The sequence below is a fragment of the Ovis aries genome, chromosome 15 (genome assembly GCF_016772045.2).
Source record: "Ovis aries strain OAR_USU_Benz2616 breed Rambouillet chromosome 15, ARS-UI_Ramb_v3.0, whole genome shotgun sequence".
NCBI lineage: Eukaryota > Metazoa > Chordata > Mammalia > Artiodactyla > Bovidae > Ovis > Ovis aries.
This window is the reverse complement of record NC_056068.1, coordinates 54,917,737-55,161,529: the sequence shown is the minus strand read 5'-3', so window position 1 is coordinate 55,161,529 and position 243,793 is coordinate 54,917,737. Positions and strand designations below refer to the sequence as shown.

Here is a 243,793-nt window from a genome sequence, read left to right as displayed (position 1 = left end):
TGTTTAGTTTCCATTTTCCTAAGGCACAACCAAAGTTCTTTTAGATTTATACTCTGGTAAGTGTTTTTCTTGCTGGAGGATCATAAAAGCAGGTGGAAGTAACAGCCAATTGGCATGGTAAAGTAAGGAAAACAGGACTTGGACTAAAACTAAGGTCAGCAGGTGAAAAAAAACAACAAAATTTGTATTGGTTTTAAATTAGTACCAAAGTTTCCTACTGAACAACAGAAAAACAACAGAAGTGTCTTACACCTTTGCATAAGAAAAAAATGACTTTCCTTTGGAAGCTGTAGCTCAGAATTTAATCTGGGGTAATGATAACATGTAATAAAAACAATATGGATTTTACAATAATGTATAAGCACAGAAAAGTTGTAAAAATGCTAATGTACAGAGCTACAAATATGGTGATATATGAGCAAAGGGGTCAAATCAAGTTTTCACTCTAGGTAGGTGTTGTGTTTATGACAAGTGACTCAATTTGTTATACATTCAACTCCAATAGAATTAGCTGCCTTACAATGAGATTTCACTGCCGTATCATAGCATTTTAATTTTTGGTAGTTCTGTTACAAGTTCAAGTAAGTTAGAGCTGTTTTCAATCCTTATGTCTATTTCCTTCTAAAAACATGAAGGAGCAGGTATTCTAATAAGCTTTATGTAAATAGAATCCTGATCATTTTAGCTCTAGTTAACTCCATGCATTTCCCTGGGCATAACTACTGACTCTCTGAAAACTGGAAAATATTGCATAATTTTAAAGTCAGAGTACAACAACATTTACTGGTAACCTCAAATAAGTTATTCTAGGAGGATGAAATGTGAGTAGGTGAGTCCACCAATCATGTTTGCCTAGCCATAAAAACAGTCACAACTTAAAGATCTGCAAAGATCAAAGGAAACAGGGCAACAACCTTTAACTGGCTGGAGGTGGGACATTCTACAGGTGTCCTGGCAGCCTTCATAAAGGGTAGAAGGTGACTGACTCACCCACTCCACTGGGCTGTGACCACACAGAGCCACTCCAGTGCCCACCATAAGTCTGGAATGTGACAAGTATAGAACCCAGAGGCAGGTCTGAGCTTGCTTACAACACTCTGACCATCACAGAGGCATATAATGACAAAAATATAAATCAAGGCTGATGCAGCTAAGTGCTGCCTCATAGCAGGCCAACTGGGTATGGGGTTTTGCTAGTCCTTAGCTGACTGTTTTCATTATTCAATCAAATATTAAGAAAAGTTCATATGCTAAGCCTTGGCAAAAAAAAGTTAACTTCCTATGATCAGCATAAACTGTTAACCTGTTAAGAGAAGCCCAATACTTCTAGCATTCGGGTATATACATACACATCATGTCTGTTTCTTTTTAAACATCTTAGAGTGAGGGTGAGGAGAAGGAAGACAAATGAGATAAAGACACAAGCTAAACATCCAACAAGTCCCATTCCTCATTCTCTGTGTGGCTGGCAGCATGTCACAAAGTCACTCCTTCGCTGTGATGGTCATAATACATCTGAACATGTAGATCTTTATTTCCTTGTTTGTTTGGCTAGGCCTAGGGTACGTGCTATTTTATTTTCTTGGTGTAACAATTCATCACTGCTTCCTGAGAGGCTCAAACAGGATCACTGGCCAGATTCCGAAGAGAAACTGTTTGGAAACAAGTTAGGACAAAATGAAAGAAGATAAAATTGTTCCATGCTATCCCTGAAAAAGAAGTCATAGGCTATGCCTACAGTGGTTTGTTAGTGGTTGCCCTGGTATTAATAACCAGAGCACAGCATATTCTTTCCAGGTCTGTACCATATCTCAGAAACAATTTTTATTTATTTAAATATATTAAGCATCTATTTTTTCAAGCATGGAGCTGGGCATTTAAATTCTCTCAGATGCTTAAACAGCTCTTCAACTTAGCTATTAACAGCTCCATTTTATTGCTGAAGACACTAAGGCTTGAAGAAAGGAGACTTGCCTAGGGTCATAAAGCAGTAAGTCAAAGACAGAAGATTCAAGAGCATCTGGTTCCAAAGCCTGTACTCTTTCCATCCCATCCCCTTCTTCTACCTCCATCCCATTCTCCCATTACCTCCTCCTCCAACACACACATACACACAACTCCCTAGGAAGGAGACTTACCTTCACCTTTGGCCTGTATCTCAAATAAAGTGTTCTTGTATATAAACTGAAAGAAAAGGGGAGAGGGAAGAGCTTTTCAGACAATTTTTTTTCTTTTAAATTACAGTTGACTTACAGTGTTGTATTAACTTCAGGTGCACAGCAAAGGGATTATTTATATATATATATATAATATATATATGTGTATATAAATATATACACGTACACATATATATGTATTCTTTTTCAGATTATTTTCCATTAAAGGTTATTACAAGATATTGAATATAGTTCCCTGTGCTATATGGTAGATCCTTGCTGTTTATTTTATATATAGTAGTGTGTATCTGTTAACCCCAAAGCTCTAATTTATCCCTCCTTCCCCACCCCCTTTTCCCTTTGGCAACCATAAATTTGCTTTCTATGTCTGTGAGTCTATGCCTGTTTTGTAAATAAGTTCAGATAAATTTTTAATTCATGTAAACTGGCTTATTGACATATTCAACCACACTGCCTCTGTATATACAAAGAAAAAGTAGCATTGATAAATGAACTTTAGTAACCATTTTTGAGAATCTACTCTGTGCAGAATACTTGGCAAAGTACTAAGAAAGATGGAGAAATGAACAACTCTTGCACTGGACACTCAGGATATTTGTAGTAGGGGGCATTCCACTCATGCTTGATTTTATTCATGTCATGATTGCCAGTTTCATCCCTGAAGTTATTTGGTAGTAAGAATTAAGACAGAGTATTCCTAGAACATTTTAGAAATGGTTATATCAACTCTATAAGGATTATAATACAGGTGTGAAATAACCAGAAAGGTATCACTTCTTCAGAGAATTCTTTAAAATGAATCGCCTCTAAAGATAAGATTTTAATATCAGTCCATACAGCAAAAAGTTAAATTTATTCCTGAAAAATTTATTAAACTATGTATAACTTACAACATACAGTTTATGTACACTATTTAATTGTATTTGAATAGTAATATACAGCATGAGTACATATGTAAAACATAATTTTGTAGTATGAAAAATGTCCTACTTTAAATAAGAGAATGAAAAAGAGCTTGGTAACTTTGTGTGGCTATACCATCCTACTGTACCTCAAACTGGAATTGTGAAGAGAGGCATCATATATTAAAACTACTGCACTATCTTAGAATATAACCTTTGTTGTTATTCAGTCAATAAGTTGTGTCCAACTCTCTGCAGCCCCTTGACTGCTGCACACCAGGCTTCCTTGTCCTTCACTCTCTCCCTAAGTTTGCTCAAACTCATGTCCATTGAGTCAGTGATGCAATCCAACCATCTCGTCCTCTGTTGCCCGCTTCTCTTGCGCTCAGTCTTTCCCAGCATCAGAGTCTTTTCCAAAGAGTAGGCTCTTTGCATGAGGTGGGCAAAGTGTTGGAGCTTCAGCTTCAGTCCTTCTGAAGAATATTCAGGGTTGATTTCCTTTAGAATCGACTGGTTTGATCTCCTTGCTGTCCAAGATTATAATAAAATAAACTTACTCTGACGGTTTTTCAGATGTTAATCTCTAAAATGAAGCTACCATATTCTCTCTCCTCTTTAGTGAAGAGTCCTGGACTGGGGCAGAGAAGCCCTGGATTCCAATCCATGCTGTTCCCTCTTCTACTCTCAACTATTTATTAAGTACCTACAACATGTGGGCAAGCACTGGACCCAGAGTTTTATACACACTTCATTCTTAAATTACCCTACTAGATAGGTATTATTCTTGTTTTGCATATGAGAAAGTCTCAAAAAATTTCAAATATTTCATTCAAGGTGGTATAGCTATTATTATTATTATTTTTTTTTGGTATAGCTATTAAATGCTAGAAGCAAGATTTGAAGTCAGGTGCCATCTAATGATTATCCAGTATGTTGTCCTGTAACTGGCCAGTGATCAAGTCACTTCTCTCTGGGCCCCAGTTTTGTTCACCATCAAATGAGGAAGTTATATTAGGTTATTTCTAAGGTCTTGATTGGTAGATGGCTGTAAATTTGTGTGAGTAATGTCTGATGGCTACTTCTGTGAAACATTCCTCTCCCCTAATTTGCTATTTTTTTTTCCTCTGCTCAGTTTCAGAGCAACTTACTTTTTAGTCTTTTGTGGGTGGAGTATAGAGTGAGCTTCTGATTCACCCAACTTGATGCAGAAAAGTCTTCCATAGACTCCCTTCTTTGGGCCGGCTCCTTTTCTTTGGTTGGCTCTAGGTCTTGACTTCTGTCTCCTTTGTTCCACGAGGCCACAGAATCAGAGCTTAGAATTGATGGACTGACAAAAATTCTTCCAGCCCAAAGCAGCTGTGGTGCTCATTTTTAGGTACCTGTTTTCTTTTAGACTATAATATTTATTTTAATATTGTCAACATTTGATGCTTTAAATATTTTATCCGACATTCTTCGTTGTTTTAGCAGGAAATCTGTCTGAATATCCTAGGCTGGCATCATTGCAAATTAAAGTCCTGGTCAATTTAAACATTTCAACAATCTATGGAATAAAAGAGTATTCTCCTTATCTTAACAGATCAGGAAATGGAGACTTAGTGCTAAGTAAATAACTTGGCACAAGATTGTTACCCAGTTATGAAGTAAAGGAGTAAAGATCCGAACTCAGATATGTTTTACTCTACTGTGTTACTCTTTGTTTCAAACATCTGTACAGGACCTAAGTTTTAGAGTACATCATGTTACTAAATTCTCAAATTGTCCCTCTGAAATAACAGTATTCACATGTTCCCTTCAATGAGGGACTTACAGAATCAAAATTTCCATATAATTAAAACTTATAACATTGAAGTTTCTTTTATTTCAGTTATTTAGGGTGAAATATATCTAAAATATATTCTATTCTTCCCTGTCTCCTTAAAAAAAAAGGAAAGCATTTTAGCATTACTAGAAAACAATAAAATTAACTCAAAATCTTGCCACCAAATCTCATCAAAATGCTTCAATTTTTGTGTATTTACTTTAAACTGTGTCACCATTCAAATAAATTTTTACACTGGTTTAATAATTTTATATATATGACTTTGATTCACTTAAAAATAAAAATGTCTATGTTGCCATAAAATTTTCATATTTATAATTTTAAATGGCTGAATAAAGGATACTATGGTTTATGATTTTTTCCCTAACTACTGGATATTTTCTTTTTATTAATATAAATTTATTTATTTTAATTGGAGGCTAATTACTTTACAATATTGTATTGGTTTTGCCATACATCAACATGAATCTGCCACGGGTGTACACATGTTCCCCATCCTGAACCCCCCTCTCACCTCCCTCCCTATACCATCCCTCTGGGTTATCCCAGTGCACCAGCCCCAAGCATGCTGTATCATGCATTGAACCTGGACTGGCGATTCATTTCATATATGATATTATACATGTTTCAATGCCACTCTCCCAAATAATCCCACCCTCTCCCTCTCCCACAGAGTCCAAAAGACCTTTCTATATATCTGTGTCTCTTTTGCTGTCTCGCATACAGGGTTATCGTTACCATCTTTCTAAATTCCATGTATATGCGTTAGTATACTGTATTTGTGTTTTTCTTTCTGGCTTACTTCACTCTGTATAATAGGCTCCAGTTTCATCCACCTCATTAGAGCTGATTCAAATGTATTCTTTTTAATGGCTGAGTAATACTCCATTGTATATATGTACCACAGCTTTCTTATCCGTTCATCTGCTGATGGACATCTAGGGATTATTGTTTTTCTTTTGCTAAATTAAATAACAGTGATAAAACTTTCTGTGTCTACACACATTTTCATTTTTCAAGGTTTTTTTCTTTAGGATAAATTGTGAGAAAGCTAATAATTGTGATAAAAATATAAACATTTCAGTTTCATCAACATATGTAGCATCAAATTTCTTTCCAAATGGATTGTACCAATTTACACTGACAAATAATGTATGATAATACCATTTTCACTATAACTAAAGAATAAAGAAGAGAGTTTACAAACACTACTGTAGCTCACTTAAGGTTTATATAAACTATGCCACTGTTTTATTTCTAAATTATTTTTTGAAAGGCTAATACAAGCATTTGGTTAAAAATTCAAACAGTATGAAAAGGTATACAGGAAAAAGAAGGTCTGTCTCCTATTCCTGACCCTCAGCTCAGAGCTAACTGCTGTTATTTAACAGCTTATGTGTAACCTTACAAAGAGTTTTCAAATGTCTCAGCATATATGTGTACTCAGCCTCCTCTTCACAAAAATAGGCCTGGCCTTCCTCTCTCTCTCTTTTTTTAAATTTAATATCAGTTTGAAACTTACAGAAAGGTTGCAAGATTAAGAATTTTTATATCCCCTTATTCCAGATCCCCAATTGTTACCATTGAACCACATCTGTTTCATATTTATACCCATACACAAAAACACATAATGTACGTGTATGTGTATGTCTATTTATCTGTTTCCTACAGGGTCATTAAATGACAGGATGGCCATCATCCCTAAATACTTCATTGTGTATCACCACAAAACAAGAACACTCTCCTAAATTATTATAATATAACTGTTCCAACCAGAAAATTAGTATTAATAAAGTACTCCATCCAAGTCAAAACAATTCAAATTTTGCTGAATGTCCGAACAGTTTCTCTTCTCCATCCTGGTTCAGGGTCTTACCCAGAAACATGCACTGCATTTAGTTTCCAGGTCATGTCTTAACCATCATTTCCTAACTCAATAATTCTTCAGCTCTCTGCCTCCCATAACTTGATGGTCTTACAAGACTTTCACTCTGTGGAAATACCTTCAACATGATTTCATCAGTGTTTTCACAGCCAGACACAGGCCTTGCAACTCTGGCAGGAATACCACAGAAAGGATGCTGAACTCATTCCAGTGCACTGTATCAGGAGTCACAGTATAGTGACCAGCCCCATCATGGGCAATGCCAACCTTAGATGCAGGAAACTTGGTTGCTACTAGTTTTCCTTACTGTAAATTCACCATTTTCCCCTCTGTATTAGTGTTTTAGTAGGGGAGACTCAAGGGAGTATTTCATAATACTCAAGAGAGTGTTCAGTAATTCTGAATTATGTCAATCTGTGTTCCTCATCAAACTTCTACCTATCAGCCAGAGATCAATTGTTAACTAATATCTATCATATACCCAATAGATAGTTCTCAAATGGTAATTATTTGTTTCTACTCTTCCTTCTGCATTTATCAGTCGGCATTCTTTTGTAAGGAAGAGCTTTCTCTTCTCATTTATTTATATTAGTATGCAGTCACAGATTCTTATTTTATTCAATAGATTGCAATTGGAATACACCTAATGTGTCCTATATCTGAGTGTATGTACATATGTAAGTGTGTGTGTGTGTGTGTGTGTGTGTGTGTGTGTGTGTGTGTGTGTGTGACACATTCTGGAGTGTGTTTTTAGGGATTTTGGCAGCATCACTGTACAGCTTGTGGGACCTTAGTTCTCCAACGAGGGACTGAACCTGGGACACAGCAATGAAGGTGCAGAGTCCTAACAAGTGAACCATCAGGGAATGCCCAATACCAAACCTTTTAATTCCAATCTAACCCCCTCAGAGTTCCTTCTATCTTTCCCTCTTTTCATATTTTTAAATCCCTTGTACTACAGCAGAGTAATCAGGCTCTTGTTAACCTCTCAATATATTTACTTATTGTTTAATCAGTTAATTTATTTGTCCAATGTAACCTATTTCCCAACTCCAGCTACCTCCTCCATCCATCCCTTCCTCTCACCATCCTGTTTCCAGTCCCACACAGAAGCCCCATCCTCATCACCTTGATTTTCTTAGAGTAATTCAGCAAGCTACTACCACTGACCCCTTTTCGTCACTCCCTATTCCTTGGACATTGAATGCTGGTACCTCTGCACAGCACTTCTTCCCCCTCACTGCCTTATTTCCTTGAAAGGTTTCCACACCAGGAAGACAGAAGGAGAAAGTGCAAAAAAAAAAAAAAAAAAGATAGAAAGGAAAATGTAGAAAAGGGGAGGCGGGAGTGGGAAACCCTCAGTTCAGTTCAGTCGCTCAGTCATGTCCAACTCTTTGCGACACCATGAATTGCAGCACGCCAGGCCTCCCTGTCCATCACCAACTCCCAGAGTTCACTCAAACTCACGTTCATCGAGTCGGTGATGCCATCCAGCCATCTCATCCTCTGTCATCCCCTTTTCCTCCTGCCCCCAATCCCTCCAGCATCAGAGTCTTTTCCAATGAGTCAACTCTTCGCATGAGGTGGCCAACGTACTGGAGTTTCAGCTTTAGCATCATTCCTTCCAAAGAACACCCAGGGCTGATCTCCTTTAGAATGGACTGGTTGGACTCCTTGCAGTCCAAGGGACTCTTAAGAGTCTTCTCCAACACCACAGTTCAAAAGCATCCCTAGTCTTTCAAAATAGGATATATTGAGTATAAGTTCATCCCTTTGAGTACTTACTAGAAAAATTCATTGGTATATTATATTACACTGCAGTAATGTACTTGGGATTTCTTGGGGAGTGTTATAGAACCAAGTTTTTAATTCTTGGGTCTGTTCTAGTTACTTTTGGTTCTCCTTTTCTATCATTTGTCAGTTTTCCCGAACATTTCCTGCCATAACCCTTCTTCTTAAATAGATATTTCTAATATGATATGGGCTAAGAATCCAAACAATTAATTCAGTAAGAGTAGCAAACTAGAATAAGTATACATACAGCCAGAGTTTTTAAAGCTCTTCCATATTTAATAACCTTGAGCTCTTCAAGGTATGAATTCACTGATTCTTATTTAGCTGCCCAGAAGTTCTTTTTATGTAATTCTCAAGTAGTTAAATTTTAGATAATTCAGGTTGCCTAAATAGATTATCTCTAGATAGGTGGGATGCAAATGTTATTTTGAGATGGTACTCTAAAATTTCACTTGAATAAATTTTCACATTGGTTCAAAGGAAAATTTTCTTCCCCTTTCTACAAATATTTAAGCTCTCCCAATTCTTGAGATGAATTTGAGATTAAACATTAGAGATACCAAGGGAACATTTCATGTAAAGATGGGCACAATAAAGGACAGAAATGGTATGGACCTAACAGAAGCAGAAGATATTAAGAAGAGGTGGCAAGAATATACAGAAGAATTATACAAAAAAGATCTTCAAGATCCAGATAACCACGATGGTGGTGATCACTCATCTAGAGCCAGACATTCTGGAACGTGAAGTCAAGAGGGCCTTAGGAAGCATCACTAAGAACAAAGCTAGTGGAGGTGATGGCATTCCAGTTGAGCTATTTCAAATCCTAAAAGATGATGCTGTGAAAGTGCTGCACTCAGTAAGCCAGCAAATTTGGAAAACTCAACAGTGGCCACAGGACTGGGAAAGGTCAGTTTTCATTCCAATCCCAAGGAAAGGCAATGTCAAAGAATGTTCAAACTACCACACAATTGCACTCATCTCACACACTAGCAAAGCAATGCTCAAAATTCTCCAATCCAGGCTTCAACAGTATATGAACCATGAACTTCCAGATGTTCAAGCTGGATTGAGAAAAGGCACAGGAACCAGAGATCAAATTGCCAGCATTCATTGGATCATCAAAAAAGCAATAGAGTTCCAGAAAAACATCTACTTCTGCTTTATTGACTACTTTGACTATGTGGATCACAACAAATTGTGGAAAATTCTGAAAGAGATGCGAATACCAGACCACCTGACTTGCCTCCTGAGAAATCTGTATGCAGGTCAAGAAGCAACAGTTAGAACTGGACATGGAACAGCAGACTTGTTCCAAATTGGGAAATGAGTACATCAAGGCTGTACACTGTCAGCCTGCTTATTTAACTTATATGCAGAGTACATCATGAGAAATGACAGACTGGATGAAGCATAATTTGGAATCAAGATTGCCAAGATAAATATTAATAACCTCCACTCTTATGGTAGAAAGCAAAGAACTAAAGAGCCTCTTGATGAAAGTCAAAGAAGAGAGTGAAAAAGTTGGCTTAAAACTCAACATTCAGAAAACATCATGGCATCCGGTCCCATCACTTTGTGGCAAATAGATGGGGAAACAGTGGAAACAGTGAGAGGCTTTATTTTCTTGGGCTCCAAAATCGGTGCAGCCATGAAATTAAAAGACGCTTGCTCCTTGGAAGAAAAGCTATGACCAACCTAGATAGCATATTAAAAAGGGAAAGGCATTAATTTCTTGACAAAGGTCCGTCTAGTCAAGGCTATGGTTTTTCCAGTAGTCATGTATGGATGTGAGAGTTGGACCATGAAGAAAGCTAAGCACCAAAGAATTGATGCATTTGAACTGTGGTGTTGAAGAATACTCTTGGGAGTCTCGTGGACTGCAAGGAGATCCAACCAGTCCATTCTAAAGAAAATCGGTCCTGAACATTCATTGGAAGGACTGATGCTGAAGGTGAAACTCCAATACTTTGGCTACCTTATGTGAAGAACTGACTCATTTGAAAGACCCCGATGCTGGGAAAGATTGAAAGAGGGAGAAGGTAATGACAGAGGATGAGATGGCTGGATGGCATCACTGACTCGAGGGACATGAGTTTGAGTAAGCTCCAGGAGTTGGTGATGGACAGGGAAACCTGGCGTGCTGCAGTCCATGGGGTTGCAAAGAGTCAGACACAACTGAGCAACTGAACATCCTCTGGTAAAGAGATCATTATGATAACATTTATTCATTAAATCATTTAGCAACATATACTGAGTTCTTACTATGTGACAGGCACTATTTTAAGCACTTGGGAGAGTAGCAGTGACTAAAATAAAGCCCTTGCTCTCAAGGAACTTACAGTCTAGTTGAGGAAGGTAAACCAGTAAACCCTTAAATAACTGTTTGTAAATGCTGTGAAGAAAAATAAATTCTGGTAAGGGGAGAGAGAGTGATACAGACATATTATGTGAGTAGGATGAACAGAGACAATTCTGGTTCCATTTTTGCTGTAAGTGGTGACCTCCAATAAATTCTTTATAAGGGAAACAGTGGCAACCAATTTGTTTCAGGGAAGGAGACAAAGTAAGTTGGTGACTTCAGATATGTACTCATGCTTTCTCAGTCGCTGCTCAGGGGATCTGGCTGCTTTTTCCCTCTTAAATCCGTTCTCTATAAACAGAGATATGCTGTTCAACAAGAATTGGAAATGTTTATATCCTACTGCACTAAAAAAGAGATGAATGATCTACTTAAAATGTAGATCATGTGCCAGAGGTCAGTTATACAGCTGTCACCCTTTCAGGATGAGAAAAAGCTTCAGGGAGAGGAAGGGACTTGCTTAAGATCAGTCTGATTCGGTCTCTGACGTTTCATATTTACACATTCTATTTGAAGAGTAAAGAAAGAAACACTCCAATAGTAGGATTAAAGTCTCTATTTCCTACCTGAAAAGGATGTGAAGATAAGAACCAAGGCCAGTTAAAATATGCCACCATGCATGAAACTGTGTGGTAACACCTATGATAGGTGGTACCTTCTTTCGAAAGTTCCTGTGTGAAGGGGGGGAAAATAAGCATTAAATTATTTTTCATATTTAACAATTAATGTTGATAGTATCAAAGCATTTTGAAACATTATTCTCAAACATGGCAATTATTTCATTTCCTTTTGTCTGCTGTATTGTTTTCCAAAGTATATTTAGAGGAACAGTATTCCTAATAGACGTTCCATGAAGAATTGACTCTGTGATCAAGATAAATGTAGGAAACAGTACATAGTTTGTTGTCCTTTTGGAGATCTGTAATGCATATTAACAGATTAACAGCTTTAAAAAGTCCTACCATAACTAAACAGTTTATCATCAGTTTTTTCAGGTAAACTACTAGTCCATGGAACCCTTCTTTCAGGTAATATTTATTAACACCTTATGGACCAAGTTTTTCCTGCAAAGTCTCACTTCATAGTAAGTCTTTGAGGTGGTTGTTAAAAGCTGTGCTTTGCAGATTAGGAGCCTAAAATTCAGAGATTACTGAGTTGCCCAAGTACTCAGCTAGGGGCACAGCTGAGCCTCAAATTCTAGACCTTGTGATTAAGTGTGTATTATATTAATATTCTCATCTATCAGAGCAGAGAAATTCAGTGTGAAACATCGAATTATTTTCCAGATATCCCCACAAGTTTTGCGAACATCTCAACATTTCTCAGAAATAAAGAGGACTCAGCTAGAGGATGATGACTTACTTTTGCATTGTAAAAGTTCCAATGAGAGTTCTGATGGATACTGCTGATTCAGAACCACTCAATTAGATCTTAGTTTTCTAAGCAAGATGTATTATTTGTGTGCATTTAAAGTCTACATTTCAAACATGTGCAAAAATAGTCAAAATAATAATGTACTCATTACCCAGCTTCAACAATTATAAATTATTTATTTTTAACAATTATAATTTATGGCCAATCTCGTATCATCTAGCTCTCATCTACTGCTTTCCTCCCATATTATTTATTTTGAAGCAAATCCCAGATAGTGTATCATTTTATCTCTAAATATCTCAGCATATATCTCTAATCCCTTAATTTAATCAGACATTCAATTACTAATCATATTTGATATTCAATTACCGATCATAAAAATCATACAGATTTTTTTAAACACAAGTCTATTTCAATCAAGATCAAAAAAAAGTAATTACATTACTTTGGAGTTTGGTTGATATGTCTCTTATGTCTCTTTTATTTTTTCATTTCATGGCTGCATCAGGTGGCATGTGGAATCTTAATTCCCAAACCAGGGATAGAAGCCTGTGCACCTACATTGAAAACAGAGTCTTAACGCTGGATCACCAGGGAAGCCACAAGTCTCTCTCTCTTTTTAAAAAAAGTTATTTATTTATGGCTGCACTGGGTCTTTGTTGCTGTGCTTGGGGTTTTTCTAGCTGCAGCGAGCAGGGGCTACTCTCTAGTTGTGGTGCACAGGCTTCTCATTGCGGTGGCTTCTCTTCTTGCAGAGCACAGGCTCTAGGGTGCGCAGGCGACTGCTGGCTCAGTAGTTGTGGCGCATGGGCTTACTAACCCCATGGCACACGGGATCTTCTTGGACTAGGGATTGAATCCATGTTCCCTACATTGGCAGGTGGATTCTTAACCATTGGACCACCAGGGAAGTCTCCAAGTCTCTTTTAATCTATACATTCCTCCTCCATTTCCCCACTCCCTCCTTCCTGCAATTTATTTACTTAAGAGGCTAAGTTATTCATTCTATAGATTTCCCAGTTTGAATTTTGCTGATTGCCTCTCTGTGGTGTTATTCAATATTACACAATACCATTAAATCAGCTAATTTTGAGTTGGAAGGAAACTAGTTTAACCTACTTAACATGTTCATTTTATGAAAACTGAGGCCCAGACAGAAGGTGTCTAAGGTGACAACTAGAGTCCAAGACCTATGACTCAAATTCCAGTAAATATTTATTCAATAAAGCAGATTAGGCAGATTTTAAAGACCTAGACAGAGAAGCCTGGCAGGCTACAGCCCATGGGGTTGAAAGGTCAGATATGACTAAAGCAACTGAGCACAGCCAATATTAACATTTGATTAACTGTATACTACTGTGATATATGCACAAAAATCCCTATAGATGTTATGGAATATTTTTAGGTTCAAATTTTTAGGTAATTTAAACAAGTGTCCCCATAATTTAACTTTATTGTGCTATAAGTTGAGTTCAGTTCAGTCGCTCAGTCATGTCCCACTCTGCGACCCCATGGAATGCAGCACACCAGGCCTCCCTGTCCATCACCAACTCCCGGAGTTTACCCAAACTCATCTCCATTAAATCGGTGATGCCATCCAACCATCTCATCTTCTGTCAACACCTTCTCCTCCTGCCTTCAATCTTTCCCAGTATCAGCATCTTTTTCAATGAGTCAGCTCTTCGCATTAGGTGGCCAAAGTACTGGAGTTTCAGCTTCAACATCAGTCCTTTCAATGAACACTCACGACTGATCTCCTTTAGGATGGCCTGGTTGGATCTCCTTGCAGTCCAAGGGATTCTTAAGAGTCTTCTCCAACACCACAGTTCAAAAGCATCAATTCTTCGGTGCTTAGCTTTCTTTATAGTCCAACTCTCACATCCACACACGACTACTGGAAAAACCATAACCTTGACTAGACAGACCTTTGTTGGCAAAGTAACGTCTCTGCTTTTGAATATGCTATCTAGGTTGGTCATAGCTTTTCTTCCAAGGAGCAAATGTCTTTTAATTTCAGGCTGAAGTCACCATCTGCAGTGATTTTGGAGCCCCACAAAATAAAGTCTGTCACTATTTCCATTGTTTCCCCATCTGTTTGCCATGAAGTGATGGGACCAGATGCTATGATCTTAGTTTTCTGAATGTTGAGCTTTAAGCCAACTTTTTCATTCTCCTCTTTTACTTTCATCAAGAGGCTCTTTAGTTCCTCTTCACTTTCTGCCATAAGGGTGGTGTCATCTGCATATCTGAGGTTATTGATATTTCTCCCAACAATCTTGATTCCAGCTTGTGCTTCATCCAGCCCAGTGTTTCTCATGATGTACTCTGCATATAAGTTAAATAAGCAGGGTGACAATATACAGCCTTGACGTACTCCTTTTCCTATTTGGAACCAGTCTGTTGTTCCATGTCCAGTTCTAACTGTTGCTTCTTGACCTGCATACAGATTTCTCAAGAGGCAGGTCAGGTGGTCTGGTATTCCCATCTCTTTCAGAATTTTCCAGTTTTTTGTGATCCACATAGTCAAAGGCTTTGGTATAGTCAATAAAGCAGAAATAGATGTTTTTCTGGAACTCTCTTGCTTTTTTGATGATCCAATGAATGCTGGCAATTTGATCTCTGGTTCCTTTGCCTTTTCTAAAACCAGCTTGAACATCTGGAAGTTCATGGTTCATATACTGTTGAAGCCTGGCTTGGAGAATTTTGAGCATTACTTTCTAGTGTGAGATGAGTGCAATTGTGTGGTAGTTTGAGCATTCTTTGGCACTGCCTTCTTTTGGGATTGGAATGAAAACTGACCTTTCCCAGTCCTGTGACCACTGTTGAGTTTTTCAAATTTGCTGGCTTACTGAGTGCAGCACTTTCACAGCATCATCTTTCAGGATTTGAAATAGCTCAACTGGAATGCCATCACCTCCACTAGCTTTGTTCGTAGTGATGCTTCCTAAGGCCCACTTGACTTCACATTCCAGGATGTCTGGCTCTAGGTGAGTGATCACACCATTGTGATTATCTGGGTCGTGAAGATCTTTTTTCTATAGTTCTTCTGTGTATCCTTGCCACCTCTTCTTAATATCTTCTGCTTCTGTTTGGTCCATACCATTTCTGTCCTTTATTGTGCCTATCTTTACATGAAACATTCCCTTGATATCTCTAATTTTCTTGAAGTGATCTCTGCTGCTAAGTCGCTTCAGTCGTGTCCGACTCTGTGCGACCCCACAGACGGCCTCCTACCAGGCTCCTCTGTCCCTGGGATTCTACAGGCAAGAACACTGGAGTGGGTTGCCATTTCCTTCTCCAATGCATGAAAAGTGAAAAGTGAAAGTGAAGTCGCTCAGTCGTGTCCGACTCTTAGCGACCTCATGGACTGCAGCCTACCAGGCTCCTCTGTCCATGGAATTTTCCAGTCAAGAGTACTAGAGTGGGTTGCCACTGTCTTCTCCAAAGTGATCTCTAGTCTTTCCCGTTCTATTATTTTCCTCTATTTCTTTGCACTGATCATTGAGGAAGGCTTTCTTGTCTCTCCTTGCTATTCTTTGGAACTCTGCATTCAAATGGGTGTATTTTTCCTTTTCTCTTTTGATTTTTGCTTCTCTTCTTTTCACAGCTATTTGTAAGGCCTCCTCAGACAGCCATTTTGCTTTTTTGCATTTCTTTTTCTTGGGGACGGTCTTGTTCCCTGTCTCCTATACAATGTCATGAACCTCCGTCCACAGTTCATCAGGCACTCTATCAGATCAGTCCCTTAAATCTATTTCTCACTTCTACTGTATAATCATAAGGGATTTGATTTAGGTTATACCTGAATGGTCTAGTAGTTTTCCCTACTTTCTTCAATTTAAATGTCTGAATTTGGCAATAAGGAGTTCATGATCTAAGCCACAGTCAGCTCCCGGTCTTGTTTTTGTTGACTGTACAGAGCTTCTCCATCTTTGGCTGCAAAGAATATAATCAGTCTGATTTCAGTGTTGACCATCTGGTGATGTCCATGTGTAGAGTGTTCTCTTATGTTTTTGGAAGAGGGTGTTTGCTATGACCAGTGCATTCTTTTGGCAAAATTCTATTAGCCTTTGACCTGCTTCTTTCTGCTATACACATCTTTTTAATTTCAATGATGGGAAAAATTCACTTCAGTGCACTAATAATTCTATATGCCTATGAAATGCTCTGCTTAACAAATTCCAAAAATACTTTTTAAATATTGAAAATATATCTTACCTCAGTGAATCACAAAAGATGTTATCTATGTTCCAGAATAAAAATCCTAATAAAAATACACCCAAGGATGTGTAACCCAGCCCTCTAAGCCATGGGTAAACCCTGTGTGGAGGAAAAAAAAGAGCAAAATGAAATTTTGTCAAGTCATGTCATGAGAGGGAAATGTTTTCATAAGAATTAAAAGCAAACCTAACTATTAAATTCTCTAATACATCTGCCTATTACATTTAGCCATTAACAGTTACTGAGGAAGAAAACTGCCACTAAGAGTTTGCTAATGTATCAAGAAGGTAATCTGAAAGCACCCAGTAACTTTATCAGCTCCTTGGAAAAGGTAGAGGGCTGGTGGAATAGAAAAAACACTAATGGAGTCACCAGTTCTGTGTCAGGCACTACAGTATATTAGATACACACAATATATATAAGTAAACCCACATACATGAATATAACTTTCAAATAAACACACACATATGAATACAATCTTCAAATAAACACTTCTTTAACTTTGCTGATGAGGAAACTGAAATTTGGTGAGTTATCCAAAACAACAGGTGTAGCTAATGTAGTTTTTTTCATAGCTTTACCCTTTACCTCCAAAAACTTATATATTTTTTAGAATGTTATATAAATGGAATAATACAGTATATTCTCTTTGTTATATGGCTTCTTTCAGTTGCCATAATTATTTTGAAATTCACCCTTGCTGTTGTATATCAATACTCATTTCCTCTTACTGTTGAGTAGTACTCCACTATATGGATATACCATGTTTTATCTGTTCAAATGTTGTTGGATACTTCTGTTGTTTTCCAGGTTTTTTTTGCTCTAACAAATAAAAGAAGCTATGAACATTCATAAATAAGTCTTTGTATGGATATATGCTTTCATTTCTCTTGGGTAAAAAGATAGGAGAATAGTTAAATTGTCTGGCAGGTAAATGTTACTTTTTAAGACAGCTAAACTGTTTAATCAGTACTAAGGGGTTCTACCATTTTACATTCCCATCAGCAGGGTAGAAGAGTTTTTGGTTCTACAACCTCACCAACACTTGCTATAAGTCTTCTTCATTTTAGTTGCCCTATAGGTATATAGAGGTATCTCACTGTGGCTTTAATTTTTATTTCTCAATGATAAATGTTATTGGGCATCATTTCTTATACTTATTTGCCATTTCTATATCTTCTTTGATAGTTTGTTTTGAATCCTGCCCATTAAAAAAAACTGTTACTTATTATTAAGTTTCAAGAGTTCTTTATATATTCTAAATATAAGTTCTTTGTTGGATATATATTTTGCAAACATTTTCTCCAAGTTTGTGAGTTGTCTTTCATGTCCTTTTTTTTTTAATTCTTAAAAAAAATTTTTTTTAATTGAAATACAGCTGATGTACATGTTCTGTTAGTTTCTGGTGTATAGCAAAGTGATTCAGTTACATACATATATTCTTTTCAATTATAGTTTATTGCAGGATATTGAATATAGTTCCCTGTGCTATAGAGTAGGACTTGTAATTCATTCTGTATATAATGGCTTGCATTTGCTAACCCCAAACTCTCAATCCATTCCCCACCCTAATCTTGCCTTTGGCAACCACAAGTCTGTTCTCTCCATCTGTGAGTCTGTTTCTGTTCTGTCGATAAGCCTCTGTTGTTCTTTTTAAAACTGTTTTGGCCCTTTTAGATCCTTTGCAGTCCCACGTAAATTTCAGAAACTGCTTCCCAATTTTTACCAAAAAGCCTGCAGAGATTTTGTTGTGACTGCTTTGAACCTATAGATCAACTTGGAGAGAACTGACATCTTAATAACATTGAAGTTTTCTAATCTATGAAAATGATACATCTATTTACTTAGGTCTTCTTTAATTTGGCTCAGCAAAAACTTATTCACCACAGTTTCCAATATATACAGCTTGCATATATTTGCTAAATTTAATCCTTAAATATTTGATGTTTTTCAATGCTACTGTAAATTATACTTTCAAAAATTTCACTTACCAATTTCACTTACTACTATGCACTTGTTTGGTGCTAGTACATAGAAATAAGATTTTTGAATAAGGACTTGAACCTCATGACCTTGCTGAATTCCACTTATTGCTTCTAGTGATCTTGCGGTACACACCTTGTGGTATTTTCTGTATGTGATCGTGTCATCTGCAAACACTACATTGGATAGGACTTCCACCAATACAGTGTTGAATAGAAGTGGTGACGATGTATATCCTTGTTTTAGTCTTGATTTTAAAGGTAACTTTTTAAAACATTTTATGGAAATGTGGTAGATGCTGTAGTTTACAGGTTAAGAAACTTCCCTTCTATTGAGTTTGTAAAGGGTTTTGTTGTTTGTTTTGGATCATAAATAGCTGGATTGTACGGAATGCTTTATCTGAATGTATTGCTATCATCATGTAGTTTTTCTCCTTTATTTTTTAATATGGTGAATGACGAGAATAGATTTTCTGAAATATTTTGTTATTTATTTGTGCTTAGTTGCTCAGTTGTGTCCACTCTTTGCGAGTCCATGGACTGGGATCACTTCTGTTCATGTGATTCTCCAGGCAAGAATACTGGAATGGGTTGCCATGCCCTCCTCCAGGGTTTGCATATAGACAAATGAACTGTGTTATTAACTTAAAAATCATCAAAGACTTCCCTGGTGGTCCAGTGGTTAAGAATCTGCCTGCCATGCAGGAGACACGGATTTCATTCCTGGTCCAGGAAGATTCCACATGCTGTGGAGCAATTAAGCCCACACAATGCAACTAGCGAAAGTCCGTGCACAGCAACAAAGACCCAGTGAGGCCAAAAGAAAAAAAAATCATCAGAAAAACACAAATCTGGTTGCACATGGAAGGGACAATATTGCCATAGTTTGATGAAGATTCTTGGAAAAGATGAGTTTAAAAGAGTCATAGTATGCCTTCAGCTTTTCAGAGTTTATCACCTTCCCATTTGAGGGAAGCAAGAATGAGTCCCAGAAAGCACAGAGTAAAGGCATTTGGCAGAACTGCAGGATGGGCCAGGTGCTGAGATATGACAAGGAAGTGATCACTAGGGGTGAGATACTCTCTATTTTCTGCTTCTAAGCTTACTTACCAGGGCCAATCTTCAGCTCTCAGAAGTAATTCAAAGCAAAATTCTTCTGTGGGGTGAAATGAATGTCTCTGGTTATCCAGGTAGCAGGGCACGTAAGAGAGAGCAAGAACTTCATCAGCACATGGTCCAGGCAAGCTAAGTACAGGTAAGATTCTGAGGACAGACTACTTGTATATTATCAGGTCGAGTGTGTAACACAGAAGACCCTCAACATATCTGTATCTGGAGTCACACTGCTTCACTCTAGACTGGTTGCCTGTCTAGTGGACAGCCATTCTCTGAAAAATCCCTTCCCTTTGCCTTCACTTTGGGAAATGCCTTCACTTCTTTGTGTTGGATTTTCTATGTCCTGTTTCCTGTGTCTTGCTCCTTCTTGGTTTTCTCATTTTGGTCAAACACATCTTTCCACAGGTTTCTGAGCACTAATTTATGTTATATAAGTTTTTTTCTTTTTTTTTTTCTTTTGAGAACGTGAATATATGAAAATGTATTCTGTCACCATATTTTATCAATAGTTTGGCTAGGTATTATCCTACAACTGGCTTCCAGTTTTCCTTTGGCAAGCCCCAAACCATTCTGATCCCTGATCCTTTCTATGTAGCATATCTACTTTCTGACTCTAAACTTGTAGAACTGCCCTGGTGTAGAATTCTGAAACTGGCATGGGTCTATTTCTATCCACTGTGCTATTAACTCCTATTTTTCAATTATAGGCTATTTTCTTAAATTGTTTTGGCGATAGTTTCCTCCCTTCCTTTTCCTCTACACAGTACTGGTAGAGGATATATGCATTTTTATATGCTAGTCCTGAAATCAGAACCCCTATTGAGTTCCTTCTATTCTCCATTTCTTTCACACCATTCTGATGGAACCCAGGGACCATGGACTTGAGGAAACACTTGCTATTTGTCCATAGCAGTGGTTGTGAGTGAGTCCAAGGGTCCTGAGGCCAAAAGGCCCCATGTTGTCCTGTTCACTCTAGACCATAACATGAGCTCAGTGCCTCTCCTGTGGTAGATGCTTGTTGATGAATGGGTATGGGGGCTCATGGACCATAAAACAATCACAATGTGTGTTCAGGAGAAAGAATTCCAATGTCTTCGTTAACTGTATCTTTCAAAATATTCATTTCAGCTTTTTACTATATTTTTAATGTCCATTTTTGGGGGATTCTCTGAATGTTCTTTTTTATAGCATTGCACTCTTGATTCATAGATATTATTCCTAAGAATATTAATGAATTATAATATTTGTTGTCATTTTGTTGTTTTTAAAGTTTCTTCATGTATAAGTTGTTTATAATAAGCTGATTTTTTTCTCTCTTATTTGTTTTGGTCTCTTTCATATTGAATGTATTCATCATACATCTGGCACTATCTCCTCATTCTTAAGAGTAAGAAATTAAAAAGGTGGTCCCAAGCAAGTATCCAGTTGCTAACCTTTACTGTAGGGCTATTCTCCCCAGTTAGTAACGTTTACTGTAGGGCTATTTTCCTGGGTCAATTGTTAGGGAACCCTCAATACCAATACCAATAAGGCCTTTTAGGCTACTCATCTACTCAATAAGAAGATTCTTTCAATATTCTGTCTAGATGTTTTTGCATTTAGCATTCATAAAGCACAAGGTCACCTAACTTACCTGCTTTCAGTATGGTATTTGTATGCTCAACTGTGCCTGACAAAACCCAGTGTAGACACACTGTTCACCCTTTCCAGAGATTAAATCTGTAGACTTCTGCAGTTGCTTCATGGCATGAAGTTGGGTAAGAGATATATATGCTTATATACCTAAGCATATAACCACTTCTTAAAGCTTTTAATCAATGCCCTTTATTTTAGACCCCTCCTCTATCTCCTTCACCAAACTGTCTGTTGCTGCTAAGGCTTGATACTTGAGAACATTCTCTAATGTAAACTGGTGGTTCTTGGCTTAGAATTTAGCTTTCTTGGGTTAGTCACGGCAATTAGCAGTAATCCATTTACTTTCTAGCTTCTAAAATTTTATTGAGTCAGCTTGTGGGTTTATGTTTTATAAATAAATTCTTTTGTTATAGTTTTAGTAGTGTTTCAGAAAGGAACAAAATTAGATACCTACTGATCTTCAATACAGTAGCTTTTTTTCCCCCATTAATTTATCTGTATTATTCTTCATTTCTCTTTGGGTTTATTCTATAGATCTATTTTCTAATTACTCAAATACTAGCTCATTATTCTTCACACTCTGTTTCTAATGTAAATATTTAATGTAAACATGTCCCTCTAAGAACTACTTTAGCTACATCCTATTTTGGTTTATAGTATTTTCATTTTGATTACATCCTAAGTATTTCAATATTTTATGATTTTTTAAACTCATATTTACAAGTGTACTTATAAGTTTCCAAATATATGTGCTATTTTGACTAATTCTGTTTTGTTTTAACTGTCAGAGAACATGCTATGCATGACAATTCTTTATAATCTATTGAACTTTGCTTGAATGCTAGTATTAGTAGATTTAATAATTACTCCATGAATGAAAAGATCATGCATTCTTTACTCGCTGAGTATATAAAATCATTTTGCAATGTTACTCAAATTTTGCCTATTCTTATTTTTTGGTCTAAGAACTGGGCTAAAATATCTCATCATGGTAGAATGGTTACCTATTTCTCCTTTGTAATCCTGCCAATTTTTGTTCAAAATTTTCCACACAAGTTTAGAGTTGCCACTTTTTGGAATGTGGTAAATAGGACCTTTTAATAACAGTGTAATGAACACATCTATTGTGAATAATGCCTTAAATTTCTTTGTTGTTAAAACAGCTAGTCCCGGCTTCTTTCAGTCAATATTGGTATGGTATGTATTTTTTATATCCTTTTCTTTCAAAATTACTATGTATTTATGTTTTAACCATATTTCTTATGAATAGCAGATACCTGGATTTTTCCCTGTTTTGGAGTCTTTGTCTTTTAATTGTTTAGCTCTGTCCATTTATATTTACTGGGATTATTGATATATTTTAAATTATTTCTACCCCTTGATTTTCTGCTTTGTATTTTTCCTCACTTTTCTCTGCTTCCCTTTTTCCCCTTCTCATTTTCTTTGGATTCAGTTTTTATAATCCCATTTACTCCTTCATCTTTTTGTAACTGAAATTATGAAATCAATTACTGTTTTTAGTAGTTACCAAGAAAGGACATGTAAAATCCAAAATTAGTCACTGGCTGTATTGTATCCTCAAATAAAGACCTTGGGAACTATGTAACTAAGAGTATTCTCCTGTATCTCACATGTTATTTTATCATCATTTTAATTCCTTTTAAAAAATCTTTCAAACTAGATATCACTAAAGTCACAATATTTTGTTTAGATAGCCCCATAAATTTTTGACTTTTTCTTCTTCACTGTTCTTTCTTGTATCTCAGCTCTTCCTTCTAAAAAACATCTTTAAGAAGGTATACTAGTAAAATTTCTTCCTTTCTATCTATCTCAAAATGTTTTTATATTACCCTGGTTCTTGAAAGATATCTGGATATACAATTCTAACTTAATTTCTCTCAACTCTTTGAAGATAATAGTCTACCATGTGTATTGCTGCTGATAAGTCTACTGCAGACTATACGTTATTCCTTTACTGGTAATGTTTTCTATCTCTGGATTTTTTTTAGGATCTTTGTCATTGCATTTCAGTATTTATAGCATGCTTTTTAAAAACAGGTATCGATCAGGGTTCAACTGCAGATAATACCTCTATCTAAAGCAGAAAATATATTGTTTCAATTCCAAAAGAAATACTGAATAGATTTAGACATGCCAGAAATGACTTCTGAACACTACTACAGAATTATTTTGCCAAAGGAATTTTTTTTTTTTTCTTTTTCACATTTACAAACCTGGAAAATTGGAAAGCCTCTGGACCAACTGTTTCATCTAGCATCACACCATCTTAGCTATAAATCACAGCTCAGGAAGTTGCTTTCACACATTTGCTCCAGAGCTACAATGCACAACCTAGATTCATATAAGTAAATGGATTCCTTACATACTACCACGACTCCTCCCTGTTTAACTTGGTTCTGAATTCAAGTCTCATGTGAATACATGTGATTAGCAAGATCTAAAAGTACTTGAAAACTTACCTATAAAGGAAATATGAAAAATATACATTTTAGCTTTTTAGCATCTACATTACAGGAAAGCTCACTTGATGGAGGCTGAAACAATGAACTAATCTATTATACCTGCTTTACCTGATAAAGACTTTCTTTCATTTATCTTGCTTGGGAATTATTGTTTTTGAAGCTGAGGAGTTATCTTTTAAGGATACTAGAAAATCCTCACCTATTATCTCTTTGAATATCTCTTCCTTCTCCATTTTTTCTATTCTCTCCCTTTGGAACTGCAGTTAGACATGTTATTTCTCTGTGATGCTTTCTGGCTTATTTCTTTAGATGTGTCTTTCCACTTAATTAGTTCTCTCTTCAAATGTCTAATTTATTTTTAACTTATCCGTTGAGTTTATTTCAAATTTTTTTAAAATTAATTTTTATTGAAGTATATTTGCTATACAATATTGTGTTAAGTTTCTACTGTACCACAAAGTGAATCAGCTATATACATACATATGTCCCCTCTTTTTTGGATTTCTTTCCCATTTAGGTCACCTCAGAGCACTGAGTAGTTTCCTGAGCCATACAGTCGGTTCTCATTAGTTGTCTATTTTATACCATAGTGTATATATGTCAATAGTATATATATGGTCAATCCCTACCTTCCAATTCATCCCACCCAATCCTTCCCCTCTTTGTGTCTATATGTTTGTTCTCTAGGTCTGTGTCTCTTTCTGTTTTGCAATAAGATCATGTATACCATTTAAATGCTGCTGTGGTAAGTTACAATTGTTTTCTTTCTGCCTCAGACACTTGAGAGTTGAACTGAAGAAGCTAGCAAGCCATGAATACCACTAGGCACAATAAAAAACAGACTGCTCTGTCTCCAAAGAAACAAGAAAAAGGCAATCTAGCAAGATAGAAAGCTTACAATAATCATTATTCTACAGCCTAACACCACAGAAAAAATGATAGCCTCACCCTCCATTCATCTCAAAGCCTGAATGGGAAGCCTAGACTTCATTCCTAATCAGGCCCAAAGAAGGTACCCCAATCTCCTGCTATACTAATAGGAAGCAGTGAAGGGCTGGAACTTTCCCCACTGAGAAGTAACAAGCTCTCCATTTCCTGCAGTGTCAGTTGAGACCATGTGGGGAGCCTGGACTTCCATCTTCATGTGGTAAAACCAGGTGCTCTCTCTCCTCACTGTGGTAGTATCAGAGTAGACCTATAGGGGTGTCAGAATTTCTGCCAATGGCCAGAGGTAACAAGGTCATATCAACAACCTCAGATATGCAAATAATACCTCCCTTACTGCAGAAAGCAAAGAGCAACTTAAGAGCCTCTTGATGAAGGTAAAAGAGGAGTATGAAAGAGCTGGCTTAAAACTCAACATTCAAAAGACTAAGAACACGGCATCTGGCCCATCACTTCATGGTAAACAGATGGGGAAAAAATGGAAACTGTGGCAGATTTTATTTTCTTGGGCTCAAAAATCACTGTGGACGGTGACTGCAGACATGAAATTAAAAGACGCTTGCTCCTTGGAAGAAAAGCTATGACCAACCTAGTTCAGTTCAGTCTCTCAGTCGTGTCCGACTCTTTGCGACCCCATGAATCGCAGCACGCCAGGCCTCCCTGTCTAGCACCAACTCCCAGAGTTCACTCAGATTCACGTCCATCGAGTCAGTGATGCCATCCAGCCATCTCATCCTCTGTTGTCCCCTTCTCCTCCTGCCCCCAATCCCTCCCAGCATCAAAGTCTTTTCCAATGAGTCAACAACCTAGACAGCATATTTAAAAGCACAAACATCACTTTGCTGACAAAGGTCTGTCTAGTCAAAGTTTTATTGTTTTTCCAGTAGTCATGTATGGATGTGAGAATCGGACCATAAAGAAAGCTGAGCACCCAAGAATTGATGCTTTTGAACAGTGTGTTGGAGAAGACTCTTGAGAGTCCCTTGGACAGCAAGGAGATCAAACCAATCAATCCTAAAGGAAATCAACATTCACTGGAAAGACTGATGCTGAAGCTACAATACTTTGGCCACCTAATGTAAAGAGCTGACTTATTGGAAAAGATCCTTATGCTAGGAAAGACTGAGGGCAGGAGAGAATGAGATGGTATGGATGGCATCACGAATCAATGGACATGAGTTTGAGCAAACTTCGTGAGATAATGAAGGACAGGGAAGTAGTCCATGGGGTTGCAAAGAGTTGGACATGACTTAGTGACTTAACAACAATTAAATCGTGTCGTAGTCAGAAATCTGTATGCAAATATGACATTGCTAGAATGTTTACCACACATTAAAATAAATTGCAGTCTTACAAATTCTCACAGTGAGTAGAAAAAGAGATACTCTCCAACTGATATATGAGGCAACTATAGTTTACTGTAAGATACTGAATATAGTTTCCTGTGCTATAAAGTAGGACCTTGCTGTTTATCTATTTTATATATAGTAGTTTATATCTGCTAATCCCAAACTTCTAATTTATCCTTCTTCCCCCCTTGTTTGGCAACCACAAATTTGCTTTCTATGTTTGTGAGTCTGTTTCTGTTTTGTAAATAAGTCCTTTTTTATTTATGTCCTATTTTAGACTCCATATATAAGTAATACCATGTATTTGTCTTTCTCTTCCTGACTTACTTTACTCAGTGTGATAATCTCTAGGTCTATACATGTTACGGAAAATGGCATTATTTCATTTTTTATATACTTGTTTAATATTCCTCTCTCTTTGTATATACATATATATATATAGTGGAATATTATATATATGTGTGTATGCATATATATATATATATATCTCACATCTTTATCCATTCATCTGTTGATGGACATTCAGGTAGCTTTCATGCCTTGGCTATTGTAAACCGTGTTGCCATGAAAATCAAGGGGCATGTAGCTTTTGGAATTAAGAGTCTTCTCTAGATATATGCCCAGACATGGGATTGCTGGATCCTATGGTAACTCAATTTTTAGTTTTTTAAGGAACCTCCATACTATTTTCCATAGTGGCTGTACCAATTTACATTCCTACCAACAGTGTGAGAGGGTTCTCTTTTTAGGGTTCTCTTTTCTCCAAATCTTCTCCAGAATTTATTATTTCTAGACTTTATAATGATGGCCATTCTGTCAGATGTGAGGTGATATACCTCACTGTAGTTTTGATCTGGGCTTCTCTAACAATTAGCAATATTTATTTCTGCTTTATTGACTATACCAAAGGCTTTGACTGTGTGGATCACAATAAACTGGAAAATTCTGAAAGAGATGGGAATACCAGACCACCTGACCTGCCTCTTGAGAAACCTATATGCAAGTCAGGAAGCAACAGTTAACAACAGACTGGTTCCAAATAGGAAAAGGAGTACATCAAGGCTGTATATTGTCACCCTGCTTATTTAACTTATGTGCAGAGTACATCATGAGAAACGCTGGGCTGGAAGAAGCACAAACTGGAATCAAGATTGCCAAGAGAAATATCAATAACCTCAGATATGCAGATGACACCACCCTTATGGCAGAAAGTGAAGAGGAACTAAAAAGCCTCTTGATGAAAGTGAAAGAGGAGAGTGAAAAAGTTGGCTTAAAGTTCAACATTCAGAAAACGAAGATCATGGCATCCGGTCCCATCACTTCATGGGAAATAGATGGGGAAATGGTGGAAACAGTGTCAAACTTTATTTTGGGGGGCTCCAAAATCACTGCAGATGGTGACTGCAGGCATGAAATTAAAAGACGCTTACTCCTTGGAAGAAAAGTTATGACCAACCTAGACAGCATATTCAAAAGCAGACATTACTTTGCCAACAAAGGTCCGTCTAGTCAAGGCTAGGGTTTTTCCTGTGGTCATGTATGGATGTGAGAGTTGGACTGTGAAGAAGGCTGAGTGCCGAAGAATTGATGCTTTTGAACTGTGGTGTTGGAGAAGACTCTTTTGAGAGTCCCTTGGACTGCAAGGAGATCCAACCAATCCATTCTGAAGGAGATCAGTCCTTGGTGTTCTTTGGAAGGAATGATGCTAAAGCTGAAACTCCAGTACTTTGGCCACCTCATGTGAAGAGTTGACTTATTGGAAAAGACTCTGATGCTGGGAGGGATTGGAGGCACGAAGAAAAGGGGACGACAGAGGATGAGATGACTGGATGGCATCACCGACTCGATGGACCTGAGTTTGAGTGAACTCCGGGAGTTGGTGATGGACAGGGAGGCCTGGCGTGCTGCGATTCATGGCGTCGCAGAGTCGGACACGACTGAGTTACTGAACTGAACTGAATCATCTTTTCATATCTTACTGGCCATCTGGATGTCTTCTTTCTATTTAGGTCCTCTGCTCATGTTCTGAATGGGTTGTTTGTTTTTTGTTATTTAGATGTATAAGCTGCTTGTAGATTTTAGAAATTAAACCTGTTGGTTGCATTGTTTGCAAATATTTCTCCTAGTCCACAGGTTGTATTTTCACTTTGTTTATGGTTTCCTTTGCTGTGCAAAAGCTTATGAGTTTGATTAAGTCCCATTTACTTGTCTTTATTTGTACTGACCTGAAAGACTGACCTAAGAAAATATTGGCATGATTTATGTCAGAGAATGTTTTGCCTATCTTGTTTTCTATCTTGTTTCTATCTTGTGTTTCATGGTGTCATGTCTTATAAAGTCATGTCTATAATCCATTTTGAGTTTATTTTTGGGTATGGTGTGAGGAGTACTCTAACTTCACTGATTTACATGTGTGTGTCCAGTTTTCCTAGCATCACTTGCCAAAGGGACTATCTTTCCTCCATTGTGTATTCTTGACTCATTTCTCAAAGATTAATTGATCATAGGTGCGTGGGCTTATTTCTCAGCTCTCTCTTCTGTTCTACTGATCCATAGGTCTGTTTTGGGCCAACATCATGCTGCTTCGATTATTGTACCTTTGAGGCATTGTCTAAAGTCTAAAAGGGCTATGCCTCCAGCTCTGTTTCCTCAAAACTGCTCTAGCAATTCTGGGTCTTTTATCTTTCCACATAAATTTCAGGATTATTTGTTCTAGTTCTGGGGAAATTTTCATGGGTAGTTTGATAGGAATCACATTTGTAAATTTGTAAATTGCTTTGGGTAATAGGGTCATTTTAACAATATCAGTTCTTCCAAACTGAGATCATGGGATGTATTCCATTTCTTTGAATCATCTTCAGTTCCCTTTAACTACGTTTTATAGTTCTCAGCATATAAAGTCTCTGACCCTCTTCATCAGGTTTATTCCTAAGTATTTGATTTTTCAATGTGCTCGTAAAAGAGACTGCTATTTTACTTTCCCTTTCTAATAATTCATTGTTAGTGTAAGGAAATGCAACAGATTTACATATGTTAGTCTTGTAGTCTGCTACTATATCTTGCTTAATTTGTTTATCAATTTGTGTGAAGTCTTTAGCTTTTCTATATATAATATCAACTCTGAATCTTCAATGGAAAGACTGATGCTGAAGCTGAAATTCCAATACTTTGGCCACCTGATATGAAGAGCCAACTCATCGGAAAAGACAGAAGGCAGAAGGGGACGACAGAGGATGAGATGGTTGATTGGCATCACCAACTCAATGGACATGAGTTTGAGCAAGCTCCGGGAGATGGTGAAGGACAGGGAAGCCTGGCAAGCTGCAGTCCATGGGGTTGCAAGGAGTCAGACATGACTGAGCAACTGAACAACAATATATAATACCAATCATCTGCATATAATAACAGTTTAACCTCTTCTGTTCCAATTTGGATACCTTTATTTCCTTTTTCCCATCTGATTGCTGTGGTGAGGACTTCCAATACTATGTTGAATAGAAGTGGTATGAATGGTCATCCTTCTCTTGTTCCAGATTTTAACAGGAAAGCTTTCAGCTTTTCACCACTGAGTATTCTATTGGCTGTACATCTGTCATAACTAACTTCTATTCTGTTCAGGTATGTTCCCTCTATACCCACTTTCGTGAGAAATTTTATCATGAATGGATGTTGAATTTCATCAAATGCTTCTTCTGCATCTATTGAGGTGAGTTCTGTCTTTTGATGTGGTGTATCACATTGATTGATTTGCCTATATTGAACCATCCTTGTAACCTGGGATGAAATCCAGTTTTATAATGGTATCTGATCTTTTTTGGATTCTGTTAGATTCCGTTTGTTAATATTTTGTTCAGGATTTCTGTGCTGCTGTTAATTAGTGATGTTGGCCTATAATTTTCCTTTTTGGTAGTGTCCTTGTCTGGTTTTGGTATCAGGGTGGTGGTGGCTTCAAAGACTGACTTTAGGTGTCTTCTTTCTTCTTCACTGTTTTGGAAGACTTTGAGACATACTAGTACAAGTTTGTCTTTGTATGCTTGGTCTTAGAATTCCCTAGTGAAGCCATCCAGTCCTGAATTTCTGTTTGCAGGGAGGTATATATTTTTTGTTTTACAGATTCTATTTCACTTCGAGAAGTAAGTCTATTCAAATTATCTATTCCTTCTTGATTCAGTTTTAGTGGGTTGCATGATTCTAGGAATTTATCCATTTCTTCTAGGTTGTCCAATTTGCTGGCATATAATGTTCATAGTATTGTCTTTCTGTGGTAGTATGAGATATAATTTCTCCTTTTTCATTTTTTATTTTGTTTCTTTGGAAATCTCTTCTTTTCAGTGAACTGGCTAGAGGTTTGTCAATTGTGTTTATCCTTTCAAAAAAACAGCTCATGGTTTTACAGATTTTTTTCTATTGTTTTTGAATCTCTATTTCCTCTCTCATCTTTACTAGGTTTTACTGATTTTTTTCTGTTTTTTAATCTCTATTTCCTCTTTCATCTGTACTAGGTTTTATAGATTTTTTTCTATTGTTTTTTAATCTCTATTTATTTCCTCTCTTACCTTTACTATTTCCTTCCTTCACTAACTTTAGGTTTCTTCATCTAATTCTTTTCAACGAGAGGTTAGGTTGTTCGAGATTTTTCTTTTCTTTTTTGAAGAAGGCCTATATTGCTATAAACTTCCCTCTTAAGACTGATTTTTGCTGCATCCCATTTTTAAGTTTGTATGGTTGTGTTTTCACTGACATTGGTCTCAAGGTATTTTTAAATTTCCTCTTCAAGTTGACCTACTGTTTTTTTTAGCAACATGTTCCTTAGTAACTTCCCTCCCCCCCCTTGTTTCTCTATCTAAGGCTGATTTCTAGTTTCATGCTGCTGAGATCAGAAAAAAATGCTTGACGTAATTTCTATCCTCTTAAATTTGGTGAGACTTGTTCTGTGTCCTAGTATGTGGTCTATCCTAGATCATGTTCCATGTGCACTTGAAAAGAATGTGTATCCTGTTTTGTTTTGTTTTGTTTTGTTTTTTGGGGGGGTGTTGTTTTTGTGTCATGTCACCATATCAAGATGTATCAAATTTAAAAAACCAATTAAGCCTAACTGCTCTATTGTGCTATTTAGGATCTTTGTTGCCTTACTGAGTTTCTGTCTGAAAGACATGCCCACTGATGTCAGCAGGGTGTTAAATCCTACTATTATAGTATTCTCATCAATTTCTCCCTTTTTGTCTGTTAGTATTTGGGTTCTTCTATAGTAAATACATAAAAGTATAAAATCCTCTCCCCTTGTTGATCCTTTTAGCATTAGTGTCCTTCCTTATCTTTCTTCTAGCCTTTGATTTAAAGTTTATTTTGTCTGATATTGAGTATTGCAATTCCCACTTTCTTGTCATTTCTGAGTGCATATTTTTTTCATTCCCTCACTTTTCATCTATGTGTGTCCTTCACTCTACAAAGGGTCTCTTGTAGGCAGCATATATATTGTAGGCTCTTGTTTTTTTATCCAGTCTGCTGCTTCATGTATTTGATTGGAGTCTTTAGTCCATTGACATTTAAGGTAATTATTGATACGTATGTATTTATTGCCATTTAAAACCTTGCTTCCCAGTAGATTTTGTATTACTTCTTTATTTCTTTTTTCCCCTTTTCCTTTTGTAGTTTGATGACTTTCTTTTGTATCATGCTTGAGTTCTTTTTATTGTTTGTGTATCAACTATGTTTTTTATCTGTGGTTACTCCGTTTTTCAAGTATATTAATCCATTAATGTATCTACCTGCCTGAGACTGGTAGTCATATGAGCTTTTAAAAAAAAAAATCCTATGTTTTCTTACTCCCCTCTCTCACATTTTATGATTTTGATGTCTTCTCTAACATCTTAATGTTTATTCTTTTGCTGTTCAGTGCAGTTATCACTATTCTCACAAAGTTTTGTTTTGTTTGTTTTTTTAAACTCTGTACTGCCTTATTTAAACAATTTTCCTATCATGATTTTCTCTTTCCTATAGATTGTTGCTTCTTTTTTATGTATGCATGTATTTAATTATGCCATGCTGCATGGCTTGCAGGATCTTAGTTCCACAACCAGGAATTGACGCTGGGACCGGCCCTGAAAGTGTTGAGTCCTAACCACTGGACTACTAGGGAATTCCCTATTTCTTTTCTATTTACAGACAACCTTTCAATATTTCTTTTAGGTTAGGTTTAGGAGAAGGCAATGGCACCCCATTCCAGTACTCTTGCCTGGAAAATCCCATGGACGGAGGAGCCTGGTAGGCTGCAGTTCATGGGGTCGCTAGGAGTTGGACAAGACTGAGCGACTTCACTTTCACTTTTCACTTTCATGCATTGGAGAGGGAAATGGCAACCTGCTCCAGTGTTCTTGCCTGGAGAATTCCAGGGACAGGGGAGCCTGGTGGGCTGCCGTCTCTAGGGCTGCACAGAGTCGGACACGACTGAAGTGACTTAGCAGCAGCACCAGCAACAGCAGTACTACTATATTCCTTTAGGTTTTGTTTGCCTGAGAAATTCTTTATCCTTCTATTCTGAATGATAATCTTGGTGTGTAGAGTATCTCAGATTGCAGCCTTTTCATTTTCAGAACTTTGAATATATATTGCCACTCCCTTCTGACTGGAATGTTTCTGTAGAGAAATCAGCTGAGAGCCTTATGGGGCTTCCCTTATAACTAACTCTTTGTTTTTCTCTAGCTGCCTTTAAAATCTTCATTATCTTTAATCTTCACCGTTTTAAGTATACCATGTCTTGGTGTAGGTTTGTTTGGGTTCTCCTTTGTCTGGGCTTCCTGTGCCTGGCTATCTGTTTCTTTCTTGAAGTTTGGGAAGTTTTCAGGCATAATTTCTTCAACTATAATTTCAACCCTCTTTCCTTTGTCTTCTTCTGGGATCCCTATTCCACAGACTGGCTCACTTTAAGGTCTTATATATTGATTGTGTGTGTGTGTGTGTCTTTCTGTCTGCTGTTTTGATTGGGTAATTTCCATTATTCTATCTTCCAGATCACTTATTTGATCTTCTGCATTATTTAGTTTGCTATTCACTGCCTTCAGCTTGGCTTCCATCTTCAGCAAGTGAGTTTTCTAGTTTTAATTGATTCCCCTTAATAGTTTCTAGTTCCATGTCACAGTGATGTACATTTCTGTTGATAGCCTTTCTTAATTCCTTCAGTATTTTTACTACCTCCTTTTTGAACTTGGGATCTAGTAGACAGGAGAGGTCTGTTTTATTGGCAGTGTTTCCTCTGCTTCTTTTTACCTCTATTTCTCTATGAATTTAGGAGGAGCAGTTATCTACTGTAGTCTTTAAGGGCTGTTTTTATGTGGAACATTCCTGTGGAGGGGCTTCCCTGATAGCTCAGTTGGTAAAGAATCAACCCGCAATGCAGGAGACTCTGGTTTGATTCCTGGGTTGGGAAGATCCACTGAAGAAGGGATAGGCTACTCACTCCAGTGTTCTTGGGCTTCCCTTGTGGCTCAGCTGGTAAAGAATCCATCTGCAATGCAGGAGACCTGGGTTCAAACCCTGGGTTGGGAAGATCCCCTGGACAAGGAAAAGGCTACCCACTCCAGTATTCTGGTTTGGAGAATTCCATAGACTATATAGTCCATGGGGTCACAAAGAGTCACACACAACTGAGCAACTTTCACATTCCTGTGGAGCCTGTATGAGACTAATATTTTTGGTGCAAAGTTTGTTTTTTAGTATGGATGCCAGCCATGTCGTTCCTCAGTATATGCTGGCTCTTCTCCCCTTCATAGGGGTTGGTGCTGTGATGACCAGAGTCTGCACTGTATGTTGACTGGGGCCTCCTCTTTACTCTGTGGCTGTCACAGCCCTGTCAAGGGCAGGATCTGCTTCCCAGTTGTTGGAGTAGAAACCTCCAGATCCAATTCAAAACTCAGTGTGGGGTACATGGAACTGGCATGCTTCTGCTGGGAGAGGAACCACTGAGTATTCCTCCGCAGGAGCTATCCACCAGAATGTGAGCTTTGTGGTGTCATCTGCCACTCATTGTGTGGGCTCACAAAGTACTCCATTGTTGGCAGTACCCTCGGCCCCCCTTCAGTCATGGGAATGCAGGCAATCAGTATGAATGTCCCTCAGCTGCTGTGCTCAAAAGCCACTGGCCCAGATCTGCCAAAGTCAGGCACTGGGACTTGCTGTAATGCTCCCCTGGAACTGCGATGGGAGCTATGGAATCCTTGTAGATCCTGGCCCACCTCTGCATTTACATGCCTGCAAAGCCAACAGCTACTAAATCTGGACCCACTCCAGGTTCAGGAGCACAAGTAATCCACTGAGATGTCCAGCAGGCACTGAACTTACAAAGGCACCAGTGTTGTAAATCCATCAGTCACAAAGCTGCAAGCCCAGATTTCAGCCCTGACTCAGTGTATGGCCAACTTCCAGGGCTTGCAAGCTCCCAGAGCTCATAGAGGGGGAGCTGTGACTGCTGTGAGCAAGGAGGAAAATAAGTTTTCTATGGAAGGGCCCCTCCCCTCTGTTTGTGTGTGCATTAACAATGGGGCTTCTATGGTGGACATGGGCTCCACCTTGTACATCCCCTCAGCCCAGTCCTCTCCCCAGGTTTGTCTGCTGAAGCCCGAATTTCAGCACTCAGCCCCTGCATGTAACAGCAGATGCATGACTCAGACTAGGGAGTGCAGCACGGTGGTCAGATCTTCTGTACTGGTCTCTCTCTGTTTTGCCTGCCACAAGCCAATTGTTGTACACTCCTTTGAAGCTCTGATGCTCTCCTTCCGTCCTGACTGATCTCCCAGCGGATGAAGGGCATTCCCAGGATGAGGGAATCTTTCCTATTTCATAGTTCCCTCCCAGAGTGTAGGTCAAAGCCCAATTCTGTATATTTTTTTCCTTTTGTTTTATGCAGTTACATGGTGAACTTTCTTGCAGCTGTTGTATGAGATCTTTTGCAGTGTTCAGTAGTCATTATGAGAACTGTTCTGTGAGATGTATCTATGGGAGGAGATGAGCTCCATGTCCTTCTATTTTGCCATCTTGATCTCTCTGGTACTATTATTAATATGCTGCATTTATACATAATAAATGTTTGGACAGCAAAATTTTAAAATACAATACCATTGTTAAAAAAAAAATCAAAACTCCAAAATGCTGATGGAAGAAATCAAAGATTATCCAAATAAATGAAGAGACACATAAGATACATAGTGTTCATAGACTGGAAGACTCAACATAGTAAAGATGTTGGTTCTTCATAAATTGATATGATGGTTTAATGCAATATGCAATTCCTATCAAAATCCCAATAAGATTTTAAATATAGACATTATTATTCTATAACTTGTATGTGAAGGCAAAGAAATCCAAATAGCAAAAACAATTTTGAAAGAAAAGTGAGAGGTATCAATCTATATGATTTGAAGAGTTATTCTACAGGCACAGTAATCAATAGAGTGTAGGATTGGTAGAAGAATAGACACCAAAATCAGTAGAATAGAATTTAAAAACTCAGAAATACATCCACATAAATATATTCAAATAATTTTTGAGGAAGGTGCAAAAGCAATTCATTGAAAAAATGGCCATTTCAACCAGTGGTCCTGGAGTAGTTGGATATCTAAAGACTAAAAAATGGACCTCAACCTAATCCTTACCCTTATATAAAAATTAACTCAAAATAAATATAAAGTTACATGTAAAATGTAAAACCATATAAAACTTTTAGTAAAAAAGCAAGGGAAAACCTAGGGTTAGGCATAGAGTCCTTAGACTGGACACCCAAGTGTGATATATAAAAGGAAAATTGATAAACTGACTTCATAAAAAAACTTTTGCTCTGTGAAAGACCACGTGAAGAGCATGGAAAGACTAAGTACAGATTGTGAGAAAATATTTGTGAGCCACATATTTGAGGAAGGATTAGTATCTACAATATACAAAGAATGCTCAAAACTCAACTGGAAAAAAGAGAGAAACAATCTCATTAGAAAATAGACAAAGACATGAACAGACATTTCACCAAAAATGATATATAGATGGCAAGTAGGCACATGAAAATATGTTCAACATCAATACCCACTAGGGAAATGAGAATTAAAACCACAATAAGATATCAGTACATATCTATTAGAATGGCTAAAATTAAAAATAGTGACAATACCAAACGTTGGCAAGGATGCAGAGAAAATGGGTCACGCATACAGTGCTGGTGGGAATGCAAAATGGAACAGCCACTCTGGAAAACAGTCTGGCAGGTTTAAAAAGAATTAAATATACAACTATCATACAACCAAGTAATTGCATTATGGGCATTTATTCCAGAGAAATGAAAACTTATCTGTAAACAAGTTTTCATAGCAGACTTATTTGTAATAGTAAGAAACTAGAAATAAAAAACTATAAACTCAGATGTCATTCAACAGGTGAATGATTAACCTGTGGTACACCCATATCATGAAATATTATCCACAATAAAAAGGGACGAGCTACTGATATATTCAATCACTTGTATCAATCTCCAGTGAATTATGCTGAATGCAAAAGGTCAATTCCACTGGTTATATATACTATATGATTCCATTTATATAACACTCTTAAAATGAAAAAATTAGAGAAACGAAGGGCAGATTAGTGGTTGCTAGGGGTTAAGGATAGGTAGTGAGGGGATGGGGTAGGAGCAAAAGTGGATGTGGCTACAGAAAGACAACAGCAGGTGATAGAATTGTTCTGTATCTTGACTCTGTCAACGTCAAATCCTGTTATGATATTGCAGAATAGTTTTGTAAGACATTATCACTTGAGGAAATTGGTAATGAGTATAGATGATCTCTATTTAATTTCTTACAAATGCATTTGTTTCTACAATTATCTCAAAATAAAAAGTTTAAATAAAAGAGAGGAAAAAAAACCCCATAAACCATATACTATTTACTTATTGAGCATCTGCTATATGGTGAGGCCCTATGTCAGGTACTCACATGAAATATTTATTTTTCACAAACTCTATAAAGTTTATGCCTACTTCCTAAATGATCATTCTGGAACACTGTTTCTCTGTGACACAGCCTTTCTTGAGACACATTCTGCAAAAAAGGTTTCTTAGTTAAATAGTTTGAGAAACATAAAAACAATTATTTTCCTTTCTACTGTAGGAGTTTTCAAGGCTTTTAATATACTCATGTACATTATAAATACTCAAAAGGAGGCCATCGTACACAGCTTTCCTCGAATTTCTTTAATTTTAAAATTCTTGTTTTCACATGATGCCTATTAACAACTTGCTTAAAGAATTAGTATTCCTTGCAATATACCATAATAAGTGTCGGGTTATAAGTTTTCTATCAATATCCCTTCTGGAGTTGGATTTTATGAGTTATTTCAATTTAGGCTATAGATTTACCACCTAAGTATATACTCTTTTGATGATCCAAACTACTTACCATGTAACAATATAAATAGATCGAACCACTAAAGTGAAGACCAACATTCCATACATGACCTGAAGAAGAAAGGAAAAATGAAGTTCATAAGATCATTATTCTTTGGTAATGGAAGTACATTTTGCCTACAAAAACAGCCCTCCCAGTTAAATGTAAACATTATCTTTCATTACATTTTAAAGAACATATGTATTAATATAATTAAATAATTAAGAGTCATTCTAACCTTTGAGGAAAGATCCTGTTTGTGAATAACCAATATCAGAAGTCCTGCATTAATTTTAATTCTGAATGGTTTAATTTTAATTCTGAATGAAATTTTAAATATCTGCTGAAACCTGAACAAATGCTGTATTTCTGCTTCATACTCCCTTGATACCCCTCCCTTTTTGTTAGGTTCACTTTTAGCAAATGATTCTGTTTCCTATCTAATATATCTGAAATCTTTTAAACTCTCCTCCTAAGTGCTTCTGCATCCTCTCCCTGTATTCTTTCTCCCATTCCTAGTTTTCAAAGAAAGAGATGCCCATTTCTTCTTGACTGAGGTTAGTCCACTTCCCTGTATTCTTTATTCTATATGTTCCCACATCTTCTCAGACTTGGCTCCAACAACTAACCTTTCTCTTCTACACTGAGCCCTGGATAGGTATTACCAACTGGAAACCTGAAACTAGTGGGAAAATTTAACTTTTAAAAGTGTGAATTATTAAATATAAGAAAACTTTATAGAATATAAAGGTATAACATAACAAATATTTATAAAGCCAATAGCTGGGTACCATTCAGGTTAAGACATATGTTGTGTCTTCCCAGTTCAACTCTCTCCCCTACTCCTTAGAGAAAACCACTCTGACTTTTTAAATAAACATTTTCCTGCTTTTCCTTACATATTTACTAAATTAAACTAAATATGCACTCCTAAATAATAGGTTTTTAAATTTTTAATTTTAATTTACAGTTGAATAACATTACATACCTTTGTTTTTGTCTTTTAAGATACAGTTATGTTATATGTTGCCATGGTTCAATCACTTTTGACATTACATAAATAAATATCACAACTTATTTACCCATTGCTGTGCTGATGGACATTTTTGGGTTATTTCTAGTTTTCAATGCTACGAACATTCTTATTCACACATTCTACTGCACACATACAAAAATTTCTCCAGAGTATGTACCTAGGGATGTAGTTGCTGGATCAGAGGGCATATTATTATCAAAATTACTGTAAGTGTCAAACTGTTTTCCATTTATTCAATTCAATTCCAATTTCTAGGATTTCTTTGATCCATGTTATTTAAAATTATATTACTTAAATTCTAATATAACTGCTTTTGTTAAGACTTACTGTATGAGCAAGTATATGGTCAATTTCTGTAAATGTGGAACAAAAAGTGTTTCTGCAATTGTTGGGTGCAATATTTTATATTTGCTCTATAGGTCAAATTTTTTAATCATATTGTCTTCTGTATCTTCTATAAGGTACTGATAATTGTGCACTAAAGTAACCTAAGATTATAGATTTCTCTAGTTTTTCTTCTAGTTTAGTCAATTTTTTCATTATATATTTTGAGGTATTACATATATTAAAGGTACATACAAATTTTAAATTATAATTTTCCAAATTGAACACTTTTAATACTACAAAGTAATCCTTTTCTATTAACAGAAATATTTTCCCCTCTTAAAGCCTGTTTTGTCTGATATTATAACTATACGATATTCTTTTGCTTAGCATTTGCATGATATATATTTTCCACTTTCACTTTCAACCTTTCTATTTTGCACTCTCTTATAAGGCCCTGCTATGATTCTTGCCTACTAGTTGTGTTTTACTACATGGAATCCAACCGTATCTATTGAGCATTGCACTAGTCCCTGGGGAGATAATGGTATGAGTCAAGGGTTAATAAACAGTCTGGGATGGTGTGGGCTTGGTTGAGAATGACCTCAAGTCTCCCAGCCTTGAAAACAACAGGTAAGATAAATGAGGAGTGTTGTGTCTGCTTTTGCCGTTGTCAAGGACTGCACATGTTGCAGGCTTGGTGCCTACACGAGAACAGTATAAAAGATGCCCATGATAAAGAATGGTGGGGGTGGGGGAAGAAAGAAAAAAGGGGCTGTTGCTTCTACACATTACAGTGACTTCCATTACTCTTAGCTTTCAAACCTGGCAGATGTACACACATACATGAATGAGAGGGCAAAGTGTGTATCTTATACACAACGTATGTATATAAGGCTAGCTCTGAATTTCTTGATAAGATGAAAATGTTATACTTGTATCCTCTACCATGTATTTTACAATAAAAATAAATAAACACAGTATTAGATTAAAGTCTATTACAGACTGATTCCTGGGCTTCCCTGATAGCTCAGTAGGTAAAGAATCTGCCTGCAATGCAGGAGACCCCAGTTCAATTCTTGGGTCGGGAAGATCTTCTGGAGAAGGGATAGACTACCTGCTCCAGTGTTCTTGGGCTTTTGTTGTGGCTCAGCTGGTAAAGAATCTGCCTGCAATGTGGGAGACTTGGGTTTGATCCCTGGGTTGGAAAGATCCCCTGGAGAAGGGAAAGGCTACCCATTCCAGTATTCTGGCCTAGAGAATTCCATGGACTGTATATGGGGTTGCAAAGAGTTGGACACGACTGAGCAACTTTCACTTCCCTTTATTTCAGAGACTGATTGCCCACCTGAATCAGTAATTGCAGCTATGCTGCTATAACAGTGAATAGAAAAGTCATGATCCCTGAAATTACAACCTGGTGAGGAGAGGGATAAGTAAACATGCAGTTAAAATGTAGTATTTTAACTCTGTGACAGGGGCTGAATAGAGCATTTTTTAAGCACATAGGAAGGCCACCTAATCTAAACTTATGCAGATCAAAGATTCTTCCATGGACTAGGGATGTAATGTATAACATGAGATGTAATTAACATTGCTATATGTTATATATAAAAGTTGATAAGAGTAAATTCTAAGAATTCTCATCACAAGGAAAAATGATTTTAATTTCATTAATATATTGTATCTCTGAGATGATAGATGTTCACTAAACCTACTGTTGCAATCATTTCATGATGTATGTAAGTCAAATCATTATGTTATACACTTTAAAATTATACAGTGTTGTATGTAATTTATGTCTCAATAAAACTGAAAGAAAAAAAAGACTTTTTGGAGGATATAATGTTTAATTTTATAACAGAAGTATTAGTAGGATAAGAATTATTAGTAATCACAAACATTATTAAAAAAAGGTGGAAGAGAGTAACTGGCATAGCTTACACTGTGGGGACTAGAAAAAAGTAATACTGTCTAGGACATACTTATTGGAGAGAAGAGCAAGGAGAATGAAGTTAGAAGGTAAGCAGAAATCAAATCTGCTTTACAAGTCATGTTAAGGAGTTGGGACTTTATGTAAAGAACAATGCAAAGTCAATAAAAGTTTCAGCAGTAGCTCAGTATGATCACTCATGTATTAGAAAGATGTCCCTGTCATGTTAGACAGAGAATGAATTAGGAGGTGAAACTAATGGAAAACTGACCACTGACAAGATATTGTAGTGGCCTAGGTGAGACACGGGGCCTGAATTAGGGTAGTATCAATGGGAAAGGAAAAAAATGGATAAATTAGGGAGATAAATAAGGTTTAGAACAACTTTAAGTATGGTATAAATTGTTTAAGGCTTTTCAAAATTACTAAAAGTGTCAAACTGACTGATAATCATTTCGATATGGGAGTAAGTAAAAGTTGGGAACATCTATGATGGCCTGGTTTATGACTTGGGCAGTTGAGTGCACAGTTAAACTGTTTATTGGGTTAAAGAATAATATGAAAACAAAGACAAGGGATGAAAATGTTTATTTTATTTTTGTGTTATGTTCAGACTTTGAGGTGTCAGTTAGATAGCCAAGTGGAGATCTGTAACAGGAGTTGGATATTTGGATCTAAATCTTAGAAGAAAAAACTGAGCTTAATTAACAGATTTACAAATCATTAGCATAGAGAAGTCAAAAGAAATGGATTATTCAGAGAGCATGTTAAACATATCTAATGGTGGATAACAACCCATACCCTGGAAATACAATGGGGATTTTCCAAATGAATTTTCTTTTCTTCACAAACATCTCTATCCTATGTACATAATTTTAATTTATTTATTTTAGTTGGAGGCTAATTACTTTACAATGTTGTAGTGGTTTTTGCCATACACTGACATGAATCAGCCATGGGTGTACATGTGTTTCCCACTCTGAACCCCCCTCCCACCTCCCTCCTCATTCCATTCCTCAGGGTCACCCTGGTGCACCAGTTCTGAGCACCCTGTCTCATGCATCGAACCTGGACTGGTGATCTATTTCACATATGATAATATGCATGATTCAGTGCTATTCTCTCAAATCATCCTACCCTCGCCTTCACCCACAGAGTCCAAAAGTCTGTTCTTTACCTCTGTGTCTCTTTTGCTGTCTCGCATATAGGGTTATCATTACCATCTTTCTAAATTCCATATATATGTGTTAATATACTGTATTGGTGTTTTTCTTTCTGACTTACTTCACTCTGTATAATAGGCTCCAGTTTCATCCACCTCATTAGAACTGATTCAAATGCATTCTTTTTAATAGCTGAGTAATACTCCATTGTGTATATGTACCACAGCTTTCTTATCCATTCATCTGCGGATGGACATCTAGGTTGCTTCCATGGCCTGGCTATCCTGTATGTTTTTATTCTCCCCTAGGAACCTGAGGCAGACCCCGTAGTGGCCTACTCAGTACCTACTGCTGCCTTTGTCTTTATAAAAGACTGATTTTATTAGGATGGTTATATGTCCAGCCATAAAAGTTTGATTTCCTAGGCTTTCTTAGAGCTAGGAGTCTCCACATAACGTTTCTTTTTATGCATATTCAAAGACTGTTGTTGTTGTTCAGTTACTAAGTCATGTCTGACTCTTTGCAACCCCATGACCTGCCGCACGCCAGGCTTCCCTATCCTTCACTTATCTCCCAGAGTTTGCTCAAACTCATGTCCACTGAGTCAGGGATGTCATCCAACCATCTCAACCTCTGTCACCCCATTCTCCTCTTGTCCTCAATTTTCCCCAGCATCAGGGTCTTTCCCAATGAGTTGGCTCTTTGCATCAGGTGACCAAAGTATTGGAGCTGCAGCTCCAGCCACAGTCCTTCCAATGAATAGTCAGGGTTGACTTCCTTTAGGATTGACTGGCTTGATCTCCTTGCTGTCCAAGGGACTCTCAAGAGTCTTCTAAAATTATTCATTTTTAAATAAAAAGATAACAGAACATAATTCTCCATTCTCTACAATTTTTATTTAAAAAGATTTCTATAAGGAATTTTCATATCTCTCCATATTTAATAATTTTTTCAATCTTCAAACTCCAAAGAATATAATAAAAATAATATTTGCATTTTCTCACTGCTAAAGCATCATAGAAATATACTGTGTGTAAGCTGAGACCTGGTACTTATCCCTAAGAAGCCTAGGAAAAAGGCATGTTGTGATTTTGTTTATCAGTAAAAAGAAAGATTTCTTGAGCAAGGCAGAAAAACAATTTTTTTCTTCTGTGATTTGGCATTAAGATGCCTATGTGGAAAGATTTGAAGACAGATGAAACAGAGAGGTAAAAGAGGGCAAATTAAGTAGGCTGAGGCTGTAGTGTGGGACCTTAAAAGCTGTGAAGTGAAGTGAAATGAAGTGAAGTTGCTCAGTCGTGTCTGACTCTTTGTGACCCTGTGGACTGTAGCCTACCAGGCTCCTCCATCCATAGGATTTTCCAAGCATGAGTACTGGAGTGGGTTGCCATTTACTTCTCCAGGGGATCTTTCCAACTCAGGGATTGAACCCAGGTCCCCACAATGCAGGCAGATGCTTTACCATCTGAGCCACCAGGGAAGTAAAAAACTGTAGTTATACAGTAATTAGTTTGATAATGAGGGAGACTGACTTTCAATATTTCTTCAGAGCTACATTCTCCATGACTTTTTCATGATGGTCTATTCCATGGATCAAGCAAAAACATGGAGAGGAGTTCCAAATAACTGGCCACTTTATTTTCTACCAAGTACTTACTGAATGAGAATTCTGAGTGACTCAGCAGTAAAGAAACTGCCTGGGATGCAAGAGACACAGGTTTTACTCCTGGGTCAGGAATATCTCCTGAAGAAGGAACTGGCAACCCACTCCAGTATTCTTGCCTGTGAAATCCCATGGACAGAGGAGCCTGGTGAGCTATAGTCCACAAAAGAATCAGATACAACTGAGCAACTAAACAACCACAAATTATTGAACACAGACTGTGTGACAGACATTGGACTAGGCATTCATCATTCAAAGATGGAAAGATACCCTATTTCCGACCTCAAACAGCTCAGTCTAATAAGAGAAGAGACATATGTAACCACATATCTAGCACTTGGATCTGGTTTCTAAATTCCATTCTCCAATAAAAGAAACCAAGGCTCCATGGAGATCAGGCCTGGAGCAGGGAAAGAACAAGATGAGTCAAGAACATCTTCTTGTGCCAAAAAGTAAAACATATTCAAAGAGTGATGGGAACAGGCCAAAAGGACACAGATACCAGCCTGAAAGTGCTCCACTGGTGAAATCTGAGACAATTTGTATACCAAAATGTGTGATAGTTCAGTTCAGTCTGGTCGCTCAGTCGTGTTTGACTCTTTGCGACTCCATGGACTGCAGCACACGAGGCTTCCCTATCCATCACCAATTCCTGGAGCTGGCTCAAACTCATGTCCATTGAGTCAATGATGCCATCCAACCATCTCATTCTCTGTCTTACCCTTCTCCTCCTGCCTTCAATCTTTCCCAACATCAGGGTCTTTTCCAATGAGTCAGTTCTTCGCATCAGGTGGCCAAAGTATTAGAGATTCAGCTTCAGCATCAGTCCTTCGAGTGAATATTCAGGACTGACTTCCTTTAGGATGGATTGATTGGATCTCTTTGCAGTTCAAGGGACTCTCTAGAGTCTTCTCCAACAACACAGTTCAAAAGCATCAATTCTTCAGCGCTTAGCTTTCTTTATAGCCCAACTTTCACATCTATATATGACTACTAGAAAAACCACAGCTTTGACTAGAGGGACCTTGTCTCTGCTTTTTAATAGGCTGTCTAGGTTGGTCAGAGCTTTTCTTCCAAGGAGCAAGCATCTTTTAATTTCAAGGCTGCGGTCACCATCTTCAGTGATTTTGGAGCGCCCCCCCCCCGCCCCCCGCAAATAAAGTCTGCTACTGTTTCCATTGTTTCCCCATCTATTTGCCATGGAGTGATGGGACCGGATGTCATGATCTTAGTTTTATGAATGTTGAGTTTTTAGCCAGCCTTTCACTCTACTGTTTTACTTTCATCAAGAGGTTCTTTAGTTCTTCTTAGCTTTTTGCCATAAAGGTGGTGTCATCTGCATATCTGAGATTATTGATATTTCTCCCAGCAATCTTGATTCCAGCTTGTTTCATCCAGTCTGGTATTTCACATACTGTACTCTATATATAAGCTAAATAAGCAAGGTGACAATATACAGCCTTGACATACTCCTTTCCCAATTTGGAACCAGTCTATTGTTTCATGTCTAGTTCTCACTGTTGCTTCCTGACCTGCTTACAGATTTCTCAGGAGGCAAGTCAGGTGGCCTGGTATTCCCGTCTCTTTCAGAATTTTCCACAGATTGTTGTGATCCCCACCGTCAAAGGCTTTGGCATAGTCAATAAAGTAGAAGTAGTTGTTTTTCTGGAACTCTCTTGCTTTTTTGATGATCCAGCGGATGTTGGCAATTTGGTCTCTGGTTCCTCTGCCCTTTCTAAATCCAGCTTGAACACCTGGAAGTTCACAGTTCACATACTGTTGAAGCCTGGATTGGAGAATTTTGAGCATTGCTTTGCTAGCGTGTGAGATGAATGCAATTGTGTGGTAGTTTGAACATTCTTTGGCATTGCCCTTCTTTGGGACTAGAATGAAAACTGACCTTTTCCAGTCCTGTGGCCACTGCTGAGTTTTCCAAATTTGCTGGCATATTGAGTACAGCACTTTCACAGCATCATCTTTTAGGATTTGAAATAGCTCAACTGGAACGCCATCACCTCCACTAGCTTTGTTTGTAGTGATGCTTCCTAAGGCCCATTTGACTTTGTACTCCAGGATGTCTGACTCTAGGTGAGTGATCACACCATCATGATTATCTGGGTCATGAAGATCTTTTTTGTACATTTTTTCTGTGTATCCTTGCCACCTTTTCTTCATATCAAAGAAATCATGATATACCAAAATAAATACCAAAATAAATAATGATAGTTACAAATCAGTGAATACTGCATAAAGTAGGAATATAGAGTCTAAACAGATAAAAATAAATAATTCAAAGTTTAACAATTAAGAGTATTTTCATAAATCTCAAATTACTCTACTACCAAGTTCTTATTAATTATGAAAGGACAGAGAACAATTACACAATGGAGATATCTAGTAGACACTATCATAAGTCATCATGTTCCAACGTGTTGACAATAAACTTTCAACATGGTTTGGGGAAAAAGTTCTTTTTATCTTCCTTGCAGCTTTTCTGTAATTCTGATATTGCTTAAAAGTAAAAGACATTTAGACAATAAAGAATTCCATACTAACCCGCTGGAATAATTAACACATTATCACATTAAATGCCCAGAGTGGGTTTAAGTCTTTCACTCTCGGAGAAAGGCATTCAGCTCATCTGTGGTCAAGAAACATTTATAAGGGTGGGAGATCAGGTAGGGATTTGTGGATAAAGTACCAGTGAGTGGGAACAGATGGTGGTAATAGGTAATGGGATTTAGGCATTTGGAGTTTGTACTGAACTCACTCAATTGCCCAAACACAGTAAAGAGAACCTCTAACAGAAAAAGCCAAGGGCTACAGTGAGGGGAATCCAGATTTTTCTACCACCTGATTACTGTTTCAATACGTAAGTCACTTGAATAAGTCACTTCACTCATCTTACTCTTGGATTCCCATTTGTAAAATGAAGACACTGAACTAGGTGACTGTGGTTTCATATTTTTATAATCATAGTCAAAATACTGATGTAAGAGGCATTTTATTTTGGGAGTTAATAGTATAAATTATTCTCTGGCGTGTTGCAGTTCATGAGGTTGCAAAGAGTAGGACATGACTTAGTGACTGAACAACAATTCTCATATGATAAGGCTAAAAGGCTGGTGCTTCCTACATAATTAGATGATAGTTTAAATAGTAGAAAGCTAAATGCAGATGCTACTTTTTAATTGTAACATAATTTCATAAGACTCATAAGGCAATGAGACTTTGTAAAAACATAGTTTTTGTAGGTATTCAGAGCTAGTTTAAAATCTTATTCTGCCCAAACTATACAGCCTTCTAATCCAGCCTACATATAACTGCCAGAATTATCTGAAACAGATCTTATAACGTTATGTCTCTGTTAATGACAAAATAAGTTCTAAACTCTAACACGACAGTCAATGATTCACAATTTGGTTCCATTCTTCTTTCTCTTCTCATGTTCTACACGATCTTGTATTTAGCGTAAGATTTCCCAAATAAGACCCCAGAATACCACTGTGCTGAGGGATATTAAGAGATATTCAATGAAAAGAAAAAAAAAAAAAAAGTTCTATGGTCAAATAAATCCTCCTCAAATGTCATTTCCTGTGTGAAGCCTTCCTAATATCCTTCTATAAAAATTACTTAATCTCTTTTTATTCCCAAAGTACTTCACTTATATTTGACTTTGAGCAGTTTTTTATATTGATAACTAAACTGAGGCTTAAAGTAAAGCACAGTTATCATAAGTTTTATATATTTGGTCTTCACATTCTTCCAAGTTCACTATTGCACAAAAATGTAAATAGTACTTTTCATTCTTTTGAAAAACAGATCTTTCGGATAATAAATTAGATTCCAAAGTAATTAGCTATAGGGACGTATCATAAAAGTAATATGGGTTTTGGGGAAAAAAAGGATCTGGGTTCAATTTCCAGTTCTGCAAGCAACGAGTTGAACACTGGGCAAATTATTTAACCTTTCTGACTGACTCTCAGTTATCTCATCTATAAAATGATAATCCCAATTCCTAAACAGATTTGCTGATATTTTAATAAGATAATGAGTCAATCTATATAAACTATATGAAAGAATATATAATATTTAGCACAATATTTAGTAGACACTAAAAAAGTCAGCTTCTTTTCCAGTGTGCTCATATGTCCTTCTACTCTAATTCATAATAAAATGGCACAAACAAAACATGATAGAATAAAAATTTAAGTGTTAAAAATCCAAGTTTTTGTTTTTCAAATTGTTTACATAGTGTGTCCTTTCCTGCAAACCTTGAGTGTCAAATTAGAAGGCACAGTAATAAAATACTGATATGCCATGTCTAGAAACAATCTTTAGGAGACATCTACTTTGGCAAGATTTTAAGTAACAGTACTCTTTGAGACATTAGATGAGATCTCATCTGAGATACTCAACTACTGATTGTTCAATTAGCTTCTTTAATAGGGTTAAATTATTTCTTAAATGTCCATTTAATCTATTCTCATGTATGCTTTTGTTTTTGTTTTCCTGCTTAAGACCTGTTGGTGTTTCTATTCAATGTGACAGCTATGTGATTTGAATATTATCTTTCGCAAGGCCATCAAGTTAAATAAATAGCATTCGGCTCCCTTTCAGATGTCTGGATCATCTTGGACTCAATAAAGTAGAACTGTTATCAGTATATTCTTCCTCAGGGAAGCTAATCTGGTTAACAAGACAATCATCCTTGTTGTGACAGGTACTTTTAATTCTACTATCACTACTCTAGGGGCTTCCCTTGTAGCTCAGTAGGTAATGAATGTGCCTGCAATGCAGGAGACCTGGGTTTGATTCCTGGGTCAGGAAAATCCCCTGGAGAGGGAAATGGCAACCCACTCCAGGATTCTTGGCTGGAGAATCCCATGGACAGAAGAGCCTAGTGGGCTACAGTCTATGGGGTCGTAAGAGTCAGACACGACTGAGCGAATAAGGAAACACACATCACTACTATCACTACTTCTTCTCTAGCTCAACTCAAATATCTCTTTCAGAAGCTTTCCATGATCATCACAGGCAGAAATTTATGCATGTCGTCTTACACCTTACTAAGTAATTTTAGCATTACACAGTATTATTATGCTTATTGCCTTGTGCTTTGCATTATCTTATATTAATTATTTTTATATAATCTTTATAAAATAGTACATATCCTTGTTTTGAACATTTTACAGATAAAGATATTGGAGAATACAATATTGGAGAGTACAGCAAGAAATTTGTTGATGGATAATCAAATAGCAAGATACTGAGATTCTGAACTTTAAGACATCAAAGTGGTAAGAAATAAAGATTCCAGCCTTAAGTCAGAGTTCCTTTAGATTAAACCACATTGCTCTGCTTTCCTTTTTCATTATTTTTAAGATTTTGAAAAATCTTGTCACAAACTCCAAAACAATTTTTCCACTTACAAATTCCAAAGCAATTTTTCTAAGTTTCTACAAATAAAAACATCAACAGTTATACAAAAGAAAAATACTCTAAACTTTGACAATTAGAAGATTCTCAGAATAAGGTCTCTTTTCTTAAAAATGATACTCAGAAGATAATTAGGGATAGGTTTTTTTTTAAGCCATAAATAGAAAGTATCAATTATAATTACTTAACAGATCAGCATAGGATACTCTAGATCAGACATCTGAGGCTAAATTCTCTTTAAATAAAACTTAACAAAGTAGCAAGGAATACTACTGTATCAAAACAGTGCGCCATTTTCCTTACTATTCCTCTTCTGTACCAAAGAAAGCAATTATTCAGCTACATACAATAAGTATATTTTTTAATTGTATTTTGAGTCATCTAGGTAGATAGACTGTGTCCTTGCCTGCACTAGTACTTCTTTTAGATGTGTATTATAAAATGTATATACTACAAATACATTTTTACAAGTTAATCATCCTGATCAGATAGTGAGTTCTGAGACCAACCACCATGTAGCATATTAATAATAGTTAACATTTACTCTGGACTTCCCTTGTGGCTCAGACAGTAAAGCGTCTGTCTACAATCTGAGAGACTTGGGTTCGATCCCTGGGTTGGGAAGATTCTCTGGAGAAGGAAACGGCAACCCATTCCAGTACTCTTGTCTTCAAAATCCCATGGACGGAGGAGCTTGGTGCAGGCTACTATCCATGGGATCGCAAAGGGTCGGGCACGACTGAGTGACTTCACTTTCTTTTACTTTCTTTACATGCTAGGTTTAAATGCATTATTTCATTTAAACTTAGACAACTTTAGGAGATTATTACACCAACTTTAGAGATGCAGTCTATTGAGCTCTATAAGAGCAGAGACCTCATTATTTCACTCACTAGTATATCTCTGCTTTTCTTGGGGAGAGTGGTAAGAACACTGGAGTGGGTTGCCATTCCCTTTTCCAGGAGATCTTCCCAACCCAGGGATTGAACCTGGGTCTCCCATATTGTAGGCAGACGCTTTACGCAGAGTGCATCATGAGAAACGCTGGGCTGGAAGAAGCACAAGCTGGAATCAAGATCGCTGGGAGAAATATCAATAACCTCAGATATGCAGATGACACCACCCTTATGGCAGAAAGTGAAGAGGAACTAAAAAGCCTCTTGATGAAAGTGAAAGAGGAGAGTGAAAAAGTTGGCTTAAAGCTCGACATTCAGAAAATGAAGATCATGGCCACTGGCCCCATCACTTCATGGGAAATAGATGGGGAAACAGTGGCTGACTTTATTTTGGGGGGCTCCAAAATCACTGCAGATGGTGACTGCAGCCATGAAATTAAAAGATGCTTACTCCTTGGAGGAAAAGTTATGACCAACCTAGATAGCATATTCAAAAGCAGAGACATTACTTTGCCAACAAAGGTCTGTCTAGTCAAGACTGGTTTTTCCAGTGGTCATGTATGGATGTGAGATTTGGACTGTGAAGAAGGCTGAGCGCCGAAGAATTGATGCTTTTGAACTGTGGTGTTGGAGAATATTCTTGAGAGTCCCTTGGATTGCAAGGAAGTCCAACCAGTCCATCCTAAAGGAGATCAGTCCTGGGTGTTCATTGGAAGGACTGATGCTAAAGCTGAAACTCTAATACTTTGGCCACCTGATGTGAAGAGTTAACTCATTGGAAAAGACTCTGCTGCTGGGAGGGATTGGGGGCAGGAGGAGAAGGGGACGACAGAGGGTGAGATGGCTGGATGGCATCACCGACTCAAGGGACATGAGTGTGAGTGAACTCCAGGAGTTGGTGATGGACAGGGAGGCCTGGCATGCTGTGATTCATGGGGTCGCAGAGAGTCAGACACAACTGAGCGACTGAACTGAACTGAATTGAGTATATCTCCTGTGCCTAGTACAGCACCTGGTATACTAAAGGTACTTAAAAAAGTGTTTGTTGAATAATAAGGAAACCAAAGCTCAAAAAAGTTAAGTAACTTATACAGTAAGTGGAAAGACTAGCTTGAATTCAGTTATGCCTGACTTTAGATCTTAAGTCTGTGCTCTACTGCCTCTTTATTTTCAACATCAGGCTCAGAATTTGGTACTTAGAAAGTATACAGCAAACATCTAACAAATAAACGAATGAACGAATCCCTACCTTCAGATTGCTCATCCACTTCATCTAGTATTCCTCTACTTCTTCATTTCCCTATCCTGATTTTTAATCTCTAAGCCTAGATGCAAAGAGCTGACTCTTTTGAAAAGACCCTGATGCTGGGAAAGATTGAGGGCAGGAGGAGAAGTGGACGACAGAGCGTGAGATGGTTGGATGGCATCACCGACTTGATGGACATGGGTTTGGGTGGACTCCGGGAGTTGGTGATGGACAGGGAGGCCTGGCGTGCTGCAGTTCATGGGATTGCAAAGAGTTGGACACGACTGAGCAACTGAACTGAACTGAAGCCTAGGATATTAGTCATAATTACAAGTTTTCATCCCCCCTATCAGCATACACAGATATCTGTTTATCTTCCCTATACACAGAGAAGAAAATATTATTGGAAAAATGCAGGAAATTACAGCATGGAAAGTGACATGAATAGTTTGTACCTTTTATTACAAAACACAGTACCAGATAAGTAAAAAACACAAAAGAGAAAACTGAGTGGTCATAAACTTAGAAAAATCAACTCAAATTTTTCAAGTAAGAAGTTTATAAAAACTGAAGTATTCTTCACATAAACTTACTTTATTTTTATACTGTGTTAATAAATATTTCTAATAAAGGGATAAATACACAATGACATCACTTCAAGTTATAACAAACAGGAAAGTGAGAATGCCCCCTTCCTAGTATCATCTATGTTATTTAGTACATCTACTTTCAGCTGGCCTATGGAAAAAACCTAGGCACAATAACGTGGATATGGAATTTATTTCTTTAAAAAACATATTTCAGATGATTACTGTCTAGTTTTAGTTTAAAAGGCTACAGGAACATTTACTTTTTAATATAAACACAAAATATTCTAAGAGTATAAGACCTCTAATCCTCCTGGAATATGTGTTTCCTCGCTTATGTATGTATTTCTATCTATCCTGCTTTGTTAAAAGAACAGTGACAGGAGTCAAACAAATCTAGTTAGAATCCTGGCTCTGCCCCTTAATAACTGTGTAACCATGGGGCAAATTACCTAATATCTCTCAGCTCATTTCCCTTAAAATATAGACAATAATCCATAATTTTTAGGACTGCTGTGGAGATTAAAGTCTATGTAGTAATGAGCATAGTGACAGGCACATCACACCACTCAATAAACAATAGCTCTCTTTATTAAGGGTCTCATATTCATTTTACTCTAGTTTCTTTCTAGGATGCACATAAGTTACTATTTCTTATACCAAAGTTTCTTACGTTTGTTTCTTTTGATATAAATAACCTCCCAACTCATATATGTTAGACTGAAAATTTCTTGAGTATTTTCCCTATATCTTTTTAAAAAGATAATGTCATAAAAAAGACTGTTTACATGTACATGTGAATAATATGTCCTGTTTTTTTGCACTTATAAGAGTAATGCTGCACCTGCATAATTGTCTACCAACAGCTAGTAGACCCTTGGTATTGAATGTTCTTGGTATTTCTGTTTTGCTTACACCTCCTATAGGAACTTGTCTGCAATCTGTCTTAAATGCTGTTCTTTCCTAGAGCATCCACCATTTCATTTTCATAAGTTGTATATGCATAAAATATACTAGAAAAGGAAAATACAAAGCAGGTTAAGTAATAAAATGTGTAATAATTTTCAAAAATTACCTGATGGAATATGGGCTCCTTTACCTTAAGGTAAACCTAAAAAAGATTAAAAGAAATAGATGTGAAAGAAGTGCCTTATGAAGGGGGAAGAAAACCTATACCTGCTGCTGCTGCTGCTGCTAAGTCTCTTCAGTCGTGTCCGACTCTGTGCAACCCCACAGACGGCAGCCCACCAGGCGCCGCCGTCCCTGGGATTCTCCAGGCAAGAACACTGGAGTGGGTTGCCATTTCCTTCTCCAATGCATGAAAGTGAAAATTGAAAGTGAAGTCGCTCAGTCGTTAGCGACCCTGTGGACTTCAGTCTACCAGGCTCCTCCAGCCATGGGATTTTCCAGGCAAGAGTACTGGAGTGGGGTGCCACTGCCTTCTCCAAAACCTATACCTACTACCTTGCAAATCTCATATGTCTCCAGCTTCCCTCATCTTGCTTCCTAGAACTGACTCCAGCCATGTAAAACCAGATTACGTGGCTTGCCACAAAAGGGCTACTACCTAAGGTGTGTCTGCGCCAGTGCTAGCTTCATCAGGTTGTCGTCATTTAGTCGCCAAGTTGTGTCTGACTGTTGCGACCCCAGGAACTGTAGCCTGCCAGGCTCCTCTGTCTATGAGATTTCTCAGGCAAGAATACTGGAGTGGGTTGCCATTTCCTTCTCCAAGGGATCTTTCCGACTCAGGGATTGAACCTATGTCTCCTGCACCTCAGGCAGATTCTTTACTGCTGAGTCACTAGGGAAGCCCGAGCTTCTTCAAGGTAAACTAAATGTTTCACAGCTGTTGTGGATTACTCTGGCCTCTTGGCCTCTCCTTGATGCATGAGCATCAGGGAGAAGCACAGATGCATGAATACTCATCAGAGCTGAAGAGGTTATGCTGACAATCCCTGCATCACAATAGCAAGAACACTGGGCTTAGCAGTAAAATTTCAAACTGCCACTTACTTGCTACATGTCTGAGCAAGTCATTTAACCAAAAGACTCATTTTTCCTTATCTGGATAATGGGAATAATAATAGTTAGCAATAATTAGCCAAAATATGTGCAAGTCTCTAGCATATAATGTATGCTAATAAGTGAAAACATTTAAAATAAATGTCTTGTTCTTTCTTCTGCTTCCAAACATCTAATGCATTCACTGAGAAACATTTTCAGTTACACAAACTCTAGTTTCAGGCTCCAATGTCATGTGGGTGATTAAGTTCAATGCCCACTTATTACATGCATTTATTGCCCTGTAAGAGTATACCTTTAAAAAGACATGGTAGAGAGGAGTCAAAAGTTAAATCACAAATCTGAAATGACTTCTATCACTTACAAGACAAAGTCCAAATTTCAAAGCCTTCCCATGACATTGCTCTAGCCTTTCTGTTTGGCCTTATTCGTATCTTCCTGTCTCTTTCTCATCCTAGGCTCCAAAAAGTATACTGCTACCCCAAAGAGGCTAGTTTCATGCTTCTGTATCTTTAAACATGCCATGCTTCACTATGTTAGCAAATGCCCCTGCTGGTAAACACTCATCTTTTAAGATTCAGCTCAAATTATACTTCTTTCTTGAAGTCTTTTCTGAGGTTTTTTTTCTGCTTAGCAGAATTCACCACTCATCCTTCTTACTACCAGACTGTCAATGTATAAACGTTATGGCATTTATTAGTTTGCTTCTCTCCCCTCCAAGGCAATAATCTTTTTGGCAGAAAGGACCATTTTTATACATCTCTATAGCCTCATTTAGTGTACTGCTGATCTCACAAATTTTATGTAATTTTAAAATTTGCTACAGAACTTCTTATTCCTGGAGGAAGTTCCTGCATTACAAGAGTAGATCATTTCCTTCAAGCAACCAGAAAGCTTTAATAGTAAGATGTATACGAAATATTTATATATGCATAACTCTAAACTCAATAAGGCAGAATGTTTTTAAACTCCAAAATTTGCTATTTCAAAATACTAATTTCCCTTTACCTAATTTCAGATTCTCACTGCTAGTTAACAGAAGAAATGCAGAAGGGCAAGGCTCTTAAAAGGCTTTTTTTTTTTTTTTTTTTTTTAAGGCAAAAGAATTATGGAGTCCTTACTGTGTACCAGGGATTAATTTTTACAACTAATATGAAATGTATGTTTACTACTATTTTCATTTTACGAATGAGGAAATTTCAAGAGGTTAAGTAACTTGCCCAAAGTCCCATAGTTATTAAGTAACAGAGTATTTAGTAGGTCCTTAACTAAGACAAGCAACTCAGAGCATAAGCAGATTTTGTAGGAAAGATAATGAGTAGGTTTGTATCACGGGGCAGGGGTAAATAAGTTCAACTTGGAATGTGCTGAGATTGAGGTTCCTGATATTAGTGATATCTGAAGGCTTAAGATGCGGATTTGGTAGTTGTCAGGTTATAGGTAGTACTAGAAATGTGGGAACAAATGAACTGGCACACAGAAGTGATCAGCTATCTCAACCTATTTGGAAAAGTTTAGGCATTAAAATAGTCACAGGAGGCCCTAAAGATTAGAGCCAATTTCTTTTTTTAACAAATAGGAGGTAATATGTTCATCCATGAGGAAAAGTTAATCGTTAATTGCTTTCTATTGCTACTGAATATCTGCCTTTTGACTTTTCCCACTTCCTGTTAAAAAAACAAACAAACAGGTTTTAAAAAAAATTGTTTTAACTTTTTGTAGAGAAATAACACCTAAATAGAAAACAAAGAAGCAATATCTATAAGGGAGTTTCCTTTAGAAATATTTCAGTTTCAACAACATGAAGCAAACACTAGAAGCAAAATGTACCAAACTCCATAAATGGCAGTTCACATGCTTAATTTGTTAGAAATAAAATATGACTTACCATGGTTACTATTAAACTGAAAAGAACTAAGGTAAAAAGCAGATGGTAGTTTACAGAGCTCTTCATCTTAAAACATTCAAACCTTAAAAAGAAAAAAAAAAAAAAGAGAGAAACTTGTTTTAGAATATAAAACTAGGAAAACAAACAATGCTGTTTTGCCATGTGTATACATGCCCTGGGTATACTGGTGCTCATCATTTCCTTGCAACCACACACTCATCTTAGAAAACCCACACTGCCGACAGCCTTCAATAGGCTGTGGGGATCAGGAGTACATACCTGATTTCAAATAAGGGAAGAAAGCAGTCATCTTAAGCTCTCCCTTTCTTACAGTACTCATCTGGATACTTTAAATAATCTGCTCTCAACTTTGTCTCACGCAGGTACAGGTGTATCAGGATATTAGTTTTATCAATGCTCACTGTTACTTTTTCTTTCAATAAATATAGTTTTGACAGAAAATATAGATCAACAAACAATGTCAAGGAGAGCACAAACCCTAGTCTCAGTCTTAAGAATAGGTTTCAGAAAACAGTAGCTAGGATTTCCTTGTTTTTGATCTTAGGTTTTCTAAGTGCCCAAATCTGCACTGTCACAGACGGGCTATTTTTCTAGATTGGGGTTCAGTTCAGTCGCTCAGTTGTGTCCGACTCTTTGCAGTCCCATGAACTGCAGCACACCAGGACTCCCTATCCATCACCAGCTCCTGGAGTTCACTCAAACTCATGTCCATCGAGTCAGTAATGCCATCCAGCCATCTCATGGTCTGTCGTCCCCTTCTCCTCCTGCCCCCAATCCCTCCCAGCATCAGAGTCTTTTCCAGAGAGTCAACTCTTTGCACCAGGTGGCCAAAGTACTGGAGTTTCAGCTTTAGCATCAGTCCTTCCAATGAACACCCAGGACTGATCTCTTTTAGAACAGACTGGTTGGATCTCCTTGCAGTCCAAGGGACTCTCAAGAGTCTTCTCCAACACCACAGTTCAAAAGCATCAATTCTTCAGCACTCAGCCTTTTTAACAGTCCAACTCTCACATACATACATGACCACTGGAAAACCATAGCCTTGACTAGACGGACCTTTGTTGGCAAAGTAATGTCTCTGCTTTTAAATATGCTATCTAGGTTGGTCATAACTTTCCTTCCAAGGAGTAAGCATCTTTTAATTTCATGGCTGCAATCACCATCTGCAGTGATTTTCGAGCCCCCCAAAATAAAGCCAGCCACTGTTTCCCCATCTATTTCCCATGAAGTGATGGGACCAGAGGCCATGATCTTCGTTTTCTGAATGTTGAGCTTTAAGCCAACTTTTTCACTCTCCGCTTTCACTTTCATCACTTCTGTGTTCCTCTTCACTTTCTGCCATAAGGGTGGTGTCATCTGCATATCTAAGGTTATTGATATTTAAACCACAGTGCAAAAACCAGTTTCTCAACCTAAGCCTGACTTTGTAAATAAAATGTACTGGAACACTGTCACACCCATTGGTTTATAGCTTATCTGCGGCTGCTTTTATGCTATAATAGCAGAGGAGAAGGCAATGGCACCCCTCTCCAGTACTCTTGCCTGTAAAATCCCATGGACAGAGGAGCCTAGTGGGCTGCAGTCCATGGGGTCACGAAGAGTCGGACACAACTGAGCAACTTCACTTTCACTTTTCACTTTCATGCACTGGAGAAAGAAATGGCAACCTGCTCCAGTGTTCTTGCCTGGAGAATCCCAGGGACGGGGGAGCCTGGTGGGCTGCCATCTATGGGGTCACACAGAGTCGGACACGACTGAAGCGACTTAGCAGCAGCAGCAGGAGCAACAGAGGCTGAAGACTTGCAACAGAGACCACAGGCCCAGAGAGCCTAAAATAATTACTTCTGGTTATTTACAGAAACAGTTTCTGATGAGTTCTTTCTAATAATATATTTTTTCAAATTATTTTTAATTTTTTAAAAAGTTATTTATTAAAAAAAAAAGTTATTTATTTTTTCAGTTCATTTCACTCAGTCATGTCCGACTCTTTGTGACCTCATTGACTGCAACACGCCAGGCTTCCCTGTCCATCACCAACTCCTGCAGCTGGCTCAAACTCACGTCCATCAAGTCAGTGATGCCATCCAGCCATCTCATCCTCTGTTGTTCCCTTCTTCCCCTGCCTTCAATCTTTCCCAGCATCAGGGTCTTTTCCAATGAGTCAGTTCTTGGCATCAGGTGGCCAAAGTATTGGCACTTCAGCTTTAGCATCAGTCCTTCCAGTGAATATTCAGGGCTGATTCCCTTTAGGATTGACTGGTTGGATCTCCTTGCAATCCAAGTGATTCTCAAGAGTCTTTTCCAACACCACAGTTCAAAAGCATCAGTTCTTCGTGCTCAGCTTTCTTTACAGTCCAACTCTCACATCCATACATGACTACTGGAAAAACCATAGCTTTGACTAGACAGACCTTTGTCAGTAAAGTGATGTCTGTGCTTTTTAATACGCTATCTAGGTTGGTCATAGTTGCTTTACAGAATTTTGCTGTTTTCTGTCAAACATCAACATGAATTAACCAGAGTATACATACGAAAACTCTTTTTATTTTTACGTATCTTTAGAAGAAGATATTCTTGAGCTAGCAATGATGATCTGGTTGAAAAGAATCAGATAACCATCACATAAGAAGTTCAGACAAGTTTGAAGTATTAATACTAGGGAACAGAAGGTATACTTTAAAAGTTAAGTTTATTAAACTTGTAGGTTATTAACTGTATGACCTTAAGCAAGTCATCTCAGCATAAGCTCTGCTTATATTCTTAGATAAAATGGGGACAATATCCATTTATCTTGTACAACTGTGAAAATTTAGAGATGACTTGCTGCCCTGCATAATTCAAGGTACAAAGTAGAAAAATGTTATGGATTTTGGATAATATATTTGAGATCACACAAATTCGTAAACATTGTTAGTATAACTTCCAAAAGATTATACTCTGTATTAAAATCACAAAAGTTACAATCTTCTACACTGTTTTAATCTCCCAGTACTATAACTGCATTAGTTATGTTAATTCCCTATGAAACATGAATTTTAAAATATATCAAGTAAATGAATTTTAAACGTAAATACTTACATGCAGTATACAAATATACAACAGCTGTAGATCATTGGGAGTTCATCCAATAGCTAAAAGAAACAGACAGGTAATAGGACTTGAATACTGTAGAGCTGCAATGATTATTCAAATCCAAAAAAACACATCAGAATGACTAAGAGTGTCACCTCTTATTATCTAATACATTTTACTAATTCTCATATATATATATATCATCATCTAATTTATTCTCAGTGTGTATATTTAGATTATTGTTTTTGAACAATGAACTTTTCTAGCCATCTATCTTAATGTACATATTTAAGTAGGATGCCTGACTCACTGCTCAGCTTGGATCATTCAGCATCATAAACTATGATAACATGCCTCCATCAAGGAATGATGTCCACTGTATATAGGCGATAGGTCCTATTAGTATTCTTTTGCATTTTTTTCTTCATCCTATAGCACCTAAGATAAATAAAATGGTTGGATGGTATCACTGACTCAATGGATATGAGTTTGAGCAAGCTCCAGGAGATGGTGAAGGACAGGGAAGCCTGGCATACTACAGTCCACAGTGTTGCAAAGAGTCAGACAAGACTGAGCAACTGAACAACCACTCATATATATAAGAAGAGATAGTAATGGCTGGGGAAGTCAGTTAATGTAAGTGACGTCAAAGTATGTCTCTGAAAAATAATATTATTATTAGCAATAATAACAACTATAGCTACTATATATTAAACGACAAGCTGGATGGACAGTGTCCAGCTAAGTGTTATGATAGTTATTTCTTTTTTTGGGAGGGGGTGTATTTCTAATCCTTAAACCAATCCTATAGAGTTTATTCACTAGATATGCATTTAATGAATTCTTTAATAATATTATATGCTAGGCAACATGTTAGGAGCTGAGGATATGAAGAAAACAAGACATAATCACATAATTGCCCTCAGGGAATTCACAGTCTATTGAGGTAGAGGAAATGAAAAATAAGTGATTAAATACACAGCAAGTATTCCCAAAAAAGAAGCAAAAGAAGCCAGAAAAGGTAGTGGCAGGAAATGAAGTGAGATGGCAAAGAAAGGCATTCTAGGGAGAAGGAAGAGAATTTATGCAAAGCGACATATTCTAGTAAATTATTGGAATAATGAAAATGACAGCATTTGTGCAAGGTATTATGATTATGTGTTTCACATTCATTATCTCATTTAATTTGCACAATCCTAAGGTAGGAACTATTATCTACATTCCAAGATAAAAACACTGAAGCTTAGATGATTTAAGTAACATTTCGAAGATCACAATACTAATAAGTAACAGAGCCAGATTGTGAAGGGGCTCTTTTATATTATGTTGCCTCTAAAACCTTTCACTTGAGTCACCTTTAAATGTTCAAAACCACTGGTATAACACAACGACAAGCTGCAGGTAAATCAACCACCAGTTTTATGAAGATTCCTTTATTTAAAGTTTTGTACCAGGATCTACTGACTTTACATTAAACATCTAAATGGGTCTTTTGTATTTCCATTTAAAATGTTAAACTTTTCATTCCAAGTCTGTGAAAAATGTATTATTAGGGATTGCACTGAATATATAGGTCACCTTGGGCAGTATGGTCATTTTAACAATACTGTTTCTTCCAGTCTAAGAACATGACATATTTTTCTACATGCTTGAGTCATCTTCAGTTTCTTTCATCATGGTTTTATAGTTTTCGAGTACAGGTCTTTTGCCTCTGTGAAGTCAAGTGAAAGTCACTCGGTTGTGTCCGACTCTTTGCGACCCCACGGACTATATGGTCCGTGGAGTCCTCCAGGCCAGAACACTGGAGTGGGTAACCATTCCCTTCTCTAGGGGATCTCCCCAACCCAGGGATCGAACCCAGGTCTCCAGCATTGCAGGCGGATTCTTTACCAGCTGAGTCACCAGGGAAGCTTTGCCTCCATAGGTAGGTTTATTCCTAGGTATTTTATTCTTTTTGTTGTGATAGTAAATGGGATTATCTCAATTTCTCTTTCTGGTATTTCTTTGTTAGTGCACAGAAATGCAGCAGATTTATATATATTAATTCTGTATCCTGCAACTTTATCAGACTCACTGATGAGCTCTGAGAGTTTCCTGATGTTGCTTTAGGATTTTCTATGTAAGTATCCTATTATCTGCAAACAGTCAACATGTGATTTTTAAGGGGACACAATTCAGTTCACAGCACTGTAGTAGTATGTTTTGTAATATAAATTTTATTATTATTCAGGTATGGTGAAGCCAATAGATCAGGAGATGACTGCCACTGAAAAGGAATTTCCTGGTGGTCCACTGGTTACAACTCTGCACTACCAGTGCTGGGGCCGGAGTTAGCTCCCTGGTTGGGGAGCTAAGATTCTGCAAGCTCTGTGGCAAGGTCAAAAACAAGCAAACAAACAAAATAGGAGGTGAAAATTAAGGGGGAACTTTCCCCCTTCAAAAAGAAAACGAAGGAAAAGATAGTTTGCTATTCACAGTTCCCAAGAAAGAACTTGCCATGCAGAACAGCACAGGAAAGCACCAGGGTCAGTCAGGAGGCAGAAAGAGCAAGAGGAAGGTATGGGCAAGAGCCTTTATAGCTGTTTTCCTAAGAAATGCAAGGCAAGGGAAGGTAAGCAGGTTTAGAATTGACTAATTTGAATAACTTCAAGGGGCTCTAGGATATAGGCGTTATCTCTAATTATCTGGTTGTTGCTACTACTGTTCAAGTGCCTAGTCCAACTCTTTCCAACACCAAGGACTGCAGCATACCAGGCCTCCCTGTACCTCACCATCTACCAGAGTTTGCCCAAGTTCATGTTCATTACATCAGTGATATCATCCAGCCATCTCATCCTCTGACACCCTCTTCTCCTTCTGCCCTCAATCTTTCCCAGCATCAGGGACTTTTCCAATGAGTCGGCTGTGTGCCCAGATAACCAAAATACTGGAGCTTCAGCTTTGGCATCAGTCCTTCCAGTGAATATTCAGGGTTGATCTCCCTTAAGATTGACTGGTTTGATCTCCCTGCTGTCCAAGGGACTTTCAGGAGTCTTCTCCCGCACCAGTTGGAAGGCATCAATTCTTTGGTGTTCTGCCTTCCTTACAGTCCAGCTCTCACAACCGTATGCAACCACTGTAAAGACTACATGGACCTTTCTCAGCAGAGTAATGTCTCTGCTTTTCAACACAATGTCTAGGTTTGTCATCACTTTCCTGCCAAGAAGCAACTGTCTTCTGATTTCATGGCTGGGACTACCAGGTACCTGGCACTAAAATGATTAGGGCAGAGAAATACAGCCTCCTGGAGTGTAAGAGGTAGTTTGGAGAATGGGTTCTGAATTGGTTAGTTTACATATAAAAGGCACAGTTCAGGCTGAGTAGTGTTGCTATATCTAAGAACTGGCTATCCCTCATATATTTATGTGCCAGAGCATCAAGAATACAGAAGATAATAGAGTTGTTACAAACTGAATGTTTGTGTCAAACACAAATTCATATGCTGAAGGTCTAACCTCCAATCTGATGGTATTTGGAGATGAGTCTTTGGGAGGTAATCAGGTTGAGATGATGTCATGAGGGCAGGGCCCTCATGATGGAATTAATGCCATTCTAAGAAAAGACACTAGAAAACTAGCAAGAAGGTGGCTGACTCCAAGCCAGGAAGAAAGCTGTCTCACCAGATCTGATAATGGTGATACCCTGATAAAAATCAATTATTTAAACCATCTAGTCTATGGTATTTTGTAATGGCAGCCTGAGATGACTCAGTCCAGTTCAGTCGCTCAGTTGTGTCCGACTCTCTGCAACCCCATGAATTGCAGCACGCCAGGCCTCCCTGTCCATCACCAACTCCCAGAGTTCACTCAAACTCATGTCCATCGAGTCGGTGACACCATCCAGCCATCTCATCCTCTGTCATCCCCTTCTCCTCCTGCCCCCAATCCCTCCCAGCATCAAAGTCTTTTCCAATGAGTCAACTCTTCGCGTCAGGTAGGCAAAGTATTGGAGTTTCAGCTTTAGCATCAGTCCTTCCAATGAACACCCGGGACTGATCTCCTTCAGAATGGACTGGTTGGATCTCCTTGCAGTCCAAGGGACTCTCAAGAGTCTTCTCCAACACCACAGTTCAAAAGCATCAATTCTTCAGCGCTCAGCCTTCTTCACAGTCCAACTCTCACATCCATACATGACCACTGGAAAAACCCTAGCCTTGACTAGACGGACCTTTGTTGGCAAAGTAATGTCTCTGCTTTTGAATATTATATCTATGTTGGTCATAACTTTCCTTCCAAAGAGTAAGTGTCTTTTAATTTCATGGCTGCAATCACCATCTGCAGTGATTCTGGAGCCCCCAAAAATAAAGTCAGCCAGTGTTTCCACTGTTTCCCCATCTATTTCCCATGAAGTGATGGGACCAGAGGCCATGATCTTCGTTTTCTGAATGTTGAGCTTTAAGCCAACTTTTTCGCTCTCCTCTTCCACTTTCATCAAGAGGCTTTTTAGTTCCTCTTCACTTTCTGCCATAAGGGTGGTGTCATGTGCATATCTGAGATTATTGATATTTCTCCCGGCAATCTTGATTCCAGCTTGTGCTTCTTCCAGCCCAGCGTTTCTCGTGATGTACTCTGTATAGAAGTTAAATAAGCAGGGTGACAATATACAGCCTGAGATGCCTAGTACAGTAGTAAATATGCGGTGTCCGGTCAGATATATGTGGAGAATGCTCTGAAGGGAAAAAGATAAGAGTATTTCTATTTCAGTGACAAAAGGCTGATGGGGGAGGCAGGGACATCAGTTAGGAACCAGTTATAGGAATCTGGGTTGAAGATAATGTATTAAGGCAGAGGCAGATGGAGAGCGCCAGAGGTAGATGCACTCAAGAGTTATACAGAAGTTCAATCAAGAGGTTTTAGAGTTTCTAGAAGTGAGAAAAGCAGGAGAAATTAGAAATGAATCACAGGTTTTGGTTTGGGTTTTGGATGTAAGGTGGTTTCATTCACTGAGATAGGGAGCAAAGGAGAAATAAGGGTAGTATTTATTTATAACCAGAACATCTGCTGTTGACATTATAAAGTCTGATATTGCTTATATTACTACCTAACATTTAAGCTATTTTTATTTTTGTATTATAAACAAAGTTATAAGTGAACAAACATTTTTCTTTGGTTTTAGTTTCTAGGATAAATATAATTATTTTTACTTAGTTGAAATACATGAATATTCTTTTACTAGCATTTTTCCACTAACATCAAACATATTTCATGCTCATTACAGAATACACAGAAATAGCAGAAGAACACAAAGAAAAAAGATTTCTTCAATTTTTACCCTCCCAGGATTATCAGTAACTGTATATATCAGTTAGTGAACGCATAAAAGAATGAACTGAATGAGTTAATAGATGAAAAGAAAATCTGGGCGAAGTCTCCTAAAAACTTAAAGCTCCTATAATCATCAATGCAAGATAAAGTCCTAAAATAAAACAAAACAAATGTGCATCCTAACTTGTCCCTGACTTCCAGTCAGATAACTTTCCCTCTCTTGGGCTATTCTTCCATTTCTAAAGTTTACAAATTTGGACTAAATTTTAAAAATCTCTTTTAATATTAAGGTTCTATGATTCTAAATTGTCCTTTGGTTGGTACTTTTCACCCCTTATGTGAAGGCCATCTGCCCACACCAATTATCTCTATAATGCCGTGTCCTTAACCCTACTCCCAAATGTACTGCTCCTGACTGGCTGCCACAAAAACGTGACACAATGATCACAAGGAAGGAGTCAGGAAAAGCCTCCATAAGGGCACACACAACTCAATACTACTTACAGGAATGAATCACTAACCATGGATCAGTAATGGTGGTTCAAACATTCTGACTGACTGAAGAAAAAGGAAGGAAATTAACATTTATTAGACACTTAATTAACAGATCCTATGATGGTCCTTTCATATATCAATCAACTGATCCTCATAATACTCCTACAGGTATTATTAGACTCATTAGATAAATGAAAAAATTAAGGCTCAGCAAGATTAAGTGGCATGACTATGCTTAAATAGCCAATAAAATGGTTGAATCAGAACTGGAACCCATGTAGCAGCCACCTAGGAACAATAAATCTAAAGAAAATATCACTGTAGCTCTGCTGCTGCTGCTGCTAAGTCGCTTCAGTCGTGTCCAACCCTGTGCGACCCCACAGACGGCAGCCCATCATGCTCCGCCGTCCCTGGGATTCTCCAGGCAAGAACACTGGAGTGGGTTGCCATTTCCTTCTCCAATGCATGAAAGTGAAAAGTGAAAGGGAAGTCGCTCAGTCGTGTCTGACTCTTAGCAACCCCATGGACTGCAGCCTAGCAGGCTCCTCCGTCCATGGGATTTTCCAGGCAAGAGTACTGGAGTGGGGTGCCATTGCCTTCTCTGCACTCTAGCTCTAAATCATTCTTAATACAGAACTGTCAATAATTGCTTGTGCTCAGTGTGGGCAGGAATAAAAACAGGCCTCCACTTTCTCTATAGCTACAACAAACTAAGTTCAGGCTGGTGAAATGGTTTGCTGACCACCAGAGGCAGATATGTGGCAACTCTGCCATTTTTCACTTTGCTTCAGCGATTGCGCCTAACCAATAACAGCCTATCACTGTGGAGCCAAATTTATCCTGGAAGGAGACAAGACAGGGAGAACTTGCAGTGAATATTTATGATCATTTTATGTTTACATTAAGAAAATGGAGAAGCTATTAAAACAAATCCTTCAATATTGATGACTCCTCCTTCCTCCTCAATCATTGGTAAAATGGGTCATATTTCATTTCTGTCCAGTTACACAAGCACATAAAATCACAACAGTGTAGAAAAAGGGAAAATGAAATAAGGCATATGTAAAATGTGTCCATGAAGTTGATAAAACAGTACAATAATAATGACAAAAACATAGTGCCAAAGATCTCAGGAGCAAAGGCCATTTTGTCCATCCAAATGTGATGTTATCTTGGTGACAATCTTGCTAACAACTAAGTTTATCAGCAAATCAAAGTGTGTCCCACCTCTGCTCAAAATGCAGGTTAAAATAATGGCTCAAACAGGATAGATAAAGTCCCTGAGGCTTTAACGGGCCTGTGGTTAGTTCCCTAAACCACATCTCCTCCCACTTCGTTCAATGCCTGCTCTGAGCAGGTACTCAATAATGTAACAAATGCTAGCTGTTATTACTGGTAGCGCTGTCACCGTCGTCACCACATCCATCCTCCCGCTGTACGGCTACAACCGTAAGGCATCAGTACTGCTGTCAGCGCCCTGAGAGGCCAAACCTACTCACAATTGTGGGTTCCAGTTGGCCCGGTAAATTCCTATTCATCTTTGACAATTTAACTCAAACAAATGTGAATTTGTGTGAAATCCCTTTTCTGACCTCCCTACCCTAACAATCACTTTCTATAGCACTCTGTATATACCTCCATCATTGCATTCACTAGCATATTATCTTCAATCCTAGAACACAGATTTCTTGAAAGAAGGATTATATATAATCTTTACCTGTGCATACCTATTAGCTAGGTATCAAAAAAAATTTTTTTTAACTAATGAAAATATCTGTCCAGCCTATGCTTGAGAACCTCTAAAGACAGAGGACTCAAGATCTTCTAAGGTAGCCCTTACTATCTACTGGCTAAGAAAATTCTTTCTTATGTTGAGCAAGATGGCTCAATCTTTAACCCCACTAGAACCACGTAGAATAAACCTGGTCCTCCTGGTGTCAACCTTAAATACTGATTTGTAAAACATTTATGTTGTGGTACATGCAAGACCCAAGGGATAAGTATACCAAGGTCAACTAGACAATCCTTGGTCCTCGGTAACTCACATTCTGATACAGAAGTCAGACACATAAATATAAATAAAATAACATGGATAAGGGCAGTAATACAGATGCATAAAGCGTGTTATGAAAGAATACATGAGGGGTACAAATTTCACCCTGAGGCCATGGAAGGCTTCCTAGAGGAGCTACCACTTTGCCTGAGAGTTTAAAAGACAAACTGGAATAGTCCATGAGAGAGAGGCCAGACATAAACAAATGCAAAGAGAAAGCCTGGTGCATACAGCTGAGAGGGGGTAACTGAGCATATCTTCTCTTCTTCAGGCTAAACATCCCCAGTTCCTTCCTCAGGCATCATGACTAAATTTTCAGTTTTTTCACCATTCTGAGGTCTCTCATTTGAATACATAGCCAGGTCGCAGCTGGGGAGCCTCTACATCACCACCCCAGCTCAGACACCTAGTCCTGTCTATATCCTGTCTAAGCACACTGGCCCAGTTTCCTCATGTGTGGAAGACACACACACTAACTTCCAGGGTAAACATTTTAGGAACAGTAGACAGCAGGAATGATCCTTGAAATTTTAAAATTTATCTAAGTCTTAGAAAACATGTGTTAAGGGAATGTCAGAGAATACTGCATGCAAAGATTTAGACTCTAAGTTTTTAAATTGTTCTGATCATATGTCACTGTATTAAAAAACCACCTCAAAACTCAGCAGCTTAAAATAGCAGTATTTACTTTGCTCATTCATACACATTGAAAGCAGAGTTGAGAGAGGACAGTCCATCTCTACTTCACTCAGTGTGAGCTGGGATAGCTGAAAGGCCGGGAGCTGGAATCACCCAAAGACTTGCTCACTCAATTTTCTGGCAGTTGATGTGGGCTAAAGTCTGGGGATTACACGTGAGGGTACAACAAAGACATCTATGTTTGGCCCTTGCAAGTGGCTTCTTTACAATATGATGCTGGGTTCTAAGAGTAAGCATCCCAGGAAGACTAGGGAGAAGCTGTATTGCTTTCTGTGATTCAAATTTGGATGTCACAGAGCTTTGAATCTGCTATAGTCACAGTCTTGCCTAGTATTCAAGGGCAACAAAGATTTCATCTCTTGAGGAGAGTATCAATGTTACCTTTCAAGAAAAGCAGTTGGGATGGGATATGTGGGTGTGAACATCCTTGGAAAATATGATAATCTTAGCATGTAAATAAAACTCAATGCTGAGTTAAATATCCCTAATATTAGGAGGCAGTCTGCTTTAGGATGAAAGGTATTCTGACTGGTTTGTTAGTATTATTATTCCACCAAAGCACCTCTGGCGTCTTTAAAGTCTCTTCTTTAAAACAAACATAAACATGAATTTTTCTTATCACAAAAGTACTTCATATTTACTGCAGGAAATTTGCTAAATGCAGAAAGAAATATAGCTGCATGTAAACCCATAGACCAGGAGTTTCTATAATTTAATATTTCAATATAACTCTTTTATCATTCGCTTGTGTGATTAACTAAATAGGATGGTGATTTCTTAAACTAAGGTAGAAGCAGTAAAACAGGGAGAGTAGATAGATCTAGATATATGTTAAAAATAAAATCAGAAGGACAAATTAAATATGAGGGATGAGGAAAAGAAAGAAATCAGGGACGACTCCAGGTTTTTGGATGTTTCCATTCCCATTTCCATTCAGCAGATGGGTGGGTGAGGGCATCACAGGGAACACCAGGGAGGAACAGATACGGGAAAAGAAATAAAGAATTATGTATTGCTCGTGTTAAAGGTTGAAATGTCTATGATATGTCAAACATGCTTGGATACACAAATCTATAGCTAAGAGGTAAGATCAAAACTGAAGAGAGATGTTTTGAATCATCAGTGTATAGGTCACATTCAAAGTTATGAGATTATATAAGATCACCTAGGAGGGAATACAGAGAAGATTGCTGCTGTTCAGTTGCTGAGTGATGTCCAACTCTTTGCGACCCCATAGACTGTAGCATGCCAGACTCCTCTGTCCATGGGATTTACCAGGCAAGAATGCTGGACTGGGTTGCTATTTCCTTCTCCTGGGCATTTTTCCAAACCAGGGATCGAACCCACGTCTCCTGCATTGCAGGCAGATTCTTTAATTCTGAAACACCAGGGAAGCCCACAAAGAAGGTTCAGTTCAGTTCAGTTGCTCAGTCGTGTCCGACTCCTTGTGACCCCATGAATCGCAGCACACCAACTTCCCTGTCCATCACCAACTCCTGGAGTTCACTCAGACTCACGTCCATCGAGTCAGTGATGCCATCCAGCCATCTCATCCTCTGTCGTCCCCTTCTCCTCCTGCCCCCAATCCCTCCCAGCATCAGAGTCTTTTCCAATGAGTCAACTCTTTGCATGAGGTGGCCAAAGTACTAGAGTTTCAGCTTCAGCATCATTTCCTCCAAAGAAACCCCAGGGCTGATCTCCTTCAGAATGGATTGGTTAGACCTCCTTGCAGTCCAAGGGACTCTCAAGAGTCTTCAACACCACAGTTCAAAAGCATCAATTCTTCAGCGCTCAGTCTTTTTCACAGTCCAACTCTCACACCCATACATGACCACAGGAAAAACCCTAGCCTTGACTAGATGGACCTTAGTCGGCAAAGTGGCTCTGGGCAAAAGAGTGGCCAGTAGAGTAAGGAAGAAACCTGGGTGAATTTCATTTTCCATTAGACAAGGAAAACCAGGAAGTCAAGATAACTGTTTCACGAAGAAAAAGTAAACACTGCATAGAATGCTCAGTTCAGTTCAGTTCAGCCGCTCAGTCGTATCTGACTCGCACTGCAACACCGTGGACTGCAGCATGCTAGGCTTCCCTGTCCGTCACCAACTCCCAGAGCTTGCTCAAATTCATGTCCATTGAGTCAGTGATGCCATCCAACCATCTCATCCTCTGTCGCCCCTTCTCCTCCTATCTTCAATTTTCCCCAGCATCAGGGTCTTTTCCAATGAGCCAGTTCTTCCCATGAGGTGGCCAAAGTATTAGAGCTTCAGCATCAGTCCTTCCAACGATTTCCTTTAGGACTGACTGGTTTGATCTCCTTGCTGTCCAAGGGATGCTCAAGAGTCTTCTCCACACAGTTCAAAATGATCAGTTCTTTAGCACTCAGCTTTCTTTACAGTCCAGCTCTCACATTCATACGTGACTACTGGAAAAACTATAGCTTTGACTAGATGGACCTCTGTAGGCAAAGTAATGTCTCTGCTTTTTCGTATGCTGTCTAGGTTTGTCATAGCTTTTCTACTAAAAGAGCAAGTGTCTTTTAATTTCATGGCTGCAGTCACCATCTGCAGTGATTTTGCAGCCCAAGGAAAGAAAGTCTGTCACTGTTTCCATTGTTTCCCCATCTATTTGCCATCAAGTGATGGGACCGGATGACATGATCTGTGTTTTTTGAATGTTAAGCTTTAAGCCAACTTTTTCACTCTACTCTTTCACTCTCATCAAGAGGCTCTTTAGTTCCTCTTCTCTTTCTGTCATAAGGGTGGTGTCATCTGTATATTTGAGGTTATTGATATTTCTCCCTGTAATCTTGATTCCAGCTTGTGTTTCATCCAGTCTGGCATTTCACATGATGTACTCTACATATAAGTTAAATAAGCAGGGTGAGAATATACAGCCTTGATGGGCTCCTTTCCCGATTTGGAACCAGTCCGTTATTCCATGTCCGGTTCTAACTGTGGCTTCTTGACCTGCATACAGATTTCTCAGGAGGCAGGTAAGGTGGTCTGGTATTCCCATCTCTTGAAGAATTTTCCACAGTTTGTTGTGATCCACACAGTCAAAGGCTTTAGGATAGTCAATGAAACAGAAGTAGATGTTTTTCAGGAACTCTCTTGCTTTTTTGATGATCCAACGGATGATGGGAATTTGATCTCTGGTTCCTCTCCCCTTTCTAAATCTAGCTTGAACATCTGAAAGTTCTCAGTTCACATGCTGCTGAAGCCTATTTTGGAGAATTTTGAACAATACTTTGTTAGCATGTGAGATGAGTGCAATTGTGTAGTAGTTTGAACATTCTTTGGCATTGCCTTTCCTTGGGATCAGAATGAAAACTGACCTTTTCCAGTCCTGTGGCCACTGCTGAGTTTTCCAAATTTGCTGGCATACTAAGTACAGTACTTTCAAAGCATAATCTTTTAGGATTTGAAATAGCTCAGCTGGAGTTCCATCACCTCCGCTGGCTTTGTTCATAGTGATGATTCCTAAGGCCCACTTGCCTTCACACTCCAGCATGTCTGGCTCTAGGTGAGTGATCACACCATTGTGGTTATCTGGGTCATGAAGATCATTTTTGTATGGTTCTTCTGTATATTCTTACCACCTCTACTTAATATCTTCTGCTTCTGTTAGGTGCATACCATTTCTGTCCTTTACTGTACCAATCTTTGCATGAAATGTTCCCTTGGTATCTCTAATTTTCTTGAAGAAAGCTCTAGGCTTTCCCATTCTATTGTTGTTTTCTTTGCACTGATCACTGAAGAAGGCTTTCCTACCTCTCCATGCTGTTCTCTGGAACTCTGCACTCAGATGGGTATATCTTTACTTTTCTCCTTTGACTTTAGCTTCTTCTCTTTTCTCAGCTATTTGTGTGGCCTCCTCAAACAACAATTTTGCTCTTTTGCATTTCTTCTTCTTGGGGATGGCTTTGATTACCATCTCCTGTATAGAATGCTACTGAGAGGTCAAATAAGGTGATAAAAATGTATATTGAATCTGGCAAGATGAAGGTCATTGTTGACCTTGGCAACAGCAATTTCTGTGAAGTGAAGGGAAGAGATGCCTAACTGGGATGGGAGGGAAACAGAGAGAGGTGAGTAGAGAGAAAAAAAGACCCTGATGCTGGGGAAATCTGAAGGCAGGAGAAGAGGATGACAGAGGATGAGATGGTTTGATGGCATCACTGACTTGATGGACATGAGTTTGCCTAAACTCTGGGAGTTGGTGATGGACAGGGAAGCCTGGCTTGCTGCAGTCCATGGGGTCGCAAAGAGTCGGACATGACTGAGCGACTGAACTGAACTGAGTAGACAGAGGAGAAAATCAAGTGGTGTTGATGTGATAAGGAACTGAACACTGACTCAGTAGCTAAAATCTTGAGTTTTACACAAGGTCAATGGAGGAGTAATTTTTAAAAACATAGGAACTATTTGAGCATGTTTGATGCAGATGGCAGTGACTGAATGTAGTGACTTTCTAAAGACTGTGGCAGAGCAAGAGACTGGGGTAGGGTATGGAACTACAGGAATGAAGTCTTTGAGTGGGAGAGGATAAATTCAGAGCCCCAGGAAGGTGACACTGGCCTTTAACAGGTTTGGTATAGTTCTTCCATAGTAATAGGAGGAAGAAGGTGATGATAGAAAGATGCGTGAATTCTTGACTGATTCTGTCTATATTCTCAATGAAATACTGAAGAAGATATCAGCAAGGAGCACAGGGTATGAGGCCAAAAGAGATATAAAAAGAAATCTGAAAAAAGAAACAGGTGTAAAATAATGGTTCTGGGAAGTGAAATTATGAGGGAAATGTAATTGCACTGCTTTGTGGCATTCAGTGCTTATTTGCAATTTCTGTTTAATAACTTAAAAGTGAGGTCACTCAACAAAGGGATGTGACTTCTATGAGAAATACTGAGCTACTCAGTTCAGGCACATAGTAGGCAGGTAACTGAGCTTGATCTGGGCTAAATATTACTCAAAAAGCAAGAGGTAAGGGCTTTAAAGGTATCTATATGGATGGGTGAGAATTATTATAATTGAGGGCCACAGATTATAAACTTTGTAAAAAGGGGAAAGAAGAGAGGCAAAATGTACTTCCTCCTAGTCTTTTCATTATTATTTATAAAACTGATATCATATTACACAAAGTTTTACATCTTTATAATATTTTCCCATGTAAACAGTCTTCAAAAATATTACTTTAATTTAGGTATATCACAGCATATTTAGCAACTGTTAAACTGTTGTTTTCTTTTTGTTTGGCCACATCTCATAGCCTGCGGGGTCTTAGTTCCCCAACCAGGGATTAACCCAGGTGTCAGCAGTAAAAGTGCTGAGCCCTATAACCACTGGGCTGCCAGGGAATTCCAAAAAATCTTCCTACTGTTAAACATTTAGATCATTTAAAATTCTTTATCACACATGATGCTGTGATAGATATCTTTGTGAAACATCTTTTCTGTATCTCAGATTACTTTCTTAGGAAGCAATCCTAGGAATGCAATTACTGGATCAAAGTATATGCCCATTGTTTTTCTGTTTAAAGTACAATAAAAGTAATTTTCTTCTCCCTGAACCATTTGAGTCAGCCAGTGACATGAGGTTCCACAACTCCAAAGTAGTTTAGTGCACATTTCCTACAAGGATATTCACTCAAGATTATATGCCTTGATTGTGAAATTTAGCACAGGAATGCAAGGTTGGTTAGATATGTGAAAATAAATCAACATACTAGACCATACTAATATAATAAAGAAGAAAAACCACACGATTATTTCAAGAGATACAGAAAAAAATCTGAAAATTCCAACACTTTTTCTTGATAAAAAGACACAAACGAGGAATAGAAGGGAACTTCGTCAGCCTAATAAAGTTAATACTATAATTAGTGGTGAAAACCTGAAAGCTTTCTTCTTAAGATCAGGAAGAAAACAAGGATGTCTGTTCTCTCCACTTCTATTCAACAGTGTCCAGGATACAAATGAATATATACACAAAACAGAAACATATTTGCAAATATAGAAAACAAACTTGTGGTTACCAAAGAGAAGAGGAAGAGGGGAAGGACAATTAGAGTGTGGAATTAATAGATACAAATTACTACATATAAAATAGATAAGCAACAAAGATACATAGCATACCACAGCCATTATCTTGTAGTAATTTATAATGGAATATAATCTGTAAAAATATGGAAGTCATTATGTTGTACATTTGAAACTAATACAATAATGTAAATTAACTATATTTCAATTAAAAATAAAACACTGTGCAAGAAGTCCTAGTCAGGGCAGTTAGGCAAGAAAAATAAGTGAAAGGCATTTAATTGCTAAAGAAGAGGTAAAACGATCTCTATTTACATATGACATGATCTTATACATACAAAAAACCCTAACGAATCCATATACATACACACATAAAACTATAAAAGGTAAAAACAAGTTCAAGAAGGCTGCAGGAATAGGAGCAATAGGCAAAAATAATTTTATTTCTATACAATAGGGATCAGAAATCAGAAAATGAAATTAAGAAAACAATTTCATTTATAGCATCAAAAAGAATATAATACCTATACAAAAGAAGTCAAGACTTGCACATAAACTATAAAACATCATTGAAAGAAATGTAAAAGACTTAAACAATTGAGAAGATATCCTGTGTTCAAATATTGGAAGCCCTAATATAGAGATGGCAATACTTTCCAAAGTATGGATTTAATGCAATCTCTTTCAAAATCCCTTTTCATACTGTTCATGGGGTTCTCAAGGCAAGAATACTGAAGTGGTTTGCCATTCCCTTCTCCAGTGGACCACGTTTTGTCAGAACTCTCCACCATGACCCGTCCATCTTGGGTGGCCCTGCATGGCATGGTGCATAGTTTCATTGAATTAGACAAGGCTGTGGTCCATGTGATCAGATTGGTTAGTTTTCTCTGATTGTGGTTTTCAGTCTGTCTATCCTCTGATGGAGAAGGATAAGAGGCTTATGGAAGCTTCCTGATGGGAGAGACTGACTGAGAGGGATATTGGGTCTTGTTCTGATGGCCCCCATGCTCAGTAAATCTTTAATCCAATTTTCTGTTGATAGGTGGGGCTGTGTTCCCTCCCTGTTATTTACCTGGAGCCAAACTATGGTGGAGGTAAAGAAGATAATAGCAACCTCCTTCAAAAGGTCCCATGCACATACTGCTACACTCAGTGCCCCCAACAAAGCAGCAGGCCATCAACGACCCATGCCTCCACCAGAGACAGTGAAGAAGAACTAAAAAGCCTCTTGATGAAAGTGAAAGAGGAGAATGAAAAAGTTGGCTTAAAATTCATCATTCAGAAAACTAAGATCATGGCATCCGGTCCTATCACTTCATGGCAAATAGATGGGGAACAGTGGAAACAGTGACAGACTTTATTTTGGGGGGCTCTAAAAGCATTGCAGATGGTGACTGCAGCCATGTAATTAAAAGACACTTGCTCCTTGGAAGAAAAGCTATGAGCAACCTAGCCAGCATATTAAAAACCAGAGACATTACTTTGCCAACAAAGGTCCATCTAGTCAAAGCTATGGTTTTTCTAGTAGTCATGTATGGATGTGAGAGTTGGACTATAAAGAAAGCTGAGTGCAGAAGAATTGATGCTTTTGAACTGTGGTGTTGGAGAAGACCTTTGAGAGTCCCCTGGACTGCAAGGAGATCCAACCAGTCCATCCTAAAGGAAATCAGTCCTGAATATTCATTGGAAGGACTGATGCTGAAGCTGAAACTCCAATACTTTGGCAACCTGATGCTAAGAACCAACTCATTGAAAAAGACCCTGACACTGGGAAAGATTGAGGACAACAGGAGAAGGGAACAACAGAGGATGAGATGGTTGGATGGCATCACCAAGTCAATGGACATGAGTTTGAGTAAACTCTGGGAGTTGGTGACAAGACAGGGAGGCTTGGTGTGCTGCAGTCCATGGGGTCGCAAAGAGTCAGACACGACTAAACGACTGAAGTGACTGACTGACTTTCAAGATCCCAACTAACGTTGCAGAAATTGATAAATGCCAGGGACTCAAAATAGATTAAACAATTTTTAAAAAGAAGAATAAATTTGGAGGATTCACAGCTCCCAATTTCAAGATTTACTACAAACCTACCTGAATCAAGGTACATAGAGGTCAGTGGAATTGAACCAAGAGTTGAATCAAGAGTCAAGAAATAAACTCATAAATTTATAATTGATTGATTTCTATAGGGGTACCATGATATTTCGGTGGGGAAAGAACCTACATATCCACAATGCCACCAACAAAATCAAGAAATTAACATAGATTAATTACTACTACATAATCCTCCGACCCCATTAAATTTTTCTAAGTGAAGTGTCCCAATAATATCATAAGTATAAGTGCATGCACACACACACGTACATGCACACACATATACATTCACAGGATCCAGTCCAGAATTACACAGTGTATTTACTTCTCATGTCTTTTTAGTCTCCTTCAATCTTGAACAGTTCCTCGGTCTTTTCACTTTATGATCATGGATACTTTTGAAGATTACAGGCCACTTGTTTTATAGAATGTCACTCATATTTTAATATAGCTGTAACTAATAATTCATAGACTGTTATATAAACAGATCCTTCCAGATTAGCGCTATCCAATACAGTAGGCACTAGGTGTACGTGGTTATTGAGCATTTGGAGTAATATAAACTGAAATACACTGCAAGTGTGAAATATATACCCAATTTTAGGCTGTGAGACATTTCATTAATAGATTTTTATATTATATGTTGAAATAATAGCAATACTTTGGATATACTGAGTTAAAATATATTATTAAAATTAATTACACCTATTTCTTTTTAATGTGGCTTTTTAAAATGTGACTACTGGAGACTACTGGAAATTATACAAGTAGTTCACATTATATTTTTTTTCAAATCTATTTTTTAATTGAAGGATAATTGCTTTACAGAATTGTTTTGTTTTCTGTCAAACCTCAACACGAACCTCAACATTATATTTCTATTGGACGGTGTTATTCTAGAAGATTCTGGGTTAGAAATGGGGAACAAAGAGGTTAAAAGATTCAGGACAACCTATATGGCCCCCTTAGAGCAAGGACAGTAAATATAAATCCTAGCATAGCTCTAAAACCCTGCTAGTTAAAGGAACCAGACCATTCAACTGGACACCATAAAAGAGACATAAGGGAAGATAGCAGCTAAGAATAAGAATACATTGTTTTGGTGAACTGATTTTATCTTACCAGGATGTCTGTATGGCATTTCACTTTCTAATCCTGCTCTAAAGCCATACATGCCTTAAGAGAGGTGGTCAAAAACTTATACTGCTCTTGTTTAGTTTCTCTCTGGGCCACTTCTTTGCTTGCCTCTTTACTTCACTTATTCAACCTGGATCCTTTGGCCTGAAGTAAAAACTCCAGGGATTACAGATCTCATCTTTTTTCTCTTGTCTCAATATCAGCCTCTAGAAATTTGCTCTTTCCTCAAATATGAAGTGTCTCTGGATTAAGAGAAATAAGCATTTAGTAAATTTTTTCATTACTGACCTGCATTTCATATTTCAGAGTCATGTGGAAGCACCAGGATCCCATTCCTACCACTGAAATTAAAACAAAAAAACAAACAAAAAAAACAATTAGCATGAAATTCTTTGTGGGGGACCAGAGTGACTTGAAAAAAACAATAAGACATTTTAAAGCACTGAGTTTTAAGAACAAATTTGTGAAATCCTGTGGCAAGATATACCAGACCCTGCCTAAGCTCTATCTATAATGATGAAATTTTGGAACAGAAAAAAAAAAACAAGCATAAATTCTCGTAAATTCCCTCCACTAAGTGATTTACTAGATTAATCAATATTCTCCATTTTTTTGCATAAATGTGTTATGGATGCTAGGGGTAAGCTTTAATGCTCAGAGCTGGTTAGCTACTGTTCAGTACTTCTTTGTATTTCTAATCCAAATAGTTGAAGTATATGCTTAATAAGAACCAATCAGTTATGTTTGTTTGTTCCCAAACTTGTTAATGCCACTGCATTTAGTTAACAGAGATATGACTGCAAAAAGACAGCTACTGTTTCTATAAAAACTACTTAAAATATTTCAAGAAATGTTTAAAACACACTTAATAAAATTGAGTTGCTAATAAAAATTGCTCTTGATACCTGTATATATATGTTACAAATTAGGGAAAATTCTGTATTCAATGTCTTGAAGTTCTTTCCAAGGGCTTCTATTTTAAATAAATCGTTTTTATTCTAAGGTTTAAAATTTTCTGTTTGTTTTTCAATGCAAAAAAGACTAATCAGAACTATAATTAGGGTACTATATTCAAAGGCCATGCTCTGCATCAAATCATTGTCAAAGATTATACCACTATGCTTCAATTAAAATAAAACTTAAAGACGGCTATATATATTTTTCAATAATTATAGCTTTGACTCTTTGAAAATTAACAGAATAAATATCACTCCCAATCACATCTGATAATACAGCTTCTACTGTGATGAAGCTCAGTTCAATAAGCCTTTATTGAGTACTTCCTATTTGCCAAATTCAACTACAGATGCTGAGGTACAAAGATAAGATCCAGTCATTGGCCTTTATGAAGCATACAGACTAATGGAAGATACAGGCCGATAAACAGAAGATACCAGTACATGGAGAAATGGGAAGGAAAAAAAGATATGCATAGAGTGAACTTCCTTGGTGGTTCCGCTGGTAAACAACCCGCCTCTCGATGCAGGAGACATGGATTTGATCCCTGGGTAGGGAAATCCCCTTAAGATAGAAAAGGCAACCTGCTCCAGTATTCTTGCCTGGAAAATTTCACTGACAGAGGAGCTACAGTCCACGGGAGTGGACATGACCGAGAGCGCACGCATGCACATGCACACACATACTACACACACACTACCATAGAAGCACAGTCCTTGGGAAGAGTTGGACATGACTGAGAGCAACACACAACACACACACACACACACACACTACACACTACCGTAGAAGCACAGTCCTTGGGAAGAGTTGGACATGACTGAGAGCAACACACACACATACACACTACACACACTACACACACACTACACACTACCGTAGGAGCACGGTCCTTGGGAATAGTTGGACATGACTGAGAGCAACACACACACACTACACAATGCCATAGGAGCACGGTCCTTTGGAGGAGTCAGACATGACTGAGAGCAACACACACACACACACACACTACACACTACACACTACCATAGGAGCACAGTCCTTGAAAGAGTTGGACACGACTGAGAGCAACACACACACACTCACACACACACACACACACACACACACACACACACACACACACTCTACCATAGAAGCACAGAAGATGAGACTTACGAAGGAAGCCAGAGAAGGCAAGAATGATGCCAGAGGAGTCTGTCTCAAGAATATAACAGTTAGCCCAACAAACACAGTAAATGTGGATGTTATCAAATTATTTGAACAAAGCCATTAGAGAAAGACTTCAAACCCTTTGCTACTCTTGGTTAAAAAAATATCAGTACTGATATTATCACATTTTTTTAGTGCTCAAAAGGAGATGAGAGAAGTAAAGAGTTACTGAACTCATCTTACTAAGGAAATGAGGAAGTGGGATGGTGGCTGTCCTTTTTCAAAGGAGAAACCAGAAAATTAGATAAATTAATGGCAAGAGAAAAAAACCAAACCTTGTGAGCTATTTAAACTCATACAATATACTATAAAGTAAAAAGATAAAAATGAGGTGAATGACTGTTTATCCTGAAAGGCAGACTGGCCACTTAATCTATGTCTCACTCAAGGGCTGTTTTTATCCAAACGTTTCCAAATATTCTCTTGTCACTGTTTACTATATCACATTAAAGCCTGATCTTTAAAAAAACTGCTAGTTTATTCCCTTTCGAAACCCCATTTAGAAATAGAAAGAAATAGAATATCACCTTTCTCCTTACAATATTTTATATTTTGCCACTATAAAGCAACCACCAATTTTTGCTAAAATGTATTGGCTTTATTGAGATGCAATTCACATGTGTGTGTGCATGCTCAGTCATGTCTGACTCTTTGCAACCCCATGGACTATAGTCCGCCAGGCTCCTCTGCCCATGGGTCTCTCCAGGCAAGAGATCTTTCTACTGATCTCTCCTCCACTGATCTCTCTACTGTCTACAGTTTTGTCTTTTCCAAACTGTCATACAGTTGGACTCATACAGTAAGTAGCCTTTTCAGACTGGCTTTTCACTTAGTAATATGCATTTATGGTTCTTCCATGGCTGTCCATGGCCTTATATAGCACAGTTCTTTCTAGTGCTGAATAATATTCCATTGTCTGGAGGTCCCACAGTTTATTTCTCCATTCACCTATTAAAGGGCAGATTAGCTCCTTTCAGGTATGGCATTATGAATAAACCTGCTATCTGTGTGCAGGTTTCGGTGTAAACAACAGGTTTCATCTCTATCAGGTAAATGCCAGGGAAAGTTAGATTATATGGTGAGAGTATGTTTTGTGAGAAACTGCCAAACTGTTTCAAAGTGGCTGTGCCATTCTGCATCCCTACCAGCAATGAATGAAAGTTCCTGTTGCTTCAAAACCTCAGTTCCTTTTCAACAAATATTTACTGGGCACTTAATGTTCCATGGATCACTGCCTTATCTAACTCAGTGAAACTAGGTGCCATGCTGGTAGAGCCAGCCAAAATGAATGGGTCACGGTGGAGAGTTCTGAAAAAATGTGGGCCACTGGAGAAGGGAATGGCAAACCACTTCAGTATTCTTGCCTTGAGAACCCCATGAACAGCATGAAAAGGCAAAAAGATAGGACACTGAAAAATGAACTTCCCAGGTCAGTAGGTGCCCAATATGCTCCTGGAGATCAGTGGAGAAATAACTCCAGAAAAAATAAAGAGACGGAGCCAAAGTGAAAACAACACCCAGATGTGGATGTGACTGGTAACGGAAGTAAAGTCCAATGTTGTAAAGAACAATATTGTATTGGAACCTGGAATGTTAGGTCCATGAATCAAGGCAAATTGGAAGTGGTCAAACAGGAGATGGCAAGAGTGAACATTGATATTTTAGGAATCAATGAACTAAAATGGACCAGAATGGGCATATTTAATTCAGATGACCATTATATCTACTACTGTAGGCAAGAATCCCTTAGAAGAAATGGAGTAGCCCTCATAGTCAACAAAACAGTCCGAAATGCAGTTCTTGGGTGCAATCTCAAAAATAACAGAATGATCTCTGTTTGTTTCCAAGGCAAACCATTCAATATCACAGTAATCCAAGTCTATGCCCCAACCACCAATGCCAAAGAAGCTGACGTGGAACAGTTCTACAAGACCTTCCAGAACACCAAAAAAGATATCCTGACATAAGGGGACCGGAATGCAAAAGCAGGAAGTCAAGAGGTACCTGGAATAACAGGCAAGTTTAGCCTTGGAGTACAAAATGAAGCAGGGCAAAGGCTAACAGATTTTTGCCAAGAGAACACACTGGTCATAGCAAACACCCTTTCTCAACAATACAAGAGACAACTCTACATATAGACATCACCAGATGGACAATACCAAAATCAGACATCTTGGAGTGCAAAATCAGTGGGCCTTAGGAAGCATCACTATGACCAAAGCTAGTAGAGGAGATGTGAATACCAGACCACCTTACCTGCCTCCTGAGAAATCTGTATGCAGGTCAAGAAGCAACAATTAGAACAGGACATGGAACAATGGACTGGTTCCAAACTGGGAAAGGAGTAGCACATCAAGGCTGTATATTGTCACCCTGCTTATTTGACTTATATGCAGAGTACATCATGTGAAATGCCAGGGCTGGATGAAGCACAAGTTGGAATCAAGACTGCCAGGAGAAATATCAATACCTTCATATATGCAGATGACACCACCCTTATGGCAGAAAATGAAGAGGAACTAAAGAGCCTCTTGATGAATGTAAAAGAGCAGGGTAAAAAAGTTGGCTTAAATCTCAGAAAATTCAGAAAACTAAGATCATGTCATCTGGCCCTAGCACTTCATGGCAAATAGATGGGAAACAGTTGAAACAATGAGAGACTTTCTTTTCTTGGGCTCCAAAATCACTGCAGATGGTGACTGCAGCCATGAAATTAAAAGACATTTGCTCCTTGGAATAAAAGTTATGACCAAACTAGAGACCATACGAAAAAGCAGAGACATTACTTTGCCAACACAGGTCCATCCAGTCAAAGCTATGGTTTTTCCAACAGTCATGTATGGATGTGAGAGTTGGAACATTAAGAAAGCTGAGAGCTGAAGAACTGATTTTGAACTGTGGTGTTGGAGAAGACTCTTGAGAGTCCCTTGGACTGCAAGGAGATCAAACCAGTCAATCCTAAAGGAAATCAACCCTGAATATTCACTGAAAGGACTGATGCTGAAGCTGAAGCTCCATACGTTGGCCACCTGATGGGAACAACTGACTCACTGGAAAAGACCCTGATGCTGGGAAAGATTGAAGGCAGGTGGAGAAGGGGACAAGAGGATGAGATGGCTAGATGGCACCACTGACTCGATGTACATGAGTTTCAGCAAGCTCTGGCAGTTGGTGACGGACAGAGAAAGCCTGGCATATTGCAGCCCATGGGGTCGCAAAGGGTCAGACATGACTGAGCGACTGAACTCAATTAAACTGAACTACCAACATTCCATGGCAGTTGTGGTGCAGTTAGTAAAGAATCTGCCTGCAGTGCAGGAGACCTGGGTTCGATCCCTGGGTTGGGAAGATCCTCTGGAGAAGGAAATGGCAACCCACTCCAGTATCCTTGCCTGGAAAATCTCATAGACAGAGGGGCCTGGTGGGCTGCAGCCCATGGGGTCACAAAGAGTTGGGCACGACTGAGCAACTAACACTTACCAACATTCCAAGCATTTCCATTGGGATAAAGGAGTGAATAAGAGATATATGTTTCCTGTCCTAAGAACTGTTAGGAAGCCACTAAAAATATGAGAGAATCCATTTCAAAGCTAAGGGAGTCTATGCAGGGGGTTACTACCTTATCTAGTGAGTCAGAAGAGGGATATCAGGGGAAGTAACACATGGAGTTAAATAGGTGAAAAGAACTTTTTAAAATGAGATCATTTTATGTAGAAGGATCATTCAACATAAAGGAATGACAATGCACTTAAAGAAATAAAAGAGCTTGGCTTCAACTATAAACATTGTTGCATCAAGTGAGAAGATTGCCATGATTTGCAGGCAGTAAACTGAGAAGAGCTTTTAAAGTCATGCTATGATTTGAACTTCATTCTAAACACAAAGTTGTTGAAAAACTACATTCACATACATGAACACATAAGTACACACAGATTAACAGGACTAACTTTTGCAGTAAAAAAATATCACTGTGGTTACAAGGCAGGAAAATGTTTACAGGAGTAGTTTCCTAACTTTGATAACAAAAAAAAAACTGTTTAGGAACTCCATATATGTGTATTTATTTATAAATTGTATACACACTACTATGTTAAGATACTCAGTTCAGTTCAGTCGCTCAGTCGTGTCCAACTCTGCAACCCCATGAATCGCAGCACGCCAGGCCTCCCTTTCCATCACCAACTCCCAGAGTTCACTCAGACTCACGTCCATCAAGTCAATGATGCCATCCAGCCATCTCATCTTCTGTCGTCCCCTTCTCCTCCTGCCCCCAATCCCTCCCAGCATCAGAGTCTTTTCCAATGAGTCAACTCTTCACATGAGGTGGCCAAAGTACTGGAGTTTCAGCTTTAGCATCATTCCTTCCAAAGAAATCCCAGGGCTGATCTCCTTCAGAATGGACTGGTTGGATCTCCTTGCAGTCCAAGGGACTCTCAAGAGTCTTCTCCAACAACACAGTTCAAAAGCATCAATTCTTTGGCGCTCAGCTTTCTTCACAGTCCAACTCTCACATCCTTACATGACCACAGGAAAAACCATAGCCTTGACTAGATGGACCTTAGTCGGCAAAGTAATGTCTCTGCTTTTGAATATGCTATCTAGGTTGGTCATAACTTTCCTTCCAAGGAGTAAGCATCTTTTAATTTCATGGCTGCAGTCACCATCTGCAGTGATTTTGAAGCCCAAAAAAATAAAGTCTGCCACTGTTTCTAGTTTCCCCATCTATTTCCCATGAAGTGATGGGACTGGATCCCATGATCTTCGTTTTCTGAATGTTGAGCTTTAAGCCAACTTTTTCACTCTCTTCTTTCACTTTCATCAAGAGGCTTTTAGTTCTTCTTCATTTTCTGCCATAAGGGTGGTGTCATCTGCATATCTGAGGTTATTGATATTTCTCCTGGCAATCTTGATTCCAGCTTGTGTTTCTTCCAGTCCAGCATTTCTCATGATGTACTCTGCATAGAAGTTAAATAAGCAGGGTGACAGTATACAGCCTTGACATACTTCTTTTCCTATTTGAAACCAGTCTGTTGTTCCATGTCCAGTTCTAACTGTTGCTTCCTGACCTGCATACAGATTTCTCAAGAGGCAGGTTAGGTGGTCTGGTATTCCCATCTCTTTCAGAATTTTCCACAGTTTATTGTGATCCACACAGTCAAAGGCTTTGGCATAGTCAATAAAGCCATAAGATCTATTTCATTGCTTATGCTCTTTAGGTCTTCCAGATATTGGTTGATATATTTTGTTCACCCCATTTGTCTTGTACTGAATTGTAGCATATTAAAATCTTCTGTTATTCTATTTAACTAGACCATATAATGTCCATACACTGTTCTTCAGTCCTTATCCTATCATTGTTTTAATCTTAGATTTATAGTTAAATGTATTAAAAGTTCATTATCAGACATTTTCCCAAGTCTGCCGAGTTTTCTCCTAGTTGAATGAACATAATTCTCCAGACAATGCAGTCAGTAGAGCTTTCTGTACTGAAGGTGATGTTCTAGGTCTGCACTGCCCAACGTGGCAGCCATAAGCCACATTTGGGTACTGAGCACTTAAAACATGGCTAATGTGATGGAGGAACTAAAATTTACATTTTATTTAACTTTCATTTATTTAAATTTAAACTGCCACATGTGGCTAGCAGCTACTAAATTAGACAGAGCAATACTCATGGATTCATCTGGAAGGAGTCATGTGTGTAGTTTTCAATGAGTACTTGTATGTTTAAAACTGTTTTTCCACAACCTGGATACCTGAAAAACAATTTGGTTAGAATATAAAATCCTTGGTTTGTCCTAAAAATGCAGTCACACTGATGCTTTTCTTTTTTATGTTGCTGAGGTCTAGTGCCAGCCTAATTTTCTTGCCCTTATGAGTAATCTGGTCCTTTTCCCTAGAGCTGTGAGAATTATTAATTTATTTATTTTTTCATTTTTAAAATCCAGTAATTTTACTAGTCTTTTTCAGAGTGACCATTCCGAGTTAGTTTTACAATACAAAAATGCACCTTTCAAAATCTAGAGTCAGGTCTTCTTCCATTTTCAAAAAGTCATTTTCCTAATTAATTTTAAAACTATAGTTTTAAATATAAGATCTGTATCATTGTTTTATTTTCCTTTTTCAGGAACTTTAATTATAATTATATTGAATCTTCTTTGCCTGTCTTCCATTTCAATCACTTTTTCTCTCACTCTTTATTTCTTTATCTCATTTTCATTCTCTTGCTGTGTGTCTCTTTTTCCTTTCTTAAACAGTCTTTATTAAATACTCAGCACATTGTAATTCAGGATTCATTTCTTTCCTAAGTTTAATCAATTTAATTTTATTTCTTTTGGGAGGTGAGGAAGCTATTTCTGTTAATATTTTTAAATTAATTTTTATTGGTGTTATTAGTTTTTAAATTTTTATCTATTTTTTGGTTTGAGGCTAATTCAGTTAGGAATACCGTGCTGCAGTTTCTTTCTGCTTTATAATTAGTATGGCATCCCACTCCAGTACTCTTGCCTGGAAAATCCCATGGACGGAGAAGCCTGCTAGGCTGCAGTCCATGGGGTCGCTGAGAGTTGGACATGACTGAGCGACCTCACTTTCAATTTTCACTTTCATGCATTGGAGAAGGAAATGGCAACCCATTCCAGTGTTCTTGCCTGGAGAATCCCAGGGGCGGCAGAGCCTGGTGGGCTGCCGTCTATGGGGTCGCACAGAGTTGGACACGACTGAAGTGACTTAGCAGCAGCAGTGGGAAAAGAATAACCACGAATCAAAAGATATTGATTCTCATTTCCTGTTTTCTTATTACAGTAACTGCATAGATGCAGACTGACTTTGGTGGGGTCTATTTTGTGGAAAGAGTAAAGGTTTGGGGTGGCTGAAAAGATTCCTAGTTTGAGACTGCCCCCTTCTGAATTAAGAACGTTACATTCCCTTTCCATATATATTTGTTTGTTTTGGGGGCAGGGGGAGAGGGCCAAGCAGGGAGAAGGGTCTACTGTATTTTAGTTGTTTTGTTTCAGTAGGATCTTAATTCCTGCCTCTAACTTCATTCTTTTCCAACACATCTCCAAAGGCTATCTTCCCTCTTTCTAGTTACTTCTTTCCCAGAAGCAATACCTTTTTCAAAACTGCCACATGAGGCCTTGCATACTTTCAAGTCTTTTACTGTGTACTTGCCACTACTATGATTTACCAGGTCTTAGAATGTTTTCAGAAATTTTGCATTTATCATGAAGCTTTCCCTTTCTCTTGGTGTTTTGTCAGATTAAGTCCTCAACTCTTCTCTCCTCTTTTCCACATAGTTTTTCAAACCTCCCAAAGTCTGAAACACTAAAGACAGTTCTGTTAGAATTTGATATTTATTTCTTGTTTAAAAATTATTTGAAGCTCATAGTATTCTTTGGCACCCCATTCCAGTACTCTTGCCTGGAAAATCCCATGGGCAGAGGAGCCTGGTAGGCTGCAGTCCATGGGGTCACGGAGAGTCAGACACGACTGAGCAACTTCACTTTCACTTTTCAATTTCATGCATTGGAGAAGGAAATGGCAACCCATTCTAGTGTTCTTGCCTGGAGAATCACAGGGATGGGGGAGCCTGGTAGGCTGCCATCTATGGGGTCACACAGAGTCAGACACGACTGAAGTGACTTAGCAGTAGGAAGACTGAAAGTGTGAGCTGCTGCTGCTGCTAAGTCACTTCTTTAGTCATGTCTGACTCTGTGCGACCCCATAGATGGCAGCCCACCAGGCTCTGCCATCCCTGGGATTCTCCAGGCAAGAACACTGGAATGGGTTGCCATTTCCTTCTCCAATGCGTGAAAGTGAAGTCACTGAGTCATGTCCAACTCTCAGCGACCCCAAGGACTGCAGCCTACCAGGCTCCTCTGTCCATGGGATTTTCCAGGCAAGAGTACTGGAGTAGGGTGCCATTGCCTTCTCCGAAAGTGTGAGCTAAGAATGGCTTATTTACTTTCCTTCTTAATCTGTACAGTTGTCTACAAGGATGAGAGGACAAATTCTGAGAATGTCAGTGTTATTCTAGGGCAATTTGGAAGTCCCTCAAATCTTTTTATTCTGTTTTGTGATTTGTCGGTATTTTACAAACATTCTTAAAACACCCCAGGAAATAAAGCAAAGGGTTAAGTTTGTGAATAAGTCTTCCTACTGAAGATCAATCAAGTAACTTTCTCAAAACACCACATATATGAGATACAAAAATTAAACTCTCTCATCAGTTCAGTTCAGTTGCTCAGTCGTGTCCACTCTTTGTGACCCCATGGACTGCAGCACACCAGGATTCCCTGTCCATCACCAACTCCAGGAGTTTACCCAAATTCATGTCCATTGAGTTGATGATGCCATCCAACTGTCTCATCCTCTGTCATCCCCTTCTCCTCCCACCTTCAATCTTTCCCAGCATCAGGGTCTTTTCCAATGAGTCAGTTCTTCTCATGAGGTGGCCAAAGTATTGGAATTTCAGCTTCAGCATCAGTCCTTCCAATGAAAAGTCAGGACTGATTTCCTTTAGGATGGACTGGTTGGATCTTCTTGCAGTCCAAGGGATTCTCAAGAGTCTTCTCCCAACACCACAGTTCAAAAGCATCAATTCTTTGGCTCTCAGCTTTCTTTAAAGTCCATCTCTCACATCCATACATGACTATTGGAAAAACTCTCTCATACACAGTGACTAATATAATTATATAGAATCAGATATGATACACTATATCTTACAGTTTTGTGGTAATTAGATAAATATTGTGTAAATAACATCCACCTTGAATTAAAACAAAAGAAACTGTTTAGCTTAGAAAGTTATATAAAAAACAGACTAGAACCTACTTTCTTTGCTAGTTTTGTTTTTACGATGATAATGCAAGAACATGAAAGAATGATTTTCCCATCTTAGACTCTGATAAAGTTCACTTATCTTCCATGTCACATTTATTGAGGACCACTAACTTGCCAGACAATCAGTATACAAATATAATTAAGATGCAGTCCCTGTCTCATAGACAAGTAGAAGAACAGGAATAAGCTGTAAAAAGTTAGATACAATAGAATAGTCTTTAGAAAAAGTTTTGTAACTCTAGCAGGGTGAGCAGGGAGGAAGATGGGAATAAAATCAGGCAGGAGTACAAACGGAGCGTTAACTCTGTAAGTTTATCTCTTTAAAAAGGAAAAAGTAAAATCTGAAACAAATATTGCAAAATATTAAGATCTGACAAAGTAGGATGGTAGGATACATAGGTATATTTGCTATATTATCCTTGTTCTTTTCTGGATGCTTGAAATATCTTGTTATTTTTTTTAAAAATTTACTCAAAATATAGTTCAAATACTGGTAAGATTTGTGTAATTTAATTCAGAACTTTCAGAATATCCTTAAGTTGTATAATAAACAACACAAAATCAAGAAACAATTTTAGGAATGAATAAGAAAAATTGACTGTCTGAATACTGTACATCATTTTTTTACATCGTTCTTAGATGAAGTGTTTTACATACCTGTGAGTGCTAAATAGGAAGCAGTGTACCGCTTTTCCAGTCCACTTCTAACACTCTGCATCGCACCAAAAATTGGAGGTAAAATCATAATCAGGTTACTCACTGTATTCCCTATAGGAAAAGAAAAGCACAAGAAGATAATGAGATTAATCAATATTAATTTAAATTAAAAGGAGGTGGCTCAGTGCTACAGATTTCGCCTGCCAATGCAGAAGACGCAAGAGACATGGGTTCGGTCCCTCGGTTGGGAAGATCCTCTGGAGAAGGAAATGGCAAGTCACTGCAGTACCCTTGTTTAGAAACCCCCAGGGGCAGAGGAGCCCGGTGGGCTATAGTCGGTGGGGTCACAAAGAGCTGGACACCACTGAGTGAGCAAGCACAGACATACACTTAAAGATACACAGTTAGCCTTTAGCAAAAATAAAGCAGGTGACTTCTTAGAAAGATGATGGAGAGATACTTAAAAGGTGCTAAAGGAAAATAATTTTCTCAACAAAAAATTCTTACAGAAATTGAAGCAAAATAAAGATACTTTCAAACAAATGAAACTAAGAAATTTTCAACCAGAACATCCACTAGAGGATCTAAATTCTCAAGGTAAAAAGCAAAAGTACCTCAGAATAAACCTCAAAGATAACAGCAAAAATTGAGTTGGAAAAAGCAGCTTATACCAATGCTTCTGAAAGAGTGGTCCATTTGCCTTTATTAAAAAAAACATTTTACTTGTTTAGATTTCATCATTCATCTTCATGAAGTTTCTTCAAGGATTTATAGGTACTGTATTCCTTGACTTCCTAAGTGCTTGAGAATATTGTCTTTTGCCTTTATATTCAAAAGATAACTTAGTTATAAACTTTTGGTGTCTTTTTTTCAAAAGTTGGAAGTACTATTATACTGTCTTCCCGACTGAATATTACTATGAAGAAGTTTAAAGCTAGTCTGAATTTTTTGTATGTGACTTCCTTTTTTGTCTGTACTCCTGATGAATTCTTTCTTTCTACTTGACTGTGTATTTGAGTACAACTGGGCATCCAGTCTTCTTGCCTTGAGAACCCCATGAACAGTATGAAAAGGCAAAACGATAGGATACTGAAAGAGGAATTCACCAGGTCAGTAGGTGCCCAATATGCTACTGGAGATCAGTGGAGAAATAACTCCAGAAAGAATGAAGGGATGGAGCCAAAGCAAAAACAATACCCAGCTATGGATGTGACTGGTGATAGAAGCAAGGTCCGATGCTGTAAAGTACAATATTGCATAAGAACCTGGAATGTCAGGTCCATGAATCAAGGCAAATTGGAAGTGGTCAAACAAGAGATGGCAAGAGTGAACATCGACATTCTAGGAATCAGAGAACTAAAATGGACTGGAATCGGTGAATTTAACTCAGATGACCATTATATCTACTACTGCGGGCAGGAATCCCTCAGAAGAAATGGAGTAGCCAGCATGGTCAACAAAAGAGTCCAAAATGCAGTACTTGGATGCAATCTCAAAATGACAGAATGATCTCTGTTCGTCTCCAAGGCAAACCATTCAATGTCACAGTTATCCAAGTCTATGCCCCAACCAGTAACGCTGAAGAAACTGAAGTTGAACGGTTTTATGAAGACCTACAAGACCTTTAAGAACTAACACCCAAAAAAGATGTCCTTTTCATTATAGGGGACTGGAATGCAAAAAGTAGGAAGTCAAGAAACACCTGGAGTAACAGGCAAATTTGGCCTTGGAATACGGAATGAAGCAGGGCAAAGACCAATATAGAGTTTTGCCAAGAAAATGCACTGGTCAGAGCAAACACCTTCCAACAACACAAGAGAAGACTCTACACATGGATGGTCAACACCGAAATCAGATTGATTATATTCTTTGCAGCCAAAGATGGAGAGCTCTATATAGTCAACAAAAACAAGACCAGGAGCTGACTGTAGCTCAGATCATGAACTCCTTATTGCCAAATTCAGACTCAAACTGAAGAAAGTAGGGAAAACCGCTAGACCATTCAGGTATGACCTAAATCAAATCCCTTATGATTATACAGTGGAAGTGAGAAATAGATTTAAGGGACTAGATATGATGGATAGAGTGCCTGATGAACTATGGAATGAGGTTCGTGACACTGTACAGGAGACAGGGATCAAAACCATCCCCATGGAAAAGAAATGCAAAAAAGCAAAATGGCTGTCTGGGGAGGCCTTACAAATAGCTGTGAAAAGAAGAGAGGTGAAAAGCAAAGGAGAAAAGGAAAGATATAAGCATCTGAATGCAGAGTTCCAGAGAATAGCAAGAAGAGATAAGAAAGCCTTCCTCAGCAATCAGTGCAAAGAAATAGAGGAAAAGAAGAGAATGGGAAAGACTAGAGATCTCTTCAAGAAAATTAGAGACACCAAGGGAACATTTCATGCAAAGATGGGCTCGATAAAGGACAGAAATGGTAGGGACCTAACAGAAGCAGAAGATATTAAGAAGAGATGGCAAGAATACATGGAAGAACTGTACAAAAAAGATCTTCACGACACAGATAATCATGATGGTGTGATCACTAATCTAGAGCCAGACATCCTGGAATGTGAAGTCAAGTGGGCCTTGGAAAGCATCACTACGAACAAACCTAGTGGAGGTGATGGAATTCCAGTTGAGCTATTTCAAATCCTGAAAGATGATGCTGTGAAAGTGGTGCACTCAATATGCCAGCAAATGTGGAAAACTCAGCAGTGGCCACAGGATTGGAAAAGGTCAGTTTTCATTCCAATTCCAAAGAAAGGCAATGCCAAAGAATGCTCAAACTACCGCACAATTGCACTCATCTCATATGCTAGTAAAGTAATGCTCAAAAGTCTCCAAGCCAGGCTTCAGCAATACATTAACCGTGAACTCCCTGACGTTCAAGCTGGTTTTAGAAAAGGCAGAGGAACGAATTGCCAACATCCGCTGGATCATGGAAAAAGCAAGAGAGTTCCAGAAAAAATCTATTTCTGCTTTACTGACTGTGCCAAAGCCTTTGACTGTGTGGATCACAATAAACTGTGGAGAATTCTTCAAGAGATGGGAATACCAAACCACCTAACCTGCCTCTTAAGAAATCTGTATGCAGGTCAGGAAGAAGCAGTTAGAACTGGACATGGAACAACAGACTGGTTCCAAATAGGAAAAGGAGTATGTCAAGGCTGTACATTGTCACCCTGCTGATTTAACTTATATGCAGAGTACATCATGAGAACTTATATGCAGAGCTGGACTGGAAGAAACACAAGCTGGTATCAAGATTGCCGGGAGAAATATCAATAACCTCAGATATGCAGACGACACCACCCTTATGGCAGAAAGTGAAGAGGAGCTAAAAAGCCTCTTGATGAAAGTGAAAGTGGAGAGTGAAAAAGTTGGCCTAAAGGTCAGCATTCAGAAAACGAAGATCATGGCATCCGGTCCCATCACTTCATGAGAAATAGATGGGGAAACAGTGGAAACAGTGTCAGACTTTATTTTGAGGGGCTCCAAAATCACTGCAGATGGTGAGTGCAGCCATGAAATTAAAAGACACTTACTCCTTGGAAGAAAAGTTATGACCAACCTAGATAGCATATTCAAGAGCAGAGACACTACTTTGCCGACTAAGCTCCGTCTAGTCAAGGCTATGGTTTTTCCTGTGGTCATGTATGGATGTGAGAGTTGGACTGTGAAGAAGGCTGAGCGCCGAAGAATTGATGCTTTGAACTGTGGTGTTGGAGAAGACTCTTGAGAGTCCCTTGGACTGCAAGGAGATCCAACCAGTTCATTCTGAAGGAGATCAGCAGATCAGTAGATTTCTTTGGAAGGAATGATGCTAAAGCTGAAACTCCAGTCCTTTGACCACCTCATGCGAAGAGTTGACTCATTGAAAAAGACTGATGCTGGGAGGGATTGGGGGCAGGAGGAGAAGGGGACAACTGAGGATGAGATGGCTGGATGGCATCACTGACTCGATGGAGTTGAGTCTGAGTGAACTCTGGGAGTTGGTGATGGACAGGGAGGCCTGGCGTGCTACGATTCATGGGGTTGCAAAGAGTTGGACACAACTGAGCGACTGAACCAAACAGGGCATCCAGATAAGACAGATTTTATACTTACCCTATCTCTATATACAGCTAAGTAAATACAGTATTAAAGACATTGTTGACTCTAGTTAGACTGACAATCTAACTACAGCTGTGGTGCTACAGATATAAGTTACAATAACTTCAGCACATGGTATATACCTAGGTACAAATCTAACAAAAGGTGTGCAAGATATAATACTAACAAAACTCCCAGAAGGTTTTCTGGGGACAAATTGATAACCTGATTCTAAACTTCATATGAAAATTTAAAAGGCCAAAAAGAGTCAAGACATCTTGTGTACCAACAAAACTAAAATATTTATACAACTAGATATCAAGGCCTATTAAGAAGAAGATAAAGAAGTAGAACAAATAAGATTCCAAGAACAAACTAACATTTAGCCACTTGATTTATGAGAAACACGACCCTGAATACAGTATGAAAAAGACAGTCTTTTCAATAAAGGTAAATGGATCAACTGGATATTTAATCTATGGGGAAAAAAAATGAACCTTGACCCCAACCTCATACTCCTTATACAAAAAATAAATTCCAGATGTACTGCAGATCTAAACGTGAAAGGCAGAACAGTATAATTTTTAGAAGAAAACATAGGAGAACATCTCATGACCTTGGAGTAGCAAAGAGTTTTTCAATAGGACACAAAAACAATTAACCACAAAAGCAAAAAGATTAAACAGTCAAGAAGCTAAGACTTTAAATAAAGAATAAAAGGTTTCTTTTAAAAAGATAATTTAAAAAATAAGAGATATGAAATGACTTTGTAAACAAGAGGATAAATACATACTAGCTAATTTAAATCTACTGAACAAAAAGAATGTACAAAAACTTATCACAGACTGAAAATGTTTGGTTAAAATGCTATTAGTCTGGGTCCAATCAGGAGAGACAAGTCACAATTATTTGAATAGGAAAAGTTTACTATAAAGAGTCATTAACTATAAGAGGGAATTGTAGTAATGAGAGATATACTAAGTACTAAGTCACTTCAGTCATCCGACTCTTTGCAACGCTATGGAATGTAGCCCACCAGGATCCTCTGTCCATGGGATTCTCTAGGCCAAGAATATTGAAGCGGGTTGCCATGCAGTTCTCCAGGAGATCTTCCTGACCCAGGGATTGAGCCTGTGTTTCTTGCATTAGCAAGCAGGTTCTTTACCACTAGTCCGACCTGAGAAGCCCAAAAGATTGGCTCAGTTCAGTTCAGTCACTCAGTTGTGTCCAGCTCTTTGCGACCCCATGGACTACAGCATGCCAGGCTTCCCTGTCCATCACCAACTCCTGGAGCTTTCTCAAATTCATGTCCATCGAGTCAGTGATGCCATTCAACCATCTCATCCTCTATCATTCCCTTTTCCTCCTGCCTTCAATCTTTTCCAGCATCAAGGTCTTCCCTAATGAGTCAGCTCTTTGCATCAGGTGGCCAAAGATTCAGCTTCAGCATCAATACTTCCAGTGAATATTCAGGATTGATTTTCTTTAGGATTGACTGGTTTGATCTCCTTGCAGTCCAAGGGATGCTTAAGAGTCATCTCCAACACCACAGTTCAAAAGCATCAATTATTCAACACTCAGCTTTCTTTACAGTCCAACTCTCACATCCATCCACGACTACTGGAAAAACCATAGCTTTGATTAGATGGACCTTGGTCGGCAAAGTAATATCTCTGCTTTTTAATATGCTGTCTAGGTTGGTTATAGCTTTTCGTCCAAGGAGCAACCGTCTTATAATTTCATGGCTGCACTCACCAACTGCAGTGATTTTGGAGCTCCAAAAAAATAAAGTCTGTCACTGTTTCCATTGTTTACCCATCTACTCGCCATGAACTGATGGGACCAGATGCTGTGATCTGTGCTTTTTGAATGTTGAGTTTTAAACCAGCTTTTTCACTCTCTGCTTTCACTTTCATCAAGAGACTCTTCAGTTCCTCTTCACTTTCTGCCGTAAGGGCAGTGCCATCTCCGTATCTGAGGTTATTGATATTTCTCCCAACAATCTTGATCCCAGCTTGTGCTTCATCCAGCCCAGGATTCTGCATGATGCACTCTACATGTAAGTTAACAGGGTGACAATATACTGCCTTGATATACTCCTTTCCCAGTTTGGAACCAGTTTGTTGTTCCATGTCCGGTTCTGCTACTTCTTGACCTGCAATACAAGTTTCTCAGAAGGCAGGTAGGGTGGTCTGGTATTCCCCATCTCTTGAAGAATTTTCCACAGTCTGTTGTGATCCACACAATCAAAGGCTTTAGTGTAGCCAATAAAGCAGAAGTAGATGTTTTTCCACAACTCTCTTGCTTTTTCAATGATTCAATGGACGTTAGCAATCTGACCGCTGGTTCCTCTGCCTTTTCTAAATCTAGCTTGAACATCTGGAGGTTCTTGGTTAACGTACTGTTGAAGCCTAGCTTGGAGAATTTTGAGCATTACTTAACTAGAGTGTGAGATGAATGCAATTGTGCGGCAGTTTGAGCTTTCTTTGACATTGCCTTTCTTTGGGATTGGAATGAAAACTGACCTTTTCCAGTCCTGCGGCCACTGCTGAGTTTTCCAAATTTGCTGGCATATTGAGTGCAGCACTTTCACAGCATCATCTTTTAGGATTTGAAATAGCTCAACTGGAATTCTATTACCTCCACTAGCTTTGTTCATAGTGATGCTTCCTAAGGCCCACTTGACTTCACATTCCAGGATGTCTGGGTCTAGGTGAGTGATCACATTGTAGTTATCTGGGTCATTAAGATCTTTTTTTGTATTGTTCTTCTGTATATTCTTGCCAACTCTTCTTAATATCTTCTGCTTCTGTTAGGTCCATACCATTTCTGTCCTTTATCATGCCTATCTTTGTTCCCTTGCTATCTCTAATTATCTTGAAGAGATCTCTAGTCTTTCCCATTCTATTGTTTTCCTCTACTTCTTTGCACTGATCACTTAGGAAGGCTTTCTTATCTCTCCTTGCTATTCTTCAGATGGATATATCTTTCTTTTTCTCCTTTGTCTTTCACTTCTCTTCTTTTCTCAGCTATTTGTAAGGCCTCCTGAGACAACCATTTTGCCTTTTTGCATATCTTCTTCTTGGGGATGGTTCTGATCACAACCTCCTATACAATGTTAGGAACCTCTATCCATAGTTCTTCAGGCACTTTGTCTATCAGATCTAATCCCCTGATTCTGTCACTTCTACTGTATAATAGTAAGGGATTTGATTTAGGTCACACCTAAATGGTCTAGTGGTTTTCCCTCCTTTCCTCAATTTAAGTCTGAATTTTGCATAGGAAACTGGAATGTTAGGGCCATGAATCAAGGTAAATTGGAAATGGTCAAACAGGAGATGGCAAGAGTAAATATCAAACACCCTTCGGAACTTGTCCTTAATCTGCCCTCTAGGATGCCAGGGAAAAGTGATCACCTGGAGTGGGAAGCTAATGGCCACTGGAGCTGCTGACTGCAGTAGTGAATGAGCTGGCACTGGAGAAGCCACGGAAGCTTCAGGATCTGGGCACTGCATGGATGAACACTTACACTGCAAGGGTCAGGCACTTAAGAAGCCACCAAGCCAGCACACCAGAACCAGGAAGGGCAACTCGTCCTCTAGCAATATCTCTCCAGCGCCCTCTACTGACAAAATTTAACATCTGGCTAGTCGGCAAAGGAAACAAATTTAAACAGCACAGGTCCATTTCCACAGAGCAAGCAATGAATGATGAATTTAGATCTAAGAGGTAATATACTGATAATTATTATTGATAACAATTATAAAACTATGTTTTTACCGAAACATATGTTTATTATTGCTGGGCCAAACTATGCTTGGTGATGGTTCCCCAAGCACCAAAGTAAGAGAGTTTTAAGATAGTAAAGCAATGGGTTTTTTTTTTTCTACAATGTGGTTATCTTGTTTTTATAATTTAAAATTAAAATATTAATAATATAAATAAATGATAGAAAATAAAGACTAAATTTCTTCTACTAAGAGTTTAATTGAGCTTGAGCTGCTTTCAGAAAATTCAATTAAAACACAGGGTTTTTCCCCCCAGAAATAAAACTAGAGATTCATTCATATACCACACAATAGTGTACTAAAACATTAAAGTAAGAAAAATCTTTTTTTTCTAGAGGAAATCCTGTTTGGATATGGACAAAAGGGATTTTTTAAACTCTAAAACTATGGTATTTTTATACTCTGAAACACAGTATCTTTGAATTCTCCTCTCAATACAAATTATGGGTGAGGCTGACAACATTTCAGTAATTTCAAAATTTATTAATCGGTAAAGTCATCTTTTAGCAAATGATAAGAAAACTCAAGTATCTAAAGCATAAGAAAGAAGGTCAGGGGAAACAGGAAATGTGCCAAAGAGTTAAGTTTGAAATAATGCTGAACAAAGATGCAGTAGCTTCAGCATGACCGCAGGTGGAGCCTGCAGTGTGCTCAGCAGTCTTAAAACGGCTCCTCAACTGGGCAAAATACATGAGTCCTGGGACAAAAGAGTAGACAATTTAGAGCTCAGCTTTATTTACAATTGTATAACCACCACCCAGAGCTAAGGGTGAAAAAATAGAACCATTAAAACCTGGTGAAGCTGAAAAAGTGATCTATACTGCTTCACTGCCACTGCCAAGGAGCCCTCCCAAGCAGTCAGCAAATGAGCTAGATGAAATCAGTTACCGGTTTGAGCCTGAAAGCAACCTGGTACCTTCCTCAAAGCAAGTTCATTTTGTCAAATATTTTACTGCCTATCCAAGTGTTCAAATAATACTAAAGACTCTCAGAGCTTCAGAGTCTTTGGAGCTGGGAAAGGGGAGATCAACTCATTTAATCTCAATTATAGAAGGCAACATTCTGTACATACTTATTACCACTTTCTGTGTGAACTTGGCAATTTATTTATGCTTAAGTCTTAGTTTCTTGACCTATAAAACACAGGAAAATACTATTTAAATAATTAAAATAATGAAAATAAATACAACCAAATAACACATTATAAAGATTATTTCTGATATGAGAAATATCCATGGAACATTATCTGGGATCTTCTACAATCTTGCTGTGCTAAAAATTAAGTGCTGCCCAGGAATTGTCTTAGTACTTAAATCAGCTCCAGAACAGTTGTCACAAGGGAGAAAGTCTGTCTTCCAATCCAGACAAGGAAAGTTGAGTACTCTGATTCACCAAGTTTAAAATATACATATATGTATATGTGTGTGTGTGTGTGTGTGTGTGTGTGTGTGTGTGTGTTACAGGTGCTCCTTAGCAGCTATTTTTTTTTAAAGTCTTTGCTAAATTTGTTACAGTACTGCTTCTGTTTTATGTTTTGGTTTTTTGGCCACAAGGTATATGGGATCTTAGCTCCCTGACCAGGGATAGAACCTGTACCTCCTGCATTGGAAGGCGAAGTCTTAACCACTGAAGCACCAGAAGTCCCTCCTTAGCAGCTTTTAATTAAGACAAATATCAGAATAAAAACAAAAAACCAATACAGGTCTGTCTTACTTTAAAAAGTGATAAACACAAAGCAAGTTCAATTTGACAGACATTCACTAAGAATTTTTTATGGGCAAAGCACTGAATCAGGAGATAGGAAGAAAGGTTAACAACGCTGGTTCCTGTCCTGAGAAAATGTATGTGTGTGTGTATATATATATATATATATATATATATATATATATACACATACATACATACATATACACACACACACACACAATTTAGTAGGAAAGACAAACAGATAAGCAACCAGTAACGGTGAATGGCAGGATGAAACAGCACAAACAGTATACAGAGGGAACCCAAGAAGGGCTTCAGTAAGGAGGTAGCACTTGACCTGTCTTGAAAGAAGGAAAGGTAAGTATTTATCATTATCAATACAAGAAGCACCTTATTTTCTCTGCAGCACATACAATAGCTTCAAAACATTATTTAATTTATGAAAACCATTTTTTCACATTATTTTTTAAAAACATCTCAGTTACACTTTCACTTTACTGCATTTAAGTTGTAACAAAAATATTTTAAAATTACATATCGTAAAAATGGAAATAATCACATTAAATTCAAGAAGTACATTTTAGATTTGGGAAGAAAGGCCAAAAACAAAGGGGTAAAGACATGAGAGAACTGGGGAGCTCCTATCAATTATAACTCAGGTAAACTCTTGCCTAACAAGACAGAGGTAGCAGGGTGGGAAAGAATAGCAAAAGGAGCACTGGTGGTAGTTTAGTCGGCAAGTTGTGCTCAACTCCTGTGACCCCATGGACTGTCACCCACTATACTCCTCTGTCCATGGGATTTCCCAAACAAAAACACTCGAGTGGGTTGCCATTTCCTTCTGCAGGGGCTCTCCAAAATCAGGGATTGAACCCATGTCCCCTGCATTGCAAGCAGATTCTTTACCACTAAGCCACCGTGAGTGCATACTAAATTGCTTCAGTCTCTCTGACTCTTTGTGACGCTGTAGACTATATATAGCCCACCAGGCTGCTCTGTCCATGGGATTCTCCAAGTATGAATACTAGAGTGGGTTGCCGTGTCCTCCTCCAGGGGAATCTTCCCGGCCCAAGGATCAAAACTGTGTCTCTTACGTCTCTTGTGTTGGCAGGTGGGTTCTTTACCATTAGCACCACCTGGGAAGCCCACTAAGCCATGAGGGAAGCTCAAAAAGAGGCTTACCTGTATATACTAACTGCTTTCAAGAAGGATCAAAGATGAGAGCCAGTGAGAATTAATAGTTAACAGATAAGCATGGTAGAGAAGAAGAGAGTCAGGAAAACAAGGGAAATAAGTCGGTCTTAAACTCACTGGAGAAACATTTGATGAAATCAAGATTTTTTATAATCCCCACTTCCTCTCCATTTTGATTAAAAGTTTCTTTGCAGGGCTCAACTCAATAGAGTCAGTTTTGCCTACCTAATCATCCTACTGAAAATGATCGTTCTCTTCTTACAGCACTTACTGTTCTAATCTCTCATCTGGCACTTAGCATAGACTGTCTTCCACAGATAGCTCGTTTCACTAAATCAGAATATAGATATTTATGTATTATCTCTTTAAGTTAAATTTCTTAAGAGCAGTTGCCTTACATTTACCCATTCATTCAACAGCAAATACTTACTGAGCATCTACTGTGAAAGGCACTGTAAGAGAATACAAAGGAAAACCAGATAGACTCTGCCCTCACACAGATCAAACTAGTAAATTCACAAAATAGTAAAGGTGCTTAAAACCAAAGTGACATTATTTTAGATGCAATTCAATTATGATATAATGGAGCCATTCTTTACCCTCAAATTAATTTAACATTCATTCTTCATGGCTAATTTCACTATAATTTTTCATTTACTTAGAGTTGAAATGCATCTCTTAAAAATCATGAATGTACAAGTCCTATAAAATGCATTTAAAACTTTAGACTAACTTAATTAAAATGCAAGCTACTTATGACTATTAAAATCTCACCAAGGACACCCATCCATATTTTATGATTTATTTTCATTAAATTTTTTACAATGGTATAAAAATTTCCTAAGCTGACTTAAAACATGCAAACAATTGTTTTATTTTATTTTTTTTTTAAACAATTGTTTTAAAAATAACTTATTCTCATTTATATTAGGCACAAGGGGAAAAAATGGCTGTTACACTACCTCCAAGTTACTCTGATCAAGATTCAGGGATTTCTCCCACCAAATTTGAGTGATTGGGGTTCTATAACCTTTTTCTTTAACTGCCCTAAAGGAAAGTGATAAAGGCCATATATGATTAGCCCACAGCTAACATCTTATTCAAGGGTGAAAATCTGAAAGCATTTCCTTTGAGATCAAGAACAAGACAAGGATTCCCACTCTCACCATTTTTATTCAACATAGTTTTTAAAGTCCTAACCACAACAATCAAGACAAGAAAAGGAAATAAAAAGAATCAAAGTTGAAAAAGAAGAAGTAAAACTGTCACTGTTAGCAAATGACATAATACCATACACAAAATCCTAATGACAGCACCAGAAAACTACTGGAATTCATTAATGAATTTGATAAAGTTGTAGGATACAAAATTAATAAATAGAAATTTGTTGCATTTCTATACACTAACAATGAACTACCAGAAAGTTAAATTAAGAAAACAATCTCATTTACAATCAGATAAAAAAGAATAAAATACCTGGGAATAAATCTAACTAAGGAAGAATTGTACTTGGAAAACTATAAGATACTGATGAAAGAAATTAAAGACAACATAGATGGAAAGATACACCATGCTCATGGGTTGGAAGAATTAATATTGTTAAAGTAACCATTCTGCTCAAGGCAATCTACAGATGTAGGGCAACACCCATCAAAATAATAATGGCATCTGTCACAAAGCTAGAACACATAATTCTAAAATTTGTATGGAAACACAAAAACTCTGAATAGCCAAAACAATCTTCAGAAAGAAGAACAAAGCTGGAACTATCATGCTCCCTGATGTAAACTATATTACAAAGCTACAGTAATCAAATCAGCATGGTACTAGCACAAAAACAGGCACATAGACCAACGGGACAGAACAGAGCCCAGAAATGAATCCCTACTTATGTAGACAACCCATCTATGACAAGGAGGCAAAACTATATAATGGGGAAAAGACAGCCTCTCAAATGGTGTTGGGGAAAATTGGACTGCTATTAATACATGCAAAACAATCAAACCATATAAAAATAAACTCAAAATGGATTAAAGACTTAAATGTAAGATCTGAAACCATAAAACTTCTAGAAAAAATGATAGGCAGCACGCTCTTTACTCTTTGACATTAGTCTTAGCAATATTTTTTGGATGTGTCTCTTCAGGCAAGGATAACAAAAAGAAAAAAAATAAACAAATGGGACAATACCAAACTAAAAAGCTTTTGCACAGTGAAATAAATCATCAACAAAAGAAAGGGGCACCTACCAAATGGAAGAAGATATTAACACACAATATGACTGATAAAGGGTTAACACAAAAAATACGTAAACAGTTCATACAACTTAACATAAGAAACAAACAGGGAATTCCATGGTGGTCCAATGGTTAAGAATATGCCTTTCAATACAGAGGAAGTGGGTTCAAGCCTTGGTTAGGGAACTAAGATCCTACACACCATAGGGCAACTAAGCCAGTGAGACACAGCTACTGAGCCCAAGAACTCTGGAGCCTAGCACTGCAAAGAAAGATTCTGCATGCTGCAACAAAGATCTTACATGCCACAACTAACACCAAATGTAGTCAAAAAAATAAATAAAATATTAAAAACCAAAAAACCCATTTAAAAGGTGGGAAGATGACCTGATTAGACAGTTATCCAAGGAAGACACACAGATGCCAATAGGCACAGAAAAAGATGCTGAACATCCTTAATCATCAGAGAAGTGCAAATTAAAACCAACAAAAAGGAGATATCACCCCATACCAGCAGAATGGCTACAATTATTAACACACACACACACACACACACACACACACACACACAAATGTTATCAAGGATGTGGAAAAAAGGTAACCCTTATACACTGTTGGTGGAAATGTAAATCGGTGCAGCCACTGTGGAAAACATTATGGTGGTTCTTCAAAAAACTAAAAATAGAACCCACCTTATGACCCAGCAATTCCACTCCTGGGTATATATCTGAAAAAATGAAACACTAATTCAAAAAGATACAGGCACCCCAGTGTTCATAGAAGCCTTGTTTACAACAGAAAAGATATGGAAACAACCTGAGTGTCTATCAACAAATGAATAAAAAGATGTGGGAGTTCTCTGGTGGCTGGTGGTTAAGATTCTTGGCTCTCACTTTTGTAGCCAAGGTTCAGTCTCTGGGTGGAGAACTGAGATCCTGGCAAGCTGAATGGTGTGGCCAAAATAAATAAAAGTTAAAAAAAAAGAAAGAAAAAGACGTGAAATACACATAAAGATGCACCCATACATAAAAATACGATGAACTGCTACACAGTAATTAAGAACTGCAATTTTGACATGTGCAACAAGGATGGACTTGGAGGGTACTATGCTAAGTGAAATATGTCAGAGAGAGAAAGACAAATACTATATGATTTCACTTATATGTGGAATCTGAAAAAACAAAACAAAGGAATAAACATAACAGAACAAAAACAGACTCAGATAAAAGAACAAACAGTTGGCTGGCAGAAGGAATGAGGATGGGGCAGGGTGGGGAGTGGATAGGTGAGGGAGATCAAGAGGTCCAAAGTTCCAGTCACAAAATAAATAGGTCACAGGTACGAAATGTACAGTGTGGTGATTATTATAGCCAGTAATTACTTAATATCTTTGTATGGTAACAGATGGTAACTAGATTTATCATTTTGAAATGTCTAGAAGTAATCAAATCACTATGTTGTTCATATACCAGGAACTAACACAGCATTGTAGATCAATTATAGTTTAAAAATAAATGAATAGAAAAATAAATAAAAATAAATTAATGGAAAAGGTACAAACTTCATTATAAGATGACTGTTCTACAATGTGTGTGCTAAGTTGCTTCAGTCATGTCCAACGCTGTGAGAACCCATGGACTGTAGCCCACCAGGCTCCTCTGTCCATGGGATGCTCCAGGCAAGAATACTGGAGTCGGTTGCCCTACCCTTCTCCAGGGGATCTTCCCAGCCCAGGGAATCAACCTGAGTCTCTTACGTCTCTTGCGTTGGCAGGCAGGTTCTTTACCACTAGCACAAGATCATATAGGAACATAATATATATATGATAAACATAATTAGCACTGTTGTATGTTATATATGTTGTTAACAGAGTAAATCCAAGCCACTTTCCAGAATGACTGGAACAAGTATTTTCCTATTAGTAGTATGTAAGGGTGAGTGATCACACTATAACCCTAAAACTGAACAATACAATGTCTTATTTAAGAGATGAAAAACTATATATCATTATATTTCTTTGGATTACTGAACTATTTTTGTGTATACATTTTTCTTTTTGTTTATTAATAGTATATTTTATGAAAAGCTTATTCAGGCCATTTAACAACCTTAAGGCTTAATCTCCTCATATGTACATTAGGCATAATACCTATCATGATAAAATGCTGCAAAAATACACTGAGTTGGTACACAACAAACGTTACCTCTTCTCCTAGGATTTTATTTTATAACAAGATATAACAGTTTTATTCTAATAATGTGAAAGAATTTAGAAAAATATACACCTACAATCATTTCTTAGAAAAAACAGTAATAGATTCCTTGGAATCTATACATAATTTTTTTAAAAAAAGAATAAGAAATGGTTATTCTAATATTTATTGCAAAAATTATAGTTGGTACATCATGGTTAAAGGCTTCCTTGATGATGCATGATAAAGAATCTGCCTGCCAATGCAGAGACACAAGAGACTCGGGTTCAATCCCTGGGTCAGGAAGATCCCCTGGAAAAGGAAATGGCAACCCACTCCAGTCTTCCTGCCTGGGAAATCCCATGGTCAGAGGAGCCTGGTGGGCTACAGTCCATGAGGTTACAAAACAGTCGGACTTTGTTACTAAACAACAACAGTATCATGATAAGCAACAATAATTTCATAAACCTGGACACTGTTGGCTTATTTTCTTTGAAAATAGTCTTGTAAATCCGAACAGTTAAAAAGGAAGAAGGAAAAAAAAAACATGAAAGCACTCAAAGTCACCACATGAGATTGTTATCCTTGTTGCCAACAATATGAAAGACGTAACCACAGAAACAGATAAAATCATACCAGCAGCAAGTCCACTAAGAACAAGTTAGATAAATACCTGGAGAAGGAAATGGCAACCCACTCCAGTATTCTTGCCTGGAGAATCCCAGGGACAGAGGAGCCTGGTGGGCTGCCGTCTATGGGGTCGCACAGAGTCAGATACAACTGACGCGACAACAGCAGATGCACACACAGGCTGCTTCTGTCAATTTCTCAGACTTTAAGAGTGAACTTTTTAACTTGCATATCATTAGGTCACTCCTTTACCCTATGTATTAGATCCTAAAAGTTCACCCGCACCTCATTGTGTTAAACCAACAACTCTGTGCCTCTTTCTCCGAGAAGGCAATGGCAACCCCGCTCCAGTACTCTTGCCTGGAAAATCCCATGGACGGAGGAGCCTGGTAGGCTGCAGTCCATGGGGTCGCACAGAGTCGGACATGACTGAAGCGACTTAGCAGTAGCAGCAGCAGATAAATACCACAAGTTTCGCAATAGATTCATTTGAAATCATATCTGGTGAGTTGTAGTTTATAGAAGACTTTCAAATGCAGAAGAAATCACTGGGTAACAGCATAAAAATTGCTAAACAGCAAGTACTGGTTTTTCTTATAAGAACTGGTTCCTGGCCCAATCTATATCATAAAAAACATTATTACTGATCCACTCCTTCTCTACGAATGGGTGAAGAAAAGAAGAAGTCATGCTACACAACATGAACTTTAATTTCAGAAACTTTAAAATGTAGAAAAAAGAATAACGGCACCAACACATCTACTGCCTAGAGCTGATCGCTGCTCATATTTTGTCTTGAATGCCTCAAGGTTTTTACTTTAATAAAGGGGATAAACTATTAATATTACAGATAAAGTCAAAGTCACCCATCTCTCCAGTTCAATTTCCCTTTACAGACTTCCAGAGGTAATGACTGGTCTTACTTTGGTATGCATTATTGAAATTCATTTTAAAATTATTTTACATGTGTCCATAAACATACAGTTTAGCTTTGTGTTTTTGGTGTTTACCTAAATAGAATAACTCTGTATATATCATTCCACCAATAGCTTTTGTTTTGCTTTACACAGTTTTTAGTTAGTCCGTTATTTCTGGCTGTGCTGGGTCTTTGCTGCTGACGGGCTTTACTCTACTGTGGTGAGCAGAGGCTGCTCTCCAGTTGCAGCGTGTGGGCTTCTCACTGTAGCGCTCCTCTCGATGCAGAGCACGGGCTCTAGAGCACAGGCTCAGGAGTTGTGTTGCTCTGCTGCATGTGGGATCTTCCTGGATCAGAGGTCAAACCAGTGTCTCCTGCATTGGCAGCAGATTTTTTACTGCTGAAGCAACAGGGAAGCCTCCCATCAATAGTTTTTATTAATAAAAATTATAATTGAGAGATCCATTAGATAGTTTGAAGGATGCTCTAGTTCATTTCCTTAAATTACTGTATAGTAGCAGGAATATACGGAATATACTAAATTTTACATAGCTATTCTCATTTTAATGGACATTCTAGGCTGTTTCTTATTTTTTCTATTAAACAGTGTTTCAGTGAAATCCTTATTTATGTACATGTATACAGGTGTTCAAGCTGGTTTTAGAAAAGGCAGAGGAACAAGAGATCAAATTGCCAACATCTGCTGGATCATGGAAAAAGCAAGAGAGTTCCAGAAAAACATCTATTTCTGCTTTAATGACTATGCCAAAGCCTTTGACTGTGTGGATCACAATAAACTGGAAAATTCTTCAAGAGATGGGAATACCAGACCACCTGACTGGCCTCTTGAGAAATCTGTATGTAGGTCAGGAAGCAACAGTTAGAACTGGACATAGAACAACAGACTGGTTCCAAATAGGAAAAGGAGTACATCAAGGCTGTATATTGTCACCCTGCTTATTTAACTTATATGCAGAGTACATCATGAGAAACGCTGGACTGGAAGAAACACAAGCTGGCATCAAGATTGCTGGGAGAAATATCAATAACCTCAGATAAGCAGATGACACCACCCTTATGGCAGAAAGTGAAGAGAACTAAAAAGCCTTGATGAAAGTGAAAGTGGAGAGTGAAAAAGTTGGGGTAAACCTCAACATTCAGAAAACGAAGATCATGGCATCTGGTCCCATCACTTCATGGGAAATAGATGGGGAAACAGTGGAAACAGTGTCAGACTTTATTTTGGGGGCTCCAAAATCACTGCAGATAGTGAGTGCAGCCATGAAATTAAAAGACACTTACTCCTTGGAAGAAAAGTTATGACCAACCTAGACAGCATATTCAAGAGCAGAGACATTACTTTGCCAACTAAGGTCCGTCTAGTCAAGGCCATGGTTTTTCCTGTGGTCATGTATGGATGTGAGAGTTGGACTGTGAAGAAGACTGAGCGCCAAAGAATTGATGCTTTTGAATTGTGGGGTTGGAGAAGACTCTTGAGAGTCCCTTGGGCTGCAAGGAGATCCAACCAATCCATTCTGAAGGAGATCAGTCCTGGGATTTCTTTGGAAGGAATGATGCTGAAACTGAAACTCCAGTACTTTGGCCACCTCGTGCAAAGAGTTGACTCATTGGAAAAGACTCTGATGCTGGGAGGGATTGGGGGCAGGAGGAGAAGCGGACGACAGAGGATGAGATGGCTGGATGGCATCACTGACTCGATGGACGTGAGTCTGAGTGAACTCTGGGAGATGGTGATGGACAGGGAGGCCTGGCGTGCTGCGATTCATGGGGTCGCAAAGAGTTGGACACGACTGAGCAACTGAACTGAACTGAACTGATACAGGTGTTTGTATACATGCTTCATATATATAAAAGAGTCTTTCTAGTTGGGGTAGAAGGAAAGGAAAAGATGAAAGGGGTGGAGAAGCATCCTAGCTATCACAGAAGCAGAAGGCCAATGGACAAAGAATGGGAATGCTCACTGGAGTACAGTTCCCTTACATCCATCCTCACTATCACTGCCAGATTTCAGGCTCTTACCTTGACTTGTATGATTAAAAGTATATTAAGTGAAAAGTTAAAGAGCAATGCATGCTGAGAGTATTATTTCACAAGCTGCTGCTAAGTTGCTTCGGTTGTGTCCAACTCTGTGCGACTCTATAGATGGCAGCCCACCAGGCTCCCCCGTCCCTGGGATCCTCCAGGCAAGAACACTAGAGTGGGTTGCCATTTCCTTCTCCAATTTCATAAGCAGTAAGTCAATAGATACTGTTTCACTTTTGATAGAGAAATGCAGGTTCAACATTTTTTTTAATTTAAAGGTAAGCTCCTATAGAATGAGAAATGTGTATCTTCTAAATTACTTTTTAAAGACATGTAAGTGTCCAGCTATGGTTTTTCCAGTAGTCATGCACAGATATGAGAGTTAGACCATAAGGAAGGCTGAGTGTCGAAGAACTGATGCTTTCTAACTGTGGTGTTGAAGACTCTTGAGAGTCCCTTGGACTGCAAGGAGATCCAACCAGTCAATCCTAAAGGAAATTAATCCTGTATATTCATTGGAAGGACTGATGCTAAAGCTGAAGCTCCAATACTTCAGCCACCAGATGTGAAGAGCTAACTCACCAGAAAAGACCCCGATGCTGGGAAGGACTGAAGGCAGGAGAAGGGGATGACAAAGGATCAGATGGTTGGATGGCATCACCGACTCAATGGACACAAGTTTGAACAAACTCCAGGAGACAGTGAAGGACAGGGAAGCCTGCTGTGTTACAGTCCACGGGGTCACAAAGATTCGGACACGACTGAGCGACGACAAGAAGTATTCAATAAATTCCTTAAGTGAGATAATCACATCAAAAATATTACATCATGTATATTCACATTTTTATTTTTAAAATGTGTGTGCATATATATATATATTATATATATATATATATACGCATGCACACACACATACAGAAATAGAACAGTCTGGAGAATATATAACGAATAATTGACTGGTCTTACACTTTCTCTAAGGCCACAGGTATGGGATGAGGGTGATGCGGAGAAGCAGCAGGAGCTAGTACCATGGAATGTAAGCCACCTGCTTGTGCAGTGAAATTGTGCATCATAGACCTGCTTGAGTAAGGTCTCATTTTTACCAATTTCTTTTTTTTTTTTAATTAATTTATCTGGCTGTGCCTGGTCTTACTTAGTTATGGCATGCAGAATCTTTAGTTGCAGCATGTGGGCTCTTAGTTGCAGCAGAATTTATCAGTTCCCTGACCAGCAATTAAATCCAGGCCCACTGCATTGGGAGCAGGAGCAGGGATGCTCAACCACTGAACCACCAGAAAAGCCCTGAATTGCATTTTATAACATGATGCTGGTTACAATGATTACTGGTGTTTTTCATTTTCTTTTTTCAGCTTCTTTGTATTTAATTTTTTCCTTCACAATATTTTGAAGAGTTAATGTGTTTGAATACTTCCCCATGTCTACTATGAGCTCCACAAAGACTTTACCACTGCTGGGAGCTTCTCTGGTGGTTCACTGGCTAAGACTCCGAGCTCCCAATGCAGGGGCCCAGAGGCAATCTCGGTCAGGGAACTAGATCCCACATGTTGCAACTAAGAGTTTGCATGCTGCAACCAAAGATCCCATATACTGTAATGAAGATCGAAGACCCCAAGTATGACAACTAAGACACAGCACAAATAAATAAATAAGTAAATAATTTTTTAAAAAGACTTTACCATTGTTTCTCTCAGGCTTAGCATTGTGTAGGGCATATTGAAAGTAATCAATTAATATCTACTAACCTATTAAAAATGTTCTCAGTTCAGTTCAGTCACTCAGTTGTGTCCGACTCTTTGCAATCCCATGAACCGCAGCACGCCAGGCCTCCGTGTCCATCACCATCTCCCAGAGTTCACTCAGACTCATGTCCATCAAGTCGGTGATGCCATCCAGCCATCTCATCCTCTGTCGTCCCCTTCTCCTCCTGCCCCCCAATCCCTCCCAGCTCCCAGCATCAGAGTCTTTTCCAATGAGTCAACTCTTCACATGAGGTGGCCAAAGTACTGGAGTTTCAGTTTCAGCATCATTCCCTCCAAAGAAATCCCAGGGCTGATCTCCTTCAGAATGGACTGGTTGGATCTCCTTGCAGCCCAAGGGACTCTCAAGAGTCTTCTCCAACACCACAATTCAAAAGCATCAATTCTTCGGCACTCAGCTTTCTTCACAGTCCAACTCTCACATCCATACATGACCACTGGAAAAACCATAGTTTTGACTAAATGGACCTTTGTTGGCAAAGTAAAATAGGAAAATAATTTCTTCTAATAAGAAAAACAAGAAAAGTTGTTTTCACAAAGAAAATTCATATGAACAAAGCATCAATTTTTAAAATGTGACCATAATGGAGGTTGATAAGAATGCTATCACTTAAACCTTGACCTGGTATAACTGATGAAAAATTCAAGGAAGAAACATTTGAGTGTGCCTTAAAGGGTGAACAAGAGTTAGACACATGCAGAAAACAGTATTCAGGGCAGAGATAATATAGGGATGTGCAAAAGGAAGAAAGAACACAGTATGCCTATGAAACCATGAAAAATAACTTATGTTCAGGGAGCAAGTTGGGTAAGGAGAAAAAGCTACTAGGACAGCATGGCAGCCCACTCCAGTATTCTTGCCTGGAGAATCCCCAAGGACAGAGGAGCCTGGCAGGCTGCAGTCCATGGGGTCGCAAAGAATCAGACATGACTGAGTGACTAAGCACAGCACAATATAAACACAGGTAACATGTTTGTGATCTCTGTATAGGACTGTAAAAAAATTTGAACTGTATCCCAGGGGGGGGCAAATGGAGAACAAATGATGCAGAAGAATGACAAAAAGACAAGTAAGTTTAAGAGATGCTTGACAGACTGGAAGGGGACAAAGAGGACACTTTAGCAATAGTCTAAATAAGTGATCATGAGTGTTTTCATAATACTGAGAGTTATTTACTTTATTCGCTGTATTGACATTTGCACTGATGGCACAAAGGCAATGCTGGGTACACCTGCTGGCACCTTTGCTCAATTCAGGGCAGTAGCAACCAAACTATACTATGTTCTTCCCCACCACATATGCATTCTTTCCCACCACTGAACATTCAGTTTTGCAAAAAAGGCAGTTTCATGTGAAGTGATGACTGTGTTAATTAACTTGACCACAGTAATCATTTCACAATATACATGGGAATCAAATCATCATGTTGAACTTTAAATATATGTGTGCATGCTCAGTCATGTCTGACTCTTCGCAATCCCATGGACTGTAGCCCACCAGGCTCCTCTGTCTGTGGGATTTCCTAGGCAAGAATACAGGAGCGGGTTGCCATTTCCTTCTCCAGCGGATCTTCCCAACCCAGGGATCCAACCCATGTTTCCTGGGTCTCCTACATTAGCAGGGGAATTCTTTACCACTGAGCCATCTGGGAAGGCCAAAAGTAGGCAACGGGGAACCCAGATTTGAATCGGGAACTTCTTTAAATATATACAATCTGTCGATTATACCTCAATAAATCAGGGTGGCGAGTGTTAAATAAGCAGTTTCGATCAGCAATGTCTTTGATGAAGACTTTCATTTAGATGAAGACTTTAATGCTTTTTACTTTGATAAAAATAAGAAAAATTACTAATTGCATTAAATCTAACATGCAATTTTTAATATTCTCTGTAATGAAATGGGAATCTGCATAAAGAACTAAAGATTTTAAAGCATGATGGTTATTTCAAGAAAAAATATGTGTCACTATTTTGAGTTGTGATCTTAATTTTTCCATGAAACGTCTATTTATAAGAACTGACAGGTAAACTATGATTATTCATTTTTGGATAAAAAATTCTATTCATCATTTAAAACTATCTAAATTGTTATTTCCTTTGTGAAGCCTTCAATAAATCTTCACCAGACACCCTAACAGCGTCAGCTGCTTGTTCCTCTAAATGCCAGTATCACTTTGTTGATTTTTTTGTTTCCTTCACTCATCTCCGACCTCTCTAGTTGTCTTACTCTTCCTGGTGCGCCAAAGCGTATGCCTTGTGCACAGTAGGTGCTCCAACATAACTGTAGGGCAGAGTCAATTTATAGCAGGACGAGGAAAGCTCTGTCCTTATCGCTGGAAACACCTGGATGTCTGGATCTTGGACAAGGTAAGATCAGTTGGATTTAATGATGTGCTGCTTAGAGTCTAAAACTGCCCTGGTGGCCTCTGAATCAGTGTTCACTGATGGTTTTTACCTGATAGAACTCATTAGTCTGCCTACCTTGATTATATGATCAGAGTGACATAAAAATATCCCACTGGGATCTTCTACCTTGAGTGCTCCTGAACCCAAAACTTATCACACAGATCTCGGTGGTTCAATCCAGAGATGAAATAGACATGTGTATAAATCAGGATCTTGAGTTTTCCTTTGATATTCCCTACATCTTCAGTGCCTGTCTGCTGTCTTTCTCTTGCTGCACCATATCCTTTGCCTTTAAATAAAAGCCTTAGGTAAATATGCTCTATGGAGGCCTGTGACTCCTTCAGCTATCCAAACTTGTGAAATCTTGCAATAATACTTTCTACACACCTTTGTGTATATAAAAACAAGCCACAGAACCCAGCTTATATCCATGTCAACATTTTATAAAACAAAAATTTCTACATTTTATAAATACTTTCACATCCACTAACACTAAATTCCCAAAGAGACCCTATAGAGGTGTGGATCAGCCCTGGGATTTCTTTGGAGGGAATGATGCTAAAGCTGAAACTCCAGTATTTTGGCCACCTCATGCAAAGAGTTGACTCATTGGAAAAGACTCTGATGCTGGGAGGGATTGGGGGCAGGAGGAGAAGGGGATGATAGAGGATGAGATGGCTGGATGGCATCACTGACTCAATGGACATGAGTCTGAGTGAACTCCGGGAGTTGGTGATGGACAGGGAGGCTTGATGTGCTGTGATTCATGGGGTCGCAAAGAGTCGGACAAAACTGAGTGACTGAACTGAACAGTATTATATAATGCATGGTTATTTGAGTCTGTGGATGAGGAACTCTGCATAAGGAGGGTCACATGTACAGTTATACAGGGATTTTCAACTATGCTGGGCTCAGCAGCCCTAACCCCTATGTTGTTCAAGGGTCAATTGTACATGACGATGCTGTAACTTGAGGCTCTAAGGTAATATCTCTGTATCCTGATAAAAGTTTCCTGAAACAAGTCACAAAGACATCAGCATTAATTTATTAAAGAGGCTAATAGAAACAAACAATGTTGATAACAAGAAGTTGAACATATTTACCCCTTCACTCCATAAATATATGAGCACGTATTATAGGGCTTAGGCACTATGTTAGGTAGAGTTTACAGTTTTAGTGAAAAAGTGACACATTTTAAAGGAGAGAAATGAATACTTTTTCAGTTCATGGATTAAAAGAAAGCTTGAATAAGTGCATAATTTGATATTCTAAATTCTTAAGAAAGCCATTAAACAGTGTTTAAATAGTACTTTAGCATGTATAAAGTCATTTATTACTTTGCCTACTCTGATCCTCAAAACAAAGTTATGAGATATTCGTAATTCAGTTTGACAGCTAGTTAAGTTCAGTCGCTCAGTTGTGTCCAGCTCTTTGCAATCCCACGAACTGCACCAAGCCAGGCCTCCCTGTCCATCACCAACTCATGGAGTTTACCCAAACTCACGTCCATCAAGTCGGTGATGCCATCCAGCCATCTCATCCTCTGTCGTCCCCTTCTCCTCCTGCCCACAATCCCTCCCAGCATCAGGGTCTTTTTCAATGAGTCAACTCTTCGCATGAGGTGGCCAAAGTATTGGAGTTTCAGCCTTAGCATCAGTCCTTCCAATGAACACCCAGGACCGATCTCCTTTAGGATGGACTAGTTGGACCTCCTTGCAGTTCAAGGGACTCTCAAGAGTCTTCTCCAACACCACAGTTCAAAAGCATCAATTCTTCGGCACTCAGCCTTCTTCACAGTCCAATTCTCACATCCATACATGACCACTGGAAAAACCATAGCCTTGACTAGATGGACCTTTGTTGGCAAAGTAACATCTCTGCTTTTGAATATGCTATCTAGGTTGGTCATAACTTTCCTTCCAAGGAGTAAGCATCTTTTAATTTCATGGCTGCAGTCACCATCTGCAGTGATTTTGGAGCCCCAAAAAGTAAAGTCTGACACTGTTTCCACTGTTTCCCCATCTATTTCCCATGAAGTGATGGGGCCAGATGCCATGATCTTCGTTTTCTGAATGTTCAGCTTTATGCCAACTTTTTCACTCTCCTGTTTCACTTTCATCAAGAGGCTTTTTAGTTCCTCTTCACTTTCTGCCATAAGCGTGGTGTCACCTGCATATCTGAGGTTATTGATATTTCTCCCTGCAATCTTGATTCCAGCTTAGGAAAGTAAAAATTTTAATTAAGTAATTTGTCCTAATATGTGTATAAAATCATGCAGCTTGTATAATAAGGCAGTCAGTATTAAATGCAAGGGTATTAGTAACTTTCTTTCTACTTTATATTTCTCTTATTTTTAGGTTGATTTGGATTTATACGTGCTATTTCACCTTTTGTTTTAAAAATCCACAAGATGAAAATCATTACATAAAGGTATCATAATAATTATTTGATATTTGGGTATCATAATAATTATTTGGGTATCACAATAATTATTAATAATTTATAATTTAAAGTAAAATAATTTAAATGTCCTAGGTTTTGTCTTTTCTCCCTCTCTCTTTTTAAAATTGAAATATAGTTGATCTACTTCTCTTCCTAACTGATGGTTATAAATAAATATTCTTAAATATTTATTGAATGACATATCGTTAACCCCTGGGTAATTTTAAATAGTTTTTGGGCAAATGACACAAAAATCATTCATTTCTTTCAGTCAGCTTGTGGATCAATATAATGGAAACAAGTAATTAAATTCAGTATTTTCTAAACATGAAAAGCTATCTGAGTTGTGGAATTTTTTGAAAATGTATAATTAGTTGTTAATGTTTAATAGTATCTCAATCATGAACAGTGTAACAAACTTTTTTTCCCCCCAAAAGAATACAGTACATAGGGCTTCCCTGGTGGCTCAGTGATAAGGAATCCACCTGCCAATGGAGGAGACACAGGTTGCTTCCTGGATCAGAGATCTCACATGCCTGGAGTAATTAAGCTCCTGCGACACAACTATTGAGCCTGAGCTCTAGAGCCCAAGGAGCCACAACTACTGAGCCCATGTAGCACAACTACTGCGGAGAAGGCAGTGGCACCCCACTCCAGCACTCTTGCCTGGAAAATCCCATGGGCAGAGGAACCTGGTGGGCTGCAGTCCATGAGGTTGCTAAGAGTCGGACACAACTGAGCGACTCCACTTTCACTTTTCACTTTCATGCATTGGAGAAGGAAATGGCAACCCACTCCAGTAGTCTCGCCTGGAGAATCCCAGGGACGGGGAGCCTGGTGGGCTGCCGTCTATGGGGTCGCACAAAGTCAGGTACGACTGAGGCGACTTAGCAGCAGCAGCACCAGCACAACTACTGAAGTCCAACGCCCTAGAGCCTGTGCATGCATGCATGTTCAGTCACTCAGTAATGTTCGACTCTTTGTGACTCCATGGACTATAACCCACTGGGCTCCTCTGTCCGTGAGATTTTCTGGCAAGAATACTGGAGTGGGTTGCCATTTCCTCCTCCAGGGGACCTAGAGCTTGTCTCCGCAACAAAAAGAAGCAATGAGAAGCCTGCACATCACAACTAGAGAGTAGCCCTCGCCTGCTGCAACTAGAGAAAAGCCCAAGCAGCAACAAAGACCCAGCACAGCCAAAAATAAATAAAATACAAATTTTTAAAGAATACATTAAAACTATAAGTTTATGAATTCAATTCATTTAACTTAAATTCTCAGTGTTTGAGCTAAATTCCTAAGCAGTAAGGAAAAGATTATAAACACTGTAAAACACAACTTTCAAAACTTTTTTAAATCCCCAACCTCGCAAATGAACTGTTCTAGTTCTATCTGAATCCTTTGGGCCAAGTTCCACTGAAACTAGACTTTTTTCCAGGGTATTCACTGCCCAAGTGTCAGCTTTTAAAGGTCTGAAAAAACCTGCTTTAAAGAAAACCAGAGAAAATGAGATAGGTCAGCCAAGACAAGTGTGCCATGTAGCAAATAGAGGTTTCTCTGTGATCCAACTAAAATAGCAGTGCTGTTATACCCATACACACATATAACTGTAATATTTCTATGGATTTTCCCATTAACCTTTAATCTAAAGGCTAATTTTTTTAAACTTGGTTTTGATTTTACATGAAAAAAATTAAGAGAATGAAATAGTGAAAAAATTCACACAAATTAGGTAATAAAAGAAAAAGAATAAAACAGTGTACCAAAATCTATTGAACTTGTATATCCAGAATTATCCCGGTGATTTTACATAATCTCTTTTAATATAAACTATCACCTTGTGAGCTGGGTGTTATCATTCTTATTTTACATATCAGGAAACTGCGACACAGTAAGAATAAGAACTCGCCCAGTGTATTCCTAAATAGGAATATCTAGATTAAATCTCCTGGCATTTCTCTTTAACAAAAGCTGTTTCTCCTACCACATCATGCAAAAAGAAAAAGAGAAGGAAAAAGATTAAAAAAAGACACAATCATGAGCACTGGTCTACTCGAACAATTTTTAAGAGGGAAGCAAACCACATTAATTCTGGCAACTATCCTAGATTCATCTGAACCTGTATAGCATTTATTCATTTGTACTCCATAAAAATAAAGAAATGATGCTATCTTAAAAACAATTCCTTCACTAGTGTAACGAATCATTTATCTTTTTTGCTATTTATCTTTTCACATTTTAAAACTTATATTCTAGCTAACACATAACCTATTGGGAAAAAAATCCATCATATGACATTGCAAAGAAATACACATATAGTAGGTACTTAGTAAATATTTGTTGGTTGAATACTTGTATATTCATAATGCCTTGATATCAGTAAGTATCTGAATAGCTGATGATATGATGATAGTGACTCTGGTCTTAAAGTTCTGGTTTTGCAGTTCAGTTTGAAAAAGGGTTCTATCTTAATTGATCATGACACATTACTGGTTATCTGACTTGATTTATCATTTCTCTAGTATTCTTCATTTTATCAAAATGGCTTCAGAATGACAACCAGGCAAAACAAATCTTTGTTATTCTGTAGGTTACAATGGGCAGAATACGCCAAACAATTCCATACTTGTTTAATAAACATTTACTGCAAATTTAACCTATATTAGACACTATGTTAAGTGCTGTGGATACAAGGTTAGAGTTAAAAAACTTTTTAACCTGAGGCATTATCAAAATAGAAGAGGATATAGACATATAAATAAATAATCACAATACTGTGTGAAGTGTACACACATCATTCAATAAATATTTATTGAAAACCTCATACAACAAACGTTGTAACAAGGCCTGGGATACAGCAATGAACAAGGTTATACAGTCCCTGCCCTCACAAACTTCATAACTTAACATGGCTTCAAAGACTTCCCAAGTCTCCAGAAAAATAAACTCATAGTCAAATATCACAAGAACACATGAAGGAATGTACCCATAAAGAAATCAATGAGTAAAAGAAGAAGCAACAAAAACAAATAAGCAGAGATGAAAGATACTGAAATTAATGGACACAGAATATTTAATAAGTACATTTAGTATGTTTAGAGAAATAAAGCATCAAAAAGAACCAAGGGGAAAAAATCATCAAAAATTGCCACACAGATTTGAAAAAGAAATAAGAGAACCTTTAAAAATGAAAATATATACCAATTAAAAATATTAAAGAGAAAAAGTGAATTTAGATGAAAAAAAAAAAAAAAAGGCTGAATTAACCAAGTAAAGAGAGATGAGAGGGATAAAGCAGGACATTCCAGACAGAAAAGACAGTGTATGCAAAAACATGAAACCATGAAGCTGAATTCTGTGTTTGAGGAAATAAAAGCTGAATTATATTGCTGAAGCATAATGTGCAAGTGTTTAAAAAGGCAAGCGATTACATCAGAAAAGTCATCCAGGGCTAGACTGTGAAAGTCTTCATGCTCTATATTTCTCAGCTCTATAGTCTATGTGTGCCTATACTGATACCTGAAGTTCTTATTTTATATACAAATTTATATGCATATACAGTAAATAATATTTCCAGTTTTTAAATATATAAATCCTTAGTTAAAAGAAAATAAATAGCTATTGGGCAATTTGGCAGACAACACCAAAATTTTACAAACACCCAGATAGGCTGAATAATATTTAATAGGGGTATTTTTAAATGTACAGCTGAGCTCCCAAGAGATAAAAAGGTAATTCAAAGAGGAGGAAAAATGAGAGTAAATTGAAAATCAATATGGTATTTGGGTATGACTCTCCTACCAAGGGAAAAAGGTAAGGCAGAGAAATGCCTGACTCATACCATAGAAGACTGAATTTAATGATCACACAGGAATAAAAGATGAAGCATTAGACCACACATGTGTGGGAACTAGATCTGAGATCATCTGCATAAAGCTGAGATGCTTGAGAGACAATCCACACAGTAGCTAAGTGAAGTAGAAAATTAACTACCCACTATCATAGAGAAATAAGAAAGCTCTTCTAAGTAGAAAAAAGATAAATAAAACAATAAAAAGAATTACCACAAGTAATGTGTGACAATAAATAAATAAATAATAAATAAATAAAACAATAAAAAGAATTACCACAAGTGATGTACGACAATCACTTGAAACTCAGTCCCATGATCCTCACCCCTGGCATACATACCCTGTGTAACCCTGCAAGTGGACAGAACCTGTGAACTGCTTTTAACCAACAGAATACAGTAAGGTGACAAGACAGATGTGATTATGTTGTGATAACACTGTATAAGATTGCAGCACCCATTTTGCTAGAGACTCTCTTTCCCTTGCTGCTTTTGAAGAAGCAAGCTACTATACTATTTAGGGGGTTGCTTATCTTAAGGGGTCCCATGTGGTGCTGGAGAAGACTCTTAAGACAGCAAGGAGATAAAACCAGTCAATCATAAAGGAAATCAACCCTGAATATTCATTGAAAGGAGTGATGATGAAGCTCCAATACTTCAGCCACCTGATGTGAAGAACCAACTCACTGGAAAAGACTTTGATGCTGGGAAAGATTGAAGACAGGAGGAAAAAGGGACAGCAGAGGATGAGATGGTTGGATGGCATCGTTGACTCAATGGACACGAGTTTGAGCAAACTCTGGGAGATGGTGAAGGACAGGGAAGCCTGGCATGCTGCATTCCATGGAGTCTCAAACAGATGGACATGACTTAGCAATTGAACAACAACAATCTGACAAATTACTGAGGATGGCCTCTAGGAGCTAAGGGTAGCCACTATTCAAAATCCAGTAAGAAACTGATACTTCATTTCTAAAACCACAGGGAGCGGATTATTCTAAATGGAGTCCTCCCTATCCAAGCCTCAGGTGAGACTACAGACCCAACTAACCTATAGCAACTGTTAGATGATAAACACGCATTTATTTAAGCCACTAACTTGTGGGTAATTTGTTATGCAGCAAAGAAGACTAATACAGTGGAGCTAAATACTGCAAAACAACAGAATATAAGTTAAGAGGAGCATATTGAAAGTGAAAGGAGGTTCTCTGAAAAGAAGAGATAAGTTTGCCTTTAAGTCAAATATGCATTAAAAAAAACTTCCCGCATAGCTCAGTTGGTAAAGAATCTGCCTGCAATGCTGGAGACCTGGTTCGGGAAGATTCCCTGGAGAAGGAAATGGCAACCTACTCCAGTATTCATGCCTGGAGAAACCCTCTTGGACAGAGGAGCCTGGCAGGTTACAGTCCATAGGGCTGCAAGAGTCAGACATGACTTAGTGCTATTGTTCTTTCTTTCTTTTCAGAATAGAACCAGGACAAACCATTAACTCTCAAAACAGTAGAGGGAAGAAGGGAATAATAATTTTTTTTAAAAGCCTATCAATGCCAAGATAAGTTTAAAAATATAGGGAAGAAAAAATTCTTATAAATGTAGGATAAATAAACAGCATTAAAATGGTGAAAATAAAAAAAATGTATCAGTAATCAGAGTAAATACAGTAGGAAAAGAATGAGACTGAATTTTTAAAATAACAGAAATAGTTACCTGTTATTTACATTACAAACACCTAAAACACACAGAACAGCTGAAAGTAAAAACCTGGGGGGAAAATATGCCAGGCAAAAGAAAGTCTCTCTCTCTCTCTAAAGCATAGATTCAATATACAGCTTAAGTTTCAAGTCATCTCTTGAATTAGTACCCTTTTGATCTTACCTCTTAAAGAAACAAACCATTGTACCAATCTCACAGCTGATGTAGTAAAATTTCATGAAAATACCACCTACACAGCATGCTTACCATATAATTAAGAAAGATCATTCTAACAGAGGACAATAATAAGCAAGACAGGCAGTATACATGACAGGGATGGAACCTGGGCCCCCTGCAGAGGAAGCGCTGGGTCCTAACCATTGGACGACCAAGGAATTCCCTTCATGAAAGTTAGTGAAGAGTAACGACTTGGAATGCTTAAAAAGTGACTCAAAATCCCATTAACTAATTCTTTCTTTTTCTTAAGTGTGCAACTAATCAAGAGGCTTCAACCCTTTAAAAAACTTTTGAGACAAGACACAGAGTATAAGTAGGATTTATTCTTATGCTTACTGTCACGCCTTTGAATTTGCTTATTACTTTTCTCTTAGTCTTTAAAGGCACTGATTAGAATATCTTTTCCTAGAAATAGCTTAATCTGAAATACATGTGGTCATCTGTATCCTAAAAATCATTTCTTTTACTGAAATTTAATTTTAAGAAACCAACAAAAACACATACTGCCTATAGAATGTGAAATATTTAAAAATGCAATGTTGGCAATCAATTATATGACTTTTTATGATTCTCTTGATGCATCTAATACAAGGAATATAAATTTATTTCAAGCTACCTTTGTACCTCAGTTTGAGTTTTCCTTTGCTTTCTCATCACCTACTCATAATGTTTGTCCTTTCTTAAAACTAATTTAGCTTTAGTCCTCCAATCTCTTACTGAAAATATTTCAAAGAAAGTTGAGGACAACGACCTCTGACTTTTATAGCTATTTTATATCTCCTTTCTCTCATTGTTTATTCTGACTGTTCTTAAAATTTAAACTTTATCTATATATTGTTCTTGACAACAAGTCTTATGTTTAAAAAGTGGGGGTACCACAGCACATAGGCCTGCTTTGTTGGATTCTTCTCCTTTCTAATTTCATCCTCATTCTTCACCAATCTTAGTCTCCCCTCCATAATCAATATTCTCTTTAGAAGGTAACTGTTTCATGAAAACCTTCCCAACTTAATAACATCTTCACTTTCAATCACGTAACTGTAACATGTTAATATATCTCCCACACGTCACACTGTCATTGTCATGGTATTGCACAGATTTGTTCTGAATTGAGTGTAGAAAGATTTACTTCTCTGGCTAAAACCTTCTGAAGGGTTTTGATCACAAATAGAATAAAAGCTGAGCACCTTACTGTGGACTACAAAGTCAGCAGTACAAAGTCAACACTACAAAGTCAAAACCCTGCCTACCTCTTCTAATTATTCTTTTTGCCCATCTGTTCCAACAACACTAGCCTTCCTAATGCTTCCTAGCTTCCAAAACAAACCAAGTCTATTATTCCAGTCTCAGGGCCATAAGCAAAACTGCCTTGAACATCACTACCCCAGACAACCTCACATTCCTTCTTATTCTTTAGGTATTATGTCCAATATTACTAACACAGGGGACCCTTCCTTAATAACCCTCTCTAAAGAAGTCCTCTAGCCATTCTCTGTCATACTGTTGTTCAGTCGCTCAGTTGTGTCCAACTCTGCGACCCCATGGACTGCAGCATGCCTATCACCTTGTTTTATTTCTTAATAGCATTTATCACCATTAGAAACCATTTATTAAAATATATTCATTTATGTATTTGTCATCTTCCCTCATTAGAACACATTAGTACTTGTAATAGCCATGTTTTCTGGTTTTTGTAATTTCTGCTTTGATATGTGGGGTTTTGCTGACCTTGGTAGGACTGTTCTTCCCAGGGCTAGCTGCTGCTGCTGCTGCTAAGTCACTTCAGTCGTGTCTGACTCTGTGCGACCCCATAGACGGCAGCCCACCAGGTTCCCCCGTCCCTGGGATTCTCCAGGCAAGAACACTGAAGTGGGCTGCCATTTCCTTCTCCAACGCATGAAAGCGAAAAGTAAAAGTGGAGTCGCTCAGTCGTGTCCGACTCTTAGCGACCCCATGGACTACAGCCCACCAGGCTCCTCCGTCCATGGGATTTTCCAGGCAAGAGTACTGGAGTAGGTTGCCATTGCCTTCTCCACAGGGCTAGCTAGTTGGCACATTGTTTGCCTGTAAGCATACCTTTTATATGAAAAGCAAACAATCCAGAGCCCATAACCCCAACTACCTTCTTTATCAGACTCCAGGCCACTGTTCCTCAGCCTTAATTGCTTCAGGGCCATGTACCAGACAACTAAAAACAGTCCCTAAGTCCCAGAGCCTATTGAAATTATTCAAACCTACCTATCCCAGACCTGCTTACCCTACCTTGCCCACTCCTTTCCACAATATTCCAACAAAATTAAACCACAATAAAGGCTCTCACCCACACCCCCCCTCCACAACCTCCCTTGCCCTGACTGACCCTGGTGCTTCCCCATGTGGTACTGCACAATGTGTTATGTCTTCAGCTTCTAGGGGACTGTGAGTAATAAAAAAATCCCTCCTTCTTGGCAATCATTTTCATGTTTGTGTCTTATAATACCTTATTTGTGCTTAGTTGCTCAGTTGTGTCTAACTCTGCGACTCCACGGACTGTAGCCTGCTAGGCTTTTCTGTCCGTGGAATTCTCCAGGCAGAATACTGGAGTGGGTTGCCATTTCCTTCTCCAGGGGATCTTTCCAACGCAGGGATCAAACCCACGTCTCCTACATTACAGGCAGATTCTTTACCATCTGAGCTACCAGGGAAGCCCTAATTAAATAAATATGTACCTTTAAATAATCTGACATGAAGTACATGCTCGACAAATATTTGTTGAATGTATCACCTTAAGAATAAATTCCTTTGTTTCCCTTCAGTTCCTAGCATGACTGAGTTTACTCACATCATTCTTTAATACGCTTTAACAATTGAATCGTTTATAAAACATGTATTCTTTGCCCAATAAAAGATAGGTATCATGTTAAGTACTAAAGATACAGGGATGAATAAAAATCAGGTATGCTCTGTCCATAAGAGTTTCAAATAAGAATGCAGAAAAGTTGATAAATAAAAGGATGAAAAAGATAATTTATAACTACTACAGGGAAAGAAAAAGCTGGTATTGCTATCATAATATCAGACAAATAGAACTTTAAAATAAAAAGTACTATAAAAATAGGGATCCAGTATACCAGGAAGATATCATAACCCTAATCACATATGTGTCTAATTTAACTGCATAGCTTCAAAACACTTAAAACAAAAACTAACAGAATAATATCGGGGAAACTATCAAATCCATCAACCTGCCCATCTCAATGTTTGAAAAATAAAACAATTTTTCTCATCCTACTCTCCACACCACCCTCACCCCCAAATCAGCAGGGTTCCAGAACATTTTAATACCACAAGTGGTTTAAACAAGTAAACATTAGCACTAACTGATGTAAGGACACTACAATAATTTGAGGGTCTTTCACATCTAGCCATTATAGAGTAACTGGGACTGGACCTTCTCTTGCTGTCAACAACTAGAAAAGCGGTCAGAAGATAGGAAAAAAACTCAGCCACTGAACAACAAGGTAGTGCAGAAATGTGACCTTTGAGAAAAGGGAAGCAAATGCGGTGAGTGATAAGCTTACCCCAAGTTTTTGGAGGACACACTTTCCACAACATGGTGTAAGAAAAGGAAATTCAAGCACAGTACAGCCATCTCATTAAACTGAGGAGACAGAGATTAGACTTTAGAAAGACAGAGACATGAAGATTTAGAGGACAGAATACCAGAGGAGAGAGGTAACTCTGCAGAGCAAGAGGTCCGAAACTGTACAAGGGATCCTCTTGAGTTCTACTGTTGAATACTAAGCAGCACATGCACACAGTGAGACTCCACTAGGCAGAGGAAAGAACTGGGGGAAAACTACTATAGAGCTGTAAAGAACAGCTAACAAAGCAGACAGACAGAAGAGAGATCACAGAAGGCATTCAATCCCTAAGGCATGTGATAGGGACCCCAGAAATGTCCTGCTTTCAGTGATGAAGCAAAACTAGCAAAAGAGTAAAGACAACAGCTCTAAACCCACCCCAAAACATGTTTTAAAACAAGCCATGAAAGGACAAGCTGACCAGAAATTTAATCACTGGCCAAAAAGAAGCCAAACACCCTTTTAAAGAAGACAACAAAAACAGTCTAGTCATTCAACATCACATTACAATTCCAACAGCCAAAAAAAAATTGCTATTTAAGTTTAAAAAGCAAGAAAATCAGTCAAAAGAAACTACCTAGAAATGACAGTGATAACGAAAGTGGCAAAGATTTTTTTTTTAATATTTATTTATATTTGGCTGCATCAGGTCACATGGGAATTTCTGTCACCGCACATGTGCTTGAGTTACGGACTCTAGAGCAGACAGGGTCAGTAGCTTCAGTGCACAGGAGGAGCTGCCCCATGGCATATGGGATTTTAGTTCCCCCACCAGGGATCATCCAACTCAATGCACATGCGGTTGAGCAAGCTCCGTGAGTTGGTGATGGACAGGGAAGCCTGGTGTGCTGCAGTCCATGGGGCTGCAAAGAGTCAGACATGACCGAGCGACTGAACTGAATTGAACCAGGGATCAAAACCACGTCCCCTAAAATGCAAGGTGGATTCTTAACCATTGGGCCACCAGAGAAGTCCCTGAAACTGGCAAAAAGTTTGCACCCGCTATTATAACTATGTTCAAGAACCTACAGAAAAACACGAAAATAAAGAGGAGAGAAATGTAATAACAAGTTTCTGTTTTCAGTAATGACAAAGTAAGATCTTACTGTCTAATTCTTCTTCATAAAAATGGTACAATCTGGAATAATACTAAGAGAGACTTTACATGAAAGCACTGAAGAGTATAAGAGAAGCAGACTCTAATGGAGACTGTATACTTGAAGAAGGGGAGCTGTACAAAGCCAGTTCCTATTTACCCAGCTTTCGGCCTTAGGCAAAGTACACCACACAGAGCAGTAGAATACAACAGTACAGGCTTCCTAGCCTGGGAAACCAAGAAACTGAAGTCAGAAGAAACATGACCACTAAGAGAATGGAGAAATCCTTAAAGGCAACAACACTAAGAAGGCTATCTCCAAATTCTGTCTGCTTATATTTGTACCATTAGAGAACCCCACATGAGCGTGACAGATTAAAAGAAGTTCAGCTAAAGGCAAAAGAGACAATGGCCCAAAAATGAGAACTTACAGTTCAACTCAAGTCAGTCAGGATAACTGTCAATTAAAACCAAAGAAACAACACTCACCAGGAAAAAATCCAACAAAAAAAACAGAATCTCCACAGTTTAACATTCTTACTATCCAAAATAAAATCTAAAATTATTTACCATAGGAAGAACCAGGAAAATGAAACACATTCTTAAGAGAAAAGAGTATCAACTGATGAATCCCCAGATCACCCAGGCAGACAACAGCTTTAAAGCAGATCTAATACCAATCTTCAATAAATTAAACCAATGACAAGACAAAATATGCTAACAACAGTGAAAAGAGGGAATTCATGGAGAAAAATAGAAATGATTTTAAAAAGCACTAAATGGAAGTTCTAAAACTGAAAAAATGCAGTATCTGAAATAAATTATTCACTGAAAAAATGACAGGAAAAAAAGTGAACCTGAAGACAGATTAATCAAAATTATCCAATCTGCACATGCACAGAGAGACAAAAATACTTTCTTTACAATATTTTTTGTAAAATGAACTGACCTTGAAAGGCCTGTTAGATGACATCAAACAGTCCAACATACTTGAACTAGAAACAAATAGTAGGAGTAGAGACTGAGGCAGAAGAGAATATGTAAAGACTGACCAAACTTTTCTAAAATATGGTTAAAGATAGAAGCTTATAGGCATAAGATGCTAGACTTGCTGAAGGGAAATGATACCAGAAGGAAATACAGATCCTCAGACAGGAAAGAAAAACATTAGAAACGGTAAACCCCTAGCTAAGTACAAAAGTTAATATTATGCCTTTTTCTTTCAATTTACTTGTAACTTTCTTACTTTTACCATATAGTTGTTGTGACGTTCATAACACACGTGAAAGTGAAAGTCGTTCAGTCGTGTCTGACTCTTTGCGACCCTATGGACTACACAGTCCATGGAATTCCCCAGGCCAGAATATTGGAGTGGGCAGCCTTTCCCTTCTCCAGTGGATCTTCCCAACCCAGGGGTCAAACCCAGGTCTCCCACATTGAAGGCGGATTCTTTACCAGCTGAGCCACAAGCAAAGCCCATAATATATTAGATATTTAAAAAAAAAAAAAAAAACTTGCAGCATAAAAACAAGGAAAGTAGGATATGGACCTATACAACTGTTTATTCTATACATTTCTAAATTATTCATGAAGTGGGCAGTGAAAAGTTGAGGATATACACTGCATCCCTCAGTTCAGTTCAGTCTCTCAGTCATATCCAACTCTTTGCAACCCCATGAATCACAGCACGCCAGGCCTCCCTGTCCATCACCATCTCCCAGAGTTCACTCAGACTCACGTCCATCGAGTCAGGGATGCCATCCAGCCATCTCATCCTCTGTCGTCCCCTTCTCCTCCTGCCCCTAATCCCTCCCAGCATCAAAGTCTTTTCCAATGAGTCAACTCTTCGCATGAAGTGGTCAAAGTACTAGAGCTTCAGCTTTAGCATCATTCCTTTCAAAGAAATCCCAGGGCTGATCTCCTTCAGAATGGACTGGTTGGATCTCCTTGCAGTCCAAGGGACTCTCAAGAGTCTTCTCCAACAACACAGTTCAAAAGCATCAATTCTTCAGCGCTCAGCCTTCTTCACAGTCCAACTCTCACATCCATACATGACTACTGGAAAAACCATAGCCTTGACTAGACGGACCTTAGTCGGCAAAGTAATGTCTCTGCTTTTGAATATGCTATCTAAGTTGGTCATAACTTTTCTTCCAAAGAGTAAGCATCTTTTAATTTCATGGCTGCAATCACTATCTGCAGTCATTTTGGAGCCCCTCAAAATAAAGTCTGACACTGTTTCCACTGTTTCCCCATCTATTTCCCATGAAGTGATGGGACCGGATGCCATGATCTTTGTTTTCTGAATGTTGAGCTTTAAGCCAACTTTTTTTTTTTTTTTAAGCCAACTTTTTCAGTCTCCTCTTTCACTTTCATCAAGAGGCTTTTTAGTTCCTCTTCACTTTCTGCCATAAGGGTGGTGTCATCTGCATATCTGAGCTTATTGATCTGAGCTTATTGATATTTCTCCTGGCAATCTTGATGCCAGCTTGTGTTTCTTCCAGTCCAGCGTTTCTCATGATGTACTCTGCATATAAGTTAAATAAGCAGGGTGACAATATACAGCCTTGACGTACTCCTTTTCCTATTTGGAACCAGTCTGTTGTTCCATGTCCAGTTCTAACTGTTGCTTCCTGGCCTGCATACAGGTTTCTCAAGAGGCCAGGCAGGTGGTCTGGTATTCCCATCTCTTTCAGAATTTTCCACAGTTTATTGTGATCCACACAGTCAAAGGCTTTGGCATAGTCAATAAAGCAGAAATAGATGTTTTTCTGGAACTCTCTTGCTTTTCCCATGATCCAGCAGATGTTGGCAATTTGATCTCTGGTTCCTCTGCCTTTTCTAAAACCAGCTTGAACATCTGGGAAGTTCACGGTTCATATATCCCTTAAGAAACCGCTAAATAAATACTACAGATGAAATGCCAATAGGAAAAGGAAAGTTATAATAAAATTCTCAAAAAGTAAAGAAAAAAAATTAAAATAAGAAAGAACAGAGAAAACTAACATAAAAATAATAAAACAGTAGACCCATAACCAACCATCAGAGATAAACCTGCTGGTCTGCTGTCCTGTTGATAATATTTTTTGTTACTTGTTCAGAGTTTTGTTTTTAAAAGAGAAATACTTGCAATATTTCTCTGTTAGAAGAGCTTTGGGATTCTCCTTCTCCCTTCACACTTAAAAGTAAAACTGATTTCTAATGGATTTCTTCCTTAAAAAGTTTTGAGGGTTGCTGTTTTTTTAATTCAACAATTAGTGTTTAGATCAACCAATACGAGAGCAGCAACTGAAGAATAATAATGGCTCAAGGTGGGACTGAGATAACAGCAAGCAGAGAAAGGTAAAAATGACCTTCACCAGGGTCCCTCTGAGGAGCCTGCCTGTTTCTACACTGTTCAGAACTATGTAATTCAAACTGTTTATACTGAGAGAATCTTCACGTTATTAGAAGGCATGCAAGACAACTGTATAACAGAACTGTAAGGATTTCTTTCCTCTTGCAGTTACTCTGAGGTTCTATTGATTATTAAGATGCATAGTATGTGTGCTGAGTTAATTTCTACCTAGAATTCAAGGGTTCTGGTTTTGAGAGTCTGATCAGGTTAAAATCTTAACCTGATCTGCGGAAAGTTTTTTCCTTTGCAAGAATTACAACTATGCTGGTGAGGGGAGGTGTTCTTAGACTGTAAGCAAATTAGCAAACATTCTATAAGGAAACTGGTATATCATCTTTAAAAGTAAAAAAACTTCAGAAACTATTCCAGACAGAATGAAACTAAATAGATGTGAGATCTAAATGTAACATGGGATTCTGGACTAGATACTCTTGCTAGTAAGGGTGTTTTTGGGAAAACTAAAAATAAAAGTTAAATGGGATTATAGGATTAGATGGCAGTAATACATCAATGTTCACTGTCTGATTTTAATGGCTGTATTGTGGTTATTGTAGGACATCCTCCTTTGAAGGAAATATTCAATAAAGTATGAGGGGTAACAGAGGATTATGTTGGTGACATACCTTCAAATGGCTCAAAAAAAAGTTATTTGCACGGTATTTGAAACTATTCTTTACATTGGAGATTGCTTTCAAGGTATTTTTTTCCCCTAAGCAGATACAGCTATAGATTAACATATTTATATAATTATTTTTCATGCAAAGAATCGGGAAAATGTGACCCAACACCGGGGGGAAAACATCAGACCCAGAAATGATGAACAGCAGAACTAGTAAATGAGGATTTAAAACACCTATTACGAATGTGTTCAACGATTAAAAAAACCAAACAAACATGAATACAACAAAGAGAAATACATAAACTATTTTAAAAATTAAATGGAACTTTTATAGCTGAAAAATGCAGTATCTGAAATTTTAAAATTCATTGTATGAGCTTAACAGAAGGATCAATGAACCTGAAACTGAAGAAATAGAACCTATACAAATTGAAGCACAAAGAAAAACAGGCAAGAAACAAAAAAGAATCAAAGGACAAGTAAGATAACTATTTAACATGTGTATAGGACTTGCCTTTGGTCCACACTCCCAACCCAGGGGGCCTGGGTACAATCCCATGTGCCACAACCAGAGATCCTGCATGCTGCAACTAAGACCCAGTGCAGCCAAATAAATAAATTAAAATATTTAAATAAATAAATTTGTAAAAGATTACTAAAAAACACACGTATAATTGAAGTACTAGAAAAAGGAGAAAACAGAAAACAAAATAGGAAAATATTAAAGCTTTACTGACTTAAAATACACCAAATTTTATTTTTTAAAAAATCAATCCACAGGCCTAAGAAGATAAACTTCAAGCAAGATTACCCCACACAAACCACCATTAACATCACCACATTATCACTAAGGAACATAACATTAAACTACTGAGATCAAAGATAAAAGAGAAAACTCCAAAAGCAGATAAAGAAAAATGGCAAAGGGAATAAAGATAGTAATAAACGATGACTCCCTAAACAAACAAATAAATAAAAGCCAAACTAGAAGACAATCTAACAAGTTGTTAGCTGCTGAAAGTAACTATTCAACAAGAATTCTACACCCAGCAAAAATGTTTCAAATAGGAAGGTGGAAAAAAGACATTTTCAGACAAATGTAAACTGACAAAATTTATGACCAAGAGAAGTGTACTACTATATGACAAGTTAAAGTATACAATTTAAGGTTATCACATTCTACATTCAGTTCAGGTCAGTTGCTCAGCCGTGTCCAACTCTTTGCAACCCAGTAAACTGCAGCATGCCAGGCCTCCCTGTCCATCACCAACTCATGGAGTTTACTCAAGCTCATGTCCATTGAGTCAGTGATGCCATCCAACCATCTCATCCCTTGTTATCCCCTTCTTCTCCCGCCCTCAATCTTTCCCAGCATCAGGGTCTTTTACAATGAGTCAGTTCTTCACATCAGGTGGCCAAAGTATTGCAGTTTCAGCTTCAGCATCAGTCCTTCCAATGAATATCCAGGACTGGTCTCCTTTAGGATGGACTGGTTGGATCTCCTTGCAGTCCAAAGGACTCTCAAGAGTCTTCTCCAACACCACAGTTCAAAGACATCAATTCTTCGGTGCTCAGCTTTCTTTATAGTCTAACTCTCACAGCCATACATGACTACTGGAAAAACTATAGCCTTGACTAGATGGACCATTGTTGGCAAAGTAATGTCTCTGCTTTTTATTTTATTTTGTCTCTGCTTTTTAATAAGCTGTCTAGGTTGGTCATAGCTTTTCTTCCAAGGGGTAAGAGTCTTTTAATTTCATGGCTGCAGTCACCATCTGCAGTGATTTTGTAGCCCCAAAAAATAAAGTCTGTCACTGTTTCCACTGTTTCCCCATCTATTTGCCATGAAGTGATGGGACCAGATGCCATGATCTTAGTTTTCTGAATGCTGAGTTTTAAGCCAACTCATACATTACAACAGAGAAGGCAATGGCAACCCATTCCAGTATTCTTGCCTGGAAAATCCCATGGACAGAGGAACCTGGTAGGCTGCTATCTATGGGGTCGCTAGGAGTCGGACACGACTGAAACGACTTAGCAGCAGCAGCAGCACACATTACAACACTATACATTAAGTGGTATAATATTATTTGAGGGTAAACTATAATAAAGATATATACTGTAAACTCCACAGCAAACTGCAATGAAATTAAGGAGAGAAGTAGCAGAGAAGCTAGCAATCAGGATGAAATAAAACAACTAAACACACACACTCCCCTAAGTTAATTTAAAAGAAGTCAGGTAAAGTGTGAGGGAAAACAAGTCCCAAAACAGAGATGAAAAAATACAAAATAAATAGCAAGATGTTAACTTAATCACAGTGATGATTACATTAAATGTCAGTTAACTATATGAACTAATTAAGAAACAGAAATCATCAGAGTTTCCTGGTGGCCTAATGGTTAGAGTTCAGCCCCCCCCCCCCCACCCCCGATTGGTGGAAAAAACTGAGATTTTGCAAGCTGCACAGCATGTCCCCCTCCCCTGCCCTGGCAAACAAACAAACAAAACATCAGACTAGACAAAAAAAGGAGAGAGGGAGAGAGCCAACTATAAGTGACTATAAGCAAAGCACTTTAGGGGACTTCCCTAGTGGTCCAGTGGTTAAGAATCCACCTGCCAATACAAGAACATGTGTTGGATCCCTGATCCAGGAAGTTTCCACCTGCTATGAGGGAACTAAGCCTGTGGGCCACAACTACTGAGCACCTAGAGCCCATGTTCCACAATAAAAGAAGCCACTGTGATTAGAAGCCCAACTGCAACTAGAAAGTAGCTCCCACTTACCACAACTAGAGAAAGTCTGAGCACAGCAACAAAGACCCAGCATAGCCACATTAATTAATTAAAGTAAATAGATAGAGAGGATAAAATTAAAAGGATAGAAAAGTACCATACCAATACAAGTTATAGGAAAGATAAATGGCTACATTAATATTAGACAAATAGACTTCAGAATATTAGGATATTCCTAGAGAAAAAAGAGTACATTTCATAATGATAAAAGGTGAGTACACCTCAAGATTACATCCTGAAGTGTATATGCCTAAAAATGTAGCATCAAAGCATATAAGAATAGAAAGGAGATATAGGAAAATACACTACTATAGTTGTAGTATAGTATTTGTGATTCCAATACTCCTCTTAATAATTAATAGAGGTACACAGATATATCAGTAAATATACAGGAAATCAGTCCTGAATATTCACTGGAAGGACTGATGCTGAAGCTGAAACTCCAATACTCTGGCCACCTGATGTGAAGAACTGACTCATTAGGAAAGACCCTGATGCTGGGAAAGATTGAGGGCAGGAGGAGAAGGGGATGACAGAGGATGAGATGGTTGGATGGCATCACCAACTCAATGGACATGAGTTTGAGTAAGCTCCAGGAGTTGGTGATGGACAAGGAGGCCTGGTGTGCTGCAGTTCATGGGGTCACAAAGAGTCGGACACGACTGAGAGACTGAACCCGAACTGAACTCATACAGAAGACTTAAACAACACTATCAACCAATTTGACCTGACAATTATAGAATTACTACATGCATAAAGAGCAGAATATAAATTATTTTCAAATTCATGTGGAACATTCACCAAGTATACAATATGAAGAGCCATGCTGCTGCTGCTGCTGCTAAGTCGCTTCAGTCGTGTCCGACTCTGTGTGACCCCATAGATGGCAGCCCACCAGGCTCCGCCACCCCTGGGATTCTCCAGGCAAGAACACTGGTGTGGGCTATGAAGAGCCATAAAACAAGCCAAAAAGTTTAGAATAATTTAATAATGTTTTCTGAACATAGTGAAATTAAACCAGAAATCAGTAACAACAACAAAAAAAAAAACTTGCAAATTTCAAATATTCAGAAATTAGACAAAATAATCAATAGTTTATTTCTACATCCCATGTGATTTCTTCTTTAACCTATAAGTCACTTAAAACAAATCATAGGAAGAATAGAAAAAAAGCATATAAAAATGTGTTGTATACAGTTACAGTATACTAAGAAAAATTTGTAACTATAAATGATTCTGTTTTGAAAAATAAGGTCGACAATTAGTATTCTAAGCTTATATCTCATGAAACTAAAAAAAAAAAAAACACTGAATAAGAAATAAGAAGGCAAAAAGAGAACAGAATTTAAAAATGGAGAAAATTAACATATTAGTAGCAAGAGGTTGTATATCTGCCATGATAAACAACATTTAATAAACCACTAGGATAATTAACAAGAAAGAGAGGATATACAGGTTACCAATATGAAGAATGAAAGAGCAGAGATCACCTTATATTCTACAGACATTAAAAGAGCAACAAGAGAATACCAGAAAATTCAACAATTTATATAAACATAATTTCTTAAAAAATACAATCTATAAAAAACTGACAAAAGAAGCATAACAAAAAACAAAATTATAGACCATTATCTCTCACAAAGCCACAAAATCCTTACCAAAAACAGAGCTGACCATTGAACAACACAGGGTTAGGGGCACCAACCCTCCAAGCAGTCAAAAATCTGAGAACTTTACAGTCACACTCCACTGATGGGCTCTGTGCCCATGGATTCCGTATTGGCAGATTCAACCAACCACAGGCCATGCAATACTGTAGCACATATTCACTGGAAAAAAAATCCGCATAAAAGTAGACCCACACAGTTCAAATCCATGTTGTTTAAGGGGCAACTGTACTGGCAAATCAAACCCAGACATAGATGTAGATGATAATACATCATATCCAAATGGGCCAGAGATGCAAAGTTGGTCCATCAGTGAAAAAAAAAAAATCAATTTCATTCATCATCATAAAGGACAAAATCACTTCAATAGATATAGAATACTATTTGACAAAATTCAAAACCCACTCATGATAAAACTCAAGCAAGCAAGTCAGGAAAAGAAAAGAATTTCCTCAACAAGAGGTCTAAAAAAAAACCTAGAGCTTATCTAATAATAACAACAACAACAAAAAAAAACCCATCATATCTAACAATGAAACATTTAAGGCTTTCCTCCTTAAAGGAGGAAAGACAAAGCTTTCTGCTCATGTCACTTCTACTCAACAATGTACTGGAAAGACCTAGCCCATGTAATAAGGCAAGAAAAAAATGCAAAAAGATTGAAAAGAAGGAAGTGAAACTTTCTATTCACAGATTACATGATTGTTTACTTAGTGACAAATAATTAATAAGCAAGTTCAGCAAGGTAGAAAATAGAAGGATGATAAACAAAAATCAATTTTAAGTCTTTATGCTAGCAACAAACAATGAGAAACATAAAATCTCAAAAATACAATTTATAAGAACATCAAAAAATATAAAACACTTAGAAATAAATTTAACAAGATGTTTAAGACCTCCACAATGTAAACTATTGAGAGAAATTAAAGGAGACCTACATACATGAAGAAATAAAAGATGGTGGATTATAAGACTCACATTTTTAAGATGTCTGTTTTCCCCAAACTGATTTGTAGATATAACACAATTCCAGTAGGCTTTTAAAATAAAAACTGATGCAATATCTATTTTATTTAACAGATTACCTCAAAACTTAGCAGCTTAAAACATCAAACAATTTTACATCACATAATTTGCTTCAAAAATATGGAAGCAGTTCAGACTCAGGATCTTTCCTGGGGGCACAGTCAAAATGCTGGCCAGCTCCAAAGTCTTCTGAAGGCCTAAATGGACATGGAAGATCAACTTTCAAGACAGTTAATTCTCCTGGCTATTGGCTGGAGGCCTCAGCTCCTCACTACATAGACTTTTCAAGACATGAGGGCTTGCTTCCCCCAAAATGAGTGACCTAAGAAAGAGAACAAGTGGGAAGTAGTCATGCCTTTTATAACCTAGTATGCAAAGTTTCATCACATTACTTCTAATTTATTTAGAAACAAGGCACTAAATTTGGCCCACACTCAGGAGAAGGTATAATAATTAAATTTTATCTCTTAAACAGAGAAGTAGTCAAGGATTTGTGCACATACAGTGAAATTCTAAACAATAGCTAAGAGAAAAATCAACTAACTTCCAATGTAAGTAATTCTCAGGAACATGGATGATACTAAGGACCACAATTTGAGTGAAAAAAAAAAGTTGCAGAAGAACATATATAAAAGCAAAATTTCACTCACATAAAAAGTAAAACAAGCAAACAAACTGTGTTTTTTAGGAATGCATGAGTGGTAAAAGGCTAGGAAATGAAACACTGGATTAAGATAGTGGTTACTTCTGAAGAAAAAGAAGACAAGCTGAGGGAAGGGCAAAAAAGGGCCAAATGTTTACCTATTTATGGCTGCTCTTAACCAAAGAATAGTCATCCTTTATCAAGGTCATACATAATTCTCTTCAACTGGCAAGCTCTAAATTGGGCATTCCTACAGTAGCGAGATGGGGAAACAGTGGAAACAGTGTCAGACTTATTTGGGGGGGCTCCAAAATCACTGCAGATGGTGACTGCAGCCATGAAATTAAAAGACGCTTACTCCTTGGAAGGAAAGTTATGACCAACCTAGACAGCATATTGAAAAGCAGAGACATTACTTTGTCAACAAAGGTCTGTCTAGTCAAGGCTATGGTTTTTCCAGTGGTCATGTATGGATGTGAGAGTTGGACTGTGAAGAAAGCTGAGCACCGAAGAATTGATGCTTTTGACCTGTGGTGTTGGAGAAGACTCTTGAGAGTCCCTTGGACTGCAAGGAGATCCAACCAGTCCATTCTAAAGGAGATCAGCCCTGGGTGTTCATTGGAAGGACTGATGCTGAGGCTGAAACTCCAATACTTTGGCCACCTCATGCGAAGAGTTGACTCATTGGAAAAGACTCCGATGCTGGGAGGGATTAGGGCAGGAGGAGAAGGGGATGACAGAGGATGAGATGCACATGAGTTTGGGTAAACTCCGGGAGTTGGTGATGGACAGGGAGGCCTGGCGTGCTGTGATTCATGGGGTCGCAAAGAGTTGGACACGACTGAGTGACTGAACTGAACTGAACTGAACTGAACTGTACAATAAGATATTCTGAGAGACCACAGTCACATAACTTTTATTACAGTATACTGTCATAAGTGTTCTATTATTAGCTGTTATTCATCTCTTATTGAGCTTAATTTATAAATTAGATTTTATCTTAAGTGTGTATAAGAAAAAACAGTACATACAGTTGACCCTTGAACAAAAACAGGCTAGAATGGTGCAAATCCACACTATATGTGGATTTTTTTCAATAAATACATATTACAATACTACACAGTTCACAGTTGGCTGAAACCACAGATGCAGAACCAGGGATATAGAGGGCTAACTGTAAATCAGTATGTGGATTTTCAACTATATAGAGGATTGCGGTTGTTCAAGGGTCTACCATATACGGCTATTTCAGGCATTCCTCAAGCGTCTTGGAACATAAGGAAAGTCTACTATAGAGGGCTGTTTTAGGCATCCCTTAAAGGTCTTGGAACATAAGGAAGGACTACTATATTACCACTAATTACTAAATATAGTTGTCGTCCAGTGCCTAAGTTGTATCCAACTTTTTGAGACCCCGTGGACTGCAGCACACCAGGTTCTTCTGTCCTCCACTATTGCCCAGAGTTTGCTCAAATTCATGTTCACTGAGTTGGTGATGCTATCTATCTATCTCATCCTCTGCCATCCCCTTCTGCTTTTGCTTTCAATCTTTCCCAACATTAGAATCTTTCCCAATAAGTTGGCTCTTTGCATCACATAGCCACCGTATTGTAGCTTCAGCTTCAGCAACAATCCTTCCAATGAATATACCGGTTGATTTCCTTTAGGAATGACTGGTTTGATCTCCTTGCTGTCCAAGGGACTCAAGAGTCTTCTCCAGCACCGCACTTCAAAAGTATTAATTCTTTGGCATTCAGCCTTCCTTATGGTCCAATTTTCACATCCATACAAGACTACTAGAAATACCTTAGCTTTGACTATACAGACCTGTGTCAGCAAAGTGATATCTTTGCTTTTTAATACTTTGTCTAGGTTTGTCATAGCTTTCCTTCCAAGGAGCAAGCATCTTTTAATTTCATGGCTGCAGTCACTGTCCACAGTGATTTTAGAGCCCAAAAAAATAAATTCTGTCACTGTTTCCACTTTCTCCCCTTCTATTTTGCCATGAAGTGATAGAACCAGATGCCATGATTTCAGTTTTTTGAATGTTGAGTTTCAAGCCAGCTTTTTCACTCTCTTCTTTCACTCTCATCAAGAGGATCTTTAGTTCCTCTTCACTTTCTGCCATTAGAGTGGTATCATCTGTGTATCTGAGGTTGTTGCCATTCTTCAGCAGTCTTGATTCCAGTTTGTGATTCATCCAACGTGACATTTCACATGACATGCTCGACATATGAGCTTCCTTTGTAGCTCAGTTGGTAAAAATCTGCCTGCAATGCAGGAGACCTGGGTTCGATCCCTGGGTTGGGAAGATCCCCTGAAGAAGGAAATGGCAATCCACTCCAGTATTCTTGCCTAGAGAATCCCATAGACAGAGAAGCCTGGCAGGCTACCGTCAACATGGTCGCAAGAGTCAGATATGACTTAGCGACTAAACCACCACCACTCCACATATAAGTTAAATAAGCAGGGTGACAATATACAGCCTTGTCATACTCCTTTCCCAATTTGGAACAGTCAGTTGTTCCATGAGTGGTTCTAACTGCTGCTTTTTGACCTGCATATAGGTTTCTCAAGAGTCAAGTAAGGTGGTCTGGTACTTTCACCTCTTAAGAATTTTCCACAGTTTGTTGTGATCCACACAGTCAAAGGTTATCGCCTGGTCAATGAAGTGGAAGTAGATGTTTTTCTAGAATTCCCTTGCTTTCTCCATGATACAACAAATGTTGGCAATTTGATCTCTGGTACCTCTGCCTCTTCAAAACCTAGCTTATACTGGGAATTTCTTGGAATTTCTCTGGAATTTCTTAGATCACCTAACTGCTAAAGCCTAGCTTGAAGGATTTTGAGCATAACCTTAATAGTTTGTGAAATGTGAATAACTGTATGGTAGTTTGAACATTCTTTGGCATCATCTTTCTTTGGAATTGGAATGAAAACTGACCTTTCCAAGTCCAGTGGCCACTGCTGAGTTTTCCAACTTGCTGGCATATTGAGCGCAGCACTTTAACAGCATCATCTTTTAGGATTTGAAATAGCTCAGTTGGAATTCCATCACCTCCACTAGCTTTGTTCATAGTAATGCTTCCTAAGGCCCACTTGACTTCACACTCCAGGATGTTTGTCTCTAGGTGAGTGACCACATCATCATGGTTATCTGGGTCATTAAGACTTTTTTGTATTGTTCTTCTGTGTATTCTTGCCACCTCATCTTAATCTCTACTGTTTCTGTTAGGTCCTTACCATTTATTTCTGTCTTTATTGTGCCCATCCTTGCATGAAGCATTTCCTTGGTATCTTCAATTTTCTTGAAGAGATTTCTAGTCTTTCTCATTCTGTTGTTTTCCCTATTTCTTTGCATTGTTCATTTAAGAAGGCTTTCTAAATATAGACCAAAGTCTAAAAGATAGTTTGGCTTGAGCTTGGCTTAGGTATCAGAAACAAATGAAAATTGTTTCCAAAATGAAAATGTAATACGTTCAATTTTAAATTCAATTTGGCTCATGACCCAGGACAATCTTTTTCAAACTTTCACATGCAGTGTTTTTGGCCTGTTACTCCTTGGGGCAGGGTTGCGGAAGAGGGTGGTGAGCAATACCTAACTTGATTTTCAAGTTAGAATCCTAGATTCCAGTACCACCCCTATGATCCTGAACAAGTCATTTGTCCTTCTGAACTTGATTTCTTACCTACAAACAGGGATAACACTTACATCCCATAGGAAAAAAAAAATTAATAGTGCTTTGTGAACTATAAAGTCTTGCTTCTCCAAGTATAATCTCCAGACTTGATAGCTTATAAGACTTGATAGTAATGACTTGATAGCTTATAAGAGATGCAGAATCTAAGGCTACATTCCAGACTTACTGCACTGGAATATGCATTTTAACAAGACCTTTAGGTAATTCACACGCACATGAAAATCTGAGCAGCACTACTGTAAAGCACTCTATAGTTGTTAGGTATTTTCACCACAAAAAAATAGTTCATTAGGCATGCTTTTTGTTCTGAGGAAGTCCTATGACCTGGTAACTCATTAACAATATGACGTCAACAAGATATGACATCATCCTCCTCAGCTCTACCATTTCCCATGCTGAGAAACAACTGAATGTGGATTCTGGTCTAGGTTTCATAACTAATTTGCAATATAATCTTGGGCAAATCATGTTAACTCTCAAGGTTCTTCTCTTTATATGTAAAATGAGGTTAGACCACTAGTTATGAACCTGAGGTCCCTGGACTCACTGGAGTCTGAAAAAGTAGTAGTGGAAGAAGGCAAGATAGTATGAGTTAAGAGGATAGCTTTAGAATTAGATGGCCTTCGGGTCACTTAAGCTCTGCCATTTAATAGTCTGTGACCTAGGGCAAGTTACTTAACCTTCCTAAACTTTAAAAGAGTTAGAAGGATTATAATAATCATTCTTATAAGATAATATACACGCAGAGTTTTGCACATTAAGTGTCCTACAATGTTCAGTTCAGTTCAGTTCAGTCGCTCAGTCGTGTCCGACTCTTTGCGACCCCATGAATCACAGCACGCCAGGCCTCCCTGTCCATCACCAACTCCCAGAGTTCACTCAGACTCGTGTCCATCGAGTCAGTGATGCCATCCAGCCATCTCATCCTAGGTCGTCCCCTTCTCCTCCTGCCCCCAATCCCTCCCAGCATCAAAGTCTTTTCCAATGAGTCAACTCTTCGCATGAGGTGGCCAAAGTACGGGAGTTTCAGCTTTAGCATCATTCCTGTTAGCTTTTATTATTTCTATTGGCTATTTCTCAATATCTCAAAAGTCAAATTTATCTGAAATAATGCTGCAAAGAAAATATTATGCTGCTTTTCTTTGGACTAGAATTATATCAATATATTAAGATAATATATTATCTTACATATCTCATATGAATCAATACAGTGTAGTAACATATCGACAGTCACATGTGCTTTTGATTATTTTAAATAGGGATAAAGAATATTAATAATTATAATTTATGTAGAATATTAAGTTATAATTTATATAAGAAAAATAATAAATTGCCCCAAAAAGAAAATAATAAAATATAAAATGCTTTTTTTCTAATGAAAAGGTTAAAATAGCTGCAATATCACCATATGAACCAGAAATTCCACTTTTGAGTCAAAGAGATATTTGTACACCCATGTCACAGCTTCACTATTCACTAGAGCCAAGAGGTGGAAGTAACCCATGTGTCCATCAGTAGATGAATGGATAAGCAAAATACAGTGTACACATATAATGAAATACTATTCAGCCTTTGGAAAGAAGGAAATTCTAATACATGGTACAAAATGCTACATGAGGGCATTATGCTAAATGAAATAAGCCAGTAGAAAAAAAAAAAAAAAAAAAAACCACTGCTGATCCCACTTATATAAATTCATAAAGACAGAAAGCAGTAGACTGGTTGCCAGGGTCTAGGGGTAGGGAGGAAGGAGAGAAATGGAGTTGTTAAATGGATTTGGAGTTTCAGTTCTGCAAGATGAAAAGAGTTACAGAGATTGGTTGTGCAATGATGTCAATGTACTTAACACTACAGAACTGTACAGTGAAAAATGGTTACAATGGTAAATTTTATGTTATGTGTGTTTTTCCACAATGATTAATAAATAAGTATACAAATAGCTAGCTGTTCTTCCAGCACTAACACTGTAAAGCCCTTATGCATTAAGCTTTTAATAACTACCCCCCTTCCTTGTATTCCAATGTATGCATATACTCATCACAGCAACTGAAACAATTTACTGGCCATCTCTGACTTGTATACATTAAATCCAAACCCTTTGGTACCATGAATTTGGCCTTCCATTTGGCCTTCATTCTTCAGTGGTATTTCTGAGCCATGAGTCAGAGGCAATGCTGTTTGTGTGTTAGTAACTCTCAGAAAAAAGACTGTCTTCATTAAGGTGACACGGATACCACCTCCACCAAGCCCACAGAACCCCAGGGCCAAAAGAAGCCTGAAGTATGCTCAATTCCTAGAGGCCACTATTCAGAGAAGACAGTAGGAAAGGGCCTGGAAAAAGGAAGGAAAAGTGTGCAATAAGACACAAGTAGCACATGTGTATGGCAGAGGTAGCTGGTTAAAGCCTCTCTGGTCTCCTGCTGCACTGGCAACAAAGGATAGTTTATCCCTTTATCCGATCTAAGAGAATCCCATCATAACAGTGAAAGACTTGAGGGTTGCCCTGCTTCCCTTCTGCCCAACTCCTGTGAACGGGATAGGGAGAGGGGAGCAAATCTGTAAGAAGAGCCAACACCTATCTAGCTTGAATAATCCTAGCCCAAGGCAAAGTCTGTTGGTGTTTAGTCACTGCACATCTGCAAAGAGTCGAACACGACTGAGCGACTGAACTGAACTGAAACAGGATGAGATGGTTGGATGGCATCAATAACTTAGTAGACATGAGTTTGAGCAAACTCTGGGAGATAGTAAAGGACAGGGAAGCCTTGTGTGCTGCAGTCCATGAGGCCATGGGATCGCAAACAGTTGGACACAATTTAGTGACTGAAAAAAGAGTATGTTTTAACATTTTTTAATTTTTTCATATATTTATGACTAACAATGAGGATTTACAATGTTTGACAAAAACATGTAAAACTCACAGAACACTCATAACTTTTCTCATTGAGTATTAAGACTGATTAGCTAGGTTTTAACTTGCATAGTCATTTGTATTGTCCCACCCTACTAAGCAAAGTGAGGACTGTCTGTACTTGTACGTTCCAACACATCAAGGTATTTAGTATTTCACAACTAAAGAGAAACCATCAAAGGGACTTCCTTAGTGGTCCAGTGGCTAAGATTCTGCACTCCCAATGTGGGGGACCTGGGTCTGCTCCCAGGTCAGGGAACTAGATTCCACATTCTTCAACTAAGAGTTCACATACAGAAACTAAGACCCAGCCCTGCCGAATTAATCCACTTAAAAAAAAAACTATTAAAAAAAAAAAGAGAAAGAAACTACCTTTTCCTTTGTTTGTTAAAATCCGCTTAAACAAAAAAGGAATATGAACTCAAACTGGATGATGTTAAGAAGATTGTGTTTAAGGTTTATAGTGACTGAGAACTGCTGCCATCTTTACATGTAATTCCCCAAACATGTTTTTAAATTACCCAAAATACACACACCCAATGCTGAGAGACAGGCTTCCTGAAGAGTTATTTAATTTGTCATCTGCGATAGTATACTACTTCATGCTTGTCCTCATCCCTTGCATGCTGGGCAAAACAATGAATACGTGATAGAAATAATATGGTATAGTAACTTTAGAGTCAGACCTCAACTTGAATATTATCTTTACCCGACTCTTCTGCAACCTTAAATTACTTATTAGGGTTTCAATTTCTTAATCTGTGAAATAAGGATAATAATGCCTTCTTTTTGGAATTACAGTAAATGTCAAAAAGATAAGATATGAAGTGCTTAGCAAACTATGATACATAGTAAGCACTTACATATAGCTATTATCACCATTATCATTATCCTTAATATTTCTATCATTATTGTAAATCTTTTAATCATGATAAAGTTGCTTTGCTTTAAGCACATTATTGTGCATGCATGCTAGTCGCTTCAGTCATGTCCACCTCTTTCCTAACCCATGGACTGTAGCCCACCAGGCTCCTCTGTCCAGGGGATTCTCAGGGCAAGAATACTGAAGTGGGTTGCTATTTCCTACTCCATGGGATCTTCCTAATCCCAGGGATCAAAACTCATGTCTCCTGCATTGGCACGCAGATTCTTTACCACTGCACCACCTGGGGAGCCCAAACACATTATTAATTTGCCTATTTTTCAAAGATAAAGTCTCATATTCAGATATGAATAGACACACACTACTTACTGGGTAAGAAGGCTGCCCTTAAATTCTTTTTCTACCATGGAAGATCATTTTCTTCCACGGTACGTGTGCAAAGGGCAGCCAACACTCACTCATCCTCTTCTTGCACTCCCTGATACCTAGTCTGCTCAGAGTTTCCTCTTCTGAGGACATTAAGAACCAAAGCCAAAAAAAATAATAATAATAAATTAAAAAATAAAAAATAATAAAAAAACTTAAAAAGCCAAAAAAAAAAAAAAAAGAACCAAAGCCATTTCCCATTTCACAGAGCTATCTGTCAGAACAATAGTATCTTGCTCTCTCATATCTCACATGACTTAACTGTCAGTTTTCTCTTTTGATTCTAATCCTTGACTCTAAACTAACAGTCATTATTACCTATATTGACCCATAAAGCTGCAAAGGACCTAAAGTCCAACTGAAGCCATCCCTTTTCTCGATCAAACAATCGTTTAGTTGCTAAGTCATGTCTGACTCTTCTGTGGCCCCATGGACTGTAGCCCACCAGGCTCCTCTGTCCATGGAATTTTCCAGGCAAGAATAGTGGAGTGTGCTGCTAGTTTCTCCTCCCTAGATCTTCCTGACCCAGAGACCAAACCCAAGTCTTCTGCACTGGCAGGCAAATTCTTTACCACTGAGCCACCAGTGAAGCCCACCAAACAATTAATTCCCTCTAAGCTATTCTATATGAGTTAGCCTAGCAAGGTCTGCTTTAACACTTTTAGTGACAGAAAGCCCTCTACCTCTCGAATCAATCCATTCAATGATTTTAACTTTTTAATTTTCCTTATGTTGAACCAAAATCTCTCCCCTTACAAGTAGTTTCCACCCATAGGCTGTAATTTCACATTCTAGAAAAATACAGTTTATCTATTCTATACTACAGCCCAATCAACATTTGAAGATTCCTGAGTTTCGCTTTTCCACATTACACATTTCTAGTTCAGAAAGCACAATTTTAAGCCCCTTCTCTCATGGACCTCCTCTGGACCTTTGTATGGGCTTGTCAAAGTGATCTAACAACAAACATGTAAAGCACTTCCTTTTCCAACATTTGAGCTGCCAAATAATTACACTACAAATGATCCCTTTGTCCATATCCATCCATTACTATGTAAAAATTATTAATTTAACTAGTTGTTCAGGAAAAGTAACTCTCAGACTAAATCACAGTTTAAAGAAAATGGTACTAAGTAATTAATCTCTAATTAAAATAATTTATATTTTAAAAAATAAAAAAAATGGTAACTAAAAGTCTTGAAAACAACCAGTTTTTGTTGGGTTTGTTTTTTTTTTTAATCCTAGTCAATTACCCGGGAACACAATAAAGGAGGATCAGCAGGCATGAAAGTCTTGTCTCTTTCCCACAAAACCAAACACAGGTCTGAGGGAAAAAGACCCAACAATGGGAAGGTTAGCTAAAAAAGGGTTTTGCTTCCTGTCCTGAGAAAGTTGAGCCAATTAAAAGGCAGTAATAGTGAGCCAAAAAATATTCTCTGTACCTTGCCAAAATCAGGTACCTGAAGGATCAAATATTGTGCTCTTAAAACTTGACCAAAGTAAACTACAAAAAAGAAGTGGCAGATTTTTCCTGAGCTCTCCTCGGCCTGGCAAGAACGTCCATCTGGGGAAATACACACGCAGAGCCCCAAGGGACCAGTCAGGGGCAGCAACTGGAAGAGGATTCTTCCCCAAGTCCTCACTAGGTGCAGTCAGTGCAAGTACTGTCCGCAGAAGAACCTCTACCTTTGTCAGGTAGTCGGAGAGGAGCCAGGGTGGAGTAGGGACTGGAACCCTTGTGCCCTGAGGCCTGGCATGAGCCGGAAGGTACTGACTAGATGCTGCCGTCTACCTTCGGACGCAAAGACATAGCCGAACGATCGTACTCCGAGAGAAGGTGATCTCTGGTACCCGAAGATATCCCGGGTGGGAGGGGGCTGGGGGTAAGGACAGGGGTCGGGATCTGACACTGGGAAAACCGTTCCCTGTAAAGTGACCGAAGAGGTCTCACAGGAACAGAGAAAGAGGAAGGGAAAGACCGTATTTTCACGTATTTGGGGGAAGACTGAGCCAGGACCTGTTCCCTTCTCCTGCGCCCTTATGACGAAGGTGGTGACAGCAACAGTGGGAGCAGGTGTCCCGGGCCCTCATTCAAACGAGCAGAGTCCCCCACTGTCCCGAGCTCTTCTCAGGCTGCCCCCACTCGCCCCTCAGGCAGCGGAATCCCATTCCCAACCCTGCCCCTCGGGCTTTCCCCTTGGGTCCAGCAGGGGCTCTCCACTTCTCTTCCGCCCCCCAATCTAAAGGCCCCCCTCAACGCGTCCAGACTGGCCCTCCTCACTCGCCACCTTGGATCGCTCTAGCTGCTGCCTTCCTCCGCAACATTCCCATTCCAGTCCCCTGGCCCGGGCTCCCCTACGCCACCTCCCCCGGCCAGGCCCGGTGCCTCCCCCGGCGGCCAGGTCCGCCCTCTGCCTTCCTCACGCGGCGTCTCGCCCTCAGACCGGCGCCCTCCCTCCCTCGCTCCCGCCTCAGGCCGGCACCCGCACTCACAGAACTCTGCGATGTACCAGGTCACCGCGTAGTTCTCCTCGCACCAGTCCAGCGTGGAGGTCGTTGGACCCCAGTAGCCCTCGCGGTCCCCGGCGGGAGCCATCGCGCGCGCCGCCGCCGCCGCCCAAGCGCTCCACTGGCTGCGATCGGCTCAGCGGGCTCCCAGGCCGGCTCTGGCCCTGCTGGCGCGCTAGTCTAGCGTCCCGCCCGCCCTCCGTCCCCGAGGGGCGGGGCCCGGCGCCGTCAGCGCCCCGCCGGGCCAGAGACCCCGCCCACCGCGGCCGGCGCAGAGCCCAGGCCGAGGGCCGGGGACCGCCCTGCCCCCTCCTTCCTCGGGAAGGGGTGTGACCTGGGCCGCCGGCCCCGCCTAGACACGCCCTTGGCTGTGGGTTAGACGTTCCTGACATCCCCGAGGCAGTTTTCTATCTGAACCTCTGAGTTTCTGTAGGAGGGGCGGTTAATTTTATTGAGGCGGGGGTGGGATGAAGGCTGCAATCAAGCCCTGGCTTGATAAAACCTGTGCACGGATGCGCCTCAGTTTTTACTTGGTCACAGACCTCCAGAGAAGCCCAGAAACCGGCTACTCCAGCCCCGCTGGGGACTCCTGGGAAACAAACAATAATTTTCTGATAAAGGTATAAGTGTCAGTTCAGTCGCTCAGTTGTGTCCGACTCTTTGCGACCCCCATGGACTGTCGCCCGCCAGATTCCTCTGTCCATGGGATTTCCCAGGCAAGAATACTGGAGTGGGTTTCCATTTCCTCCTCCAGGGTATCTTCCCCACCCAGAAATCGAACCCAGGTCTCTTGCATCTCAGGCAGATTCTTTACCATTTGAGCCACTGAGGAACAACAAATCCTGGTCCCAGAAAAAAGAAGGGAGAGAGGGCATTTTGAGAGCCTAAAACAACAGTGCAGTCAGAAAGCTAAAGCCTGCTTCCCTTTGGGCTTCCAAGCCGAGAAGTTTCCACCGTCTCAGTTCAGTTCAGTTGCTCAGTCGTGTCCGACTCTTTGCGACCCCATGAATCGCTGCATGCCAGGCCTCCCTGTCCACCACCAACTCCTGGAGTTCACTCAGACTCGCGTCCATCGAGTCAGTGATGCCATCCACCCATCTCATCCTCTGTCGTCCCTTTCTCCTCCTGCCCACAATCCCTTCCAGCATCAGAGTCTTTTCCAATGAGTCAACTCTTCGCATGAGGTGGCCAAAGTACTGGACTTTCAGCTTTAGCATCATTCCTTCCAAAGAAATCCCAGGGCTGATCTCCTTCAGAATGGACTGGTTGGATCTCCTTGCAGTCCAAGGGACTCTCAAGAGTCTTCTCCAACACCACAGGTCAAAAGCATCAGTTCTTCGGCGCTCAGCCTTCTTTACAGTCCAACTCTCACATCCATACATGACTACTGGAAAAACCATAGCCTTGACTAGACGGACCTATGTCAGCAAAGTAATGTCTCTGCTCTTGAATATGCTATCTAGGTTGGTCATAACTTTTCTTCCAAGGAGTAAGCTAATTTCATGGCTGCAGTCACCATCTGCAGTGATTTTGGAGCCCAAAAAGATAAAGTCTGACCCTGTTTCCACTGTTTCCCCATCTGTTTCCCATGAAGTGATGGGACCAGATGCCATAATCTTCGTTTTCTGAATGTTGAGCTTTACCCCAACTTTTTCACTCTCCACTTTCACTTTCATCAAGAGGCTTTTTAGTTCCTCTTCACTTTCTGCCATAAGAGTGGTGTCATCTGCATATCTGAGGTTATTGATATTTCTCCTGGCAATCTTGATGCCAGCTTGTGTTTCTTCCAGTCCAGCGTTTCTCATGATGTACTCTGCATATAAGTTAAATAAGCAGGGTGACAGTATACAGCCTTGATGTACTCCTTTTCCTATTTGGAACCAGTCTGTTGTTCCATGTCCAATTCTAACTGTTGCTTCCTGATCTGCATACAGATTTCTCAGGAGGCAGGTCAGGTGGTCTGGTGTTCCCATCTCTTTCAGAATTTTCCACAGTTTATTGTGATGCACACAGTCAAAGGCTTTGGCATAGTCAATAAAGCCGAAATCAATGTTTTTCTGGAACTCTTGCTTTTCCATGATCCAGCAGATGTTGGCATTTTGATCTCTGGTTCCTCTGCCTTTTCTAAAACCGTCTAGCAATCTATAATTGTGCCCTGTTTTTCAGGCAACCCACAGCCTCCCCTACTACCAGCTTCAAGACCTTAATACTTCACAGAGCTGTTGGAGGGATCTTTTAAAAATACAAATGCATGCCCCCTGCCCCTAGAGTTCAGCTACATCAAACTCTTCCCTAGCTCAGAATGTACAGGGTCCATTCCCATCTTCCTGCCTTTGCACCTGCCTTTCAGCTGGGACTGCTGGCCTTCCTCTCTTCTCCATTGACTAATTTCCACTGGTCCTTTAGAATCCGGCTTCCTGAAACCCTCCTGACTCTTACCCCGAGTAGCTCCTTTGACCTTTGTTCATATCCTCCAGTGAAAGATACATCCTGATCTGAAAGTCTCGTTTCCATCTTTATCTCCTAACATCCAGGATTCTGCCTGACCATGCACTTTGCAACACAGAGTATAGTTAAGGATGACACAACTGCAATTTAATATTTTCTAAAGAAATAAGTCAGGTAAGATGTAATAAAAGGTAAAAGAGAAAACAAGGAGAGATGAGGCAACCCACAGCCTCTCTACAAAATATCTATAGCAGATAGTAGATGCAGAACCTTTATTGGCAGTGTACAAACCTAGGAATAGAGGCTGAGTGTTTACTAGAAATAGTAGGATATCAAAAGTTTTCTTTTGAACAGCAGACATTGAGCTGCTATGTACTCAACCTTTGGCTGAATGCTAGGAACACATGGGAACTTCCCTCCTGGCTCAGTGTTAAAGAATCTGCCTGCCAATGCAGGAGTCGCAGGTTTGATCCCTGGGTCAGGAAGATTTCCCCGAGGAGGAAATGGCAACTCACTCCAGTATTCTTGCCTGGGAAATACCACGGATAGAGAAGCCGCATAGACTACAGTCCATGGAGTTGTAAAGAGTCGGACAGGACTTAACAACAGCAGGAACACATGGAGATAAATAGAAGACATCCAAGATGGCAGTCTCTAAAGAGAGAAATAATACTGAGGAGTGGGAAAACTTTTATTTCTAGTCATGTTTTATCTTGTCCTTTAAAATTTGTTTCAGGTATGTTCTTAATATATATAATAATCATAAGTATATATAATTTATAAATGAATATATATTTGTATATTCAAAATGAATATGCAGAAATACATACTACAAGTGATTTGTTGATGAGATTTCAATAAAAACTGTAGAGACCACAACTGTAGACTGTGATAATACTTGTTGCTAGAAGTAAGGCGAAAATTAGGGTGTTGTGGGAGCCGTTAAGTGGAAAGAATCTCTAACTCAGCCAAGTGACCCAAAGCAGAAGAGGAGGGCTTGGCTACATCAATACCTAGCACATTAACAGGTGCAGGCAGAGGGGACCTACAATGATCAGGACAAAATTTAGGAGAGAAAAATCAATTAAGAGAATTATTTGTTGTTGTTGCTATTTAGTCAATAAATCCTGTCCAACTCTTTTGCAACCCAATGGACTGTAGCCCACCAGGCTCCTCTGTCCATGGAACTTCCCAGGCAAGAATACTAGTTTGCCATTTCCTTCTCCAGGGGATCTTCTAGACCCAGGGATTGAACCCATGTTTCCTGCATTGCAGAATTCTTTACTGCTGAGCCACCAGGGAACCCCAAAAGAAATATTAACTAATCAATAAAGAGAAAAGGTAAACTACAGTAGTATCACTGAGAAAACACAAAGTGGATTTCATAGGTCCTTCAGCAATATCCGTCTTCCTTTCTCTCTTTTCTAAAAAACTTTACCCCCAACCCAGTATTAATGCAATGCATGAAAATATAAGGAAGCAGAGCAACCAAAACTATCTCAAAAAAGAAGAAGGAGGATTCACACTTCCCAATTTCAACACTTACTACAAACCTACACCAATCAAAACAGTGTAGTACTGTCATATGGATAAACCTGTAGATCAGTGGAACAGAATTGAGACTCCAGAAATAAACTATAAATTTATGGTCAGTTGATTTTCACAAGGATGCTAAGGGAAGGAATAGTCTTTTCAACTGGTGTTGTAACAACTGGATGTTGTTGCTTGGTCCTAAGTTGTGTCCAACTTTTTTGTGACCCCATGGACTGTAGCCCACCAAGCTGCTCTGTCCATGGGATTTCCTAGGCAAGAATACTGGAGTAGGTTACCTTTTCCTCCACCCAAGAATTGAATCCATGTCTCCTGCATTGGCAGGTGGACTCTTTACCCCTGAGCCACCAGAGAAGCCCAGCAACTGGATATCCATATGCAAAAGAATGAAATGAGATTCCTTCTAATTCCTTCTAAATGAAATGAGTTTCCTTCTTAAAAATCCTTTTTTATAGATGCCCTTAAAAAATTAATTTAAATGGATCACAGACTTACATGTAAGAGCTAAAACTATAAATGGATTATCAATTCTCCAGGCCAGAATACTGGAGTGGGTAGCCATTCCCTTCTCCAAGGGATCTTCCCAACCCAGGGATCGAACTGAGATCTGCGGATTCTTTACCAGCTGAGCCACAAGAGAAAGGTCCATCTGGTCAAAGCTGTGGTTTTTCCAGTAGTCATGTATGAATGTGAGAGCTGGACTATAAAAAAAGCTGAGCACCAAAGAATTGATGCTTTTAAACTGTGGTGTTGAAGAAGACTCTTGAGGGTCCCTTGGACTGCAAGGAGATCCAACCAGTCCATTCTAAAGGAAATCAGTCCTGAATATTCATTGGAAGGACTGATGCTGAAGCTGAAACTGCAATAGTTTGGGCACATGATGTGAAAAACTGACTCATTGGAAAAGACTCTGATACTGAGAAAGATTAAAGGCAGGAGAAAAGGACAACAGAGGATGAGATGGCTGGATGGCATCACCGACTCTGTGGACATGAGTTTGAGCAAGCTCCGGGAGTTGGTGATAGAAAAGAAGCCTGGCACGCTGCAGACCATGGGGTCGCAAAGAGTCAGGCATGACTGAACGACTGAACTGAACTGAAAATGATAAACTCTTAGGAATATACATAAAAGTAAATCTTTGTTGTGACTTCCCTGGTGGCCCAATGGTTTAGAATCCCCCTGCCAATGCAGGGGACACAGATTTGATCCCTGGTCCAGGAAGATCCCACATGCTACAGAGCAACCATGTCTGTGCACTGAAAGTACAAGTGGCCAATAACCACATGTATAGGTGTTCATGTTTGCCATACTAGAAATGCAAATAAAAAACCACAATCAGATACTACTTTACACACACTAAGAAAACCAATATTAAAGAAAGATGTAGAGAAACTGGAACTGTCATGCATTGCTGCTATGTAAAATAATGCAGCCACTTTGAAAAACAGTTCCTTAAAATGCTAAGCAGAGTTACCATATGAACCTAACAATTCTACTTCTAGGTATATACCAAGAGAATTGAAAACACATGTCCAAAAAATGTACAAAGATGTTCATAGCAGCATTATTCACAATAACCAAAGAGTAGGAACAAAGTTCCATTAACTGATGAATAAAATAATAAAGTGTTGACTACCCATATGTGTTTCAGTCTCTCAGTCGTGTCCAACTCTGCGATCCTATGGACCGTAGCCCACCAGGCTCCTCTGTCCATGAGATTCTCCAAGCAAAAATATTGGAGTGGGTTGCCATTTCCTCCTCCAATGTCAGCCAACTTATAGTCTAAAGTCTTAGCATGCGCTCGCTTGAGTCCTTCAAAAATACATCTGGCAAAATGTCTCTGTTGTGGGAACTGTTTGGCTCTCAGTAGGGAGGAGGGCTATTTCGTGTTCCCTCTTTCCCCTTGTCTCACGTTCAAGCCATTCATCTCCAAAGAGTTTTCGAGTCAGGAGTCAGCATCTGTCCAAAGACATACATTACATCTCTCCAAGTAAGGTCATAAAGGAAAGTTAGTCCCATAAAGGCTTCATGTACTTTTTGGATCCTCTAAATAGTCTCAACTGCAATCAGTACTGTTTGAATTTCTACCAAGACTGAGGCAACCCCTCCTGGAAGGGTGCTCTGACTCAGCCTATTCAGTTGGGAGCCCCGGATACAGGAGCAAAGTAAGAGGACAGGATGGAACTGAAGGTTTCACACCCAGATCTGCACCCTTAGGACACAAGTCTTGCCTGTCTCACATAGAGACAACAAGCAACATATATGGCACATCTACCCATTTCTCTTGTTTTCTACAGATTGAACTTAAAGGGATGGTCCTTGGAACTGCTAGCTATGCCTATGGGTATAGAATACCCATATAATGGAATATTATTCCATATAGTGGAATATTATTTGTCAATGAAAAGAAATGAAACACTAATACGTGATACAATGTGGATGAGCCTTGAAAACACACTGCACCAAAGAAGTCAAACACTAAAGGGTCCATATTGTATGATTCTGTTCATACAAAACATCCAGGGTAAGCAAATCTATTAGTGATAGAAAATAAATTAGTTGTTGGCAGAGAGTGGGTCGGAATGCAGCGTAACTGCTAGCGGTACACATTGGTTTTCCTTGGGGATGATGCAAGTGTTCTAAAATTAGTTTGTGGTAATGGTTGCACGACTCAGTAAATATGCAAAAAAAAAAAAAAAAAAACACCCAGCATTGAGTTGTATATTTTAAATTGCACACTAAATTTTCTAAGTAGCTGAACTGTGTGATACGTGAGTTATACGTTAATACACCTTTCTGTGAAATACATTCTAATGTTGAAAAATTTAGAAACTATACAAAAAGGTGTTAAAAAAAAAAAGGAAATCATTATAATCTCACAAACTAGCAATAACCATTGTCAGCATTGAAGTATATTTTCTTTAAGCATTTTATGTATGGATTTTTTTCACTTGGTGCTAACAATGACTTTATACATCATATTTTTTTCAAAAGCATTTCTCATGCCACTAAAACCCTTGTAAATGTTATGATCATTCAGTCGCTAAATCCTGTGTGTCTCTTTTGAGACCCCATGGACTCTAGCCTGCCAAGCTCTTCTGTCCATGGGATTTGCCAGGCAAGAATAATGGAGTGGATTGCCATTTCCTTCATCAAATATAAAAGTTATATTCAATTTCATTGATATACCACAATTTACTTAATTATTAAATACCCATGTTACTAGTCCCTTACTACTGGGTATTTAGGTTATTTCCAATGCCTATATTTATTTTTCAACTAGCAAATGAGAATCCTAATTTTGAAAGCTTTAACCAGATTCCTACTAGAAACGTTTATACTAGTTCCTAAGACAAAGAAATCTCAACTGTAATCCATTTTTTCCACATGAGATACAACTTGTGCCATATCTTCATAACTGCAAAGGAAAATTTGAATCTACAAAGACCAAGTGTATAGGCTCACCAGATTAAGTGATCTTATGACCTACAAGTTACCCCTTAGCCTCTCTTACAGTGAGGTGCAGGCATGGCTGTCTACCAACACTTCCTAGCCCCCATCTGTAGGGGATATTAGAGCATTGCCCAGGTGCAACAAACCACAACCTGGGGACACAGCCCTAGGCTTCCCTGGGAAGAGTCCCCAGACACCCAGCCTGGGTTGGGTCCTCTATATTCCTGCAGCCCCTGGGTTTCCTTTCACCATAGCTCTTCTCACACTTCACGGTAGTCTGCTTAGGAGTTGATCTTCCAGACAGAACCTGTCTCATTCTATATCTGTGCCTCCAATTTCTCACTTGGGCCTGATACAAAATTGACGTTCAGGGAATATTTATAGTAATATCATAACAATAATAAAGCATAAGAACTATAATAATAAGGTAACATTTATTAAAAATTTACATGGGCCGGGTTCTGTTGAGTCCTTATATGTATTAACTTAGTTAAAGACTGAGCTGAACTGAAACCTTACAACAACCCTATGATGCTATGATACAACTCTAGATACTATTCTCTCCCTCATTTCTTAGTTAGGGAAATTGAAGTATAAGAAAGTTGAATTACTTGCCTGAATATACATGACTAGTGGGTAGCAGAAATAAAATTAAAAAAAAATTTTTAAGTCTTCTCTTATATGACAGTAACACAGTGAATTTATCCATTTTCCTGAGATGAATATAAGTTGTTTCCTATTTTGGCTATTATAACCAATTCTACCCTGAACATTCATTTTTCTAAATCTGACACATGTGCAAAAATTTCTTTAATATATTACCTATGAATGGAAGTGTCTTTGCATCTTCAAATTTCTCAGATAACACCAAATAGTCTACCAAAGTGGTTGCACCAATTTACATTTCTACAATAAAATTATGTTTAATAATATAAAATGTTTTTATACAAATACAAATAAAACCCACAATAAAAAATGGATAAATAATAAAAAATATAAAGAATCACTTGAAATTTCATCACTTAGTAGCAACCACTAATAATATTTTAGTATATAAATGACCAAACATTTTCCTCTGTGTGGCCATGTGTGTATATGTTTTATTACACCACAGACATATATATATTTTGTCAAAATAGAATTTAAAAATGCAGATCACTTTGGAGCTTCCTGTTGTCAGTTACAATACATGATAAGAGTTAAAGGATAAATGCTTTATGTACATGCTGATGCTTACGCTTCCAGCAGCATCATTACTGTAATCAGCACACCCAATCCTAGACACTGAGACTTAACTGACACTTTTGTGGGAACCCCAGGCCCCACTCTTCAGGCAAAGTTAGTGCTTCCCTTGCTTTCTGCCTTCTGGTGCATTTCCCACACTTGATCTCTTTGCCTATTGATTAGTTAGTACCCACAAGGCAGTTATGAGCTCCCTGGGCTTCCCAGGTGGCTCAGTGGGAAAGAATCCACCTGCAATGCAGGAGACATGGGTCCAATCTCTGGGTTGGGATGATACCCTGGAAGAGGAAATGGCAACCCACTCCAGTATTCTTGCCTGGGAAGTCCCATGGACAGAGGAGCCTGGCAGGCTACAGTCCATGGGGTTGCAAAAGAGTCAGACATGATTTAGCGACTAAACAAAGGAAAGAAAGGATCATTTATATTCAACTTAGGTTCCCAGTGCCCATTACTGGGCCTTCAGTTCAGTTCAGTCACTCAGTCATGTCAGCTCTTTGTGACCCCGGGACTGCAGCACACCAGGCTTTCCTGTCTATCACCAACTCCTGGAGCTTGCTCAAACTCATGTCCATTGAATCAGTGATGCCATCCAATCATCTCATCCTCTGTCATCCCCTTCTCCTCCAGCCTCAATCTTTCCCAGCATCAGGGTCTTTTCAAATGAGTCAGTTCTTCTCATCAGGTGCCCAAAGTATTGCTGTTACAGCTTCAGCGTCAGTTCTTCCAATTAATATTCAGGACAGATTTCCTTTAGGATTGACAGGTTGGATCTCCTTGCAGTCCAAGGGATTCTCAATTACTGGGCCTAGCATGTGAGCAAATTTGTAGATGTGTCTCAGATTAAGTAAAAAATCCACTTTTATGAAGCAATCTGACATAGCTGTCAAGGGTATTGGCTCTGCAACGTGGCAAACATGATTTTGTATCTCAAACTCATCTCTTAAAAAGCTGTGATTTTGGTCCTATTAACCCTCTAAGCCTCAGTTTCCTCATCTATCAAATGGAGAGGCAATAGTACCCACTTCACACTTAGATTAAATTCAAAAAATAGTTGTTAAATACAGTATCCAGGAATGGAATGAGATCAATACGTCTCAGCGTATTACTCTGAAGGGTGGGAGACGCCTCCTTGGTGAAGCACAGTATAGTGCCCACCATGCACAGGAGAGATGGGAACATTTGGGCTCAATTTCCCCATAACACTAAAACAAATCTTGGATTACAGTGGACGAAAAGTCAGTTTCATACTCCTTGAGTAGCTAAACTTCCTTGGCCCCTAATCTCCCAGTATTTCCTCTCACAGTCTGTCGCCTGCTCCCATACCCTAGCCACAGCCATCTGCTGCCCTATCTCCTGCACTATTCTAGACAACAGAAGAGGACAAAACAGACACATTTAAAGCATCAAAATGAAGTGTAACAGTTATAATAGTTAACACATATAAAGTTTATTCTCTCCCTGACACTGTTCTGAGTACTTTTCAGTATTACCTTCTAAAATCTAACAACCCCATGAATGAAAACTTTTAGTTCTCACTCACCAGTAATGAAATGGACACTGTCTTCAAATCCTACTGATTCTATCCCCTAAACATCTGTGACTTCTATCCCCTAAACATCTGAAAATTTTGTTTCACCCAAGGGCACCCAGCTATATCAACTGAGGAAAGGCTGGGATCTAGACACTCTGGTGCCAGAGGCCATGTTCTTAAATATCATGCCAGGCTGGTCCTGCAGGTGCTCAGCAGAGAGGGGTATGGGCCAACACTGGATTTGAATTCTCTCTGCTCCTGGAATGTAGAAAATGAGGATTGAGAGTTCTCTAGAGATGATTTCCTTAGTGACCAAGAAGGTTTTAAGGAAGACATCAACATGAGTAAATGTGCAAAGGGGAGGATGGATTGATTGACTTGGGAAAGACTGAAGACATTGAGGCTCCTAAGAGATTTACAGTGATTTGGTTAGTAGCAGGAGTGATAGAGAAGAGAGGACAAATTTACAGATGTTTAGGGGATAGAATCAACAGGATTTGAAGAGCAGCTGGGGCGGGGAGGAGGCATAGAGGGAGAAGTAGGAAGTAGCCTGCCCCTGGGTTTCCAGCCATTTGTGGCTGCTGAAAGACCAGCAAATTATTCTGGTTACAGTGAGTATGTGTGGGAGATGGAGTGCAGGAGATGGAGAAAGCATTATTGGGCAAGAAAATAGCCTGCCAAGGCTTGAAAGGGCAAGAGGAATGTGGGCAGAATGTGACATTCATGGTGGCTGCCCATGTGTGCAGAGATGGAGGAACGGTGGAAGCAATTATCAGGGATTGAAGAAGGAGAGATTGGAGTTTACTACGAGGCTGCAGTCCATGGGGTCGCAAAGAGTCAGACACAACTGAGTGACTTCACTTTCACTTTTCACTTTCATGCATTGGAGAAGGAAATGGCAACCCACTCCAGTGTTCTTGCCTGGAGAATCCCAGGGATGGGGGAGCCTGGTGGGCTGCCGTCTATGGGGTCGCACAGAGCCGGACACGACTGAAGCGACTTAGCAGCAGCAGCAGCAGCATGCTGTGGTAAGACATTCAGGCTTTATTCTAGAGACCATAAAAGTATTCAAGAGAGAGAATAACATGTTTGCATGTATTAGGGAGAATAGATTTTTGGTTTGCGGATTTTGCTGTTGCTGTTTGGGGCAGGGTGGGAGAAGAGAGAAATCAGGAAATTAACCTGTTTGGCCTCAAAATAAATTAGGAGGCTATGGCAACTAATCTTGACCAAAGATAGGACAATCCAGTTAAATTGCAACACAGCCCCTGGGCCAGCCATCCTTGCTCCAACCTTCCCAGAAGGAATTTTAGGGCGACTTGCTCCAGGGAAAACAGGACAATGGAGGTTTCTTGTATCTACCCAAGTCCATTCCTGAGCCCCAAACATGCCACTCCCAGGGAAGGAAGTCACCACACTTATGACCAGCGTCATCAGCCTTTGCTTAAGCACCTTGAAAGTTGTTACAGAATAGAATTTCTTAATACTATTATTGAGTGAGTGAGTGAAGTGAGTGAAGTCGCTCAGTCGTGTCCGACTCTTTGCAACCCCATGGACTAGTAGCCTACCAGGCTCCTCCCTCCATGGGATTTTCCAGGCAAGAGTACTGGAGTGGGTTGCCATTTCCTTCTCCAGGGGATCTTCCTGACCCAGGGATCAAACCCGGGTCTCCCGCATTCCAGGCAGACACTTTAACCTCTGAGCCATCAGGAAGTATTAATAATACTTAGTAGGTGGCTTGAGAAGAATTGAGTAGCCCTAAATTGATTGTTTTGTTTTGAATGAGGCTATGAACTGTGAACAGGAATGCCTCCTTTCAACATTGCCCACAAACTGAGCTCTCTCAGTTCTTTAACTCATAAGAGTCTTTTTTACATTTATGCCTACCTGGGTGCCTAATTTTCTTGTATCTACCCAAATACTGCCAGTTACCATCCAGATGCTGACCCAGATCTATCTCCAGAGCCTTAGTCCTTGAATCATATTAAGATTCATGTTTTGCTGCAGGTGACAGAAAACCAATCCTGGGGGCTTAACTAAGTTAGGGTTTATTTTTCTCAGATGGTATACAGCCCAGGGCCATACAATAGCTCTACAAAGTCCAAATCCTCCTGTCTTTCTCCTCTGTCTCCCTTAGCACAGAGCCTTCATCACCGTGGTCACAAAGTGGTTGTATCTTGTCCAAGCATCACAGTCAGTTTAGGCAGGGAGAAGGAAGGACGAGGGTGAAAGGCAAATATCAGCTTGGCCCATACACTGTTATCAAGAAAACAATAGTTTTTCCAGAACCTTCACTCAACAATGTTCACTTAGAGCTTTTTGGTCAAACCTGATTCACATGACCAACCATAAAGAGTCTAGGAAGACTAGCAAGAGTCTAGGAGGGTGGATGTTTTAACTGGGCACTTCACTGTCCCAAACAAAGCTGGCTTTTGTTAGGAGAGAAGAAGGAGAAGAGGATATTAAGTGAGTAACTAGCAGGATTTTCACCTATTTTCTGGACGGCTCTACTTGGGTATTTCATAAGGATCTCAAAATCCTTATGTGCTGAAGCCATCTTGTCATTTTCCCTCCACACTGGTTTCTTTCCTTGTCGTCGTTTCTTTTTCTTTGGTGAAATTCACAACCACTGACCCAGTTTGCTAAAGACAGTCTTAACTCTTTCCTAACCCTTAGTGAAAGTGAAAGAAAGTGAAGTCGCTCAGTTGTGTCCGACTCTTTGCAACCCCGTGGACTGCAGCCCACCAGGCTCCTCCGTCCATGGGATCCTCCAGGCAAGAATACCGGAGCGGGTTGCCATTTCCTTCTCCAGGGGATCTTCCCGACCCAGGGATCGAACCCAGGTCTCCCATATTGTAGGCAGACGCTTTAACCTCTGAGCCACAAGGGAAGCCCTTCCTAACCCTTAACTCCTTCTTAACCCCATCCAGACATATCAAATCTTGTTTTGATGGATTGACAGAAGAATATGGATTCTTCTGTCTGTCCACTTCCCACCTTCTCTCCCTGCCATTATTTCAGTCCTAGTTATTACTGCCTGTGCCTTTCCTGATTGCCCTGAGCAAAGTCTTGCTCTGTTCTAATCCCACAGCCTATTCTTTACACGGTGTCTGCCATAGGGTTCTTTCTTAAATTCAAAACTATGGATGCCCCCTCCTTAAAAAATAAATTTCCCATTACCTGTAGGGTAATATCTAAACTCCCTGATGTGACCAACCAGGTTTTTTGTGACCTTTGGGGCTGTTCTACCCATTTCTGCAGCCTCATTGCTTCATTATGAACTCCACTCACACTAAAATACTTTAAATGAGCTGGTAAAGAATCTGCCTGTAATGCAGGAGACACTGGTTTGTTCCTGGGTCGGGAATATCCCTTGGAGAAGGGATAGACTACCCACTCCAGTATTCTTGAGCTTGCCTGGTGGCTCAGAGGTAAAGAATGCACCTGCAATGTGGGAGACCTGGGTTCAGTCCCTGGGTTGGGAAGATCCCCTGGAGGGGGGCATAGCAACCCAATCCAGTATTCTTGCCTGAAGAATCCCCATGGACAGAGAAGCCTGGCAGGCTATAGTCCATGGGGTGGCAAAGAGTAGGACATGACAAAGCACAGCATACAGCACTCTTTAAGAGAGCCACTTCTCTCATTTTCCTTTCAGCTTGAATCTCCCCTTTCGTTTCTGCCCATGACTAAATTTTTCTTATCTAACAGATCTCAGCCTAGATAAAACTTCCTCCAGAAAAATCTTGCAGGATCTCCCTTTTTAACTATTATTTTTCTATATTGTAGCCATCTATTACTTGTCTTTCTCACTAGCAAGATCAGTGGCTCTCAAACTCACAAGAAAGTCAGAATTCTCTGCTCATAATGCTCTTCCAGAAATTTAGAGAATCAAAATCTCTGAGGAGGAGAGAGCTGGGAATCTGCATGTTGAAGAAGCAGCAAGCATTATTGTTAGACAAATGGTCCAGAAACCAAATCTTAAGAAACACTGAACCACACTCCAGGCAACCTCAAGTAAAGTGCATCCCTAGTGCCGAGCATGGGGCCAGGAACAAAGCAGGTCACCTCACGCCAACCTTTTCTCCTTTGTCTCCCCTACATTGACTTACGGATATAATGTACGCATGTGTTAGTCACGTTGCTCAGTCTTATCTGACTCTTTGCAACCCCCTGGACTACAGCCCACCAGGCTCCTCTGTCCATGGAATTCTCTAGGCAAGGATACTGGAGTGGGTAGCCATGCCCTCCTCCAGGGGATCTTCCCTACCCAGGGATTGAACCCAGGTCTCTTGTATTGCAGGCAGATTCTTTATCATCTGAATGACCAGGGAAGCCATAATAATACTAATAGAAATTATTATTTACAGGGTAGCACAAGCTGCTGTCAGGCAAATGAATGAATGATTCCCCTTCAGTGATTCTCAGCAGTGCCTCTTACTATCTCTGTGATTTTGAGATATTTGCTTAAACTATATACGCTTTGGCTCCCTCACTTGAAAAACTATGCTAGTACTTATACCAACCTCATGTGGTTGCTATTGCAAGTAATTGAGATAATGAACTTCAAGCACTTAGGACAATGCTTGATTCATAGCAAGAACTCAATACAAATTTACCACTTATTATTATTACTACTACTATTCTTTGCAGAGTACCTATCAAATTTTAGCCAGGCATTTGAGTATGCATTTTTTAATTCAGTCCTCCTACTCATTATAACAAGATGAGTATCATTATCTTCATTTTACAGATAAGAAAATCCAGGCTTAGAGAGGCAAAATAATTCATACTAGGTGTATTGAGAGAAAATGGAATAGATGAAATTTGAACCTGGTTAAAAAAAAGAAACTTTTTAAGACTTTATTAAAATAAATCAAGTTTGGCAACCACATAGAACAATATGAACTTTACATTGCTAGTTCAGTTCAGTTCAGTTCAGTTGCTAGTAAGAATGTAAAATGATTTATTACCACTTTGGAGAGTATGGGAGAGCGAAAGTGAAGCTGTGCATACTCCATGATTCAGCAAATGCACTGCTAGGACTATAGCCTAAAAAATTAGCACACCTGGGTATTAGGAGGCATATTCAAGAATGTTCATTGTGTGATCGTTTATTGAACAGAAGGATATTTAAATGAATTGGAATATTATCACAAAATGAAATATTATACATGAGTCCTACTGAATGAATCTCAAAGCATAAAACTGAAGGGGGAAAATCGGAAATTTAGGAATAGTTACAGGAAAATACCATTTATATAAAGCTTAAAACATGCAAAACAAGCCATCTGTTTTTGTGGATAAATACATATGTACTAGAAGTGTAAAAACACACATTGAACTGATAAATTGGTGAGTCTCAAATTCAAGATGGCAGTGACCTATTGGGAGAGAAGAGAATGGAACCAGGCAGGATTGAACAGAGACATTTAGCTATATATATTATTGCTTCATTGCCTAAAGAACAAGACAGCTGAAACAAAGGCAGGAAAGTTCTAAGCTGTGACTGGTACCTGGTTATATGATTCTATTTTTGTGAGTGCCTTGTTTTACAATATTTTTTAAAGGTTTCATCAAGAACACGGAGAATAGAGACGGTGGGGTCCAAAACATCCTAACTGTCCCCTTGGATCAATCCACCACCTTCACTGATGAGGGCCGCCTCCCCAGGCCTCTTGGTAAGCCTCGGGGCCTCAGAGTCAAAGTGACTAACCTACGCCACAGGCGCCAGACGTCTGAAGTCTAGCAAGCTCTGGTCACTCTCGGGAGAGTCTTGCAACTCTCCCAACCGGGGACACCTGCCTGCTGATGCCACGGAGTTTAGAGCCAGAGGAGAACCAAAATTCCCCACCAGGAACCCGTCCAAGCCACGAACCGCCGAAGCTCTAGCCATGCCAGACTGCTGGTGGTAGGGAGACCAGAGGACACCAACCCCTCCCCGGCCCAGGCCCAGCCTCGGGCCCACCTCCGGCACGGGGCTCTCCCCTGGCCTCTAGGTTCCCAGCGCCCGCAGCCCAGGGCCCAGCAAGTGCTGCAGTGAGCCCTTCGCTGTTGCTGCCTCCCGCTGCTACAGGATGCTGCAGATCCCAGTTCAGGAAAGTTCATCTCAGCATTGTCCAAATATAAAGGGCTTGGAAACCATCTGAGCTTCAAACAGTATTATCAGAGCTATATTCATAGACATGAAAAAGTAATGTGTCATAAGATTGTAATATGAGAAAAAGAGCACCTTATAAAAATGGTCTGTGTAAATAAAAGCCCATTCTTAGAGTGTGGGGGGGGAGGGGCAGGCGCGGCGGGGAAGGCAGATACAAGTATCTCTGTAAAGTGGGATTAGAAATGATGTTTATGACTGGCTATATTTTCTAAATGTTCCACTATGTTCCCTGGTGGCTCGATGGCAAAGAATCTGCCTGCAATACAGGAGACCTGGGTTCAATCCCTGGGTCGGGAAGATTCCCTGGAGAAAGAAGGAAATGGCAACCCACTCCAGTATTCTTGCCTGGAGAATTCTGTGGACAGAGGAGCCTGGAGGGCTACACCCCATGGATGTAGCAAAGAGTTGGACACGACTGAACAATTAACACCCATTTTGATTGGTTTAAAAAACTGGTGTAGGGGAGGAAGAATAAATGTCCTTCTATCATTCTAGGTTCTTGGCTGAGAACCCCACAATAAAAAGGCAGATTAATGGAATAAAAACGAATGTTTGCAAATATATGGGACTCAAAGGCAGTTAGGCAATTGAGGTTTATCTACCATCCTGAGCTAAGGAAAGGGACAGGAATCTGGGTCTTTAAAGAAGTGGTGGTGGGGGCAGGTAGAAGCAATTCACAGAAAGGTAAGGAGAGCAAATATTTAGCAAACAAATGCTTGCTTTACCATGCAGCTATGTCTTGTAGATGAAATACTTGTCTCTGATAATAGCTCTCTTCTTAGTACATGCCCCCTTTCTAAAGGGTTTTATGCAGGTAAGGGAGAGGTGAAAAGCTTTTCTTAAGTGCTGGGTCTTGATTGCCTTCAGTTTAAAACAACCCATAGCCAAAATGCCACCAGGGAAACCCCCAGAAGTAATTTTTATAATCAAAACCAAAGGGACATTTGCAATGACTGAGGTGTTTGTTTCTGAGTTTCTAAGAGACTTGGGAGATTCTTCAGGCTGGGAAAGAACTCTGAGCTTCAAAATCAAACAAGGTTTTGAACCATAGTTCTGCAACTAGTGCAGTCTTGAGCAGGTCACCAAGGCTTTATAACCCTTGGTTTTCTCATCTTTGAAATGGAGTAACTACCCATCCAACATTTTATCAAGATTAGATGAGATCACGTGTATAAAGCACTTAGTGCCATTGCATACATATAAATGCCTAGTCTGCCAACCTCACTCATTATACGCATTATTTCTGGTGTGTGGTACATGAACTGGCACTTAGATAAAGTCTTCAGAAATGGACTGATACAGGGAATAATTTCTGAGATGAAAAGCAGCTGCAAAATAAATCCCCTGAAGGTGATGTGGGCTTCAAGGAACCACAGACTCCTTTGTAGCTTGGTAGCTGGTGGGTGGGGTGAAGTATTCATTATAGGAGGAGGAATGCTAAGACTGTGCACTGTAGCAAAACCACAATGCATAAAGCCGTGGGCAAACCCAAATGTGTGTGCTCTCAAAAGTCTCAAAAGGCAACCAACCAACCAGAGGAACATAAAGAGCTGGACCTAAGGGTGAGGAAGTTAATATGCACTTGTCCTTTGTGTTGAACTCAGTGTCCCCATCTTTTGTGGGTGAGCAGTCCCCTGCATGCACATACTAAAGACCTCAGAACTTGGAGTATTGGCTCACTTGTCACAGAGATTGGGGGAAGGGCCAGGTAAGGGACTAAGGTTTACTGAGGCTGGCTACATGTAAGCCAATTTATACACATTTTTTTTCACTGAATCCTTGTAATTTTGTGAGGTTGGTGCTACTGCCCCATTTGCAGATGATGCAGTCAGAATTAGGGAGGTTGGTGACTTGATTAAGATTACACAGTTACTAAATGATGGAAAAGTGAAAGTGGCCTCAGTCATGTCCAGCTCTTTGCGACCTCGCGGACTGTAAGTCCATGGAATTCTCCAGTCAGAATACTGGAGCGAGTAGCTGGTCCCTCCTCCAGGGGATCTTCCCAACCCAGGTATCCAACCCAGATCTCCTGCATTGCAGGGAGATTCTTTACCAGCTGAGCCACCAAGGGAGCTCAAACGCAAACTCAAACTCGAAGGCTGACCTAACCCACGCTGCCATCTTTTCCATCACACCTGTCCATCATGTCAACTGCCCATTGCCTCGATGAAGGTTTCATAGCAAAGATGGCTAAATATAGTGGAAAAGCAAGGGCTCTCAAGTTAGAAAATCTGGATTCAATTCTGGAGACTTTCTGTGTGGACCAGGATGAGTCACTTGATATTTCTTAACTTTGGTTTTCTTATCTGCAAAATGGAGATCATGAAACCTGTAGCGCTGAATGGCTGAACAGACCAAATGGGGCTGATAGGGCTGCTTAAACTTGAAAGAGTTGTGGGAATGTTGGTGCTTTTGGTTAGAGGCTGGAATTTTAGAATGGGCTTTCTAGGTGGCTCAGCTGGTAAAGGATCCACCTGCCAAGCAGGAGATGTGAGTTTGATCCCTGGATCAGGAAGATCCCTTGGAGAAGGAAATGGCAACCCACTCCAGGATTCTTGCCTGGGAAATCCCATGGACAGAGGAACCTGGTTGGATATAGTCCATGGTGTTGCAAGAGAGTCAGGCCTTAGCAACTAATCAACAACAAAGAATTTGAGGATATCTCAGAGGAGACTGTTCCCAGCAAGGCAGGGTTGATACAGATGCAGGGTAGGAACTTCTGCTTGAGCCTGGAAAGATGAGATGAAGAGAATGGCTTGACTCACCCAGAACAGGAGGGCTTTGCACGGCATTTGGTACTTTAAAACGGTCGGTAAACATTAACCGAAATTAATCCAGGCAGTGCACAGGAAGTGCTTTGAGTGCAAATCAATCCTTTCATTAAATATTTGTTACTCACTCTGTACAAGGTCCAGAGAAGATAAAGGAGAATAAAACAGGTCCTTAGTAACATGAAGTGAAGTCCTTCAGTCGTGTCCGACTCTTTGAGACCCCATGGACTGTAGCCTACCAGGCTCCTCAGCCCGTGGGATTTTCCAGGCAAGAGGACTGGAGTGGGTTGCCATTTCCTTCTCCAGGGTGTCTTTCCGACCCAGGGATCGAACCTGAGTCTCCCACATTGTAGGCAGACTCTTTACCATCTGAGCCACCAGGGAAACCCTAGTAACATGAAATAGAAGGTGCTAAATAAACATCGCTCAGAGAAATCCTCTGGAGGTGCTGCGGAAATAGACATGAAAGACCCAGGCCCTTACTCAAAGAGCTCCATCTGGTAGAGGAATCTGCTGCATCCTAGACAGGGTATTCAGGGTTCTCAGAGTAGGGCAGAGGTGCGGGTGGTCAGAAGGGGAGGGGAGATGCCTGCTTGGGGGCAAGAGGCAGAGAGATAGGGAAGGTGGGAAGAGTAGGTGGGAAATAAGGTCCTTGGCTCTTGTTTCTAATTCAGGGGATGGTCAGCATCAGTTTGAAACCTGGACAGTAGTGGGGAGGACAGGAAGGGGACAAGGAGGAATGAGGTTGGGAGGGAGGGACTGATTGGATACTGTGAGGAAAGGGTTGGGGATGGGGGGAAGGGGCAGGGAGTAGAAGCTGACCAGAGAGGAGCTCTTTGCTAAGGAAATGGGAGGTTGGGTTTCTCCTCTCAGAGACAGGAGGTTCACCATATACAAGCCTCACACCTCTTATTAGAGCCCTATCTTTAGTCATTTAAATTTTCTGAACCTCAATGACTTTATAAAATGAGGCTAATTATACATGCCTTGTAAGATTGTTGTAAAGAATGAACTCCATCAATTCCACAGCATACGTGCCCTAGGAGACACACCCAAGAATGTTCCTAGCAGCACTGTGTGTATTGGAAAAACATTGGAACCATCTTAAGTATCCTTCAATTCACTGGATACATACATTATAATGTATTCATAAAACAGAATGCGACATAGCTAAGAAAATGATGAGTTAGAACTCTATGGATCAATAAGTATGAATCTCAGGAACATAATATTGAATTTAAAAAGTCACAAGAAAACATATGCACCCTAATTCCTTTTATATAAAGTTAAAAAAAACACAAAAAAAAAACTGAGAAAGAAAACTCTTAAAAATACAATTATGTAGTTAGTTGTAAAGAAAAGCAAGGGAGAAAGGCAGAACATTCAGGGATGTGATTATCTCTGGATGAAAAGGAAGGTGGTGGGATGAGGCACTCAGGGGGTTGTTCATTTTTTTATATAAAAATTGTTTTTGGTAGCGTTCATTTTTAAAAACTGCTTTTGAGTGTAGAAGTTTTGTTGTATCATTTTTTAATACCTTTTGCATATTTTATAAGTATTTTTTTCCTTAATACAAACAAAAAGTGTATCCCACCTAATACTAACTGATATAAATTATATAATAGTTTTTAAAAGAAGCCAGGAAATTTAGAGAATTAACTTTGAATGACCCAGCTTTTGATGAATTAATTTGTTGGCTTGTTAGCCATGTGGCAGCGAGATGGTTTGGTGATTTGTGATCTGCTTGTAAAATTGACCTGGAGTCTGGTGTTGCCTAAGGTTGGGACTATCAGCAGGAAGTAAGGCATGGGCCAGCTGGAGGGGGCGGCCCCTAACCCTCCTAGAGGAAGAGGGGAGCTTTGTTGGAGGCCGTGGCTGAGTCCTGATAATGAGTAAGTGCTAACCAGTACCCCTGCCTTAACAGCTCTCAGGTGTGCCCCCTTCTCCCCACCCTGACAGCCACCCCCAGGACCAACGGTGTGGGCCTCCTGCTGGGTCTCTTGATATCTACTCTGATATCTGCTCTTGATATCTATCTCCCCTTCAGTGCTCCAAAGCAGATCCAGAGAGAAATGTTTCATATATAGATCTGATCTCTTTGCCCTGTTAGACACCCTGGCTCCATTGGCTCACAGGATAATAATCACAATGATTAACGTTGTTGAGACAATTAAAGGAGTTACTGCATGTAGCCCTGGACTGTAGCCTCCAGGCTTCTCTGTCCATAGCCTTTCCCAGGCAGGAGTACTGAGTGGGTTGCCATTTCCTTCTCCAGCAAAACCTGCCCGACCCTGGGATCTAACCCACTTCTCCTGCATTGGCAGGCGAATTCTTTAACCCTGAGCCACCAGAGCTGTTATTATGCTTAAAAGGCTGTGCCCCTCCCCCTACCTCCACCTTGCATGGCCTCTCCAGGTTCACCTTGGGATCTTGTAAATAATCTCCAAGTACTTCCCACTTGTCTTCTCAGTTCCTGAAGTGCACCAGACTCCTTCTTCCTTTAGGAACCTGTTCTTTGGGTCTTAGGCACATGTTCTTGTTCTGGGAACTGTCTCAGAGCCCACTACCTTTACCCTAGACAAGCCACTTTTCCTGGGCAGGAACCAACTAATTTCTCTTTCCTCAGTGCCAAGCACAAAGCGGGTACTGGCAAGCTTTGTTAAAGAGAAGAATGGCACACTGAGGGTCTGAACAGTTGACAGCAGGGCCAGCACTGACTGACTTCCTGCCGCTCTGATGATGACAAAGCTGCATGTCGCGTGCGCTGGGCGGTCAGCAGCCTGGAGGACCTGTTCATTAGCCCAGCATTTGGGGGGGCTGCAGGGAGTTTCCTGAGGACTTTCCCACTGAGAACCACTCGCTCAAAGCCTGAGCAGGAGCCCCAGGATAACCAAAGCTGAAGCATCTCTTGCTGTTAACCAGCAGGATCTTGGACTCTGAAATATGATGCAAGAGGCTCTGGCAGCCTTGGGTTGGCCCTTCACGCCAACACAGCACAGCTTATTTACAGGGCTCCCACGTGTGAGCACGGGAGAAGGGGCACTCAGTGATGACAATCAGCAGCAGCCCAGGCCTTGGGGGGTCTGGGCTAGGAGACGAGGAAGGTATGTACACAGTTCATGTCAACAGTGGTGACTGAAACCTCAGGAATCTGGCCGGGGCAGCAGCTGCCTAGAGGGAGTTTCTGGTGCTCAGTGAATGCCCAATATTGTGGGGTGGATGTATGGCTAGTATGGGGAGTGTTCATTCAGTCAGCCATCTCCTCCCTCACAGAGAAGGTGTTCGTCAGCACTGGGTTTGGAGGCATGGCACTTTCACTCTTCACTTTCATTCACTGGAGAAGGACATGGCAACCCACTCCAGTGTTCTTGCCTGGAGAAGCCCAGGGACGGAGGAGCCTGGTGGGCTGCCGTCTATGAGGTCGCAGAGTCGGACATGACTGAAGCGACTTAGCAGCAGCAGCAGCAGCAGCAGCAGCAGCAGCTGTTTTTCAGATGTTGGGGGATTATTTGAAGAAGAGGAAATAGCATAGGTCCAGACACACAGACCTGAAATGACACAGGATTGCGGTGGTATTACAGTAGTTCTGGAGTAGAGCAAGGAAGTGTAGACGTTTCGGAGGAACAGGCATGGGAGCAGAAGATTAGGCTGAAGAGAAAGGTGACTGAGGCTTTGTCCTGTGGCACTGGGGGAGCTAAAGCAAGATGTTTACCAGGGAAAGGCATGATGAAATTGCTGTTTGCAAAAGATTACTCTGATAGTCTGTGCAAGGGTTAGAAGGCAAGAGGAGAGACTTCTAGAGCCTATTGTAACAATCCAAGTGAAAGATGGTGTGGTCTGACTGAAGGCCGGCAGCAGACTGAAGAGCAAGAGACCGATTCAAGACATCCTTTCTCATCAGAATGGTAAGGGCAGGTGGCTCCTCTATTAAATATACATTATACTCCGGCTGTGTTCAGGAAAACATGTACGCGTGTGAGAGGGGAGAGGTGCAGAGATGAAGAAGACACTTCTCTCCACTTACAGAGGGGAGGCCAACCCACATTAATCCATCACATTGACTGAGGGCCTGCTTAGCCCAGGACCAGAAGTATACACCATACACCGTCTGCAGTGGCAAGTGGGCGAGGAGCCAGACCCTGAAGCCCTGCGGGAACTTAGGTGCCAGAGAGTCACTTCTAGCTCATGCAGATGCGTGGGGTCAGGTGAAGAGGAGGCCTTAGAGTAGGACCTTGGGACATGGGGGTTTGATGCTTTGGGAAGCCACTCTGGGCAGGGGGCACAATGTGAGCAAAGCACAGTGATGCCGAGGTCTAAGGATGATTCAGTCTGGTGTGTGTGTGTGTGTGTGTGTGTGTGTGTGTGTGTGTGTGTGTGGCTACAGGGAAAGAGGACATGGCAAGGCCAGCCGGGGGTGGTCCATGGTGAGCGCTAAACACCAGCCTAAGGAGCAGGGGTAGGTGGAGCAACTCTGGAGGCCACAGAGGCTTCTGTGCAAGACTAGGGACATGGTCTGGGCTTAAGAGAGAAGGACAAATCTGGGGCTTCCCTGGTGGCTCAGTGGAGAAAAATCCACCTGCCAATGTAGGAGGTGTGAGTTTGATCCCTGGTCTGGGAAGATCCCACACACTGCAGAGCTACTAAGTCCATGTGCCACAACCACTGAGCTTGTGCTCTAGAGCTGCAAACTGCAACTCCTGAGCCCACATGCCCTAGAGCCCATGCTCTGCACCAAGAGAAGCCACTGCAATGAGGAGCCCGCGCCCCACAAGTAGAGAGTAGTCCCCACTCGCGGCAACTAGAGAAAAGCCCTCGCAGCAATGAAGACCCAGAAGAGCCAAAAATAAATAAATTAATAAAAGTGTAAGATGACAAATTTGGTACCATGTTCACTAAGCTGGAGGGACAAGCCCTTCCCTGAATGGGGAGATCAGTAGGCGGTTGTTGGCATAGCTGCCGTGAGGTTCTCTGGACCAGATTTCTGGCAGAAAGAGTGAAACTGAGGGGACAGATGTGTGAAGGAGGCAAAGGCAGCCTACTCAGGATTCCACAAGTATTAACTCTCTTCTTACTGCTTATTCTCAGTTCACAAGGCCAGACTTTGTGCTAGGCGTGAGGGTGTGGGCAGTTATTCAAGCACAGTTAACAAGGAACCCGTGATTGGAGAGTTCACAGGCCAAGGGGAGAGAAGAGAGAAGGGAAACATTCATTGTCTTGCAATTAGGAGCCAGGTGCTGTGCCAGGAACTTGATATACATAATTTCAAAACGATAGCAGGAGTAAGATTATCTCTATTTTTTTTTCTAGATGCGGAAACAGATTCTGAAATGTGAAATGACTTGTCCCAGGTTGCAGAAGCAAATTAGGAGAAACTTCCAAAGACAGCATCTTGTCTCCCATACTGGGAGCTTCCACTGAAGCCATCCAGACCTCTCTGGCATACATGTCCTTCATTGCATATGGAGATAACAGCAATGATATAGATGACTAATAGTTGAGAGGGACCGAGAATTGTTTCTCATGTATATCAACAAATTTAATACTTGCAATAGTGCTGTGAGTGGGATACTATTATTATCCCCTTGAGATAGACAAGGATTCTTGAAACTCAAAGAGGTTAATGATTTATCCAAGGTCAAAACACTGGTAAATGGAAGAGACAGGATTTGAACCTAGGGGGTCCAGTTCAAAGCCCATGCTCTTAATCAATGTGTTATCCATAAGTAATAACCAGCTAGATTCTCCTATGTAGATGTAAATTAAATTACCTAGTGTGCTTGTTTTCAGATTTTATTTATTATTTTATTTATTTATTTATTTTTGACTGCACTGGGTCTCCGTTACTGCAGAGGCTTTCTCTAGTTTCGGTGAGCGGGGGCTACTCTTTGTTGTGGTGCATGGACTTCTTATTGTGGTGACTTGTCCTGTTGAAAGCACAGGCTCTCGGAGCTCAGGCTTCAGTAGTTGCAGCACTCAGGTTCAGCAGTTGTGACACAAGGGCTCAGCAGTGTGGCTTGCAGGCCCTAGAGCGAGAGCCTCAGTAGTTGTGGCAAAGGGCTTAGCTGCTGCTGCTGCTGCTAAGTCGCTTCAGTTGTGTCCAACTCTGTGCTACCCCAGAGACGGCAGCCCATCAGGCTCCCCTGTCCCTGGGATTCTCCAGGCAAGAGTACTTGCTCTGAGGTATATGGAATCCTCCCCAACCAGGGACTGAACCCCTGCATTGACTAGCAGATTCCCATCCGCTGTACCACCAGGGAATCCCATTTGCAGATTTTATATTTACACATGTTTATTTATTCATTCAAAGAGCCTATGCTGAGAGCCAACTCATTGGGAAAGACCCCGATGCTGGGAAAGATTGAAAGCAGGAGGAGAAGGGGATGACAGAGGATGAGATGATTGGATGGCATCACCAACTCAGTGGACATGAGTTTGAACAAACTCCAGGAGACAGTGAAGGACAGGGAAGCCTGGCGTGCTGCAATCCACACCAGGCTTTGCAGTGAGAAGCACTGAGCTAGGGCCAAGTGAGACTCCCTGAGGAACAGAAAGGAAGCTGGTGGGGCTGGATTAGATTAATGATAGGGAAAGTGGTAGAAAATGACATGGGAGGGTGATGGGATCGTATGGGGCCATGGCATGGAGTTTAGACATCTAGAGAAAGTAAGGTAAGCAGGGTGGTGATATTTAGCCTTAGGGATGACAGGAATGGTAGAGTCATTCTGTTGGTAACCATTCATTTGCAACCACACCAGGGGTTGCAAAGAGTAGGACATGACTGAGTAGCTGAACAACAATAACAATTTATTCATTCAGCAGTTATTGAGTGCCTTTTATCTGCCAGGTCCTCTATCCAGTACACCAAGGAAATCCAAGGATATTTAAGACCAGGGCCTGCTCTCAGGGCTGGCAGAGAGACAAGTGAACAGGTACAGTGAGGAACAGGGAAGATGTCAGAGGGGTTGGGCAAAGGTAAGACACTATCTAAAGTAAGGTGTACCATGTTCATTCTGCCTGCTTTGTAGACAACAAGCCCTAGGAGGGTAAGGATGAGAGTCAGGAGACAGTGAAGACTGGTGCAATTGATCAGGAGAAAGACACATTGGTGGCCTGGGCCAGGATGGTGGCTGGGCAGTTGTGTTATAGCCTGGGTGTCAGTGGCCTGGCTGAGAGCTCTGCTTGAATGAGATCTCCCACCAACTCCTGGCTCCACCACTGAGGACCCTGGTGGTCTCTGAACAGGTCTCTTCCTCTGGACCAATGTGAGGTTAGGTGCTTGGGTCAGAATGACTCTACTCTTCCTGCCATTCCTAAGGCTAAATATCACCACCCTGCTTACCTTACTTTCTCTAGATGTCTAAACTCCATGCCATGGCCCCATATGATCCCATCACCCTCCCATGTCATTTTCTGCCACTTTCCCTATCATTAATCTAATCCAGCCCCACCGGCTTCTTTTCTGTTCCTCAGGGAGTCTCGCTTGGCCCTACCCCAGTGCTTCTCACCTGCTGTCCCTCAGCCCAGGAAGCTCTTTCTCTAGATCATTATCTGGCTAGGTCTTTCGCAACCTGATCTCAGCTCAAACTTCATCTCCTCAAACAGACTATTTCCATCTTAACTTAGATGGAATCCCAGTTTACCATATCAATTCTCCTAGATTACATTTCGGGAGAAGGCGATGGCACCCCACTCCAGTACTCTTGCCTGGAAAATCCCATGGACAGAGGAGCCTGGAGGGCTGCGGTCCATGGGGTCACGGAGAGTTGGACACGACTGAGCGACTTCACTTTCACTTTCATGCACTGGAGAAGGAAATGGCAACCCACTCCAGTGTTCTTGCCTGGAGAATCCCAGGGATGGGGGAGCCTATTGGGCTGCCGTCTATGGGGTTGCACAGAGTCGGACACGGCTGAAGTGACTTAGCAGCAGAAGCAGTAGCAGATTACATTTCTCCTAGAAATTAGTACAAACCAAAATCATCTTCCTTAATTGTTTTCATCTTTGTCATCTGTCTTCTCAATACAAAATCGGTTCCCTGAGAACAAAGACCTAGTCTGTCTTTGCTCATTATGATATATCCAGTGCTTAGAACAGTGCATATTTGGCACATAGTAAACAATTGGTAAGTATTTGTTGAATGATTCAGTGAATGAATGAATGAGCCATCTTTCAGCTTTCTGTAATGAATGTTCTAAAACAAGATATTATCCATTTCCTGAATCAGAAAAGTTTTTTTTTTTAATTAAAAAATTAAAAGCCTGGATTTAAAGAAGGAAGTGAATATGCATTCTCCTGAATTGGTTTTTTTAAATCGTGGTATCATTGACTGTTCAAATTGGGTGGAAACTATCTTGATCTTTAGAGTCAGGCAGTGAAAGTGAATGTGTTAGTCTCTAGTTGTGTCTGACTCTTTGAGACCCCATGGACTGTGGCCCACCAGGCTGCTCTGTCCATGGGATTCTCCAGGCAAGAATGCTGGGGTGGTTTTGCATATCCTCCTCCGAAGAATCTTCCTGAACCCAAGTCTCCTGCGCTGGCAGGCGGATTCTTTACCATCTGAGCCACCAGGGGAGCCCAGGAAGACCTGGGTTCAAATGTCAGATCTGTTGTTTTCGAGCACACACGTGTCACTTAACCTCCTGAGCCTCAGTCTCCCCAGCTATAAAATGGGGGTAATAATGCCTGTCTTAGAGGGGGCATTCAATTAGACATTAGATATAAAGTGCTGAGGACATAGCTGGTGCTCAGTAAGTCGTTAATTCCTCCTACCTCCACAGAGACCCTGTGGGCACAAGCCTGTCTCACTCTCCAGGATGTGACCTCCAAGGGCAGCCTTATCTTCAATATCTCCTCTGTGCGGCTGTGCAGGTCCTAAAGACTTGTATAGATTGTGCAATAGTGGACCCTCATTCCACAGAGGAGGAAACTATAGCCCAGCGAGGCAGAGTGACTGTCACACAGGGTGTGAATGGCAGAGAGTGGCTGAGAGCCCGGCTTAACTTAGAGCCCAGCGCTTTTTTATTCCCCCCTTCCTCCATTCTCTGCTGCTCTGGTTTCATTCATTGTTCACACACAACATTCTGGGGCCTGTCCCAGGTTTTGTATGCATCTACATAGCTCTCTGCAGCTCAGGGGGCTATCTAGGCTCAGAGGAAGCCTGTGCCAGAGCTGGTGAACAAAATGGAAATACTTCACAAGCTTTATAAAAAGTGTTCCAACAGAATTGCAATGGTAAACTCTGAAATAAATTCTCAGTGACCATAAGTACAGGCAGAGTCACACAGTAATGTTCACCAGCCCTCAGCTGTGCTTCTCTGTCATTCTGCTCAATTCATAATGCTTCCTGATCACCCCGTAGGCTGGCCTCATGCTGAGCCCTGGAAGACCAATGACATCAGATCAAGGGGTGGGAACAGGCGTGGACGTAGGCACTGACCTCACGATGTACTCTGAGCAGAGACAGAAAAATACAGGAAGCTGGGGGAGCCCAGAGGAGGAGTCCCTAGACCAACTTGGTAGATAGGAAGGGCTTCCTGGAGGAGGTGACATCTCAGTTTCACTTTTTTCTCTGTGAAGAATATTCTCTTGCCCTACTAACAAGGCTTTCCTCAAACCTGGAAAATGTATGGTTGAGGAGAAATGAACTACCCCTGAAACACTTTAGTTTTTGCTTCTTGGAGGTTTAAATAATTCTGATTTGCTGATTGGATCCTGATGTGGACATTTTTGCCATAATGCCATATATATGATCCTGAAACAAAACAAAGTAAAACATAATCCTTTTGCAAAGTCACATGGTGTAAACACGATAGTTTGGGGCAGATCATTTAAATCTATGGATCTTTGTAAGCGGAGCACTAACGAAAACAGCACTGGTCCCAATAAGACATCAGCAGGGCTAAATCACCACCAGCATTTGCACCCACTCATGGTCACTTTGGGCTTCCCTGATGGCTCAGACGATATGGTAAAGAACCTGTGCACCAGCGCAGGAGACGTGAGAGACATGGGTTTGATCCCTGGGTCAGGAAGATCCGCTGGAGAAAGAAATGGCAAACCACTCCAGTATTCTTGCCTGGGAAATCCCTTGGATAGTGGGGCCTGGAGGTGTATAGTCTGTAGGGTCACAAAGAGTTGGACACAACTGAGTGACTAACACACTTTTCCTGGTCACTTCATCCTAGCAGCCTTGAACCTCAGGTTTTGTGTTTCCCCCCAGAGGTAGGATCTTTATGGCATCTGCCTCTGACAGAGACTAGGATCACCAGAGTGAAAAGTCTAAGGTTTTGATTTTTTTCAAAAGGAATACTATTTTTTTTCCTTAGATACCACAGGAAGTATCAGCACTCTCCACTTCCCCAGAGAGTCTCACATTGGAAAGGATGGTATTTCCCGGAGCCACTAAACCGGTGATGATGTGCACCAGAATAAAGCACTTCTGCAGGGTTTTCCGCATTTTTGTAAGGTCTTCACAAAACGTTACAGCTTCCTCTTTAGTGGTGAGAAGGCCTGCTCCTAACTGCTTCAAAACAAGCATGTGCTGGAATATACTGCATAGGAATCAGTATAACTTCCACATAGTATGGACAGTGTTCCCCACCATCATCAATCATGTTTACAGGTGTGCGCTCTTCCTATAAAAGAAACACATTTCAGCAGAACAGACTGGTTTTTCGTTTTGTTTTATTTCTGCCACACTGGCGTTCAGGATGAACCCGTGCCCCCTGCGTTGAAAGTGTGAAGTCTTAACCACTGGACCACCAGGGAAGTCCCTAAGAACAGACAGTTTTGAATCTTCCTTGAGGGATGACATTTAAAGTGGTTTCTTCTTTAGGAAGTTTTCAAAGACCCTCTGGCCTCTGAGCCCACTCATCCTTTACAATGCCCGCGACCCTTTATAACATACACTGTTTTCTTTAAAAGTCATAACAGTTTCATGGATTAAGACACGTAGGTGACACACACCACACCCACTGCTCCCTCTCAGTGGGAAGGGCGATGGAATTATCCACTGCTGAGGGCCCACAGGCTACAAGCCTTGTGCCAGACACCTGCCATATGTCACCTAATTTCGTCCTCATGGCAGCCCAGTGAGGCCAAGGAGAGTTTACTTCCAAGACAGTTCGATGTCATCTTCACTTTCCAGGGGAAGAACCTGGAGTCTGGGTATATTAAGGTCATCCATCTGCGAAGTGACAGGGCAGAATGGGAACCAGGTCTTGTATGAAGATAACCCCTGTGGTCTTTCCCTGCCATCTCAGGGAGCCAAACTAGCAACTGGCAGCAAAACGGATGAGGTTATCCCCACTGCAGGTCTGATCCCTGGGTCCGGAAGATCCCCTGGAGGAGGAAATTTGCCATTTCCAGTATTCTTGCCTGAAAAATCCCACGGACAGAGGAGCCCGATGGGCTACAGTCCGTAAGAGCTGCAAAGAGTTGGACATGACTGAGCGCACACGCATACGTACCTACCCCAGCTGCAGAGCAGCTCTTGAAAGCCTGAGTGCCTCCCAGGCTGAGAGCAGGAAGCTCACGTCTCAGCAGGACTGTGTGAATATCGACTCCTATTTAAGTGAGCATTTCTTAGAAGCCAGGCTCTGTGCCAAATGCCTTGCAATATACTTTGCCTAAACATCTCCCAAGCCCTGTGAACTAAGGATTTCTAAAACCCAATTCTCAAGTGAGGAACTTGAAGCCAGGAGTTAAGCAATTTGCCTGAAAGGCTTGTTGAGGAAGGGGCTGGGATCTGAATCCATATTCTACTGGCTATGGGTGAATCTAAGTGCTGATGGAATCAATGGAGCCTCACAGGGCTGAGAGAGCTTCCTGTGTGTCTGGAAGACTCTCTGGAGGCACCAACGACCATAGGCAAGACAACCTACATGGGACAAGCTGAGAGATAAAATCCTCACCTTGAAGATACAGGGAAGCTGAGACTTCGATGGAAAAAGGTTTCATTGGAGAGTAGACAGTTTTGTTCCTCTCCATCCCCGCCTGTACAGACCCCCATGTGAGAAGGGTAAAAAGGAGCTTCTTCCTTTCTTAAACCAACTGAGGGAAGCTTCCAGGGAACCACCCAGAGAATGTTTTTTTGTGTGTGTCTTGACATTTCATGGGTGTAGAACTAGTCCCTGAACCACACCTGAGCATGTATATGGGTGACAGCCTTGGCTAGAGCGCCCACTGGTGGCCGAGTCATGACATGGCATGCTTTGGGATGCGGGGCGTTTCTCACAGCCAGGTGTGTCTCCATGGAGAGGAGCGGGGTTAAGAGGACACTCTAGAAGGGCAAGTGACCCCCAGAGGGCCTGAATGGGAGCTGAACTGAGGGAAAATACATAGATTTCAGGCAAAAGAGGCAAAACCATGTCAAGGTGCCAAAGGTGGGAGATCCCTAGGGATGGGGAAGGGCCATGAGGCACTCAGGCACCCTTCCACAAGGCAAATGCCAGTGATCACACAGCTACCTTCAAGAAGAGTCCAGTGTTATGTCTGCACCTGTAAATTCAGACTTCGGCTGTTCTGATCTCAGCTCCCCTCCACTTCCACCTAAGGGGGGTTTGGAATGTGTTGGGGAGGGTTGGGGTGAACAGCAGCTAGAACAGCGGGTGTGGAGATACCCAGCCCACCAAGGGCACCGACTTAGAGACCATTGGACTCAGTCATTTCCTTCTGAAGCCAAAGGGATAATCATTCAAGATAGTTCATTTCCTTGTAGTGATGAAATATTCCACATCTGGAATAAATCACCGTTTTCTTTTTTAGTATCCCTTTAAACACTGCTACTCCTTTGCCCTGGAATAGGAGCGGGAAGTGTCTGCTGCTTATTTTGGATGGGCTCACTGCAACATGTGGGATCTAAGTTCCCCGACCAGGGATCCAGGGATCAAACCTGTGCCCCCTGCAATGGAGGTACGTGGTCTAACCACTGGACCACTAGGGAAGTCCTAGTTGCTTTTAAAAAATAATAATTATTATTTTTGTGCCTGTTCTTTTAAATTGACATCTGGCTACACTGTGGCCGCTCAGTTCCATCTCTTACCTTCTGTAAGCAAAGATGTTTCTGAAGGAAAAGGCCTGCTCTGGACAGGAATTCCACATGCCATAGATGGGAGGAGTTCCAGGATATGGTGGAACCCAGTGCTGAGCTGCTACTTTGTACCAGGAACTTCCTCAGTGCTTCCAGGGAGATGACTGAGGATCGTTGTTTGTGTAAAAACATGGAGGGTCTTCCCTGGTGGTCCAGTGGCTAAGATTCTGTGTTCCCAATGCTGGGAACCTGGGTTCAATCCCTGGTTGGGGAACTAGATCCCACATGCTCCAACTAAGACCTGGTGAAGCCAAATAAACATAAATAAATAAAAAAAATTTTTTTAAGACATGAAGGAAAATGTCTGTCCCCCAGGGAAACTGTGCCAAGCTAACCAAGCCCAAGAGAGACCCCAAAACAATCATCACTAACTTTGGAGTGAGTGGCAGGCATTTTACTCTTATTATAAGAAGATAGATATTATTTTTTCCTTTTCATATATGTATTCAGTTATTAACAGACATTTTATTAGGAACTAGGCACTGTGCTCCATTCTGTGTTTAACTCCCAGATTTAATCAGAACCTTTAGGGAAAACAAGAAACATCACTTCACTAAATGTACATACAAATTTTCAGACACATCACGAATTAAAAAAACAATCCAAGGAGAATAAGACATGTCTTGGAGGTGAGGAGCTACAGCAAGACTCTTGGATGGGACTGCTTTGGGCCATCCTGACTCTCACCAGGCCTCTCTCCAGAGCCTGCACCTTCTTCCCCAACCCTGGCCTGAATCCAGCTCCAAAGCTGCCAGGAACCCTGGGACTCACTCAGGACCCTGCCAAGGCCCTACGACGCCATCTGGGCAAACCCTGGATGACAGAACAGGGCAGGGCCATGTTTCCAGATGGCGCCTAGGAACAGCTTGGTTTTTGAAAACAGTTGATCAGCTCTCACTGACACATCAGGCTGGGAGAGCAGGGTACACAAAGGATTTAATGGGACTAAGAGATTCAGGATGGATGACAATGAAATACAGTGAATTTCTTAAAAACACTTCCCATGGGGCACTAGCAGTAAAGAACTCACCTGCCAAAGTAGGAGATGTAAGACATATGGGTTTGATCCCTGGGTTGGGAAGATCTCCTGGAAGAGGACATGGCAACTCACTCCAGTATTATTGCCTGGAGAATCCCACGGACAGAGGAGCCTGGTGGGCTACAGTCCATAGGGTTGCAAAGAGTCAGGGACAGCTTAAGTGACTTAGCACATTATTACATAATAAGCTTTTCCTTGTTGAAAATTTGAAAAATACAGAGGAGGCAAAAGAAAAATAGCTATCATGACCCACTTTTATCATTTTGGTGTGTAGCGTGGAAAACTGACCCGCCTTCCCCCGGCTTGCCTGCTGCCCTCAACACACACGCATCACACTCACATAGATCACACTCACATATCCACCTTCTCACACACCTCCACAACACACACACGCATGCACATCACACATACATGCTCACTGCACATATATCAAGAGGAGAACTAAAGCGTTTGATAAAAATCCTTATTAGAATGGTCAGTCTGGGGACTTCCCTAGTGGTCCAGTGGTTAAGAAGGCAATGCTGGGGAGGCAGGCTCGATCCCTCGGCAGGGAACTAAGCTCCCACAGGCCATGGGGTAGCTGAGCTCTCGTGCCTCAACTACTAAGCCCACGCACCACAACCAGAGTCTGTGCACTGCAGCAAAAAACCCAGATAATGCAACTAAGATCCAACACAGCTAAATCAATGTTTAAAAAAGGAATGATCAATCTGAACACCTCCTTCATCTGAGGGGGAGAACCAAGGGGCAGAAGTTGCAAGCCTCGATGGCTCTGAAAACTACCCAGAGACACGTTGAAGGCACAGATATCTGGTCTCACCCCCAGGATTCTGATTCCGCACATCTTGGGTCAGGGTGGGCTGGGTGGGTAGATCCAAACAGTGAGACCTCCCTCCTGCGGTGGGCACTGGATTTCTGTGGGACTGGAATGGAAGCAGATGAGAGGCTTGTGAGAAGGAGGCTTTTGGAGAAAGAGAGGTGTGGATCTCAGAGCAAGTGTGTTAGTTGCTCAGTCATATCCCACTCTCTGCGACCCTGTGGACTGTAGCCTGCCAGGCTCCTCTGTCCATGGCAAGAATACTGGAGTGGGTTGCCAGCAAGTGAGGGGAGGTTAGAAATGGGTATGCTGTGTGGGGACCTCTCCTTTTATGAAAAATCCTAAGGGTTTCCCTTCCACATGCTGGGAAATGTCAAGAGAGGGAGAGCCTTAGCCTTCCCCTTGGATACTGTAGCACCTTTTAGGATTGTTCAATTCTTCTATGCAGAAAGGTTTATTCCTTGCCCAGTTTGATGTTTAACTAGAGGGAATGAAGGGGCAGGGAAGTGGGGAGAAAGGGGCCTTGTTCCTTTCCATCTCCCCCAGGACTTCTATGGAGAAAGGTGTTCACATCCCACTGAGGGGCTACAGCCCAGGTCCCAGTGGATAGTGGCCCAAACTGCCAAGAGTGCTCCAGAGTGGACAGTTTAAGAGAGGCAAGAAGACTGAAGTGCCTCTGACCCCTGCTTGTTAGAAACGGGTTCATTTTTGAAAGGAGAAAGAAAAATACCATGAGTATTGGACCACCTGTAGCCCACTTGGTACCTCTGTGCAAATTAGAAAAAAGGCCCTCCCTCAGGACTCTCAACTTCCATCTGACAAACCGACATAATATTGTGAGGGAGCAGCACTAGGCTGCTAGCTACCGGAAAACTGTTGCAACAAACAGGCACCTCTCAGGGGGGAAGGGCACCCTGACGTGCCCCGTGATTGCATGGGTCAGACTTGCCTAAGGTGTCCAAGAACTGTACAGAATAGGAAGCTGAGCTGAGAGAGGATGAATAGGTAATTTGACCAGGGTCACATGGCTGGTTAGAGATGGATTCAAACCCAGCTAGCCTGACTCCAGTGCCCAGGCTCTGCACCATCAGGCCACTGTTTCTACTGGAAATACATGTTACTCCCTCATCTCCTTGAAAATACCTTAACTATTATCCTTAAAAATGTCAATTTTTACATTTCAAGTACCACTTCCATTTAGGCAGCCTTCTTTGACCTCCCCATGTCCAGTTGGCCATTCAGTCCTCTGATCCCTGCTCTTGGACTTTATCTGGCTGTCTACTGAAGCCTCATCACACTGAGTGAATTCGGTGAGTTTACTGTCTGTCTTTCCTCTGAGACTGTGAGCAAACTCTTCAAGGGCTGTTGGGGAGACTGAGAAGCGCCAGCTCTGAGCCCCCAGAGCCTGGCACTGAGCCCAGGGCAGAGGAGCAGCTTGGTGATGATAAATGAAAAGAACTGAAATGAGCTCTCCTGTGAGGGGATTGGACACCGTGCCGTCCCAGGACCACTGCAGCTCTGACCTTCACAAGCGCTTGACTGAGTGTTTGATTCTAAACCTCTGCCAGCACTGGGGGCCAGAAATGACAGCCATGCAGAGCAGAGGGAGGCAGGATAAAGAGTAATTGCCAGGAAACGGCAATTACATCTGCTTAGAAGATGCTAGAGTGATTAGATGGAAATGGGTCTAGAAATCGTGAAGCTTCTTAGGAGGCTCACAGGAAATACCACTGAATGCCTGAGGCCTCCCCAGGCAGGGTGGTCGGAGAAGCTGTCAAGGTCATCACCAACTCTGAAATCCTCATGCTCCTCCATGAATAGGTTTTCAGGAAAGGAAGAAAAACACAATGGGCTGTCATTCTAATCAGAGAACATTGATAATGCTTTTACTAGAAAAAGGTCAGGGGCTTTTTGCCAATTTCAGCCAAGTATCCAAGGACATCCTGGGCATGTAGAAATCTGGGGGGAATAGTGAGAGATTAGTGAGCTCCGGGGCATGACAAGACACAGCTAGTGAGACACCCCCCGCCCCTGATTACACCCGCTTCTCTGCACTTAGCGGAATGAAACTGAACCCCATGTGGGCTGGGCCCCACCATTAGAGAAGAACAGGCCTTCTCACTCCAGAACTCAGGGGGATCTTGAGGGCTCAGGGGTGTCTCTCACCCTTTAGATTTTACTAGCACTGAGCTCTACTAATCTGGGGCAGCTAACATATAGTGACTTGTATTTGGTGATTTAATCTCTTTATAATTCTGTTTAATTCACTCATCAATTGATAAAAAGAATTCCCAATGTATCCAAAAGATTCACAAAGTTGCTCTCGCCCCTTCATCAATTCATTCAGTGTGGTTTTCTTCATGTCTGTCATGAACTTGTGGCCCAGCCCAACAGCATCTTACCCCTGTCCTCCTCATCCACTTGGAAGGAACACCCCCAGCGCCCTCTTAAGCCAGAGATCCTGATGCAATTCATTAGTGGCTTCTGTCCCACCTAGACTAGGGTCTAAACTCCAGAAGGATTGCACCATTCACAACCCAGAGAAGTAGCCGCCCAGCTGCTGCCTGGGCCCCAGGAGTTGCTTTTCCATGTGACAAAACACGCAGGGTGCGGGGCAGAAGCACCTTCAGACCCTTTGGCATGGCTCTAAGGGACCGTCAGTTCAGACTCTGTATCTTTATAGAGAGGACATGGATTAGTAACCTTTGATTTTGTTCCTAGAGAAGGAATGAGGGAAATACATAAAGATGGTAAAAATCCCCTGTGACTCATCATTAAGAGATAATTGTTTTTAATATTTTGATGTTTACTATTTCAATTTTTAAAAAAATTCATACATAAACACTAACAGTATTTTTACAAAAACAGAATTACTCTGTAACACTTTTTTATGACTCCCTTCCAAAGCATAAATTATTGTGACTATTTCCTCATATTTCATATTTCATAATATTGCTTAGTATGGATATAACAGTTTATTTAACTTCCTCTCTATTGACATCTAAGTTATTTACAGTGTTTTTCCTACTGGGCAAAAAATAAATTTTTAAAAGAGATGATGGGCATATCTTATTATTAATAACTCACTATGCATCCCTCTCCCTTGGTTTTTCCTTCTGTTTCCTCCACCAGCTTGTCAGCCAAGCCAGAACTCTGGAATCAATCCTATCCCCTCCCTGCCTCTCACCCCCACCCCACCCCCCCATCCAATTAGTCACCAGTCGCCCAACAGTCTCTTCCGTTGGGCCTCAGCCCTAGCTCAGACCTTGTCTGTTCTTTCTGGAGTTATCACAAAGTTCTGGTCTCCCGGAGACACCCCTCAATTCCTCCTCCTCCCCACTCTGAATCATTTTGGAACCAGGATGATATTCAGTTTGCTCATCTAATGTCATTGGGGGCAGAGAATGCAGCCAAAAGCTCCTAGTCTTGGCAGAAGAGAACTGTGTTTAATGGGGATAGCCATACTCATGTTTTGAGGATGCCAGCCTCCAGGGGACAGGGGAGAAATTGGTGATGGGGTGTCAGAAGGAGACAGTTCTGAATCTCTGGGATCTCTGCTGAGGGTCCTCTGGGGTTAGTCAGGGTGCTGGCTGGGAGCTCAACCTTGGGCCGCTGGCTGGAGCCCTTCTGGGCCCTTCCCCTCTGCTTTCATAAGTCCTCACTCTGGCAGGAGCGCCCAGCCCCTCCTTGGAGAAGCGAAGGGGAAGCCAAAACTCAATTCTGGGAAGATGAAGGCCCTCCGGGCAGGAGAGACTGTGCGTGTTGAAGGCTGGCTGCAGCGGGATACAGATCCCACTGGGAGTTGGGTAATCCTGTGACTTTGGCTCCAGACACTTCTTTAGTCCAGAGACATGACACTGCCTCTTGGGTGCAGAGGGAAAATAACCTTATGTTCTCCTTTTAATCAGGGTCAACTTGGAATCTCAGACTTTAGAAAAACATGAAAGGCCTTTTATTCCAGCCTCTCTGTCGCCTACTAATGTTGTCTCCCCAGAGTATTCCAAACACAGCCAGCTCCTTCCAGGCCCTTCCTTCCAAGGAAGGAAGGCTTTTCAGTCTTCACATGGATCTTTAGAAAGCTCTTCTTGGACCACGACGGGGAGGCCCTTTCTCACGTCCTTGCCTTTGCTTTGTAAGTTGGCTCTGTCCTTTCCCATCTTCTTCACCAGGGCAAACTCCCATTCCTTCTTCAAATCCTAACCTAAGGTCACTTCCACCTTCCTTGTATCTCACAGACTGCGTTCTGTCTCTGGATTCTCCCACAGTCCCCTGAGTGTCTCGTTATCATTGGCAATTGTTAGTTTACTCTTCTACATTCGTCCCTGTTCTCCCCTAGCCCCTCCTGCCACCATGCACACTTCTGAGGGTGGTACCCTGGCTGATTCATTTATCACCAGTGCCTGGCCCAGGGCTTGGCCAAGAAAGAAGGCCTGAATGAGTGGATGAAAAGGGAAGAAAGGAGGGTCCCAGAACTCTAAACAGCAAGAGCTCCTGGATCACCTTTGTTATCCCAGGTCCCTGATTGTAGTTGTTCTTGTAAGTCGTGTCTGACTCTTTGTGACCCCGTGGACTAGAGCACACCAGGCTTCCCTGTCCTTCACTATCTGCCAGAGTTTGCTCAAAATCATATCTATTGAGCCACTGATGCCATCCAACCATCTCATCCTCTGCAGCCCTCTTCTCCTTTTGCCTTCAATCTTTCCCAGCATCAGGGTATTTCCAATGAGTCGACTCTTCACACTGGGTGGCCAAAGTATTGGAGTTTTAGCTTCAACATCATTCCTTCCAGTGAATATTCAGGGTTGATTTCCTTTAAGATTGACTGGTTTGATCTCCTTGCAGTCCAAGGGACTCCCTCCCTTATTCCTGGTCTTACTGGATCCTCACAGCAGCCCTGAAGTGGTTGATGGATGGGCCACACGTCCTGGTTGGCAAACAAGGAAGCTGAGGTCCAAGGGGAGAAGTGACCTGTTCAAGGTCACTTCAGAATGCCTTGCGGGAGACCAGGAACTGTTTCCTTCCTTCCTCACCTTCTTTTCCTCAGCTTCTCTCACCTGATTCCGGTCCCTCAGGACAGCTAAAGCAGAGCTGGGTTCCGTGAGACCTGAGGGATTTCAGAGGCCTGGAAGTAGTTCCGGGCAGGGAAGTGTGTGGATGGCGTGCATGCAGGCTCCCCGGGGTGTTTGTGGGGGAAGGGTGATGCTGGCTCCCACAAGACCCCAGATGAGGTCTGGCACCAAGATATCTCCCAGGTCCCCTTTCTACCCCCTGCTCCTCAAAGGGGAATCCCAGATGGCCCCCCAGTGTCCAGAGAGCTCTAGCCATGTCAGTTGAGTCAACAGAATGCTGTGCCATGACAGCCACTGATTAATCACCTATCAAAATTGCTGTGTGACCTTCAGCAAGTCACCCAGTGTCTCTGGGCCTCAGAGTCTGGATCTAGAATATTTAGAAGCTTGGAGCCTTGTCCTTAGGAAATAGGGACAGGGACAGATCGTCATCTCCCAAATTCTATAGGACTGCACAAGGAAAGGGGATCGTGCTTCTTCGTACAGCCCAAGGGGCAGGATGAAGGTGGATGAAGGAAAGCGGAGGAGTGGGTGTAGATTTGGGGTCAGTGGAAACAGTAGGTGATTCACTGGGCACTAGAGCAGCTCTAGAATGGAAGCAGTCCCCCTGACTGGAGGTAGGCAAGTAGGGACCAGGTGGGAATCTGAGGACACGATGTAGAGGATGGTAGTACCGGACTGAATGACACATGAGGTCTGACTCAGAGAGCTCTGATTTCAGTCTCCCTTGGAAGTCCCCTTTGTGCCCAGCATAGTCTTTCGCCCATGTCAGCAGGGTAGTGAAAGCGAAAGCTCAGGATCAATGCTGGCAGACTAGAGCTAGTCTTCATTCAGATTTGTAAATGTCTGCAGACTTTGGATAAGTGACTCCTCCGCCCTGCACTACAACTGCCTAATCTCTTTAAAATTTTAATTTTCTCAAATTAATTAATTAATTAATTAATTTTTAGGTATGCGGGGTCTTTGTTTCAGTGCACAGGCTTCTCACTGGGGTGGCTTCTCTTGTTGTGGAGCACAGGTTCTAGGCCCACAGGCTTCAGTTGTTGCATCATGCAGGCTCAGGAGTTGTGGCTCCAGGGCTTAGAGGCATGTGGACTCTTCCTGGACCAGTGATCCAACCTGTGTCCTTCACACTGGCAGGTGGATTCGTACCCATTGTACCACCAGGAAAGTCCCTGCCTGATCTTAAACCAGAATAACGCAAGAACATGGTTACTGACAATAATACTTGTAAGCTAAGAAATTCCATACAAATATCAAAGATTAGCATATAAAACAACTTTTTGTGTGTGTTTTTTCAAAAGTAAAACATGTTTATCACGGCAAATATGGATAACACCAACGAAGAAAATTTAGAATTAGTCATTATTCCACCATCCAGAGACTACCTATGTGAACATTTGGACATGTCTTCCTTTATTCACTTTTCTCTGTGTGTATATATTCATATAATTTTTAAACTAAATATTATATCAAATAATAGATACTATTTTGTCCTCTGCTTGTATTTCTACTTAAGATAGCTATCTATACATGAATATTTTCTCACATCCTTAAATATTCTTCTGTAGGTTTAACTTTTAAGGAAACACTTTATTGAAGTATAATATAGATACAGATAAGTTCATGGATTATAAATGTACAGCTCTTTGAATTTTCACAAGCCAAACTCATCTGTGTATCCAGCACCCAGATCAAGAGAACAGAATATTACCAGCTCCCCAGGGGGTTCCCTCAGGCTCCTGCCAGCCACCACCTCTCACTCCTGGGGTTGTAACTTCATACAACATTTTTATTTTGAAATAATTATAGATTCAGAGGAAGTTGGCAGAAGAGATGTACAGGGAGGTCCAGTGAATCTTTCACCCAATTTCCTCCAACGGCAATATTTTTGCACAACTATAGCACAATTGGAGAAGGAAATGGCAACCCACTCCAGTGCCTGGAGAATCTCATGGACGGGGGAGCCTGGTGGGCTGCCGTCTATGGGGTCGCAGAGTCGGACACGATTGAAGCAACTTAGCAGCAGCATAGCACAATATCCAGAGAAGGCAATGGCAACCCACTCCAGTACACTTGCCTGGAAAATCCCACGTGCAGGAGCCTGGTAGGCTGCAGTCCATGGGGTTGCTAGGAGTCGGACACGACTGAGCAACTTCACTTTCACTTTTCACTTTCATACATTGGAGAAGGAAATGGCAACCCACTCCAGTATTCTTGCCTGGAGAATCCCAGGGACAGGGAAGTCTGGTGGGCAGCCGTCTATGGGGTCGCACAGAGTCAGACACGACTGAAGTGATTTAGCAGCAGCAGCATAGCACAATATCAAAACCAAGAAATAGACATTGGTATCATCTACTGAGTACTCACATTTCACCAGTTTTATATGCCCTCATTCTTTGTGTTTACTTCTATGCAATGTTGTCACTGGTACAGATTCATGTAACCATCATTACAATAAAAATACATAATTGTCTCATTTCCACAAGGCTCCCTCCTGCTCTCCCCATTATAACCATATCCACTCCCCTATTCCTAAACCCTGGCAACTGCTCATCTGTCCTCCATTAATTTTGTTACTTCAAGAATATTAAATAAATAGAATCATACAGCACATAACCTTTGGGATTACCTTTTATAACACAGCATTGTGCATGAGTGCTAAATTGCTTGAGTCCTGTCTGACTCTTTGCAACCCTATGGACCAAAGCCCACCAGGCTCCTCTGTCCATGGGATTCTCCAGCCAAGAATACTGGAGTGGGTTGCCATGCCCTCCTCCGGGGGATCTTCCTGACCCAGGGACTGAACCCAAGTCTCCTGCAGCTCCGGTATAGCAGGTGAATTCTTTCACTGCTGAACCAACCAGGGAAGCCCATAACATAGCATAATTCCCTTGAAATCCATCCAAGTTGTTGCATATACCAATAGTTCATTCCTTTATATTGCTATGCAGTACTCCATAGTGTGGATATATCACATTTGTTTAACCATTTATCTGTTGAAGAACATTTGTTCCCATTTCTTTCCTTCTTCTTTTTTTTTTTTTAAATACTGAATGTTCCAACCCAAAGTGTGAGATTTCTACCTGTTTATTTATTTATTTAGCTGCATCTCAAGGCATGCAGGATCTTAGTTCCCCAACCAGGGATTGAACCTGTGTCCCTTACAGTCGTTAAGACCAATGGACAGCCTGGAAAACTTGTTTCCATTTCTTGACTATTGTGAATCACCTTTATGAATATTTGTGTGTGAACGTGAGCGTTCATCTGTCTGGGATAAATGCAGAAGAGAGTGATTGCTGGGGCACATGGTGAGTGTGTTGTTTAGTTTTATAACAGTTTTCCAGAATGACTGTTCCCTTTGCATTCCCATCAGCAATGCACAAGTGATCCGATTTCTCTACATCCTTGTCAGCATTTGGTATCATCACTATTTTTTAATTTTAGCTATTCTGAGAGGTGTGTTGAGGTATCTGACTGCAGTTTTAATCTACATTTTACTGATGACCAATGAAGCTGAACATCTTTTCACATTTATTTACCATCTGTACATCATCTTCAGTGCAATCTCTGTTCTTGTTTTTTTGCCCGTTTTCTACTTGGGGTGTTCTTTTTCTGTTGAGATTTGAGATTTTTTTTGGTATTCTTAATACAAGTCCTTTGTCAGATATGTGGTGTCCAGCTATCTTCTCCCAATCTATAATTTATCTTCTCGTCCTCTTCATGGGGTCTTTCATGGAGCAAAAAATTAAAATTCTAATGAGGTCTAAGTTATCCATTTTTATTTTATGGATTATGCTTTTGTTATCAAGTCTAAAAATCTTTTTGCCTAGATTTTAGGCTTGAAGCTTTTCTCTTCCCCACCCCCCTGAAGTTTGCATATGTTTATGTTTTACATTTAGGTCTGTGGTCCATTTTGAGTTAATATTGTATAAAGTATGAAATTTGGATTAGGGTTGACTTTTCGGTTTTGTCTATGCACAGCTTAATTTTCAATGAGTGGACAATGTTCTATCCTTAGACATAAGTTACTTACACAGCCACCCTGTGGATGAATCTTCAGATTGTTTTCAATATTTTTGCCATTATCAGTAGGTGATGAATATCCTTGTAGCTAAATTGTATACTTCTCCATGATTGTTTTCTAAGAACATTTTTAAAGTGGCATCACCCAGGCAATTTTTAGGGTATTGGGTGCATACTACCAAATTGCTCTTCAGCAAAGTTGGTGCCAATATGCTGTCTCTTTCGAGCATGGCATGAGACAGCCTACTCTTCCTGCCACCTCCTGGAAACAAACCAAAACTTCACATGAGCTCTCCACTGTGTTTTAATTTGCAATTCTTTCATGACTAAAGGCAACCTGGGAGGCAGACATAGGGGATTCTGCGCTCCTGTGTTGCTTCCTTCTTCCTTGTCTTTCTACGTACGTGTTCTCAGCAGGTCGGGGGACCAGGACTGGAGTTTTCTCTCCCATCACTGGATATACGGCCCTGGACAAACCCCATTCCTCTTCTCTGACCCTTGGTCTCGTCTTTTGTAAAGGGAGCTCACAATGCCATCCTAGCTCCTCACGGATTTTTGTTAAAATCAACATACGTCATGGACATGCAATGGCTTTGAAATGTTACGTGCTGCTCAGGCTGTAGGGCATTACTCATTTTACTGTTCCTTTTAGCTCTCCTTTCTGAGTATTTTCTGGCTAAACTTTGCGTTAGTGTCATTTGTTTTATCCGTGCCGCCAATCGAGTAGTCAATGAGATAATGACCCAAACCTCACTTTCCAGATTAGACCTAACGATGTAAGGACAGCAGCAGAAGAGAGTCACAGGATGTAACTACTCAACATGGCACTAGTCAAAACCGACGTGGGGCCCTGTCCTGGGATATTCACCCTGAACCTCAGCCTTGGGAAGGAGAGGAAGGAGATGATGCTACCTAAGTCCCTCAGTGGGTCAGGCATGTGATGGGGCTCTGAGCGTGGCGAGAATGTACTGTAAACACTGTTAAGGTCACCACTTTCCTGCCAGGTAACTGGAGCTCAGAGGATAAAATGCCTTGGCTGGGGTGATGCAACTAGAAAAGTGGCAGGAGAGACTGGGATGCAAGGTGCCCAAAGCTTTCTCTGCCACTCTGAGTTTTTAAAAATATTAATTATTTTATCTGGCTGCTCTGGGTCGTAGCTGTAGCACATGGGATTTTCAATCGTCAGTTGTGCATGTGGGACCTCTGAGTTGCAGCATGTGGAATCTTTAGCTGCGACATGCCAGCTCTTAGTTGTGGCATTTGGGATCTGGTTCCCTGACCAGGGATTGAACCTGGGCCCTCTGCATTGGGAACGTGGAGTCTTAGCTACCTGACCACCAGGGAAGTTCCCCCTGCCAGCCTGATTCGAGACCCAAAACATTTCCTTCCCCCGTTGACCTACCTTAGTGTCTGAGAATCCTCACATAACCAAATATTTGTAGCAAATCCCTAAAGTCCCTATTAGAAAGCCATGGACTAGGACAGAGACTAGGCCGTGTCCTCATCTGCCATGAGCAGTGGCCCACAAGACGTTTTTGGGCTTACGCTGTGCTGAGCAGGGCCCTGTGAGCGAAAGGGAGGACCCGCCTGGATAGGAAGGTCAGAGGACCCAGGTTCAAATCCATGACCACATGGCTGACCAGCTTTGAGAAGGTTACCTAAGGAGGGCAAGAATGCAAACTGAGGAGCCTCCCAGAGTAACTGCCCTTGGCCAGGAAAACACCACCCAGCAGTGAGCAGATGCTGCTTCCGATCGACCCTGCTTAGAGGCTGTAGCATTGGGCTGGAGCCTGGATCAAAGCAGGTGGGTCACTGGCCTGCAGGACCCAGAGTCCCTTCTGAAGTCCCCACCAAGCCCATCTTGGCTTTTGTTAAGGAAAGAGCCAAGGAGACTGACTCTCTGGGATCCTCTGTTCCTGATTATGTAAGGTTAGTATTCTACTTTTACATTTTATGCACTTATTTTATTTCTGGGCTCCAGAATCAGAGATATTTACTTTTAAAATCTGTAATCTGTCACTTTCTTGCTGTGTGACCTTGGGTGAATTATTTAACCTCTTTGAGCTTCCGTGTTTTCAACTGTCAAACACCTTTTTGCATGATGTGTTTATGTGTGTGGTCAGTGGTCGCCAGCTCTTTGTGACCCCATGGACAGTAGCCCACCAGGCTCCTCTGTCCCTGGGATTTTCCAGGCAAGAATACTGGAGTGGGTTGCCATTTCCTTCTCCAGGGGATCTTCCTGACCCAGGGATCGAACCCGCATCTCTTATGCCTCCTGCATTGGCAGGTAGGTTCTTTACCACTGAGTCACCCGGGAAGCCCATTTTGTATAGTAAGAATAAAATAAGTCAATGTATAAGCATTGGTTTAGTTGCTAAGTTGTGTCCAACTCTTGCGACCCCATGCACTGTAGCCCAACAGGCTCCTCTGTCCATGGAACTCTCCAGGCAAGAATACTGGAGTGGGTTGCCATTTCCTTCTCCAGGGGATCTTCCCCACCCAGAGACAGAACTCACGTCTCCTGTATTGCAAGCAGTCTCCTGCACTGCAGGCAGAGTCTTATATAAATAGTTGATATAAACATCAACTATTTGTTAAATTGGAAAAATAAATAAATAACACCCCCCCCCCCCCCCCGAATACATGTTCGTTTTAAAATTCTGGAAAACACAAGGCTGGAAGTTATTTCATCCAGGGGAAGACGTGAAGGTAATGGAGTCCTTGCAGACTGCCAAAAACCACTGTTCCTTCCAATTTCTGCTGTCTGTACTCAGCTTCCCTCTAGGAATGCCCCTACTCCCCTTCCAGCCTAGGCCTGGGCAACAGCAACTCCAGGGAAAAAGGCGCGGAGAAAGGGCGGGGGAGAGTCCCAGGCAGCGCCCTCTGGTGGCTGATCAGAGACCTGGACTCAGCCCGGAGCTAGGCCGGCCGCTCAGTTCTGGCCGGGACCAGAGGGGTGGGCAGATCTTCCGTTAGTCCCTCTGTTAGATGGGAATGCACATTCCAGCCCCGCCTATTTAGTCACTTGCCACCTTGTATTGCAGTCGACCAGGATCCCCGGGGACCAGGGCTGGGTTTGGTCCGCCTCTGGGTGCCCTGTGGCCAGGACTGTGGTTTCTTTCTAACAAACGCTGGCTTGAAAGTGCGCGTGGGCGGATTCTGAGCTCTGAGGCCTGGGGCTCAACCCCTGGGCTGCCCTGATCGTTTGAGTCAGTCTCTCAGCATCCTGTTGCCTTTGTCCCCGAGTTTTATTATTCCTGTCATCTCTCACTCCCACCTCCTAGAGAATGGGCTTCCTACCAAATGATTTAGCTCTCTGCCAGGGCTCAGCAAGCTATTTGGGCAGGTCTATCAAGTAATTATTCTTTTTTTTTTTTTTCCTTTTTCTTTCTTTCTTTTTTGTTTGAACCAGAATCACTCTGGTTCAATCACTCCGGAGAAGTGGGAGGAGAGTTTGGAATAGGTCTTTTGACTTCAAGTTCCAGATTCTGCCACCCACTCTCTGGGCATCATTTTCCCCACCTGTGAAATGGGTTCCTGATAGACTTTCCTCACGAGAAGGTTGTGAAGAGGACACGAGGTATGGGTGTGAGAGGAAAGTTTTGTGTAAACTTTAAAGTGTTGCCTAGACCTGATTATGCAGTAGAATCCTCTGGATTTTTTGTTTGTTTGTTTTTAAACCTTGAAAACTACCATCACACACACACAATATATACATATATAGTGAACGTTAGAAACTTATGTAAAATACTAAAGTAAAACTGTGGAACCTTCCCTGCTGGCTCAGCTAGTAAAGAGACCCAGGTTCAATCCCCTTCCAGGTCATGAAGATCCCCTGGAGAAGGAAATGGCAAACTACTCCAGTATTCTTGCCTGGAGAAATTCCGAAGACAGAGGAGCCTGGAGGGCTATAGTCCATGGGGTCTCAAAGAGTAGGACACGACTGAAAGACTTTCTCTTCACTTCAAAACTCTGGTATGTTTGAAAAAAACAAGATTTCTGGGGCTTTTTGGTGCTTGGTGAAGGTTTGTGCCTGATGCCACACAGAAAGCTGGCCAGCTAGCCTTCTTTAGCCTCTTTCCTACAGGTTCCCAGACCCTCAGTTAGAAGGAGCCTCCAGATCTCCGACTCACATTTCTGCTGGGAAAGCAGGCTCAGAGAGGTGGGACTTGCCCTCCCATAGCCAGTGGGGCTGCTGTTGGGGTGGGTGAGGCGGGGCACAGACTTAGCCACCCGGTGGAAGTCAGGTGTGTCCCTGTCAGGGTGCCGGATAGGAAGAGGTGGATCCTCACTGTGGACTCCTGCCCGTTCAGGCCTACCAGTGCACACACCTGCCACTTGAGGGATGGGGAGGGAAGCAGGGGGAGGGAGGGTCCTGTTTCACAACTGAAAGACTCAAGAGTTGGTTTCTTGCTGAATTTGTTGTGCAGCCTTAGGGAAAAAATCCCTTAACCTCTCTGAGCCTCCACTTAACCATCAATAAAATGGACATATTTTTTATTTTTTGAATATGTGTTGGTAACAAGTTATGTGCCAGGCACCCAGCTTAGGTGCTAGGGACCCTTTGGAGGGCAAATATAGGCACAGTTCTTGCCCTCAGTGTAAAGTGGAAGCTGCAAAAATAAACAGAAAATCAACGCGCTGAGTGTCACTCTGGAGGGAAGATGGGGTGAGCATGGAGAAGGTGCACCTAACCTTACCTAGAGTGGGATGGCAGAGGTGGCCAAGGGAGGCATCCCAGAGGAGGCGGCAGGGACACTGAGAGGGGAAGGATAGGGGGAGGAAATCGGGCTGACAGGTGTGAAAGCAGGGGAGCATTCAAGCCCCTTCCCCTGTTCCTTCAGGCATCGTCTTCCTGTAGAACATGTAGGCAAAGAGAAGTTCTCCGTAGTCACTCCTGAGGAGTCTGTTCCAAACCTAAACCACACTCCCTCCAAGCACTGCTCTTGGTCTCCACGCCCTACGTGTCTGCACAGACGCAGATTTTACCGGCAGGTGGGGCCAGTCAGGAGAATTACAGTGTTTGTGTGTGGGGAGACTATTTTTAAAGCTTGAGCTAAGTATGACTTTGTCCACAGTCTGCAGGAAGCGCTAAAAAGCTTCGCCTTTCCTAGGCCCCCTGTGTTCCAGACTGGGTTCTCCCTTGCTTGTTCTCATCAGACTGCTCTCACCTGTCCCCACCCAGTGCCTGTCCGCCCCCCAGCCTCCTCAGTCCCCTGCTTGTAAGCCCCTGGGTCTGGAGGAAAGGCCCTGAGGGAAGGAGATGGTCCCTTTGCAGGAGGGTGGGTCTAGGTCTTTACGTCCCAGTTCCCAGCTGCAGCTGTGGAGAGATGAGGGTGAGAGGTAGGTCTGTCTGGGGACCTGCAGGTCACTTGTCTGGGCTCTGAGGGGAGTGCAAGGCCAAGGGGAGACAGGCCAAGCCTGCTGGGTGGCTGTGAGGCAAAAATATAATGAGATAATGAGCTCATGTGCAGGCCTCATGAACTTTAAAGTAGGGGGCACATGTGTTTCCTTTCAGCTGTGCCTCTCTGCCTGGTTCCTAAAGGAGGCTCTGGATGTCTGGCTTTGTCATTCGGTGTCTTTGCCTCTTCGGTTGCTCGGGTACCATGGCTAGGTTAGCCATTCTTCCACTAGGAAAGCCAGAGGGGTGGAGGAGGGACCGCAGGGCTGGTGTGTGTGTGTGTGTATATGTGTGGCGGGGGGTGGGGGGTGGTGCGGGGGAACCCAGCCTGAGACTTGCTTGTTTTGGTTATCTACTGCCATGTAGGTCTTCCCTGGAAGCTCAGCTGGTAAAGACTCTGCCTGCAATGCAGGAGACCCTGGTTTGATTCCTGGGTTGGGAAGATTGCCTGGAGAAGGGATAGGCTACCCACTCCAATATTCTTGGTTTTCCCTGGTGGCTCAGCTGGTAAAGAATCTGCCTGCAATGCAGGAGATCTGGGTTCAGTCCCTGGGTAGGGAAGATCCCCTGGAGAAGGGAATGGCAACCCACTCCAGTGTTCTGGCCTGGAGAATTCCATGCACTGTATAGTCCATGGGGTCGCAGAGAGTCAAACGTGACTGAGCGACTTTCACTTTCCCTGCCATGTAAGAAATCACTCCAACGTATAATGGCTCAGCACAGCAATCAATTGCATTTCATATCACTTATTATATGGAACTTATTATATGCCAGACACTATTCTAAGTATTCTATGTACATTGACTGACTTATTTCCCATATCAACCCTTTGAGGTGACTACTATCTCCATTTTATGGAAATATGGGAAATGTGGAAACTGAGGCTCAGAGAGAAGCTGAGTGGCTTGGCCCAGCTCACTTAGCTGTACGTAACAGAGCCGTCCTTGATCGCAGGCAGCCTCTTTTTAGAGCCTGTGCCGTAACCACTTGTTATGCTGCCCAAAGGAACACTTGCGCCACTGACTTAACTTCATTTGAGAACTTAGCTTTTTTCAGCCCAAAGTAGGGCTCTGTGTCCTTCTTTGCCAGAGCAAGGGGGCTGATGTCTTGAATTATTAACTCCGTTTTGGAAAAGTTGCTGCCTCTAAGAATCAACTAATTAGAAAATTTTTCTTGTCTTGACACTTCTGTCCTTAAAGCAGTTTCTCTTTTTCTGTCCTTCTGTACCCTTCCTATATTTAATAACTATATATATATGTTACATATACGAATGTGTATACATCAAGAAACATAAATGTATGCTTGCATTCCTAATTCAAAATATGTTGACTGATGGGTATGCCAAATAAAGTAATAAATAGCTTCTGGAATTACATTGTAAACACAGGAAGAATTTCCCACCCAGCTCAATAAACACAATAATCTCCATAAATACAACCACTGGGACTTAAATAAATAGAAGAATAAACACAGGGCATGTGACTTAACCAGATGGCTATTTGCTGTTGCCAGATGTTGAGCTATGGACCGACATGAGGTACTGACATGCAGAGCAATGATCAATGCAGTGAGCTACCTGTGAGCACTGACACTGTGTATATTGGGCAGTAGTGGACATTTGCCCTTTGTGAATATCAGCCACTGGTGAGGGCTGTCATGGATGAACATTAGGTGCTGATAAATGTCAGTTATCAACCGGACATTTGCCCCCTGGTGAAATTAGCTGTCATAGAACATTGAGCATCAGTGGGCAAGACCTTGTTGGCCTATGATGATGTCTAATGTCTTGGTGGACATTAGGAACAAGCAGAGGTAGGTCTCTGCTCCCCACATGCCTGGCACTCTCGTCCAGAGACACATCCTATGAGCTGGTTTGGAGGCAGTTGATGGGTGATGGTATCTCCATACCCTCTCTGAGGGGTCAACCGCTTGGCCATGACAATTTGGGGAAATCAGGTGGTGGTATGATAACACTCATGGAGGGAAATTACTGGATTTTCAAGATCTAAGCACAGCAGGACTGGCTTCAATGGGCAACAGGAACTCAGAAGGGCCCCATGCTTGGTTTAAGACTCTGCTCTTGCCATCTTGAATTCTTAATAATTTTGAACACAAGACCCTACATTTTCATTTTACCCTAGGTTTCACCAAGTATGGAGAAGGCAATGGCAACCCACTCCAGTACTCTTGCCTGGAAAATCCCATGGATGGAGGAGCCTGATAGGCTGCAATCCATGGGGTCACAACGAGTTGGACATGACTGAGCGACTTCACTTTCACTTTTCACTTTCATGTATTGGAGGAGGAAATGGCAACCCACTCCAGTGTTCTTGCCTGGAGAATCCCAGAGATGGGGGAGCCTGGTGGGCTGCCATTTATGGGGTCGCACAGAGTCGGACACGACTGAAAGCAACTTAGCAGCAGCAGCAGCCACCAAGTATATAGCCAGTCCTGAAGCACAGAATTCTGGCCAGGTGGCCCTGTCACCTGTCATGTAAACTTGGGCTGCTCCTCTCTGAGCCTCCATTTTCTCTCTGTAAAATGGGGCCAGGAGGGGAAGGATTTTATCTTTTGCTTTTCATGCTCTACAGTGCAGGAGACCCAAGTTCAATATCTAGGTCGGGAAGATTCCCTGGAGAAGAGCATGGCTACCCACTCCAGTATTCTTGCCTAGAGAATCCCATGGACATAGGAGGCTGGTGGGCTACAGTCCATGGGGTTGCAAAGAGTTGGAGTGACTAACATTTTCACGCTCTAGAGTCCATGGTTTGATTGGAGATACTTAGAGTTGCATAACTCCACCCCCTCTTTTTCTTCTAGCAGAAAAAAAAATGGAGTCCTAGTGTTTATTGGTTTCTCAGAACACCTCTGCCCTCTCTGACACGTGTGACCTGCACAGTTGACCTGGACACTGAGGGGGGACAGCCAGGAATGCCAGACTCACCATCTGACAGATGAAGCCAGGAACAGGATAGTTTCCTCAGCTGCGTATGGTGACAGTAAGGCCCAGGGCAGTTATGAGGAGGAAAGGATCGCATGTACACCATGTCCCAGGACGCGTGCCCAGTAAATCACAACTGAATTATTAATGAAGTGCAGTGAAATGTTTGTGGCCTGTGCTATGATGACAAACTGTGCTCAGCTGTTTCCCCACCTCTGCAACTCAGCTGGCATGTGTGTTGAGGGTCTATTCTGCCTAGGTGCACAGAGCAAAGGTCCCGTGGGCCACACTATGGCTCTGCAGGTCTACCATCCTAAAGCTTTATGAAATCCTTCAGTTCTAAATCAGATATCAAAATATGAGTCTACGACCACGTGGTTCTACAATCTATGGTTGAATGAGAAAACAAGCATTTCTGGAGTCTGTATTTTCTGCCAGGCACTGCACCTGGTTGTTTACAAATGTTACTTCCTTTCCTCTTCATACAGTCCTGTGCAGGGAGATATTTTCATCCCCATTTTCCAGGCTCAGAGAAGAAAAGAGACTTGGCCGAAATCACACAGTTTTAACCCTTTTTGGGGAACTCCAAAACAGAATGTTTGCACTAATCTCTATGACTCTGTAAGGTTCCAATGACCTCGTTCTCTGCCCCAGGATTCCAAGAGGGCTGGGCGTGGCGGGATGACGGCAGTAGGGATGACTGCGCAAACTGCACTGGGCTACTTTGGCCTCCAGCGGCTCTACGCCTTGCTTGGCGACCCCTCGGATCTGGGGTGCCTGGCCATGCGCGACCACGAGGTGGCGCTGCGGGCTGAGCGCCACCGGAGGGGTCGCGGGAACGCCTGGTTCTGTGAGGCCACGCAGGCGCTGGAGGTGTGCAAGGAGATGCCCCCATTGGGAAGGAGGAGCCCACCCTCCTGCCGGCGCTTCCCTCCCCGCCCCATTTTGCAGATGTAGAAGCTGCAGCTCAGGGCCAGGTGACTTGCAGGAGCCCCGGGCTACCTTTCCTCCAATTTCAGCGCCACTAACTATAAGACCCCTATGTTCCATAGCCCTCCCCCAAGGACGCTTTCTTCAAATGGGGCTTTTAAGACCCACGGGGTGAAAGTCTTAGGGATCCCTCCCTCCACCCTTGTATTTGAGGTCTCTCCTGCCCCAAGGAATGTGGGAGGATGAAGTACCAGTCAGGACTGTGAAGGCTGCAATCTCACTCGGATCCTTTCCTGTCCCCCTCGCTTCAGGCCTTTCCCATGTTGGTGGTGGCCAGCCTCTGGCTCAGGGAGTCCAAGCCCTGGGGGCTTAAGCCTCGTGATGGGCAAGCACCCCAACCACACACACAGCGTGAATGTCCAGGGAGTCTGTGCCGCTGCTCACTGACGGCCCTTCCTGAGAGCCAGCCCCGTCCAGGTCCGCTTGTTCGTGACTGCACGGGTGAGCCTCCTCCAGGAAGCCTCCCTGACCCCACCCCAGGGCCTGCGCAGCTCCCGGTGCTGCTCTTCTGTGTGCCCTGTCCCCTCCCGTCCCAGGAACTTGAGTCCCAGAACAGACAGGGCGAGCTTGGTGGTGGCGGCGACTATTACAGATACATTGCTGCAGATCTTGGCCAGTCAGAAGAACTTGCTGACAGCAGTGCCATTCAGATGAGCTGGAAGTGGGTTCCCTGTCACAGGACGTGTGTGTGAGCAGGAGAGGGTACCACAGCATTCAGACGCCAAGAAGGAACACAGTACTGCTGGAGCTTAGAGGGAGGTGGCGGGAGGGGTGGTGGAGACCTTGGGGAAAGCTTCTAAGGAGACGAGGCAGAAACTGGGTCTATTAGGCCGGGAAGGAGCAGAGAAGCTGGGGTGGGGGTGGCAAGGGCCTGGTCCCAGAGTAACACCCTGAGCAAAGGCAGAGGCATGCTAGGGCCTGACAGCTGGGGCTGGGGAGGCAGGGAGAGAGGAGGTGAGGAAGGTGGACAGAGGGTAAGTTGCACTGAAAGGTTCCACCCCAAGGAACTCCCTCCCTCACTCCCCTAATCCTAGGAGGTTATTGGGCTTTTCAGAGGGAACAAGCTTGGCTTGATTCATCCTTGTGGCCCCAGAGACCCATCTGGGGAATGTCAACGGATGCTGGTCAAATGATGGCAAGAGGAAGACTCTTTGTAGTGTTTATTAAACCAAGGTGTTGGGTGTGGCTCGTGGGGGAGGACAGAGCTCTCATTGTCCTGTGGGCGTCTCTGAGGGACCGGCCCCACGGATGCCCACATGGCGACGTACGGCTTGACTTCTACCCAACGCCTCTTCTCCCAGCTCATCCCCAGGACACAGTGTTACAAAAGTGAACAAATGCAATGTCTTCCTTCTTTAAAAATGACATATTTCCAATCCCCTGCCAGCAGGGACCTGGATGGGGGGGTGGGGGTGGTGCTAAGTGATAGTCCATTAAAAAGGCAACAACTTTTATGAAACTGATACTAAGGAAAGAGCCCAGGGCTGGGAAGCTGAGATGCCACCCTGGTGGGGAAGCATAAGCATGGGTGGGGGCTACCCTGCCTCCTTGGCTGCGTTCGCAGTAGGCTGAGCTGGGCTGTCGGGCACAAGGCCAGTAGGGGCTGATCCAGGAGGCCCCTTGGAGCTGGTGGGGCTCCAGGACTGCATCAGCTCCTGGGGAACCAGCTAGAGGCAGGACCTCAGGGGTCAAGGAGCACATTTCCGTTCTGGATGCTGGGGGATGCCACCCGAGTGGGAAACTGGGACTGGCACCCCTGAGGCTTCCAGAGGCTCCGAGGTGAACTGACTTAGCCTGTGCCACAGCTAGTTACTGGACCCAGAGCGCCACCCTCGAGGCCCTGGCCTGCCCTCCCGGGGATGACAGGGAAAGGGCGCAAATCGGAGGATGTGAGTCTTGGAAACAAGGGGGAGCCCAGAAAGGGGAGGGGGGACATGATTTAGAGAAGAGAGAAAAGCGCAAATGGGCCCTGTGGGCAGGCAGGCAAGACACTGATTCACTCACGCCTCTGCTGCTGGAAGACCTCTGAACACCATCTTTCCTTCTCTAGGCCTCAGTTTCCCCATCTGTCACGTGAGGAAGTGGGCTTGACATTTTTCTCCCATCCTTTCTATAACTGAAGTCCTATCCAGAGTTCTAGGGGAATAAAAAAGAATGAGGTAGGCCTCACATGGCCAGAGCAGAGAGAGATTTATGTCATAGAAGAACCCACGTCCGAGGGGCTGGACCTCCCTCCCGCCCCTCTCCTGTCACAGGTCAGGTTGGTCCAGGCCTCAGGGAAGGCACTTTGGGGACAAGTGGGGAAGGACAGCAGGGGGCTGCTGTCTGGTTTGGCATCAAAGACCCTCCGCTTATGGTCTGGGGAGCAACATAGACAGACGGGCAAAACTTTCCTCCTGGGTGTGGGTCCCAGGTTCAAAGCCTCTTTTTTTTTTTTTAAAAAAAAAAAAGCCTCTCTTTCAATGATGCTGCCACACAGGAATGGAGAGTCCCTATGGGCATTGGCACATTAGAATATAAATTACCCAGGACCTGAGGAAACCCAGGGCACAGTCTGTTACACGGCCCCAGGCCACACTATTCGTCACAAGGTATTGGAGCCCCTGGCACCTAACTCCTGGGTGTCTATGCAGTGCAGGGCCACCTTGGGGGTGAAGCCAGGCTGCCGTGGGTAGGTGCCCTCCCGCACCAGGCGCCGGCACTGCACGCCCTGGCCCACGCTGATGCTCTGCAGTGCAGGGAGGTGGACGAGCAGCTTCTCGGGCAGGGGCACCAGGCCCGTGCCCGACAGGTCCAGCTCCTGCAGGGAGCCCAGGCCTGAGAACACCTCAGGCCCTGCCCACTGGAGCCTGGGGTTGCTGGACAAGTCCAGGACCTGCAGGCCCTGCAGCTCGTGGAAGCCGTGGGGCGCCAGCCTGGGGAGACCCTGCAGGTTGCCCAGCGACAGGTGAGTGAGGCCCGCCAACCCCTCAAAGGTGCCGGGGCCGATGGCTGCCAGCGGGTTCCCATCCAGGCTCAGGTAGCGCAGGGGCAGGCCCCGGAGGTCGGGCATAGCGCGGAGCCGGTTCCAGGCCAGGTTGAGGCTCTGAATGGTGGGCGCTGGCCGGCCAGCCTGCGAGGAATGGGGCAGCAGGCGATGGAGGAGGTTGTGGGAGAGGTCCAGGTGCAGCGCCCTGCCCTGGCTGTGGGTGGCGAAGGCAGACACGGAGACCTCGCGGAGCCGGTTGTGGCTCAGGTTCACGTCGCTCAGGGGTGAGCTGGTGAAGCTCTCGGCGGGCAGGGCGGCCAGGCCGTTGTGGCTGAGGTCGAGCGACTCCAGGTAGCGGAGGCGGGAGAAGGCCGTGGGCGAGAGGCTGGTGAGCAGGTTGTGGCTGAGATCCAGGCCAGACAGCGTGGTGTAGCCCGGCCCTGCCAACACGGACTCGTTCACCGTCTCCAGCCGATTTGAGGACAGGTCCAGGTGGGCTGTGTCCAGGGGGATGGGCACGGGCACGATATGGGGGCCCAGGCCGCTGCAATCCACCCGTGTCAGGCTGAAGCTGTCAAAGAGGCCGAAGGTCTCCACCTCGCACTGGCACCCGGGGAAGCAGGGCCGGGTGGTCTGGGCCCCGCTCGCAGCCAGCAGCAGCAGCAGCAGCAGCAGGAGCGGCAGCAGGGGCCACGGCATGGTGGGGCTGGAAAGAGAGCCACAGGTGAGGGTCAGCAGTGGGTACCCCGTTCCAGGGGCTTCCCAGGCAGCATTAGTGGTGAAGAACCTGCCTGTTAATGCAGGAGACGTAAGAGATTCAGGAGCAATCCCTGGGTGGGGAATCCCCTGGAGAAGGGCATGGCAACCAACTCCACTATTCTTGCCTGGAGAATCCCATGGACAGAGGAGCCTGGAGGGTTACAGTCCAAAGTGTCACAAGGAATCGGACACAACTGAACTGACTATAAGCATGCACGCACACACCCCATTCCAGATGATTCTCGCCCACCCTGGAAGACACCAGCCAATGAGTGTAGGCACAGCTGAAAATAGCCACATGCCCCTCAGTGCCCCTAGACGTTTTCCCTGAATACCCCTTCCTCAAATAATTCCTAGTCCCTGTTCCTCTCTGGCCTCAGTCTCCCCATCTGTATGATATGGCGAGTTAGGCTAGATGGCTGGGTTTTAAACTGCAAGTGTGCGAACCCTTTCTTGAATAAGATTGGCAGGTGACAGTGGGCCTATTCTGGGGTGAAGGTGGGAGCCTGAGTCTTCCATGCGTGTTCACTGTCCTGCCGTGGGATGTGAAGGGCAGGTGCTTTTGGGGAGTGCTCCCCACACCTCTGCGGAGCCTGTGCTGCGGGCTTGGTGCTGTGCTCGCCGGCTCCCTGCACAGCCTCACTCAGCCCTCACAGCCACAGAAGCCGCACGGCAGCAATCTTGTCAGCACTTCACGAAGAGGAAACTGACTCAGGTTCAGAAAGCCATGCACGGCCACGCGTGAGTGGGAGCGGATCTGAACGGCGCTCAAAGGGCCTGGCTCACTGTCGTGCTGAGCTGTGCCTGAGACCCCTGCTCCAGCTTCCCAGACCGAGGCCTCTCCTGCAAGGGGGGCCTGCTGCGACTGTCCCCTCCTCACTCCTTTTGTGGGTAACGATGGCTGGGTTCACAGTCATAAGTCCTCTCCCCTGGCCTGGCCTCTAGGGACAAGATCCTTCATTCCAACAGGGGACCCTGCGTCTAGACTTCCAGATGGGCCCTGGGGACCACTCTGCTGAGTCCCTTCCCCTTGCCCACCTTGACCCCCAAGCTGTTAGAGTGATTACACTTTTCTGGCCCTTCCTTTAACCCACGGCAGGCAGCTGGGCTGTGCCCCCTATTATACAGATAAATAAATAGAGGCTCAGAGACAAAAAGGGTTTTACCCAAAACCCATATGTAAAAAGCAGGGCAGGATTAGAACCCAGGCCTGCTCAGTCCTAATTCTACTTTCCTCTGCTGCCTCCAGGACTGGCAGGAGAGATGCGATCCAAGAGGGCCTCTTCCCACTGACGGGGGCTACAATGCAAGCCACTGCCCCTCCCCTGGCTTCATCGTCTCTCCCTGGATAACTGTAACAGCAGCTGCCATTGATGCCAAGCACCACCTGTACACTGCCACCTTCAACACTCATCCCCACCCACATCTGTAGCTCCTGGAGGGTGAGAGAGAAGGCTGAGCAGTGAAAGAAAGCTTCTAACTGGACAGTGTGCGATCACCCTCTCCCCCTAGAAGAGCAGCTACTCAGCCCAGAGACAGAAGACACCAAGCCTCACGCCAGCAGATCCTTCAGCTGGAGTGGCCTAGCTCCCCGCTCTGCACCCCTGCCCCACCGTCCCCCCCACCTTCCTCCCCCTGGCCTTTAGGGAGGGTGGATGGGGGAGCAGCAGGATCGCATTACCAGTTCTACATGAAACTTTAAAGGGGCAGCCACTTGATCTGCACTTGGGCTCTTCTCCCTGGGCCTCCCTCTGCAGACCCCTCCTCTCCCACCCCTTTCTTTCGTAGAGTCCAATTTGAGGATTAAACCCAGCCCAGGTGCATCCTGGGCTCGGTCCCAATTGAGGCTGGACAGAGTGTTCCAATGTCTGGAACCAAAAGGAAAATATTAAGTTGCTTCACACCCCTTTTGTTCCCCGGGTGAGCTTCTCACAGCAGGAGTTCATTACTACCTAGGGCCTCACCTTCCCTGCTAAGTTGATCTGCTCACACCCACCCCTTCCTGGGGTTTAAACAAACACCAAATGCACACAAAAAGGCCTAAGATTACCCTTCATTCCCAAAGGTGATTATACAATGTGCCTCTCAAGTGCCAAACGGCCCCTCATGAGCTCCTGCTTATGTAACTCAGCTCAGGCAGGGCTCCCCTACCCCCCCTCCCCCGCCACGAGGGGCCTCTCCAGCCCTCGGCTTTGTCCTCTGTACCACAAGGCAGTCATTTCTGCCCGCCGCATACACACTGATGCAAGTCACACACAGTGCAATGCAAACTGTGAGGCACAGTGCACGTGTGCTGGGTGGTCGTCACCGGGCCACAGAGGAGCAGGAGCGTGGATGGAGACCCGCCTGGAAAACCGCTTGTGATGCTCCTAGGACACCCCGACAAGGTCCCTGCTGAGCCTGCACTGTGGACACCTCTCCGTGGGCCCCTGTTCTGGGCCAGGCCTGGACATTGAGTGGAAAGTGCTGACAGTAACTTAGCCTGTCCTCACTACGTGCCAGTCACATGTCCCCTTAGATCATTCTCGGTCACTCCAGGAGGTCAGTCTTATGTCCGTGTTACAGTGGAGGAAACTGAGGATGGCAAAGGAAGGTGCCAGGTGCCAGAGACCAGCATGTGAACTCAGGCCTTTGTAGCCTTGTAACTGGCTAGGTTCAGGTGGAACATGCACTTCTGTGTGTTGCTGGGGAAAGAGCTAAGCGTCCAGGGTCCCACGGCCAGGCTCCAGCTCCTGTTGGCCGCTGTGACCGTCAGTGCCCAGCTTCCTAATACTCAGTGGCTCTTGGGTGTTCCTGAGGTCACAGCAGAGCCCAGAGGTCTCTCAGGGTTGTCCCACACGGCTGGGACTTGGAAGCCCTGGGCCTGGAATCAGAAGGTCAGAGCCTGAGGATCAGCTGCTATCACCTCACTGGGGACCCAGGGACAAGATGAAGGATCTCAGCTTTCTCATCTGGAAAGTGAGGGATTACACGCCCTGCTCTGCAGCCCTCACAAGGTCAAATAAGCAAAGGTCTTTGGGAAAATATCAAGGGCTGTGCCCTTGGTAGGGGTTTTCCTTATCTTTTCCTGGGAGAAGAAAAAAAGAAAAGAGAAATTTATGAAGGTCTCTCAACTTTGGAGCCAGCAGGGGGTAAAGGAAGAGACGTGGGCTAGTGGTCTTTGAGAGTTGGTACCCCTGCTCTGCTCAGAGGTCATGTCCCCTTTTGGGTAACCTAAGGAGGAGTGCCTTTGTGTGAGTGACTCAGAGATGCTGAGGTCTGGTTTTGCTGCTTGGAGCAAAAGGCCCAGGAGCCAAAGGCAGGGCAGAACTTTCCCAGGAGGAAACTGAGGGAAGATAAGGAAAACCCCTGCCAAGGGCACAGCCCTTGATATTTTCCAAAAGACTTTTGCTTATTTGAGCTGTGAGGGCTGCAGAGCAGGGCGTGTAATCCCTCACTTTCTAGATGAGAAAGCTGAGATCCCTCATCTTGTCCCTGGGTCCCAGTGAGGTGACAGCAGCGGATGCTCAGGCTCTGCCCTTCTGACTCCAGGCCCAGCACTTCCCAGTCCCCTCAAGATGCCTGTGGAACTCTCCTAGGGATCTTATGGAGTCAGTAAAAATAGTGCTCAGAAGAGTCTGCAGCCTCATGTAGGAGGGGGCTGATGCCATAATGCTAAGGATCATGAGGGTAAAGTGCATGCTAAGAAAACTATACATTAAAGAAAAAAAAAACAACCCTAAATCATAATTTTAGAAAGTCTAGAAGAAAATCTGTCAACCCGTTAACGGTCTTCCTTTAGATGGCAGAACTTTGGGTGGTTTCACCATGTCTTAATCTCCTTTTCCCCCTCTTATTTCCTCTCATAATAACTATATATATATAACAGACTGAGTAATGAAGACTCATGGCCATCTCTGCTTTCTCTGACCTTGGCTAGCCACAATCTCCAAGCCTCAGCCTCCTCATGTGTCAAATACAGGTGTTAATAGCCATCTCACAGGCCTGTCAAGAGGATGAAATGTACTTGTGGGGGAGGTACCTCCGCACGGGGGAGGGTACAGTGGGGGCTCCCCTGCCCTCCTCCACAGACAGGGAGTGGCTGGGGTGGGGATTTCTCTTCCTTCAGCAGACACTATCAAACATGACAAAGGTCTTACTACTGCCTTCCAGGAGAGCAGTTCTTCCTGGGAAGCCAAGCTATGCTGTTTCTCAACAGGGCTGCTGGGCCTGGGAAGGGATGACTAATGTGAGTTCCTCTTCACAAAAACCACTAGCCTCAGCTCATACGGAGAGGAAAGGCCTGCATAGGGACTGAGAAGACTCTCGACATCAACTTGCAGTAGAACTGAGCAAGTCACAACCTCTCTGGACCAGTTCCTTCAGCTGTGATTCTGGGATACTAATGATGGTTCCATTAGCCGCAGAGAAGATGGCTGTGAAGATGAGACTCAGAAGACCAACATCCCTATAGAGAAATGGGGCCCCAAGGGGGTGGAAGCCATATAATTGAAAGACTGTGTCTTTTCATTCCACCTCTACCCATATCCACTGCAGACACAATCAACCACAGCACTAAATTGCAGAGGGCAAGGCAGTCTGTTAGGCCCTGTGAGGTGCATGCTGGGGTCAGGGCAGGAGATCCCAGGGCCTCTGTCCCCATGAGGCTTACAAACCAGCAACGGGGACAGGAGACCAACTCGTATCAAGATCACTAGCACCTGCCTTAGATCCAGGAGACCAGGACTCTAGTCCCAGCCCTGCTACTAACTGTGTGAACTTTAAGAGTTTTCTTTCTTGGAGCCTCAGTTTTCTTGTCTTGTGGAACTTATTCTGCCTCCTTCCTTCTCTCGAGACCCTGTGATCTACGCTCGACAAGGAAAGGCAGGCAGGTATTCACCATGGAAGGCGAACAGAGGATACTTCACTTACTCTCCAAACCCTAACCTGCAGATCAAAGTAATCTGATGATCCAGGTTACAGAACATAAGGGCAGCTGGACAAAGGCTTAGCGGCATGAGGTCCGCTGGGCAGGGGCCATGAGTGATTCCTTGATGGGTCCATCGGGACTCTAAGGAAAGTTACAGTGTCAGTGGTGGGACCCTAAGAGGTCCCCAGGCAGGTCTCCCCACTGCAACACCCCAGACCCTGCTAGGAGAGCCTCTCAAGCAGCTCTGGCTAGATCATGCCCCTTCTTGGAAACCTCCTGACTTCCACTTTATCTACAGAAACCAAGTTCTCTCTGGCACACAGGTATCTGCACCTTTGTGCAGATCTGCCCGCATGGTCCTCCCTCTTTGGGTTGAAAGTTCCATCTTGATGTGAACCTATGTTGGTGGCCTCAGAACAAGTCTCAGCCTTAGCGCACACTTCCCCAAACTCAAGAGGATTCCAGGGCTGGAAGAGCTGGAAGGCCCCTCCGAGATCACGGTAACTGAGGCCCAGAGAGGGACTGTGATGGCAAGGAAACCTGGGACCTGGGTCTGGATGCCTCACACCACTGCCAGGACAGCCGAATCCCCCAGGCCTGCCCCAGCCCTGCCAGTGCAACAAAGCCTGTTCTGTCCACTCAGGCCCCTGGGCCACTCCCCCTCCTCTCCTGGCTTCCCGGGGCCTCTCACTCCGCTCCGTACTGTCAACACACCTTCAGACACACACTAGGTAAATTCTCTGCCTTTATTGACCTGCCTGTTTCCTGACTTGAAGTGTGAAGCATCTTGGGGCGGTGACCCTGCCTTCTTCACCTGTTAACCCTTCCCCCACCTGGGGCCGGAGCCAGGCCTGGCAGGCATGGCAAACTTGCTGGATGAATGGAGGGCCCAGTCAACTGCGGGACACAGAGCTGGCTGTGAATTCAGCTCTGTACCTACTGGCCTCGGGCACGTCTCAACCTTGCTGAGGCTCAGTGTCCTCAACACGGGTGACAACACAGGGTTGGTGGAAGCATTAGGGGACAGCGAGTGAAACATCTGGTGTGACTGCTACAAGCTGAGTACTGAATGCATAGTAGACAAGGACGGGGATGATTTATTAAGCTTTCTGAAAGCCATGACCATGTTATTTGTTGTTCTTTCCCTCTCCTCCCAGCTGCCCTAAGAGGGGCCAGGCACCCAGCAGGGCTTTGACTACTTGTGCTAACAGCCTGTAGTCACTGCGCTGGTGTTTGCTGGCAAGGCCCCCATCTCCTTTCTCCTCTGAGGCCTATCCGGGGCTAGGGGTTCCAGCTCGTGTCCTCCTGGTCCCAGTCACTGGCACCCCAGCATCTCTGGCCCACAGATTCGCCAGCTCCTCACCACGTCTTTAAGGGGGAGCTTCTTGTAAAGGGACGAGCTGGGCACGGGGCTGAGCATCCACGCAGGATGGGTTTGTCTCCACTGGCTGCTCAGTGCTGAGTCACGTCCCACCCTTCATCGTGACCGTACACAAGTTGACGCCACTGAAATCCCCAGGTGGAAATTCCATCAGTGTCCTGGCCCCCAACTGCTTAAGTCAGTTCTGGAAACACAAGGCAAAAAGAATGCCTAGGGCCAAACTCCCGGAGCCTTGAGGGTTGTCTCTCCCAAAAGAGGCACTAATGCCACTGCTGCTGCTGCTAAGTCGCTTCAGTTGTGTCCGACTCTGTGCGATCCCACAGACGGCAGCCCACCAGGCTACCCCATCTCTGGGATTCTCCAGGCAAGAACACTGGAGTGGGTTGCCATTTCCTTCTCCAATGCATGAAAGTGAAAAGTGAAAGTGAAGTTGCTCAGTTGTGTCCAACTCTTAGTGACCCCAGGGACTGCAGCCTACCAAGCTTCTCCCATGGGATTTTCCAGGCAAGAGTACTGGAGTGGGGTGCCATTGCCTTCTCCACTAATGCCACACATCTGTGCAAACACATCAGCTCACCACGCACTTCTACAGCAGTGGCTTGTTTCTGCCTCCCCACCACCCTTGACCATAGGGACTACTGTCCGTGTTCTGCAGACAAGAAGACTGACATTGAGTGGGGCAGAACAGGAACCAGTCTCAAACCAAATCCAATGCTCCTTATACGGCTGTGCCTCAACTTACAAATGGGCACAGGTGGATTGTGCTGGACTATAATTACATTTACCTATCTCTGCTCCTGTGGGCAGGCATGGGGTTAGATTCACTTTTCAGTCTTGGAAGCTGATTGCTAGGCCTGGCACAGAGTAGGTACTATATGAAGATATACCAGGCATTTAGAATATTGCCGCCTCACCAAAGGCCACCTCTCAGTCTTTCCACTGCCTCCTCAACTCTCATCTGCTCAGTCACCCTACAAGATCAGCAGGTTGGATGGCATGGTATCTACTGTACACCTGCCTAGAGACCCAGAAAAGTGCGGTGATCTGCCCAGAGTCACAGAGCCAGTGAGGTCAGAGGCTGGACTCAGTATCCAGCTGTTCTGACACCCGGTGCCTACGCTCCTCCATGACGTCATTCCTGGAGAAAAATCTACAGAGAGATGGACAAGGCTCCCAATCCTATTTTCTCCATTCTGAAGCTTGGCAAGTTCCCTTTGGTCTGAGCCATGTGTAGGCACACGGGCAGGCAGTATGGGGCGGAGGAAACGGCTTTTGCAGTCAGGCACACTGGGCTCCACCCCACCGAACCTCACCTGCTAGGAGGCCTGTGTGTGTCCTCTCCCTGCCAAGTCTTCATCTGCAACCTGGCGAGAAACCTGGTGCTCTTCCCACAAGGTCCCTGATGATCACATGAAGTAAAGGGAAGACTCAGCTCCAGGCCTGGCACACACTGGTGCTCACTGCATGTGGGTTCCTGCCCCACCCCCTGACCAGCGGGTGATTTCAGAGACCAGGAAAGAAAAAGGGGCAGTGACACCAGCAGATCTGAAAGCAAGGCAGGGGCAGAGGACAGAGAAGACTCCAACACGGACTCTTCCTGGATTCTCAGTGCACCCTCTGGGGCTTCACTTGGGCTACACGTGCTCTGCCAGTGAGTTGATACGGGAGTGTGGAAATATCGCAGAGGCTGAAGGAGGCTGAAGCAGGTGTGTCACCAGTGACAGAATGAGGACCTGAGACTTAGCAGCTACCCCTGGGTGGGTGGCTCACTGTCTTCCCCTCCCTCTCCCTTTGGCCTTGCCCCGGTCAGGTTCAGGAGGCCTCCTGGCCAGGACTGCTGCAACAGCCTCATTCCTGGCCCTCTGCCTCCAACTGCCAGCCTTGCTGGGCACCAGAATGCCATCCAGACAGATCAGGACCGCACCACCACTCCTGCTTTAAAACCTCTCCTGCCAAGAGAGCTTGCCTGTTTAGGGGCCTGTCTTTCTCCTTGGGCTCCACGTCTTTGCACTTCAGTGAAGATGATAGAGACACCCTTTTCTTTGTCCTCCATACAAATTCTCACTCATTGGATTCAAAAGTCACCTCCTCAGTGAGGTTTTCCCAGTCTAACTCACCCTTCATCCAGTAAAGGTCACTCTCCTCCTGGGCCACCCCTGTCAAGGTTCAACACACTTTGTGATGTGTGGCTACCTCCAAATCTGATGGTCCAGCTCCACTCCTGCGTGGACCTGGCCATGTGAAGTGGATAAGCCAGATGGGAGAAATGCCCTGAGCAAAAAGCTTCCCTCTGCTAGGAGGGTACCAGTTGGTCCAAGCTTGCAGGATACTTAGGGCTTTTGCCAGGTGGTGAACTAAGGTTTAGGACCCATAGTAGATACTGGCTCTGTCTTCTACTGTTAGTGCAGCTCAACAGATGTCTGCACAGACGTAATACAGGCCACAAACTTCTTCTCATTGTATTAGCACAGGTAGTTTGTCATCATATTTAACATCCATAACAGTCAGAATTACTGAGACCAGAATTACTATCCTCATTTGAAAGATGAGGTGACTGAGAATCAGAGAGGTAGTCACTTGCCCAGGGTCACAGAGCTAGGAAGCAATGAAACAAGTGAAAATCTCCTTCTGATTCTAAGAGGCTGGAGCACTCAAGCCTCCAGACTGGCTTCCCAGGCTCCAGCACCACCCACGAGCCAGAGGACAGTTTCTGAGAATTACCAACTCCACCCTATCATGCCAGCTTAAAAAACCCTCCAGCAGCTCTCCACTGCCTAGATCTCCGCTCCTAGGTATGGCATTCAAGGCCCTCATCTGTGGCCCCTGCAATCCCTTCCAGCCTCAGGTTGAATTCCATCCCTTCTTCCCCAATCTTGCATCTGGCAGTCCACAATGCTGACCACCCCTGTGCTGTTTCGGGACACACAGAGTCATGCAGTACAGTTCCCTAGGGGGGAGGCACTTTCTGCCTCTTTTCCCAGTGTATTCCCCCCACTTCCCCATTGTGCTGCCTTTCAGCCTTCCTGGACTTCAGGGACTCCAGGAAGGCCTTAATCTCTACATAACTTCACAGCCATCTCCCCTCTCCCTCTTCAAAAGCGTAAATTAGTGCCAACCCAGAATGAAAGTTAAATATCAAAGTGTTTCCAGGTTCTAGGGTCTCAACCAGTCAGCCACAATAAGAAGGGAAGAACGAGGCTGTCAGCAACCCCTTGTCCAGCAGGGAAACTGAGGCCCAAAGAGGGAAAGGAAAGCGCCCACAGTTGCCTCCTTCCAAGGTGAGTGGCTTGTACCCACCCTTCACATCTGCAGGACCTAGCAAAATTCTAGGTTAAAGACTGGCAAGGGGTAGGGGAGGGAGGGGGGTTGTTGGGTTTATCTTTGCCACCCAGGATCAAAGAGCAGGCTCCCGGCAGCCTGAGCCCTCCCTCTCAGATCAGACCTGAACTCTGCAAGTCTGGACTTATCGAAGGGTAGAGCAGGCAGGAGGATCAGAAGCTCCTGAGTCACCTCCTCCGCCAGGCAAGTGTGGGTGGGCACTGCACTCTGGCCGGCCCTGGCTGCGCTGCTCATCCCCACCGCAGGCTCTCCCTCGCCAGACAGTTTTCACCCCATCCAGGACAGGGTGACTGCGACTCAGAAAGGTTAAGCAACTTGCCTAGTGCCATACTGTGGGCCAGTGGATGTCCCATTTGAAACTAGAGTGTGCAAGGTTCCTACTGCCAGCAGCCCAGCTGGAGGTCCCGGGAGCCGTCATCACCTTTCCACCTTTGGGATTGGAGGGTTCAACCCCCTCACCCCAGGGGCGGTATGCAAACCGAGTGCGGATCTCAAAGAGGAGGAGCGGGGGGAGGGGGAGGGGGAGAGGGACGGGGGTACCCAGGGGCTGGCCTCTCCGCCGAAAAGACAAGTCTCTCTCGGTCCCATACACTCTCTCCGAGAAGCGTGGGGCAGGGCACACCGGTGCCCGTTCCTCTCCTCTCTTCAGCCCCCAAGTCGGGGGGCCAGGACCCGCTGTTACCTCTCTTCTCTCAGCCGCTTCGCCTGGGGTGTCCGGCACGCTCTGCCCAGCCTTGGCTCGGATCGGTCTTCAGGCGCTGCCGATCCCCCCACCCACCAATCCTATTCTATCCCCTCTCGGCTCTAAAGACCCCTGAGGTGTAGGAAGGGAGGACTGCCAGCGCCCCCTCGGCCCCCGGCCCGGGATGCAGCGGGGAGGAGGAACGCAGAGAAAAGTTTGAAGCTAAGTCGGCCCGGGTGGACTGAGGGGAGCGAGGAGTTGGGGCGGTGTCTGGCTCTCGGCGCGCACATACTCCGCGGACACCCAACCCAGACACGTCGACAGGCACAGACCACGTACGCGGACAAAACGATGCGCCCACCCACATCCACAAGCAAACGCGGGCCCCCATCCCGGGTCCTTGCCCCCTTCCCCAAATCACGGACACACAAAGGCACGGGCAGATGCATGTCCCCGGATCAAATTCGCAAAGACCCACAAACGCACGTGTCCGCACAAAGACCCCAGAGGCGCCGGCCGACGCCCACGGCCCCGGGTCAGAGCCTTTGTCTCCTGGAAGCCCCCCTTCTAGGTCCGGGTTCCTCACTCCAGCCGAGCCCCGCGCGTCACGCGGCCGCTGCCGACGCCCTGGGTCCGGGAAAAGTTGAGGGGCCCCGGCCCCGCCCCTGCGGCCAGCGCGGCTCGCCCGCCGGATGGAGCGGCGAGGCTGGGGTAGGGGCCTCCGGTCCTCCGCCCGCAGCGCGAACTCCCGCTCTGCCCGGAGACCCGTACCCACCTGGAAGCCTGCGCCGCAGCCGCCTCGGCACGCTCACCCAGGCGGCCCGGCCGCGGGCCCTCCGGCCGGCGCTTTTCTCGGCGCGGCGCGGCCCGCCCCCCGGCCCCCGCCCGCCGTAGGGCGCTCCCCCGCCCGCCCGGCGCCCAGTGGCGGCTCCGGCCGGCCGCCCGCGACTTAGGGAGCGTCGCTAAAGTGCTGGCCTTTCCCGGAGCGCTCCCCACTCCGCGCCCCCGCCCGCCGGCAGAGCCCGTGCCTAGCCCGGGTTCCACCCTAGGGAGCGTCTCAAAAGTGCGCATGCAGCTCCCACCCACTCTAGTCGGCCTTGCTCCTAGCTTTCTGCATCCCGGGGTTCCTTCCCGCTTCCCCGGAGCGCCTGAGCCTTAGCAGATGGCCGCACGGTGGGGAACATCTGGAGGTCGCCGGAGTGTGTGTGTTTTTTTGTGTTTGTGTGTGTGTGTGTGTGTGTGTGTGTGTGTGTGTGTGTCTGAAAGACGAATCGACAGAGAGACAGTCAGGCTTAGGCAGAAAAGCTGGCAAGAGAGAAGAGAGAGAGGGAAACAGAATTTTTTTTTTTCTTTTCCTGGAGGGAATCATCGACTTCTGGTTAGATTTCTAAGAAGGGAAACGGAGCAGTTTAAATCTATTCCTCCCTCTGCAGCCCATCTTCTCTCACCCTTCCTTATGGTGAAAAGTGCAGAAAAGCATCCAAGAAACCTTTTTCACTTGAGAGTTAGGGGGAAGAAATTGCCTATTGGATGCATTCCCTACAAGGAGTGTGTGTGTTTGGTTGGGGGCCTTGAATTTGAGTCTCCCTGCACACCCAGACACTCTGGGGTTGAAGGAGGTGTTAGTTTTCAGGCACCCCAGAAGTATATGGCCTGGGGACTGGGGGAGGTTTTGGCCTTGAACCCTGGACCTCCCAGGAGCTTTCCTGCTGTGTAGAGATTGGGCAGTGTTCCCTTTACAGTAGCCCGGACTTGCACACCCAGTCTTTTTGTTCCTTTTATTACTTTTTTTTTTTTTAATTAAAAAAAAAAATTTGCTTGGGCTTCTGAGTCTGTGTCTGCTTGTCTGCCTGGGGAAGGAGAGAGACAAGTAAGGAGGCGGGGAGGGAGGAGTAGAGGCCACTACCCCGGGCCTCAGAGCAGCAAAAACAAATCGGCTTCCCTGAGGACAAAGTGCTCTTGCAGGCCCTCACTGGCACTAGCCTGTGTGGTTGCGTGGTGGTGGTGGTGCTGGTGGCGACTCTGCTCCCCTGGGATGGCGAGGCCTGGGGCCCCTGGCAGTTAGGGAGGTGCAGGAAGAAGGCTGGGAGCCTAGTCCTACCATTCTGGGACAGGGAAAGCTCCCCTCCCTCCTTTCTGCCTCTCACTGTCCTCCCCTCATTAGAATCCCAGCTTCTGGACCTGGGAGGCCACCAGCTCAGACGTCTCATCACATTGTCTTTGAAATTGTACCATAGGCCTCTTTGCACCCAGTCTCCTCACAGTCGAGCTTAATAAGGATGCTGTTGACATTCAACCGTGCATCTCCTAGTGGTTCTCTGTGCGTCCTGGGGCCGTCAAGAAGGGTCAGACCTTCCTGCTCCTACTTCTTCCTGGCCTGGAGGTGGGAGAGACCTGCCAGTTCGTGCCTGGTGAGGGCCCCCAGCTTGAACAGGGTTCAGGTTCCAGCCCTGGCATTTACCAGCTCTGGGTTATTTTAGGGAAGTTACTCTCTGAGTTTCTGCAGCTCTAATAGAGCTGTTGTGAGGAGTAAACAGTAACTTAGTAAGGCTTTAGGCTAGCTGATAGGAAGTGCCATTGTGGATTATTACCATTATTAGTAAACCAAGTTGTCTCTGATCAGGAATGGTGTGTGTAATCTGGAAAGATGAGCTGCCTTGGGAGGGGAGAAGCCAGGGGAATGGTCACTTGACCCTCTGCTCATCTAGCTCACCCGCTGGCCATGGGGGAGGAGAGGGAGCATCTTTCAAAGGACCCCTCCCCCTCAACCTTTGTGCTGGAGAACTTGCATCCTCCCCTCCCTTAAGGTGGAGTTCTGGGGTGAGGCTCCTGCTCAGCATCTGACAATGGAGATAAACACTAACTCTAACTCCCACTGTCCTTTGTCTGCAGGCTCTAACCACAGAGGCTGGAGGCTCTACGCCCCTCCAAAGGGCCTCTCACTTAACAGAAGCATAACAAACCACCTTTCACACCTTGGCTGGCAGCTGGCGGCAGTTTCAGTGTACTGCTACATTCATCATTTCCCTTGCTTGATCTTTTCTCAGTGGGAGGTGGCCTCTGGAGACTTTGGATTGGGCATCTCCACCAGCTCTCCCTCCTTCCCCCACAATGGTCCTTTGGCCTTCAGGCTCCTCCTCCTGTCTGCTGTTCTCGCTGCAGTAAAAATGACCTTTTTAAACTGCAAATCTGCAAAATGGATCAGGATGCTTGCCCCTTTAAAATCTTACAATGGCAAAAGTCAAACTCCTTGGCTTCACTTTCAAGGCCCCTGTAATATGCTCCCCTGGATCCTAGCTTTTCACTTCTGGTCACTCCCCTTTTACACATCCCAAGCTCCAGTCCTCTAAGTCACATGAAACTAGAGGGAGAGAGGGAAGGGAAGGAAGGGCCTCTGAATTCTTCAAATCTCTGTCCAAATTTCCCTCCTCCAGAAACCCAATGCCTGGTGAATTTGGTCCCTCCTTCTATACCCTTTGCACATATGCACTATCACTTTCCCCATTCTCTTCCCCTTCTTGTGGTCACATGGTTGCCAAAATTTTGACCCCCTGTCACCCAGGGCTGAATAAAAATGTGTGCAGAGTTTGGAAGAAATAGAGAAATGGCTTCATCTGGCAAAGGGGAGTACACAGCAGGCTAGTGCCTCAAGACCTGTGCCCTGCTTCTATGGGGAACAGGGAGAGATTTTATATCCTCACCAAAGTCTTGTATATGATTTTTTTTCCCTGCAAGTTTACAGCCAAATGCTGGCATCAGGTAGCTCAACCATCTGCTCTGGTGTCCCTGAAGTAATTGACTGTGAGCTTCTTCCTTTGGAGGTGCAGAATCCTACAAGGGAGTATAGGGGGAGAAGAGTGCCAGCTGTAGAGTATAATTTATAAAGAGTCAGAGAGTAAGTAGTTTTGTGAAGGACAAGTCCAGCTACAAGTGTTTGTTAGTAGTAACAGCTAAAGAATAACCAAGACTCTTTAACTCTTGCAGTTCTGTTTGGCTGGTATGTACAAAAGGCTGTTCACTCATTACCGTTTTTGCTGCAACAGTCTTGTCTGTTATCCCATGCCAGGGACTGTGCTGGATACTTTTACGGTTATTACATCGTTTAATCCCTGTAACAACTGCCCTAGATTGATAGTGATGAGGCCCAGAGAGGGTAAGAGATCTGTCTTGGGTTACACAGTATGTTTTCTGCAGAGCTGGAACAATATTTAGGACTCTAGTGTTCTTTCTACTACCTTACAATCAACACAAGAAGCAGGATGTGGTATGGTAGAGAGGCCTTGGCACCTAAGAGTCCCATGTGGAAATCATTGCTCTGTTCCCGGCTACCTATTGACCCTGGGCTAGTCACTCTTTCCCCCTGAGCCTTAGATTCCTAACCTGTAAGATGAGAATAAGTAAGAAACCATACCTCACAGGAACTAAAGTGCCTCTTGATGAGGGTGAAAGAGGAGAGTGAAAAAGCTGCCTTAAAACTCAACGTTCAGAAAGCAAAGATCACGGCAGCTAGTCCCATCACTTCATGGCAAATAGATGGGGAAACAGTGGAAACAATGACACTTTATTTTCTTAGGCTCCAAAATTACTGCAGAAGGTGACTGCAGCTATGAAATTAAAAGACTTCCTCCTTAGAAGAAAAGCTTTGACAAACCTAGACAGAGTATTAAAAAGCAGAGACATTACTTTGCCAACAAAGTCAAAACTATGGTTTTTCTAGTAGTCATGTATGGATGTGAGAGTTGGACTATAAAGAAGGCTGAGCACTGAAGAATTGATGCTTTTGAACTGTGGTTGGAGAAGACTCTTGAGAGTCCCTTGGACTTCAAGGAGATCAAACCAATTAATCTTAAAGGAAATCAACCCTGAATATTCACTGGAAGGACTGATGCTGAAGTTGAAGCTTTGATACTTTGGCCACCTGATGCAAAGAGCCAACTCATTAGAAAAGACTCTAGGCAGGAGGAGAAAGGGATGACAGAAGATGAGATGGTTGGATGGCAACACCGACTCAATGGACATGAGTTTGAGCAATCTCCAGGAGATGGTGAAGCACAGGAAAGCCTGGCGTGCTGCAGTTCATGGGGTCACAAAGAGTCAAACACGACTGAGCGACTGAACAACAACCTTACAGAGATATGGAGTGGATCAAATGGATTAATACATATATAAATATGTTGTAAGTTGTAGGGTTTTGTGTATTTTTCTTGACCAGACATACTTCAATTGGGGTGTTGGCTGAGGATCTCTTTTCTCTCAGAACTCTCCAGATTAGAGATCAAAGGCCCCGTTAGCCCCTTTGGCTACCTTGCTTATTTCCACATTTTGAGAATGCTAAAAGGTCTTTCTTTTTTTCTCTTTTATCAAATCTGTCAAGCCCTGACCAGAAAAACCATCCAAATCCAATATATTTCCATGAAGCTCCTGTGCCTAGTGCTTAGTCGCTCAGTTGTGTTCGACTCTTTGCAACCCCATGGACTGCAGCACACCAGGCTCCTCTGTCCTTGGGATTTTCCAGGCAAGAATACTGGAGTGAGCTGCCATTTTCTTCTCCAAGGGATCTTCCCAACCTAGGGATCGAACCCATGTCTCCCGCGTTGCAGGTGGATTCTTTACCAACTAAGCGACCAGAGAAGCCCGTGAAGCTCCAGGATCTCTGGCTATTCTTCTTGCTGTGTTTTCTTCTTTGCAGTTGTCAGAAGCTGGCAGATCGAAAGTCAACGGAGCACCAAGACCTTGTGAAGAAATAATGGAAAAGAAGAGCTGGAAGAAAAATAATGCCAGTTCAACCTCCTGATTCTGTAGCTCTGGGTTAGTCTGTTGTATGTTGTGTTTTTTAAAACGAATTCATTCATTTATTTTTAATTTTTGGCTGCGCTGGGTCTTTGACGTGCAGGAGCTTTCTCTCAGAGAAGGCAATGGCACCCCAATCTAGTACTCTTGCCTGGAGAATCCCAGGGATGGGGGAGCCTGGTGGGCTGCACAGAGTCAGATACGACTGAAGTGACTTAGCAGCAGAAGCAGCAGCAGCAGTAGGGGCTTTCTCTAGTTGCGGAGAGCAGGGGCTACTCTTCCTTGCGGTGTGCAGGCTTCTCATCATGCTGGCTTCTCTTGTTGCAGAGCGCGGGCACGTGGGCTCCGGGGCACCAGCTCAGTAGTTGTGGTGTGCAGGCTTAGCAGCCCTGCGGCATGTGGGGTCTTCCCAGAGCAGGAAATTAAACCTGTGTCCCCTGCATTGATAGGCGATTCTTGACCACTGGACCACCTGGGAAGTTCCATACATTGTGTTTTTTAAATCACCTATGGTGGCTCAGTATAGGGATTGGGGGACATGGCAGAGTGCCTTAGGGTTTATAATGTCTTTTCACAGTCTCATTTTGAAACCTCCTAGAAAAAATTTTGAATAGTCTCGTATCACCTCCATCTTACAGATGTGGAAACTGAGACTCTGAAGTGACTCATCCAGGGTCACACAGATAGAACCTACAAGTGGCTCTTTAAAACAACTCCAGCCATTCCTCCATGGGGCCAGATTTGGTGCATGGGCTTTGCCGGTGTTCAGCAGTCACTGTACGACGAACATTCCTCCCCTCCTGCCAAATCAGATGCTTCCCTAAATATTTCTCTCCCACTCTCCCACCTCCATACTTTGTCCCCTGCCTGGAATGACTTTCTCAGCCTATCTACCAGCTGCAGTCTTCGCTAGCTTCCAAGCTCTGCTGCCTCCTCCACAAAGACATTTCCATTTCCCACAGTTTCTTTCCTTTGAGCCTGGAAGCACTTGGTTTGCGCCTCTGTGCAGCCCCCCTTGCTAGTCCTGCTTCTTGCTGCGACTTGATACCCTAGCATCTTTAGCTGTTGTGGTTCTCTGCATTCTGTCAGTTCCTTGCTGCCTTCATGTCTTTGCCCCACCTTTGGAAGTGCCCCTTGCCCTATCCCTGTCTCTTTCTTATCATCCAAAATTCATCTCAGGTGATCACTTCCTCCAGGAAGCCTCCCCTGATCTTCCCAACCCTTAACTTTACCATTGGAGGCCCTTCCTCTGTGCTTCCATAGTACAGTGAGGATACCTCTGTCATGAACAGGATTGTTCATTTACTCATTAATTCATTCTTTCTAGCAAGGCACAGATTTTGAAGCCAAACTGCTTAGTATGCATCCCAGCTTCAGACTGGGCAAATTCTTAAAACTTCTCTCTGCCTTATTTTTCTTATCTGCAAAATAGTCCCTAGCTCAAAGGTTGTTGCAAACATTAAGTGAATTAATCCGTGTAGAATAGTGACTGACTCTAGTGAGCATTGGATGACTGTGGGTAACTAATATTATGATTTATTAATTCATAAGAAAAACACATGTAAAACTGGACAAGGAAACTGAGGCAGGAGCCTGATTGCATGGCCTAGGAGAACACAGTGGGAGGTGTAGGAAGCTTGGCAGGTACAATGGTTTTTTCTCCCACTGCAGAGAAAAAAATGGGAGGTGGCTTTGACCTTGAGTGAAGAGAGGGGACACAGTAGAGAACCTGGGTCTCTGGTTAATCCTCTGGGCAAGGAGACCATGGCTTGCAAAGAGCAGATGGCTATGGGTCAAGTCTGCCAAGTCCTCAGCCTCCAAATTGCTGTTTGGTGGTGGTGGTGGTAGCAGGTCAGGAACAAATTGTTTCCTGAGTTGCTGCCAGAGGTGGTCTCCTGCCAAGAGGCTGGGTCCACACCTCAGGTGCTGCCCTTTTGTATCATGGCTTCTAGGCTTCTTCTGACCCCAGAACCTTGGCCACCAGGAGCTGAGTGGACCTGAGTGTTCAGAATGCGATGCATCTGCCACCATGGAACCAGCAAGGCAGCTGGAGGGCCCTTGGGGATCAGATATCAGGCATCGTGCCCTGTCACCTCTGTCAGGGTACAGGCGGGAGACTGAGATCCAGAGAGGTGGAGTGACTCGTCCCAGGTCACAGAGCTAATGAACAACAAGGCTTCTAGACTCCCAGTTAAGAGTTCCTTTAACCTCTTTGCAACTGCGTGCTTCCTCTTCTCCCAGACCATCCTTCCATTCATCTTTCCTAATGATTTTACTCTCCACCCATCCACCCATCATCCATCTAACCTCTTGAACCTCTGACATATGTCAGATCTGGCGCTGGGCTCCGGGAGCTCACATTTGGAGTGGGTCCCAAAGACGTGTCTGAGGTCCTAAAGAGTTTTGGATGCCGGTAGAAACCTGTGCAGAGCATTCAAAACAGAGAGGGGCCAGGCTCTAGTCGGAGCAATGAGGAAACATGTCATCAGGAAGGTGATGCTTGAGAGAACCCTGCTGAGTTTAGAGACATCAGGAATATGGGATTAGGGAGCAAGTTAAGGGCATTCCCCCTGTGGGAGCAAAGGCCAGAGGGAAGAGTACAGAACAAGTGGTTGAGTACTGTTGGGCTACAGCACCTGAGGGGGCCTGGCCAGGGACAGTTCTGAGAGAAGGGGAGCAAGCTGCAGGGCATGGGGCCCTATGGGTTGGCCGAGGTGACAATCCTTGGGGCCAAAGCTTCCAGAGATCTTCCGTCCCTCCCCATCCCCCCACGTCATTCCCCTCTTCCCCGTTCCCTCCTCTGGCCCTGTCTCTCTCTCTTTTTAGCCTGTCAGTCCTATCAATCATCTGGGCCCTCCCCACCTTTCCCCTTTGTCCAGTCTTCCTGACAAGAAACAGACTGTCTCTTACCACCACACTCTGCAGGCAAAGAACCTCGGACTGGAGGTCAGGACATGGGATTCCAGGCCTGGCTTTGTCACCAGCTGACCTGGGCAAGAACAGCTCGCTAACAACAACGTATCTGCCGGGCCATTTCCCCCTGATATAGTCGGAGGACTGTTGTCTCCTTGACCCCCTTGTCACAGCGCCCTCTACAGGGGAAGAGGGCTCATCTACACCACCATTCAGCAGCCTTTCTGGCTAGTCTAGTCCTTGAGGGCCAGTGAACTCTGGGGAGCTTGTTATCAGGCTTGCATTACATAATTACGTTATCGCGTGCAAAGGAGTGTGTGCTCAGTTTATTACCATCTATCCCAGGACAAACAGAGCTGCAGAATTCTACCCCCACAGAAACTGACTCTCAGAAAACCTTATCATCTTTCTAATCCATAAGCAAACAAGTTCTTTGAAGAGGCTTTCAGATTTTTCTCTTTCTTTTCCTATCCTTTCTTTCCTCTCTCCTTCCCTCCCTTCCTTCCTTTCTGTGTATCTATTGATTAAAAACAAAATCTGGAGAAGGAAATGGCAACCCACTCCAGTACTCTTGCCTGGAAAATCCTATGGACGGAGGAGCCTGGTAGGCTGCAGTCCATGGGGTCACTAAGAGTTGGGCATGACTGAGCGACTTCACTTTCACTTCTCATTTTCATGTATTGGAGAAGGAAATGGCAACCCACTCCGGTGTTCTTGCCTGGAGAATCCCAGGGACCGAGGAGCCTAGCGGGCTGCCGTCTATGGGGTCGCACAGAGTCGGACACGACTGAAGCGACTTAGCAGCAGCAGCAGCAGCATGATATAAAGAATCCTGAGTAATCTGACCCCAGCTTACCTCTCCTGCCTCACATTTCTCCTGTGTCTTCGTGTTCCAGATGTAGCAACCACCTTTGGTTCCTTGGCCAAGGTGCCCCTACCCCTGTTCCAAACTTTGTACCTCCCGTTCTCTAGAACTAGAACTCTGGTTAATGTGCACCGCTGTCTCCGTGTGCAGCTTAGCTGGGCAGCTCTTCAGGAGGCCTTCTCTGAGCTGCTCTAAGAGGGTCTGCAGTATCCTCTGCCTCTTCCATCACGCTTCTCACCTCACAGGCTCATAATGGGCTCATGCTTCTCCTCTCTGCCTCCAGATGGTAAGCCCTGTGAGTCTAGGGACTCCGCTGTGGTGGTTGCTATGCCTCTGGCATAACATAGACACTCCATGAGAATTTGTAAAAGAATGCGTTTTTTGACTGAATGAATGTTGGAAACATAACAGAACCACCACAGTGTTAGGAACAGTAACCAGCATTTGGGACAGAAACTGTTACAGAGTCGGAGGATGTTGGAATCATGGACATATAGTGTCCATATAGTGTCCATATAGGCTTATAGTATACAGATTTGTGGGACCAAAGGATATTCAGTTCCACCGCTTCCCAGCTGCAATATCAAGCAAGTTGATAAAGCCCTTTCTCTGATTTTTGGTTTCATTTTTTATAAAGTGCTGATAAGAGTCCCTGCCAGTCCAGTCTATGGGTTTTAAGCCGTGAAACCATGCACGTGACTATGAGTGTGCACATATTGCTCCCTCTGATCTGATTGAGTTTCTTTGCAACCAAACAGCTGTCCTGGGCTTTTCACGGGGAGACCTGGTTGGATTATTTTACTTAAACTATCTGTGCTTTGGGGCTTATTTTCCTGGGGACTCAGGACAAACCCTGCCTTTGACTGGCATGCATCAGTACCCAGCGTTAGGCCCTGGGGGAGAGGACAAACATCCTTCAGGAGCAATTCTCTATAATCAAGTCAGGCTGAACTACCTTCGAAGTCTGGATTTTACAGATGAGGAAACTGAAGCTCAGAGAGGGTGGGAACTTGTCCAGGGTCACACAGCGTGTTAGAGCAGGGCCACAGCTAGAAGCTACTCCTTTGGGCTCTGAGTCATCAGGGAATGTCCTTCTTAGATTCCCAATCTCTCTAGTTCTAGACTATCTGGAGGCATTCACTTTGGTCTAGAACAATAGGAACCATGCTTAGGGTTTCTGCAGATGGCAGTGTTCCAGATTCATTCTTCAGATGGGTCCAGATCATTACATTCTGGGTCTGCCAGCTGAGCAGAGAGTTCTGGTTAATTATTCCTTCCGTGACCACAGTAAGGTCATGTGCACAAAATGGTTCTCATACCCCTGTGTGAGATGGAGAGAAGGAAAGGGGCATTTAGTTTAGGCTCTGGGCTGAGTGCACACCTCCATTACATCATCTTACCTCTGTCATTTGAATGAGGAAACTGAGGCTTAGCAAGTTAAAACAGCTTGTCACTCAGCTCACAGATGGAAGAGCCAGAACTCCAGCCAGATTCTCTGATTCTGAGGCCCGCACTGTTTCAGCTGCATCACGCTGCCTCCCTTAGGCACTCACTGCCTCCTGCCCTGGGAAGTGGACTGAGCAGGGAGGCTGCTGGGAAAACGATGGACCACAGAGTTCAGTGGGAACAGCCAGAAAAAGTGGGGAAGAGCGCAACTCTTAGACATACAGACCTGGGATGGAATTTGGCCTCTGCTGCTTCCTTTTAGCCCTTAAAGACTCCACTTCCTTTTCTGTAAAATAAAGGAAATTATTGCCTTGCAAGGTAGTGGAAGGGATCCAGTGGATTCACTTATGTAAAGTGGTTCACATGATTCCAGACATATAATATTGCTCAGTGCATTGGAAAAATGAAACGGCAACCCACTCCAGTGTTCTTGCCTGGAGAATCCCAGGGACGGGGGAGCCTGGTGGGCTGCCGTCTCTGGGGTCGCACAGAGTCGGCCACGACCGAAGCGACTTAGCAGCAGCAGCAGCAGGAAGTGTTTATTGCGTGTTGTGTGTCTGTGCTCTGTCACGTCCAGCTCTTTGTGACTCTGTGGACTGTAGCCTGCCAGGCTCCTCTGTCTGTGGAATTTTCCAAGCAAGAATACTGGCGTGGGTTGCCATTTCCTACTCCAGGGGATCTTCCCAGCCCAGGGACTGAAACTGTGTCTCTTGTGTCTTCTGCGTTGGGAGGTGAATTCTTTACCACTGTGCCATCTGGGAAGCCCAAGTGTTTATTATGGTCAATAAAATAATCATCTCTTACAATAAACATCTTAGAGGGAGGTGGTTGGTAAAGTCTTGTTGATTAATTTGGGGTGCTCAGATCACATACCTGCCTGCAGAGCTTAGAGCAGAGGGTAAAGGAGTAGAGGGCAAGGGAGGGGACTTATATGTATGAAACTCCTGCTGTGTGTCAGGCACTGGGCTAAATGTCACGATCGCCCACATCACCTCTGTGAACACGCACAACAAAGTAGGTGTGATCGTTCATTCGAGTTTAGAGCTGGGAAAACTGAGGCTTAGAAAAAGGGAGGGGTTGGATGGCTTGCGAGTGGCTAGATGGAGATTTAAACCTCAGGCTGGAGGCTTGCAAGCCTGGAGCACTCAGCCACACCCCTCCAGGCTCACACCTGCCAGAACCTCCCTCAGAGCAGGTGAGTCAGCTCTAGTTCACCTGCTGAGAGGTGCCCTGTGCACGTCCCACACAGGGCCACCACACTGGACCCTCTGAGGGGGCTCTGGTTCCAGGGAAGCACACACTGATCATTAGGGCTTTGCCCCATCACCTCTGCTCCCCTCATTCTCTCAGTGTTCTTGGAGGTCAAGAGGGGGCTCTGCCTGCCCATCCAGGCTCCTTCCCACTGCATGTCTACCCACCCACATACACAGATGATCGTCACCTGCGCCAGCCACAGGCCCCCAGACACTGCAGTGCTTTCCATCCTCCAAAGGTCTGCTCTGGCTGTTTCCTCTATTCTTAGTAACCTCTCCCCTTAAACCTGAAGATGAAATCCTGAGTGTCTGTCATAAAGGCCTAGGAGCTGGGAGGTCCAGGTCTATCCATAAAACCAGGGCTTGAGTGGGGAAGCGGGATGATCTGAGTGTGAGGAGGCAGGAAGCAGAGAAGAGGTGAAGGAAGAGAGAGGGTTGGGAGAGAAGAGGGTGAAAGGGCAGGGCAGGACCCAGGGCGCTCTTACATAATGGTGCGTGCCCACGGCCGATGCATGACTGAACTCAGGCACCTTCCTGGGCAGGTGAAGGGAGTTCATCAGCGGCAGGCTCTGTGCTTCCAGAGCAAATATCCAGGAAACAATTGCACAAGAGAGGAATGCTTCGGCCTTTGGTGAGCAGCCAGGATCAGTGACTTGTCCATGGCAGAGATGGGGGCCTCCTCCCCATCCCAACAGGCTCCAAGTCCTATTCTTTGGAGCTTCAGGGTGAGTCCCCTACCCAAACGCTAAAAGGATATTTGTCTGTTAACATGTTTTCATTTTCATTACTGGGGGTAGTCACAGGAATTAAACGTCTGTAGACTATTTCTTAGGTTGCTCAGTGGTAAAGAATCCTGCCAATGCAGGAGACACAGGAGACGCAGGTTTGATCCCTAGGTCAGGAAGATCCCCTGGAGGAGGAAATGGCAACCTGCTCCAGTATTCTTGCCTGGGAATTCCATGAACAGAGGAGCCTGGCAGGCTACAGTCCATAGGGTCGCAAAAGGGTCGGACACCACTGAGTGACTGATCACGCACACACGCAGACTGTTGCCAGGTTCCCTAGTGTGGTTACCTTTGATGCTCATAGGAACCCTGGAAAGTGGGACTAAAGCCCTTGCTTTACAGACTGGGGCTCAGAGAGGTTGTCCATGGCCGTGCTGTGGGAAAGAGGCAGAGCTGCCATGTAAAGTTAGTTTTTGTGCTGTTGGTGCCTGTGTTGGTGGCTCTGCTAAATAAAACTTAGACTTAACAACTTACTGAGACTTCCAATGGGCAAGATACAGATCTTAACTCATTTAATCCTCGCACCTCTATGAGGAAGGCACTAATGTTATCATTCCTATTTTACAGAAAGGGAAACTGAGGCACGTTGTTGTTGTTTACTTGCTAAGTCATGCCTGACTCTTTTGTGACCTCATGGACTGTAACCCTGCCAGTCTCCTTTGTCCATGGGATTTTCCAGGTAGTAATACTGGAGTGGGCCACTATTTCCTTTTCCAGGGGATCTTCCCAACCCAGGAGTCGAGCGCAGGCCTCCTGCATCAGCAGGTGGATTCTTTACCACTGGGCCACCGGATAAGTCCACCTGAGACATACGAAAGTTAAATAACTTATTTGATTCACAGACTTAGTAAGTGATAGAGCCAGACTTAAATTCAGGCCCTCTGGTTCCACATTCCATGTTCTTGACCGCTGCACTTATGTGGGGATTCAGGGTGGAGGAAGTTCCACATGTGCCCTGAGGCCCCTGCCCTCTCACTCGTGGATAGGGGCTCATTGAGCCCCCAAGTTCAACAGCATGGTCAGCTGGCCTGGCCTGGGACAGGCAAGTGGATGAGGCATGTCTTCTAGGGATGGTTGCCAGGCTTATTTAGCTCGGCTTGGGTCAGGGCAGGTTATGACACTGCAGGAACTCTGGTGCCCTGTTCTAGGTTTCTTATCTCCGGTGGAAACCAGAAGATAAGAGGCTGTTGAACTTACATGCAGCTCCCATGGGTTGAGGTCATGGGTGGGTGTGGAAAGCTGGTTCTAGTGGGGTCAGGGCACTTGGGCACATGTGATCAGGAAAGCTGGAGATTGGGGTGCCAGCCCTGCCTCTGGCCCAGTTCACTGCACACACTAGAGATCCTTGTCTCTGGCACCAGTCTCCCATCTGCCCAGTAAGGGCCTTGGACGGAGCAACTTCTCAGGCCCCTTCCATCCAGGTACCTTCCAGCCCTGGACCCTCTTCTCTGAGCTATGACTCCTTAGATATGGCTTTTGTTTTCAAAGGAAGGAAACGCCTTCTTGTCAAGCACCTTCTAGGTCAGGAGGCATTCCAGGCAGTTTTCCACCTTGATTTTTAGTGATGGTCCTTACCAAAGCCAAAGAATGTTCAAACTACTGCACAATTGCACTCATCTCACACGCTAGTGAAGTAATGCTTGAAATCCTCTAAGCCAGCCTTCAACAGTACATGAAACATGAACTTCCAGATGTTCAAGCTGCATTTACAAAAGGCAGAGGAACCAGAGATCAAATTGCCAACATCCGCTGGATCATCGAAAAAGCAAGAGAGTTCCAGAAAAACATCTACTTCTGCTTTATTGGCTAAGCCAAAGCTTTTGACTGTGTGGATGACAACAAACTGTGGAAAATTCTTCAAGAGATGGGAATACCAGACCACCTGACTTGCCTCTTGAGAAATCTGTATGCAGGTCAAGAAGCAACAGTTAGAAGTGGACATGGAACAATAGACTGGTTCCAAATCGGGAAAGGAGTACATCAAGGCTGTATATTGTCACCCCGCCTATTTAATTTATATGCAGAGTACATCATGAGAAATGCCTTGCTGGATGATGCACAAGCTGGAATCAAGATTGCCAGGGGAAGTACCAACAAACTCAGATATGCAGATGATACCACTCTTATGGCAGAAAGCAAAGAACTAAAGAGCCTCTTGATGAAAGTGAAAGAGGAGAGTGAAAAAGTTGGCTTAAAACTCAACATTCAGAAAACTAAGATCATGGCATCCAGTCCAATCACTTCGTGGCAAATGGGGAAACAATGGAAACAGTGTGAGACTTAATTTACTTGGGCTCTAAAATCACTGCAGATGGTGACTGCAGCCATGAAATTAAAAGATGCTTGCTCCTTGGAAGAAAAGCTATGACCAACCTAGACAGCACATTAAAAAGCAGAAATATTACTTTGCCAACAAATGACCATCTAGTCAAAGCTATGGTTTTTCCAGTAGTCATGTATGGATGTGAGAGTTGGACTATAAAGAAAGCTGGGCACCAAAGAATTGATGCTTTTGAACTGTGGTGTTGGAGAAGACTCCTGAGAGTCCCTTGGACTGCAAGGAGATCCAACTAGTCCATCCTAAAGGAAATCAGTCCTGAATATTCATTGGAAGGACTGATGCTGACGCTGAAACTCCAATACTTTGGCCACCTGATGCAAAGAACTGACTCAGTGGAAAAGACTCTGATGCTGGAAAAGATTGAAGGTGGGAGGAGAAAGGGACAACAGAGGATGGGATGGTTGGATGGTGTCACCAACTCGATGAACATGAGTTTGAATAAGCTCCAGGAGTTGTTGATGGACAGGGAAGCCTGGTATGCTGCAGTCCATGGGATCACAAAGAGCTGGACATGACTGAGTGACTGATCTGAACTGAACTAACCAAAGGAATGACTGATGGTAGAGAATAGGCCTGGCATTCAGATTGTGTGCATTGGGACTGTTTCACTGACTGTGAAAAGATGGATATACTTCTATTTGCTTTGTAAATAGCCATTTCCCTTCATTTCTTCTAGTGCTCCCTAGTCTGCTGGACACTCCAACAACTCAGGGGTTAGTGCCTGGCAGCCTCTGTCCTAGCCAGGATTGCCAACCTCCACTTATCCTTGCTGCCATATTGCTCTGTGGCCCTACAGTGGTCAAGCAGTGTGACTATTGCCCTGGGTGAGCAGCAGTGTGGTGGGGTAGAGCAGGTCAGACACAAGAGTTCATGCCCTGCCTCAGCCATGAACTCTTTGAGTGCCATCAAGCCACTTCTGTTCTCTCAGCTTCAGTTTCTCCAAGTGCCCACCTCACAGCATTGTATTAAATGCAGTCAAGGGAGCAAAGCACTTAGACACTGAGAGCGCGCTAGCTTGCCTTTGGCAGACTGATGAGAAATCAACCTCGGATTCGGGAGAGAGGAAGAAGGATAATGTGGTATGATAGAAAGAGGTGGATTTTCACGCCAGAGAGACCCAAATTCAGTCTGGTTCTGTCACGTATCCATCATTACAGGCTGAAATGAGTTCCCCTTCAATCCGTACATTCAAGTCCTAACTCCCAGTACCTCTGAATGCCTGTATTCAGAGATATGGTCTTTAGAGAAGTAATTAAATTAAAATGAGGTCATTAGGGCAAATTCATTTCCAACATGACTGGTGCCCTTCTTAGAAGAGGAAATTTGGACACAGACACGTATAGAAGAGGAGCGCCATGTGGACATGAAGATGGTCACCTACAGACCAAGGAGAAGAGTGCCCAAGAACCAACCCTGCCCACACCTTGACCTCAGACGTCTAGCCTGCAGGACCGTGAGAAAGCAAATTTCTGTGGTTTAAACCATTCAGTCTGTATGCTTTGTCAGGGCAGCTATAGCAAATGAGTACACTCACTACGCAACATCGAGCTATTCTGTGCTTCAATCGTACACTGAATTAGGTACTGCCTGAGAAAGCTCAAGCACATAGTAGGCTTTTAGCAGGTGCTCCCTTTGCCTCCCCTCAGTGCATGGGAAGGGTAGCTGGCTCTTTCAGGAGAGGGGGTGGTGGCGTTCCTGAGTCATCCTACTTCAGCATGAACCTGCAGGACACCTGACTCTTGACTTGGCCCTTACCTGACCGCAGACTAGCAGTCCTGCTCTCAGCCCCACCCCTGGCCTTGACACTGGCCTTCTGGCTGCCAGGCTATGAGGTGATCAGAGTTCATAGAGGTTTTTGCCCCTGGCCAGGTTCAGCTGCAAACCTGCTGTGTGTTGATGGCCAGTTTGGTTTAGGACCTACCCAACACCAGGGCAGGGTTGGAGGGGTAGGGAAGGTGGCCTGGGGGTGTTCTCAGGGTGAAGGAGCTGACTGTTGTGTTGCATTGCATTTCCCCAAATACTTGCATATAGTATTTCATCTGCTGTTCATAGCAACCTCTTCAGGTGGGCTGGGCTAATGGCTCCTCTTGACACAAAGAGAAACTGAGGCCCAGAAGTGTTAAGGGGTCCTTCCCAACTCAACAAACCCTTGTTGGAATTAGGACCTTGGAATCTAGACTCAACCCCTGGCTCCTTGCACCATGGGGACCACTCGCTTGCCCTCCAAGCCTCTGGGGGTCTGTGGGGTGTGTGGGAAACACATGACCCAGGAGTCACGGCCCAGGGCTCAGATCCCAGCCAGGTCCGGAACCAGCGCTGTGACCCTGGACAAGGGTCCACCTCACCAGTGCGCCAAGAGGCTTCGTGAGAGAGGGCGGCTAGCTCTGCCCCTGGAGCTCTCACAATAAATGATGGCTATTGTGACTTTTTCATAACTAACTGCTCAGTAACTGTGGCTGAATTGAATTCCTGGAGAGCCAGGAAATGTGTCTGTGGGTGGGAGAGATGTCTGGCACTTCCACGGGGGCCCAAGCCTTCCTTCCTACATGCCTCCTCCCCCCAGCCCCTAGCAGCGCTGGAGAGGGAGTGTAATAGGATGGGGTGGGGTGTGGGGTCTTACAGCTGGGTGGGTCTGGAATTTACCTCCCCCAGCCTACTGTACCTGTCTGGAACTCCTGTCTCCGTATCTGAAGTTCCCCATCAATAAACACTTTTACTTTCTTTATACGGGCTTCCCTGCTGGCTCAGACAATAAACAATCTGCCTCCAACGCAGGAGACTTGAATTTGATCCCTGGGTTGGGAAGATACCCTGAAGAAGGGAATGGCTGCCCACTCCAGTATTCTTGCCTGGAGAGTTCTACGGACCACGGAGACTGGTGAGCTTCATAACACCTACCACCACCCAGGCTTCTGTGGACTATGATACTTTCACTGTCGCCTGCCTCTCCCCCTCCCCACCCCTCATAGAATGATAGTCACACAGCAGGGATTTTGTCTGTGTTGTTCCCTGCTCTATCTCCCGCACCTAAAACAGTGCCTGGCGCGTAGTGTTCACTCATTATGTGTGGAAGGAATGAATGAGGTGATCACTTGTGGTCAGCTCTTTTCTGCATTTGCGGAGGCTGCTCCAGTCAGAGCCGCAATCTGTTTTCTAGAGGCTTCCAGCCTTTGTGGGGAGGCGGACACAGGCTGTGACCAGGGTGTGACTTGCACTTCCAGGAGGTGCCTGGGCTGGGAGAAGCTGGAGCAGGGGACATCGATCCACTTCAGGGAGAAGGAAGGGCCACATAGGAGGACTTGGGTAGGCTCTCAGAGCAGCCTCTGCTAAAGAAATAAGACAGTCAGAGTTAGAGAGACAAGGAGGGAACAGCCTTGCAGGCAATAACAGCACACGCAAAGACACAAAGGCAAGAGAGGTCACATGGAGTTAGAGGCATCTGGTGTGGAGACAGGCAAGGCGGAGGAGAACTGGGACCCTGGATGCTGGGGGCAGGGAGGGGCACCCGAGGAAACAGCGGAGTCTGTTGGGAGCACAGCAGTTGCTGTTCAGTTGCTAAGTCTTTTCCGATTCTTTTCGACCCCATGGACTGCAGCACACCAGTCTTCTCTGTCCTTCACTGTCTCACAGAGTTTGCTCGAACTCATGTCCATTGAATCGGTGATGCCATCCAACCATCTCATCCTCTGTCGCCCCCTTTTCTTCCTGCCCTCAACCTTCCCAGCATCAGGGTCTTTTCCAATGAGTCAGCTCTTCGCATCAGATGGCCAAAGTATTGGAGCTTCAGCATCAGTCCTTTCAAAGAATACTCAGGATTGATTTCCTTTAGGATTGACTGGTTGATCTCCTTGCTGTCCAAGGGACTCCCAAGAGTCTTCTCCAGTACCACAGTTTGAAAGCACAGCTGGGGGATGTGTAAATCCAAGCTGTTTCTCCTCCCAGTTCTCAAGGCTTCCTTCCCACCTATTGCAAGGTAGGGCTGCCACTGCTAGCCAAGGAATTGTGGCTGTTTCCTCCCTACTGCCTGACTTCCAGGTAAGCACATTCTCCCCGCTGAGCTGGTGTCTGTCTCAGCCTCTCTCTGTCTCTCTCTTGAGAAAGAATAGGCTTGGGGTCAAGGCTTGCCCATCAAGGACAGGCGGTGTGTGGGGGTGGGGGGGGGGGGGGTGGTGGTGGGGTCTTGGAACAGCTGCTCCCCTTTCTGAGCCCAGTTTCCTGCTCAAATTCACAGTGGTTGGATAATAAGTGCTTTCCAGGCCTCCCTCCCTGGAGTTTTGGATTTTGACAGATGGAGCAGGGTTGGGGACAATGTGGTGGCTTTTCCAGTCAGGAGACCTCCTCAGTGGCCCCAGGAAGCCTGACTCATTTCAGTCTCGCTAGGGGTGGGGATCAGGCTCCTGACTCCTGCTCTCCAGAGAAGCCTCTGGGCATAGCCAGTCCTGGGGGAGCCCGGAAGCCAGAGAGATGATCTATCACAGACTTTCTTGGTGACCCCAGCAAGTTTCTCCCTCTTTTTAGACCTTGGTCTCCTCTTTTGTCCCTGGAGAAGGAAATGGCATCCCACTCAAGTATTCTTGCTGGGAAAATCCCATGGACAGAGGTGCCTGGCGGGGTGTTGTCCGTGGGGACACAGCTGAGCAACTGAGCGGGAACATAAACTCATCTTTTGTGAGACAGGTTATAACAGTGCCTGCTTTGTTTTCCAAGAGGCTGGAGACCTACCCCTCCTCGTCCTGGATTTGGTGCCGGCTCACCTTGGGCAAGTCTGCTCCCTTTGGGGGCCTCAGTCTTCTCCTCTGTATGCCGAGGGGATCGGTCATCAGGGGGGAGGATTTCCCGCGCAGACATCCTCCCGAGGCTCATAGATTCTCTGGATCAGTTGGTTCTTGGCTATCGCACCACTGGCACATACTCGCCCAAGTGCGCTTGAGTGCTTCCCCGAGTCACCTTATCTCCTGCGGCTTCCTTCTGCCTCGGACAGTTCTAGCAGAAGGGCCCTCCTCATACTCTTTGTCTTCCTTTCGGCATCACCCAAACACTGGGATCAGTCCTACCTCTGGAGGCTACGAAACTCCATACAATTCAACAGACTAGGCCCTGGGCACCTGACCAGGCCTTGCGCTGGATTCCAGAGACATGGAGGAATTGGAAATGCTCATGGTCCTCTAGGCTGTCATTGTCAAGCTGTAGAGACAGACCAGTAAACAAACTTGTAATTTCAGTAAAAGCTTAGGGCATGAAAGAGAATGCTGGGACCACTGGAGAAAAGCACCAGTGAGTGAGAAGTGAAAAGGCAAGCTGGGTGTCTCAGGTACCAGGCCAAGAAATTTCTCTGTTTCTCCAGCAAGGACTGCAGAGATACGGATCCATCAGCTCTGTTCAGCCCCAGGTTCAATAATAATCCTGGCTGTCATCTACATCTCCTGGGTACCAGGCCTCAGTGCCTCATCAACCACCCTCAGTAACTAGCTCATCAAATCATCACAACAATGCTGACAGGTGGTAATGCTTATTCCCAATTCATAGATGGGAAAACTGAGGCCCAGAGCAACCAAGTATCTTCCCTAAAAGTTCACATGGTCAGTATACTTTGAGCCTGATGAGAATGAATCTGGCTAAAAGCCTCTTTCTAGGCTTTGCTGCCTCTTATTTGTCCATCTGTCCCTGTTATGACAGAGTTTGGGGTCTGTTAGAACCAGAATCAGACCCTGGCTGCTAGTCCATTTTCTAAGGAAAGGGAGTGGGGCGGGAGGCTCCCAGCTGGCATGGAGATTTTGGACCTGAGTGGAGAGTCAGGAGGCTCATCACGGTGGAGGAATTCTAGGTATTGCCTGCAGCCTTAGGAGGTACACGTTTGTGTGGGTGAGTAGGGGCTCTCTCTTGTCCTCTTAAATTCCCCGTTAAAAGTGGCCTTTGTTGCGGTAGCCTGATAGGGCTCTGGTCTGGGAGCCTTGAGTCAGTCCAGGCTATATCCTGGCTGGCCCCTGGCATGCAGAGTGACCTTGGATGGGACTCTTCCCCTTCAGGGCTTCAGATTCCGTGTTCACAGACAGGAGGAGGGGAACAAGCTCTCTAAGCAACACTCATAACTGCAGCTGAATCAAATGCTGTCTTGGTCTGATCTAGAAGGGCACACATGATTCTGAATGTGTTCCCCCAGCCCCTCCCAAGACCCCTCCCACATCTCTAGGGGCGACAGCTGGGCCTACCCTATGGCTGTCTTCTCAGTGGGACCTCGGTTCATATAGGGAAAGAGTTTCCGCAGACAGTGGTTAGATGGGAGGGGCAGGAAAGAATGAGGTCAGTGTGGTCAGCAGCTTGCTGGTGAGACGAATAATGTCCTAGGGTCAGACAGGCCATTAATGAGCTGCGTGACCTTGGGCAGAACCCTTAACTTTCCTGAACTTCAATTTCCATATCTGTAAAGTATGATAATAATAGTATCTACTACTGGGGGTTATTAATAGTGAGGATACAATAAGGATTAAAGAAAAATGCATCTGTAAAACACTTGGCTCAGAGCCTGGTATGTTGTAAGTGCTCAACCGTGTGGCCTTGATGACAGCATGATAATAGTGATGATGGTGGTGAAGGGGAGAATAACACGGTTACGTTGGGCAGTGTGAGACGCTGCGGGGCCCTCTCTCAACACGCTGCTACTTTTCTCTTCCCTCTTCCAAGGCTTGGCACTTAACTGGCTGCCATTCCCAGAGACTCTCCTACTTGGGTGCCAAAATGCATCTGGAATAACTGAGGGCTCTGGTGGTACCTGGCCCTGTGGATCTGACCTTGGACCAAGATCTCATGCAAATCCGTGTCTGACTCCTGCACCCTGGGCACACTGGGGGCATGAGGTTTGGAGGAAGTTAGTAGAAGTTTTCTCAGGGAGGCAGAGTTTCACCAGTCTCAATGGAGGAGTAGGGATGGGCTGGAAGGACAGAAAAGGATTTCTTTTTCTACTTCAAGGCATTCCAGGCAAATGAAATACCATGTGCAAAAGCAGAGAGGTGTGAAATAGCATGTTGAGCTTGGGAAACTGCAAGAAGCACAGTATGGTTAGAAGGTGGGAGCAAGTGGGGAGGGGTGAGAAAAGAGAGTGGGGTGGAAAGGATGTCAGGAGCAGACCATGAAGAGCCTAGTGTCCTAAATAGACATCCCAAATTCGTCCTGAAGGCAGCAGAGGGTAATTCTTTTCATTGTGTATAAAAGCATTCCCGAGGATCTACTTGACTCAGTGACCTTTGTAGGGGGTGCTGTGTTGCACTCCCCAAATGCTGGCACCTTCCCCCTCAGACTGGAGTATTCACTCACCCTTCTGATGGCTGACAGCTCGCCCCCGAGACTGAGACTCCCGTTTCCACCATCATGTTAGGCTGATGAAACCCTCCTTATCTAATGTCACTTCCCTTCCCAGGACCAGCCTGTATCCAATGACTGGTCCATTTGGAGGTTTAAAGGGCTCCTGGCCCCAGTTTGGCACACCTGTGAAAAGTCATTCCGGCTCCAAAGCTCCTGAGAGTGGGCTGAGACATTCATGGGGTCTGAATAACAGTCTAACTTGTCCCTCTGCTCAGTTCTGCTTCATTTACAATGCCTCTTCCCCCGATAGGTATTGATCTGGACATCAATCCTCAGTAAACCTCCTGCTAGCCAATATACATCTCAGAACCTCTTCCCCCGGAACCCTGCCCGGGATAGCCATCAGTGAGGGAGGTCAGTGACAGCAGACATCTCATCTAGGGGTCAAAGAGAGACCCCTGCTTTTGGAAGTGGCTCTGCTCAGTGTGAGAATGAAAGGGAGGGAGACGTCAGAGTCCAGAGGCCAGTGTGGACGTTGTGCCAACTTCACAGAGGAATGATGAGGGGTTGATCAGGGGAGTCAGACAGTTGCCGGATTGGATACAGACTGGGTATGGAGGCTGCCTGGAGCATCTGGGCAGAGGTGGAGCCAATTCCTGGGATGGATTTAATAGGACTCAGCTCAGGCTGGGAGTGGGGAGCATGCCTTGCCCATAAGACATCTGTGGATTAACCAGCATCTGGCAGTTTACAAAGCATTTACTCACACCCATTAGTTTAACATGGGCACCAACCAATTAGAAGGGTCACCAGGGCCTTGGAGACTCTCTAGTGGGCCAGATGTTAATCCTTTAGTTGCTGAATCATGGGGACAGTGGTTGATGATGTGCTGGGTGGGAGGGGCACTCAGGGGGCTCTGAGTAGCAACTGTTTACCAAGCAGTAAGTTAGAATCTTTGCAGGTCAGCTGAATATCAGCCCTACTGGCTCCTCATATAATCCTCATAGGAATCTGCTGAGGCAGATACTATAATCCCTTCTTAAAAAGAGGAAACCAGGGCTCAGGGAGGTGAATGACTTGCCAAAAATATGACAGCTCCTAAACAGTAGAGCTAGAGTCAAAAACAGGTCTGTCTGATCTTCCAGCCCATGCCTGTGATTGCTCAAGTGGGAACCAGAAACTGCAGATCTTGGCTCTTGGGTCAGGGTCCTACCCCCTTGTTTATATGGCCACTTCCTGTACTGAATTCCAGAACTTGTGTTCACAAGCCAAGATCTCCTTCCAAGAAATGGTGCTGAGAATGTCCAGACTCGTGGGGAGGGAGGGTGGAACAAGAAAGCCCAGAGCCAGGCACCAGGGAATTTCCAGACCCGGGGATCCCCCAGCAAACTGGTTTGGAGGCCAGGCGTGTGTGGGAAGGCACATGGCCTCTCCAATAGATGGTGCCTCCCTGGAGGCAGAAGGAGATCTAGAGCGCCAGCTGTTCACCACCTCCAACCTGTTCCTCCAGAGATATGGGTTCCCTGTGAAGCAGTGAGCATCTTGTTCTGTGGAGCATGCTGCTGCTAAGTCGCTTTAGTCGTGTCCGACTCTGCAACCCCATAGACGGCAGCCCACCAGGCTCCCTTGTCCCTGGGATTCTCCAGACAAGAACACTGGAGTGGGTTGCCATTTCCTTCTCCAATGCATGAAAGTGAAAAGTGAAAGTGAAGTCGCTCAGTCGTGTCTGACTCTTAGCAACCCCATGGACTGCAGCCCACCAGGCTCCTCCATCCATGGGATTTTCCAGGCAAGAGTACTGGAGTGGGGTGCCATTGCCTTCTCCACCTGTGGAACATAGCTATTCATTTATTCATTTATCCATTCATTAAACATTGAACCATTGGTGGCTCAGATGGTAAAGAATCAATCTGCCATGTGGGAAATGTGGGTTTGATCCCCCGGCTGGGAAGATCCCCTGGAGAAGGGAGTGGCAAACTACTCCAGCATTCTTGCCTAGAGAATACCATGGACAGAGGAGCCTGGTGGGCTATAGTCCATGAGGTCGCCAAGAGTCAGACATGATTGAGTGACTAACAATTTCACAATCCCAGGCTTACCTGGGTCCAGCCTCATCTGGGATCAGACTGGTGGGGAGGCTGATGCTAAACAATCCAGTGAGACAAATGGGGAGTGTCCAGGGGCCATTCTGTTTGTACCTGGGTCCCCTTTACCAGCACATATGAAGCCAACCAGTGATGCTGTCAGGAGCTGTGGTTAACGAGTCATGGAAGCAAGCGCTGGCTGTGACGGGACAAACAGAAGGAGCTCCTGGCTGGCCTGAGAGAGTCTTGCAGGGGACTTTAGAAGAGGGGGAGCATCTCCATCCTGGGAGAACACCAGCCTTTGCCCTCAGAGTGCAGAGTGCGACAGCTACGCCTATCGAGGCAGGAGGCTGGACTCAGAGACGCTGGGACCTTCTCAATCTGGAATCTTCAATTCTGCTGGATCCAAGTGGCATCCAGCTGCCAAAAGGACATTTTGGTTGTTTGCTCAGCTGTGACCTAGAACACAGTGAACTGACTTTCTGGCTAAGTCCTCCTCGGGGAGACTGGGAGAGGGTTGGGCTGAGGGAGAAGAGGAGAGAGAAGCTCCAGCCACAGAGCTCTGATCTCCTGTCCCCAAGGCCATCATAACTTGGTAGGTTGCGTGGTGCCACTTTTTAAAAATGACCTGGTGTGTGTGTTTCTTGTTTTGTTTTAACTGTTTAAACTTTTCTGAGAAGATGATTTTAGATCTTGACTCTCCTCCCATGTCGCAGTCACAGCTTCATCCTTAGCCCCATGGGACTATATACTCAGAAAGGAGGACAGCTTCCTGTGTAGCCTCCCACGAAAGAAGTAACTGCATGAAAAGGGGAAGGAGAGGGAGGAAATTTAATGAGCGCCTACTGTGTGCCAGGTTTCAACAGCCTGGTATGTCATGTCAGATTTTTGGTGGAGAGGAAGCCGAGAGATAAAATAACCTGTACAAGATGCACAGAGTTGATGATGCCAATACTAACAAAACGATAATTATGAGGTGAAACTCTTACTTGAAAAACTGGCAATTTCTTACAGTTCCACCTAAGACATTATTCCGGCACAACCTGGGATGTTCTTTCTATAGTCTCACGGGAATCCTCTGCAAGGAAGGAGTTATTATCCTGATTTCAAAGCTGAGGAAATTGAAACTGAGAGAGATTAGGCGACCCGATAACACAGCCCAGCAAATCAGTAGTGGGGCCAGGCCTTGAACTCAGGCCAGTTTCTAAAGCCCTTCAATTTCCTGACCTTGAGCCACAAACCACTTTGTTTCCTTCCCTGCAACTCATACTGACTCAAGAGGTGGAAAGACACTGGCCTGGTGGTTGGGAAACCCAGCTGCAACAGGCCCTGCTCCCAAGTGCTGGGTGGCAGGGCCCTCCCTCTCTGGGACTCTGTCCACATCTCTGAAGGGAGGGCTGGAATGCACCCATTTCGGCTGTGACCGCCTCTGGATATGTCTTGTGTGCAGGGCGGGCTGGGACCACGCCTGCCTCTTCTGCCCTCCCCATGCCTGGGGTGCCTTGGCTCAGAGGGGACCACCGTGAACTTTCGCTGACTGTTGGGGTGGGAGGGAACATGTGTGGGCTCTCTGTGGGTGGGCATTGCAGTCTCCAAGTGAGTGGGAAGGGGTTCCAGAACTATTCCTCTCGGGTAGGAGTCTCCCTGATGGGGAAGAGTGCTCCCTGCTTCAGGCAGGCCTTGCTCTGGGGACCCTGTCAGCCTCACTGGGGGACTCGTACCCTGGGGTGCTCCTTAACAGAAAGACCTGCAGCTGTTGACCTTTCTTGGGCCTCCTGAAGGTGGGAGTGGGAAGCTTGCAAGGGACTGCAGTGTCGAGAGGCTTCCTCTGAACTGCCATAGTCATTAAGGTCACTGAGGACTCAGCCATGCTCCCAGCTCCAGAGGAAGAAGACCAAGTCATGGGCACACCTGGAAAAGACAGCTGTCTGCCCACCCAGCTCTGAGGGCAGGAGGGAGAACCGAGTTAGGAGTGCCCACAGCCAGCCAGGGAGAGAACTCACAGGTGCTGTACACCAAAACCTGCCTTGACCTTGTCCGTGAACTTCAGGTGGCTCAAGCCGAGGGCAGCATATGAGCCCTCTTCTTACCACCTGACCCGCCAACCATGGTAGCAAGAGTGACCATTTATTGAGCACCAACTATGTGCCAAGCAAGATGCTCAGCTCTCTGCATTTATTATCATACTCAAACCTCACAACAGCCCTGTAAGTGACTGCTTTTATTCCTACTTTGCAGCTGAGTAAACAAAATCTTAGAGCTATTATATAACTTGTCCAAGTTCAGACATCTAGTAAATGGTTGTGAGTTAGGATACAAATCCAGGCTACAAGACTTGGACTTTGAGAAAGAAAATTATTTATTTAATTTTTGGCTGCGCTGGGTCTTCATTGCTGCACACAGGCTTTCTTTAGTTTTGGCGAGCAGGGGCTGCTCTCTAGTTGAGGCCAGTGGGCTCCTCATTATGGTAGTTTCTCTTGTGGGGGAGCACAGGCTCTAGGGCATGCGAGCTTCAGTCACTGTAGCACGTGGGTTTAGTTGCTCCGAGGCATGTGGCATCTTCCTGGACCCTTGGGATTGAACCCGTATCCCCTGCATTGGCAGGTGGATTCTTAACCATTGGACTACCAGGGAAATCCAAGACTTGGGCTTTTAATGACTACATTATGCTAGTTCCATCCATCCATCTATTCATCCATCGATCCATCCAATCATCTCCCCAGTTACCCATTTGTATCAGACAAGGTGCCAGTAGAAAAGAGATTCACATGTAAAGCCAGGATCATTCAAGGTGGGCTTCATAAAAGGACTATTTATAAAGATGGAGTGAAGGGAAAGTATTCAGGACCCTGTTGTGCCTGAGAGTTAGGAACAGTGGGATGGTTAGTGTCGGAGCCTGAGGAGATGTGGGATGAAATGTTAGCGGGACCTGGGAAGAGGGGACCTGATAGAAGCCACGCCCTTTGTCAAGAGATGTACCGGCCCATCTGAGGCTCCTGCAGTGAGGAGTAAGGCCCCCAGAAGCTTCCTCCCTTGCTCTTCCTCCCCCTCCTGCTGGGCTCCCCATCAGCTGGCCCAGCTGGAAGCCATAGGACACTGGAGCTGCTCATGCAGTCCCTTCAGGTCTGGGGCCCAGGGCAGGGTGCTTGGAAAGGTGGAAAACAGAGCTGGAGGGTCAAAGGGAGGACACCCTGCACACCATGCAACTCTCTGTCCTGCACATCTCTCCTGGTGCCGTGCCCTGCCACATAGGAGAAGATTATTCCAGGCAAAAGAGACGTGATTCATTCATTCACCAAGTGCTGTGTAGGCCTCTGTGAGAAGCTCCACGCTGGATATTAGAACACAGGGAGGAGAGGAACCCAGATCCTGCCCTTGAATGGATCACAAACTGCGATGTGACCTGGGCTGCCTGCTCTCTTGTGTGGGTCAGGGGATACGGGGAGATGGGTCAGGTGAGATGGACGGAGACGAACCAGCAGGAAGCATATGTGCTGGACTCGCTAGTTTGACCAAGTATTCTTAAGACTGTACTCGTCTTTTGCGGATGGGGGCTGCAGTCAGAAATGAAGGGCCTTGCTTAGGACCAAGACTCGGCCTCATTAACATTGCTATGCTACGATGAAGAAACAAAGCCCGGCCACAGGGGAGCAAGTCACTGCCTAGAACTTCTAGGGCTCTTATGGTGCTTGGGGAGGAAGGCAGAGCCCACTTACTGAAGGCCTGGCTGCTACTCCAGCTCAGCTGTGTGCTCTTGAAGGAGTGAAGCTTCTCCCTGGACCTGCCTTCCCAGCTATACAGAGGCTGATGGGACCTCCAGCTCTGAGTTTTGGTGAGTCTGGGAAGAAGCTGGGGTTCCTGTCCCCTTCCCCTTGCTGTCCCTGGAGCTCTGGCCAGGCCCCATGTGAATGCCTCTGTACTTCTGTTTCCCCTCAAGACCTTGAAGCTGCCACCTCACTTCCTTGCACTCAATTACCATCTCTCCCATTGGTCCTGATTTAATTACCACATCAAAGCCCCTCTGAGGGGTACTCAGGCTTGCTGTGAAGTTAATGGTGCCAGTAGTGCTGATCCAGGGGGTCCAGGCATGCTGGGGGCAAACTGAGAGTCCACCAGGGTGTGTGAGAGTGGGAGGAGGGGTCTGCCTCTCCTTCTCTCTGACACAGGAATGCTCGACGCTCACCCAGTGATGCATTTGTGGCCCTGGGGCCTGGCTGCCAGGGATGGGGGCAGTTTGTCTCTTACTTCCATGTCTGGTCTTTTTGTTTGCTCAGTTAGCAGGGTTCCAAAATCATTTCTTACCAGACTAGACATTCTGCATTTTGATCTCTGTGATACGCAGGAGGCTCTAGAGTGCACGACCCAGGCAGGAGACCCTTTTGCCCAGATTTACGATGGTCGTTGTTCAGATGGGAATGTGGACCCTTCAGCGGATGCCAGTGGGGAGAGGCGCTGGTGACCAGAGCCACTAGTGGAAATGAGGGGCTGCGGGGACTGCTACTGTGGAACGAAAGTGACCAAGGACAGGTGCCCTTATCCTTGCATGTCACTATGAATCCTACCCACTTCCAGAACTCTAGTGCCCTGGTAGGAGGGGAAGGGGAAAGCCCTCAAGTGTCTGTGAGAACCCGGAACTGACCCGAGCTGTGTCCACCCACAGCAGAATTTCTGCTTCTACACTTCTGCACTCGTGAGCATGCCTGAGGTAGGCCATCCCTCTCTCCAGCTCAAGCCTGTATCGTTGAGGTTTTCTCCTCTGTATTGGCTCAAAGCCCTTTCCAGCTAAAAGCATCTCACCCTTTTTGGAGTGAGGGCTGAAATTCTTCATCCTTGCCCACCGCTGTGACAGCAATCACCCCCTCCTGCCACTGCTCAATTGGTAGTAGGCGACTCCTTGGCAAAGAGTATGTGTGACTGTAGGCTTGACCGTGTGTGTTAAGAGTGTGAACGAGGCTTCTGTGCGAGAATGTGTGCCCACATGAGAAACCTCCTTAAATTGAACAAGAGAACATTGAAAAAAGACCCAGCAAGTGCTACTGGCCCATCAGCCTTCAAGTCAAGGTGTGTGTTTCAGATGAAGAGCCCAGCAGTTAGCCTGGAGTTGACTAAGAGACTCCAGCCCTATTTTTTTTTTTTTTTTTTTGCAGGTTCCATCAGCATCTTGGGGTGAGGGTCTCCTCAGGCTGAAAGGTTAGGAAGAGTTAAGTGTCAGGAGCCAAGGAGACATTCTGTGTCTCACAAAGCAAACATGAGTCCTTGCTCAGACCTCACAGAAAGACCATCACAGGATAGATTCATGCAGAGGACCAGCTCTGTGGCAGGGAATGGTTGAGGGAAGGCCAAGTAATGGAAACTGGAGGAAAGAAGGAATGGAACTCTCTGGGATGAGAGACGTCTTCATGTACAACTGAGTTCCTCGTCACCATGGTCCGAGCAGGTTAGATTATTACGCCTACTTTATAGAAGCAAAAGTGATTGCCCCGGAGGGAGAATGACTTGCCCAAGGTCATGCAGCCAGTAAAAAAATCTCCATTCTATCATGTTGCCACATTGTTCCCTAAGCACAACAGAACCTCTGCCTCAAGAAGTGGGGAGGAAAGGGGTCAGGCCTGGGCTTGCCTCAAGGACAGAGCAGGCAGTTAACATGACTCCAAGATTCGAAGAGCCTGGTTTAGGGGAGCCTGATCAGGTGGAATTTAGAAGCACACAGAGGTTTTGGAGTTAGTGTCTGCAGCCTCCTGGCTGGGTGATCTTCGGCTCATCATTTCACTTCCCGGAGTCTCAGTTTTCCCACCTGTAGAATGGGGGTACTGATACCCTTTACTCTCTTCATCAGATTGTTATGGGGGTTAACAGAGCTACTGTGAGAGAAGCATTTGGGCCTGACCCAATGTTCTTTTGTGGCTGTCATCATTGGTGCTGGGGAGGAGGTCCCATCTCTGCAGGGTTGGCATGAGGGTGCCACATCTGGGGAAAGCAAAGGGGAGAGTATCCCCAGGTAAGAGAGAACCTGGACATTGACCAAAGTTGCTCTGTGTCAGGAACAACACATAGGGAATTCTTTGTTCTCGTTCTTTCCCCGTGAAGCTATTCCCACTTCTATACCTTCTAATAACCTTTAACTTTCAGATAAAGAGTGGAATTGTTTGGAGAATTGCCTGGCCTTTCAGATTTTTCATCTCGAATCATCACCTTCTACTTCATACCCTTCCTCCACAAAGCTGGCTGTGAGAAACCCTATTAGTTGGAGCAGCAGGGCAGCTCCCACTGACCCTGGGAATTGAGAGGGTGCTGGGGAGAGGGGAGGACAGAGGGAGAAGCAGGATGGCTTCCGCTTCTCGCAGGAGGTGGGGCCCGGCCTGCAGGTGGGTGGACTTCAGTAGGACCAGTCTCATGCTTACAGAGGCAGAGCCGAGTGCTTTACTGTCCCTAATCTCTCCCCGGCTTTGTCCTGGTGCAGTCTAGCACACACACCACGCCACAGACCACGCTCTCCACAGGTCCCCCGTGAGCTCCTTGCCAAATACCTCTCACTCGGCCTTGGCCGGCTGGCCCTCTTATCTTCTTGAGTGCTCTAGACACAGCCTCCTTCTTCAGACACCCCACCTGATGCCAGTGATCAGCTTCCCTCACCTAGCTGCCTCTTCCCTCTTCCCTAGGCTCCGTCTTCTCATTGCCTCTGAGGGCTCCTCCTTCTCAAGGGTCCCCCACCTGTGTCCAGCTGACTGTGTCCAGTGACAGGTCTAAGCCCTTCCCGCTCCACATGCCTTCCATCCTCCTTTCTCTAACTCCTCCCAGATCCCCCTCTCCAGCCCCAGTAGCAGTCTCCCTCGGTTCAAAATGAATGCTGACCTGGAAATTCATTTTCACCTATAAAGGTGACAAATTTTGAAAAATATTGATGATATCCAAAGTTGATGAGAGTTGTTGGCAGTGTAAGCTGGTGTAGCCTTTCTGGAGCCCAGTGGACAGACTCTATCAGACTATAAAAGTACACCATCTTGGTGTATTGGACCCAACGCTTCACCTCTTGCAATCTACCCCAGTGAAACACCAGCACGTGTGCACAGAGAGGACGGCACAAAGATATTTATTATAGGGTTGTTCATAATAGTGAAAAATTGGAGGGAAATGCACAAGGATAGGAGATGGTGCATTCATTCTATGCAATAGCAGCAACAGGCTCGCGCACTCGTAAACTTGAACTTAGAGTACGGCTTGAGCATGTGCTTCCCCGGGCTGTCCTGAACTCCAAGGGACCTGGAGACTGAGTTAAGACCCAGTGAACTAAAAGGCCTGGAAGGATAGAGTACCAGGCAGGGGGCTAGAGGGAGAACAAGGCTGAGACTGTGGTTCTGCAGGTACCACAAGCCAAGGTGGAGCCGGATGAGGCAGGGCCACCAGTGGGCGCATGACCTGGGCTGGAGACCTCCCTTAAGGAACCCAGCTTTGCCCTGGAGAAGCAGGCAGTACTGATGGTGACTGCCTCTTCTTGACAATCCTATAGCTGCCTGGTTGCTCGCATTGAGTCCTCCTCCTCACCACATGGGCTTCACCGGCGGCCCAGCAGTAAAGTAAATCCACCTGCAATGCAGGAGCCGCAGGAGACACAGGTTTGATCCCTGGATGGGGAAGATTCCCTGGAGGAGGACATGGCAACCCACTGCAGTAATCTTGCCTGGGAAATCCCGTGGGACAGAGGAGCCTG

The 243,793-nt window shown here is 42.6% G+C and overlaps 2 protein-coding genes across 7 annotated transcripts; both read right to left on the bottom strand.

Moving 5' to 3' along the window:
• Positions 1 to 279: 279 nt before the first annotated feature.
• On the bottom strand, positions 280 to 144,927 carry ACER3 (alkaline ceramidase 3). 2 transcript variants are annotated; one of them, XM_004016342.6, is made up of 11 exons: positions 144,731 to 144,927; positions 88,246 to 88,356; positions 76,864 to 76,916; positions 58,764 to 58,816; positions 55,665 to 55,746; positions 52,830 to 52,865; positions 37,480 to 37,538; positions 16,535 to 16,636; positions 11,509 to 11,613; positions 2,139 to 2,184; positions 280 to 1,652 (listed from the first exon to the last, which is right to left on the bottom strand). In XM_004016342.6, exons 1-11 carry the CDS (start codon positions 144,831 to 144,833, stop codon positions 1,599 to 1,601), a joined length of 804 nt encoding a protein of 267 aa, XP_004016391.2. In that variant the 5' UTR covers positions 144,834 to 144,927; the 3' UTR covers positions 280 to 1,598. The 2 variants fall into 2 exon arrangements, with proteins under 2 accessions (XP_004016391.2, XP_060255483.1); XM_060399500.1 differs by lacking the exon at positions 16,535 to 16,636.
• Positions 144,928 to 198,416: 53,489 nt separating this feature from the next.
• On the bottom strand, positions 198,417 to 212,395 carry TSKU (tsukushi, small leucine rich proteoglycan). Of its 5 annotated transcripts, none has more exons than XM_027979563.2 (3): positions 211,796 to 212,132; positions 208,602 to 208,687; positions 198,417 to 200,945 (listed from the first exon to the last, which is right to left on the bottom strand). In XM_027979563.2, exons 2-3 carry the CDS (start codon positions 208,643 to 208,645, stop codon positions 199,856 to 199,858), a joined length of 1,134 nt encoding a protein of 377 aa, XP_027835364.2. In that variant the 5' UTR covers positions 208,646 to 208,687; positions 211,796 to 212,132; the 3' UTR covers positions 198,417 to 199,855. The 5 variants fall into 5 exon arrangements, with proteins under 5 accessions (XP_027835364.2, XP_042089216.1, XP_027835365.3 ...); XM_042233282.1 differs by having other exon boundaries at positions 212,085 to 212,132; XM_027979564.3 differs by lacking the exon at positions 208,602 to 208,687 and having other exon boundaries at positions 212,085 to 212,395.
• Between the last annotated feature and the right edge of the window lie 31,398 nt (positions 212,396 to 243,793).

What these genes read in the sequence shown, in the direction of transcription:
- TSKU (XM_027979564.3), bottom strand. Translation starts at nt 212,380, where the DNA reads ATGCGCACTTTTGAGACGCTCCCTAGGGTGGAACCCGGGCTAGGCACG. An exon ending in GCTGCGGCGCAGGCTTCCAG is followed by an intron (nt 200,946 to 212,084) that starts GTGGGTACGGGT and finishes CTCTCTTTCCAG; the next exon opens with CCCCACCATGCCGTGGCCCC.
- ACER3 (XM_004016342.6), bottom strand. Translation starts at nt 144,833, where the DNA reads ATGGCTCCCGCCGGGGACCGCGAGGGCTACTGGGGTCCAACGACCTCC. An exon ending in TTCCTATTTAGCACTCACAG is followed by an intron (nt 76,917 to 88,245) that starts GTATGTAAAACA and finishes TTTTAATTTCAG; the next exon opens with TGGTAGGAATGGGATCCTGG. An exon ending in CTCTGAAATATGAAATGCAG is followed by an intron (nt 58,817 to 76,863) that starts GTCAGTAATGAA and finishes TGTTTCTTTTAG; the next exon opens with CTATTGGATGAACTCCCAAT.